The sequence below is a fragment of the Euwallacea similis genome, chromosome 1, assembly GCF_039881205.1.
Source record: "Euwallacea similis isolate ESF13 chromosome 1, ESF131.1, whole genome shotgun sequence".
Lineage (NCBI taxonomy): Eukaryota > Metazoa > Arthropoda > Insecta > Coleoptera > Curculionidae > Euwallacea > Euwallacea similis.
This window is the reverse complement of record NC_089609.1, coordinates 1-218,505: the sequence shown is the minus strand read 5'-3', so window position 1 is coordinate 218,505 and position 218,505 is coordinate 1. Positions and strand designations below refer to the sequence as shown.

Below are 218,505 nucleotides of genomic sequence, written 5' to 3'. Positions count from 1 at the left end.
CTCGGTACAATCAGCACAATCAATGGTATTTCACTTGTAGAACTCCGATATGCTGCTAATCCCCGCCGCCACCTCTGCCAACGAGGCTTTTAATAATAATAAGAAATTGCAAAAAAACTGCATATTTTTCCAACGCATCACCCTGTGCCTTTTTAAAGGTTCAATATTTATTTATCGTTTGAGGATCGCTTTGCACAATATTTTGAGGATTTTCTGATCTTTTTCTAATATTAAGCAATGTCGAATATTTTATTGGTGCTCAGTGGATAAGCCTAAGCTCCTAAGAGCATTCGGAGGTTCACCTTGTGAAACCTCATTAAAGGACGACTTGATAATGGGGCTGTAAAAAATAAAACTCCAAATCGTCAAATATCTTCGTGTATATCATAAAATAAATATCCTTATCATCGACGAGCATTCATTTATGCAATCAATATTCCTATGTTAATAGGACCCATCATAAAGACAAAATCAATTCACAAGTTAAAAGCTCAATCAACGTACTTACTGCATTATGGCGTCATATAGTGCAAAAGTTACAACTTGCTAGTGAAATGACTTGTTTTCATGACAATATCTGTATTATTAGTAGTTTGACTAGTCGGTTCACTAACATCAATCAATGCATTTTAATAGTTTACTTTATACCGATAATGTTTATGCTAAGGCACGTATCATGCTAGTCCTTCAACAACTAACGCGCAGTGTAATAGCCCTATTACCTATACTATTATGTATTATTATACATCCATAAACCAACCGTAATAATGTACAGATATTACTCAAATTGCTTAAGTATAAAAAAAACTCCAGATTGTTGCAACTTATTACCTAATTAGCAATTAAAGAACTTAGAGTTGCTACACCTATAAAGTAGGAGTATAAAGTGAGTTAAAATTCGGTTCCAATCGCTCTTTTGACTTCCACTAGAACATCCGAGTAATTTTGTTTAGTAACTCTATCCTAGAAGTCGTCGATAAAATTCAAACCTAAAACAGAATTTAATTATGGCAAAATTGGTGGTGTTTGTCGCCTCAAATTTACTATTGTAACTTAAAAAAAGATGACTTTAATGCTGCTACACGTACATAGAACACAAAATACATTATTATCGCACTGGCGTTAGTTACCTCCTATTGTACCTCATTAACTGGAATCACATTTTGCTCAACATGACGCAGTCTTTACTTACGTATCAGCCATATACACTATTTACAAAAATATCTAAAAATAATAACACAATAGGCCTGAGGGAGCCACACAGGGAGTCGATGTTCGAGATTCGTGAGTTACAACCAGTGACTTAAACTTTCCGATCTTTTACTCAACCCAAGAAAAAGGAGAATAAAGTGACAACTATGGCACGTTGATAAACCGACTTGAATGACAGTTTGGAACGCTCCTGCCTTGACATCACCAGCTACAACCGCAATTGACTTATCCTACCCTTTACACTAGAAACTAATTTGGACCATAGGACTCAACAGAATATAGCAATCTACTATAGGAACTTATGTAGTCTTCACTAGGTTATCACTGTCCTCTACCACCACTCTACTCGTCCTCCTTCTTCTTCCGGATTTTGCCCTCTTTTTGGATGGTCTTCGTTACTTGATCCACGCACTCGGCTGTAGAGGGCACTGCCTCGCTCTCATCATCGTTCCGGACCAAAGTGGACAATGTCATAATGTACGAACAGGCAATTCTTAAGACGGACAGTTTAGAGAGTTTCTGGTTGTGCGAGTAGGCCGGAATCGACTGCCTTAAAGTCTCAAAGGCAGCTGAAATTGTGTGAACTCGCGTGCGCTCGCGAGCATTCGCTTCTATTCGCCGTTCGCGAGTCATGTTTTTATAGTTTCTTTGCTCACGCTTTGGCTCGGGGCGTTTTGACGGCTGTAACGAAGGGAATTTCTCATTTGTTTGCACAATCATGCGCTCAGTCTCCAAGGGGGTGAGTTTGGCCACTTGGGGATGAATAGGCACTCGTGGTTCCCCCTTAAATTCCTCGTCTTTCTCGCGTTTTATCACTAGAGACACAGGTTCAGCCTGCACGGGAGAAGGCGGACGAAAATAGGAGGTAAAAGCACTCGGGGGTTTCGCCCCTGGTTCAACTTTGATGGGGGTCTTTCCGAAGTCTTTGGGCTCCGCTGGGGGACTCCAAGGACGGAATGGGGTCTTGCTCGAGTTGCAGGCTTCCGCCTTAACTTTCTGGCACATGCGCTTCTTGAGGGGGCCAGAAATCAGGGGTTCTTCATTACGACAGCCTTGTAGCAACTTTCGCTTCTTGTGGTTGAAGGTGATGGTGGATACCTTGACCTCCACGCTGTCCTCACTGCTATCAGTAGGAGAATGTACCTCCATGTAGTCATCTCCAGAGCAGAAACCGGGAGATGTTGCCATCGTTGAGTCTGGAACAACATTGATTTCTTTATCAACACGCGTATTCATACAAGTAGTTAAATTATTTGGTAATTGTGTGGTTGTGGGCAATTCTACGTGTTACATAAACCGTTTACCATGCAGACGACAGGTGGCTGCTTGTAGTCCGAAACTAGGAAGCGTAACATGCGTGAATCTGTTCTACTAGGCCGTCTCGGTTGCAATATGTTGTTTACCTCAGGTGAGTCGTGCATATCATGTAAATCGACCATAAATTCATGTCGATGTACCGATAACGAATGCCTAAATATAGGATGGCTTCTAATTACCTGAAAGCAGGTCTTCATTGCTCATTGGCCAGGTGTTTGCTTCTGACGAACGAGGGCGAACTAAGGTGAAGTGTTTATGGCATTCGAGCAATGATGGCTCCAAACTCGATTTAAATTAACGTCTTTTACTAAGAACTTCGAGATTTTGCGTAATTAGGGAGTGCTTTTGCAAATTTTGACGTTCCGTACTCAGAAGAAAATGCCAAATTTAAAAACGAAAAATCCAAGATGGCGCCCACGAAAAAAAAAAACAAAGGTGATGATGGCTGGCGAAAACTAAAACGTCAATGAGAACATCAGAAGGCAGAAAATCAAATTGTGAGGTCCAAAATGGAGATATTTAATTATGCCCGGAAGTATTCCTGTTTGAAGGAATCATAGATGAAATAATTGAGCTTATTTACGTCATATTTTTGGGTCTACGTCATTGATTTACATCATAATGACAAATAATTATTTGTTTTTCATCAGTTGTAAGCTGTTGCCTCGATTGTAATAGAGCTTGCAGTATTAAATTATGTGTAAAAGTCGAAGTACTGGTTAAATGTGTAAATTATCCTTTATTTATTAAGAGAGTATATTCTGAGATGCATTAAATTTAATGGAAAAGTGAAAAAAACTTATTACAAATAAAATTTGATGAGATTGAAGAGGCTCTAAAACCTATCAAACAATCTTCTTAGTTTTCAAAACCATATTGAAAAATATTCTTCCCAAAAAACAATTCATTAGACAATGACGAGGGTAAACTGGCACTTATCAGGGGAAGTTAAAAATACATTAAATAGCATGGAGACAAGCGTAAAACGAATTGATGAAAATGGCATTTTTTAATCAAATAGGATGTCACATTTTTATGACAGTCAACTTAAAACTCTATTAAGCGATCCTCAGCTACTGCGCATGCCGAACTATACCATGTTAACCCATTGTGTTTGTTCACAACACTGACTCTTGTCGAATACATACAAGGAGCGCTCAATAGATTGTTTGCTATTTTATTTCAAAGCATGCTGCAAAATATGATTGATGATGATGAAGTCACATTTCTAATGCCTTTCTTAACAGGGTTTGAAATTAGAGTATATAGACGGTTGTATATGTGACGTGCATGATACACACGTATGATACGTATAACGCGTATTTTACAGGAACAGTGTTTTCTTCGGAACAATACCATAAATTGAAGTTTTTGTTGAGTAAAAAACAACAAAAGCTTTTACTGGAATAAACTACTATAAGCAGATTTTAAACAAATTTGAGATTTGAATTTAAAAGATTTTACAGCATTGTCATGCAGTATTATCCGCCACATATTACACATTTTATACAAAACATTCCGGATGTTGCTTTCAGGTGACTTTGTATAATCTATACCTGCGCAGACCCCCATTTATGAAGAGAATCACCCTTTTTCTTGCTATTTTTTTCAAACCTGACCTAAAAGACAAAGCCTTTTTTGATTTTAAGCTTCCTTTATTGGCGTCTTTAACGATGATGAGGGTGTATTTAAAATTGTGCCTAAGTTATTCAGTACATTATTGGAAATTCTTCCGACGTTACAATGTCGCAGAAACAAACGTATTTGAACTACGTCTTATGTACATATAATACATTAATAACATAAATCTTTAAAGAATGCGATATTTTAAAAATGTTTTCATAATAATAAATAGAAAATCAGCACACCACCATTTCTCTACCAAAAAAAGATACAGAGGTTAGAGGTATCGCACCCTTTGTCTTCATTAATCTATTGCCATTTTTGCAAAACACTTTTCTCGTAATAACTCCTCCTCCATGGTGTGGTCCCCATAACGTACTGTTAAACTTGGGTGACATTTTAAACACACCTTGTAAGTGAACGTCCTTGTTGATTCGACTGCCCATGCTGCTTTATTTACTTTAACATGCTACAAATCAGCCAAAATAAGCGACGGTTTGATGAATACACCTAATTTTTGCGGACTTGCTTTAATATGTCCAAATCATGGTGCAGCGACTGGCTGAATTTTCTATGACAATACGAGTGAGTCCCATAGCCCTACATGAACTTTAGTGACCTTACAATGCGCAATGCCAGCTTTTTTTATGTACTGAATTGGTTTAACTTTTTTGCATTAACCTTAAACCACGTGATTCTGTAAACTTGGCTAAATAATATTTTGCAAAGTCGGAGTCTCATGCCTGCGAAATCCGAATGCGCCGACGTATCTCATTCCTGGTTCGCGCTTAGTTGATTAAAAAAAAACATTTAAATTAACGTAATTCATTTCAATTCGAGTCTGGATCTAAAAGATTCAACCTAACAAACAAGTTCTACCAGGAATGTGATTTTCCAGGCATCCGACGTCAGGTACCAGCCACATGAGCCATTGGCTGACGAAGCTGAGTCGTGAGTTTTCATTCTGTGTTAACTGCTTTTGCGGAAGTTTCCCAAAAATATGAAGACTTAACACAATTCTAAGGTGGATAAATTATCAGACGTTTGCCTGTGAAAAGTTTATATCTCAAAGAAATAAATCCAAATCTAAATCGGGGTTGAAACTCAAACTGAACAACAATTTTTTTTTTCTGTAATTTAGCTATTTTTTAGGGATTGTTCGATTTTGGAATAGATATTTTCAAACACATCATTTGGCAACACTGGTTTCACGCTGCACAAATGTAGAAAAACGCTCCCAGATTATCCCGATTGTTGAAATAGAAACATTTCTCCTATCAGGAAGTGGAGTCAATTAGCAATTTGATAATTAGAAGCCAACCAATATCCCGAGCCCTTTTAAAAATTTTTGATTTTTTAATGAAAATTTAGATTATTTAAAAATTCCCATTTCCACAGTCACCTGCGACATTCGTGATTCCTACTTCCTACATTGAGACAATCGAATATTCTCTTACCTTTGAACTTCAGCTTGGTATTCCCATTCGTCATCATACCATCCAACATAAAAACTGGTCACTAGATTTGAAAAAAAAATCACTGAAACGACCGCAATCAGGAGGGCACTGCGCCGCAAAATTCAAACTTCTTGACGCGCCGAAAACAAGAGACACTCGTTCCGTTCGTCGTTTGTACTGTCGACTACACAGAACGAACAAGCACAGCCGACTACGACCAAGTCCGGGTTGACATGATTGTTTTTGTTGTAAAAGCGGAGAGTTGGGCCCCACGAGGGAGCGGGGGAGGGGCGGCAGTTGGCGCCAGCTGTCTGGACAAGTGTGAGAGTTAACAGCAGTCCCGCTGGGAAGGAATTTGTTGGGTCGGCAGGTGTACCGATGCAACTAATCTGGGCAGGCAGTGGCGGATGGATGGGTGAGTCAGGTGGTCCAGGTGCTCCCCTGAGACCTTGACCGATTGTTCTAGGGTGCGGATCGCTGTTTGTTTATCGAAACTAGATCGACTTTGATTCTTGAAAGTCGATCGTAAATACCTACTTCCGATAACAATGTTTGAATCTATGTTTTCATTTTTTTGTTTTGGAGTACTCCGAACCAGATTTGCAGTTTAGACTTTTGGGGGCGAAAACCAAGAGCACCTATCTGAACGCTAAGTGACAACGTCACAAAATTCACATTGCGCTCGTCGTTTGACACTTTGATTGCAGTTTTTCGTTTATTTTTGACATTTGAAAAATACCATGTTACCATCTTTAGAGTTTACACATGCGCATTTAAATTACTCTTGGATTTATTTAGCCCCTATTTGCTGCTCTAACCCATTTGCTTTAAACTCTTCAAAATCTTATTACATTTGACAAAACTGTATCTCCAGCGCCTTCTGTCATTTTTCCAACAGAAAATGTCGATTTTGAAAAAATCTCTCTGAGCAAGAAAAAGGAATTGAACGCAAGGGTGGAAAGGATCGAAGATAAAAAAATTCGTGAATGGTGTCAAAATGGCCCCTGAAGATTCTTAAGCATTGCTAAGAATGGCACAAGAATTACTTACCTAGACACATGCCGTAAATGATTAGGAAATGCAAAAATGTACAAACGTTAAAAGCCCCTTGGAAATTCTTTGTCCTCAAAAGCTACCTAATTAAGCATATGACCCAAGATCCGCTCCATCTGGCAAATTTCCATCTAAAATCATTGTTACCAGCACGCCCACCAGCATTTCCAAGCAATTGCAAACAGATTACCCAAAGCTATTTCAAAACATTAAAGAAGAATACTTTCATGGCCTTATCGACTATCGGTTCCAAGCCCCAGGAAATACGAAGAACCGCCCTTGAAAGCCTAGTTGTTGTGGCCTCCGCTCTTACCAAACCCGAAACCATTCGAGATGTGTCTGCTCAGGTACTTTTACGGAGTTGTTAATGATAATAATATGCCGATCCGTGGCACTGTTATTAGTTTAAACGGATTAAGGTCGTCTGTTATTATTAATGTAATTGCCTGCCTTCGGAAGAACGTTACTTGAACATATCAGAGATCCGAACCGACCGAATGGTACCTTCGAGATTTAATGAGCCAATTAAACCGTATGGGCATGGTAATTATTATATTCTTGCGGCTTGATGCGAGATTACTGCCCGAAGCATCGATTTTTTGGTCTTCGAATGGGAAAAAATCCTGAAGAGACGCCTATGAATTTAATATGCAATACAGGTGTCTGTTGATAGGAAGTCAAGCTGGGCGATCCAAGTGGGGTTGCCCATGGCAGGTAACAGGTATATTTATTCGGTTGTAGTTTTTTTAGGGCGATAAAGCACCCTTGACGAGGGTTGCCACCCCGGAAAGCACCTGTGTTGGCACTTGTTGTTTTTGAGCAACAAGCAAACTAAAATGTACTTCACTGTATCCAGGTATCAATTGTGCTGAAAACTTCAAAACGACGATCATATCTTAGATTTCTCCCTAATATTCGTATATGGAGCGTCTCCAGTTATCGTAGAGTCTTGACGTTGGCCCTATTGATGAGCTCTGCGGAGGCTTTGTTTTTAATTCAGATCCGCAGTAATTAATTAGGTAGTCAGATAGCTGTAATGGGGCAGTTATAATGCGACCTGAAATTCAAATTTTCGAAATTTCCCAACACGCAAATTTACAGGTTTCACCACTTTGATTCACGCAGCGTAGAAAAAAACCAGCTGCGTTCTTTCTGGTGCCATCATGCAAAACGTTTTAAATAACGGAGTTTCTCCGACTAGAGGAGCGAGCCGTGTAAGAGCAAAAGTTCGTTCGCAAGTTTTGAGAGTTCCACACAATTTTCCTATTCGACCGATTTCAATGCACAGCTATACAATAATGAAGATTCAAGGTGTCTCGATCCTCCCTATTTAATCCCTATTTATCGATATTTGCGACCTGTAGAGCCTCAAGATCGAAACGAAACGGGACTTTACATGATTAGTTACGCTCCCCTCAAAATCGACTTGACATGGACATTGTGAGGAAGCTTAAATATTGCTTTTTCGTACGAATTCGTACGAAATGCATCGTGGATAATGCACCCAAAACGTGTAAATATGGAGTAAATAAACTGCCTATACTCTGCGCATTGTTTTGCTAAATTATCTCCCAATATGTCCCTAAACAACATTTTAAAATCAATTCAAACAACAGTGGGTAGTCTGGATCGATAAGCGCGTGAGGAGACATGGCCGTTTACAAAAAAAAATTATCAGCATTTACACATATAAAACAGATAATAGAATTGACCCTTGATGGAGGATGTCTCGAAAACGTCCGTCTATGCAACCAAATCCGATCAAAGTCTAAAAACGTTTCTACAAGGAAAAATGATGAAATGCCACAATCCACGTTGATTTCAGATTTTACGCGATCTTTGAGAAGCGTTGGCGAAATGACGACTCCTGCAAGTTATAGCCGCATTCTATTTCGATGATTTATCCAAGTTTCACGTCGCAAATGGAATTATAAGCCTGAGGTTTCCAGATGGACAAATCACTGCTATTATTTATATCCGCAATTATTGGCACGACGTTACATTTATGCTTGCACTATCCTGTTTCTGGATACTAGAATAGTGAAGCATATTTTAGTTTTATTGTTGCGTGCACAACACCACCACGATGTTTCACGCGACAACGCATCGCATCAGAGCAAAAATGCAAACTAAAGGTCCCTCCGTCAAGGATAGAAGAATAATGTAGATTTGAGAGAAGTCATACTCGAAGGAAATAAATTCTTCAATTGCTTTCGTATGAGGCAAATTTAGCCAAATGGAACATTTTTTCAAAAAGAATGTGTGGACGAAATTTTGTCCGTTAGGTGAATGCCAGCCTGCGTATTCAATCGCTTTATTCCTAAAGTTATCTCTGTTTTCAGGGGATCGAGAGGCGGTGAAATTGATGATCACCAATAAGATATTTAATATTCTCCCAAACCATTACATTTTGGAGGCCCCATCTGGGTTGTTGTGAATTCCAGTTTGAAGTCAAAAATCTCCAGCCCTCTCGGGCACCGATATAAGAAACCTAATGCTGTTTTGCATGTCGTCAACCACGCTTTCCATAAACATCATCAACAAAAATACAACCAAAACAAACACCGAAAATTCTTCCACTATCGAAACCAGTTTTACGCATTCTTAACTCACTTATCCTGTTCAACCTAATTAAGCGCCTTCTTCTTACGTCACCGTCGTGGTGATCGCAGTAGGTGATTATGATTACAGTCGTTCTTAATTAGCTCTGATTTAACTGTGGAACATCACCTTAGAGAATTAAATGGTAGATGATGATGGCAATAATAGCTTTCTGGATCAATTACGCAATATTTATCGCGTGCAAAATGGTCCAGTGGCGCCGTCATGTCCGCGGTCGGCATTGTTGGCTATTTTGGGGCGCGGTCGCCGTAATAACAAAACGCTCATAAGCGTCGCAACGTCATTTGTCTGTCGCTAAAAATACGACGCTGGCAGCGTCGTTTAGCGCCGCAATCAAATCGGACAACATAGGTACCCAGGGAAATGTACTCTCATTTATTTAACGGGAAATGTGTTGAGGACATGAGCACTAACGCTATAGTTAGCTACTCAGGGAAATGGTGAAAATGGCATGTGCCGCAAATTGATCAAAACAACATATATGTTTAGTAACACAGAAATTGTTAAATGTCAAGTACCGTGGTATCAATAATTGCAATAATCTGTTTTGTGGAACGATGAGGTTAGCCGTGAAATGAGACATATTTCCTTTGTCTATTATAGTGCTGCCAGAACATAAATAAATAAAAACTAGTTTTCTAGAATTTGCCTAGTACATGCTATGCTATTATGCTATATTGAGAAACACTGTTTAAATTTGCCAATTGGAAAATGAATATCTGAACTCTAAAAACGTTTCGAATTTTGTTGACTGTGATATGCGCAATTTCGCTGATTGAAACAGACACACATGTGCTCCATCCCCCTCCGGCAATAAGTCAGAGAGATTTTAATATAATTTGAAAGGAAGACACACACATCGCCCCTAACAATTGCGTCGAGGGCGGATTAAAACACAGATGTGCTAATTTTGTTTGATACTCGCTTTATTAATGCCTTGCCCCGAAGGGAAGGATGTCTAATTAGTGAAATTGAGAAGTTGTCCCTGCCACATGTTCTCGGGAAATTTGCTTAAAAAGTCGTAATTTTGAAAGTTGATCCGGTTGACCGTAGACCGGAAATTTCCGAGGTTGTCGCAAGATGACTAAGTGGCGACCGCATGTGTTGGCAACGACATGAGTCCGCATAAGAAATTCACAACAAATCCGGTAATATGTAGATGGGGCTGAAGGTGGTGGTCCAGGAGGGGAGAGGCACAGATGTGATGCTGTAAATCAGCTTAGTGGCACCAAAGCGCGGGGTGCGGGGGACGTTAAGGTTGAAACAGTGAGAAGTGTTTTGAGGGCGCGTCGGTTGCACCAAAACTCCTTAAAACTTCATCGCAAAATGTGGGACATCGGGTTGAGTTATTAGGGGTCTCGAGTTGTGTCTCGTGCTTGTCTGAATTCTTCCGAGGCAAGAAGTAAAACGTCATTTTCCGGAAATGCCATGAAAATCTTTCTAGTGCTTATTTATTTGCTGAAACACTTTGTAGTTTAAAACTTGCACTCGTCTTTTAACTGTAACGTCGCATGACGGATGCATAAGACGGATTGTTGGTGCAACTGAGACATTCCCGGCCCTTTGGCGACCATCTGGCCAGTGGCATTCCCCGCCGTTAGCGCGGTCGCTCGCGCGGCGTTATTTACGACAATCCGTGGCGCCAGCTGGCCACGGTCACTGATCCGCCGCCGACGACACCGCCGCCACCGGCGGCCACGCATCTCGGGTCCACGCAGCATCCGTCCAAGGCGATGTTGCCGTGGGCGTCAGGAAAGTAGGCAATCTAAAGGAGTAAAATGTGGCACATGCATTCGCGATTCACAACCCCAACTGATGGGAATACGAATTTTTGAAATTACCTAAATCTAACTTCACTTCTAGTTCGTGTAGTGTTTAAATTATGTTCAGAAGCATTATCAATAGTTTGGAAATGTTTTAAATTTCGTAATATGTTCCAACAAACAGGGGCGGAAAATTCCCTAGAGAAAGAAACCTAAAGGCCACTCGACCGATCTGGCAACGTTGCTCACACTTTGACAGCTAACGTATCTTCTTATTAATTGAAAATTAAAGAACAATGCCACGTTGACATTTTCTGCGGTCGATTTTCTGTTTTATAACTCAAATCTCGAAATTTCACATTTCACCATAACGGCAACCAAGCAAAGCTCTTTTACTTCGAAATATTTCACTATGGTTGATATTTGTTTTCTGATGTAAATTTCTGTAAAGCCACGCTGTAGGTAAGATGTTCTAAGAATGATTTAATGTTGCGGAAAAGCTCGAAGTGAGAAATAGAAAGTTGATGGTAAATAAAATTTTTAAAATTTCGAAGGGTGAAAAAACACGATAAATATTTAACCTTGAGTCATATGGCTTTTTTTAATCAGAGCTTTTAACCAATTTAGCGTGAGCCGATAATTTTAAGGGTCACTAAAATATTTAAGAAGATATTTATAATTTTCCACGATATTTATAGAACCATTCGTAATGCAAATTTTCAAGCAGGATTCAATGGAAATGTTTATTTTCCTTCTGAAACGTTTAATCTTTAAAATGTGTGAGCGTTCTGTTTACCTCACGTGGTGACCGTCAAAATTGGAAATATGTATAAACATTTTAAGGAAAATATTAAGTTTTATGCCGAGTGATGGAAAAAACTGTTAAATGATATAGTATTTGGCCATATAACTGAAATATCGAATATTTTCTTTTAAATAATTAATTTTTGTCAAAGCCTAAGAGCGCATCTCACATCTGTACTGTTGTCTTGAACAAAATGTAGATCGCAGCACGAAAAATAAGCTAAACGTGAATATACATTGTGACATCCAAATAGATATAAATGAGGTGTTGAATGAGACGAACACAAAGTCTAGGAAAATTAACATTTTGCTTTAATCATTTTCTTATCAATCAATTATCAATATCTTCATCTCCTTCTTTGTGTATTATTATGCTATTTAGTTGACATGTTTCCCACTTTTCCGTATACGAATAAGAATATATTTTGAAGCAATTTGGGTTCGACTGAAGTTAAGGATGTAGCTTAAGGATTTTGATTTCATAGAAAACCATCGTTTTTCATAAGAAATCTCGACAAGCAGCCACGACCCCGACATAATATGCCAAGCACGCAAAATATCAAATCGACGGTTGCAAAAACAGTTCTCTGTTTATAAACTGAAAGAATGCGATCGCAAACACATATCTCGGAAATGACGTCAATACCATTTGGCACGTTTGTTTCCACTCTTTGTGAATGGTCGGATTGGTGGTGACGTCAAGAGAAGAGCCAACTTGCCATAGTTCCCAAAAACATACCTCAATCATTTTTATTGTCAATCAATCAATCACAGTTACAATTATGGTTTTAGAGTTGTCGTCCATTGTGAGTGTTTTAAAAAGTTAATAGTTACTGCTTTATGCCCCTCCGGATGCCCAAATATTTACGTACTTCTTCCAGGCCACTTTTTATTACTCATTGGAATTCTAACACCCACGCGGTAGATCTATTTTCCTCCCAATTGGAGAATGTTCAATATCACGAGAGTAGTACCCTAAAAATATTTGGAGCATCTGGATCTAAGCCGCACTTTGGGCCGCTATTTTAAGTAACGTAACGTCTAAAGTTAGTTCAATATACATATAGGAAAAACACATGACCTGAGCGAGAAAAATGTATCCTGTGGGTGTGTTTCCGAGATGTTTTCATTCATTTTCGAAAATAAATCCGGTCTTGTCACGTGTGAGATTAGGAATCCGTAAATATTAGTTTAAGTTTTTAATCGGGAAATTGCTATTTTCATCCCGTGATGAAGTGCTATGGCAGGGCCAGATCTGTTGATCGCATTAATGTAATATCTTCATATACAACCCTGTGCGCTGCGACACAATTTTAAATTTATGTAAAACGAGCTATGAAGAAACTACTCTAAAGTGACCTGGAAATTAATCATAAGAAAGCACTCGAAAGGACCCCATTGTCACAACACAATTACTTATCACACCCTGAGGCAGAGGAGCCTTTGGAACGATTTTTAAAGTCCTGGGAAAAGCGCAGAGTCACGACTTACGACAAAAGGCGTAAGGTGTAGAGAAAGAATGCCGATTTCATCCCATCGAGCCATCGAGCAAAGAAATACGCCTAATGGGGTCCGAGATTGACTGGAGGAGTGCACAATAAACACTTGGGCCCCGAAGTGGTACCTGTCTCAGATGGAACCATGCGGGGCGTACAAATTCGTGAATAGATGGCCGATGTCTGGCTGGCGCCAACGTAATAATGGACGCCACTCAAAAAGCCGCGTCTGGCTCTTTGTGAGACTTATCTTTATTGGTTCATGTTAATAAGCCCGATGGTCGGTCCGGCTTTGTTGCCTTTTCGAATCGACCTCATTTGCATATGGGTTTGGGTCAGTTTCAGTAACTCTACCAAAAGTAAATGCCGAAATAGAAACACATTCCTTTACTTAACCCTCGGGTACTAAAACTATGATTTTTGACCACCAAAACTTGATCGTTGCATGTTATTATTTACAGAAAGTAATGTTGCCGTGATTAGTAGGGTGACAAGAATTTATTGAGATTGAACGTTAGAATGAAGCCAAAAGCAGTGACGGATCTACCAACACCCCCTATTAAAGCTAACATATACTCGTATGTCCATCATAAAGGAGTTCAGACATTATTTTATTGCAGAAAGCAGTTGTGACGAAAGAAGTTATTCTTTGGTCACATCTACGCACGCATATTTATTACACCATTACACGGAGTATTCGAAATAACGTAGATCTTACTATTAAATACTTCGGACAATTTGGACGAACCCAGGATACACAATTGTGTCCACATAACGGCAGGTGCAAAAGTGTTTTAAAGCGCATAAGTTGTGGTTGTGGAGGTTTCCTTGTTGTCCAAGTTCGTTTTAATATTCCTATTTCTTGAGATTTTCGCTGACTCTCTTAATCTTCTATATCTTTTCGTCTGATGCCACTGCATTGCCTCCTTGTCCACATCCCATATCTCAGCCCAGATGCGCCAATGCTTAACTTTTTTCAGAAAAAGCCGCAGGCCCCCTGATTAAAATATTTATGGGGGCCCCTTTCTTCGCGCCCGCAATTAAAATGCCGATTTCAAAGGGCCGAAAGTCCAGAAGTGTTCTTTTAATGAGGTTCCGAGAACCACGGTTCACTGCGTCACGTTTTTGGAGATCGCTCGCCAGATAAGCCACTTCGTGTGTGAGAACATCTTTTGCCTTTTTTTGATCGGATTTGCTTGTATAGCCCACTTTTGGATTATGTCCATATAAAACACAAAGGACTACGATGGATATCAATTCTATTTCTGTTCGCGAATTGAGTCCGAAAATATCCTCTAAACTTACACCTCTGATTAACATATCCTGAGCCACCAGAAGAGCCAGGAATTGGTCTGTTATCGCGTTGCCCAATAACGTTCAGACATAATGTCGAAATTTTGGCACAAGTTTCGACACAAAGACGAATACAAATTGCGATTAACTGAGAACAATACAAGAACATGCGGTACATTCACAGTACATTCCTTGGCATTGGATCAGGTTTAAACGAGGAACAATAAAATTGCTTTATTGCGGCTACTGCAGGACAGTAGTTGGGCGATAATGGGCGGTAATAAAGTTGCCGGAAGTCGCGATTGAGAGGAGAGCATCCTCATGATGCTTACCAGAACAAGAATACATGAATGTGAAATGTGAAAAGTGGTCTCTAATTTAAAGAAATGTTTTAGTTTTGAAACAAAACGATTTCTGAACATAACCAGACTAATGATCTAATGTCATTCTTCAGCGTCATAATCACGAGTGCTGAATTTCTATGCAATTTCAAGCATTTAGTAATGAACATTTTATTGATTCGAATGTGTCGAATGATGGTTAGTTATAAATGCTAGAAAACTTGAAAGAGTGAACAGCCCCATCTGTATTCAATATACATATGCTAATTATAACTTTCCAATTCTAAAGATGTCGCCATAGAGTAATCCTTACAAATTCATAAATGTCTGGATTTTGGAGACAAAAGTTTAGTAGTGAGGCACATGTATATTACTTCGAATGCTCAGACCAGTGGCAGCGGTGGGTAGCAAATGCTCTACGCTCCGGTGAATGACGCCATCTGTTCCCAACATATAGTAAGCTACTAGTTTCCAAATCGTCCACCCGGAGATGTTGCCACAGCGTAATTCTTGTTTTTAAAACAAATCTTTCTACGTCTATGCTTCCGTGAATTTTGGCACCTCTCCCTTTTCCTCTTAACAATCATCACGAGTCGCTAATTGCGGCATCGACTACCACACAACGTCGCATTGACGTCGGCGTCAGACTGGCGCTCTCCAGGGCCGGCCAGATGTCGGACTGCGATTCCGAGAAATCGCCGACGAGATGTCACCCAAGTGCAGAGGCGGCCGCGGCTGCACTCGCGATTGTTTATTTCGAGTCGTGTACGCTCGATTGTTATGCAAGACGGCGGCGCCGATGCGTCGATATCTATTGTTATTTCTGGACGTAGGAGGCTGCGGGCCAGATGCGTTACAGGACAGGACTGTTTTCCATTTGTTTCTGGAAACAAATGATGAGGGACGGAAATAGATTTTCCGACGGCACAGTTTGATGATTTTGAATGTTTTCGTCGCCGCTGGAAGGTTTTAAATTTGTCGTTTTGGTTGTTTTTAAATCTTCAACAAATTTGTCAACAACGTACATGTAACTTTTCGGTTTTTGTAGGATACCAAACGCTGGAGTCCGTTTTCATGAATCTCAAACATGATTAGAGGAATTGACGACATCTCGAATGTTTTAATTTAATTGACGGTATTGAGTTTCTATTAATTTACAGCTAATTTTTCCAAAATCGAGCGATGAAGTCAGGTTTCACGTCAAATTGATGAGGTTGCACGTAGAAAATACAAAGTACGTCTCTGATTTTATTAGATACCAAATTATTGTATTACTTATGTCTAAAGGACAAGAATGTCCATCTTGATTTGATCGATTTTTTTAAATCTCTATAAATACGTCAATATCTCGAAGAGTGATTCAGATTTTAGGTTTCTTTGGAACATTGGGTCATCGAAACCATAACTCTGTTAATATTTGCTTTTTCTGAGATTATTGAGCTAAGTACATGTATTGGATATCCTTTACGAAACGTTTCTCATTTAAAACCAGTGTGTGCAGTCACCTCTTAAAACATTGATCCACCCACATCAGTTCCAGTCCCATATTACTTTTGTTTGTATGTGGTCCCTTTGATTGTTTACACCCACACAAAAATAGATTACCGGCATCGGTTTTCTACGGTATTCCGCCATGTGTTTGCGTTCATCTCTCCATAAACCCGGAGTCACACAGGAAAAGAACGTTAAACGGCTTTTAGCTAAACTAAATAGTTTAGATGTATCGGGGGCCAGATGTCGAAGAGCCGCCTGAAACGGATTTGCCACCCACCCTGGGCCGCCCATAAACTGGATATTTATAAGCGGTCGCGTTTACGACGTTATAAATACCCTAATAAAATAAATATGTATAAGCCAATTTGAAGTAGAGGATCTCAAATATACAGTATGTATACGGCTGAAACGTAAATTATAGGTTTCTTCCGGCTTTTTGGGAAGAACTGCCACTAATAATGTTTCATGGTTGGTAGCAGAAAGTGCTGTTATTATACCATTAACTTTTCCCGTCACTCTTAAAAACACCTGTTACGATTACCCATTATTCTCATGGCGCTGAATGTTCCAATTAATATCAATGAAAAATGACTATGTAATCATTTTTTTAAGCAAATCCCATTTTGGCCATTTTCTCCGGTGCCCAACGACCATTAATTGACATTCGACTGAGACAAAAATACCTGAAGATAAGGATTATCTTTTACAAGAATCTATTAGGGATTTTCCGCTGAGGCATTAAAGTTATCGGCTACTCCGCATAACTTTCACATTACCCGACCATCAGGTAGCCAACCAACGAGTGACGTCCAGTAAGCCACCTGTTACCTGCTTAATTTTATGGTATACTGCACCATATGGAAATCACGTGGAATTTACGAAGAGAGGCTACAAATTCCAACTTTTAAAACCATATAAAATTGTAGTAAAATGTCACCACTTAAGTTTGATCTTCTAGTGATAAGTTCTGAAATATTTAATGCCAGTCCATGCTTTTTGCACGCTTTCTTTAATGCAATTGAAAAATGGCCAAACTACCGGGACTTGGCCATATTTGAGACATGGAATTTCTTTGACTAAGTTTGAGATATTTAAAGTGACCTCAACCTAGAAATGCATAAGGTGTTTTTCGATGTAGAACAGAACAGATTCATCGATGATCGTTTATACAATCACCTATTGCCCGAACGTAAATAGTTGACAAAGACAATAAAAAACATGGAATTGTTGTTATTGTGTCATCGCATTCACGTCGTTAACTACACATAACACTCATCCGTGTATCGGCGAATTTTACGATCGATTCCATTCGAGTTAATTTTGTTGGTGTCGAATTTCATCCAGCCCGCTCGTTTGTTGTGCTACAAAATTGTTTTCATAATTAGCATCAGGATCTCGAGCTTTGGAATCTCGTAATGTAACTGTTAGATTGGTCGGAATTCCCCAACTTTGAACCCTCGTAAAGGTCACCAAATTACCTTGAGATTGTTATGCGTCAGATTATCAACGGATTATTTTGAATTAAATTCACGTTGAACATGTTCTTATAGAATCTAGTCGCATGAAGCAACAACAGCTGTCACCGATTCATCACGCGTTTAATTAATTTACATTAAACCGAATAAGCTATAAACAATAATAATTACAATATTGACAATTAAGAAAACTAACAAGTGATACGGGGAACCGCAAACAGATGGCTGGCGGCAGTCAATAGGCGCCAGATCGGGTTATCTGGTGGTCACCTTTCTATAAACACACACACACATGTAACATATAAACATCAACAGTGTTAACCAATTAAAATTTTAATTAATCGCTAATGAAATTACGGTTTTGTTAAGCAAAAGAACCATTATTAAAGGATAATCGGAGAGTTGGGGAAGGTTATCAAACTCCTTACTGCCGAATGTACCTAGTTTTATCACACTTATGTAACATATCTATAGAGGGATATCTGGATGAAATTTTTCATATACAAGATCTTTGCACAACGTTTGAGACACCACGGTGGCAATCTTATACGTCGAATTTTGACAGAAATGCATGGATCCTTAGCTATATAATGTTGCCAAATTAAGAAAAAAATCTGTTATTTACGAATATGTAATGTTAAGAAAAATTATATAAAGCGATATAAATTTTGAGTACGCAATGAAACGATTATTTAGCGCGGAAAACAAGAGGGTTAAGATTCAATCGATTCCTTTTACCCTATAGCTTTTCGCCTTTTTAAGCATTTTAAACCATTTATACGTCCATATAAAAAGATGGCAATTATTTCGATAACGATTTGGGAATTTATAAGATAGAAACTAATAAACGAAAAAGAAAAATGCACACTCTGCTAGATAAAATACTCCAGAAATTTTAGTCCCATAATCTAAATCTTTCCGTAGTTTGTGTGTTGTGATATATAGACATTCCATTATACTAGACTCGAATGATCTAGTATACCACACATGCTTAATTAAGTGCTGTTGAAACAATACCAGTCATGCAAAACAGATGACTTGCGGTCATTCAAGGCGCCAGTCGTTGAGCAAATGACATGATAACAGTTATTGCTTGAGTAACAGTTTTTCTAGTAAACGGCTTATTAGGAGATGTGGGCAAAGTCGTGGGCAATGGGTAAACAATTCTGATGATAGAAGTGAAAGGTCTGTTTAAAGACAAGGAAAAATTAGCTAGATAGAATAAGGCGAAAGAAATTGAGTTTCAAACAAAATTGAACTAAAGAATTGACCTGAATTTATTACTCGTATAATTTGTATACTTCAGTAATGAGTGTTGGATAGCTAGACTGAGCTCATATCCACAGTAAGGAGAGGAAATATTGACCATACTTTCTTCATAAAGCATCTTTAATGTCAGACACCCAACTAGAAATTTCTTGCTCTATTACTGATTATAAACAGGCACCGAATTAATATGTATGAGAGTATGTATGTGCGGACAATTCCTTTTTGACATTTTTTTCTCATTTTATCATTATAATAGTGCGGAAAACTGTCATTTTCTTACTGATATTCGCATTTTATATTCATCAAGTTCAATGTCAATATCGTTGCTGATGAACCCCCGTGACTTGGATTGTTTATTATTAATGTTATATAAATTGGCCAAGTGTTTTAGGTTTTGGCGATGGTGAAAGTTTGTGTTTTGTGCAATAATTGCATATAGTATGGCGGCTCAATGGTCTAGGGGTATGATTCTCGCTTTGGGTGCGAGAGGTCCCGGGTTCAAATCCCGGTTGAGCCCGATTTTTTTGCTCCTTTTGGACTCGGCAAATTAGATGTTTCACGCTACCGAAACTAAGAGTGAATAATCCTCTAATAAACAAGAATATACGATCATGTTCCGTTTGGGTTAAGAGAAAAGACAGTGGCGTACAGCGACCCTATTTCATCGATCGAAAAAGGTCTAAGAATGCCAACTCGGGACTGGCGAAATTACTAGGAGCAAAAATAGGTAAGGGCGCGCCCGACGATGTAACTCAAAGCCATTTTTTGCACACATACATGTGTAAAAGAGATGACTACTCGAATCCTGGACGCTTTCAAAAATAACAGCAAAATTCAACCGGGATCTCTTCGGACACTTCAAGAATGATCAAAAAAAGAATCTGGGCTCAACCGGGATTTGAACCCGGGACCTCTCGCACCCAAAGCGAGAATCATACCCCTAGACCATTGAGCCGCCACACTGCACACGATTATACCACAAAACACAAACTTTCACTATACAGAAACATCTGACCTATGCATAAATCATTTATTATATGGTATTCTTAACCAATGTCACGTTCGTCGTTCACTTCATGGAGTCAAATTGCAGGTGGTTATTTATGGTGGGCTCGAACTTGTTTTGCGCCGTTCAGGTCATGTAGATTAACGAAAATTTTTAGCATTTTCTCATGCCTTTTAGTACGCCTCTGTGTAACAGCAGAAACTCCGATAATCCCAGATGTTGCATCGTAATCAAATAGTGAGCATCGGAGATGAGTCAAGTGCACATCTGGAATCCTTTCAGCAGCAGCGGTGGCACATCTGGGCCGATATTAAGCAAACCGTTTCAATTATCCCCGTTTTCTCTCCTCGCTGAGATGCCGTTTCCGTCTCCCTGTTTTTCTTGGCTTGTTTGTGTTCGTTTGTACCAAATCCTCCATATGGCGTTGAAGTGGTGATATTTTAAGCCTTCTCGGAATTTCCTCGTTGAAATATGGCTCACCAGTTCTAAACCCATTCAAAAAGCCGAATGTCAAAAAATGCGTCATCTGGTAGTATTAGGGACTGTAAATTTCCTTGGGTCTTTTGTTATGGGTGCCGGCTTTACGACTGGTTGTATTTTAGCGGGAGGTTGTCAGGGATTGCTCTAACAAACAGCAGTTGGATTTAATATAAGCACAGTTTTGTACCTACAAGTGGGATAAACATATGTATGTTTATTTTTATAGAAGATGTTTTGTTACTGGGATTTCGGTAGTTATGCATTAACATTTCGAGGGCAATCATTTTTTCATTATGAAATCTAAGAAATTTCCACTTAGAAATGCCCATTTTTGCTCCGAAATTACTTCTAATAAAAGTGGACTTTTAGAGGCATCTGCAGCTTCTGATCCCTCGATCATTCGTCGAAATTCTATCAGCCATAGAGATTTCTTTTTTAGTTCTTTTTGCCACAATAAAAGACATACATATGTTGACTAAACACAGGTCATTAACCATAGACATTCAATATCACACCTTCCATCAAGTTCAATGTTGTAATTTTATTGACCTACTGAGGTCGCAAGGATTGTTATTATTGCGGCATAAATTAACAAGGTAAACTTCTGTTAATTAGTTAAATATTTAATTAAGTATGGCGGCTCAATGGTCTAGGGGTATGATTCTCGCTTTGGGTGCGAGAGGTCCCGGGTTCAAATCCCGGTTGAGCCCTTGTTTTTTTTGGTCTTTCCTGTTGAAATCTCGATTGAGCAGTTCACTGTCTAAGACGTAAAGTATAGGGTCCGCCCCAGTTATAGGTACAAAAGTCGCCTTTCAACTACGATTAGTTCTTATACTTTAATTACTAATAGCAGGAATCAGTTCAGGTATCAATTCTGATTTTTTCTTATTCTGGATCTCCCCTAGTAGTAAAGAAATTTATTCATGAAAATTTTCAAAGCTCAACGGTGGTTATCACTTATGAACTGAAGTACCAATTACGGTGGAATGGCGATTGGTCGTTTGCACAATTTCCACAAAAACAAAGTTCGCCATTTTTAAATTCTCCTCATTTTATAGTTTAACATAAAGCCGAAATCCCTCCGATACGCTATACCCAAAAAGGGCTGCGATCAACACAATTTTTCTTATTCTGCACTGTTCTGCATTGAATTGTTGGCTGGCTACTGACGAAAAGCAGGATGGTGAGTTTAATTAAGTCTCTCCACATAAGCGTTGGTCGGTCCTTCGAGCTAAGAGAATCGTCAAAAATCCAATGCGACTACTAATCATTCATCACTTCTTAAGCTCTACACTGACATAATAAGCAAACATTCTTTGCTCCCTATTTACATTCCGTTGAAGAGCAACTTCTTAGATGGGACAAAAACCCAAAGGAAAAAACGTTTATTGTCGGCACTCCGAATGATCGGCCGTCTGCCCAAATAAGCAGTTGGCGCCAGATGTTAAATGCCAATGCGGCCTGCGGACAACAAAACCGCATCAACAAGCAGCAGCAGGAGCGGTTCTCTTTCTTGACGTGCTCGCACGGCCGTGAGAATTGCACTCGCTCGTTGCCGTTTATGGCAACAGGAATTCACAGGTGTTCCACGATTTCATTTGAATTTTAAGGGCACCGCTTTTTTGCGTTGCGCCTTTTTCCGCTACACTCGGTGGAATATTTGGGAATGAATTAATGTCCATGTTCAGTGACTATGAAACAATGCAATAAATTGAAGGATATTAATAAAAGCCCAATCATTACAGAGAATGAGAATCTGGAATGTATATTAATTTCAAAATTGTATATTCTCCAAATTAAAAAAGTCAAATTCTGGTTAGAATGGTGAAGGAAAAATATTTAATTACACTGATATTTACGCTCGACAAGAAGAAATAGTCGTCTGTTTTTCATGGTCTCGATACCGAATCAATCACCATGCATGATCAAAAATTAAAAAAAAAAAACAACTGTTTTATGACCATATAGAAAAGACGATTTTCATCATACTTTAATAGAAAACATGGTGCAGGAACTTTACCCTATAAATTTGACGCACTTTGTTTACTATTTGTAATCTGCGAAATGACTAACAAATAAAATTCTTATTATTAGGAACGTTTGTATTTTAATAAATAGGCATGAAGATGCATTTTTTGAGTTATGATTTTTTTCATTAATCTTGAAGTTTCCTTTCGTTTCGCATGTCCTTACTGTCATACTAATAAACTTATTATAAGGATAATAAATTAAGATTTATTCGCAATCAGTTCTCACGTTTCTGTGGGCAGAAATAACTAATAGGTATCTGTCTATGTATCGTCAACATTTTTTTAATTAATAAGTACGTAGTTCCAGATAGTCTAGTTCACAGGTGCAAATAAATCAAGGACGATGTGGACAGAGAAGGACAAGAGAGATTCTCTTGAATTTAAGCTTGCTTATGGTTATACATATACATATGTAAAATCAATGTTTTTATATATAACCATTATCTTCAAACTCCATGCAATTATAGTTAATAAACATGAACTAACTTTGGGAATTATTGAGTAGCTACCTATATATTTTTACCAATCTCCATATAATGAATGATCCAAAATTGGTTTTCAATCCTCTATATTCTGAGGTTCAAACAAAAACATAATAATCCAACCACCCTAGCATGAATGTTATTTTACCATATTCAAAGATTTTAAAAATCGTTTACAGTTAATTCCAAATTACAAAATAAAAAAAAAACCTTTTAGATAATATTATTATCTGAATTTATTTCGCAAAATTAATTTCTGCGGGAATAGCTCATTGATGACACTTAGGAATATCTTTATACACATCCGTAGTCACATTCAAAGTAAATTTGCTTACCAGTTTTCTTAGGATCGTCTTTCAGTGTATATATTCATGAAACGCAGGTTTCTATTAAATTATTATTATTAGTTTTTCAATTCTGTAGGTGTTTCTAAGTAAAGTGTGTCTTTAATTGTTTATTATGGGAACTTACAGGGTAAAGTTAATTATGTGCTATTAATTAATATTATTGGATTTTAATGCATTATGAAAATTCATTTCGCGTGCAAATTTCTATTATCTAATAATTTCACTTCCGTTATGTTTCTATTTGTTTTGAATTCGCGTTTTATTTTAATATAATTTCAACATAGCCGATATAACAAAATTACTATACAGAATACTCCAGGGAAAAGAGTCTACCCTCAATAGTTTTTATTTATATATTTTTTTAACGATGCGTAAAAACATGTCGACCCTACCATCGACGGAGACGTCCTAAAGGGCAAAAGAAAATTTGTTAATATCAGTTAGTACAGTTAATTTGGATAAATTCCTTTTTTTGAATTATGTAGAAATTTGATGCCGAAGCTATAAACTCCTGTAGAAGTACGTTGGCCCTTATACGCTATACGCACTTTTCTAATTCCGACAAATAATAAAAGGGATATTTATGGAAAACTATGGCAAAGTTTAAGCGACATTGCATGTGGAATACAAGCTGACACCAACCAAGATTTTATTTTTAGCTTCGCTAAATTAGAATCGGGAAACACCAGTTACAAATAGGCCACCGCACTCAAACGTGTGTGCCTGCTCATTTCCTATTTCAATTTATTTAAAAACTTTAGTCGAAAGTGAACAACAAAAGCAGTTTATTTTTAACCCAGATTAATAACTAATTATCAATGCATTGTGCGGTCTGCGATAGCCCAGCATCACAAAAATGTTCGGGATGCCACACTGTTTATTACTGTTCGCGTGAACATCAAAAAAGTGACTGGAAAAAACACAAAACAACGTGCAAATCCTATAAGGTATTAATCCGAAATCCATCTGGCTTTTTTAAAATATCTTTCCAGATTTGCAAAGATGATGTCATAGGTCGTTACCTTGTGGCGTCCAAAGACATAAAACCTGGAGAAATCGTGATTCAGGAACCATCCCTCATTCAAGGTCCCACTCAGGTCACTGTTCCAGTTTGTTTGGGATGTGGCAATGTTATCCAGGAAAAGAAATTCAAGCCCTGCCTTAAATGTGGATGGCCCGTGTGCAGTTCTATTTGCGAGAAGTCTCCACAACATATTCCAGAATGCCAGTACACTGTGGCTAAAGGGTCAAAGGTTGGTTGCTCCCAAATTTCTGAATAGGGAATTTTGAAATTGCATAATATTCAGGTCACAATTTCTACATTCGGATCGATCCATCCTTCATACCAATGCATCACAGTTCTAAGGTGTCTGTACCAAAAACAGTTCCTTTCGGATGTTTGGAAGAAAGTGGATTTATTGCAATCGCATTGCGAGGAGAGGAGAACTACCTCTAAATACAACAAAGATCGGATAACGATAGCGCAGTTTATTTTGAGTTTTTTCAAACTCAAGCACATTTTTACTGAAGAGGACATTTTGAGGGTTTGCGGGATTTTAACGGTAGGTAAAATTCCGTAAAAATTCGACAAGTAAAAGGACATTTAAAAAGTGTTGTTTAGGTAAATGGCCATGAGGTGCCTTTAACAAATCCTTCCCATGTGGCCCTATACGAAAATACATCGATGTTAGAACATAATTGCAGTGCCAATTGCAATAAAACGTTTACAAATCAGGGATCTGTTCTTATCAAGGCCGGAACCTATATTAAGAAAGGTACAAATATCCTTCCTTTCTAAACTGCTCGACAGATCAAACGAAACTCCTCAAAATTTCACTTTTAGGGGATCATTTGAGTATATGTTACACAGACCCGCTTTGGGGGACTATAAACAGGCGGCATCATCTGTATGAATCTAAATTCTTCTGGTGTTCATGTAAACGTTGTTCAGATCCTACAGAATTCGGGACTTATTTCAGTGCAGTCAGGTGTCAAAACAGGTATGACAAATCTCAGCTTTTGTAGCATATCTTTATTCCCGTGATTTTCAAAAGCTTCCATTAAAAGAGCTTCTAGTTACGTACATTTTTCAATTTCAAGAAATTTGGGCATCTCAGGATAAGTTGTTTGTGGATAATATGGTGAAGGTAAAAGTCAGGTATACGTGTAAGCAACGCGAAAGAGACTTTATGTGGTCCTTGTTTTTAAAACCACAAATAACATTTCATTTGAATGAAAATAAAAATTTATATAGATATTAAGAACAAGAAGGAAAATGAATAGGAAAATATTGTGTGGATCTTAGTAAAACTTGTCAACCTTTCGGTAGTGTCAAGGATAAAGCAACGGGTTATGTAATTAAATATACGCATTCCAGACTATTAGTTGTAATGTTCAAAATAAAGTAATTTTTTCCGAAATAATAAGAATTTGTTACTACAAGGTAGGGAAAACCTGTCATAATTGTAATAGGTCTTAAATACTGATGGTCTGTTTTTTTCACTTATTTTAATAGAACAATATCCGAAATTTTAATCAGCTGAGTTAGGAAGGATTATATCCCATCTACCGAAATTATGCCACAGGTGATTACCCCTTGCTACGACATTAAAAGTGTCTATACTCTTTCAGTAGCTGTACAGGATACGCCTTACCACCATCCTTTCTGAACCAATCCCCGAACGGCAAACTACCTAACTGGACGTGCACCAAATGCGAATCCCCTATCTCCTCGTACCACGTACAGGAAATCTTAGATCGTATAGGACAGGAGTTGCATGAAATGCCCAAAGGAAATAGCAAAGCTGCTAAAGAATTCGTTCAAGCATATGAAAAATATCTGCACAACAATCATTACTATCTAACGGATGTGAAGTTTGCCCTTAGCCAGCTGATTGGACACGAAAACGAACTGGGGCTTCCTGGGCTTGGAGATGAAGCTTTAGAATTTAAGGCTCGGTTGTGCAAAAGTGTTTCTGCATTGGTTAAAGTTTTAGCTCCAGGTTAGTGGGTAACATGAGTTGAGGCGGATATTTAGGATTGAAAATTTAAAATAGAAACGTATTATCATAAAACTAAGAATATTTCAGAACTTATGATTTTAGATCGTGAATATAGAACAACGTTTTATGATCAAAAATTCAAAAGAGGATGTGATTATTATTTCTGAGAGAAATGAAGTTATCCTTCATTTGAGGGCCATCTGATAATTATAGTTTTTGTAGGTGAAACACGTATTAGGGGGATCCTGATGTTTGAGCTTCACGCCACTGTTGCGGAATTGGGAAGAAGGAATCCCGATCCGCATCAGCTTTCTATAGTCCTTCAGGAATCAAGAAAAATCTTACAGGAGGCTCTAGATTTGTTGAAAAACGAGCCCGAATGTCTATCCGAAGGCAAAATCTACATTCAAGCCCAAAGGAACTTGAAGGAGCTCGAGACGGTCCTTACGAATCTTCATAGAACAATTGACGATTCTTCTCTTTAAAGACTGATAATTTTTATTAATCAAAAAATTGTTTAAGAGTGACAATAAAATAAATTGTGTAACATTTTATTGCCGTTTTCCTATTGAAAGTGACCACAGCAATACTCGCGAACGTAATGTAAATATTCAGCTTAATTAGCAATTTAAATCGGATAAGTGACCGTTTATGATCGAGGCTTTGTTCTTTTACGTAGAACGGTTTGCCTGACCCCATGGTACATGTTGGTTAAGTGACTTGAGAAGGTAGTATTGTAAAAAGGTGTGTCTAGAATAGTTCAGAACTATATGTATGAGGGGTATATAGATGCAAGATCATGTCACGTAAGTAAAGCTTGGAAGGAAATTCGAGATTTAAGTCAAATTTATTAGTTGGTTACTGTTATTGATAAAAAATTCAATTAGTCTAACCTCAACTAACCTTATCGGTACATGAGGAGGGTCAACAGTGATTTACATTAAGATTGTTCTGGTTTGACTTTTGTCTCAGTGGTAATTAAATCGATAAAATTTTATAATTTCAACCTTAAAACACATTCACGTAGAAAGAGATGTTAATTTGCAAATCTATTTAATCAACAATCAAAACATAAACAGTTTTGATAAGATAAAAACATTATTAACCTCTAATATTCTGTAGAAGCAACAAAAAATTATCCTTTTCAGATCCATTTCATTATTTCGTGTGCTTACACACTTTTCTCAGCATAACATTCGCAACTCCAGCCTCAACGGACATGAGCAAACGATTTAAAGTGTTCATCTCAAACCCTACAGTTCCCAAAGTTGCAATGGAGCTTCTAAAATCCAAGTAAGAACTAGATCAAATACCTACAAGTTCTTACTTTTTTTAAATTTCTCCCACTATTGTTTTTTAGATGCGAAGTAATCACAACGACTAGCTATGACCGAATAGCCGTACTAAAGGGCATAGTGGGGGTTGATGCTCTGCTATGGGCCACTCACGAGAAACTGGACAAGGAGCTGCTAGATGCTGCAGGTAAATCTGTTTAATTATTTTGTTATATTCAGATAATGGTATTTTTGTAGGTCCCCAGCTAAAAGTTGTAGGAGCAATGTCAGCTGGAATTAATAACATAGATTTGAATGAACTAAAACAGAGAGGAATTAAACTGGGCAACACCCCGGTGGTGTTAAATAATGCAGTGGCGGACATCGCCATAGGCCTAGCATTAGGAGCTTCACGAAGATTCACTGAAGGACGCAAACACATTGAAGAGTTTGTTTCTTTTTTTTTGAGATACAATACAACAAAATTTCATTTAAATGTTGCAGATCCACGTGGCCCAGTCACTTCAACACTCAATGGATGCTCGGCAGGGACATTACAGGCTCTACAGTAGGTATAGTAGGTTTCGGAGGTATTGGGCAAACCATCGCTAAAAGACTGAAGGGATTCGACGTGGCTAAAATGCTTTATACTGGGCATAAGGAGAAGCCCGAAGGTTGTAAAAATACAAATTCGTTTACAACTCGAATAACACCAATTTCTTAGGACAAAAACTAGGGGCCACTTTCGTGGACCTCAATACTCTAACACAAAACAGCGACTTCATATTTCTTTCAGCTCCCCTGAACAACGAAACTCTCCATATGTGCAATGCAGATTTTTTTAAAAAAATGAAGAAAACTGGGGTGTTAATTAACGTCGCCAGAGGACCGTTGGTAAAACAATTATTACGAATAGGTCGTAATAATTACTGTACGTAAATTTACGGGTTTAGGTGGACCAAGACGCCCTTATAACTGCCTTAAAAACCGGGGAAATCTTCGCTGCAGGTTTGGATGTGATGACCCCTGAACCTATGAATCCAGACAATGAATTGTTGAAGTTGCCCAATGTTTGTAAGGGTTTGAAGTGTTTTTAAAATTACGGATTTTAAATTTGAAATTTTAGTCGTGACGCCTCATATTGGGAGCGCCACAGAGAACACCAGGAATGCCATGGCAGAATTGACAGCCCAGAACATTTTACGAGGATTGGGAGGAGAAGAGATGTTCACTCCAGTTCATTTATAATTTGCTTAGGATTGTTATCTTGGATGCAATACATTTTTGTATAAAATAACATAGATATTATTTCTAAAATCTACTTTTTAATACTTCTATTCCAGTCGTCAACTTTGTTGTTCCTAACATATTTACGTTAAAACTTAAAGACTTATAAATAGTAAAGCTTTTAGCAAAGCTAGCAATGGTTTTACATATGCCGCGGCTGCGATACATTTCATGTATCAACGCTCTAAAAATAGACCTAAGAGAATCAATAAATTAGTCCTTAAAATTAATTAGTAAAAATAAATATGTACTTACGTTAGGTGTCATTAAAAAGTACGGTTAAAATTTTCAAAAATATAAGAGTAATTTCGACTTAGAATTTCTTATAATAATTATGCTAAAATTTAAGAGTCTGGTGAAAATTTTCTATGTAACTTAGGCAGAAAAAATATTGTCAGTCCCAATAAAATGTCCTCAAAGAACCACTACTTTGACCTCAGTTTTCCGTTTTGTTTAACTAACAAGAAAAACGAATTTCTTTTAAAACCTCAAATGTCATTTTGCTCTAGACTGATTTTTAACTTCCTCAAACTAATAATTTTCACCCTTACAATTTCAAATTGTGTGGAAATTGTAAACCATTAATATTTCCCTGTAAAAGTGAACAGAAAGTTCTTATTAACCTACCTTAGCACCAATCAGTTTTTTTCTCTTCGCAATACTTTAAATACTCTTAGAATTGGAACTAATTTGTACAGGTTATGCTCTAATACTATTAATTTAATTACAGATTCTAATACCAAGGGTAAAGTCAATGTGGTTTTATTATTTGAAGAGATCCTTATAAAAACGATATTTTGAAACAATTATTTATAATTTGTTTCAATTCATATAAAATGGCGAACCTAAAAGTATAATAACCAATTAGGGTCGTGTCGGTCAGTTAGCTACGTCACATCTTGCCCCCATACAACGATCTAAATAGGGCATGAAGCATTTTTATTTGCGATTTTTTCTGATTGTTTTAGCAAATCAGACACCAATTTATAACGATAAATTGGACGAAGTGACGTCATCATAACGTCTTACGTTTTATATATACGCGAATTGCACGCCATAATGCACCTTTGGTGTCAAAATTATGTTACAAAGAAACGAGCACGTGGTGTCCTTCCGCTCAAAAAGTAGGAGTAGTTTTAGTAGAATGTCAGCAATTGTTCGCTACATCCAATTCTAGATCGTTGCCAGCATACAAAAGGGCTAATCGCTTTGAACATCAAAATAAGGAGTATCTAGGAATATCAAAACATCCAGGAACATAACTGACTACCAATCCTTGAAATGCCTGCCTTTGAAATCCAAAAGACTAACATAAAAGAGGTGAAATGCAATTATTTACAATTGAAATAAGGATCCGTTCAAATGATGAAATTGCAACAAATACCCTGTTTTTAATGCGGACCGCATACTTCAGTCTCTAACCCAATGAAAGCAAAATTGAAAAGAAGATAGGAAAAACCTATTTCAAAACACTCCTTCATATCACAAAACAACAGTTGCTCTTCAATACAAAAATTGAAGCATTCATTTTCACATGCAATCCCCTTCATAATTATAACCTTCACTATAACCTAAACTTACTTTAAATCACATCTTTTGATCGTTCCTGTCCATCCTCCCACTCCTTGAAAAACCCTTTGCCAGTCTTGCATTCCCTGATGGTCACAGTTTTCAAATTAACAGTGACATCGGTGATGAATACTTGGTCAGCTACAGGATTCCTCGAGAGCCAGAAATCGGAACTGGGACTCATTAGTTCAGAAAAGTCTTGTGAGTCGTTATTGTTGTTGATGGATTTGAGAGAAAGACTGAGTTTTTCGTCCTTTTCCTCAAGTTTAATCTGATGGTTTAATAATGAAAATCAACGCGAGTGTTTGCAAAAGATAATAAGAAATAACAACATTTAAAACCTAGTTTTTGTGGTCTATATAACAAAAAATAAGAATTTTTAGCCTGTTTTGTACACACAAACATACTAAAAAGAAGAAAAGTCTCTATCTTACCTCAGGTTTCTCACCTCTCTTCTCAGTCTCTGAAGGCAAAGCAGCCCTGGGATAAGCAGCATCACTTCCAAAGTATTTCTTATCTGATGAATGTCTCTTATCTTCGTGTTTAATTTTTGCTGGTGGAGGACTAGCAGTTGTGGGACTTGTTGTTATAGTAACTCCAATCTTCCCACTTTCAGTAGACAAAACTTCAGCTTTTCTCTTAGTGCCTGCCTCTATTCTAGATAGCAGTGGCCTTCTGTCATCGCTGCTTGAGCTGTTTGAATTGTCATTTTCTGCAGCTGTAAGAATGGAGTTGGAAATGTGCTTGGAGGCTTCCAGTTCTGAGCCTGTATGTTTGTCAAATATGGTCTGATTTGAAGTGATTGATTGTGTGTGCATTGCAATACCTGTTCTTGTTTCTTCATCTTCAGTCCTCTCAGGTATTAAATCTCTTTCCTCAGAATTTATGGGACTGCTACAAATATCTGCATTTTTATTTTTCTCAGGTTTGTTTGTATTGTTTTGATGGGGACTTTCATCTTGACTTTCATCTTCGCTTCGACCTAAATTAGACATAGTTAAAGAGTCAAAACCTTTACTTTTGGCAATAATTTAAAAGCGTTGCATGTAATCTTAAATCATTTTAAACTGTATTTTGTAGCATCATACCTTCATCTTCTGTCTCTACTTCCTTCTGTGTTTCTTTCCGTTCTTTCTTTTTCAATCCCCTTTTCCCAATGCTGTCATTTCTCTGTGAATGCTCAAATTGCTCGATAAGCCTCCCATCCAAAATATTCTCCTCTGGCTCCCAAGTGTTATGTTTCTGACTCCAACCTTTCCATTTCACATAGTACTCAATAACACCCTAAAACATTTCTCGTTAGGGCTCTTTGTTCATATATGTTTTGTTTGTTATAAATTCTGTAATCTGGAATAAAATACCTTTCGATTTCGTTTCTTCATAATTCTCTCTGCTGCGTAAACTTGGTCTCCAAGATCGACTTGCTCCATTTTTTGACTTTTTAATGCTTTGTGTGTTCAAAAATTGCAATTGGTGGAACAATGGTCATGAAGAAAAGTCCTTAATCGAAGCTTCTTACATTTTTGCTGGTTTAGAAGTACAGCACTAGGTGAAAACGCAAATTTCCAACAATGTATAGTTATTTGCATCTGTTGTAAACAGCTTTTGTGTTTATTTTACTATCTGCTCGTTAAATAACAAATTTATAAGAAACTTTCCCACCTCTCTGCTTTGTTTATTATTACAACAAATCATTTGATAGAAAACAACGGGATATAATGCGAAATCCATGCATGTTTTTATTTAATGCACGTAAACTGAGAGAGGCCGTAATATACTCTGACAGTCTGGCGACGCTCTTGACGGTTAAAGTGACATGCAAATTGACAAATACTTGAAAATAATTTGAATTTGTCAAAATGATAAGTATGACGATATTGGGTATGCGTACCTAGAAAAAATGTTTTTATTTACTGCAAAATAAGACTCACTATTATATATATTTAATGTGTACAAGTGTATTTTGGGAACAGCAGCGTTTTATACTCAATTGGAGTGGTCACATTTAGGTAATAGCACCGACTTGCAGCAATAAAGTGTATTCCACTGAAAAGTTTGAATTTCGAATCTTCAATTTTTACAAGGTATCATTAATATCTGATTGTCAAATCAAATTCTCAGACAGAAAGTGGTCAGCAAATTTAAGCATCAAGTGCTGCAGCACTCGACCGCTACAAATTTCCTGAATGCGCTCAATAAATCACATTGAAAAAAGAGGAAGCAGTCATGAGTTGTGGAAACACATTGGAACAAATGGGAGTGATTTTGATGCCTCCCTTTGGTGTAAATAATTTTGAAAAGTTGACTCATCATCGAGTTGTCACTTTCAATGGATTCTACTTAATATAAAATAACCGGAAGTAAATTTACACGGTTTTTCTGGCTTTGTGACCCCCCCAAATGGGTTATAACTCGACTTGACAGGGAGAAATTAATGACGCTTCCGAAAAGAAACGACGTAAACGATTTGCCGAAGCAACTCGGGGATGTCCAGTTCTGTTTCTGTCAAATTTACAAAAAAAAGCCTCGTGTCCAACTTTTTCCCGATGTTGTGTTGGGAGAAAATTGATAGAGGATCTTTGCTTGCACAGAAAAAAATTATTAATGTTTCTTAATGGAGTTTTCGTAAGCAAATCGTATCAATACAAATAACTTTTTAATTCATTATGTAAAGTATGCAATAATGGAAACACGAAAACGTGCTTTATTAATTTAAAACGTTTGTTTGCTAGATCATTAAAGTTTAAAGCAGTCCGGTGAAGTTTCCATTGAACGGGGCTAAGTTTTATTAACTTGTTTAGTAGGCAACATCGTGACAGCTAACGAATAAATAATTCAATCGAAAAACAAGTCATTAAAACTTTAGCCCCTCACTGCTCTGTTTATATAAATAAAGATAAATAATACCCATGCTGACAAACACGAAGTGTAATGTATTTTGTATGTCCATTTTCGATGTTTAATGGATTTTGGAAAACGATACGGGAAAACGACTGGTTTTCTATTATTATTAACATATAAACCACGGCAATTTATCACGAAAACCCGATGGGAATAAATTGGAAATATTAATATAGGGGTTTTCATTAAATCAAGCAAAAACTTCCAGTATAGATTAACATACCTTATTTAACGCAGAGGCAGTTAAACACTAAATCTGTTCTCAAAAGAAACCGTTAAGGGCGTAAACGAGCCCCCTAATGCAATGCAATTCCCCAAAACGCAACATTTTCTTCCAACTTTGGTCCGAAATATGGCTGCCCCCATTTTATTAGACCGTAAAAAATTACGAACTCTCCGTACTGCGAGATATCTCCATTGCTTAATCCGGCCTCGCCTCAATTTGAGGTTTGCCCCGTTTTGTTACGGGCGTAAATCTCCTCAAATACCCTAAAAAACTTATTGTTAAAAAGGGGTTTCCGAAAAATTGGGATTACTTAATTAGGTTAGTTCTGAAGGGCTTTTGTTGTCGGTCGATCGTGTTTTGCTCTCGTGGTGTAATCCCTTTTCTGTCTGCTTGACATCCTGTTGTTGTAGCGATTTATTGGGTACTTGTGTTTTTCTTTTAAAGCAAAATCCTTCTCTCGGCCATTCTTGAACGGGCTAGAGGGTCCAGTCGTTGCGCCTTTCCTGCTTTTCGCAAAATTAATTAATTCTCATGTAATAAATCTGAAAAATAAAACTGACAACGCCGCGCCGCAGGTTCGTCACTCACCGTGTATCGTCGTTGTTTTAGAAGCGACTGTCATAGTTGGCGTCTGGTTCAATGTAGCCACGTTGTGTTAAACATCTTCGGAAAATATCGAAATTTGGTTCAGTTTCATTACAAATATATCATATAGGAAGTTATTTGGAATTCGTGGGCGTATGGGGATACAACACTGATAGAAACAGAAGTAGAGTGCTTGTCAGAGCAATATCGTTGCAGTTAGAAAAAAAGGTATGTGTGACGAAGTATTCCAACATATAACGCTATTGATGAAGTTACGGTCCAATTGGACCCCAAATCCGTCTTGCTGACTTATTCCTTTCTAATACCCAATCTATGGCATCAAACATCGGCTACTCTCCAACTCCATTCAACATCGCTGAGTTTCGCCCCAAATTCGACTATTTATCTAAAGCTTTTAGCTTATTATAAACCGATATGTCAAAGGGCTTTCAAACATTTGCTCAGAGTTTCTTATACGTTTCCTGTGTAATGAATGGATCTACCCTAACGACTCCCAATGGACATATTGGAGTGGAACTTCGGCAAGGGCTTGCTGACTTCGATCGTTTCGAATGTCTTTACGAACTCCTATATACCTACCAAAATGGGAATTATATCAGCTAAAGGCCTATTGTGCGAGGTTTTAGTTAACCTGCAAAGTTCCCTTTTGTATGATTGTCTAAGTGAAGTCACTTATTCGGGATAGTTTATGGTTATTGTTTGCAAAAATGGTCTGTCCTCCAAACAGAATGGGAGTGTTCTTTTAATTATATTATTAAACCCCCCACGAGACGACGTTCGGCTATCTAAGAATGTGGTAATGGGCCATTAAAAATAATCTCCCAACCGTGTTGTTTACCCAGACCCTCCTAAAAACGACCAGTTTTATTAAACCGGGAAAAAATTGGAAAGTGTCCCCGCTGTGAGTTATCATTATGGTTTTAATCTCTCCTCATGTTTTGGGGTCTTATTATTCCTTAAGGAGTTTTATGGATTTTTAAATGAAACAATCAGATTCCAACTAAAGATAAAGGCACTTACTGTAACAGAAATAGAGCATCAAGAAAACACCTATAATCAATCGAACATTAATTTGCTTTTTGTTGTGTACCAGACCAAGTTGTTCGTCGCTGAGGAGCAGCAGGAACACGAAAGACCACATAAATTTCATCAGGGCTCCGTTTTTTGCTCGATAAATCTTCCGCTTGTTTTGCAACAGATTTATTGGTAATATTTTACAGTTTAGAGAGCTCATTTTGCTTGCCCAAGTTAGTTGCGGAAGTCTTAAAGAACGTTGTTCTATACTAGGATCGTTGGCATCACCTTGCAACAAGTTTATTGTATCAATCTTCGTCTAATTTGGAAATATAAGTGAAATAAGGTTTTGAAATAGACCTAATATAAGTTTTTGAAGTGAAGAACACAAAAGTATGAGCACAAAATTATTCTCCAAACAAGCTGGACAGCCCAAAACCCCAGTTTTCAGAGACATCCGACAAAGACCCGCGAGCTTAGCGTGCATCTAATAAAGCGCACTACCAAAAACTCCATTAATTCTACTGAGACTCTTAGCACATTCTTGCAGAGAGTCTCTGTATGTCTCTCCTCAAAATCATAAACATCAATCCCATCAGGCGTTTTCCTTTAACGACCAGCTCGTTTAACGCATAACCCCCGAAACTCCACTAACGAGAGACATGCAACTCCCAAAAAGAAACTCGAGATCATTATAATCTCGAACAATATCCGAAACTGAATGAGTTCCCCTTTCTCCCAACTCTCCCTACCCCCTACTACGTCACAACATCCAGAGTGCAGCCCTTGCAAACCCGGAATCGCACTCCGGGGTTAAAACGTGTCGGGACGTCTCTCTCGACGCACGTTCACTCGTCGATTTTCGCTTTTCGTCGTGTTGCTCCTTCCGAAAAAAAATCTAATTGTTTCAGGGTTTTGTTTAAGGGTTGGGGATGAATATCGCGGGGATGTGTGATTGGGAACGGGAATGGTTTCAAATGGACGTTTATGGACTGAAATTTGTCTCTCTGTGAACCTTATGAGACAGAGTGGCGGGATTTTCTGATAAGCCGGTCAAGATGTAAGTGATTTCTTTTGTTGAGTCTTTTCCAATTTTCCTGGATTATATGTAATCGCACAATGACATAACAATCCACTTCACAGCACATCTCTTTATTCCTCGCAAAGACGTTTAAAATAATAACTGAACCGACATTCCACGTTGATTTTCCATTTGGACCAACAAAATAAAACCATTTTCCCATCGTCTGACGGTCCACATTATTTTAACGTATATAATTTCCAGTTTATTCTCTAGCGGTGTCAAATTTTCCATGCCGCCAGAGGGTGACTAATATTTTAACAGCCAAATACAAAAGACACACTTTATTCCATTTAATGTTTTTACATGTAGTCTGTCATCGCTGTTTATTACTCAATTTATTTTATTAGAGTGGATAAAGGGTTGAATAAATATTTTCCGTTATAATCCTTAAATTCTCGAACAAAGCAAAAATTGTGCACTGCGATTACAGGTGCAAAACGTCATTGTTCTAATATGGTTAATTCAAATTAGTTGGCATGCCATATGCATCATAATATTGGCAATGAAATTTATTCTCACGTAATGCCTAATTAATAGTTTAGTTCATAATTTAATATTTCATAAGAAAATGATTTTTTTTTAAGTGTTTTATCTTTTTATACCTCTGAATTATAGATAAGAACTGATATTCACACACAAATTTTTCTAAGTCTTGTTCGTTTGGCAACGCAGTGCTGCAATTCTGTCATACAGCGAGCTTCATTATTGGTTCAGCAGCATTTCACGTGGACTGAAGCGCTTCGCGCACTGTTGTCACTGGTGTAATGTCTCTATGTTTGAGGTGGATTATTCATTTTTCACATTCGCATTATTCAAACATCACATTCTGAAACCCTCAAAATGTGATCTTTAGCCTAATCAAAAACACCATTTTCATCTCTAGAGATTGAAGTTTGACAGTGACGTATGAAGTACGCGAATAGCCTATTTCACAAAACCAAACTCACTGACAGTGACTTAACTATGACACGAAGTAGAATGATAGATACATAGATGAAAAATTATATATGTCTCTTGGATAAGAGTCAAGTAGGATAACAATACAGTGATACTGTACTTAAATAATTGAGAAATGGAATTTTATAATTACACTGTTTTTTAACAGACTCGGCTGCCGCTCGTGCATTAAGAGTTACTTTCTTTGTTTGTTGCGTAAAATAACTATATCATGAAAATTCCTCCTTGACCGAACAGGTGACGTTTAATTACTCCCAAACTCCGTTTAGAACAGTGCGACACTTCGAATTCAATTCCCAACGGGAGGCGAGAAAAACGCATAATTAAAGAACGTTAAAAGCGAAATTGGGAAATTCGTAACAGCAGCCAGTGAATCGAGAAACCCGTGGCTAAAAAGTTATAAAACAGTTTTAGTGGGTGAGCATTCAAATTTTAATTAGAAACTGAGCAAGTTTCATAGGAACGTGCGCCTCGTTGCTGGGAAATTTCCTGAAAGTAACCACGTGAAATATGGGCCCTACACATGAATATAAATGCGAGACATATTGCCGAGGTTAGCGTGTCATTATGCCGGACCGCTTAGGCCGAAATTGCTGGTTTTCATTTTCTTTTATGATTTCAAGGGCTTTAATTATTCATGTAACCTACAAGATGTTAAAAGGGATTTTAAAACTCTAGTCCTAAATCTGCTTATAAACAAATTCAGTTACATTTTGTAACGGGACATAGAAACGAGCATTTCTTGATCCTTCAAGTTGATCAGTCAAATACAGACATCGATATTTCCTTAGTCCCTAAGGGCCTTAGTTTAGATTTAATGTAAATTTGGGGTTACCTCTATTTGCTTGCGATCAGTTAACTTTCACCCCATTTGCCTTATCCAATGATTACGCGTATGGCAAACTCTCTATGTATTATACTAGACCATAGCTGCAACGCTATTGCCGACTTATACACAATATATCATGTAGTATTTACCATTGACCCGAAACCGTTACAAAAGAACTCCCAGAAAAGCCATTATAGTTAAAAATAATCCTCAAAAGTAACTCAGAACTTTCTTTTCCATTAAAAGTAAAAGAACTGGTCATTCCTTGTTGGTTTATTGGACCGTATATTATTAGGGGCTCGCGTGTCTGGTTTTCCAATAGAGCCATTGTGCGTGAAAACTTAATGTTTCTTTAGGCGGTTAATGTATACTGAGCTAATCGCATTTTGAGTGGCATCCATTTACAAAAACACCTCGGTATGTTTTTTGAATTCGTTTTAAATGGCCCTCACAAGGCAATTACTAGATCCTTTCCTTTAGATACGGGCCATCGCTAATGGCGCGGCGAAAAGCTGCTTTGTTTTGCACATAGTTTTTTGATTGAACTGCTAATTGTTCTGCTCATGGATTAATAGCATAAAAAGTTAAATTGGTATTTACTGAATTATTACGTTGTTGTTCATTTGTAAAACATTGTGAAGCCGAATGAAACTGTGAGAGGAGAACGATAATTGGCAAGAATCAGAGTCCCATCAAATTTAGTGATAGACTAGTGGTCTCTTTAATAAGATTCCAAGCCGAAAATTCCTGACTTTAAAACCAGGGAGACACATATTCTGGGTTTATCTTGACCTATAAATGGCCGTAACTGGACTCTAATGAAAGGAGAAAGTGATCACTCACTTAGAGTTGAAGTCTTAAATGAGTGTTAGAGGGTTAAAAAGAACTTCCGTATAATATTATGTTAATGCCAATTACCACATTAATAAACAGACGATTTAGTAGTTAGCTCAAAAGTAATCAAATACGAAAAATGATATATGTTTTAATTTTTAATTAAAATGAACTTTAACAGTTCCTGCACACAATGATGAAAATTGAATTTTCAGTTCTGTATACTTGGGGCAATACTCTGAGCCTTGTATTTTTTCATTCGAATGCCCTCTTCATCAGCATTTGACTCTCTACTGTAGAGGTGTAGAAGGTAGTTTAGCATGCAAATATCGCCTGTCTCATTGGCTTAATAACCGGAAAAAAGTTGGAAGTCATTCATTTAAACCTTCAGACACGATAAAAATACGTTTTCCTTGGCAAGCAATTTACATCGAAAATAATGAATTTAAATCCTCATTCTTTAGATATACTTACGTTTTATTTTTTGAGTGAATTTTAAGTCCGTTTACCGCATTGGTTCATGATTAAAGGTGGTCAATTTGTCCTCTCGGAAACCTTATTGGAGGCAGCCAAACAGGTCAAACCCTATGACTGCCATTTAATTTCATATGACGTAAATTGGCTCGACTGCTGATAAAGATCTTTCATGTCGCGAAACCCATATTTTACGTCGACGCTGTTCGCGCGTAGCTATTTGCGTTTTAATAGACTTGGACTAATGGAATGGTGAGCTCGTTAATTTCCCCTAAAAGTAAAATTGCCTTTACGTGATTTCTGAGCTTATAAGACGTAGATGTTGGGGGCGAAGCCAGGAAAGCCACGAGTAGGAATATTTAAAATTAAATTCGAGCGTAGTGGGCAAAAATTATTTCAAATAAGAACATTCTAGAATAGAAATCCAGGAAAATGTATTTCAATGATATGTCTTTACTGGCAGACAATCCCAGGAAAGAACACCCATGTATGTTCCCTGTATAGAGACCTTTGAGGATTAAAGATGGTGCCCAAAAAATTTTTTTTTTTTAAATATTTCGGAGGCTAGTAAAATTATCAAATGCCAGGGAGTTATTTTTTTACTGTTTAAATTTAAAAATTTGTTTTTCTCTCAAAAGATGTGTTTCTACGCCTAATTTACGCCCACCAAATTTGATAAAAATATTTCATGCAGGTCCGGACTTATTAAAAAAAAAAAACAAAAAAATATAGCAAACTTTAACACCCTGTGTTTCAGACAAAAAGCGAAAATGGACCTAGGTTCATATAAACTTTTTTCTCGAAATCACCCATAGAATCACTCCTGAAATTTATGACGTACTATTCTGAAACACCCTGTGTGTATTTGCAAATATTAAAACTTTGAAAATGCATTTTCTTCATTTAATTTCAGAAAATTTATCGAAAGCACTCGAGTTCAGGATCTGAACATATTTCGATTATCCCGTGACTATCAAAATATAATTCATACTAATCCGATTTTCTGTTACGAATTCACAAATACCTAGAGCAGCCAAGCTTAAATTCTAATTGTGTGACATCCGTATTAGTGCGGTCCATTTATCTGCCCTTTAAGGGCTTAAAGATTTAATTAAACCACACAAAATGAAGCATACGCCAAATATTGATTTTCGCTAATGGCGAATAATTTACATGTATTCGCCCCGGGGAGCTTGAGGGATGATTGTTTTAACGAGGAAGTTAAGTGGTAGCTAGCAACAATAGGAACTCGGGCAATAAAAGAAGTTTCAGCACAATCGGCATGCTCTGAAAGGCTCTATTCAGCTCTAGCGGGAAAGTAGAAAAATTAATCAAGTTCGGCCAATAAAATTAATCGCTATAATTATTCACCCGGGTCTAGAGAGTAACAGTTTAACTCCGCTCAGTTTTCAACGTGATCCATTAGCGAGAATTCTTCCAATTAAATTTTATTCCTTTGTTCGCTGACGTGTTGCGTCGAAATGCATCCAGTGAATTTTTCAAGGGAAAAATTTGAGTTAAGACATTATTAAAATAAGTTTCGAAGGAAGTTGGCCTAAATCATCCATCTTCCACCCTGACGAACGTCCTACTTGTCGTTCTCTTACGAATCTAATTATGAAGTCCGTCGAGAAGTTCATTTCCCAGTATCTCAGCAACGTTCATCAAAGACATTTAATTAATCCAAACTATGTACTAATTAATTTAAACTAACGAGCCACCCGTCACATCTGTAAGAAAGCAAAGATATTCAAAACAATTTCCTAAAGGGTACTTCACCAGCAGGCAACATTTTCTTATTTGAACTTTGGTGAAATACTGAATCAGCGCGTTTTGTAGAGAAAACCTGCTGATAGTTGCCATGAGATTTCCGAAAATTCGATAGCCGTTCGAATTGCCTATTGAAGCTTGATAAAGGAGAAGGTGATTTCAGTACCTAGCGGGATGGTTCAGAGAGCAAGACCATGACCTATTTTTTAGTGTTTTCAAATCCTATATACCTAACAACATATATTGTATGTATGTATGTATTATATGTATATACCTCGAATTCGAGTACCAGTTCAAGGAAGGCATTTGTATAGAAATTCCTATCGCCGCGGGTAACAGAGTGGTAATTCTAGATAAAATTCCGAACATGGCTCTATTTCAGGCGATAAACGCGAACACAAATTGGGAGTAACAAACGAGCAATAGTTCCATATAGAGCACAGGAACGTTGCCAAATAAGTTCAATTATGAACACAAAACGTTAACTGCGAGTTGGTCTCCCGAATTTACGGCATTAACTGCAATTTGTATCGAAACACATACAACTCACGATGCACTTGGGCGAAAATTGCATTCCCTCGTAACTGACCGATATATCGGACATTGCCGCTCAGTTGTCCGTGTGTTATTGTTCTCCCCAGCAGGTGCTTAAAACTTTGCAGCGTTTAATGCGTTATTAAAACTGTCACAGGCCCGCAAAAACCCATATCCGGACAGGATCAAAATTGACAAGCAATTAATTCGAAAAGTTTTATTAAAAAAGGGCTTCCCGACCTCGGAAAAAATATCAAAAGTTCTACAATCAAACTTTACCTGTTTGGCGTGACATATTGCCATGAAAGATCCAAACTCGATATTAAACTTCGGAGGAGTTTGGCTGAAGTTAATGCCTTTTTGAGGATATTTAATTTGGCCTCGCCGCCGCCTAGACACTGCTATCCTTAATTCGCTTTTTATTGCATTTAGTGTCAGTCTTCGTGAAAAACTCGGTGGTGGAATGTGAATTTAGTTGCATGAACTTAGATGTAAATCCTTCGTTTAAGGAGAATTAAAAAATGAACCAGGACGTATGAAAAAAAAATGACTGGAATTACAACGTGGCGTCTTTTCGTTTCTTTCTGTAGAGAAAACTCGATATTTACCATGAGACCATTGTATATTATTGAATATTATGAATCCACGATTTGTGTTGATCAGGATTGAATATGAGTTTATCCTTGTTTCCAATCACAAAACTCTTAATTAAGTTCCAGTTTCGATGAGGCAGGTTTCTCTCTAACGCAGAGTTCCTAAAATTTGATAACTATCCAACCCGAACTTGCTTTGTTCCTGTATCGAAACAAGAAGCACTACTAACAATTTGCATAGTATCGATTCCGTTTAAACGTTCCTTTGGATAGTACAGTTACACCTTTAGAATTTATTTTAAAATTCGTTCCAGTTTAAGTGCCGAACATAAACTGGGTTCCGTTAATATATTTAACGAAAAGAGAAAAAATGGGCCGTAATCGACTTTAAATTCGGCGTAAAATCTACTGGAAAGTTAATTTAAGCTTTATTTATGACGTTGATGAATTGAATGATTTGAAGAATCGAATGCTATATATTTTCGATATTCGAAAAAACTGAATTCGAACAGGACAAGTCATTTGTCTACTATATTCCGTCTATAATTTTGTCTTTTAAACTTTCATTTGCCACCACTGTTCATATCGACCTGGAGTTTTATGACGGAAAGTCTAACGTTAACTGTTGCGTAGCATATAATCATCATTGTCTTGTACGCTGTCTTAAATGAAGACAGAAGATTTACCATAGGTTAACTTCATCTTACTTTGCTACTGAAGGTAGGAAGATCAATGCCATAGCTTTCATCTTCCTCTGAGCTTATATAATAAAAAAAAGTCGGTCATATGATAGAGGGTACTTGGCGCGTAAAATTAAAAAATTTTTTTTTTATGGTGTGGACACGGTGGTGGCAAATGATAGGTTTAACAGTCAAAGAAATCGTTTTTCTTATAGAGGGTGGCTTTTATAGATATTTTTTTCATTATCTCACTCTAAATCTTAATTTTTCCTTATTTAGCTATTTCACATGACTGTGCTGAACGACATTGATAGTTCTCGCTATTCTAGTTTTAAATAGACTTTCCAGTGACTGGATACCAGCCTTTTGATACATCAAGAATAAAGTCATCCACTTTGAAGCGCATTTCCCATTCCATGACATTTACCAACCAAAGAGTTTATTTCATTTCCCCGAAAAGTCGAGGGATAGAGAGCGAGAGAACCTTTTGGCCGTGCCATTTTCTCATTAAATCCGAAAACGAAAATTCCGGGCTCCGTTCCGTAGGGCTTCTTTGTTCGGAGCAACGTTGTGTGTATCAAAGCAGAAACTCAAACAATTTGTATAATATCGATACATTAAACGCGCATCCAACTGCCTGGGTGTTTCAGGTGGAGGAATACTTTGTATCAGGTCGACGTTTTAATCTCCATAAATACTCCGGTTCCGTCGTCTGATTGTTTTCGGTTTTGGGGCCGAAACAAGGGGGTTGTCTTAATTAGGGAACGGTGTCGGAGATTGCTTTTGCAGAATGAAAACTAGACCAGACACAATTGTCTCAAACCAGATAAGTACGTATTCGTACTTATAGTTCTAATTGGTCCAATAAGAACTGATGAGAATTTGCCAATTTTTGCACAATTAATCAAACTGAAATCTTATTAATTTGCGAACGAACCGGTATTGTTATATCTTTTCTAGTCCCTGAGATACAAGGTCGCTTCGATATTTATCTAGTCCTAATACGCCTCAAAAATGTGTGCCAGCTACATTCAGATATTTCTTTTAGTTTATGAGAAAAAGGGCCATTTAGTAACATGTGTGTTTTTGAAAATACCTCTTCCCCATTCTTACATAAAAATCATTCAAAGCGGAAATATGTACATAATACGGAGAAAACCACCGTAGGATTCAATTTCATCTTTTCATCCCATTTATAATCCACAGCTCGAATCGTCATAAATCATGGCGTATAAAACCTGGACCACTTTTTTTAATAAAAAAAATACAGCCCGTTGTTGGGTACGGTAGTAATAAAAACAAGTTGTATCTGTGTTTGCCTTTGCCGAATACACAATATTTTCAATAATAAATCAAAGCGAACACGTCTCTATCGAACGTATTGCCCCATTGGAAATATATTAAGGCTTTCTTGTCTTTTCCGCAACGACAGTGAGAAAATTGTTTTCTTATTAGGAAGTAATATTTGTCTCGGCAACGTTCACAATACGAAGGCCGCAATCTGCGAAATCCCTTTCAGGAAAAAATATAGACGATATTCCGAATGAAAAGTAATTTTCCCGGTATAACCGAAAATCCCGGCGAAATATTAAACGGAATATGGCAAGAAAGGTTTCCATAAGATCCCTTTTATCTTTTTACACATCCTCTTTGAATGATGATTGGGTCCTTTATATTTCCTCGAATTTATGTTTTTATATTTGCATAAATATTCTTAAGGAGATTTAAATGGCCTTTCTTTTGTCATCATTCCTTTCATTTTTCTCCATACCATTCCACGTTATTACTTAAATTTAGCCGGAAAATTTATGCGAGTCAAAGACCATGTTTTGATTCTTGTGTCCAAAACTCGATTTCGAAATAATAAATATTCCTTTCGGCTGTCCGATACATCATTGAATACTTGATTAATACGCCCAAAACCACCAAAAAAGCAGTTCGAAATTAATCGAAACTCTCAATGAAAGGGTGATTATTGCAGGCTTTATATCATTTTCATTATTCAGTTATTTCTCCCAATATCAGGCGCACAATGACGAAAATTCAATCTCGTCCAAACGGGATGAAATATTATTGGGCAAAGCAAAATAATTTCCTCTTCCCCAACCAACAGTTCGTGAACAATGAAGAATTCTTTCAACATTCTCGCACGCCCCTTGTCAAATAATTATTGCTTTCTTTATGTTCTCCGACATTTGTCTTAAATATTTGCATAAAGATTCCCCAGAGGTTTAAAGTACCATCTTGGTGTTTTTTATGAGGGTGATTTTTCGTTCCAACTTTCTTTAAATCGTTACGAGGTGTCTATAAAAATAATTTACTTTTCCAATAGGAAGAGGTCTCTGATTTTGCACGTTTTTCAAATAGTTGCTATTAAATAACGCATCAAAAGTGGGTTGCAGTAAAGCGCCAAACTTTTCCTTACCGAATCGCTCATTTTCCCATAGTCCAGGTTGCAGTTAGCAGGTAGGGGTTTGCTTTTCGATTGCGTTTCGAAACCAGGATTAGCACTACACCACAAACGTTCTTTCTTAATGACGTCCAATTGTTCTCCAGATTTCCCAAAAACTTAAGCTCCAAATTGCCATTTTATCAAGACCAATTCAATAAATCTCTCATTTGTGTTACTACTGCCGGGTTGTTTCGTGGAAGAAAATCGACGAACTCAAGGCGAGTCGACTCTAAATAGGTTGGCCAACTTTAAAACTTCTAAACTTGCTCCGATCGATTGTCAATTTTCCCAAAGCCTCTAACGTCTCAAGCCCTTTCATTAGGACCGCAATCGATATGGTTAGTAATTAATTCTCAAAGTATGCTTTCCATTAGTTTGGCGGGGTTTAAAAGGGTTGTTAGTTTAGAATTAGGTGAGATTGTTATTGATCTTCAATATGTAAATCGAATATTTTTACGTATTTTGGTAAACACAGCGTTGCAATAATTGTTTCAACGTAATATAATTGTTCATTTGAGTGCTCATTATTATGAATTATAATCTCTCTTCTGAGTGCCTGAAAAATATATTCGATATGATTTATGTAACCACAATCGCCCAAAACAAATTTCATTAGTCACAAGATTCTATTAAATCGACATAATAAGTATCATTTCTCTGGAGCAAATTTGGAATAACTCTGTTGAGACTTACTAGATCTAAATCAACGTGGCTGTTATACATAAACCCCCTTTTCCAGGCACATAGCTGGCACCACATTTTTGTTCGTATAATATTTATCGATAATTTTTTAGCACGTGAGTCATTCATCAGTTTTTACCAATAAACCTTAGTTATAGTCAGGAAGGTTGTTACCCAGTGATAACTATCTTGGTGGCCACTTTGCGGAATAACGTCACTTTGACCCTACAAGAAGGATCATATGTATGTATTTTTGGTCCCCCAATCCCGAACTAATCCTCCGCGCTGAAATGGAAGATATCTATGTAAATCAAGACATAGAACTTTACTGAGCATTGCACGCTCATCTTCAGAGTTCGAAATATCTAGAAGTTATTCAAGCATCGAAAATAGTTATAACTTCTACTGCAATTTATCATTGAGGCGATAAACTATCCAAACAGAAAATATGACCAATTTCAGTGCTCAAAGCCGTCATAAGTCCCCGGCTTCTATCGCTTCCCAACAAGTTCGTAAATACGTTTTGCCAGTTTCCATTCAGTTTACAGCGACCGCGACTTTTTGTCTTTCAACTCCCAACTTCCCTGTTAAAATTTCTATTATTTCCACCATCCACATCCCTGCATTTCGAAACAAAGACCTGTACATATTGCTTTTTCATTTTTAAACTTTGATACTTCCACTTGGACATAAATATTGCTTTTATCCCCGTCCGGGGGAAATTTTATGAAGACAATCTCGGAAATCAATCATACTGGTTGAATTAGGTCATAAACCACAAACCGACTTCAAGGCGTATACCCTTATGCAATTAGAGCGAAATATTTGTAGCCATTTGGCTGATACGCTAAATTTAGCTTAATTAAATGGGCCGAATTTACAATGTCGGCAGATGCAGATAGCGCCCATGTGGCACTTTCTTGCTACATTAGGCGAGGGCCGTGTGTAAGCTGATTAGGTAGAATTAGTTGGCTCCCTATTATATGTACTACGACGACTACAAGGTAAGCGTTTGAAGTGAATAAAAATCAGAGGTGTATCGGACCAGATTTGCAAAAGATTTCAATTTCCTGTACTTGATAAGATTTTTAGCTTTTCACTTGAAAACAATCTGTTGTGCCACTAATGTTGACTAACTTGAAATTTGTAAACTCTGTAGAAAATAGGATAATGGTGAACACCTCCGGAGTACGTCCCCGACTTTCCGATATTGTGCCTTCAATTAATGAAACTTGTAGACAATTTTGTGAGCTATTACAGATTTACTAAGAAAAATAGGGTAACTCGTTCCTCAAGACCACCGTTCTTTGCATTTTTTTGACTAATTTCCAAATTACACCTATTTTTTTGAATGACTTAAATTCTCAAAATCTCTCCAAAATTTCTTGGTTGTTTTAGAGATATCTTTTTTGCAGGATTTTAAGAATCATCACTACTATAGCCATTCTAGCAACTACCTACTCAGTAGTACCAATTTGCAAGAAAAATGAGTTCCAGTGTTTGAGTGGCAAATGTGTCGCAACTCACAAATTCTGCAATGGAATGCCTGATTGCGATGATGGCAGTGACGAAAAGCCTAACTGTTCCCGTAAGTACCCATCAATTTCATCATAATCTTGCTAGTGCAAAAGTGCTCGTGCTTCTTGAATATTTTTGCCTCAGAAACTCATAAAACGGATCTATGACAACATTCCCCTGACTATTACTCACCTATAGAAATGCATTTCAAAGGAGAAAGAAAATGACATTTTTCATCAGTCCCATTCTCTTTCATGTAACATTTGCGACTCTTCCAGCCATCAGGGATAAGTTGACGTATAAAAGATGAGAGCCATATCTTACACAAAGAAATTTTATTATTCAGAGTTATTTAACTGTGACTAATCAATTTCCTCGGGTACCTATAATAACATCATCCTGGGATTTTATTTCGGATAAATCAAGGAAATCCTTCGGATATGATGCCCCCCCGCGAAGTAAAAGAGAGTAAACTGAATATACACAAAGTGTCGGATTTCCAAAGAAGTTCGCAGGATATGCAAGTTTAGAGGGGCAAGTTTCTAAGTGCTGTGGCTGTAGAAAAGTTTTATCTATTTTTAAGGTATTGCACGTTTTATGGATATCAATATTTATCAAGATTTTTATTTACTTGCTGTGCTAGGATTGGAAATTTAATTCCTTCCGGTTTGGTATATTTTGTATCGCAGCGATGCGGAATCGGAATTTTACAATTTTAATTAAACAAACATTAACAAATGTTAGTTGGAAATTAACATGAAATGTTTTTTGCTTCTCTGAAGGTGATAATAGTGGTAATTTGATTGTTACGGCCCCGTATGTGTCCATGTATATTATCCCATCTAAACCTACGATGTAGCAGCACGAAAAAGCGTTTTCCCGTGCACTTACGAGTATCTTTTTATTGTAATTAACCGACTGGAAAATGACTAGTTCCATCACTCTATTAAAACTTAATTTGAAATTAACGGAAAATGGTCTTGTATTCCTCCATTGGAAGAAGTTTCGCCACTTCAAGACTATACCAGAAATTTGAATCTCCTCGTTATTGTCCGATGTGTTTGAGTCTATGATGTTAGGCAGTTTGGACACAAAATTCACGAGAACTAATTTACTTCGGTAAGACAATGTATCTGTGAGCGATTAAAGATAACTACTCCTTCCATTTTTAAATCGGTTCGATAAAAATTGCATTAAGCAGAGTCTCACCTTCCACACGTAGTTAAAAAAAGTCGAAAACTTGCCTAGAACATTTTGACGATAAATAATTGTTGAGCTCGTACTATCTGGGCAGCTGTCTTGCCAGCCGGGGCCTGATATAAAATATGGCGAAGCAAAGAACAAACAACTCGAAGTGGAAAACGGAAGATTAAGGGTGGTTTCGGTCCTAACGTGGCTGAAATATTTCCTCGAAAGAAAATGACGTATTACCTACCACGTAAACAACCCATTGCCGGGCAATAAAGAATTCTTCATTGGGGGTGAGAAAAATAATTTGAGGTTATTTAAAAAGTTGGTAATCCGTTACAGTGCTCTTAGATGCCATGGAAATGTCGAAACCAATGTCGTGCGTGAACAGCTCATTAAATAAACATTATTCAGTTATTATTTTCCCATTACAATGGTTTCATGTTAGACAAGAATATGAAGTAATAATAATAATGTTCTATAGCTACCTGACGTTTCCACCGGTAACCGATTAATCATCAATCTTTGATGCTTAGGCTAACATTAATGTGATAATATCTAAATGATGGAAAAAAAAACATAAAAAGTTAACAACTCGGTAAATACACATATTTATATAGGCCATAAATAGCAATGAGTTTCGTATCAGAAAATTACAACTCCCTGGTATTAAAAAGAGATTATTACATAGAATTGTGAGTTTACTATAGACCCCAAAAATATCAATTCTATGCCCCTATGATAACCGTTATTTACGGCTTAAGCTCGGATGTCATGCACGACGTTTCATATAAAGGAAACACAAACAGGAAGCTATAAAATATTCAAGCAGATCGCATTCAATTTCCTTCCTAAAACCTGAGATATCCGTATTGTCTGAGATGTAGGAAATTTGTATTATTTGCCCGTTTGCCCCTAAAGTTTCCGGTGGATGATCCATATCACTAACGCACCGTAGCCCCATCATCAAATGTTATTTTGTGTTTCCTGTGCCATTTCGGTTCGAAATAAATTATGATTGAGGAGCACGATATTTCTGTGACGAAGCAGGTATATGATTACGAAAGATATAAACGGAAGGAATTTAATAATGAGCTGTAAGCTGAGATTTTCCGTTATTACATTCTTTGGGAGTGGTGGGAAGGGCAAGTCAAAGCTGGCTGAGAGAGTCCTAAAGAGATGGAGATGATAGTTTTCGGAAGATTTTTATGAACTTGTAACGTTATAAGTTAATAAACACTATTTGAAGGGACAGTCTCCTGGGTGTGGAGTGATGGGGAGCGCGTGATGCATTTCTTTCGACCGCCAGTTACAAAACTATAAGACGGTATAGTGAAAACATACTTGATAATTTCTTACCGTAACATAACGAACCTACGAAAAGGAAAAAATGATGTTTCACAATATGTGAAAGACAAGCACCACACTTTTTGAGTTTTGAATAAACTTAGAAGTAATACTCTGTTTAAATAGTAATTTTAACACATCAATTAGAAAGATTTGATCGTACAACCCATTTCTATCGGCAAATTGATATCCAATCATTTACTAGAAGTCTTTAAGCTCTCCATGCAAAAACTCGAAATCACGCAAAAGCGAGTATTTTTCTTTGCCAGTCGAATTCAAAGACGCCATTGAGGGCTTTTTAATTCGAAATTGCCTTGCTTCAAATGGGCAGGTAGTGGCCTAATAAGCCTTTCAACGTAATCTAAAATTCCTGCTCACTTTGCAGATTTATTGGCACCGAAATAAGAGCAAAAATGCGTTTCAGCTTTAGCGCCCTCACGTAATATTCATATATTCGAAGAATTTTATTACCGCGGACCCGGTTAGCAGACAGACCTTCTTTATAAGGTTATTCTGGAGCTTCCTATTTTAGTTTGGCACGTTTTACGCCCTTAAGCCAAGGTAAACAGTCTTTAAGGTAAGTATGCATTTATACGTCTTTCCCCTGTGAATTTATGGGTCTCAGCTACATGATGATTTGGCAGTTCTTAGATAAAACGCGAAATCGCATATCGGGAATGTCAGTGAGCGAGAGAGTAGCGTATATCGATACCTCAAAGAGAGTCCTACGAGAACGTTTTTTATCAATTTTGTTTTGGCAATGCTTTTAGAAATTCTTAAACTCCGATTTTAATAGAATTTAGTGAAAACTTTTTCGTGTTTTAAACGAAATGTGACAATGAAGACTTGAGGAAGTAATCCAGAGAGTGTGGTCGAAACGCGAAATGGAATATTATTTAATAATTAGGAGGGAAAACGTGAAATTGTTCTAGTATTTTTTAGACGACTTTAACAAATTTGAAAATGAATTAAAATTCAATTCAGACGACCCTCACTGGAAATCGTAATTTTAATGACTTATCGTTTGCTTGGTTTGCTTTAGCTACGACCTCTTGGACGTCTAATTATCAAGTAAAAAACGTGATTGAGCTTCATTCACAAAATCAAAACGAATGAAAAGGTATTTCAAACGTATTGACGCAATGCAGAAAAATAAATCGCGGACTTTTTAGGGTCGGCTTTAAAGATATGAAGTCTGTAAAGTATTCATTATGCTGAGAGCACTTCGGTCGAAACGTGTTCGTGTTTAAACGTCTGCTGGAAAAGAGGAAATACTTGTCAAGCCTTTTATGGCGACATCACTGTTAAAAGTTTCATCACTCGATAAATCAAACAGGCAAAAATGTCGATTTCTCATCCCCCGAGGGGGCAAAAAGTGCCAGCTTTGGGTGTTAATTTCCATCAGTTGTTCGAATGTTAATGCAGCCAGTTCGAGTGTAGCGATCTCGTATTCGCAAAGGAGAATTTATGACCGGACCAGTTTCGAGTAAAGCGAAAGGGGCCATAGATTCGGGGGAGCTAAACCGTATATTTATTGGAGTGGCAAAGAGTAGAAATATTTTAAGTTTAACCGCCCCACGTAATATTCGTATATTCACGGCATTTTATGGGTAACCGCTCAGAAAGCACGTTTGTTTTTATTTTAGGCGCTTTAGCTTTCGCTGTAATTTAAAACTTTCTGTTTGGTTTGAAGTTTTAATGTGCCAGCGCAACGTGCATGGGCATTTGGAAGATTAGCGTCAGTTTTGTTCTCGGTTTAATCGATTTATGTCGGTCAAAGGAAAAAAGCGGAAGTGTTCCAAGTGGAAACTTATGGAAACAAGTAGAAACTAGGTGTATTCTCCAGTTCCAGGTTCTAGTAGTTTATAAAACCACTAGAACCCTACTCGATACCTTAAAAACTCTACTCCCTACTCAGCCCTGGACGGTATTTTTACTAGTCTGTTAACTAATTCCAACTGACGGATCTTCAGGTCCTTTCCACACCAACCAACCCCCTGATTTCCACCAATATCCAAATCTGTCATAATGTCCGTATTAAATTTCCAGCTGCTACATGCCACGCATTTCACTGTATCTGACAGAGGAGCGGGGAGGTCTCCGCTTTTCCAATCAAAAATCGGAAAACTTGGAATGCCAAATCACCCCCGGCGCCTCGTTTCCCATATTCCACTGAAAGTTTCCTTTACTTTTCCAGCCTGCAATATTTCATACTTCGGCGTCGTGGGGCGCACGTATGAACTGGAGGTGAAAAGACCGCCCCAAGTGCCGTTCCTTTGTTACCTGAATTTGACGGCTGGAGGCGGCGTCCTGGGGGATCTCGTTCAGGTGAGTTACAAATTGATTGTTCTCTTATGCGAAATATACAGGGTGCCCGTTTCTGAACCGCAACTACGACGTATTCCTGAACTCCGAAAACGGACACCCTTTATAAGGTGTTTTATTAAGTGGCTGCACGAAGGTTATTAATGCCGAAAATTTGATAATAGCTTTACCGCCAAAGCAACCCCTATTGTCCATAAAATATAATTCCATTATCTATCGATTAAATTGCTCTATAAATGAGATGGATTTAACTTCATCATTTGCCAACTTACATTGACCGATTTTTGCGGAATATGACCTCCGCAGGACATTGGCCGGATTCTAAAGCCCGCCGAAACATGAAACTTGTAAAGTTCGGACGTGGAGCTGAAAGATGTGCGGTCTCATCCCTTCCTGGGCTGTCGAACCTCCAAATTAAGTGCGCAGCGGGACCTCCGATCATGTTGGAACTGTCTAAGTGCCGAAACGTGTTCTACCTGGAGCTATTAACCCCCCATTTGCTCGCTTATATTAAGCCTATCTGCTGTTTTGTGTCTCAAGAGATTTATTAATGCGAAAACCGGTTAATGGGATTTCAACTTCTTGTCGGATTAGCTAATACGGGAGCGGGTGGGATCACAGAAAGTTTCGGTTTTGGGTTTTTGCCCGCATTTTGACTGAAGGCTCGGGTTGACGCTACTAAACTTCATGGGTTGTTAATGAACTCGGGTTTCAAAGGAAAAATATATGAATGAGAAACCGGTAGAAACATGTTAAACAAGTCTAGAACTAAGAGGTAAATTAAATCTAGATATTTAACCATGTTCTAAGTAAGACTTCAACTCACCTAAATTTGCTGAAGAGCAAAGTCACAATTTAGTCCACAAGAAAAAAATGTCTAAAGCTCCACTCAATTAAGTCATTACAATACTTCGGGCTCCTTCGTATTATAATTGATTATATTACACGACATAATTCAATTTTAATGGTTTCGAAGGTGCACTAACGAGCTGCTTTCCAATGTGATTTGAGCTGGCGCTGCCGAAAGCAAATAATTGTTTAATATTCATTATCTGCACGAAGGAACTTTTAATCTACATTATTATTTGCCCGTTGCATTATTATTTAAAGGTAAATTTAGTTTAATTACTGTTTCTGGTGCTAATTCAGGGTTTTCCGGAGAAACGCACTTATTTGCAGTACGGTTGTGTTTGTTCCCAATACTTTCGCAAACAAACAATCAAACTCCTCGTAAATTTTATCTCACCGTGCCGATATTTGAGGAGCAACATATTCTTCAAGTAAAACTAGCTATTGTACTCTCAGACAGGCAATCAAACCCCGTATACCGAGCTTGTAGGAAAATATTTTGGACAAATATTTACTGCTCCTGATGGAAACTCCCTCATTGTTAGTGAAGCGATGTCGAGACAAGTTCAAATATTTGTTTTCCTAAACATCACGGACAATCTTTGAATTAAGGCTTTTATACGCCCTCGAGTTTTCACAAGGGTCGAGCAAACAACAAAGTTTCTTCAACTTTTCGTGTTTGAGTCGGATTCCAGGTGCAGAAGGCGTCTCAGTCAAGACAATCGCATTAAATTATTAATCTATCTTGGAAGACACTAAAGCACCCCACTTTACCGCAGTCTTATTCGTTATGCAACTGAATCCTAGAGCAGAAATGTCCTTTCGGATAGTTGAGTATGCAAATCCGCTAAACCAAATATACCTACATCGGAGCGTTCGGTTTGGGCAATTTAGATAACTCGGGGTCCCCAGTACTGGCGAACGGATTTTCTTCAGAAAGATAATCCCATAAATACCGGCCCCACAACTGCTATAACAGAAAAATATCGCACTTGAGAAAAATTTCGCGTGATCAAAAGACTTGAAAACATTGAAGTGATTTCACATTTTCATTTCAGCTTAAAATCAATCCCGTTTGCATTTGATATACTTTCTGATTTTCGTCAATTTCACCACTTAGGCGCGAGTTTCTGAGTATGACAAACTTTTCGTTGTCGATTTTGTGTGTTTTACATGAAGGGATGAAAAAGGCAAGTTGGATTTAGTCTTTTAGAGGAAAATAGCTCCTCCGTAGGATATCGGAAATTTCACAAAGTTCCAAACAAAAAGCGTACTGCCTGTCCTACATCTTAGTGGAGGAATACGTTTTCGAGTTCCCCAGGCAAGCCGAGAGTATATTTCATTCAATATTTAACAGTTTAGCTGTTTTATGAGCTGAGAAGGGTCAGCTTGCGGCCATCAATTACATTAAAAGACCACTTTACGTTTCTTGCTAATATACATTTATTATACGTGACGGATAGGGGAGGATCCAGGAAACGTTTTTCTGTTATCTCACTCGGAGAGAACCGGGCCGTGTCCGGTCTCAAAACGTGCATTGAAAACCCTACAAAAAATGGAAAGAGATTAAGTTGTTCTCGAAATTCTATTATTATCAGAGGATAATGAACAAAGCGTAATATATACATATGTAATGGCAATTATAATTATACAAATCATACATTTTATCCAATCAAATCAAGTTGTACAAAGGGAGTATTTGTTCAGTCCTGAAAGCCGTTTAAAATATCAGCAAAAATCGAACCAACTGATTTTGTCCCGTGAACAAGCGCCGCTCTATTAGCATTGAAAGCTTAAATTTATGTGCACGACTTTTAATCCATTCTGGCAGAGTGGAAACGATATTTTCCGAATCCGTTTTAATGACAGCAAACTAGGCCCCATTAGGGTTGAGATAAATAAAAAACGGGGCCCATATTTAAATTTCCCCGAAATGTACTTAACGGGTGTTAAATTGAGGTTTTTAAAGCGTTGAATTGCTTGTGTAAGTTCATCAAAGTTGTTTGCAAGTAGATAAGTTGTGTTACTAAGTTATTCAAAATGAAATTAGTTCAATAATTCGTAAAATGACAGAATAATTAAATCCATCTTTTATTATTTGACCTCTCAGAACCACAATAAACAAAACAAGGAATTCGACAAGCCAAAAGTTTACCCAGCTTAGTTAATAAAGCTTCGATTAAGCCCATTAGCTGAAACGGCTAAGGGATTTTAAGAGTTTAATTTGTTTAGTGCCCGAACTTTACGCCTTTGGCCACATAATTTAGCGAATATTAAGTTTCCTAATTAATATTAATTTCATCTCGCGCCGCTGAACTTCATAAAGTTGGAAGTTTTAGCTAATTTGACTAAATTGTTTATTAGCTTTCCTGGCTTAGGTCTGGCGTTGGATAATAATCTCGATAATGAGGGAATCGCGCTCCGGATGTGCCAGTTTATTTTATACTATTCATAAAATTCAAACTCCATTATCATGGCTGTGAGCTCCATCGACTGAATAGACTTCCGGTTACCTCGACGAAAGAACTTTAAACTACCTGCCTCGAGATAAGGTGCATAACATTTAAGTTTGCTGGAAATTTAAAAGGAAGGCGTCTTGGATGAAGAGTGCATTCCGGTCACGTCTTGTAATGCCGTAACGTGCCTCCACTACGTGATTACCTTTTAATTTCGGTAATTTTACATTTATTTCGGCGATAACAAATTCAAGATTCCAACTTGGAATTATAGAGCGATTTCGGAGAGGAATTTTATATTTTCGGTGTTGCTTCAAGCGAACACTGACAAAATTTATTAAAACTCACTGGCTCACGTATAACCTTAAATCAGTCCAGCTTTGATTCTTAATTGCGAGGAAAATACTGATGCTTTTAGTGGCTTTGAGCGAGAAGCCAATTTGTATTCAACCGATTCTTTATTCAGCGTTCTCTATAAAATTAGGAAATTTTCTATAAGATGGGAGGTAACATAATTTCGTTCCTATTCCAATTAATGACCCTCGAAGCAATTCAATTTCCTCAGTTGATATGGATGCAACTTTCTCTGAAGGTTTTAGTGACATTAAATACGAATAAGTGCCTTCGATAACACTTGTGTTTCTCATTCTATAAAACCAATTTCGATACGGAACTAAAAATCATTTTTTAAATATTTTCTTGACTATATGAAAGATTGCTTTAAAATATTTTTAGATAAGATATTTCGAAGGAAAATTAGTTTAATCCGATTTGCCATTTCAGGTTTCATTCGAATCGTTCGCCATCGGCACTTTCGAGTCCTTCACACTGGTTGGATGTCCAGAGGGTTACATTTCCATAAAGGAGGCAAACCGGATTGGATCCGGGGGCAAATGGTGCGGAAGTGCGTGGGGTTATACTGTATATTACAGTGAAACCTCTAGTATTAATATTACTTTGGCTTTGGACAAAATTCCACAGCAGGTAATTTGCATATTATTATATGATTCACGGTCCCATGCAAGACAATTTTATTCTATGACAAAATAGGTGACATACTTTCATTTTAAACGCCCATTTCAACTGAGACAAACTTATTCGTTATGTATTATAATTGAAAAGTAATTAAAGCTTTGTAGTCGATTCCATTGTTCCTGAGGTAGGTCATTTCGAGGCCTCATTTATAACGAAAATATTCCACACAGCCGAATCCGTCGATACCAACAAAACAAATTATTACTTAGATAAGTGCCCGAGAAATAAATAATCATTCCTGCCGTTCCGTTCGGCAACTTTATTCCATAGAAAAGAAAACAAGTTAAATCTCATTAAAGTTCTAAGCTTCTAAGCTTTCGGTTTGGAAACTTTATAGAACAGGCAGCAAAACTTTGATTTAAAAGTTCCGTTCCCGACGTTAGTTTTTCGGGTGACAATGTCGGTTTCGAGTCGATTTTGCTGTGCAAATCGAACGATGCAGTTTTAAATTGCCTCATTTTGCGGCACATTAAGACAAAAATTCCGACTGTTGGCAACTATTGCCATCGGACACGGGAATCTGATGGTAAGGAAATAAAAGGGCAAAATCGAAATAGAAAAGAAATTTTTACGTTTACGATGCGGGCATTTCAATAAAAAGTTTACTGGCCCGGCGAGGCAAACCGTAATGGCGGTGCTAAGCACCGAAAGGAGGAAATATTTTTTAAAATTCAATTTTGTCCCAAATCCGTGGCATAGCTGGGCAATAAAATGGTAAAAATTTCTAGTTCTATTGGTTTGGCCAAGGTTTATGAGGTGAATATGGCTTTCTAGAGAGACACGAATATTTCTAACATCGGGTTTCGATTTTGTGTCTGTCTTCAGGAAAAATAAACTATTAAGCTGAATGTACAAAAATTGTCTCCAATAGCATTGACAAATATGTATGTGAAAGCTACTCTCAATTAATTTCAAATAGTAATTAAATATTTTTCAAAAAACCTTTTTGTTTAAGTTCCTCGTGAAACGCCACTGCAGAACCGGCATTAAAAAATTAATAATTGTCTAATTTGTTAATATTTAACTTTTGTTGTTTTTAAAATTTTAATTTTAAGATTTTTTAAATTTGGATCTCATCGAACGACACTAAAAATCTGGAAATTGGCATGAAGTGCCTTGGCATCGAATGGTCCGGAGAAAGGCTAAATATATGGCCGAAACGTTTTCCTAAAGGATCAATTGTTGACGTTTTAATTTTCCGATTAGAAATTGTATTTTCCAAAATACAAAGCCAAAATAGCGAAAAACCGATGTGGCATTAATTCAGTTTCTACCTGTAACTTCTCATGCCTTCTATCTGTTTATCAATTTCCCTGGATAGAGGGGTTAGACATACTTTTCTACAAGTGATGCTCGAGTAAATCCCTAGACACTACTTTTGACATGCTTTATTAGTTTTTTTCTAATTTCCCCCAGCAAAGTTCCGGCTACAGCTTCGAATTCAAAGTTTCCTACAAGTTTCTGAAATTGTCGGACGCCAGACTCCGTTACGGAAACCAAACCCAGAGGACCTACAGGGGCAAACTCAGCGTCGGAAGTTATTGCGACCGCTTGCTCGAAGGTAAAAATGCTGTTTATTATGTATGTAACGTCTAGTTTATAGTGCTAGCTCTAACAAAACTTCCTCTTGAAGTGGCGGATTAGATAAGTTTGCCTGTTTTATGGGCGTTAGTTGCTTATTAGTCCAAGGAGACCGATGGATCTTTAGGGAATTTTGGTTTTTCTTACACTAAACAAACAGACACTATACATATATATATGTCGGGGTAACATTAGGAACGTTTTCCATGTTTAACGTTATAATATTTTAGAAAATAAAAGTAAAAAGGCAAACTAACGAATTCACTACTACTCGACCGCCCTTCTGCCCTTCTATCTCTTAACTACTTGTTCCTTTCTTCTTCCTAACTTTCCCCGATCAGGTGGTCCTTCAGACCCAAAGGGAGTACCTGCTAGTCCCTGTTTCGCGTGGACAAATCCCACATGTGGGCACTTAATTATGTCGGTAGTAGTGACCTCGTTTGACAATGCTTTATCTTCAAGATGGCTTTGCCAGTCTGCCCCTCATCTATTATCGGTTCTAATGGTACAATTCTAACTTAAGGACTAATAAATCTCCTACATATATATATATATATATATGTATATGTATATGTATATGTATACGTACATAAATGTGCAAGTTTAGCAATGCAGTAACACCATAAAAATTCTAAAAGTAAATTGAACTTTTTTGTCCTTTTTAATGCCTTTGCTCTATCCAAAATTTAACGATGATACGCTGTCTCCTGACGGCCCTGAAACTGGAGCGTACCTTAAGTCTGCCTTATAAATAAGCAATGAATCATATTTGCCTCCAAGTATCATTTTACGACTTTCTGTGCTAAAGTCCATGTTTTCGTTATTCATAGAATACACGTGGTTTTTGAGTAAGGCTTAACAATGTATCACTTTGTATGATCCTCTCGACTTTACGTCTGGTCGTCATAGGGGAGTTAAAACACTGTATGTTGCATGAAGATGAATGTTTTACATGTGTGAAATATTATCTTAGTCCTGCAAGTGGTGGAGAATAAAGATTCCTCAGGGATCCCTTGGCTTGGTACGAATGGCTGGATTAACTGTGTAGACAACCGGATAAAATTTAATACCCTCGTAAAGCTGCGAGGGGCTTAAAGGAAAAATATCGACGAGACGGTATATATTTATTCGTTTCGGGCGTGTTAAGGGTCAAGCTTTATTCTTAGTTAAATAGCATCGGTAAAAGTCAACGAAAACCAGATAAAACCGAAAATTCATGTGTGTGGCTCTAAAATTCGGGTTTATGGCACTTGAATGGGAATACTTCCTGGGAAAATGAAGAAATGTGTTAAGGTCTCACGTCTCATTCAATGCACAGACAATCTAAAGATGGGGCCTGGAATGAAAAGAGCATCAAGGACTGTGATTCTAGATGGAGAGTCTGTCAATTTCACATAAATATATAATACATACAATACTTTATTAGGCGCCAAAATTCCACAACATATTATGTTCTTTAGTGCAATTTGCATTGAAGTTTTGTAATGAATTTACAATGATATAATGAATCAACTACGAAATGGTCCCTTTCTAATTGTAACTCAATTTCGAGGAATATTCGATAACCCAGCTGGTAACGAACATTCTAATTTGATTTACTTTACTCTTTTATTGGAGTAAATTTTTCAGTATAATTCATAATTTATCACAATCTACAAACCAAATGGTAACTTTTCCATGGAAACCTACCCCGGATAGACACGTTCCACTTGCACACAGCATGCATTTATTACTGAAAACGGTGTCGTGTTTGCCTCCTAAAATAACATTGCTAAAGAAAGATGGCGCATAATTTATTTACGATGCAAATACGTTTTGATGTTGTATGGCCCGATTAAGTTGGGAACAACGTGCAACGTAAGCTGTTTCTGGAACATGCATGTTCCTCGAGAAAATTACGTGGAGTTGATGGTACTTGAAACTTTGATGACGATAAAGAAGAAGCCTCGTTGTTTCCTCATTGGCAGTAAAATTGTTAATGAGGTATGATACTCAGCCAGGAAGTTCAGCAATAAGGATATCGAATGGGACACATTTATGAATAAGAAAAAGCGGGAAAAACTATCAGGAACTGATCTTGGAGTATCTCAATTGGGAAGAGAAGCACTGCAATAGAATTCCTACCTGAATTAAAGTTTTTGAAAGGCAAAATTTTGCCAAAGCGGAAAAATCAACTGATTCCATAATTTATTTGTGAATAAAAAACTTTTACATATTTTTACCGCATATTCGGGCTGAACATAAATCTAATTGAATTCAAATTTATTTTCTGCAAGAGCTACTTCACCGTACAAGTTTTGACTTAATCGTGACTGATTCTAAGCAATTTAACACCTCGATACGTCTTTTCAGGTTGCTCGAGGCGAAATTGCCGCATCCAATCGCCCAACTATCCTGGAATCTACCCGAGAAACATCACCTGCCACTACAGGATCAGGGAAAAGAATGTGCCCCCTGACAAACATGCCCTCATCACGATCAGACAGTCCAGCTACCATTATAATCGAGAAAATGCCCCGAAATTCGACAACGCTGATAAAATGCTGAGGTAGGCCTCCACCAGTGGCTTTATTGCTTACCTGGAAAGCACACCACTGCTCTCCCTGTATGCTATCAATAAAAGCAATTTCACACTAATTCTATGTGACATTTGGAAAATAAAACACGTCCGTTGTTCCACCGCATATACGAGTACTAAAGTTGATTAATGTTCTAGAAAGTTAAGCTGAAAAATGACATAAATGGCTGCAGTCAGGGCTCGGTAATTATGAAAAATATCGCCGTCTCTGCAGCAGGTGCGATCCGTCTTTTTCAGTGTAATCTGATTAGGATGGGAAGGTAAAAGCGGCGGGAAAAGAAGCAGAAGGGCAGAGGTGGAAATATGACGATGTCGGGAGATGGGTCCCATTTCAAGGGTGAAATTTTCGTTTATTGCTACATAAAAGGGCTGGTTTGAATTCTCGTGGTGATAAATTTGCAAAATACATTCCCCGTCAACCAGCTGTCAAGTTAAGTGAATCACAGAACCCCCTAATCTTCTCACCTATTAGAACATCGACGGGAATAATATTCCTGAAACGCGTTCGCGTATCAAACTCCCAATCTCCGACGCCCCGCAGACGTACACCTTATCAAGCCGAAAGAGAATTTGCATATTCAACTTAACTGACACATGGTTTATTAATAAAGGGCTCCAGACGTGCTCCGGGTACTCTCGAGCCCTAGACAGACAGTCTAATAAGCGTCAAACTTGTTTAAAGGGGATTTTAGGAGAAACTGTTTATTGGAGAGTTTGCAGAATAATGTAGGCACTCGCTAATCTACCTTGTATAGTTCATATTTTATTGTTTAAGACTTGGCTATTACAGAATTTGGGATCATTGTAACATGGTGCAAGATTACATCGAAGTCTTCGACGGTTGGAGTTCCTCGGCGACGTCGTTGGCCCATTTGTGCAGTGGGGAAAATATTCCAGAAATCATAAGCAGCGGTTCGGAGTTGCTTTTAAAGTTCCACACTTCGCCCTTTGGGAATCCCTTTCATCCTTTGCCGCTCTCCTACTTGCCCGGCTTCGAGCTCGAAGTACAAGTAAGCCTCGTGTATTATTAAATAGGGCCATTATGGGAAATTATTGTTAACTTCGCTTTTGTTTGACAAACAAAAAGCAATTATGCTAAATGGGAACGTAGGACTGGATTCCATTTGAATTAGAAGCATTTTGCTGTTTGGTTAGGGGGGTCTATTTTAGTAATAGAAAGACTTATTACATTTTAGATTCTTTATGTCGAAAAACAATCCCCCACCTATGTAGAACCGGGCAAGAAATGCGAATTTCTTCTGACGCCTTTCGATAATATCAAAGGGTTGCTGCAAAGCCCCATTCACTCCCTACCAGCCAACAGCAGTTGCCATTACCATCTGAGGTAAGAATATAATCTCCAATATCATCTGAACATTTACAAAATAATCAAAAACCAGGGGACAACCTAAAGATATCATATGGATATCATTCCTCAAATACCACATAAACAACGAAAAAATCAACGACTACAATACGGGAGGTTGCGATGTTCAGCTCCAAATTTGGGATGGTGATATTAAAACCCGCAATTCTGTCCAGCTGATCGGACAATTTTGCAAGGAAGATAAACCCAAATTATGCGACCACGCCCTTTTATCTAATTCTTCTAGGTTGACCAGGCCCTGCAGGTAAGCTCTAACGACCCGATCTGGATAGAACCTATAAACATGTTTTATCAGTTCTGGCCAAACGTCTCGTAAACGCTAATAAATGCAGACTTGGTTAGATCAAAGAAATGCAGCTAAACCGTAAAGTTTTAGACGACTCGTAAGCAGTCTTAAGGAATACGGAACATTTAAATCTATTAACGTTTACGCGATCCTCATGCTACGAATTCTTACCTTGGACAAATTGTATGAATTATCTTTGCCGTAGCTTGGCCGAAAGCTACGTGAGTACAGGTTCAGACTTGACCATCACTCACTCCATTAAATACGGCACTGTTCTGTATCCAGTACAATTCAGTTTGCACTACGAATTCGTGGACTTCTCGCAGGACGGTTTGCAGATGAACAAAAATGGATGCGATCGGTTGTTCACGGAGCCCAAAGGCAGGTTTTCCTCTCCTAAGATCACATTTTTATATGGGCGTGGGGGCCAACGAGACCTGACATGTCTGTACCAGTTCGAGAGCGTTGACCCCCAAAAGCTGAAACTCACCTTCAATAAGGCGGGATTTGGAAGGAAAGAGTGTCAATCCGAGTTTAACCCTGAGATTAACAGGTTTGAACTTGAAACTCTGAAATTTGTTGTTGAAAAATAAGTAACATTCAGATGGTTTTAGATGGGAGTGTACATCGAAATCAGAGCTTGATGGTACTGCTACTATATCAGTCTCTGAGTACCCTTGGTCGGATGTTGAGCTCAAAAGGCACTGTTTGTGCAGTAACATCTCTGATGAGATTTTCAGTTTAGTCACTAAACCTTCAGTGAAATTCACAGTCAGATTTTCTGGTAAGTGATTTGAAACTAGAAAAATAGAGTTTTAATGCATGCGACTTAGTGACAAAAATGAGGAGTACTGAAGACTACAATGACTACTTTTTTGATGCCTCCTATGAATTTGTGCCTGGCGAAAGCAATTGCTTTGATCCTTGGAAAAGTCGACGATTGGAGGGCTCTAGTGGAGAAATCAGCATTAAAGAAGAGCTACCAGAGACTGATAATGTTGCGAATTCTAATAATCAGACAACCAGGTATCAAATCAAATTATCAAAATAAATCTAGTTACGAAACTTATTTTTTTCGGTCTTTTATAGGTACTGCCTGGAGCAGCCTTGGATCATTGAACCAGAAGAAGACTGCAATTTCATTTATCTGAAGATCAAAGGGAATGAACGGAGGGATTCTCGTCTATGTCCCAAAAAGAATCGCATCGTTGTGTATCTTGCAGGTCATTCTGAAGATTTTCATGTGATTTGCCCCGATCAAAATGGGGTTGAAAGCATGGTAGAATTATTCTCAGAGGGATGGACAATGTTTAGTTACCAAAAGCTTCAAAACAGGTTAGTTCAAGTTAGAAGAATTTGCGATTTGTGTTAGCTTTTTTAGTTTACTACAGAGTTTAACAAAATCAAATTTATAAAAATATGAAAACTTTCAAACTTATTTCCCGAAAATCATTTTCAAACAATTCGTTTGTTTTATGATGATTTTCAGAAACGCCCGAAGTTTTATTGTGGAATTTTTAAAACGAGAACCCGGCGACTTCATTGTATCCTGGATGGAGATATCCAAGAATCCAGCACTAGCACTTCCCAGTTCGTTCTTAGCAATGCGTCCACCGGATTGTCCACACAGGTGAGTCCTATATTTGAAATTACCCTGCAAATCGTTTTTGATTTTTTTAACTCTCATCAGTTTGGTCTAACTGCAGACCAATGAGAGCTAATGCTAACGATCTAATTTGAAAAACTGGTGATACTTGACTTTTTCTTTGTAGTTGTCCAGAATTGGGTGCCTGCATCAGTTCTAAACTCTGGTGTGATGGTCAAGTGCATTGTCCGTCGGGCAACGATGAGCAAGAGTCAAATTGCGCAGTTGGCTCGAACTTTTTCAACGCGCATTTGAACACTATAGCGCTAGGCGCCATAGCGTTCGTAGTGATAGCCACGGTGGCCATAGTGATAATAGTGATAATTAAAAGCTGGCGCAGAGACCAGAGGAACGTGATCGTTTCGGTAACCGAACACACTTTTTTCGAGTTCAAGAGCGGGCTGTGTTGAGGAGTGAATGCGCCTTCAGATGGAGAACGAAGTCAATATGAGCACTAAGCTGCTTGTAGTGTAGGTTTTGTATTGAGAAGTTTTTCTGTTGTTGGGCAATGAAGTCTAATTAAATTGGCAAATTTTTTCTACGAAAAATATGTGTCGAAAGTAGCGTATTTGTACAAAATTTGTCATCTATTTATATAAACCAAGACAATCTATATTCACATATTTGCACACTAAAATTATACAAAATGTTCAAACAAGTTCCTGTCGGTATTTTAATTAAATCAAGGAATTCAGATGAAATGAAAATTATACGTTTTCAATGGAATAGAATTATTATGTATTATTAAGTCTGACTTGACTGGTCGTCTCTCGTTTGCCATAAAATTCAGACTTTAAAAGTCATAAGAAATGATCATTTTTGTTAAGTCTTAATTTTAGCAATCACTTAGGTTCCCTTCGTACAGCAATAAAATAGCAATCGGCGATTATCGGCCCCACATAATCGATATCCATTAAACAGCGATTTACCTATTGAGTTACTTAAATACGAAAATAATTGAACTGTTGTATATATCGTAGTATTGAATCCTCGGACTGACAATATTTGTTGTAAATGTACATATAATTTTAGCGTTTTATAATAAATATTAATTATTATGGTCTGTGGTTTCATTTCGAAACAACTGCACTGAATAAATTATGAGTTGGTTGGGTGTTTAATTTATGCGGTTTCAAAGTGAGTGGTGGTAGGAATTGGAGATAGCATTTTGTGGATCTTTCATTCTCTGCGGTGTTAAGAGAATTTAGGCTTATAATTCCCGAAAATGACATTCTCTATCTATCAAGACACTACATAATTAACAAGGACATTTTTATTTTTCGCGATTGACGCAAAATAGCAAAGTGGAAGGGTTCTTCATTCTGTCCAGTCGAATTACAAGTCCAAGAAAAAAATCCAGAGATTTTTTTCGTGATTCATTTCACGAAAACATTTTCATCACCATATTATGGTGAATGCACTTCTTAATGGTGTAGTAGTATTCAATACACAAAAATATTAATTAACAACATAATAAAAACCACTTAAATTACATATAATAAGACCGAAAATTCTCCGCGTACTTTCCCAGCGATAAACAAACAATCATATCACTCTTATGATATTTTAATTTTACGTATCAACCGTTGACCCTACCTTCTGTCTTACTTTTTCTTTGCAAGATATGGTAGGGAAACCCCAACATTTGTAACGAGAAAGCAAATATGGTATTAATCGCTTCGAATAAAACTGCCAGTAAACTGTAATATTGAATAAATAAGGCCGTCGTACGTAGAATTCCCCGTTAGTAACCACAACGCAAAAATGAATAAATTACACTGGCTCTCGTTTGACATTGAAGCCGAATAATATGGGAAAACGATGCGTTTCGCCTGGTTTTAGTATGTTCGGGTTTGTGCACTAACGAGGTTTAATTATTGCTTGTTAGATTGTTGCAAATTTTATGGTAATTTTGAACTAGTTATCGTTGAGATCGTTACCAGTATTCATCGAGAGAAAAAATGTAATAGTGGTTGTCGAATCAAAGCGGTGAACAAAATGTAGGTGAAATCAAAGGTGGTTTGTAATTGAATGGGAAGTAGGTACTGAACCTGCGTAGAGCGAGGTACGTTGTTTATTTTTATTATTACATAAATCATGTTAAAAATTGTAGAACAAGACAACATTACATAAATATACAAAATATGTTGAAAAATGTGTTCTTAGAATAACCGATCACAAGTTTGTAATTTATTTATAATACCAAAAAGCGCGAAATTTGCCGTTCACGTTAAAGTCTACAGCCTGGTTAAGGAATCATGATTTGGTATAATGCGTTGATACCAAAGATTTATTAAAGCGAAAATATTTTTACAAAATCTGGGAATCAGAAAAGGTCTTTCTGAGATGAGGAAGTATACGTAAACTTAACTGTCACCTTATACAATCATCAAATTTTACCCAACGTAGCCAGCATTTTATAGTAATTCTTAAGTCATCACAACATCCCAATTACCCACCGTGATTCTTCAGCTTTTAGGGAAAATCCACTATATTTAGCAATCTACAAATATAAATTAATCTTCGTTTTATTTTTAGCCCCACCATGTTCAAAAACTTGCCACATTTGAGCCAAATCTTCCCTATTTTGGTCATCATTGTCTGCAGCCCTCACAAAATTTTTGCTCAAAATAACGAAACCTGCACCACTTCAAGATGCGACTGCCTCAAACCAAATTCAACCTTTCCGTCCTGCGCTCCTCCCAAAGTGAACAACTTGACCATTATACTCACCGTTGGGAAAATTGCCATAAAGTGTAGAGACCCCAATTCACCCACCGACGAAGATATCTTGACATTCGATGCACGTTACCTAGATTCTATAGATAATAGAGCACCTCTAAGTCTAGCTTATATGATTGATAGATGCAGGCAGACCAACGCCAGAGAAGTTAGTTTTGCATTGGATTCGGAGAAGTTTAACCATTTGAGTGCTTCTGAAGAGATTCTTCATAATAATAAGCTGAAGTATTTGAGATTTGAGAATACCGAGAATAATGATGTTAATGTGGTATTGTTGGAGAAGGGATTTTTGAACTATGGGTTTCAGTTGAGCACTTTGATCGTGAATAATTTGAACGTGCCTAGTCTCAAAGGATACTTAAGCAATTTATCTCATGTTGAAACCTTAGATTTGTCTTCTAATGGCATTGAAGCTTTGGAAGACACAGCCTTGAGAAACCTAAGCAATCTTAAGCAATTAATTTTAAGGAATAACAAAATTTCGAAGTTGCATTTAATTCCCAATGTGACGCACTTGGACTTGAGTCTCAACCAAATCAGATTTTTAAATAAAAGCCTTTTTTTTACTGCTCCGAATATGGAATTTCTGAACTTGAGCAACAATTATTTACAAGCGTTTGAAGAAGGCACATTTCAGACAATTTCCAAATTGCAAAATCTGGATTTGTCTCTAAACATGAACCTCACATTTAAAGCTAGAACTTTTTCGAATTTAAGTACTCTGAAATCTTTGAACCTCAGTGGGTGCCAAATAAGCAAAGTTCCTACAAGCTTTTTAGAGAAGTGTGAGCAGCTCCTGGTTTTGAATATATCAAATAATGGAATTCTACATTTGGAGGACAATTCTTTGGCCAGTTTAAGTAACTTGCAGATTCTGGACTTGAGTCGCAATTCTATCAAATCATTATCAGAAAATTTGCTACTGCCTTTAAAAGAACTGAGGAACCTTTATGTAAGCTCTAACAAGATCACAATATTCAACTCCCAAGTCTTTAGAAATGTACAAAATTTGCAATTATTAGACTTAAACTACAATTTAATTCGGGAGTTTCGCAATACTTCAACCAGATTTCGAGCAATGGATATAATGTTAAAGAACAACTCAATTGACAAGTTTCCTAGTCACTTTCTGACCAATGTTACCAGCTTGAAACATTTGGATCTGAGCTATAACAACATAACGTATGTGCAACTGGTAAGTAACAAGTTTATTGAAATATTATGTCTCAAATGTAGGTGCATTGTAGGAAACGGGAAAGTTTCCCAATCAATCCATTCATATTGAAGTCGACCTTTCTCACAACAACATCATGAGCTTTAATACCACCAAAGACCTAGGTAATAAGTCCTGGAAAATCATGTTAGATTTGTCGTATAATAGACTTCAATGCAACTGTCTTCATTACCAGATTGAGCAAACATCCGTGTTGCAGCCTCTTACTACTATAATGGAAGTCAAAAGTGGGGTAAGTAGCACTTCATGCTGCTATTGCACAAGATCAACTTTAATTCTATAGGAGGACTTGTGTTATACCAGATATCCCCACAACAACTGCCCGTTAATCCATATCTCAAAATGTCCAAATGAGTGCAATTGCTATTATACGAGGAACGATAATGCCATAAACGTAAATTGCTCTCGTCGCGATTTGAGTGTTTTTCCTAAAATTACTGGATTGACTACTGATAGGTATGAGCACAATCAGACGATAATTATGTTAGATGGAAACATGCTTAATATGCAAGAGCAGATTAGGGTTAAGGATTACACTAATGTATCCAGGCTGGATTTGTCTGGAAACTATATAGAGGAGCTTACGTGGCTTCCGCAGAATTTCTCGGTAAGTTTCTTAAGAACTGGTTAACCTGAACCAACTTTCTGATAGTTTTTTTTATCATTTTAAAGGTCCTTAAGCTAGCCAACAACCATCTGAGAGCCTTATCTTCCGAAATCATCGAGGTTCTAACCAAAAACCCTGAATTAAAAATCGTATATTTAAAGAATAACCCTTGGAACTGCGACTGCAAAGCTGATCCTTTAAAAAAGTTCCTCATACAGTATAACAATATTAAAGTAAATTGTTATAATAAATACAAGTAATTGTATGTACGTGGTCTTTTCTCAGGTAAAACACTCGGATGTAACATGCCAAGGAACCAAAGAGTTCCTCATTAACACGAAAGGATGTGAGAAACAAAACCTTCTGAAAGTGGCCCTTCCTTTGGGCTTGGCCATACCTTTAGCTGTGATCTCGGCCATTGTGGCCCTTTATTATAAGTTCAGAACAAGCATCAAAGTCTACTTGTATTCTAAGAACTGGTGTCTGTGGTGCGTCGCTGAAGAAGAGCTAGATAAGGACAAAACGTATGATGTTTTCATAAGTTACTCTCATAAAGATGAGAGTTTTGTCCACCAAGATCTTATGCCAGGCACGTCACTGAAGTGAACCCCATGTCAAAATATTATTTATTATTTGTTTTTCAGAGTTGGAATCTGGAGAACATCCGTTCAAAGTTTGCATTCACTATAGAGATTGGATGCCAGGGGAATTTATCAGCCAACAAATCATTAATTCTGTCCTGGATTCAAGAAGGACCTTGGTGGTGCTCTCCAACAACTTTATTGAAAGCGTGTGGGGGAAAATGGAGTTTAGAACCGCTCATTTGCAGGCCATCAATGAAGGGAGAGCCAGGGTAAGAAAATACCATACCATCTGCGGATTTTCAGAAAAATTCTTACGATGTTGGTTTCAGGTAATCGTAGTCTTGTATGGGGATTTAGATCAGGAGACTTTAGATGATGAGATGAAGACTTATTTGAAAACCAACACGTATGTGGAGTGGGGGGACCCTTGGTTTTGGAGCAAACTGAAATACGCTCTTCCCCATTCCAAGACCACGAAACGATATATAACACAGCACAGTCAAGAATCGTTTCACTTGAAGTAACGTAAATATTTAAATGCTGCATCTGGACGGTGTTATGGATATAGCTGTTAGCAGAAATGTCAAGAAACATTGTTCTATTTTCGATGTTCATGGACATGACGTCTTCCCATATGCACAACCTCTCAATTCCATTGTAAATATAGTGTATTTTTTAATATAATGTGTTTTTGTACTATGTAATTACGATCGAGTGTTTTTGTTTGCAATAATTGAAAATACGGAGTATTAAATTTAAACTTTAGTGAAACAGTAATCAAATCTTTGGCAAATATAAGGCATGAGATTAGTGCAAGTAAGGTCGTTCCACCCAGGAGTTTCTGGAGTATTTTCAGGCCAACTCCTGGTACCCCAACCTAGGCAAAACTCTCCCTTATTATCATTGATGACCGATTTGACATTGTCCGGCTGGCCGACCAACCACTTGGTATAGATCATTTTATGTCCTGTGAGCCAGTAGAATTGCCCATTCCCTTCTTTGGTGGCGCCAAGCCAGTAAAGTTCTGGAAACAAAATTTGCTTGACGAAAAAAAAAATCACTTAACTGCATATACGTAATTCTTAAATTAGTACATCATGAACCAATAAAAATCATAAAACATGATTTTAGGCTTGTCCTATAGAGTCATCACAGGGATGCATCATCATGTGAATGCGTGTATCGGCCGATTTAAGATGTGTGAATGTACTCACAATTAAGTCGAATCGATTAAAGTGTGTAAATTATCAATGCACTTACGATCATTTTTATCATTCATAAATAGTTCCAATTCATTCTGTTCGGCTTCAGAGTGGATACTGACTAGTTCCATCCCAGAACTCTTGCAATTGATTAAAGCTTGGTACCAGTTTACCTAAAAGTAGTAAAAAAAAAAACGTATTATTGAAAGCCGTTGAGAAATTCCGCCTATAAATTACTGAATAAAATTTTATAGTTTTAATTATCTAGATTTTACGTAGCACTTACTAAAATAATTGGAACTGAAGGACACTATCAGTCTTACAAGACAAAAGTTAATGCGCAGAAAACTTTACTTGCTTTAATTAATTATTCGATTTCATACAATTGCTTAAATCGTTAAAATCAAATGTTGACTCTATTGGTCAATACGTACACATATGAATATGCACAGAAACTGGGATATCTAGATAAAAATCTGTTATTAAATTTGAACTTTTCTATTAAAAAAACTTACCTCTTCTTTAGACACAAAGTATTTCTGCAGTTGAGTATCGTTAGCGGTTTCTACCCACTTAACCATGTAGATAAATAACAACATCTTAAACTCATGATTAAAATATTTTTGCAATGGCACCATTCTACCTAAATCAGGCTGCTACAGATCACTTTCGATGAGTAGTACAAATAAAGACTCATAATATTCTCTTCGTTACTTCTACCTCCGGCAATCGAAATGTCACACAGTGACACAGTTTGGTGGAATCATAATTTCACTCTTACTACTATTTAACCGAACAATTCCCGGCACTGTGTTTGTTTAATTAACGTTTATTATAAACAGACGCTTTCTGAACTTTTGTTGATGTCGTGTCTTGTGGAGGTGGGAAAATCCGACTTAACCAGAACCAACAACACACGCAGATAATGCGAATTCCTGTGATACATTCTACTGCATTCTAAGTAGTTGTCCATTAAGTCGCTATTTATCTTTGACAACAAACCACTATATTTTGTTTGCTTTGTGCTGTGACAACTGAGTTACAAACTTTCTGTATACTGTTTCTAACTTGAATCGGTTAGTGTGTACTTATTTTGGTATGATGATCATGACTTCCGTTGGAATCTCGTTGATTACCTTGGCAGTAGGTGGGTATGTTTAATCGAAACAAATTCCGTTGTGGTTTGATTAAGGTTTCAAATAAATTTAGCATAACGGATTTCCAAAAAAAGTTTCTTGTTGTGGCCATTCAAAATTTAAGACTCTGGTTTGAGATTTCCTTAGCAATTAGTAGATGGATGTAGACCTCGCTTAATTTTTACTGGTTTTTCTTTTACAATTAGTCTTTGATTTCAGTGCGATTTCGTGCCAATTTCTCGATGGGTATTCACACCTAAGCGTAAACATACTAAACATTGTTGAAATAGAACGGTAATTTTCTTGACAATTGGTGAATACATATTATGTAAACTTGGCTATATTTTTATTTCTATTTTTAGTTTCTTCGTTTCAGAGGAGTTTTTGAAGTAATTTTACATCCAAATTTCGTAACTCCTGTCAGAATGATACTATCCCTAACATGTTAAAAGGCCTTTGAAGCTCCCACCTTCAGCACAAAACGTTGTTAGTTTCCATTCATCAACTTTAAATTGCATAGGATTTTAATTCATTAGTTTAAAGAATAATTTCACATTTTGGCAATGCCACATATCTTTTCATAGGATCAAATATGACGTCACTTCAATATAACCGGTAGAGAAAACCTTAAACGAATAAGTGCTGCGACATTGCCAGTGTTAACGTGAAATATTTCAGTTATCGTTACAGTTGGAGAAAAACGGTTTTCAAATGTAAATCAAACTTTTGACCTTTTTCAGTTTACCTATCTTGCAATGCAGACAATCCGAAACCTCTGAACATAAAATATCATGTTTCCACAGACTTTGTAAGTAAAGAAGTGCACTATTCTTCCTATTTCGATGTACATGTTTATTCATGATTTACTGTTCCAGCAAACATGGTTTCAAGCACTGATAAACTGCAGAAGTGTTGGAATGGAGCTGGCTAGTGTTATCAATGAAAAGGAAGAGAAAGACTTAGAGACATTCTTACAACAATACAAATACACTCGTAAGTACAACATGGGTAAAATGAAAATTTTTGTTACTTACCGTTTTTTATCTGAAACATCCATTTTTTGACATTATTAAAAATTTCAAAAATTGAAATAATTTTTTTACTTCTTAGAAGGATACTGGCTCTCTGGAACCAATTTAGGCAATGGCGTTTTCTATTGGGCCTCCACAGGTTCCCCTGTTAATTATGCAAAATGGCTGATAGACCAACCGGATAACCGACAAATCACCGATGGTTACAATGTGGGCGAGCACTGCATCCAATTTGGACTTTACAATGATTCCAGAAAGCTGAACAATGGTTGGAATGACTTGTCATGCGGTTCAAAACTCCTATATATTTGCGAAGAACCAGATAAATGTAACGAGATTAAATAGCATTCATTAATAACGATGAGTTTTAATTTTACTAATAAACTAATTAAACTTATGATTAACCTGAACCAACCACGTGGAACTCGACGAATGCAATCCTTGTATGATTTGTCATCCTGGATTCACAATAGTCCAATGACTATGAATCGAAGGCCTATTGGTGTACCTAATTTTGTAGCTCCATGTTTTTATTATACCAAGAATAATTCTCTAACTACACTGGAAGGCCTTATGGAATAAAAAGCAAAACGTATTCTTTTACATTTTTCAGTTTTCCTTTCTTGCAACGGATACAATACGAAAACGGCTTGGAACCTAAAATACCATGTTTCCACAGACTTTGTAAGTAGGTATAGAAAGTTCTTATTTCAATGCATTTCCTGATGATTATTGCAGCAAACGTGGTTTCAAGCACTGATAAACTGCAGAAGTGCTGGGATGGAATTAGTTACTATTAGCACAGAGAAAGAGGAAAATGATTTGGAAACGTTCTTGAAACATCACAAATACAACGGTAGGTACAAAACGGCCGGAAAAGGCTCGGTAGTGACGCTGGGCGGAACCTTGCAATAAGGTTATTTACCAAAGACAAATCGAAAATTAATAAAGTTATCACTTAGAGTAATCACCAACATATAAAATGACCGAATTTCTCTTCTTAGATGGATATTGGCTTTCTGGAACTAACATAGGCAATGGTATCTTCTACTGGGCCTCCACGGGCTCTCCTGTGCACTACACCAATTGGCTGTTAGATCAACCGGACAACAAGAAAGTTGCTGATAACAACTACATGGGCGAAAATTGCATACAATATGGAGTTTACAATGATTCCAGAAGGCATCACGGATGGAATGATTTGTCCTGCGGAATAAAATTGCTGTATATTTGCGAAGAGCCGTATACGTGTAATAGGATTAAAAAACGTTCATTGACCAACTCGAATATCGATGTCAATACAAAATAGAGTTGAATTTTGATCCCTTCTGGTTTCTTTTTTTGGATTCATAAATCTTCAATTACTGAGACCTAAATTACTGCTGATATGGCTAGTTTTGTACATAGACATGTAGATGTCTGTCTTTCTCTTTTAAAATATGTATGTAGTTAATTTCGGGATAATATCAACTATTGCAAGAGTTTCAGATAATGAACCGAAATGGAAATATTAATAAAACGGACCTCTGACGTATACCAAAAGTTAAGAATCCAGTCATTCCTGAAATACCACCGCAGGGTGCCACATGGCATATAAATGTGACATTTAAGCAAGAAAATCAATATTTTAGTAGAAAATCGAGACTGTAGGAGGGCCAAGGAATATGGCGAAAAGCGGCTGCCTCGACATATGGCTGAACTAGTTTTGTGATAAAATTTAGCCTTGTGTGCAGAATGCATAAACAATTATGTTAAGCGTTCTTGGGGCTTATTAGGCTTTGCAGGAAATTGCTGTTTAAATTCGGGTCTAGTGCGAAAACAGCACGATTCAGGGTAAGTCAGTTATTGTGCCATAAAATCTTATGACCAAATTTTGTTTAGACATGCCTTTAACGGACATATTCCGTCGCGCTTCCACTTTCATCTTAGGCTGCGAAGAAGAAATCAAAAAGTCGTTAAATTGTGAAAACAATGAAGTTCTCTTCTGCAAGAACAACGTCTGCGTACATCCTCCCGCAATGGTCAGACATGATAATGACATCCTCCACAATCCAGGTATCTACCTCACACACCACCAAATGAAAGCGAAAAAAAATTCTTTCTTGTGATAGGATACCTGACAGTGACCACTAAAGTTTTCATAGACCAATATAATGAGGTCAAACGACATACACTTTTCCTGACCTGGATTCCCAATAGCGACCTCTCCAAATGCTCCACAACCTTGTACAAAAAGCAAATCAGCATGGAAAGTCTGGCTTCAAATGACTCATTCACCAACACTACCTACTCGAGACCCATTAGCATTGAGCTCAAAAGCACCAACCCTTTCCTCAATTTCGAAGACAAAACTGAGACTTCTGAATCAATCAGTTCAGAAGAAAGCGATAAGATTAACTCAGTCATCAACATCAACGTGGACATCTCCAATCCGGAAATCGAGATAATTCAGACTCCTGACAGTATCAAAGACCCCTTGGAGCAATTTGAGTTTTCTAGAAGTGCCAGTGTAACCTCAACTGATAGTCAGTTTAACTGGATAACCACCCCCGAGTACTTGATGCAAAAGCACAATCTTACTTTTCCAGAGAGTGTCAACAGTTCTCCAATCTTGGCAGCAAAAAAACTGCATAAATGTAGGAGGTTTAGTGTTGATCTCAGTCAAATGAGGTCTTTGAGGCATGTGCAACAGTTGATTTAATTTGAATCTTTTTGATAATTATTTTTTAGGTTGTTCTTTAGTGACAATAGTTGCACTTGTGGGCAGCTAGTCGTGGCTTCTAGAGAGTCTCAGTATAAAATCTTGCATTTCCATCATGGCGGCTTGGATCATTTGGCTCAAGTTTTGCATCAGTGGCATTCGTTGCTCCACAATATTAAATCAGCTAAAGGTAGGTATATGTACACATAAAGTATTAATGAAATAATTTAAAATGCCTTTATTTTGCTGAAAGTATGGTAATGCCTCGGACCCGTCTTCGTTTCGGCTTTGAATACCGCTGCGACAGTAAATTTACATTTTCACCTTGTTAAACGAAAATAACTTATTGCCATCTCACTTCCTAATGCATACTTTGATCTATTTTAAGGAGGAGACGAAAACCTTCCCTTTAGACACTTTATGGTGTGCCGCCCCGAAGTATCTGAAATAGAACTGCACCCTGAGGAAGGGCAAGTCCCTAAACTAACAGAAGAAATCTTTAGGAGTTTATTCGGCGAGACCGGCCAACTTGACGATGATTTGGCGTTGAGAAAACACGTGTTCTTTTCAGGGATGGATAGGGATATTAGGAAGGAGGTGTGGCCTTTTTTGCTACATGTTTATCCGTATCAAAGCACTTTCGAGGAGAGGTTGCAAATTGCTGAAATTAGAAGACAGGTAATTTGGATTTCTAGAATAGGTTTCTTGATAATTGTTTGATTTAAAGGAATATGAGGAAATCACCAGAAGGAGGCTGGATTTAAACGAAAATAAACTGAATCAATTCCGGAGAAAAATCCAGAGTGTTGTGGAAAAAGACGTGGTCAGGACTGATAGGGGAAATCCCTTTTTTGCAGGAGACAATAACCCAAATTTAATAATAATGAAGAACATTCTGCTCAACTATGCAATATTCAATCCAGGATTAGGGTAGGTTTCTGCTTCACCATAGAGTTCGATTTAACTCTACTACATTTTCAGATATACACAAGGGATGAGCGATCTTCTATCACCAGTGCTTTGCGAGCTAAAAGACGAAGTAGCTGCTTTTTGGTGTTTTGTAGGTTTGATGCAACGAGCTGTATTTGTAGCTACGCCGACTGATAGAGATATGGATAGATCGCTTAGGTAATTATATCAACACTGCAAAGCGTGTTGAAAAAATGGCTTTACAGGTATTTAAGGGAATTAGTTAGACTAATGGTTCCCAAGTTTTATGCCCACCTGGAGAATCACAAAGACGCAATGGAGCTCCTGTTTTGTCACAGATGGATTTTGTTGTATGTAAAATGGCTAACAAATAATTTGGTAATGGAACCTGTGATTACAGATGTTTCAAAAGGGAATTCACCGAAGCAGTGGCCTTAAGGATGTGGGAAAGTTGCTGGGCCAATTATCTGACCGACTATTTTCACTTGTTCCTGTGCCTCTCAATAATTTCTGTGTATGCTGACGATGTGATAGCGCAGGATCTTAGGGCAGATGAAATGCTCTTGCATTTCAGTTCTTTAGGTGGGTGCCAAACCATAAAAAACCAAAAAAACGTCTTCTTTTTTTAGCAATGTATATGGATGGACTTCTAATAGCCAGAAAAGCAAGAGGCCTTCTACATCAATTTAGGCAAATGAGAGAAATTCCTTGCAGTTTAAATGGTTTGTGCACAAGATGTGGTCCAGGCATTTGGGACAGTTCTCACAGTCCCAGGATTTTTTGCAGCTGCAATGGACCATGTGGCAACACTTTCGTGAACAGCAGCTAAAATTCTAAATTTGCTACTCACCAAGTACCTATCAAAGATCTGTTTCAATTTACATATAGCTAAAATGTACACTGTACCCCGGTTTATGGGAAAATGTCCCAGTCTGTGGTTTCCTTAGATTTCTAAAAATATGTTAGAGCCCATTGGTTTGAATTACTGTAGGCAAAATATCAGAAAAGTTGTAAATAAATACAATAAATAGGTATGTATATGATAATTTCCAGATTGAAAACTTGTGTACGAATATCGCTTTCATCTTTGTGGTGTACTCTGCAGATATATTGAATAAACACAATCGTGTTGATTTGGTATACGAATACACGTACGTATTGAATTCATTAGGTGGACGATTTGAACAAAGTAAACGACAAGAAATAATATTATTTTTACACAAATTGGTTAACTTTGTCTTTAGTTGCATGTTTCTTGTACCTAAAATAACTTTATATTGCTGCACATATCATCATTATTGTTATTGCTCTGCCTGTTTTCTTACAACAGCTTAGTGAAAGAAAATAAAAAAACTGTATTTACTTACAAGTGTTTTTTTCTTAACATTCCGTTCTTCTTCAAGACTGAAAACCCTAAGTTTTTATACTTCGTACCGAACAAACGTAAACATAACTTTCCAATAAAACTGACACCTGTATTTCTTAAAAACATACATTCATTGTTTGCATTTACCATACCGACCTAAAATTAGTAGATACTTGTCACGTGTTAGTATTAAAGGAGTCAATAGTAAAGGGTCCGTCAAATGGGGATATTTCACAACCAGTCATAATCATGTCTCGAATACTTATCATCACATGTTATTTATCACAAAATAATGATTTTTTTATAATTGTATTAAAGTTTGACAACTTCGTACCCCATCTGACAGCCTGACAGGCGACATGAATTCCATATAACTGTTGCCTGATATATGAAACAAAAGACTGTTTGCACCTTTGTCAGTTAGGTGCTGCATAAGTGATTTCAGGAATTTTAGCTCTTTTTATATATTTTAGTTACCATAGTCATAAAGCTGAAAGTTACATGTAAGTTTCGCTGGTAATAAATTTCTTAATAATTATCATGATCTACATAGGAAATATTCATCCTCTGAAGCAACAATTCTGCAGTCTTTTTAATCTTATCTTCTTGTGCTCCGATTAACATCACGGCTCCCTGTTTCAAAATGGCAGCTAGAGGTGAGAGCTTGTCCGAAGACAAACTACACAGTAGCTCCAAACAGGCTTCCATGGTTTCGATTTTCGTTGTTTTATAAGCTTCGGCGTCCTAAAATGAACATTCTTCAAAATAATGAGGCAAAAGCAGGAACACAAAAACAACATTAAAACAACTAGCTAATTTATTACTAAAAGAAAAAGACAGAAATGGGACAAGATTTATTTAAAACTTACCTTACAGATACTCAAAGCTCTTTGCTGCTGAATCTCTGGAGGAATGGGCTGCGGAGGAGGGATGGTACTGGGCATGAAGGGGTTTAGTTTTGGGCTGGTGGCAACCATTATCCTTCTATTGCCATTGATTCTGCCATCTTCAGTCCACAATTGACAACTAGAGGAGGAAAATTTAGGTAAAATTTGGTCATGAAAAGTTTACGGAGAAGTGGATGAAAAATAAAAAAACGGGAGATAGAGATGGAAGGTAATTTGGAAATCAAACTATTCTGAACTCAAAAACTTCCTGCCTTGCTGATTTTGTTAGATCTCCAGGCCTTGTGCAACTCAAAATTATGTTATCACTGGATATGGTGGATTCTCTCATTTGCAACAAGGTATTCCTGTCATATTTGATAGAATTCAGCTCTACTTTGTATTTCTCATATGCCACCTCATATCTTTTAGCTGCCAGTTCATTGGTTTCGTCATCCGTCGAATAACCTGTAAATTTTGTTATTATGTATTATTCGATAACAAAATAGAAACTTTACCGACTCACCATTTTCTACTTTATTTTTGCCATTGTTCTTGCTCTTTTGCCTCATCTCTGGTGATAGTGAGGATTTAATTGAGCCTTCGTTTTTCAAAAACACTTCGTCGTTAACGTCCTCGATTTTGTCCTCCTCTTTCACATTAGGAAGAGCCTCTTTTTCCAAATAACTTTCTGAATCTGTGCTAATGGTGCTGACGTTGTCGTTCTCATATTGCTGCTTAAATTCTGCCAACTTGAAAACCTTCAAAACATATTGGAAGTGTAGGCAGAAGATCTAAAGGTTTTACTTCATTTACCTGAGTTTCTATTATATCATCTTTGATTGAATCCTCCTCAACTTCTTCATTAGTTTCTTCAGGAATAATTATAGTCAAATTAATGTAAGACTCGCACAACCTATTAAAAACAATTGTTTTTATTTACATTTTTCTACCAATATAAACCAACCTTTCCCATTTATGATGCAGTTTTCTCAAAAAACTCTCCAAAAACTCCAACTCCCCCTTATCACCTCCATGAACACAATCCTCTTCCTCACTTTCCTCCTTTGCTAAGATATCTTTCATGGTTTTGGGCTCAATGGCATATCTCTGAATGCCATCCAAACACAGTTCAATCAACACTATTATTTGTACCACCTCAGATGTATTGGCTTGTGTATACAAATTTGCAGATTTGCACAAATTCCCAACTTTCTGAGTCAAAAACTTCAAACCTGGCCTCATGTCAAACTCTTTAGCTTTGGAGTTAGACAACTCTAAACATTTTAGAAGCATGTACACGTGCTGGGCATTGATTTTTGGCAAAATACCTCTTAAACTACAAAATTGTTGCATTATTTACTATACCTCATTAATGATAAACAAACCTGCAAGACGTAATTTGCAGAATATTCAAAATTGGAGTGACATGTTTAAGGTTTTGCAGTAGGGCACTAGAAATGGTCTGAATTAGCATTTGATGGGCCAAAATCCCCACTACCAAATTCCTGAATGGAACTCTAATGGTGTACATTTCCGGATTGAGCAACATGCTGCTGTTGAATGGATATAACAAGAAGACGTAGCTTCTGTCATCAACTGCAACGCTCTTCTCGCATTCACAAGTCTTTCCAGAGCATTTGCCGCAATTTCTTTGGAAAGCCATTAGAAACACTTGTTGTGCGAGCTCGTAAAGTCGTTCACTATCAGCTGTAGTGCTATCTTTCCTAGCAGCTACCTTAACTGTAGCCACATCTCCATAAAAACTGTCAGAGTTCTCTTTGAAGGCTAGAGTAAGCTGATAGAGGGGGCAAAGGCTGATATAGCAGGCTCTATGCAGAGCTGTCACTAGTACCGTCCATTGGGTTTCACTCAGCAATCTGCCCACATTAAGCATTAAGTGACGCAGACAGGAAGTGCCCAATCTGGCAACATTTTCCTGAGGCTGAGCTATGCATTCAATCAAGATAATCAAAAGCTGCTTCAAGGCTAATGTTGCTGCAGGACTTTCTTTCCTGTTACTCTCACCCTGGAACAATATTAAGAAATTAGAAATAAAACTGAAATAATTAGTTATTATTCATTACAACCTGCACATGATGTAAATAATCAACAACTAACTCGCTGGCCAATCCGCAACAGTGCTTAAAGTTCTGCCACACCTCTGAAGGTTTCGGAGATTTTGAGTTTTGTCTTAGCCAATTTTGGACCATAGGGAGCAGAATGTGATTGATACAGCAAAATCCAAAATTTACTCCAGGACTTGTAATGACATCTCTTAGGAGTTTGAAAAGGCTCTCGATGACATAGGGCTGGTTCTTGGGCAGGGACAAAATTATGGCGGAGGACAATCCATCTGAGGAGGAAAACTTTCTCAGTGAATAACATCAAAACTACGTTTGTTTGTGGATATTTTGATAAGTCTTTTTGACATAATTCCCCGACTGTTAATGCCCTTAAATATATAAATTTCTTGACGTACCTATAAGTATATAATAAACTTTCAATGCTCCACTCTGTGTATCCAAGTCACTCAAAGTTATCTTGCTCTTTTGACACTCCTTGAAATCGACCTGGATATTTAATATCCCATAATCCACGTGATCGTTGTTAATTTGACTGAAACTGACTATCTCTAAATCGTTCATTGTGGGTTCGACCAATTGTGGCTCAGTATCAATGTTAACCCGATGAGACAAATTAAAATTTGGACATTTGGGCATGTTATACATCATTGCCAAGATTTCTGCACTATTCTGTAGCAGCTTCAAAGATTCCAGGCACAAATCTACCGTTCCTTAAGTAAATTGAATTAATTTAGAGCACTTTCAGAGGTGCTACGTACCTCCTAGAAGTTTCGTTGGAAACTCAATCTCTTTTTCGAAGAAGGTAATGGGTTTCTTACTGAGGCTGCTGGGTGTGGCTGGTAATGAAGTATTTCCCGAACTTTCCTCACTTTTTATATGTGATAGTAAGCACATGATATAATCCAGAGCTGCGTTGGAAAATACCAGAGTATTGTCAGTAGACAAGAAAATCCTGAAAACATCTAAAATGGCAGAGGAATTGTTCTTCGAATTGGCTACGCGTAAAGTTCCAAAAAGAGGCCTCCATCCAGAGCAAATCTCAGTTCTGTTGGCTTCTACAAACTCACATAAACATGCCACAATTTGGTCCTGAAAAAACATGATTTAACAAGTCACACTAGAACATTCAGGTCGATTCGGATAAACCGAACTGATCTGAAACAAATCTCACCTGAACATCTAAATCGCATAGCTCCAAGCATAATAAGTTCTCAAAGGGTTTTATAAGAGATTCATTGAAGTGGAAGTGAGGCAATTCAGCTTGCTCGTTTAAAAGGGCTGTGACTGCATCATGAATGCACGTAACTGCTTTCTTTGACACTATACGATCTTTATGGCACGCTGCTTGCATAAAGTGAGGTCCCACTGCAAGTAATCAAAGATTGCAAGTAATTCATATAGGCGATTGAGAAGATAACCTATAGCCCAGACTTTCATGATATGGATCAAAGGCCTTCCAGATTTAATGCATTTCAGGGTAACTTCCCCTATTCTGTGCAGCAACAGGGTGGGCGGAGGTCTCTGCTGGCTTTCCAATTCACGTTTCCACCATTTTTTTGTGATGTTAGAAGATTCTTCATATTTTGTGAAAAGCTACAGATAAAGTCATCATTGTTTTCCACAGATTTTTTACTACATTTTCTTATGCTAAACAATTATTACCTGAGCTTGTGAAGCCTTACACAATTCTCCCAAAAAACTGCACAATCCAGGCAAAGAAAGCCTCAAAGCTGCACAGTGGAATAATTCATCTGCTTTCTGAGATAATGCACAGCACACTTTAGCTGCATAAACGCCTCTCAAAATTCCTTGACCTTGCGTGTTATTAGCTCCACTCTTTTCCACTATGTCTGCTATTGTCGTCTCGTTACCTCCATTTTGGTCATGGGTGTATGCGCTGTGTAGGAAGCTATAGACATCCACACTAAGAAATAATAGTTCAGTGTTATAAGTTAACGTGGTCTTTTGGGTCTAACCAAGTTTCTTCATCGCTGTTTGTGATATTGATAGTCAAAGAATCCGCTTGAGAGCCTGATTTTGCAGTTGACGTTATGATGTTATTTTGTGTATTCTGAGCTACCATCAATAGTTGAGTGGAACCAGTTTTGCTGAAAAGCGAGTGCTCCAGGCTAGCTACAGCTACACAAGAGCTGAAGACATGTGGCCAGCAGGCGGAGCTGTAGCAGCCTAATTCCAGTCCTTGAAACGGCAAAAATATCAACCTCTTCTGGATGAATTGTGGGTATTGAGAGAAATTTCCGAAAGTAAAAGTATGATTTACCTTTTGACAAAAGAACATCCAATGATAAAGCATGTGACGCCAATAACTTCGAAGAATGAGTTTTGCATGCTGAAGTGGATAATAACGCCAAGATGCTACTGCTCCTTGCTTGCAATTTTAAAGTGTTACTTAGACTTGCCGCCTGAAACAAAGAAAGAATGCACATTTTCTGAACTATTATATGTATTAAAAGGCAACCATCTACCTTGTGCAACCCCTCCAAACTAGCAGTAATAATATCATCCCTCATCTTCTGCCTATGTTTCTGCCTCGCCCTTCTAGCTACGAGTCTACTCAACGCCGAAGTACCTGTGATATGAGGCGTTTCCCTTAAGGGCATTCCTAAGACAGACACCACTGAAGACCAACAACAAGTCAACACCCTTCGGGACAGTTTAATTCCTGCTTCCACTTCAGGACTCGTCTCTGGAGTCCCTTGGACTTTTTGGAGCTTTTGCCAATCGGTGAGGAGCTGGGAAGGGGACAGCCCTCCCACGTCTGCAAAGATTAATTATTGTTAATGAATATTTTTTTTCGAATATGATGAAAGAATACCAGTTAGTAAGTTGATAATGGCGGGCTGTTGACGACTTTTAGGGTCATATCCTGCGCTTAAAAGCAGAGATTTTGCCAGGACGTTTTGGTACAACTCGCATAACCAAGTGGCTGACACGTAAACTAATACTCCACTACCATGAATTTCTTCCACAAATTGAACTTCGGTAATAGGCACTGCCACCTATGACCAAGAAAATTATTAACTCTTCTGAATCCCTTCGAAACATACCCACTTCCTTCTTAACTTCCTCATAGTGTCCTGCTTGAATCAGCTTCAAATCGAGCAAAAGGGCAGAATAAGTCGCCAAATAGACGCCATCTGCATTCATTATAGTGGAAATTTCGTAACTTTGTGCTGAATTGTGCTGGCAGCATTTGGAGGCAAATTCTTGGAGGACTTCGTCCACTTGAATGGAAGACCGTAGCGAAAGCAAATTGGGTAAAAGAATGTTCTGCAAAGTTTTCACAAAGTGCCTGGAGTTATGTCTCTCAATGTCTGTATTGCACTCTTCTAAGCCAGAACGGCCCTAAAGACTCAGTCAATAAAAATATTCAGTCGAATAAAGGGTGGGAAGAATAAGGCAACTAACCAAATTAAGAGATTTTGGGAGCTTGTAGAGCTTCTGCAGCTGCTGATTTGTTAGGAAGCTCTCATCATCCATAATACTGTCGTCAGACCGGCTACCGTCTTCTTCAGGCCCCTCAGTTGCACCTGAACAATCCGACTCTTCGCCCTCAACGTCTCTATTGTTCCCTTCAATCCCGCTGCTGTCCGATGAATCGCTTTGGAATCTCAAATTTGCCACCACATCTCTAATATGACCCAACACGAAAGTCGAAAAAAGGATTTAGTACTTAAAGCGTACCTATAAGGTTTGGGTAATCTAGCCAAAGACTGATAAGTTAACGGGCCAGTATAGTCAGCATGTTCCAAAAGGGTGTAACGGCTATTTGTAAGATCTGCGGCGTCTTGGTTTAAACCTTCGCCCCTACAAAGGGCTTCCAAGGAACCCAATAAAGCTCCCACACACTCTACGCTGGCCAGTACAACGCCATGGTCATTGCATTGGGAGCATTCTTCAATAGAGTCCATAATCCTAAGAGAATTATTGAATGATGATCTTAAAGTTTTATCTCGATGTTAATAATTTTAAATCAAAATATTGGAAGTAGTGAAGAGACACACTCCTTACAGCCTTATAATGGCCATATCATCTCCAGCGTGTCGGTGTATAGGTCCGCTAAGCAGGAGAAGGTCTGCCAATCTTCCAGGAGACCTCAAAAGTTCTCTAGCCGCTCTCAATGGTTCCAGTCTTTTGCCAGGATTGGGCAGTAACAGCATGCGATGAAAAAGGGCTTCCAGTACTGGACGCAAAGCGCGCTCTCTACCTACAAGGCGCACCACTTGGATGCCAATGCTAAGCAATGCGGCAAGAGAAAGAGATCGGAAATGAAGATCTGAGAATTAACAGGAATTGAATAATCTTACCTATAGACTATTTTGGCCTGACTATTGGTGAGGCTCTGCCCGCTAGGATCCCCTGGTGAACCCAATAAAGCCAACAAAGCTGGGCAAAATCTTTGCCACAAAAATGTGGTGAAGTGGATGTTAGAGTGCACTGTATGGGGAAGAGTATTGACCAATGTCAAAAGACATTCTAAGAAAAATATTGTGGAATCTGTTGATTTGGGCAACCTAAAACACTTCAATTACATGAAAAAATAACAATTTATGAAGAAACCGTACAATTTATTTTCCTCTAACTTGCTGCAAATATACTGCATAACTGGAATGGCCTCATTAAAACATGCAACCGCTGATGTCTTCGTATAAACCATCTCAGCGCTACTGCCTGAGTTTTTGTGCTTCTGTTGCTGCTGTAAGATCTCTTGGCACTCCTCATCTTCAGTGCAGACAAACAGTCAATCATTGACTTTCTTCTTGGTCCAAATCTTACCCAAAAACGTGCAAAAAGCGGTCAAAGTCTGACTGGCAGCTGCCTGGGCTGCAGCCCTCACTGGTTGTGTTCCAAGTTCGTATGCTTCACCACAGCGACTCAGCAACAGCATCACTAGGCGGCCATTCAAGGCCCAACTGGCAGTGCAAGCTAAGTTTAGAACCACTCTGAGAATGTGCACCTAGAATTTGTTTATGATGTTACGAAGTTGGAAAAGTTACTAATTGAAAAAAACCTGTGTATCTTCACAATGAGAGAGCATAGAGCTGGTGGCCAAAAGTAGTTGAGCTGGAAGCCATAATGAGTCGTCTTCAGGCTCGGTGCCGGTTTGGAATCGTTCATCACGAATGATTTTCTGTGATTAATTTATTATGAACCGTTGGATAAACGGCGAAAACCAGTTTTAGTACAGTGTTTCCCGCATAGTACATTACCTGCTACTACGTGTCTGTGTATTAATAGATTTACCTGTTAAAATCAGTGATGATAAAGGAGATTTGTTCTGAAAGACAATTGCGACCTAGCCTGAGCAGCACTTTAAGGAAATTTGAGTTCTATAATGATAACAGTTTTCCAAAAATTCATTATAGGGTTCGCTCGGGCCGGGCTGGGCTTTTCCATGGAGAATATTTGTTCGGTGATTGGGACCGAATCAATTTTAAATTCGTAAAGTGCATTTGTCGCCATTGTAGAGTTTTTAAATTGCAAAGATGATACAAATACGCTTAAAGGATGTGTAGGAAAACTTACATTCAAGCCGGTCAAAGCCAATGCAACCAATTTGCTCCGTTTGCTCTCAAGAGCGAGTTTAAGGGGGACGAAACAGATTGATCTTAGCTCATACGAAGGGTTTCTTAGCAGATTATTCTGAGATGCCAATAAATCTACATATGGCAAGAAAACGTTCGTGTTCGATTAAATTAAATTTATTAACTCATGTAACCGTACATACCATGAGCTTCTTGCGCTTTCTGTTTCAAGTGACTCAGCTTAGAGCTGCTAGCCTCTTTCACTAGATTCAACAACAAATCCTCCATTTCCAATCAAGTTTTTACAGGAAATTTCAGCACTATCAATGGAAACTCATTCATGCACTTCCATACTTAGAGGCAAAATACCGATAACATCAGCTCTAGCAATTTTACCAAGGAGATATACATTGTTCCCCTTTGTAGTAATGTAACACGTCCCCACTATAACTGTCAGTATTGAATTTCCCTCGTATTTCAACAAAAGTCGTTGTTATTCCCGTACTGCGCAGTTAGAAAATGGAAGTGAAAATCGATACCTGAGACGGCACAGCAACAAGTGGGAAAAATCATAATGAAATGAATAGATAAAATTGAAAAACTGGAAAAACATGGGGCCCGGAAATGGTTTTTATGTAGGTTATTAATTTCGGTGAAGTACCGAATTACTAAGGCGATTCAAGTTCTTGATTACTTGAAGACATATTGTTAATCGGAGATACAATTTTTTATGCTTTCAAATGTGCATATTCAAAACACTGTAGATTTTACTTATAAATGAAAACGAACGTAATAATTTTGTTCCAAATAATGTTGTGAGATATCCAGATATTTCAAGTATTAGTTATTTGATGAAAGTCACGCTTCTCTCAGAGTAGTTATTTTTGCAATACAGGGAAATAAAAAACCTGCCCGAAATCTGATATAATATTTATCTGTTTGGGTTCATGTGATACCTAGTGAAAAAGTCTTTAAGTTGCATTTCGAAAACTCCTTTTTTGATTAGTACACATGACCCAACTGTGGTGGCGAATGCGCCAGAGTCGTATTTTAATCCCGCCATACTGCCTACATACAAAGGAACTACGCAACGTCGCATTTTTACATAAGTAATATTACTGAGCCGTTTGTTCGTTCGTTCGCCTTCAGATGGCACTGGCGCAACAACTTTACGCTTTCACGTGACGTATATCTCTCGTCTATTTGTGTCTAATGTTCCTTTCAGTCTGTATTTCAACAACACGGGCTACACAAAAGGTTGCCATGAAATAATTGAGGAACCACGACGCCGTCGAAACATCGAAAAATATCGTCGTCCGTGCCAAAGACGTTCGAGTGTGAAAACTGTGTTACGAACGTATTCTGTGATAAGTTGATTCGACATCATTCCATCCGAAAATCGTCCTTTTTGCATGCCGTTTATGTGACGTTCTCAGTTCAGTGAGTTCTAGTGCTGTGCGTTTTTTACTTTTATAATGGTTAGTACCCATTGTCTCCTTGTTGTACGTCGTTGCTTAAACAAATGAGATCGCCCACCGTCGCATATATGTGGTATGCCAAACGTCAAAAATGACGTCAATTTTCGACGCCCCCGCTTCGGCGTCGTCGAAAAGAATAAAGGCAACATTTTTTAGTTTTAATGTGTTTTTTATCTAGCTAATATTCGACACGTATTTGTCCGTTTGTTAGTGTGTTTATTTATTTTAGTCGCTCTGTCCAAACAATGTTTTGATGTACGACGAGTGAGCTTTATTAGTATTTTAGTCTCCGCTTTAATGTTGCTTTACATATCTCGAGTTCATTCAGGTTCTATGCATATTTTCTTTGGGAGATTTCAATTTACGATTGGGCATTTGACAGAGAAGGAGCTCGCCAACAACAACTCTATAACTAACTAATGCATAACAAACCAAAGTGCAAGGAAATGCCGTTTTATTATATAAATTTAATAAAAGGATTTATTAGTTAAAAACATATTATGTTTATAATGGGAGACGATTGGGAAAAATGCCCGCACAAAGGATGGCGCAAATCGGGGCAAAAATCCTTTGTGGACTTTAAACCTCATCATTAGCAGATCTTTTTTACCCTAATTGTTTTTCCTACTGAAATTAGAAAGTATCTTGCTTTTTGTTGTCAATAAATAGCACGAACAAAAGAAGACAACATTACAATCACATTTAGCAAACCAATTTTTTTATTGTTTATTTACAACTTATAAAGTGAGTTTACTTATTGATTCACATACTATCTAGTAATAAACACGAAATACCCCAAGCCTCTGCAAATGTCTCCTTCCGGAATAGGTGTAATAAAATTCCCATATGCATCACGGCCACCAGAATACTTAGTAGGTCTTAAATTTCAAGTTTCAGTAGGCCTTGAATTTGAAATTCCGACATGGCGACGCGATGACGCTGCAACAATCGTGAAACGTCAAGATATTACAAATTTGTGCCGTTGGTGAAACTATATTCAAAATAAATTATGCATATATCAGTACACTTTGGAAGTAAACGGCAATAGCACAGCAAACAGTAGAATTATTTAAAGAGGATTGTGCTCGCCTCGGTGCTCGCAAATAAGAAGCATCATCCCCTTAGAAAAAAATTCTCAGTCGAGGATTATAGCATTCATTATATGCTCGTCCATAAGTAGAATTCTCAAGTAAATCTCATTTGCTCAGAATATTTATAATTATCTATTGTTTTTATTAAAATTTAAATAGTTGACGAATAAACTTAAATTAAAATCAATGCAAATGTGATTTGTGTGAAATCTTCGTGATCGAACTTGACTGTGAGTGTGCTATGTAAGTTATCGAATGCTCTGCTAATCAAATTATATCGTATGACTCGAAAATTTCGAACATCAAAATACTAGTTCTACGTATGATTAATATTCTTTCAGCTCATGACCCAAACAGCAACAAATTTATCACAAACCCGTAAGTTGCACAATACAGATCCGACCTTGTCAAACCGCACAAAAGCGTTTATGTTACTGATACAACCAATTTTTATCGGGCCTCAAAACACACTTAAGATAAGAATAAAACCAATACGTCTCCAGTCAAATCAGCCGTCATTTGGTTACAATTGAGTAGTGGCCATGGGCGCAAACACACCACATAAAAATTGTTATCTGTTAAAATTGTTTAGATGGACGTAGCAATGGTAATATTATGCAATAAAATTTTACTCACAACTGTGTAGAGTGTCCAGTTGTGTGAACCAGAGTGTATAGTTTAGAGAACGATTGATAGAATAACATACATAGTAGTAAAAAAGCAGAATATGTTGAACTTGTGGCAGTAAAGTGGTTAAATTTAAACAGTAACCCGAGCTAACCTGCTTACGATAGCATTATTCAATTAGCATCCGATTCGAAGAAACAACTTTTTGAACCGCTATTTCTGGGAACTTAATTAACGTTTAGGACGTAATAGTTCATCTAAAATTTTCGTCGATGTTGACGTAGATATGTAGGTATTCAGCAACGTTATCATGAGATTTTTTCAAGTTACATATGTGTGTTCTCATTGACATGACTGTTTAATCGACTCACAAATTATCGTATTGGACTTATATTCATAGCGAGAACAAGAGGGATCGAAAAACATATAATTTGACGTATGTCACGACATTTGGTCCACCTGGTTGAAAGAGCATCATTTCAAGATTAAGTAGCATTTCGCTAATTTTAGTCGAAAAAGGCTCCGGCAAACGCTATTTGCTTACATCGGCGATTTATCACGGTCTGACAAGCCAGACATGTAACTATGCGACTTGGACATTTTTCAACGGTTTTCCGGCCAATCATCGGTTATTGGTCGGTAATTGCATACCTGGTAACAACCGAGCAATTGGGACCCAAGTGGTCGTGGTACAAAATCACTTATATAAGTGCCAAAATTAATATATACATATTTGCATTTTGGGAGCTTTTAGTTGGAGCATGATTGATTGTTATGTTGGGACAAAGTTCGTGTTTATTGCGAAAATTGGCAAAAACGCGTGATATTGCATAAAATGCTTATTAAATTGTTAAAATGACGAATATAGTGATTATTGATTGTTAATGTGGAAAACTTTACTACTACACAAAAAATCTTGACTTAATTGAATGTGTTCTTGAATGTTGTGTTTATACGTGTACAATTAACTTTACCGATTCGGATTAGGATGAGGAATAAGACGAACTAGACTAATAAAAAAATCAAAAACTTTCCGATGACATTCCCTTTGCTTCACCATTATTCTTCCTGAAAAAGTAAATTTATACCTATATGCAAGGTGAATTTACAGATAGATACGGTGCGTGGGACTAAAATAATTTTAGCCCTATCAAACTGTATCGGTCTATAAATACTGCAATTATGGTACGAAGGTGTTCGACTCGGTGTTCAATTCAATTGATTTACTGTTAATGACTTACACTCATGGATTCCTAATTTCCTTGGAATCGTGCAACGTACTGCACTTTGCCAAAAACACTTCTTCACAGCAATTCTATTTCAAGCTATAATAACGATAAATACATACGTACATATTGAATTAAAAGAGTTCAGCATTTCAAAACATTTCTGCAATTCGATTCAAAAGAAAGAACTGACGTAAAAAAGTGCCACACTTTTATTTTTGGTCCAATTATTTTTATTATTCCGCCTATCCAGGATCAAAAATTGTGTCATAAACAAGCGTGTTTTCGTATCCACGTCGTTGAGACGTTTCGCTTATAGTCCAGAAGTCGATCTAAATACATTTTGAGGTCTATTTCCAGGGAAAACAGAAAGTGCATATTCTTTGAGACATTTATGTGGGTAACTTAGAAACCGAAACTTCGAGAAACACCATCGGTTAGGAAACTCTTACATATTTACAGCTTGTCACGACATTTTTCATTTGTGTATGTGACATTGCTACAGTTTTATGGTAAATAAATTATTAATCTTTTCCTTATAAAATTCGTAAAACATATAGAAGATTCGCCTCCCCGCTTTGAACCTGATCTAAATATTGACAAATTTTTAAATGTTTGGCTGATAAATTGCAACTTTTTTGGTTCGATATTGAACAGTGCCACATCTGTTGCCGCTTTGTTTCATATCGGGATGTGGATGTTCGCATCTCTAAATTTAAGTACCTACTTGCCCGATTGTATGCCTAGAAATAACCGACATGCAATTTATAATACTTTTTTTATTTCGCGAATAGTGGGATTATTTTTAGGGATTAAGTCAATCCAGAGTGTTGGTCAAATTTTAAGAATTCTATGAAAAATTTGAAACAACATATGTATATGTCATAATGACCCAAAAAGCCATGAAACACCAATAATCTCAATAAAAATTCCGGTAGGCTTTCCCGCAATTTTCTAATATATTGCAGGATTTAGCCTTGTTTAAAGTAATCATCTCACAATAATAATGGGGATTTACAATTTGTAAAAGTATGTGGTATATATCTGGGAACTATTTAGAAATACGCAGATTTGGGTTTACTTAGTTAAAGACGTGCTTAAACTACGTAACAAATTTAAAAGTTCAAGAAGAAACGAAGTAAATAAAATATTAACCAAATTTAATTTAACCTGCGATATTCATTACCAAATTAAACTGGCAGGGTAGTAGCACTAAAGCAACGGTTCCTCGCATTGTCTCCGTCTTTGAACCGATGACAGAAAAATAAGAGAATTTAAATTCACTCACCTTCCACAACAGCAGATAATTAAGTATTTGAAAATATTGCGATACCGAAAATAAACCAGAGCCACAACAGTGATGTATTTTATTTTAGTTGCGTAAGTTATGGTAGGATTTCAAATGTCAAACGACCCGAAAGTTGGCAGTGGTCGTTCGATTTTCGGAAAAAAGACAACGTAAATAATTACTTAGGGTGTCGTTCTATAAAAAAAAATCACAATTTACGTTTTGTATTTAGATGATTTCCGGAAATCGTAAATCTTCGGACTCAAGAATATCATAATAAAGAGTAGTACGATTCAAACTTTCGAAATTTTGTAAGTAAAAAATTATTATTTTTATATGAAAGAAATCAAAATCAGAAATAAAAAGGGAAAAGCCCCAAAAACAAAGTCGCCATTTACCACTCAAAATTTGGAACACCTTGTATACATTCAATATTTGCAGGAAATAAAATGTCTTTTTTTTTTTTTGTTGCAGAAATGTCATAATGGCCGGCCATGTACGCCGGACCAAAACGGAGGTCGTCAAACGTCCGGGTCATGCAGATCTTCCATGAGTTGAAAGCGCAATTCCCCACAATTCCCGATCATATCATCACCTCCTGCATCGCATCCCATGTCGCTTCCGAACCCCTAAAAAACCTGCAGGAGCTGGTCCTAGCCGCAGCTGCCAAAGACCAAAATCAGATGGGACGCCCTTCTGTACAGGTATGGATTTCCCGCATCCCTATCATTATAATTAATTATTTTTCCTTGTGTTTTTTTTACAGCTTGAAACGCCTCCCTTTATCCCGACCCCGATACCTGCTGAGTCCCTCATTGAATCAAAGCAAACACCAAGCCCGGAGAGAAGCCGAGACGATATGAACCAGAGTGGTTCCAGTGAAGCTACAAGTAAAGAGAGCAAGTGTAGTAATAGTAGTGCAACCAAAAGTGATGTTCCTAGTAGTGTAGCCAAGAGACCCAACACCTTAGACATCGTCAAAACCAGTGATCAGAATGACAGACGACTACAGCCCTCTGGGAAGTGCAGAGACGTGCATAAACTCTTAAATTCGCCCATTCTCGCAGAAAAGCCTCCCAAATCCCCCTTGAGTGTTCAAAGATTTGCTGTCAAACAAGTGCCCAAGAAAGAGTCACCTACCACTAGAAAAGATACTGTTTCCACTCCCACTCAAACAACTGACACCCTAGTGAACAACTCTCCAATCACTAGTCCTAGCTTGAATCTTTCAGTAAATGTCAACTGCCAAATGGGGCTGGTACAAAGCCCAGTGAAGCCTCGTTGCACTGCAAAGGTGGATGTTACCCCCACACAGCCCTGGCTAACCTCTTCTCCTACCTTTAGTGATAATTCGTCTCCGAGGAGCTTCACCAGTGTAAATCTTACATTGCGGCCCCCTTCAGTGACCCCCCAAGACCCAATAGACATAACCTCGCAGAATTCGAGCTTAACCTACTCGACGAGCAGTTTTGATAGGGAGAAAGGACTGCAGAGCCGACTGCAGATCACGGTGGGGCCTGGAAATGCCGGAAATGTGTCGTCGGTTAGGGCCAGGCCTAGGAGCTTCCATTTAGGGGAGAACGCAACGGATACTCTTCCTGTACGAGCTGGATCGATGTGCAATTTGAATTCTGTAGGCACTGACGGTATGTTGATTTTTGGAAACTTTTAATTAATATCTTTCGTTCAGAACTATTTAATAAGTAGACGTCTCTTGCAGTTTTTTTTTTATTTTAAAGAAAAAGAAGAATGAATTATTTTTGCGACGTAATAGGATCTATTTTAACGGAATAAACTTTGACAAATATAGTGCAAGTCACTTCTAAATGCAAGCAACCTATAATATGTATATTTTAATTTCGTTCTTTGGTGTCAGATACAAAATGATTAAATGAGTACATACCTACGTTTTTCTCGCGAGTTTTCATCAATTATTTCCAAAAAACTGAATTACTGTTTGAACGTCCCTAAAACCTACCTATGTCAACGGACGATTGTCGGCATTACCGCAAATTTCCTCTAAATATAGGCAACCAACACACCAAAACAAATATAGGCAAAAAAACACATTTCAACCGTGTTCTCGTTACGACTACAAAATTTTATAAATGTTTTTCTCGTAGATTTTATCTTCTGTTAGATATTCAATTATAAACATGCAAAAAATTTGGTACATGTTAGTTTTTCTAATTGTTGATAGATGTTGGAGAATCCACATTCTATCCACATGATTGTATTCTTAATCCACAGTTGTTCTGCAAACATTCGTTTTTTGATGCCGTAAATCTGAGTCTACTGAGTGATGGACACATTTTGGATAACCTGATTAATTTTTCTTGAAACACACTTTAGGACACTTCTTGGGAAAGTGAATAATTTCGATCATTAATCCTTCAAAGGGCGATTGTTTTACGTGATTATATTCAACAATCAACACTGCACTTTCTTCAGAGTGGAATAGGTTAAATATACGCCATCATACATTTGATGATGATCATAAAACTAAACGGAAGAATGTTATGTTTAAGTAATAAATAAAAATTAATTTAATTTAAGATAATAACTTGATATATTTTACGAAAATAAGTTTTAAGAATTAAATCACTCGAAAATATAAGAAAATCTTATTAGTTGATCATAAAAGACGCCACGTTTTGCAGAGAGAGTTTATAGTTATCCGTGAAAACCAACAGCTTTGATTCCGTCCAATGCAACTGTTTTCCGGAAAAACACAAAGACGATGCTCTTAATCTATTTTCCGACCAACGAGATGTAGTAATAAGCGCGTTTTGAATCTGGGATGCACTCAAACTAAACAAACCGGTTTTTTCTCGATTTCATTTACTACCAAGATTTGAAAAAACACATCGGTAAAATACCGCTATAAAGAGTCACTAAATCCACAATTTTTTATTTCAATCTAAGTTTCTGATAACGCTGATCAAACAAGTAGGTAACAACATATTATCAAATAGCTAATTGCAATTGCATAGCATGATTGTTATTGTTATCTATCGCCTTATGAAATCAAATAATCCCAATCGTAGAACCCCGCTGCCATATACATACATCAATTAATAATAATAAGAGAATTTTTTCGAATTGCGAAGGTAGAAATCAAACTGAAGAAATGGGAGAAGTCTCATCGCAATTCCGGCCAAATACGACATGATTAAACCACTAAGTTGAATGTTAAGTAATCGTTATTGATGTGTACCAGGCTAACAGTACACTTCCTCACATTATGAACCGTGAATCATCGTGGTGCAGGTTATTTACATTGTTTTTTAATCGGTACCTGTAGTGGTCTGGAAACAACTACAATTTGCAAGTCATTTTCATTTAAGAAGCATTGTGATTGATTTATGTAAAAAATATCTAATCTTGTCTGTTGTAAACTTATTTTCCACCATTATTCACATCGACCTATCATTTAAATCCAAAGTTAGCTGGTACCTAGCACATAACCATTATTGTCTAGTTGATGCTGTTAAATGAAGATAGAAGATATAATCTGCGCGTTTTCTTTATTTGAACATGTACATATTGTAATAAACAAAGACAATTAAATGAAGCGAGACAGGTGGTGAATATAATTTTACGGTAACAAGGGTAATATTTCTTCTTTCTTGACTTTTGGTGACTTCCTTTTTGGAAGTATATTCAACCGAAGCCACACGTTCCCATATCAAAACTGGTTATCTTTGGAAGTTTCATGCATATTTGTTAGAACGTCCTTATCGCAATGTTTATTCTGATGATTTCACTGAAAATCCTCATCCAGATAAGATTATGATTTCACAGACTTCATTGCACGTTTCCGCACATCGACACATACCATTCGACAATAGTAGTTTCATAAAGTTATTAGTTGAAGTCACACATATGAAGACTATAAAGATGGACAGCACCATGACTGTGTACAATGGTAAGTCGATAATTTCGCAAAACAGGGTATTAATAAATGTAAAACATCGTTTAGTTGAGAGGTGTTGCAAGCTGCAACGAATCTAGATTTATTGCAAAGGGAGAGAGAGCCAAAACTCGTGGCGCAAAACTGAGTTTCTCAAAACATCATAAGTTAAATGACGTCTCGGTATTAGATTCGGTTACAAGTGTTTAAGATGTGATTTTAATCAGGGAGTCATTTACAATATTTCCAATTTTAATAGTAATGTAAGTGGACAGCAATAAATGTAGGTTTGATAGGTAAAGAAGCAGTGGAGTAATAGAGGTACATTGAAATACGCCACGGAAAATGCTTTACTAGGTCTCAAACGAACTGAGAGTTCTAAACATTTTTCATTTTCAAAATAGACCTTCTGCACCAATCAAGTGAACAGAACGGTAGCGTAACGTAGTATTTTAGGCGACAAAAAAGTATACATAAACTTTGGAACGAAGCAAAATTTTGAAAATATTCAGCTTGTTTGACAGAGAAACCGTCACGTAGTGACCTGCATTTTTTATATCAATATTTTTAAGCACTCCCCAAAGATCGGATGATCTGGGATGGAGTTTTACCTTTCAAGTTTCTACGGTTTTTGTCGATTCTTTTACGGTTCCTTGCATATTTGGCGAAATTTTCAAAGCATCTTGGAATATGGTCGAAAGCAACGTGGAATTATTAAAGCCCGTCCACGGTCGATTACGAATTACGACAGCAAAATGCACTTAAATCCGGCCAGCCTTGTCGAAACGAAAATAACGGGCACGCGTTTGGTGTGGGCGGCATGTCGTCTATTTTGGGCGACCGCGGGCGGATCCGCAAACACCTGATCCGCTATACCAAACGGATACCTGTGAACAGTCGGATAGTCCGGGAGTAAATAACAAACTTTAGTATCATTTTCAGTTACTCCGGTTCTCCTCAAACAACAAGCTCAGATAGATCGTCTGCAAATAGAACTTCAGACTGGTAATACTAAGCTGGTGATAATGAGGCGGGAAGTAGAGGACCTGGAGAATAAACAAAGCCAGGTACATAAGTCATGCTCTCATTGCAAAGTTTGAATTCGAAATAATAAAATTCTAGATTGCCGAGAGACGAACTGCCGAAGAAATGGAGAAGCAACTGCAAATGGAAATCAACCATCTCACGTACCAATGCGAGCAGCTGGCAGCTCTTTTGGAGAACAGTAAGCCTTTTTTCATCCGAGAAATCCCTAACAGTAACTGATGTTTAAATCCGTACAGATGAATTCTACAACAACATCTACACAGGTCCCACAGGCCCCCTTTTGGCGCCTCAACGTCCTTTGTCGTCTCCCTCGCGACCCGCCCAAACCCCTCGAAGGCCGGCCGAAAGGCGCCAGTTCGTGCCGCTTTTCAGTTCCCAAGATGTGGAAGGTCCCAAATGGAACTGTTCCGAGTGCACATTCCTTAACCATCCCGATCTGGATACGTGTGAACAATGCGACATGCTCCGCGTCTACCACGGTACGACCCAACGGTCAGATTTGACCACTGACGCCTTGCGCATCATGCCCAATTCTATAGACTTTAACCAGTCCTTCGATGCGTTTAAGAAGTCTTTCAATAAAGCGATACGCAGGAAGGTTAAAGGGGAATCTCGCTTAAGCTTGCCCCACAGTCGGTCTGCGCTGACCACTGAGGAAATGCTACGCAGAATGGATTTTAACGATAACCATAATGCTACCCCTGACGCGAGACATAAGACTAACAATAACAGAGTTCCTCTCAATTCGAGTATTTCGGCCCCTAATGGGTTGATCGGCTATCCCATGAACACTAACAGTAATAATGCTTAGTTTCGTGATCTTGTGCAGCACTAACAGGGCTTTAATACACTGGGTTTTCACAAAGGAAAATGTACATGCATGTGTACTTCACTATAGTATTCTAAATTTAATTTTAATCAAAAAAGTTCCTATAAGTGTTTTGGAACTTTTTTTCATTTCTTTCATCGTCTCTGAGAATTTCAGAGTGACACTCATTGGCGTAGGTAGTACTTTTTTTAAACTTATTATATCATTTACAAGTAATTCTATGTTCTTAATTTGGATCAAATCATTACTAAAACACAGCAAGAGTGCTTATAAGAAATAAACTGAAAATCTTTAATCGTTTAGCACCTTTTAAGTTTTCTAATAATATTTTGACTTATCTTCAGTGATAGAGTGAGTGTTGGTCCTAATTTCAGAATACCCTGTATAAAAAGTCTTTAAAGGTTTGCATGATACTTATAGTAATAATCATATCTATAGGTACCTACTATATATTTTTATTGTTTATGTTTAGTTACGTCTTTTTTAAGACTTATTTTTCTCGCTTATATTCTAGTTTTTTAGAAAATTATTGTTTTTGTTTTTATTTTAATAATGGTTTCTCGTTAAGTTTTGTCACTTCTCCCTTCTAATGAATTATGGGCCATGGTTGCCAATTTCCCCCTATTTAAACTATAATTCGTATTACTTATAATTATCTTATTTAATATATGTTTTATTCGCCCTGTAGTAATAATGAAGCTCGAAGACTTCTTAAAGGATTTATTTCTTCGTTATTTATTTTCGCACTTAAATTTCCGCCCAGAGTAGATTTTTGTACTAAATTCTTCGCTTTAGCGATAATGATTTTATCCATTAAATGGACGATATTGTATAGTATATTTTGTTATACCAAAAATAAATAATGTTTTTTGTTAAGTGTAATTTTCTTTGTTTTTTAGTATCTGCAGCCCCCGGGGATAATATTCATATTCACGTGACCCCCAGATTGTCCTCACGTAAGAATATTGTAATGTAATGTGTGCTTTGAGAGTTATTAATGCCGTGTTTCTAACAATTATTTAACAGTTATTCAACCTCATATTTGGTGTTTTCGTCTACTGATTTCCTTTTTTTATTGACTTATTATTTCAAATTTTAATGCGCACTAATAGTAAAGAATTGCATGATTATATAATCTGAATAAACTCTTAACACAGGCAATATCTCAAATATACTCGGAAATTTTGTGACCAAATTTGGAAAACCACTTTAGGTACTAATGAATAATAAGTAATTTGAATTTCACACTGAATTGCAAAGACCAAAAGTGGCCTTACACATTATTCATTACTCACCTCTCAAGTGACGCAGGTAGGCAACTAAACATACACATGACAATATTGCTGTAATGGTCTTTCGCCGTTTAAAAAGAAACTTAAAGCAAAAAAATCGTAAAACGATGGAAAATAAGAAAGATAAGAACGAATGGATAATGTAGTGAGATAAAAATGGTCCAAAACATCATCAAACATATCGTAATAAAATTTGTACTGGATACACGGCTATATATAAGTATTTATCTAACTACCTACTATTGAATAGCTTCTCGGTGGGTCACTTTTTGTCAGTGCCATCGTATTACGTATGTTGCATTAATACAAAATTTGCTTGAAAGTAACATAAATTTTTAATTTGAACGTACATTTCTAATATTCTTTTGATTTTTTCCAGGCATTGCTCACTCCTGGGTTAGCCTATGAAACGAGGAGAAGCACGACCTATTTAACGCATTCGAGAAAAACAAATGTTGCTGTTTGATATTTTTAATTTGTCTCAGTTACTTAAACACATTAATTGCTCATAAATCTGTACACAATTTGTAACATAGCTGACATACTATTAATTGATTGTAAATATGGTATTTATTATTTATTTTTAAATAAACGCTTATTTTGATAAAAACTTAAATCTAATTCTACATTGTAAGTATTATTACACAAAAAAACTTAAACTGCTGTTCCTCGTTCCAAATTCTGCTTAATCTCTGCAGTGTGTTCCCCATAAAACCTCTCAAGTTTCTTATTAAACTTCGCATTTCTTTCATTGATATAATCAATATCTGCATCGTCATTATGCATCCTTCTTCTGGAATATTTATTTCTTTTGGAAATTTGGTCTTCAACACTCTTCACTAAGTTATCAATAGCCTCGGGCCTATCTTCATGCAAGCCATGCACTATGGTGTTTGGTCCTGCATAGAAGCCATCACCATACTTTTCTTTTTGTTCTTCATATCTCTCCATGTCTTTAGGACCCATGCCTTTTACTAGTCTGGAAATGATATACAATAATTTTGTTATATTTTATAGTATTGATTGTTATAATCAAATATAATACAACATTTTTTGATACAAGCACAACACAATAAAAGGCATTAAATTATTACCTGTTATACTGTCTAAATGTTGCTGCTTCAAAGTCTGAAAAGCCTTGATCTGGATTTTTCTTTTTCTTCTTTTTCTCCAGTCGCTCAGCCTCTACTGCAGTTACATTAAGCAGCTTTTTTCTGTCATAATCTTCACCTATAGATTTAATGATAATAACTACAATCATTTTTATCATTAGAATGTATTATAAAATTGCTGTTTAGAACTAGCCATGTTTTTATTAAAGAACATTAAAAAATTATGTATACAGAGAGATATTATCAGTTTTAGGTAGCAACCTGAGTAAGTTTTCCAATAAGTCGATATTATAACAATAGATGAATATTAATTATCTAAAAGGGACCAAGTCACTTTACATACTGAATAACTTTCATCCACAATTGCTATCATGGTCAATTAAACTCATTCAATTTAATTAAGACACAAATTCTTACCATTCTGAGCAGCTTCTTCCCGTTCCTTCTGATCATTCAAAATCCACTCAGCTTTGCGCTTTCTGGCTTCCCAGTTTAAAGGCAGTTTGTTCCTGGAATCTTCAGCTACAACCTCTTGATGATTATGGGCTCTGGCTTCGTTTCTCATGCGGTGCAGCTCTCTTAAACGTTTCATTCTATCTGCTTGTTGCTCTGCAAAGGGTTTCTGAGGGCCATCTGAACTCATTTTCAACTTTTAACGACAACTAATTGAAGATTAATAATGTGAAGTGTTTGGGAAATGGTATTTCCCAATTATGGAATTAATTAAATGGAGTTTTGTTTGTTGTAGGGTTTATTTCCAATTTTGTCGAAAAAATGCAAATATTTAAAGTTACATCGATCAGTTAAGTGATTTTTCAGTAATTATCATTCTGAAACTTGTGATCTACTATGAATCTGCCTGAATGACACTAGACGGATTTATTCATGTTAAACTTTTTGGGTTCAGATTGATCCCCGATGACAGCTACCCAATCAGATTTGTTGAAAACCAAATGATACTTTAACTTCGATGCGAACAAATGTCAGCTAAAAATATGTAAGGTAAGAGTAAGAGACCGTTAGTCTCCCTTGATCGAAAAAGGGAGACAGATATCATGCTAAAACAGAATCATATTATGTTTATTCTTTTATATACTTAACGCAGACGGAGAGCTAGACGTCAAAACCAGCTGATTTGATCAATTGTGCTTTAGCCTTATTAATATATCCCATTTTCCTTTTCTTCAAATTCGTTCTCTCGTTGATAACAAACAATCATAAATCTAAATTCGTTGTAAAATTACTTATTTACTTATTTAATTTGTAGCTTATTGTGACTTAAATTGTTCTTCCAACACTTAAAAATTTATATCGCCTATCAAAAATCTTTTTCTATATATCATATTTAAAGGACCCTACCTTTCCTGTAATTTCACAATTCGCAGTTGCAGCAAATTACTGAAGTACTAAATATATTTTTCTAATAATAGTAATCCATCAAGTCCTGAAGTTAAATCGCAAACATGAGTGTAGATTTAAGCAAATTCAGCATTGTCCAGTGGTACGCTGAAAGAGAACGTCATAGGTGTGGTTATTGCAAAGATCCTAGTGGAAGCGTTTCATATGGTGTGTAAACAGTTATATTGGTGACCAATCTTATAATTGTAAAACTCAATTTTAAGTTTTTAACAACACAAAACTAATCCTTAGCCTTCATGACACATATATTTTAATTAAATTGTAAATTTATTTTGTAGGAATGTATACAGAAGAATTGACAGTGCAAGATTATAAAGATTTAATTGATCGTGGATGGAGGCGAAGTGGAAAGTATTGCTACAAACCTATTATGGACAAGACTTGCTGTCCTCAGTACACTATTAGGTAGGTATAAATTATTTATCTTTTAGATACAGATCTTTTGAGTCATAAAAAAATGTGTTCTTATTTAAGGTGCAATGCTACAAAGTTTAAATTGAACAACTCCCATAAGAGAATTATTAAGAAATTTAATAAGTTTTTAAATGATGGTATTTTCACTAAAAATAACCTCCAAAACATTGAAGAAGATAACACGGAATCCTTATCAGTTCCTGGTAAATTATTGTGCATAAATAATCATAAAGTATCCCTTGATTCCAAATGCTTTTAGGATATGATAAGCAAAACAGTATTAAGTTAAATAGGTCAGTAATTGCTGAAAATTGTAGTTTATCATCTGATGCAGATCCCAAATTGAGTATTAATGATTCCTGTCCAGTGCTAACATCAAAAAAATCTGATGTTGCCACAGAGACTAGGCAGCAAAATAGTAGTAAGCTTTAAAACTTTTTTTAATTAAAACAACATTTTAAGGGTAAATTTACAGGCAATATTTCAAGTGCTTCAAAATCAATTAAGAAACAATTCAAAGAAGGCAATGGTGCTGATCCAAATAAGCCTCCACCTAAAAAAGCAAAATTGATGCGCCTAGAAAAGAAAAGAGAAAAACTTCTACAAAAGGGACTAGAAATCCAATCAAGTACCACTAATAATGCCAATAATAGAGTAAAGACATTGAAAGAGTTTTTGGAAGAAATTCCTTGCAGTACAAAGCATAAGATAAAGGTATGAATATAATAAGGAAATTCAAAAAACTTGGCATAAAGAACCGATGTAAATAAATAGTTATTCTTTTCCTGCAGTCAGAACTGATTTGCCCAACAAATTGCAAGGATAAATGGGATAGTGTGAAAAATGCCGAATATGAATTATATGCAAAATACCAAAAAATAGTTCATAGTGATTTACCTGAAAATTTGAGTTTCAATAGGTTCACGAGGTTTTTAGTTTCATCTCCTTTAAAGGTACTAAATGTTTTTTAAAAGTAGTTAGATAATGTAGTAATTTAGAAGAAATTCACCAAAACTGGCCAGAACATCAAGCAAGCAGAGTGAAAGAATAACTATTTACGTACTGTAATCAGTGCATAATTTGAATAATATTTAAGCAACTGCATATTTTGTGTGTATTGCTCACAAGTCAATGGTGTCTCTTTACAGATAAAATTTGAGCAACTGAATAAATTCCATGATACTTTCTCTGAAAGTGCAGAACTCTATAAGAAATACCAAACGACTGTTCATAATGAGCCTGCCTCAGAATGTGGACCGAATGAATTTTATTATTTTCTAGTCAATACGCCACTGAAGGTATTTCTCTACTCTGACTAAGGTGTTGTTGCTTGCTTGCTTGGTGTTTTATTTTAACCATCTGGATGTATGCCATCCTAAATTTTGCCCATAGCACGGGAAAAGTCGTACACCATGTATTGTGACCTTTTTGCCGCATCTCGAATAGATCTTCGAGTATAAACAGCAAAACTTTGGGTACAGAGCCGACCTATAACTAAGAATAATTACAATAAAAACAATAATCGTAGGAAGAATCGGGTAAAAATAGGGCCTGCTTCGACTGCTAAGCAACGATCAAAGTTAATGCAAGCATGCTCGAAGATTTAGTTGAGATTTAGCGAAACGGACACGGTAATTACATTATTTAATGGACTTGAGATCGAACTGACGAAACTCAATAGAGTCTAATCCGATCTTCGGTGTGTTCGAGTTATTAATACACAGAGTTAGAAAGAGGTATAAATAGTACATAACAGTTTTCGAGTCTAAATTTTATCACTTTTTTTACTGCAAGCTTTAAACTGTACAGTTATTAAACTTGCCTAAGGCTGAACCGTTTCCAAATGGAGTTGATGGACCTGGGTATGGATCATTTCACCAACAATACTGGCTAGACGATAAACTTATAGCAGTGGGGGTTATTGATATTTTACCTGGATGTGTCAGTTCGGTATACTTTTTTTATGATCCAGATTATCGAGCTTTGACTTTGGGAACTTACGGATCGCTCAGGTACCTAAAAGATACCATCACTTTTATGCAATAATAATTAGAACTAAACTCCCTTACTTCTTTCAACAATACTTGACAATTTCTCTCCTTGTGTAGGGAAATTCAGCTGGTGCAAGATTTGCAACCACAGATCCCGGACTTAAAATACTACTATATGGGATTTTACATTCATTCCTGCCCCAAAATGCGATACAAAGGGAAGTTACACTCCTCCGTCCTATTATGCCCAGAAACCTATTGCTGGTTCCCTATAGAGAAGTGTTTAGATAAACTGGATGCGAGTAAATACAGTAGATTAAACGACGACATTGATGCTTTAGATGCTAATAAATGTAATTCCATGGACGTGGATTGTGTAAAAGTAGTGCAGGATTACAAGTTGATGTATGCCAAGGATTTTGTAAGATTGTTTGATGGAGACAGAGATGATTTTGTGAATATTTCGGATTTAGTTGGAAAGAAGTTAATTCATAATATAGTGTTTTGGCTCTAATGTTTTTGCTTTATGCAAGTCATAACATAATACTACATTATTGACCTTTAAAGTATGTATAGATACCTATTTCGTAAATAGTAATTGAGATTTGCGAAAACATTTGTTAATTTATAACATTGTACTAAAATGTTTTTGTTTTCTTTCATTTAATTCAAAGCATAATTCCTGCAATGTTATGTTAATTTGTTAATATACTTAATCTTACTGAGAGTAAATAATTTTCAACGAATTATATGTAGCTTTAATTATAGAATGTGAGCAAGTTTCATTTCTTGTACCTATTCCTGAATACACTAAAAATCAGAAACAGATATTTATGGCTGCTTGCGCGTGTCTTAGCAAGAACCTTGTACCTCTATGCAGAAAATTTAACCTGAAATGAATACAATGAAAATTTCCATTTACAGAGATTTATTTACAGACATTTATTATTAATTAAAATCAACCCTTAGTCTCAACCATTCCTCTTAGTCCTGTTCTTCCCCTTTATACTTCGTTCAATATCATCACTGCTCTCACTCGAACTAGAAGTTTGACGTTTTTTCTTCTTATTTTTGATACTCTTCTTGTTTTTATGCTTTCTCTTTGTTTTCTCATCATCACTAAAACTACTCGACGACCATTCTATAGATGAAGCTCTGTTCTTTTTCCAATTTTTAGCGTGCTTTGTCACTCTATTATCATCTTCCCTCAATGTAGTTTTGGAATTTCTGTTCGTGGATTTATTAGCTGCGTTATCGTGTTTCTTGTGATTCCTTGAATCTCGTTGGGGAGAGATTTGGTTATTGCGTTTTCTTTGTCTAGATTTTGATCGGGTTCGAGAGGATCTAGATCTATGGAAATCCCTATCTTTATTATAATTTGAGCTTCGATTCTTGGGAGATGCAGATCGCCTTTTTTCTTCCCGAGATCTATTGCTTTTTTTTTCTCTAGGTGATATACTTCGATTTCTGCAAGTGTATCTTTCATCTATTTTTCTTCTTGAATATTTACTATTATTTCTTCGATCTTCAAATGAACTACTTCTTTTCCTTGGTCTTTGCAGCGGTCTGTTTCTCCTTTCAGAATCTTCCCTATGGCTTCTGTTCCGTGACTTGCTTCTCCTAAACTCCATTTTTTTTGTGCTTTCACTGGCGACCTCATGATTTCTTTTGACCAGGTCTCTGCCTTCCTCCTTTTTTGTTCTATTCCCTTTCTCATCAAAATGGGCTACTCCTCTTCCTTTTCCCAGCCACCTCACTTTGGATACACTTTGGCTGAAATCTACATGAATTCTTCGGTCATCAATAAGCACATTTGCCATTTTGAAAAATGCGTCTTCACAGGATTTCTGCTCTTCAAACTCTATGAAAGCATACTGCAGAGAATCTCCAGTTTTCCGATCCCTGATGACTTCACAGGATTTTATTGTGCCAAAACGACTGAAAATGATTTCCAAGTCATCATCTGTGGTTACAGGATTCAGTTTGCAAACAAAAAGGACATTTTCTGGCGGAGCTATATCAGCATCAGGAATATCTCCCACCATTTCTAAGATGGTGGCTCTTGCTTTAGCTTCCCGTTCTGCTTGCATTTCAAGAACTTCATGATTTGTTCTTCCTGTTATGCAAACAATGAGTAAACACATATACATAAATCTCAAAATAATTTCAATAAATGTACCTCAATAAAGATAAACAAACATCAACACATTCACCCACAAGTCTGCTTTTGCAGAAAATCGTATACAGACAAGACTGCATATAAACCTTTTTATCAAACTGCTTTTCCTGTTACCTTTTTTAATTAATTCAACTGTTTAGTGTGGAAGCAAAAGAAGAGGAGAAAGCATCTGTAAATGGGTTGAAAGCAACTTGCTTACCTGAAATTTCATCAATTTCCTCATCAGGTGCAATCCTCCCTCCAGCTAATCTTTCGGTACTAGGTGAAGGTGACCGGCTTGGTGCTCTAAATCCCTTAGGATCCGGGTACTGATCATCCAAGATAACAGTATGTGTGATACGGACATCCTGATAAGGCCTGTCATCTTTGTCACAAATTACTTCATTAATCATCTCAAGGATCTCAAATCCCTCTACAACTTCCCCAAACACACAGTGTTTCTCATCTAAGTAACTAAGGTCTTCACCCAAAGTAAGGAAGAACTGGGAACCAATCATGTTGCTTTCACCGCCTACAAAAGAGATTAGCCCTGGACGCGTATGTTTAATTCGAGGCTCATTTTCGGCTTCAAAGAACCTTGAAAATATCGAAAATTTTATGGTGAAATGTTAAATTTAAGTTAAGAATAAATTACCTTTTTGTTGGTCCATCGATTATCCCAAAAATAGACTCTCCCCCAGTTCGACTACCAGTGGGATCTCCAGTTTGGGCAATAAAACCTCTGCTAATCGTGTGGAAGAGGTTGTAATTGAAATATTTTAGTTTGCAGAGCTTCAAAAAGTTTAGACAAGCCCTAGGGCGCTCAGAGAGATACAAATCTACAGTTATGCTACCCAAGGTAGACTCTATAACTACCGACATTGTTGATTTTTCTTTATATCTTCGGGCTGTGAAATTTATCAATTTTAATTTAATTAATAAATAGTAAAAACTGTACCAGGGCAATTACAAAAATAAACAAATCGCTAGCTGAACTAACCTCAAAACCCAACCACAAATGTTGCCTTGTTGCCTACTATCCTACATAGGGAACAGCAGATGAGCCCTCCTCGGAAATTACCTTTACGAGCTACGAAATGGCAACGTTAAGTACCCGTTAATATTATTAAAAAAATTTAAATTTCTTCGAACTTTAGTTTAAGAGGATGCAGTAATAGCCATTACATTTGCTAGTTTTATTCACATTAGCGCGTGATAAATAATAAATAATTGTTATTGAATCGCATATTAAGTTAGCGGTAGTTAGCTGTTTTCATACTTATAGTACTGATGTGCTATTGGCAGACAAAAGACAAGACTATATGACAGATGTGAATTCTATGCCTAACTTCATAGTGTTGAGCTTGTATTTTTATTTGAGAAAATGGCTGAAAATGTTGAAAATTCAGAGAGTCCCATGAAAAATAATTGTTCCATTAAAAATGGAAATAAACAATGGGTAAAACTGAACGTTGGTGGAACGTATTTTTTAACCACCAAAACCACTTTAGCCAGACACCCGAATTCATTTTTACACAGGTTAGTGCAAGAAGACAGTGATCTAGACACAGATAAGGTAAGTTTATTTTCCAAAAAAACTGCAAAATTTTTTCTATATTTTCCTAAAAAATTTGTCTATATGTTCATTGAGAAGGTATTTAATACAAGGGTCCATTGTTTGTGTTTATAGTCAGGTAATGGGGCTTGGAGTTCTCAACGAATATATTGCTCACTTAAACATAAAGAAGGGGCAAATACAGAAGTTCGTAGAAATCTGCTATATTAATTTTGAAAAACCTCATACACCTCAATTTGATTTTTGAGAGGGTAAATTTTATTACACATTTTTAATAGGTGAGGGATTGAAATCCCAAAAATCTCTCTGTTTTTGTGGTGTTTCATCACTCTGTATATGGTTTACAAAGTTTAAGGAATATATGCATTCACTTCAAATCTTCCTCTGTTTCGCTACATATTCTATGCAGTTTTTCTATCTTTAAGGATGAAACTGGTGCATACCTCATTGATAGAGACCCAATCTATTTCTCACCTATCCTAAACTACCTTAGACATGGTAAGTTAGTGATAAACAAAGATTTAGCTGAAGAAGGTATCTTAGAAGAAGCAGAATTCTACAACATAGCAGAATTAGTAACTTTAGTCAAGGATCGAATAGGGCTGAGAGATAATGTGTGTGGCAGAGGTGGGAAAAAGCATGTGTACAGGGTATTACAATGTCATGAAGATGAGTTAACGCAGGTAAAACTTTATTTATTTCTATTAAACAAATTTATTCATATTTCTAACAAACTTCAGATGGTTTCAACAATGTCTGATGGCTGGAAATTCGAGCAGCTAGTTAATATAGGTTCCCAGTACAATTATGGCCAAGATGAACATGCTGAATTTTTGTGTGTTGTTAGTAGAGAATATGGGGTGGCAGAAAATGCAGAGGTTCGAGGAGAGAGGGAGGATAGAGCAAAAGTTTTACAACAAAAAGGATCCCGAATGTAGAATGTGATACGCAATCAACTAATTTATCTTTGCAAATAGTATATTGAGGTGGACAAGCATGTGGTACCAATGGGGAAATCTCTGAAATAAGGGATGTTTTTGAATGCAGCAAGTGAATGTCAGAAGATTAAGCCCAAAGTGTTCTTTGCAGATTAGTTTAAAAAAACAAAGAGTATGACTATATTCATTAAATATTATATGAGAATACTCCAACTATTTAGTCAATTGGGCAAATATTTGTGAACAAATCTACTCCCATTTAGGCCCAAAGTTATAGATGTGACATTTTTTTTCAAATCTGGATTTTCTGATAGTAAATTGAAGGATTTGGATGATAAAAACTGTAATTATTTATACACCTTCGGTATATTATTATACCTAATGTTTAGATGATTTCTTATTAAATGTGACCATTTCTATACCATTGTCTTTCAATCCATTCCTCCTGAAAAGTGTAGAGGTGTAATAGTCTATCGACATTTAAACGTAGCTTGAGAAGAGTTACTCATAATAATTTATGTTTTGTGAGGGAATAGCCAGATTAATGTTGTCAGATTGATTAGAATAATTATAATTCTAGAATGGAAGTGGAAAAGGCATCTAAGAATTCATTTTGCATTATAAAACAAACATTTCCTATAGGTTTTAGCGAGATAAAATATAACAAACTTTCTAAAATTAATTATATTTATTCCACTTACAACAAAACTGGATTTTCAAAAATTATTTTTGAAAGGCATGCGAATCATCACTGGCGAGCAACTTCGAAAAATAGCTCTTTCTATCCTCCATTAACTCCAAAGGATCTGCATATTCGGCAACTTGTCCACGATCCATGACCAGAATTTTATTGCATTCCAATACCGACTGCAGTTTATGTGCAATAATCAGAACTGTGCAGTCACAAAAATTTTCGGAAATGACCTGTTGCACTAGGAACTCAGTATCGGGATCCATATTAGCGGTAGCTTCGTCTAACACCACTATTTTGTTCTTCCTTAGTATGGCTCGCCCTAGACATAGCAGCTGTCTTTGACCTGTTGAAAAGCTGGAACTTTCAGCCACATTCAAATCCAGACTGGCAATATGCTCTGTCATGTTTATCTTTTTTAGAGTGTTCCAGATTTCCTCGTCTGTGTAGGAATTAAATGGGTCCAAGTTGTGCCGAATTGTACCGTGGAACAAGAGAGGGTCCTGGGGGATTATTGAAATGTGCTCCCTCAAAAACTCTAAAGATAATGTCTTGATGTTAACGTTGTCGATTGAGATAGTGCCTTCGAAAGCATAAAGTCTGAATAGTGCTGATATTATCGAGGATTTTCCAGCTCCAGTGCGACCTACTATGCCAATCTTGTGCATGGGCTTCACCTCGAAACTTACGTCCTTCAAAACCTTCTCCGATTTGTAACTTAGAGATACATTGTTGAACGCAATAGCTCCTTGGGTTGGCCAATTTTTCAAAGTTTTACCTTCGTAATTGTCCTAAAGAACGATATGATTTGCTCTCTAATAATTTTTACGCAAAATTCAGCCTTACTTGAGATACTTCAGTATACTCTAAAACCCGCTCTACGTGAGTCATATCATTTTCCAAATCTGACCACTGAATTAAAGACCACTGCACCATCATAGCAACAGAGGAAGCCTTCGTTATGGCCAAACCTATGTCTCCAGAGAGCTCCCCTGCTCCCCAGAAGAGTAATTTCCCAACGATAAAAGTAACAAATAAGGTAGAGAGAATATCCATGAAAAAGGAGAAGGCTTTCTGCATGCAGAACGTCATGTAATGGGCCGAGGTGTAAAAGTCTTGGTGTCTGTCGAATTCCTCTGCTAAGATGTGTTCGATTTTGCATGCCCGGATTGTGGTCAAGCCTTGGATTGATGCATTTACGTGACCGATCAAGGGGCTACGGCCTAAAATTTAACGTACATTCAAGAGAAATACCGCGGAATTTAAATTTTGCGATCTAATTTGTTCCACAGTGCTCGAATTCGTCATTCGTTATATCTACATCTGTTACCGTTAGAACAAATGAAATAGAAAGTAACTCGTTTGAGATTCACACTTACTCGCTGCCACCAACCTCTTTAAGCTTCTAGCAGTGGGCATATAAATGATCCTCAAACAATACAAACAGGCTGCTAAAATACCAGCTGGAATCATGAACAGGTAACTCACAGTAGAAATTAAAGCGATAGCTCCAATGCAGGAGAACACAATCTACACAAAATTATCATTGCTTATGTTATATAATGTTAAGCCAAAATTCTAAGTTACCAAAAGGAAAAAGTTGACATGCATGGGCAAAACCTCATCGACCATGCTCAAATCTTGAGAGAATCTGTTGAGAATGTTCCCGATAAAGTGGTTGTCATAGAAAACCATTGTGGCAGATACCAACTTCTCGATCATGGCATTGTGTAACTTCACTGCGGCATTTCTCGTGAAGTTCAACATAAGGAATTGAATCAAAAGCTCCGAGGCGAAGGAGCCCATAACCATGAATGAGTAGAGTTTAATGGTCCAATCAGACTTGCCTTCCAGCAGTTTGTAATTGGTCGCATCAGTGGTTGAGTTTTCGTTTTTGAAATCCGTTAAGTTTTGCTGAAGATTTATCCTACGCAAATGCTGCCATTTTGTTTATTCTAGATGATAAATGTTATTAAACAAACATACCAATTGGTAAAGAGCCTCGATGAGTAGCTCTCGCTAGACTCGGTAATAAAGAATAAGAGGGCTATGCCTGAAAATAGGAAGAAACCTCCTCCAAACCGAAAGTATTGTTTGAAAACGTTAAAATCCACTTTTCCTTCTTTCTTGACCTCACTATACACTTTCCTCTTGTTAGACTTAATAAAACTGCTGTTCTCAGTTACCTCTTCTTCGCCCTTCTCTTTTTCCTCCATTTCAATCTTATCAATTACGATTTCTTCGATAGTTTCCTCTTTAATTTCTGAGGCTTTTCCATCAAATTTGATCTGTCCATCTTTCAAGACGATTAAATTATCGGCCCCGTTCTTGTGCTTCAAATTGTGAGTCACCAGCACACATGGGTGATCCTTGAGGAATCCTTTAATGCAGTTTTGATAAATGAATTCTTGGACGTGGGGATCTAAAGCGTGAAGAGGATCGTCCAGAAGATAAATGTCGCTCTTCTTGTATATTGCTCGGGCTAAGTTGATTCTGGCTTGTTGACCACCGCTCAGGTTTTTGCCCCCATCAGCTAAAGACAATAATTGTTTCTACTGGATTTGATTGTTAAGAGCAGAAAAACTTACCCACAATGGTTTCATCTCCGTGATCAAACATGTTAAAATCGAAATCTAAAGCGCACACTTTCACTACTCTATCGTAGCGGAAACTGTCATAAGGTTCTCCAAAGAGGATGTTCTGTTTAATGGAAGATGGAAACAGCCAGGAATCTTGGGAGCAGTAAGAAAATTTGGCATTGCAGAGCAACTTTCCTTCAGTGACAGGAAAATCGTTTAGAAAGAGCTTCAGTAAAGTGCTTTTGCCGCAACCTAAAGGCCCCGTGATCACCGTTAAACCTGGCTTCAATTCGGTGCTGATATCCTTGAGAATATTATGGTCTTTTACCTATTCAAAAAAAAATTGTAAAATGTACCAAACGTGAAATTTTTTTTAAGTAACCTTAACAGTAACTCCTGACACTTTCACTTTGGGTGCTGCACGATCGTCATGCTCTTCGCGGTTCACTTCTTCAGAGTTGAGGATCTTGCTGATCCTCTGAGTTGCAGCAATGATCTCTGCAAATTTCCCGAAACCGATAGGAATGACGATCCCAAGTGAGTGTCTCAGATCGTGGAAGGATCGTATTACGTAGAAAATCACCTCGGCATCTGCGTTCTTAGTGACGCCGATATAAGTCATCATTAAGACATAGAGACCGATCTTTGAGCTAACAGTTCCTGTTAGGAATGTTAAGGAGTTTAAATAGGCGGCCCTTAGGAGAAAGCGCATTTCCTTCCTGGAACGATGTCCATTTAGAATTTTTTAATAAAAGAACTACTGGATCAATGAGTTTTAGTGTTTGCTGTCGAAAAAAGAAAGCCCAAACAAGTTAAAATTTAATAGTAAAATTCACGCGATGCGTCCTTTGATCAGCAGTTTAGAAAAGTTTCAAAACTTACGTTCTCTTTTCTTCAACTTGTTTAACAAATATCTTTTCCCAAGTATACATTTTTATAATCTTGATCGCAGACAACGTTTCTTGAGTAGCTTGCAAACGTTCATCGGTTTTTTTGCCCAACTCAAGCCGCAAGTTCTTAATGCATTTTCCAAAGTATCCTGTAGCAATGTCCTGAGCTAATACGGTGTCTCGCATAATTATTTTCAAATTAAAATACCTTGTAACGGTAAAACCAGCAGCAGAGTCCCCACTCCTGCAAAACTGGCAGGCCCCATTTTTTGGTAAATCAAGTAACAAACCAGAAAGGTCCTCAACATCTCTATCCAAACCTCACTGAAGAGACCTACAGCCCTCTCGAATACTACTACGTCTTTGGTCATTACAGTGATGATGTTTCCAAGCCCAATCTCTGTGGCGGCAGCAGAAGACATTTTCAGAGCTTCAAACATTATTTAATTACGCGTTAATTCAAAGACCAACTATAGTTACATTTTCTGTAAACCAGAGAACACAAGGAGTTCCTTATGTTGATCGATAACTGTCCCAGATAAATGGAGAAATTTTGCATGTATAAAGAATGCAAAAATTTAAGACCTATCATTAAGCAGGCGTAAAAAACTGCATCTCGGAAGGTAAGTGTTGTTTTTGGGTTGAAATAGGAGACCAATTTGCCTACGGCTAGAGGCTCGAATATGCTTTAAGAACTGTGAGTTATCAGGAATAATTCAGAAGGTATAAAACTTACCTGCTCACTACTTTGAACACAAACTGTATCACGGTAAGGAAAGTGAAGGGAGTACCGAAATTCTGCCACAATAGGCCACAAAGTGAGCATTTTCCTTTAGAGGCCACTTGCTTTCGCCAGGATTTCTCGAAACGGTTAGACGAGAGTTCGGACTTACATGCTTTTACTACCTCGTAAATGTCGCGTTCTTCGAGATCTCGTTTAAAAGCCTTTTTAAACAGGCCTCCTGTATATCTAAAATTTTATTCAAACTGACTAATTTGTAAATATTAATTACTATTGATGGTGATATATCACAGTGCTCTTTAACGAGCCATCATTTCATTAAAATAATGGGAAACGGTTCAATTCCGTTGAAATGTCCTTCGAACTGTTTATTAAACTAAATAAGATGAGGATTTAATTCATACATTACGGTATCGACGATTAAAAAACCGTAACTTACGAAAAAGTATACAAACTAAGAATATTCGCCCTCTCTCTAGGATTAATCTTCCTATGGACCCTCCCATAATGATCCATCTTCTTCTAAACCTAGAACACCACTCAGACACTCTCCTCACAAAACGTCACCAAAAGCTATAGACCTCAATTATAAGAATGTCAATGGGTTATAAAATTTCTTGCGTCGAGAGATAAACAGGAAGCAGAAAAGGCACAAGTAAACAGTGCTACTGGGTGACTAGTGATTCGGTATTTGTTCTTCAGATTTAATTGTTCGACAAGACCATTGTCTAAAAGATTTAATGTGTTTAATGAGGATCATCTTTAGAGACCTTGTGATAACATTTGGAAATTCATCGTCAAATGCGATTCGAAAGTTTCTTGAGTCAGTTATCGGCTGTTTGATCATTGAGGAAATTTTGTAAAATCATCGTCGCAAAATAACCAGTGGAAGAGAGTGTAGGAACGTTACCTTTATGTGCTCATACCATTTTAACATTATTCTCCTTAAGCAAAAAATGAAATGCATTTTTTTTATGGAGGTTTAATTTTAAAAGATCATTCTCGTTGATGTTCCCGTAATAAAGTTTCAGCCGTTTTTTCTATTGCAAAATTGAATTCGAACTGAAAATCGTATTCGAGAGTGACTGAGTAATTTGAGCTTTTAAAAGGATCAAAAGCTTCAGTCTCAGGGAGGTTTTTGTTGAACAGATTTATTATTGTCTTTTCAGTTACATTTTTATCGTTATATCATCTTTAAATATAGTGAGTCACACATTCAATCAAATCGCGCACTCATTTAAATTATAGGCATTTGTATTAAAATTATAAACCTTTAAATAAACAATGCTTATTTTCATGACTATTGATAACCTTTTTATTGTGTTTTTAAAAATATCAACTAAATCCGTAAACATCAAGTTACCTTAGGCATAAAAAAACATGTTGCCGCTCACTGTTGTTAGCTCTCAGTCTAAATCGTGCTGTTGATCTGTTCGGTGATTAAGTTATGGATATTTTTGTTGTACTTACAGATTTAATTAAATTAGTTTATTAGGTGCCAATCGTTGACAATTTTGTTTAAAATTTGTTGAGAAATTCTAAATAATGAGTGGAAAAAAGCAAACGACCATCGAAGAAAGAAAGCTTGTAATTTTTCATTATAATCAAGAAAAAAATCAAAGAAAAATTGCGACATTCTCAACAAAAGCAACACTACTATTCGATCAATAATATAACGGTACAAAAAATTTAATCGCATATTCAATAAAGTCCGAGTCAGCGATAAAAAAAGTTAACAGCACAAGATGACCATTGGATATTGAAACAAGTCAATCCAAATAATCCAAAAATTAGTGCCCCTAAACTTATAACTGACATTGAAATTAATTTAAACAAAGTGGTAAGTGCGAAAACTATTCGCAAAGTTTTACGAAAAAATGGCTATAATAGCCGAATAACAAGGAAGAAGCCTTATGCTACTGAGAAAAATCGGAAGCTACGTTTACGGAACCACGGAATCTGCATTTAACGCTAAAATGTATCTCTTTAGACAACAAAATTGACCTATCGCCACAATTTCTAATATTTGGATCGTAATTCAAAATAAGCCGGATACGAAGTTTTCAATAGTACACCCTGTATGCAAGTTCTCTTACCCTGACAGTCACATGGGCTGAGCTTATTTGGGGAGCTATGTTGATTTCAGGAAAAAGAGGTTTTAATGAAATTCACTGAATCCGTTTTACTCTAATTTAATGTTACAAAATTCTTTTCAATGAGAACTATTGGACGACTTTAAAATTGGTAATGGAAGTATTTACGAGAATACAATACTTAACAATGCCAAGCAAGTGAAAAAAAGTTAGCACATTTTGATTTTGATTTTGATTTTTATCGATTTGATGGTCCTTTTACCTGTTTCAAAAATACGTTAAAATTATAAATTAACAAAAAATAATTTCGTTAAATTCAGAATTTAAATTATTTTACACTTTTCTTGAATGAGAAAAACTACTTATACTAAGGACGGAAACAGGTAAATTTTTCACTTAAAAATTGCAATATCACTAGCTGTAAGCCATAAAATTTCAATTCTTGCAATTAAACAATATAAAGATTATAAGAAGTTCTTAAAAAAAATTAATACTACTAAAGGACAGCAATTTAAATGCAATTTGATCGATAATCCCATATGAAAATATCATTCAAATTTGGTTATATAACAGGAAAAGGACTTTAAAAGTCGATTTTAATGCAAACTTATTATAATTGTTGAAAAGCAGTACAATCTTAAAATTCTATAATATGCTGCTTAATTAACGAAGGTGAGAATCTGCACACCAATTTCTTCTTAGTAACAATGAACAAATATTCTCTTTGGTATCATTAATATCGGTAAATTATAATTTATTGGCATACTTTAATCACTGTAACGGTTTAAATAGGTCTCTACTTTAGCGCTCTAACTGAAGCTAACAGCTGATCTAACTCCACTTTGTAACCAATCAACTGTTGCTGCCTTTCAGCACACTGTTCGCAGCTCCTATTGCTGATAGACTTTTGTGCTAAGCTTTGCACTATAGCTCCTAACCGGTACTCCCTCTCCTCGTAATGTTTTTCTAATGTGGTGATCTAATCATAAGCAAGATTCAGCAAGAGGTCATGGTTTCAATTTACATTCTTTATAGTATTGAAAACGACTACATGCTGCATAGTGCCATAAATTGAACTAAGTATCCTGTGACCCAAAATAAGACGAAAACTCCGTATAAATATGCAATGAATAATGCTTCTTTTCCGATATACATAAATATATACAAGGTGTAAAAAGTTAGTTCTTACAGAAGGTTTGGAAATAAATGAATGAAATGTTGTAACTTTGAATAATTAGGCCTCCTTGCACAACAATTTAAAGATAATAATATTAACAGGAACATCACATTAACACACCTACCTTTTTACGAAGAGTCTCCACCTCACTCACGTCTCCTCCATTTTGGGAAACCGCTGTAATTCCACAATGAAGACTGTTCAGCAAACGGCTATTCAAATGATCTCTTTCAACCGTCAAAACTGCAATTTCTTCTTTAGCCTTGATTAACTGGGATTGAAAAGTGTTGACTGACACTTGCTGCAACTCGAGTTGTTCTCTCAATGGCGTCACGCTTGCCATGTAATTGGAAATTTCGCGTTCGTGAGCTTCTTGAAGAGCTGTGAGCTGAAGCAGGGTTTTGTATATTTAAAAATAAACTGAAGAAAAACTTACGTCATCCAATCGCTTCTTCTTAAGCCCTTGGTAGTCCTCCTCTAACCTGGCTAATTGTTGTTTCAATCTGTTTCTCTCCAACTTCAACTGTTGCAACTCCTCTTCCTTCCTGATATCCTGTACGCTGCTTGACCGAGAGTATGTCACTAATTTTTCAGGATAGCTTCGAAAGTCCTTTTTCTCGCTCAGGTTTCTCAAACTACCTTCTCTAAAGAACTCATATTATGTACACTTAAATAAAAATAAAGCTGACTATTTACTACATACCTTTCTTTCTGAAGTCTTCTGTTAGTCTTGCGAGCCTCGTCCACTTCTTTTTGTAGCTTTGAAACGACCTTCTCTTTATTAGATAGATCCGCCTGCAGCCCTCGAATGGTAGCCAAGAGATGAGCATCTTCCTTATGGTTAATACCATCTGAAACCTTCTTTATTGGAGTAATTTTGATTTTAGTATTGTTCGTAACTGTCTCAGTCTGAACAGAAACAGTGAAACTCTCTTTCTGAGGAATTTTATTCTCGTCCCTAAATGTTTGTGTGTAAACGTCGTAGGTGTCCCTTCGATTCTTCAGCTGGCTCTTAAGGTCACTGACATGCAGCTCTAAATCTTCAATGTGGCTCTCATATTTGTTTTTCATTTGATTAAACTTATCCTGAATTTCCAAAAAAACTTTTGAAGACTGAGAATCTCTGCTCGCCACCTCTTGCTCTAATACCTTAATGCGATCTTCTAACAGCTTTCTAGCAGTCAAATTATTTTCTGAAACATCCTCCTTGGCAGCTACAATTAGAGCAGACACAGAGTCTGGATGTTTCCTTGCAATAATTCTCTCCATCTCCTTAATCTGTCGGTTCAAATCCTGAATACACTTAGAATCCTTCTCATTCTGCAACTTCAAGCTTTTGCTCTGCAGCTTTTCAATCTCCAACAATTTGTTCAAGTTAATTTCATTTTCTAAGAGTTTCGTTTTGGTTTGCTGCACATTAAGTAACTCAGCCTTGTATTTGGCTAAGGTGGAATCCAGTTCCATAACCTTGCGCTCCAGCCCTTTGCTCGAAGCTAGCAGATCATCATAAGAGCTTCTCAGCAATTGATGTGTCTTATTGGCTGAATCTAGTTGCAGCTGCAACGAAGTATTGATTTCTTTGGAGTCTTTAAGTTCTTCAAGGGCCTTGTCCAGTTCGAGATTGATTTCGGGGGAAGTTAGGGTTTTAACGTTCACCTCAGATTTCAGTCTTTCCATTAAGGCATGAGTGGTTCCTATGTCGAGCTGCAACGGAGAACAAAGTGGTTGGTTGTTAAATTATTTTTCTTGGAATATCTAATGCATGCATTTGCGTTACAACAGGTGACAAAAGGCATAGTTAATGTTGAATTCATATAGTATTGTCAAATTACTACTACTTCTTTCTGGGCAATAAACCAAAAATGACATGAATACATTTCCTCTTATTCAGAATCCTTAATCCCGTAACTCTCTTATTCACTTTTGCTTGAATATGCTTATTGAAACGTTGACAATGGCAATAATTATACCATGGCTGTGTGCAACAATAGTAACAATCGACAAACCATCACCATTAAAAGAACCATAGGACTTTCTTTTTCAGTACAATCTTCCTTGAGTGGCACCAATATCGAATATTAACATTATGTTACTGATTTTAAGTAAGGAAGATAGATCTTCACATACGCCTAAGGGTTCCAGAGCAGCTAAACGCGCCCACTATTATGTTATCAAACGATGAATCAGCAATCGCACGACCTGAAGACCATTAATTTCAACTTCGGTACCGTTCATTTCATTTGGGTCATTCAGATGCAATCGATGATAATTATGCATCTCTCCCTAAGACTTCAAACTAGTCCAAAAAACTTGCTTAAACATCTTTTCAAAAACATCAAATCTGCATACATCCGAAGAGGAAAAATACGCCCACGCAGTGGTACCGAATCAAAACAGAAAAGGCGCCTTATATCAAGATTTACGATTGTACTGGGCGACTTTTACTATGGGTACCGTTGACTTGAACCGGGTCAAATGGACGGCAAAATCATATAAAACGCGAGTCGCTGTTTGGGGGCATCCCATTTGGTCATGGCGAAGGTTGCATTCGTTCTCTTGGTGCTGAGCACCTCTACGGGATGGTTTCAGGGTATTCAGGCAAGATTTGCCAGGTTTGAATGGGATGGACTCAGGTGAGGTCAATTCGAAGATTAAAGTATAGTTTGAAAATTCCTCTTTTTCAACAGATATAGCATTGAAGAACCTTCGAATTTGGGATTACAAATTGAGGATGCCATCGATGAACTTTCGGTTATAAGCAATGCAACTGCAAACAGTGATGACGAGGGGGGAGGCATAGGAAATAAATATTTTGGGGAGGAGTTTCCGCAGCCTGAAGGGAGGATCCTGTACAGAGGGAGTCAGCTATGGAAAACTGTAGTGGATAGTGAGGACAAAGTTGAGGTTTTGATCAAGCTGAGAGATGATGAAGGTAAAAAATTTCGATTTTAAATGTGTATTTTGATCATTTTAAGAGGTTAATTGAATTCTTTAGATGAAATTTACGATTATCTAAACCTGCAATTCAATCTTAACGCATTCCTGTTCTTGTATTCCTTTGAGGAGCGAATTGAGAAAAAGCAACACATTATATAATCAATTTAAACAGTTTTTCTATTACCCTGCAATAAAACCACGTAACTTATTGTACGATAAAACAAACGTTCCCTTTCCTTTTGCTAAATTTTTTATTACAGAAAAATAAACAACCAAACAGGTACTTTTAACATATTATCGTGAAACTTGTCTGACACCTGGGAAGTGCTAAATGATAAATACAAGGAAATTAACTCAAAAGAGAAAGTAGTTAATTTTGTATTCACGATACTACTTAATTTGTTTTAGGGTATGATTGGCTAGCACTTAAATAAATGGTTAAATTATAGAGAGAAAACCTTATTTAACGCATAATATGATGCATAAAGGCTGGAAATAAAAAGCCGGAAACGATTTTTAAAATATCAATCGCACCAAACATGCTTCACTGTCCAAAAATATTAAAATCTCATTGACAAAGCTGAATTAATTCTAAATATATGGTGTTGGGAAATTAGTGTGCAATCGTCTGAAAATCAGTGTTGAAATTAAGGTTTTCTTGTTTCATTCTGGGGTGAAAATCTTTTCAGATATCACCATGTGGGGAGGTAACGCCTCAGCAATCGACATCCTGGTCAAACCAGAATCAATGGAAAAAGTTAAAAACGCACTCAACAGTCAACACATTAACTTTGACGTGGCCATTGAAGATTTACAAACTGCGATTGATGAGGAAAACCTTCCAATTGATGAAACTCAAATTAGAGATGGTGAGTTTATTGCCAGAAACTTTTATGCAAAGGTGATTCAAGAAAATGTAGGAATTTCAGCGAGAAAATTCACATTTTTGAAATACATTATGGCTCGAAGAGGGCTCTCCTCTCTACACGATCGCTTGGAATTAAGGCCGGTGGCCAATTGGGGTCCGTATGAATGCATGTGAATGTTTGTGTGGTTGTGCTAATACTCATTGTTGGAATTGGGGAACATTAAATCGCAATTTCTAAAACGTTATTTTCAGGACACTCACTGACTTGGTACGCTTACCATCGACTAGAAGACCTGCATGGATACCTGGACTACTTGGCTGAGACATACAAGGACATAGTAACCTTAGAAACTATCGGAATCTCCGTAAACGGGCGTCCAATAAAACTACTAAAAATTTCAAACAAGAAACCTGGCAATAAGGCTGCATGGGTTGATGGTGAGTCTTATTTACCATGCCGGATAATACAATAAATATTATAATAAAATGCTATATTAATCCAGGAGGAATTCATGCCCGAGAATGGATCACCCCAGCCACAGTGACCTACATCATTAATCAATTGGTTCTTAACTGGGAAAGTGAGCGAAAATACATTCAAAATATCGATTGGTACTTCGCTCCACTGCTGAATCCTGATGGATATGAGTACACCCACAGCACTGACAGATTGTGGAGAAAAAACCGAAGAGGTTCTGGCAGATGCGCCGGAGTAGATTTGAACAGAAACTTTGGGTAAACCTCTTTTAATATATACAAGATTTATTCGTGAATTTCTCAATTTAGATATAGATGGGGGGGCACCGGTTCATCAAAAAATCCCTGCGCTGAGACATTTGGAGGGTCAGGCCCATTCTCTGAACCAGAAACAGCGGCAGTTCAACGTTATATCAGCGGTTCTAGCGCGAAATGGAGAGCATATATTTCTTTCCATTCGTACGGACAATACATTCTTTATCCATGGGGTTACAACAGAGTGGTACCTCCTGACTATAAAGATTTGGAGTTAGTGGGGCAGAAAGTAGCTCAGGCCATTAAGATGAGCGGAGGTCCCATGTATACTGTGGGCCCTGCAGGGAATACTTTATATCCAGCCGCTGGTGGATCAGATGATTGGGCCAAAGGGACTATGAAGATCAAATATGCATACACCATAGAGTTGCGAGATAATGGGAGATACGGATTTATTTTACCAGCAAGTTATATTCAGCCTACAGCTAAGGAGGCCTTGGCTGCAGTGAGAACAATAGCAGAGGCAGCTGAAAGTGCTTAAGGGATATATTGCTATATATTAGATTGTAGGTTTTCAACTATTGTTAGCTGTGATATTAGCTAGTACATGGCTGAAATTATATTTTATATTGCAAGTTTAAAACCTCAAAAAGTTTCTGAAATCATCTCTAATATGTAAGTACGCATAAGCTAATATTCAATATTATTACTAGAGATATTATTATAGAGTAAGATAAATAAGATAAAATTTTTACCTTTGTCTTTCTTATTAGGCGCACAATATAGGTTCATCAGAAATATCTCTTACCTTTAGTTGTTGAATGTCACCTTTCAATAAGTCATTCTCATCTTCCAGTGTTTTAATCAATTTATTCCTAACTTCAATTTCCTGGTTCAATTCCACTACTTTATTCATATTCTCAACAGCCAAATATGGCTGATATAACATGGGAGCCTCCGACGCTATTACTAAACCTAACGGAGTTTCCCGAGACATTTCCTTCAATTTTACTTTTGGACTCTCAAGTGGACTGGCAGTTTTTATTGGTGTTTTCACAGGACTTGATTTTGAACTCACAAAGGGAGTAGCTCTAGGGCTCTGCTTTGGAATATTGACAGAGCTTAAAGGCAATTTGAAAGAACTTTTGGCCAAGCTAATAGATTTGGCAGTTTTTTGCTGTGAACTCGAAGAAGAAATGCTTTTTTTTTGCAGGTCTGTGGCTTGTAATTCTGAAGATTTTAATTTGATATTATCCACATCTTCAACTGCTTTGTATAAGTTGTCTAATTTGTTAGATTCTTGTGAAGATTGTGATGATTTTCCTAAAATTGATGGAAAATGAGGGATGTAACATTTTCCATAATGTTAATAAATAATCTTTTCTCTTACCTGGATCTGTTTTACTATCCTGTGAAAAATCCTCACTATAATCAGAGATGTAATCTTCTTTATCCAACCCTTTCTCAGCATCATCTAAAGGCAAAGGACTAACACTTTTTGGAGTAGGTGTAGACATTTTTGAATTACTGCTCACTAGGTCAGAAATATTTTGTGAAGTCTTAGACATTTGGCTTAACTGCTCAAAACTTTTGGAGCTCTCCATATAAACCCTCTCTGCCTCTTTCATGATATCATCCATGCTTCGTTCCCCAATACTTCTATCAAAGGGCCCCAGAGGGCTCTCCGCTGCCACCCGATTAATTTCTTCTAGAATACTCTCAACATCCACATTATCAGGGTCAGTTATGCCTGAAGTGTCTTTACGTAAAATATCAGTGAAACTAGAGGAGTGATGCAACTTTTGCAAGTCTAACTTGGGGATTACCGATTCTTTAGAGGATGTTTGTTTTTGGGGCGTTTTCATCCACCATAGGCCTGGTCTATTAGTTTCCATTGTTGTATCGATTAAATTGGGGTGTCAAAGGGTCTAAAGCTATAATTGGAGAGTATCAGCAACAAGCAAACTAATTAAAATTATCGAATAAACAAGAGGTGTAAAACAAGATTGAAGAGAGTTGTTTTGGATCCTCAAAAATTGTTTGGTTTACGCCTGTCAGCAATTAACACAAGACGTTGTCATGTTGACATGTGGCCTATCCGCTATTATGCAGTTCGAACTTCGTTCTTGTGCAGAGAGTTGAATATGATACTGAATACGTTAGAGGAAGAAAGATCAAGATGAATGACGTATTAATCAGTTCAGTACAGAATGTATTTTGTACATATGTCAAAATATACGAAGTAATGGGGCAAGGGCACATATTCAAATCTTCTCCCATACTATTATCTTTTCGATTGGTAATTTGTAGGAAAAATACCTCATAACGATTGCGTTTATTAATTTATTTACAAAAACATTAGAGGCCCCCCGCTTGTGTTTACAAATTTGACATTAAAAGGTCGTTTGAATCCCGATAAAAATCCAGATATTAGCAATGATCCTGCTTACACATTATAAACTTATAGCCAAAGCAGTTTTTAACGTTTAACTTCTCGTGGTTGCATCATTTTACATGCTTTTCATCTATCTAGTTTCAAAAATTCAAAACCGCCATGTTTTCCCGCGCTTTAACCGGTTGCCACCTGTTGATAGAAGGGGTAAGAAATTGCAAGAAGTTTTTTAAAATTATTTTAAGTTAAAAAACGCACCTACCAAAACGGGATTTGTAATATCTAATACGGTTACAACACTTGTTATTTTCTTTTGAGCAATACACTATTGGGTAATTGATTATTTCAATCTGACCCCTTATGCGTTAGTTAAGGAAGGTTATCAGTTTCGAAAAACACGTTTTGTTTTCTTATTATAAATTAAAAAGGAATATTCATTTTCTTTTTACTTGTATTGAGCCTAAACAAGAGTGTTTGGTTCAGTGAAACAAGCCAGTTTTCGATCATCAAAATTTGCAGCAAAGGTGTCTTCAATAGGTTGGTTCAGTTAAGCTTCAAATTAACCTCAATTTTTGTTGCCATATTTATTATATTTTAAAGCCTCTATTTCTACTGAAGTTTTGATTTTTCGTATATGAAATTCAGAAGATGAAAGCCTTTTGGGCTTTACCTTCAAGACTCAATTTATGTATTCATTCAAAAAACTTACAATATTGGTCATTTTGCACTGTTAGGACCTCACAATTTCCTCCACACTGCATTCAAGTCAGTGTCTAGTAATCAGTCAGAAAGCTGCTAACTATTTAATGCAATTTTTAGGCTCAGAAAACAGTATTTCATCACGCAACGAGAATGAACAGCCAACTCCTACAGCAGCCCATATGGGAGAATGACTCAGAACTTTTTGAGTTGATCAAATGTGAGAAACAAAGGCAAATGAAGGGTCTCGAAATGATTGCCTCTGAAAATTTTACCTCATTGGCAGTATTGAATTGTCTTGGTTCCTGTTTGACAAATAAGTATGCAGAAGGATATCCAGGAGCGAGGTAACTGAATCATCAATTTTTCATCCTTCCTTTAAGTTGTCTATATAAAGCTCCTCAATTACTAGCCTAGTTGGTCTCTTGCTATTGGGTTCCTGTCCTATTACCATATATATTTTTTGCTTTGTTTCTACTTTGATCTAAAATATTTTGAGTCGCTTCATAGCAATTCACATTTTGTTGTGTAATTTTTTGAACAGTTATTTTTGCGTCGATGGTTGTATTTCTGTCGTCCTACGCGTTAACAATACTGTTCTAAATGTTACACCCCTCATATTTCATTTAGTATGATATGAAAATCTGAGTGTCAAACCAATATTGATATGGACCATTTAAATAGAGTCCATAAAAATATTAATTTGATACTTGTAGAGTCTGATGATGCTGAACCAAGCAAAACACATATCACCATGTAAGTATTGTTTAATACACTTTTATTGAGACTGTGACTAAGACTTGTTCTTTATTGTTATAAACCCACTAACAAACACTTATCCTGTCCATAAAACTAACTTAACCATAAACTCATTGATTTAGGTATTATGGTGGAACTCAATTTGTTGATAAAGTAGAGCTTTTGGCGCAAAAACGAGCACTAGAAGCTTACAGATTAAACTCTGAAAACTGGGGAGTTAATGTACAGCCCTATTCAGGCTCCCCTGGGAACTTTGCTGTATACACAGGTACTCTTATCATTCCAAACCCCTTATATGTATATTTATTTTAAAATTTCATGTAGCTCTAGTTGAGCCTCATGGCAGAATCATGGGTCTGGATTTGCCAGACGGTGGGCATCTGACACATGGTTTTTTCACCCCTAATAAAAAAATTTCTGCAACTTCAATCTTCTTTGAGTCTATGCCTTATAAGGTAAGATATGAAGTAAATTCCACCATTTATACTTGAAAATTACCTAAATGCAGGTGCATCCAGAAACTGGTCTTATAGATTATGAAGCTTTACTGACAACTGCTCGTCTTTTTAAACCCAAACTGATCATAGCAGGAGTCAGTTGTTACTCCCGGTCTTTAGACTATAAGAAATTTAGAGAAATCTGCGATGACGTAGGAGCTCTGCTAATGTCAGATATGGCCCATATTTCAGGGCTTGTAGCAGCAGGTGTGTTCAATATTTCCATTAATGAGAATTTTTAAACATTTTTATGATTTAGGGGTTACTCCTAGTCCTTTTGAGTACAGTGATATAGTAACCACAACAACTCATAAGAGTTTAAGAGGGCCTAGGGCTGGTGTGATTTTTTACCGCAGAGGCAATCGCTTAAATGCCGAAGGAGACAAAGTGCCTTACGATTTTGAGAGCAAAATCAATCAGGCTGTATTTCCAGGTTTACAAGGTAATTTTCTATTGTGCTTAGCTTTGTGTGCTCTTTCGAGAGTTTCGGATTTCTTCAAATTTCAGAAGTTTATTAAGTCTATAAATATTTCCTAATTTGCAATAGTCAAGAATGGATGTCTTTTATTCTAGGTGGACCTCATGAAAATGCAATAGCAGCCATTGCTACAACCTTTAAACAAGCAGCTACACCAGAATTCGAAAAATACGCGAAACAAATCATTAAAAATGCGCAGAGGCTTAGCAATGGATTGCAGTCAAAAGTATTATCAGAAAAAAGAAAATTGCTTTTTTTTTAATTTCTGAAATTTAGGGTTACAAAATAGTGACTGGTGGAACCGACGTACATGTACTTTTAGTCGACCTAAGACCGTCTGGAATTTCCGGTGCAAAAGCTGAATATATCTTGGAAGAAATCTCCATAGCTTGTAACAAAAACACAGTTCCAGGTGATAAAAGCGCCTTAAATCCTTCAGGAATTCGTTTAGGTACTTATTTACAATTAACTTTGTAATAGTTGATTTTCACGGCAAAATGTAGGGACACCTGCCCTGACCACAAGAGGACTGATAGAGAAAGACATTGATCAAGTGGTAAATTTCATCGATGAGGCTTTGAAACTTGGTAAATCAATTGGAGAAAAAACCGGACCCAAATTGGTGGATTTCAAGAAAGGAGTTCACGAAGGGGATTTTGTGGAAAAAGTGCAGGCTTTGAAGAAGAAAGTAGAAGAGTTCGGTGAAAAATTTCCTATCCCTGGATTTGAAGGGTATTAGTATAGATTTTTTGCAAAGTATTTCATTTTCGTGATGTTGCGAACATGAAATAAATAAAATTTATCGAAAAGATAAATGTGATTGTTTGGGAATAAGAGTATTTTTTTAAATCTCATATTTATTTTAGATTCTTTTTATTATAGCTTGTTAAACAATAAATCATTTTTTGTAAATTAAATTTGAAGATACATTGTTACATCTCTTTAATCTCATGCTGTTTTAATCAAATAAATCCTCAAGATTTGACATCATAATTTTAAAATGTAATAGTGGGAAAAATGAAAGCCAATTCTGTTACATTTTTAATAAAACGAAATTTCATTCACATGGGAAAAGAATCTTATCTTAGCTATACCCTAATGTTGTTTCTACAACACCATCTACCCCAACGAGCTTTCTTTCTTATTTTTCTTATATACATATATATATATATATATAATAATTTCGGTGAATTTAATATGCTATATACATTGAAGTGTATTTAACGAACCTATAATAATCTATACAGCTTGTCTAATAGTTTAATCCATAGTTACTTCCATAGAAAACGATAAACTTTTGTCGGTTTTCTCATTGTTAATCTGCATTCAGATATTTTCTTTTAAGGAGTTTCACCGAAAAAGGTGTCCTCGCTAAAACACTGTCTTATATCGATTTAATAATATGACCTTATTAAATATTAGCAGACCCGTTCTAACATACACGGAGGTCACCCGTACAATAATATTTTCCTATTATCTAGCCCAAACGTTCCAATTTCATGGAAAAATGACTCTTCAATCGAGTTTAAACTATTTTTAAACGGTCTGGATTCGAAATACGGTAACTACCCATCAATACATCAGCAACAATGATGCGATACCGTACTTGAACTAGGGAATAAGAAAATGAGGATGAAAATGTGAATGTGTTTTTTCTGGTAATGTTTTTGCAGTATTTCTAGTAAAACTAGCTTCTAATTATTTTAATGTTACAAATGGCCCCTGTATAAAACCTACACAACATGACAACTCAATTCAATACGCGTTGCCAAGACCACCGCTTTACTGGTTAGCACAGACAATGAAAACAATCAGCCACTGTATGCGACTAGCTGTAATAGGCTCAGCTCCCGGCAATCATGTAAAATTTCAACATTTTCCTGGAAAAAATTATGCAAAATTAATCGAACATCTACTGAAAAATGGACGAAAGCAAGTGCAAAAGCGTTCCTAACATCGCGGACCATTTAGGAACAACGGAAATTTCTGTCCGAAACGTTCATCGTCCTGTTACTGAGGGAAAAGTACCAAAGTGGCTCGAGGAAATTTCCAGGTACTAATTAACTTGATTCTCCAAAAATGTCTTAATGTTAAAATGAAAATTTAGCACGATTTCTAAAGACTATTTCGAGAATCCGTCGCGGATGCCTAGCAGCGAATCCAGTAAAAAACAAATGCCCCTTGAGGTGAACTTCAGCAACTCGAATATCCCCAATATAATTCCGTATTTGGAGGGCAAAATTGGAGAATCAAGACGGTATAGACCTACTCTATAAATGTATTAATTATAAATTCACATCGCCATATCTGTGGCAGGTCAGCTAAGCACGGAAGAAAGGATATTGAACATTCAATTTCAATGGATTTATTCCAAGAAAGATCCCCGGAATATTTATCTGTGGAATCTGGATATGGCGTGCCAAAGTTGGACTTAATATACAAAATGGACGCGGACTTGGAGCAGTCTTGGAAGAGTCTCACTCAGTTTAATCAGTCACATAAAGGCAGATTACCTTCACATATGGAAAAAATGATGAAACATTCTGATTCCGGAATGTTCACTTCCAGTGACCTAATTTCCGGTAAGGGGGCAATGTAAAATTTGTGAGATTCCAATAAATTACTTTTTGGACTATTCCTTGTGGTTTATGCAAAAAAGCTCGTTTTAGGCGACTTTTGGAATATTTCCCCTTCATCTCCAAATCCTTCCCAGCGGAGCAAAAGTGAAATGTCAAACTCCCTTCCACTGTATCAGTATGGTAGTATTCGCAAAGCAGCGGAGAAACATACTGCAAAAGGAAGAAGAAAACAGAGCAGAGATGAATCGTTGGGTATCTTGAAATCAAAATCATCAGAAACAGTTTTTGGAGACAGTTTGAAGGGCTCTTCTGAAAGCTTAAGCTTAAAAGACAGCGGCAGGGAATCGAAAGATTCTAGAAGGTTATTGAGTTCTTTGAATATGGATTTACTGCTGATAGTGATTATTCGTAGGTCAAGCATTAGTACTTTCGAAAAACGAGTCAGCGATTATAAGCAACGTTTAGCCGAGGAGAACATGTTAAGGGACATGATGATCAATGAATTGTTGTTTGAGAATGAACGCATTACAGACTCGGGTAGACCTATTTATGTTTTCATTAACTTGTTGATTCTAATTTCCTTAATAGATATCAAAGCTGCTAAGTCAGTAATTAGGACCTCCAAAAAAGATATGATGAATGGAAATTTAAATGAGAGAAGGACAAGTTACCCTCAAGATCAGAACTTCTTTAGGGAGGGAAGTCGTGGTTTTTTAAAGGGGAAGACTATGAATAATTATGATGAATTTATAATTCCTGAACTACCTAAGGGGCAGGTAAAATTCTTGAAACCACTCTTTCGCTCCTTATATATTTATTTTAGGTACTGACTATTAATATTTTGACTACTTGGGGAGACAAATACTATGTAGGGCTTAATGGCATAGAAATATTCACTGATAAGGGCGAAATCGCGAAAGTAAAACAGGTAATTTTAATGCTAAAAAAATCATTCAGAGCTAACAAAAAAAAACAGATTTCCGCAGAACCTCCTGACGTCAATGTGCTGCCAGAGTGCCAAAACGACCCAAGGGTTGTGTCAAACCTCTTAGATGGAACCAACAGAACCAAAGACGATTTGCACATTTGGTTAGCCCCGTTCTATCGAGGCAGAAACCATGTTATTACTATTGAATTTGTTGACTCAATTACATTTGCTGTGATCAGAATTTGGGTATTCTTCTACACTTATTCAAGTGTATTTCTTTTAGCTGTTTTCAGACTAATAAATGAGTTTTAGAACTACAATAAATCTAGAATTCATTCGTACCGAGGGGCCAAAGACATTATCATGTCTGTGAACAATGAGGTAATTTTTAGAGGGGAGATCGCCAAGGCTAGTGGAGCTATTCGAGGAGGAATTCAACACTTTGGAGATGTGAGAAATTGATTATTTTTAATAATAAAAATATTATTTCTCATTTTTTAGACCATTCTTTTCACCACCAACGACATAATTCTGGAAAAGGTCTCTCTCAACGATTTATCGTTTGCCTCGCTAAAATCGCAGCCTTCAAGCCCTTTAGCTGACGAGGAAAGGCCTCCCACAGTAATTTTGGACTCAGATGTGAGTCCAGTATAACTTTAAAAAATAAATGTATATTTTTGTTTATTTTTTATTCAAAAACAGACCCGCCCAGTAACAGGAGTTCTCCGCACAACGAAAATTCCAAAGGTAGAATTAGAGAATCCCGAAGGGTCGCCCGAGCAAATCCTTTTAGGCGCCAAAACAGTGGATTTAGTGTTTGTGGAGAATTGGGGGAACCCATGGGCAATAGGGTTGACTGGATTCGAAATCATCGAAGGCACTGACAATGTGTTAAGGTAAACTTATCGCGGTTATTGCAATCCTGTGTTCAATCACTATGAAACAAAAGTTGATAAAGAGATAAGCTATCGCCATTTCGTGTTTTAAAAATCTTTGTATTTTGGGACTTCTCTATAATTCGTTTATCCAATAAAATATTGAAAAAGCTAAACGGACTCTGATAGTGTTTTTTCCTTAAAATCTAGTGGTGTAGTTTCACGGCTGTACCGTTAAAGGAACTAATATCTTCTCAAAAGAAGCCTGGAGGATAAAAAAGTGCAGGAAATTGTCGTATTGTTCTAATGTATTCTATATGGACGTAGTAGATTGCCCATATATTTCTAGGACGCCTTGTATACCTACTTGAAACTTAATTGGTTTTTAGCGTCGAGAAGCGCAATGTGAAGAGCAACACCAACGCAAAACATCTAGAAGTGTTAATCAATGGCGAAAACATAACTATGGAAGCGAAAGACATGTGGTGTATCCCTTTACAAAAGGACAATGTGGTGGTTTCAATTAATTTCGATGATTTTATGTTTATTTCTGGTAAAATATTTTCTCATTAACGTTCTTGTGACAACAAAGTGAATTTCATGTAGGACTGCGAATATGGAACTACAACGAGAATTTGGAGCTCAGCTATGCTGGGGTGAAAATTCTGAAAATATTTTTGGATAATGAAGTGGTGCTAAACCCGGTCCTGCAAACTGACTATTTTTTACTCAGACGAGCTCCCGGGAATACTTATTACGATTTCGTGCAGGATATTAGGTTTATGCATCTCTATATAGATTCGTAACACCGCTAATTTACGTATTGTTACAGATTTTTTGACAAATTATTACCAATTAAAAAGCTTTACACTCCTTCCGCATTCACAGGCTGCATCTTTGGTTTTGTAATGGAAATAGTGATCTACTCCACTTGGGGGGATCAGTATTATTGTGGCCTCAATGGTCTACAATTATACGACTCTGACGGAGAAAAAATCTTGCTTGAGGAGCAAAGTAAATCTTAATCACAAGGTATTCTAAAATTTTAAGTATTCTTTCAGACATCTGCGCATATCCAGAGAGTGTGAATGTACTCCCCAACTCGTCTGGAGACACCAGAACTCCGGACAAACTAATCGATGATGTTAACGAGTGCAACTCTGGTTGCCACTCTTGGCTGGCCCCTAGGATCCCCAAACACTTGAATAGAGTCTATGTGGTGATGGATGTTCCTGTGACAATTTCCTTCATCAAGTTGTGGAATTATTCAAAGACATCCTCAAGGGGAATCAAAGATTTTGGGGTAATGATTGAATTGATGAGTTAAACATTTTTTTGCCATACATATTTTTACTTAGATATTGATCGATGATTTATTGGTATATAACGGCACTCTAGCTGAATTTAATGGGAAAGAAAAAACGTGCCAAATCATATTTTTAAGTGACATGCAGGCGAATGATGATGAGGAAAATTCGGATCCAAACAGGTAAATTGAAATACTTTCCCTAGGGCTCCTAGAGAAGCTCATATGTTTTCTTTAAGCAAATTTTGCGATCAAAAAGAAAACCATGTAGAGTTGACTAACAGACCTATAGATGAGTATGTTGATCAAGCTTTAAGACCTATGACTTGTATTACACCCTGCTACAAATGAAAAATGTCCTTAAAACATGGTTTTGAATTTAGGAAAATTAGTTTTTATTTCATCAGTTTAGGTTAAAATGCCGTTAATACTTGAAGTAATTTTCCATTATTTGTAGAATTATATGCTTGGTATTTTTTTAACGTTATATACATATATTAAATTTAGAAATAAGTCTCAACGTTAGGAAATTGTATAAATGTTCTCATTTTGCATTTTAATAAAAATACTTCAGCCTTACAAGAAGGATGAGATCCAGTTAATATGTGGTCAGGTTATAGCAGAGTTACGAAGTCGGTTAAATATAAAAAAAATTGCGGCATTTAATTGCTAATCATTTAAAACAGTAAGTTTGTCATATCTCAAAAATGACTTCTACCAGAAAAGCGTTTCTTATTCTTGGTGTCGTGGTTTTTAACTTGTTTTTTAATTTGCACTGTATTGAAGAGAAATCGACAAAATTTCGTAGTTCTAAAATATTTAGTAAGAAATCAATTAAAAAGAAACTCATTTGTTTGAGGTCTTCAAAGTTAGATTGGCTAAGCAAGTAAACTCACAAAAATAAAACAAACTCAAATAATTTCTTGCTATATTAAACAAAATTGATAACATTGAAACAAATAGAGTACAGCAATCGTTTTTCTATGCCTCATAATTAATGATTAATGACAAGCATAATAATCAAAACAAAATTAACAATAAAACCAGAAGTTTAGCCAATGTCAATTATCTTTAGTGGTTACAGTGAACAATGAAAATGAACAAAAACAATTTTACAAACAAAACAATTTAATAATTATTATAGTAAATTGGAGAAACGCAATAACAATAATTGTGAAGAGATCTGGGATTTGACTCAAACAATATTAGATAATAGAATGAAAACAATTAAACGACTCCTTATGTACGTGCGTTGGAAACCTTTGAAGGTAACAAAATATATAAACAATCAATCCGAAGCGACCAATAATTATCAATTACATACAGAATTATACTCCCATTTCTTGCATTGGACCAATCCAGCTAAGGGCTCAAAAACAAAACTTTTACAGATTGCATTACATTTCAATATATGCACAAATAATTATGGAAAAATAAAAAATCTTATTTACGTGTACCTCAGCTGGGTTTTCCCTTAAACGAATAATAGACTCTCGATTGCCAATAATACGATGCCTATTTTATTTTTTGACTATTCTTAACGGCAATAAAAATCAGCCGAAACTCGCAAAGCCCCCTTTATTGGCGGAACAGTTGTGTGAGTCTTAGTTGATACTTTAGTTTTAAAACAAGTAAAAATTACTGCTGACGAAAACTATTATCGATCATTCCCACTCAGTCGTTCCCGGCGGTTTCGAAGTTAAATCATAGAGAACTCGAGAAATGCCCGGTACTTTTTCCACTTCTTGCACCATCTTTTGCACAACCTGAAACAACAGGACAAATTTTATTTATTATTCAGGAAAAAAAGACAACTGTTCACGTACTTCGACGGGTAATTCTTTGCCTGGAATGGCCGCCGTGCCGGTCATGAAATCTTGAGTGCAAAACGGCCTTATTACCACGGATCGCTGGCACGACGGTATCCGCAGTGCTTGATCGCGGTCGAAATGCAGAGGGATTAAGATCACAGCCATCTGACTCACTGAAGTCATATGTCCTGAACTTTGTAACACCTGAAAATCAATTTCCATTTAGATCTTCGATTTGAGGTTGAACGCATTTTCTTAAAAATCCTCAGCAAAAACATAAAAGTCGCAACTTACCGTCATAGCCACGTCATCGCATTGTCTCAATGTCGACAGCACATTAGTAGTCAAATAAGTGGGAGTGACGTCGGGCACCGTCTCCTTGACCACGCCCCCGAACACGTAGCAGACCCGATTAACGTTGCGACACACGCGTGGCATTAGACGCGCCAGGAATGTTACATCCGACCAATCGGGCTCCCGCTCGCTGGAAACGCCAACCGCATACGAGTAAGTACGTCTGTCTCCCTGCACGCCTACCGTGCGGATAGGCAACAGAGTGGCGGCCAGACGTTGTTTCGACGATATCCGTCTGAGAGCCAGCCTAAAAAAACAAGAGAAATTAAATTTCAAAATTCTGTAAAATACTGTAAACTGATGATACTGAAAAAAATTCTGCAAACTGAATGAATGTATACTCGTGGTGCTCTGCGTGCACGTATTTGCATTCGGGCATAATAGACTTCTTAAAACCCTCATTATATACACGCAATATACTATTAAAACTGAAAATTTCCGGAAATTTTTACCTTACCGTTCTTCATCAGTCGTGACGGCCTCGACCCTGTTGAGCAGTGCGTGTTTTTTCTGAAGCATTTGATCGAATTCGACTAGGATTTTGACCAAAACTTGAGTCTCGGAAAAATCTCGCTCCATATATGGTTCCTCAGCACATAACACTCGAATAGCCAATCCGGGACCCGGAAATGGATGCCTCATTACTAGGTCTTGCGGCAATCCAAGATCTCGCCCTATAGCTCTAACCTACAAATGCGAGTTACATACAATTGATATATTGTAATAATTAAAAATCAATCGTTACTTCATCCTTATGAAAGTCTTTCAAAGGTTCCACCACTCGGCCCTCTTCCCTTAATTTCCTAATTAAACCCGAATCATTGTGATGCGTCTTGATGGTGTCCGCTCTGCCGGAGGCGATTGACGACGCTGACTCTATTAAGTCTGGCCTGAAATTACCACCATTGGCCTAAAAGGGAGAATGTGGTTTTAGTTAACTCTACCTCAAAGTCCCTTGACCCAACAAGACTTCTTCGGGATTTAACTTCAAGTCCGCGATAATGTCGTCCGACATTTTAACGAAAATGTCGCCGATGATTTTCCTTTTTTCCTCAGGGTTTGACGTGTGGCACAGCATTTTTGTGTCCCGCGTTCTGGTATTGCCTAAAAAGTTTTATGTAAAACGTTTGCGTTTCCAAGAGATCGGAAAATGGTGATTTTAAACCACACTAATCACACAAAACCACGTTGTTTCACCAGAAATGTGAACTTGAAAGATGATGCATCTGTATCTCACCTGGCCTCCTACTCTTTTAACAAATGTAAAGGTACAAAAATATGCGACACCCTTTAAAAATGTTGATTACTGCATGTGCTACATCAACAACAAAACCAGAGATGTAATATTGTAAATGATCAGCAAAAAACTGCTTTAGGAAATCTAGATTCAATGGAGCATGTAGTTTCCCTGACCATCGTTCTACCCTTCCAAAATATTATTAACACAAACAAATCACTGTTCCATACCTTCTTTATCTATAGGAACCACGGTGCTACCCTCGGAAAATGTTGAAGCTGCTTTGATCACCCTCAAATCGAGACCAATTTTTTGCAATGAATCATGCACTTTAGAACTTTCATTTTTCCGCATAAACCCATTATCGATGTGAATGGCAATTACTTGATCGGCTCTCAGTGCTTTGTGAAAAAGAGCTGCGCATACAGTACTGTCTACACCGCCGCTAACCAATAAAAGAACCTGAAACACGATATTATATTTAAAATTATTATAATTGTAATATTTATAATTAATTTCCCAAAAAACTAACCTTATTACTGCCTACTGTATCTTTGATATACTTAAGACACTGTTCCTCCCTCCCTTGAATGGTAAAATTCCCTGTCAGGCCGCAAATATCGAACAAAAAATTTCTTAACATCACTTTACCATTGAGAGTTAAATCAACCTGAAAGTAACAAAGTGATTTCAGGGAATAGTCTTTTACAAATGCGGCACCTCTGGGTGAAACTGAACTCCAAACAAGTTCAACTTTTCATTGCAAATTCCCGCTATAAAAGCTTGGGATTGCGCTATAGGCTTGAAGCTTTCCGCTACTTTATCTATGGAATCGCCATGAGTCAGAAGAACCTCCTGGTTTTTATCTAATCCTCTAAAAAAGTCTACACTTATAAATTCATCATAAATAAATTGAAGACTCACTTAAATAACAAACATTTTGTGTTTATTTCTATAGTAAATTGACCGTCTTCTCTACTTTCTTTTCTCATTACCGTGCCGCCGAACTCTTTGTTCATCATCTGCATTCCATAACAAATACCTGAAAGATTGAGGTGAATTTGCAATTAAAACATTTGAGGAACTCTAGAAACCGACCCAAAACTGGAATTCCTATTCGAAAAATATCGGCATCGTAACGGGGTGCATCTTCAGCGTAAACAGAACTGGGGCCTCCAGATATGATAATCGCTTTATATGAGGCCTCTTTGATGTTAAATGCTGGAGTATCCAAAGGTAGAATGTCAGCTTCGACGTTTATTTCTCTAACTTTTCTATCGATGACCTAATGATAAATAACAAAATGTATGTTTTGCAAAATTTAGGTTTGTCATGCTTCTCTAACTACAAAAGGCCAAAACATATATACTTAGTATTTTGCTATACAAAGTGGTCCACTTTTTTGTAGCAGGACTTTAACAGTCGATAGAAAAACTTATTTTAAGAAGAAAATTTCATATCAACATAGGCCCATAAACGCTTTGTTTTAATGATACTGGGTATTGAAAACTTTTTAAAAAATCTATTATTTTTTTTAATACTTTAACCTCTGGAAATATTTAAACCAAATTTGGGGTACAGCATCACATTGTATGCTGTCATATTCGGGTAATAATATCACGGCCCATGAGCAGCCAGTGCCGGAGTCGTGGGGTTTTACTAACATAAAATTCAATAAATTAGTAATACGGTTCTGTCTAAAATCAAATTTTATTATTTATTATTGTTGATACGAATTGTATAATTAAAAGTGAAAAACAGCTACAAAAATTCACTTAATTTAAAGTAGGTATTCAAAATATGAACCATTTTGTTGTAGACGTAATTCACACCAACGTCTAATGGGTCGGAGAACACCAATTAAATTATGATTTCTCAATTGAATACACGCATCTCTAATGCGGCCAATATATTCTTGTCTCCACAGGAGTTACATACACTTGTTTTTCTTTAAATCCCCAAACAAAAAACGGGGTTAGGTCGGGGGAATTATTAATTTTTTTAAAATTGAATTTGTTACGCAACTAAGCCAGATACGAAAAAATGTCAAGACACATGTTTTGTAGAGAATGCATTACTGATTTAGGAAAATATTGAGATATAATTTTAGACAGGACCGTATTAGTAATTTATTGAATTTTATATAGAAAAAAACCCACAACTCCGGCACTGGTTGCTCATGGGCCGTGATATTATTACTAAATATGTCAGCATACAATGTGATGCTGTACACCAAATTTGGTTTAAATATCTCCACAAGTAATTGGAATATTATAAAAAAATAATAGATTTTTTTAAAGTTTTCAACTCAGCTCAGTGTCTTTAATATGAAGCGTCTATAATGGTAAAAAATGTTCTTAAAATAAGTTTTTCTATCGACAGTTAAAGTCCTGCTACAAAAAAGTGGACCACCCTATAGTATACAGGGTATCTCTGAATAGTCAATACAAAATTTTACCTGGTCTTAATCTAAAAGTTTATTATTTTCGAAATGCAGAACGTCAGAGCTAAATTTGTTTAATATATACATATATATTTTTTTAATTACAGTAATTGGCGAAAATCGCGGATTTGATGTTGATTTGCATTTGTACCGTACAGCGTAGAAAACGCCGTTGTCACTATGTATATTTAGATCCAAGGAATATTTCATTAAAGTTGCAGCAACATATGATTAGGAAACACCCCGTAGAAGTATAAATTGTAATGTAATTTCAGGTGTAGCTAGAAATGTATAATCTCAACAGACTCCAGTTGTTCCAGAAATATTTTCTTTTGGAGGATTGTATCGACAATGGAGTCACACAAAAACCACCGCTGCCTTCTTATTCCTCCGTTCAAAATCCCAATAAGTAAACCAACGTAACCTAGCACCTACCTTTCCATATTGGGCACCAGCATCCAAAATGCAGACTTTTTCTGGATTCCGACCCGTAGTTGGGTTCATATATTGGCCTTCTGGGTTTATATTGTGCATAGCTCTACTCCAGCAACACTGGAAAAATAATATTCAAAATGTAGGTAAAAATATGTTAAAACCCAACATAAAGAACTAAATAAGTGTAAAATTACCAATAAATTCAAGTTCATTCCTGGGTCATTATATCTCTAGATAATTTACGCGGAGGCATTGATAAAATAAGAAAAATCATACAATAAAAATGCCAAGATAATATTTCCATCCAAAAGCAAAGGCTAAATTTAAACTTGGCTTCAAAATGAGAAAGCAATCTTTTGGCACAACTTTACCGATCTTAAAGGAAATCTATTTTTGTTATGGTAATGCAGGTCACTGTAGCTTTTTCATCACAATGGAGTTAAATATCTTAACTTCAAAGAAACATTTTTTTTATAACCAAGTTTGATAGCAAATGGCCATTGAACAACCTGTTAAGGTCCAGGAAAAGGAAAAAATCCATTAAGTGCACTTTCAATATAAGATTCTTTAACAAAAAAATATATAATTTTCTATTGATATATGGTGTCACAAATGATTCCTTTTTTATTTCACAACTCCTGCAGTTTTACAATACTATTGAAATTTTATACAGTGCAATACATTCCAGAAAATACTTAAATCCCAAAACTTTTTTGTCACATATTCAGTAAGATCTTTAGCCGAGGTGGGAATATTTGCGCTATTTTAAGCTCATTTAGCGAAAAGCAAAGCAGGAGTCAGGAAAACAAAGAGAGTGTTAAGACTCCTGAAAAATAGTCCAACTGTAAGTTATCCTTTTCAACCTTTAAAGATGTTGATCATTAGATGTGCTATATCTCAACAAAACGAGAAATATAGAATATAATTGTCTATGAAAAATTTGCTTTAGGAAATGTAGGCTCATTGATGCATTTTGCTTTGCTGGCCATCTTTTTATTCTTCCAAAAATCTAAATGACACAAACATTTTTAAGACAATGCATATTGTAAGAGGCCAAAGCATCACCATAAACTCCTTGGGCATAAGTATTATACATTTATGTTTTTTATTATTGAAACATGGTGTCACAAATAGCTATTTACTGAGTTATACAAAAGAGTGAATCTGACTGTTTATTGAGATACAACAGAAATAGCCAACTATTCATCCGGATTTGATGAAGGAGCAATGCAATTAAAAAATAACAAAAATACAAAATAAATTTTCATTTTAATAAATGCCTCACAGATCAGCAATTCTTCGATTTTAATCCCTCCCATCAATAGGGAATAAGAGTTTAGATATCCATTTTATATATAAATATACAATTAAGCTAAGCAAGTTTGACCTAATTCTAGTCATTAAATTATGTGGAGTTCAAAGACAGGCCAAATCCATTACCATTCAGTTTTTGTTTGCACCTGGCCTTTGATGCCATTTAACCTCTGACAACTCAATTCCATGAGGAGATTCAAAAATCATGATGTTGCCCATATGTTCATGGGAATTACGGACAGTTATTGTAAAACGACACATAATTTTTTTCTTTGCATATTTTCATGAAAAGACGACTCGATTTTTAAGCAGTGGAGGGTAGCTGCAAATAGCCAAACTCCTTGAAAATGTACACATTTTTGTATCATCATCTCTGTACAAAGGTTAATAAATAGAATATACTGGACCGAAGATCAAATAACAATTTATTTTGCAACAAAACCCACGTGCAAAGAGATAAATAACTTAAATATTCTGACATAAAAGTGTTATGACCTATGCCGCACGGTCACCCTATCTAACTGGATTTTCTTCCATAAAAGTACCGTTATCGCCCCAAATGAAAGCTCTCAAATTGCAGAAAAGCCAAAGTTTAATTTAGTAATAAAAAATACTTACGTTTGGGTCAAAAACAATAATTAATCAACAGGAAAATTCTATTCTTTTTACAATACCCTGCAATCACATTAGGAACACAAAAAAACTGCCATTAATGCCAAATTGTCACAAACGTCAAAAAAAATTATCGACTAAGTCAGGAATGTCATGATGAATACGGCGGGGCGGCATAGATGTCAGTAAGTGTTTGGCAACAGGAAAATAAAATTACAATCTCATATTTGACTATTTAAGTTTTTTATTTTACATTCAATTATGGGTAGATCTTGTTTTAGTATATTTTCATAGAAAAAGAAAAATGTATTGTGAGTTTTTAATGTTTTTATCAACCTTACTAAATGCAGATGTCGCTTTTAGGAGCTCGTTTAAAAATACAAGGTATCTGAAGCCGTCGGTAGGTGGCAACACCAATAAAGTACGTTCAATCGAAAATTACAGATTTGAGTATATCAAATTTATGCATATTTCAAATTTAAAGGTTTTTTTATATATATTTTAACTGGGAATTTTTTTGTGTATTGAACATAAGAATTTTAATACTTACTACCTCAAAAATCAGAGTTACAAAATCTTCCAGAGTTCCACAAATGCCGCGTACTTGCATATCTACACAATTCAAAATTATATTTCATCCATAATAAGTTTCATTTTCCACGCATCTCGTAAAGCACATGTCTCTAGATCCTGTAGATTGTCCTTGTTATTGTATCTATACCTAATCAATCATTCATTGGCGTCCTCAAGGCTACATATGTATGTGTTTACGCCACTGTATGTAATTCCATCTCTTGCAATGTGCTTACCATTAGTTCACGCCCCCCGTAGATTGCAATATCCTGTTAAAACAGCCCGCAGCCGGTCGCAAATGGCATGGCAAAGTCGACCTAACATCCCTGACTATCAGGCTACAGAGTTTGAAGCTATAGAGTCAAGTTATTCCATATTTTCTTGTCTAGAATTTAATTGCTACATGATAATTTAAATATTTTTGAAATGTATCGTACATATTCTTTGAGGTGGGACTTACAAACAACACACGTTATGGTTTTTTTGGTAGTGTTGAGGGGTGGTACTGATACAGGTTCTAGAAATTTGAATTCGTTTTCTTGAGAAACGACCCGAGTTGGCTTTGACGGTGTTTGCTTGCCCGCTAGTTCGTCCTGTTCGTATCGATTGGACTCGTGAATTTTCCACTTTCCGCTCAGCTCGTTCAACTCAAGTCTTGAGGGACGTTCGCCTGATACTCCGTTCCCCTCTGTTTTAGTCGACATGTTGAACTAACAACCAATCTGTTATACAATATAAAACTTCTATTCTAAACATATATATATATTCTTTCATATTCCCTCTTCACCTCCTTAACAGTATTCCAAATTATCAATAAATTTTATATTTCGAATTAGCAGAAATTTCAAACTTGCGCATTTTGTTGATAGTGAATTTGTCTCTAAGCCTATTGCACTAATTCGTGACCCATAGCAGTGAAATAAGGAGAAATTATATATATACATTATCATTACCTCTTAAGTCTTACATGCGTTGTCGTCACATCACAGCAACGACGAAAATTTGCTGAGCATGAGATTTATTTCGTTGTTAATTCTTTCTAGATTTCATAATTTTTTATAAGATTTTATATTCTTCAAAATAGTAAATTAGAAAAAAAATTGGGGCCGCTGTTTCTGAAGGGCTATATCTCTTTTTTTTAATCTAATCTAATTTACATATATATCCAAAAGGACACAATAATCGAAATGTTTAAATAAGAACCAGCCAACAAAATACAAAATAGAAAATTGCTATATCTTTAAAGGGTGTGACACTCCTTGTGAATGGTTTTTCGAACTAGCTTTCTTAAGTAGTGTAAAAGTTCTCTATAATACGAAAATGTTGCATTTAAGTGCAGCAAATTAGGAGCGTGTTGAATGATTTTCAAATCTATGTATCTCTCGTGCTTTGTATGTGTGTGTGTGTGTCTAATTTATTTGTCTTCGGCACATCAAAATTGACTTTCGAATCTCACTTTTCCTTGGTATATTGGTAGTATCATTCTTGCTAAGTCCCACAACCCAAATGAGACAGAATTAAATTTATGACTTGTTTACGGGTTGCACGCGTGCCCCAATGCATTCCGTTCGTAGCTCACTTGTTGCTCCCGGCGCCGCCTGCTTGACAAAAAGACGATGAAGGTACGTGTGGTCAGGGGGGACCGGGGAGCCGAGAGGGTACACGCCGGCACGCGCCACGTGGGACCGGCTTTCCTGTTTATGTGGGACGTTTGTTTTTGCCCCACCGTCCCTCGGCCCACCCGGACTTTCCGATTGCTACAAATCGCAGAGAAGGCGATGCATTTGATGCTCTTTTGATTGAGTCGTTCGACCCTGATTTGTTCGCGGAACCGTTGTTAGGCGCCGCCTGTAATTGAACGGTTAAGTGGCGGCGCCAATGAGAGTTTTGCGGTTGGTCAATAAAAGACGCTTTGATTAGCAGTCAATTTGTTGTCAAAAATATATTGAATTATGAATATAATACTGGATTTCTGATTTGTGTGGTAAAGTATATACATACCAAAAATTGAAAAACTGTTTTATTAAAGCAAGTTTATCGGCCATATTTTTGAAAATTGCCTTTCGGTCATGTTGTGGTTGTGGTTTTTGATAAATCTAGGGAAAAACGTTATTTGAAAGATACACATTTTACGTTTTATAAAAATTCCTTTTATGCAGCAGAAACTCCTATAATCCGCGAAAAAAAACCTAATATAACCGTGATTAAAAATACGATATGGTGGAACGTTCTAACGTACCCTGAACGTAAAAACGAGCAGCTTCGAGGCGAACGTTTATTATTCATCGTATCGTGGCACAAAGAGAGCGGGGCTCGAAATTCGAAAATAACAACGGGGGAATGACGCAGTCGTCGGTCGAGTCGGCTGTGCTGTGGGGGAAAACAAAACAGTTGCCAGCACTAACGAGGTATGTCTCTATTCAAGGGCGACGGCCTGTCCGTTGATAGTAGGCCTGACGTGATTAAAATACATGACTTGGGGAAATTAGTTTTTAAGTTTTTCTCTCCACCGAATGTCATTCCATGTTGGAGGATGAAATGCATTACTTCGCATTCTTTAAATGTTATATATATACTATATATATTAATATATATTATATATATATTAAATGTATATATATATATATATATATATATATATGCGATAGTCGTCCAATCCGATCACTCATCAGTCAGCTTCAGCAAAAAAAAAAACATTAAAAGTAGCAGAATTTATTAGGTCAAATATAGAATGTACCTATACCAGAAATGATCCATTACGAACGATTATCAAAAAACTCAATGTAATCGTCATCATTAATAAGAAATATAAGTAAATATAATCAATGATGCAATCAGTTCAGGTTAATACTGCCCTACCGCAAATAAAAGCTTCGAAAGAAGGTCTCCTAGGCAGCTTATTCTTATGATCGGGTAATTGTACCGAATTTTAGAAATTAATAAAAATCTACATATGAGCAAAATAATTAATATATAGCCGTAACACAAAAGTGGGTTTCCAAAAAATCTATTTGGTGTACGTATAACATCAATCCCTCACAATACAACATATGTATATAGGTCGAAAGTGAAAGTTCTCTGGTGGCTATGAAAATCTCTTAAAAGGTCAAAATAGTTTCAAGGCGCACTTGTACTGCGCACCTGCTGCTATTTCAAAAATGCTAATTTGCTGACGTCGATTAATAAAATCAAAATCATGCGCAGTTATTCTGGTTAGAGCATGTGTGGAGAACGATCGTCAGCTGTTTTAGACTTCATTTCTACCAGACAAATTTTTTTTATTCCTCCCATTTATTGGATATCCCAATCCAATAAGGCATATATTGAAAATTGTCAAGAAAAATTACATTAACTTCCATTTAAATGTATTTGAAGGCCGGCACGACATTTAACAGAAATCACAATCGTTGACTCTGCAGAACGCGGCCAATATCATTTCCTTTTTTCTTCGTAAAGATTAAAACAAAGTTGTGCTACTTTTATGAACACAATTGTTTAAAAATAAGCATGTGGCCATTGTTATTTCTAAGCTTAAGGCGAGGTTCCTTCGAATTGAAAAATGAAGAAAATTTCCAGCTGAAATTCCAAACGATAGCCACAAAATAGCGCGACGTGCGCCCCAACATACAAATTTAAAACTTTATTATTCAGCAAATAACGACTCCATCAAGCAACCTTATCAAAATCCTAACGAATGACGCAGTTAACGAGCGATATAGTTAGTCCGTTTTTACCAGACCCAGTGCAAAGTTTCATAACTTGTTTCAGGAGGCATTGCGCGACCTCTGGCACGGTTTTACGCGAACATCAAAAATCGCTTTCGATCTCAAGGGTGTTTTTGGAACGTTTGCAACGAAAATTACAAGAGAAAATCACAATTTGCGTTCGCGTAATTCTCCGGGATTCAACGGACGGACTGTTCTCTATTAGAAATCGCCGTTCCACGAAGCGAGCTCGATATTTTACGGGTTGACGGCCTCGAAACTTAGTAGGCCTCCCGTTTCTAGGGAAGACCATCAAGTGCGCGGTGGCCGTACAACGTTGCCAAACGCTCCGCTTTCGAAATATTTCATGCGGGTTATTTGTCATGGCCTACTTTTTGTCCCCGCATGGAGGCGAACGAAAGCTCGTTGTACGCCGTTTTTCGACGGCTTCGTAGACGGTTTTGCCGCTTTATTAATTTATTTCCTTTATCCCATTGCGAAGGGAAACTGTTTCTGAATTAACCATATTTGCTCAAATGTTATTGTGAGAGGCAGCTGCTGATAAAAGCCATATCGGAACGGATTTTGAACGGATCTCGAAACACGTTTATCTCATGTATGCGGTAAAAGTGGTGGCTTATCAAAGACAGCTTGCAGGAAAACACGGCAACATTATTCGAACATTTAGCACTGATTTTGAATTTGAATGCTGGTGTTTTCCGTTTTAGTCATTGGGCGCATATATTGCAAGTTCATATTTAAATTAATCCTGTAATTAGTTATTTCTTTCTTATCTTGCCGCGTCCTTGGTGAGTTTACAGGTTACAGCGTGATTCATAGTCATAGTCCAGGTTCAGGTTCGAATGAGGTACCCTGGCCATCCAGATGTGTGAAGGAGGAAAACTATCATATAGGTCCAAAAGAGAGACACTGGCCCGCAAATGAGTGTCTAATATGCGTACCAAGCGCGATAAAATGGAGGCATAAAGCTATATCTGAGTTTATCTGACATATTACAAACTGTCATAATAAGACAAAGATAGTGCAAAAAGGTATCCACATTGTAGTATGTTGTTGCGTAACCGAAAGTGACATTCGATTGGCGTTATGTATTTTCACGTTGGTGTTTTTTAGATACCTAGGTATCACACACGTAGAAATGTTAAACTATCATCTTTTTGTACACAAACCATAAATTTTAAATAAATATATGTGAGTAATAGCTGACTATTTACTATTTACTTGAAATTCCCATTGCAAAACCAAAACAAATTAAAATCAGCTGATCCCGTAAGATCATTGTCATTAACCAACCGACACTTGATCTATTAATAAAATTATTGCCATACCCATGGTGACGTGATTGAGAGACACGCGATTACGTAACGAGGAGGAAATCGACAAGCTCGCGCTAGACGCAATAAATTAAATAAAAAGCGATTTAAATATAAAATCGTTCAACAACTGGCGGAACAAAATAGACGCGACCTGGGTCAAGGGAACAAACATGGCGACGATCTAAAAAAAGAGTGCGCATTGTTTACATACTTTAAGGAAGTGAGAGGGAAACTTGTGTATTTAAAGTGCATGAAGTCGGTGGTTTGATGATGACTAAATGTATGGACAAAACCGAATACTTTTGGCATGGTTCTGCATGAGTGTTTATCAAATGTAAAAAAAATACATTAAAGAGTATTAAAAACTTTTTTAATACAATTTAAAAATGTAACTGGATTTTTAAATGTCTGATAGAATTGAAATATAATTGTTGGAACAATGCAACAAAAATGAAATCAATCAATTCTCATTTAAATGAATTTGAAAAGTTAGATGTCACGCAGTAAAAATTTTAACAATTGCACAACGGTTGGCTCTGTTGAATGCTGCTATTGGCCGAGTTCAGTAGAATCGAAGAGTTTCGTGGCTGTTGGAAATTCTGCTGAATGCTCAGAATTTCAAGCACTTGCAAAACTATTGTGCTATTGATACTTCTGCTAAGTGTGGCGATTAGTTTTGAAACTATTGCTCCTATGAGTAGTTCGTAAAAAATATAAGTAAATCTAAAAATCTGGTTAATCTTTTTCAAGTTACTTTCCCTCCTAAAATTTAAGAATAACTAAATTTTGACCACTATTCCCACTCAAGTCGTCGCACTGTGCCGGCGTATTTCCGCATAGAACACTCAAAAAAAGACGAAACCTGGATCCGCAATATTTCTCATTGAAAAGGTCCACCGGATGACGGATTCACCCGCGAATGTACGCGCGAAAACTCCCGCGTGACCCATTTCTCCACTTGTCTATTGGGTCAAGGTCTTTCACATTAGGTAAAGTCGGTCTCTGGTTAAAGGTCGTCGACCTTTTATCTTTGTGCAAGTGCATTTCGATTTCGATGAACGTTTTTTCCGCCATATAAAGCCGGCCGTTTACGTCGGGGACTTGCTCGAGGCACATTCCGATCTCGTTTATGTAATACTCGCGTACATAATTAGATTGGTGTGCCGAGATGGTGGGTGGTTCGTACCGTAATTTTGTACTCCGACACTGGGTTCTGGCGTGGATGAGGCTAATGGGGTAATGGGTAAATGTGCACTGACACACGATGTAATTGGAATAGTTAATCATTAGTAATCAAAATTTTAATAACTGCAATGAAAATGCTACGAAATTTATATGTATATGTATCGTACTCGTATACCGGGTGATTCACGGTCGATGGTAGGTTAGACGTTTCTGGAAGACTGATATCACGATTTTTATGAAAATTTGCATAAGTAGATAAATGAACTTGCCCTATCGACGTAAAATATTTTCAGTCATGCAGCGTTGCCGGTTCTATCAGAAAATACTAGCATCTCCGATATTTTAAATGGAACACCCTGTATATTTTTTCATTTTTGGGTTCTACATTTCATACTAATAACTTCTGCATTTAACTTCCTATACTTATCTCTAGCAGTTTTCGGAATATTATTTAATTTTCTTATTTTTTGTTCAAAGTGAGGCCTTTAATAAAACCTCTGCTATAACGTGATTTGAATTCACAAAGGGACAAAATTTTGAATATAATTTGTGAAAGGTCCATCAATTTATCGCATGTAATTAAGAATGTTCTGTCTTATACAGGGTGGCTCAAAATTAATGGTCTTACGGGTAAACAGTAAAAGTGTCTAAAGTGTGTTTTTTCAAATGAAACCCTCTGTATATTACTAGCCATGCTGAAAGACAATTAAATTTCCTTTAAAATGATGTGGTACATCCCTATACCTAAACCATCACGTTTCGAAAATAAAAGCTGTTTTGTCTTTAAATTGAATTATTTAAAGATATTTGCCAAAGGTGGCTCTGCGACGCCATAATTGTTGAAAACTATGCAATTGTTTGAACAGTTTGACAGGCGGCGTTGTTGTAATTTTTTATTTACGCATTTTTAAGAATAGTGAGTCAAAAACAGTGAGAAAATGCCAGAAAACAGTTATTCAAATGAAGTGTTGATGAAATTATTTATTTTACATGGACAATGTGACCAAATTATAGCAAGGACCTGCAGAAAGTTTAATGAAATGTATCCTGATTTGCAAACAATAAACGAAAGGAAGTTTATAAGAATACAACAAAACTTCATTAACCATGGCTCGAAAAAAGTGAACAATATTAAATGCATATTTACATAAGATGTTCAAAATGGCCACCATTAGATTCCAAACACTTTAATATGCGCTCGTTTACAGATTCCGTCGTGGCCCTCTGGATCTCATTTGCATCAAGCTCACGAAAGCAGTTGGTTACACGTTGACGCAATTCTTCCTTATTGTTTACTGGCTCGATGTAAACTTGTTCTTTAATCTTACCCCATAAGTAAAAGTCCAGCGGGGTAAGATCAGGAGATCTAGGAGGCCAATCCCAGGGTCCCAAACGTCTGAACCAACGGTCGTCAAATAGTTCATTTAATTCCCTTGTTACTTCCTGGGTACAATGGGCCGGTGCTCCATCCAGTTGAAACCAACAGGTGCGATACTCTTCTAAACTCATATTATCTACACAGTGACTTACTATAGTTCTTAGTATTTCGCGGTACTTAGCAGAATTTAGTGGTTCGTCGTAAATAACGAAATTCAATTTATTATTCTTCAATAAACAAAATACATTAAAACTGAATTTTTCTTGAAATCCTATTTCTTTGGTTACATGTGGATTATGATGAGTCCAAAAGTGCTTATTGTGTCTATTGAAAAAGCCTTCTCGTGAAAATTTGGCTTCGTCTGACCATATTATGTTTTTAAAAAAGTTAGGGTCTTCTTGCTTTTTTACTATCATAGTTTCACAAAAATTGATTCTACGTTGGTAATCATCTGGTTTTAAAGGCTGGACTTTGGCGAACTTAAATGCGTGCATGTTATGATTGGTGAGGATTCGCTGAATGGAAGCATATGCTAAGCCCAAATCATCTTCGGCACTGCGAATAGACGATTGTGGATACGCGTAGATTTGCATAGTTTTCAACAATTATGGCGTCGCAGAGCCACCTTTGGCAAATATCTTTAAATAATTCAATTTAAAGACAAAACAGCTTTTATTTTCGAAACGTGATGGTTTAGGTATAGGGATGTACCACATCATTTTAAAGGAAATTTAATTGTCTTTCAGCATGGCTAGTAATATACAGAGGGTTTCATTTGAAAAAAACACACTTTAGACACTTTTACTGTTTACCCGTAAGACCATTAATTTTGAGCCACCCTGTATAAGACAGAACATTCTTAATTACATGCGATAAATTGATGGACCTTTCACAAATTATATTCAAAATTTTGTCCCTTTGTGAATTCAAATCACGTTATAGCAGAGGTTTTATTAAAGGCCTCACTTTGAACAAAAAATAAGAAAATTAAATAATATTCCGAAAACTGCTAGAGATAAGTATAGGAAGTTAAATGCAGAAGTTATTAGTATGAAATGTAGAACCCAAAAATGAAAAAATATACAGGGTGTTCCATTTAAAATATCGGAGATGCTAGTATTTTCTGATAGAACCGGCAACGCTGCATGACTGAAAATATTTTACGTCGATAGGGCAAGTTCATTTATCTACTTATGCAAATTTTCATAAAAATCGTGATATCAGTCTTCCAGAAACGTCTAACCTACCATCGACCGTGAATCACCCTGTATGTACATTGTATCTACATACATATATAGAAACATTTTGAAATTTTTTATGCGATATTTTTCAGTGTATTGGAGTGAGATGTGTCTTATATTGATCATGGATACTTCAATTGAAGTTTTGGAGTCGTGAAAAAACATTTGCCACAACCTCAATTTATGGCACCTTCAAAATTGCAAAAAATAAGTACTAAAGTGACTTCCGTATCTCAGAAACTAAAAGAGATTTTGCAAGCCAATTTAAGTAAAGTTATAGAGTGCACTGAGTAGATTAATTTAAGCTATTTTTTGAGACGATTGCTCTGTTTTCGCGAGATATCGCCGTTTAAAATTTGAAACCTAGCAAAAAGCAGGTATCGAACTTCTTTGGGAATTTATTCATGTGAGAATTTCAGACAATAACCAAACATATAACTATTCATATATCTGAATAAACTGAATCATATATTGATTCAGTTTTAAATCAAAATAATATTGTTGAATTGATGCTAAGTTACGTGTGAACAGATGTTATTTTGGAACTTGTTACACGTATTTTTGGCCTTCATTAATTCAAAAAACTTTATTCCCAATGAAACATCAAACTCTCATCTTGTATCTCCAATTTCACGTTGTAAGCCTGCTAAAAACTGAACCGAAAACAGATACGGAACGACGAACCCCAACAGACCCAGACCCCGGTTAATCTACCCTCGGGTGTGTCAGAAATAATGAGGACCTTTTCTGCCCTCTCCGGGCCGTAGACGATAAGAGTCGATGCACAAACACGAAGAGAAAGCCGGAACGGTTTACAATGGGGCCCCTTTCGCCCCTCGACAGAGATAAATTCGTCCTGAAGCGGTGGCAACCCGAACCCAAGCCCTCTCTACGTGCTTATTTTTCTTTTACGTTCCGTTTGTCTTCTCTCTGCCTGCTATAGGAGGGTGCATTTGGAAAAAGGGGCGCCCCTTCTTTCGAGTTTATTTCAATGGAAAAACACCACGGATGTCTAAAATAGTTTCTCAATTACAGGATCTTGTATTCCGATTGTTTTATAAGTACTAGTAGAAGAATGGGTGGAGGTCCGAATAAGGTATGGACAACATTGCGTATACGCGCGAGAAACGCTATTGAAAATGGTAGAAAAAAAGTTGAAAGCCAAGAAAAGGGGGGATTCCGGTGTACGGTATTTTACTATCGAGACGGTCGTTTTATCAATGGAGAATGGAGCGAAAGCGAGGGCAACAAAAACAATAAAACACGTGTTTGTAATCTCCGTTATGCGTCTCTTTCTCACTGTCTCTCTGTTTAATCGAACTGCAAATCCACATAATTTACGGTAAAGGCCTGAAAGAGATCGTAATATGTGGGCTTAAAAGTATTTAATTTGCCATAAGAATCGAATCTCAAGTATTGTTTGCTATATCAAATTTATATCAACATTAAAATCTCACAAAGACAATAAATTCTTAAATATGAAGATAATTTGAATATCTACTCGTAGAATTGAATTTGATGGACGAACTGAGCCATAAAAGTTGGTCGCCATTTTAGTTTACTGTGATTTTTCGATTAATATTTGAGAAATTTAGTTACCAGTGAGGGCACTGCGAAACGTAAACAACGCCCAAATTGTAACCTTAAATGACATTTTATGTCAGAATTACTCACTCACTTACTGAACAATCCCGTATTTTGAAGATATACTCAACAAACAAAAAAAGAAACTGGTATTCTTACAATTTCCCACATTAAGCTCTAAATCCGGCAGCTTCTTCGCTTTTGTCCCCGTTATGCGAATATAATTTACGTAACGCGTTCATTAATAAACCATTATCGCTCTCCTTGAACTCAAACAAGTGTGCGTAATGTAATAATTATTCTAATCAACATCTTCCATCTCTATTCATTTCGCTGGCCCGGATTTGTAGGACTGTCGGTGCCGCATTGTCTGACAAGGCGCAATTATGGGTGCAGGTAGTCTAATGGGTAGATGGATTAGTTTGTATAAATCACAGTAAACAATCATTTTGTGCTTGATGAATTCGACGATTTATTCTTGCTCTTTTGAACAACGAAAGTGTAGATTTTGGTTTGAATGGACAAGATAATTATCAAAATGGAGATCTAGAATAAGGAAACTATCACATTCCATCGTCTATTTTGAAAATTCGTGCTGCAATATAATGATTCATATACATCACGGAATGTCATAATGAAACAAACATACTGGAAAAAATCAAAATTTTATATGACATTCCGCTAATAATGAAATTGCTAGCATTTAAATTACATTTCGACCTCATTTTCAAAATTCAAACTTGTACGTTATGCACATCACGTCATAATAAAAAAAACCATCGAAAAAAGCGACCATTTCGTCTGGCTGTCCAAAATCGTCGTAATGCTTTTTTGAATTTGACAATTCAGTAATGACAAACGCAATTCAGCTTTAGACAGGTAACCATGGTTTAGTTCATCTAATGTATCAATATTATAATGAAATGGAGTCAAACGATTGATTTCCTTTCGTGATAAATAACCGATATTAAGATCATGTTACGTATTTCTTTCTTAATTCAGAAAAATCCAATATTTATGAGGTAGTTAGCCATTTTGACGTACTTATAACTACATGTCTAAATTTGCTTTTCAATTATTTTCAAATTATGCAGAAAAATACGACAGCTTCAATCAAATAACGAATTTTTCCCATTTCCAATGAGCTCGAGAATTATTTTTTCTAGTTTCTTATCAACAGCACATCAAAACTTTCCTCCCATAATATTATTTATCATTATTCTCATTTCGTAAAAGCCAAGGCACACTGGCATCTCATCTCTCCTCCGAATCGTCCGGTCCCTCGTGTTTACGTCACCCGACAAACGGTACCGGCCTACTATGCTCTGGTCGCCCGGAATCTCCTTAGAATTGTCACTCAAAATCGCATCTCCAAATGCAATCCTCTGACACTTCAATTAAATTCGGGGGCGCAAGTGGGCGTCCGCGCCCCCGGACTAGTCCGGCAGGCCCGGAGCCGGCTCCCCACAGGTGGTTTAGGGCCCCGATTACGAGGAGCCGGCAACGTCGTACCAAATGTGGTTTGCCGGAGCCCGGTGGCGCCATCCGTTCGAAAAGTGGCGGGGGTATGCATTAGGCAATGTTGCCGAATATAGAGTGTTATCGTCAGATCGGGGGGCTGTGGGTTGCGAATATTTGCAGAAAGGACTGTGGGCACTAATAAGTTTATTGCTTTTAATTTGTTGCTAAATTATAGCTTTAGCATATTGTTTATAGTCGCCTCAGGTATTTTTAAGATCATTTTACAGAAAAAATATACGTAAGGCATAGTGCTAGTTTCAAAACAAATGATAAAGATTAACGAGACCGTTCAAAGGTAGATTAATAATAAGGGGTTCTTTTCAAGTGTTTGATGCGTGTCAACTGAATTGACCGCGAGTTATGTAGATTCGGTCCTTGATTCTGGCAACAATGCGGGTTTTTGTAAACAAACTGCTTGTGGGAAACTACATGAGCGCATTTATCTGATTTTATTTTATTCCTTTTGAGCGTTTCGTAGAAGAAGCATAGCTTAATAATATATTTGTTTTGGTATGGGAGCAATGTGGAGATGGTTGAAGAAATAATCCCGCCATAACTACTTGTTCCTGAAAAGCAAAAATTTGACAATTTTTGACAACATCGTTTGAGATAAAATATACATAACGTTTATGATTTACTCTGTTTATACGGCGCATAACGTGTAACATAACACTGAATATTGCTATTATGGTTATATAATAAATGACATAGAAAGTTCATATATTTTTAAGGTCCTATGCAATTCGTATGCGTTATGCGCTTTATGTATTATACTATATTATACTCAACGTTAGTCTATCAATTTTTGTCTATGTGAACTACACGCACACTGACATACTGCAAAAACATTAAAGTGGTACAAATTTAATCAAAACGAGTGCAAAATATAGCAAGTTTTTGCTTTTAAGTTTCCCAAAATGTTCATATGCATACATACTATATAAAAGTCAACGGTCATTTCTGATCTGGTCGTTGAGGAAGTATAATTGTAAACTTATTCATTTCAATTTACCTATCTCATATTTTAAAATACCTTAAAATTCTTCTTTCTGTTGTTGCCTCAATCTACATATTAAAGTGTTCTAATATTGTTTTACCTCCAAACCACTTTAAGCATTATTGAAGAACTCCTATAGTGTATTCTAAACCTTATAATATGCAAAAAGGTAATGAAAAAGTCTATCACAATCTTGTCACCTCCGCCATTGCTGTTGTACTTATGATTGTCATTGAAACGAATGTTCAAAGAAACCAAACGATTAATGTTATGATTTACCACACGTTGTTTTTTATTTATCGGATTTAATTTCTGTTTGATTTAGGCGAGTTTATTGAAATTTCAAAAAATGTAATTAAATCTAGTAATGGATCAAATTCGTGTAGACACCGCGGTTGTGAAGTACTTACGACTCTCACGTTTTTATTGACACTGATATAGTTTCAGAAATGTTGAGAAAAAGACAAAAATCTTGACTACTCATGTTGACTGTATGCATTAATACATTCGAAATTGAAATAATGTGCCGTGCTAGTGCCGGAGTGCCTTTAATCTTTAATCTCATAATTTCTGTCCAGTAGATTGGCGCTTTCAGGAACATTTTGTTGTATGAAAACCAAGTTAGCGTGATAATTGAGTATTGGCTTCCATTTCTAATTATTTTCCATGAAATTAACTAGTATCCATTAAACAATTTTCAAAATTATATTGTCAAATATTAGCTTGCCCCTGGTAGGAAAATGTAGTAACCGGAGCAGGCAACGAAATACATCGTCGTCGAAACGGCAACGTCGCCCTCGTTAAACTTGTGTCGGGCCGACAGTTCGCCACGGCACTTCAGTCCGCGAACAACTAACATGGCGACTGCAAAAGCGACAGCCAAATTTTTCACGCACGGTACCTGCGAGCAGTACGAGCAAGTATTGAAACTGTATCCCCAGGCGCTCAGGTTGAAAGCTGATAACAAGGCGAAAAAGCCGGAAGAACTCATCAAATTAGACAACTGGTAAGTACCGTAAGTGCGACAACACTGTGTCAATGAACTCCGTTATTCGACTGTTTTAGCGAGTGCCTGCATTGGTCTTTAAGTGGGTTTTGTCGTCTATGCACCCCCGCGAACATCCTTGATACGCGCGTGCAGCCAGTTGACAAATTTACGATCCGTTTCGCGTGAAATTTCCAAACAAATCGCGTGACGACATCATGGCCGGACCGCACCGTTTCCTTTCCCCATTTTATCGATATTCCTTCCAAAGTTTCAGTCACTTTGGCTCCCTGTGGTCGTTCAAAAACACTTTTCACGCGATAAATTCAACGAAACCCTTTAAGAAAACGGGGCAAAAGCACTTGGTTAACAAAAGACGATCGTCGCTTTCAAAATGGTTCCCGTTCAGTCAGACAAAGCACACTACGTGTCCCCGATTCGAGCCGATATTTTCCCTTCGAAACTGAGAATTGCCCTAGAAATTTGAAGATTTCTTGCTGCACACGTGCATCCACGTTGTTTACTTTCAAATAAATCCCGCCTGCCGCCTTTTGCCATTTGAATTTTGATTGATCTTTACCGACGAATAGTCGCCCGTGGTGGGGAGGAGGTATAATCCGCGATGTGCACATGTTTTCGAAGGAAAGGATAACAAGACTGCTTTTGTTATTCTTTTGATTCTATTGTTTTTTTCTTTAGATATATGTGTCACACTGTGATATCATGTATAACCAACGTCTGTAGTATACTTACCCAAGTATGAATCTATACTGTTTACTATATTATTTATTCAATCAATAACAAGATGTTGATCTAATGAATGAATTTTAAATCTTGGACTTGTCTTGCCAGACAATAATTAGATACTTATATAGGGTGTCCCACAAGTGTTTCATTATATTTCAGTGAGTAATAGTACATTGAAAAATAATATGACTCCCCATATAAATCATATTCCAATAATGCTTCATTAAGAAGATACAGGGTGTTAAACTTTACTTAAAAAATCCAACTTTTATTGATATATTCAAAACCGTTTGAGATATGTAAGTGAAATTTGACACGTTTTGAGAGTTAATGTAGACGCATTTATTTATGCAAAAAGGCTATTTTTCATTTCACCAGTGGCGTGCGTACGGACACCACTCAGCACATTGTTAAAGAAAAAAATGGTGTGCCACTGCTTTTTATCAAAATAAAAATTATTTTTAGAAGTTTAATTTCATTTAGAAGAGAAATGCTCACTTGACTCTTTTTCGTCCGACGCATCGTTTGCCAGTAAAAAATTGAATACCGTCTACATGCACAAATAGTATGCATATCCGCAAGTTTAACTAATAATAACGATTAACTTAAATCCAGATAGCTGCTGTCAAGTACTTGACGTATTATGATATGCGTTGTTATGACTACCCTACAAATTAATGTATTGTCATTAAATAAGAACTTTTTATAAATATTTTATTGAATGTATTAGGTGTACAACTTTGCTTCCGCCGTTTTTGAATAGATGTATGTAGCGGTAAGTAATGATCGAAATAAATAACCCCATGTGGGCATGCAGGAGCCTTGGGCACCTGTTAACATAACCTCATAAAAATATTAGTCTATTTGTGTCTTCATCATAAAGTTATTCGCAATTGAAAATGTCAGTGTACGAGCCAAATTCTCGTCATTTGCGGGAGGTTTTACTTTTCTGCTTCAATATGAAGAAATCTGCTGCTGAGGCTCATCGAATGCTCTCAGATACTTATGGGGAAGCCACTATTAGTGAAAGGACATGTCGTGAGTGGTTTCAGCGCTTCAAGAACGGTGATTTTCACGTCGAAGACCAACATAGCGGTGGAAGAAAGAAGGTTTTCCAAGATGCGAACTTGGAAGCATTACTTGACGAAGACTCGTGTCAAAGTCAACAAGAATTGGCACAATCATTGGGAGTGACTCAACAAACAATCTCAAAACGCCTCAAAGACATGGGAATGATTCAGAAGCAAGGATATTGGGTGCCGTACGAGTTGAAACCAAGAGATATTGACAGGCGTCTGTTCGCTTGTGAACAGTTGCTTGCAAGGCAAAGACGGAAGGGATTTCTGCATCGTATTGTGACTGGGAACGAGAAATGGGTTCATTACGATAATCCCAAACGCAAAAAGACTTGGGGATATCCCGGCCATGCTTCCACGTCGACGGCCAAACCGTCTATTCATGGTTCCAAAATCATGCTCTGTATTTGGTGGGATCAACTCGGCGTAATATATTATGAGCTGTTACAACCAACTGAAACAATCACAGGTGCTCTTTATCGAACCCAATTAATGCGTTTGAGCCGAGCATTGAAAAAGAAACGGCTGCAATACAACGAGAGACATGATAAAGTGATTTTGCAGCACGATAATGCTCGACCCCATGTTGCGCAAGTGGTCAAGAAATACTTGGAAACATTGAAATGGGAAGTCCTACCCCACCCGCCATATTCTCCTGACCTAGCTCCTTCTGATTATCACTTGTTTCGATCCATGGCACATGGGCTAGCTGACCAACACTTCCGGTCTTATGAAGAAGTAAGAAATTGGATAGAATCGTGGATCGCTTCAAAAGATGTCCAATTTTTTCAACACGGGATTCGTATGCTGCCCGAAAGATGGGAGAAAGTAGTGGCCAGCGATGGACAATACTTTGGATCCTAAAGGTATAATTAGTTTTTTACAATAAAATCGCGAAATTCGGAAAAAAAACGGCGGAAGCAAAGTTGTACACCTAATATCATTTTTTTCAATTGTGTTAATTTGTTTAACTTAATAAATTAATTATAATGGCTCAATTTACATCAGCTGAACTTGCGGATATGCACCTTATTTACGGAATGGCAAATTGTAATGGCGAGCTAAATTATGTCTTGAACAAAATAGCCACCAATTTGAACAATTTCTGTAATATTACGGCAAATAAATAATATTTAAAACACACTTAATATTATTAAAACCATTTAGAGAATATCGTGCATATAGACGGTATTCAATTTTTTACTGGCAAACGATGCGTCGGACGAAAAAGAGTCAAGTGAGTATTTCTCTTCTAAATGAAATTGAACTTCTAAAAATAATTTTTATTTTGATAAAAAGCAGTAGCACACCATTTTTTTCTTTTAAAATGTGCTGAGAGATATCCGTACGCACGCCACTGGTGAAATGAAAAATAGCCTTTTTGCATAAATAAATGCGTCTACATTAACTCTCAAAACGTGTCAAATTTCACTTACATATCTCAAACGGTTTTGAATATATCATTAAAAGTTGGATTTTTAAAGTAAAGTTTAACACCCTGTATCTTCTTAATGAAGCATTATTGGAATATGGTTTATATGGGGAGTCATATTATTTTTCAATGTACTATTACCCACTGAAATATAATGAAACACTTGTGGGACACCCTGTATATTTTAAAAAGTTTTAACATTATTTTCAAATGTTTTTTCTCAAGCGACTATGTATAAGTTGTTTTCTTGCAAAATGAGTTTTTCTATTGTATGCATGTATAGAGCTGGTCTTGGTATCTGCATAAAAATTACTATGAACTGGTATTGTACAACGGCTCAGTCTAAGGCTGCTCTATCTATTTTCTTCCTCAAGACATGTCTCTAATTTTTTCCACTTTTATTGAATTGCAAAGCAGCCACTTTAGACATGAGCAAAATAGGGACATGTACCAGTTTAAAAAAAAATTACGCAGGGCTTACGAGTTCGTAACTAAAATTTTCAGTCATAGGAGTCTTTGTTAACTTAAAAAAAATGCTATTCTGGTCAAAACGGAAATAACTTCAAATAGAAAATTTAATGAAGAGAACTGTATCTGTTGACATCGCGAAGAGTAATTAAACGAAAATAAGAAAAAATTAACAATTTTCAACTGGTCTAAAATCACCGATCATCACTAACTCTTCAGGCTATCGTTCTATCAACTGTGCTATAGAGACACATTATTTCTTTCGGTTTATTGGAGGTTCCTCTTTTCCCAACTTTATGATTAATAGTAGGAAACGGGAGACGTTAGTCCCATGGTGAATACTTTGTTGTACAAGTTCTTTATAATTTTGAATATTATTCTCTAATTATTGTAAAAATAGCATTATGATACGTCAATTAATTGCTGCATATTATTAAGTACTCTAGCAAGCAAAGGGTACACAACATGAATTCCACTGTATGTTTAAAACTGTATTTATTTAAAACTTTTTATAAACAAATTTAAAGTAATGTCGCTATATGCATCCAATGGATTTAATTCATTTTGCAATCTGTGATTTGTGAATATTGCACAAAATACCCGGTTTAATTGCGCATACGCCGATCTGGAGTCTGACTCCATGTCAACACTTATCGCTGAAAGAATGTTTCACTGAAAGCTACAAATCGCTCTCGCAAGCGCGTTCCCATCTGCAAAGGTAATTAGAATTCCAGTGCAAAACGTGTTTATGAGCTTCTGGGTCAAGGTCGGTCGCAACAAAGACTCGAAATAAATCTATTAATAAAATCTAAACGTACCGTTTTATCTAAAAATGACGTCGCTACGCAATACTATACCACACTCGCCGTTTATTTACTCTCTCTTCCAATGGAATCAGCTGATTTAAAAATTATTGCACTTTCCGCCGTCTGTGACGTATTTAGGTGGTCTTTGGGAGATCCTCGTTCCTACGTTTGTTCTCGTTCACGTGTCAAGGTTTTATCTGCGATTATTTTATTTCACTCATTACGCATACATGCAGTGCTGATGTAAACATTCGGAGCTGCAACTTACATTGGTCTCAATTCTATACAAAAAGGTCAAGTTAAGTTCTTTAAAATCCTTAGCAGTTGAGCGATGACCTGTCATGCGTGAACATCCTGTATATTTCAACAGCTTTACCGGTTTCTGCCGATGATCATAGCAGGAAACATCGCGGCCGACCGCAGATGGTTCATGGCTTGGCAACTGTTGGCGACGAATAAACGACCTGTCTCATTTCCTCTGACCAAAGCTCATTATCCGTTTTAGCTTAAATACCTAAACCGTACTTGCTTCACATTTGTACGTCCAACCATGTATATCTTCATCAGTTTTATGGTGACCAGTCCATTAGCAGTTTAGAAAGGAATTGACTCACTCATATTACGCGAATAATTCGGTGGAAAATACTAAAGCCAGATCTGACGTCTGACTAATTTCATTTATGAGCAATAGAAGAATAAAATGCGTAATAGGGATTCGTTCCTTTGTATGGTAAATGCACGCTCATATCTAGCAACTTTCATGTTGCATTTGCAGTCAAAGTAGGTCTCGTGAACCACTATTCATTGTTATGATCGGCAAGGTGATCTATGTAAAGGTTACGGTATTTTAAATTTCCTCTTCCTGATGGATTTAATGAATGGAAGTGTTTTCGTACCGGTTTTCGATTGCTCATTACGTCAGGCAATTGTGGCTACAAATTACATGCATATATGTAACACTGCAAGCTAATAACCGTTTGATAAGATGTTACTAATAAATGTTGCTGAATAAAGTAATATGTGCACCTGGAAACTGGAACAACCTGATAAGTCTTATCAGCGTTTCGAGAGGATTTGGTAGATAGATGGAACACCTAACTATCTTATCAATTTATGGCTTTTAGTACAGCACGACTCATCACTTGATTAATGCAGAAATATTTTTGTTCTACGCTAAAAAGATGCATTTTTAAAACTGAAAGCGCTGATGGGGAGGTTGCATTTTTCAATAATCGGTTGTCGTCAATATCTTGAAAATGTGTGTAGTAAGCAGTAAAGATTTGAAATCTGTGGTTTTACACAAAATTTTGAATTTACAAATATGATGAAATTGTTGAAATTAGTTTGGGATATTCCAGTGTATTGCGATTATGATCTTTGAAAACAACGAAATAATGCACATCTCAGGATGTGAAGATTATTCGTATTTCGGAAAGTTATGTAGCAAATGCTTGACCGAAACTACAATTAAATTCTCCTATTCTTGTTTGCCATTAAAGCTCAGTTGTGTGCATTCATCTAAACTCCACCTGCTGTTAAACTGAAAATTTTGACACAAACAATGGAACGTATGTCAAATTTAAGACTTAAACCCCAGCTCAAGTTTAAAATTGAGGTGTACAACTGGACATAAGGTGTATTATTTCTCACTTGTTTAGGGGGGAAGTAGTACATTTTCTATTCTTCAGTCGGTATTTTTAAAACTCAATATGTAACCGTATGTTTGTTTTCGATTTATGCGTCGCAACAAAATATCGACGGGGCGATACATGCTCATATTATAAAGACTGCCTTAAGATAGATTCTCAATCCTTTAAAAAAAAACTTCATTTAACTAAAGATAACAAAATAATATTTGTTTTCCAATTAAATGTTAGATGAATTTTGAATATTTCTCCATTTTTTCAAAATTTGTAACAATTCCGAAGTTCACATTTGGAAAATATTCTCTCAGGTAATTGGTTGTAGGTAAATAATGTCATGTCTGTTATTATACCTTTTGAACCATTAATTTCCATAAAACCCTTTTTTGCACGTCACTGGTGTTAACCATTTTTATTAAACATTACCCATGTTGTTTGGCGTCTCTCAATGCTTAAATTAAACATGGCATATTTTAAAAGAAGAATGAAATTTCATGCAATGACGATAAATATGTCTCAACGTATCGGTCCAATAATTCAACAACATTGAAAAAAAATTGTATGATCCTTCCCGTAGGAAGTTTTGAGCTATTTGTTGTCAGATAAAACCTAAGAGGTTCTCTAAAGCCTGCTATCCTAATAATTCCATTATTTCAAACTTTCACAAGTTGCTTTGAAAAAAACCCTTAGCTTAAGAATTATTGTGTTGTAGGTACCAAAACGAACTGCCCAAGAAAATCAAATCGCGAGGTAAAGATGCCCACATGAACCACGAAGAACTAGTAATGACGATGAAATGGAAACAAATTCGAGGAAAATTCTACCCACAGCTCAGTTACTTGGTCAAAGTGAACACACCTAGGATGGTCATGCAGGAGACGAAAAAAGCTTTTAAGAAACTACCTAACTTGGAACAGGCCATCACTGCTTTAGGGAATTTGAAAGGAGTTGGCACCACAATGGCAAGCGGTAAGTTAGAAGAAGCTGTTCGTAAAAATTGGTAACGATAATAACGTAAATAGCTTGTTACATACTACATTTATCGTAGGTAGCAAAAAATTGCACGTTGTCAGCTGTGTTACATTTTCAAAAGGAAACTAGACCAAGTTCTCTCTTTACGTTTTAAATCGGCGATTGTCGATCAGAGAGCACGTAGATCGTGAATATTCCAAGTCGGAATAGATCGACCTTCGGTTTGCGGGCTACAAAAAGCACCGAGAATCGTTTCGTTTCGTTGGCAGGCACCGAGAGAGGCGAAGCAAAAGGTGGCCCAAGATGCCGGTTGCACACCCAGGCGAGCAAGGTGTTCGTTCGTAGTCGAGGGCCATTTGCGTAAGAACAGCCGCGTGTTGGCATGATGTTATAGAGAACAACGATGTCTGAATTCTAGAAGTGGGACTCTGAGGGTATTATTCTACAGATTTGACGAAAGATAGGTCTCACTTGAGCAGGTTTAGTTTCTGAGAGATATAGAGAGAGAGCGTGAGCGAGATAAAGAGTTGTGTTATCTAATCCTTGATAGTCACATATCTAGAGCCTGTCTTCTGGACGAAAATTTTGAGCAAAAGATTCTTGAAAAGAGAGAAAACAGTTCTAAAATGGTTCAAATTTGCAACAGTAAACGTGGATTCCTTAGAATTTTGCAAAATACCTCGAGAATCCTGAAAAAGACTTTCAATATCAGTATGCAGGAAAGCTCATTCCGTATTAAAGAATGATAGTTCCTGTACTATGGAAAAAATTGTCAGTATCCATTAACTAATAAAAGTAGAATTTGAAGTAAAATGTCCATGGAAAAAAATCTCCGTACAAAAGGAGGTTTTGGGTGTTGATTTGTGCCAAAGTTGCCTATTTATCCATGTGGACAGAGAATAGTAAGAGAGAATATATATATATTTCCCATCTTCGCACTTTTTGTTTTGTCCCCATATTAAAACCTCGTTGCTCTCACATTGAGGTTACCTTGCTTTAGACAAGATATACCTATAGAAAGGTAGCTATAACCAGCAGCATGACATGGTATACGGTGTAACACTGAGGCAGCAATTATTTGCTTTAATTTCATATGTGTTTGCAATTATTATTATGACTTCAGGCAGAACTATTAGCGCTTGATATTATATAGAGTTAACTTTGTCGTTGCAGCACTGCTGGCAGCAGCTTCGCCAGAATCAGCCCCCTTCATGGCCGACGAATGTTTGATGGCCATTCCGGATATTGAGGGCATCGACTACACCACCAAAGAGTACCTGAAATTCGCGCAGCACATCGATTCGGTGGCGGAACGACTCAACATGGACGCGGAGCGGAAAAACGGTGCCACGCGGTGGTCGCCCCACAAAGTGGAATTGGCCATTTGGACGCATTTCGTTGTTTCGGATTTGAAGCCCGAACTTTTAGACGATGTTAAAATTGAAAACGGAACCAGCATCCAGTCGTTATCGGCCCTACACCAAAACGGGGATTCCTTAGATGCCGATGCTACGATTACCTCAGATGAAAGTAATTCTACAGGTAAGCGCAAAGGAAACCATTCTTGATAGAGGTATACGAGACGTTGCAAAAAAGTAGATCAATCTATCCCCATCATAGATACATGTAGAAAAAAATCAATTTAAGAATACAACGTTTAAAAACTAAACATATTTGTAAACAATCTATTTTTGATTGTCATCTTTTTTTTATCGCTCAGGTGGTGTGCCCTTAAATGGTAAATCAACGCCCGCCTCAGCAGTACCAGCTTCAGCACTCGATGAAGACACTCGAGACACCACTGCCTCATTCGCAGATACTGATAACGGAAGTCCTGCTATTTCTGCAGACGATTTAGGAGAGAACAGCGCTTCTGCCTCTAGTGTTAGCGAATCCACGAAAGACTCTATGCAGGTTGTAATTTATTAACGCGCTAATAAGATTCTTCGCTTATTAAGGACGCGATTTCAGGACGAAGACTCGAACAGCATCGGATTTGCTGGATCAAAACGGCCGCTAGACAATGCGGTTGATGGTCCTCCGTCCGCAAAAAAGGTGCGTGAGGAGACCAAGTGACGACACCCCCCTCGAGTTAAGTCCCTTCTCTATGCGACTACGAAGTAAGGTTAGGTTTACAACCACTACACGACGATGTTATATACTTTATCCAGGATGTGTACAGGACAGCGCCAGTGACGGGAGTTTGCGACTTTTTGTGCGTGCACTCGCTCCCTCGGTACATGCGAGTTGTTTAGTTTCATTTGCTGTGGTTGAGTTAACCTTTCAAGTAAAGAAAAACCATATAGTTTTATGTAAGTATTGCTTGCATGTACCGTGAGAGTCGCAACGAAAGAGAACGTATTTCTTAGTAATATATGCCTTTAGACAGAGACAGACGAGAGTGTTACCTTTGAACATAATAATAGCAACAGTTTTGATAGTCTCGTATTATTTGTTGCTGATAATATTCTATCTCTAAGGTTAATAAGTTATTATTTTGCATATAATATATATTAAACTTAACTTGATTTTGTTTAAAGATTGATGGAAGAGTCATTCTTTCCAATTAGTTCGTATGTTCATTCCTACTTGATGGATTTTTGTATTTTATTTTTTAACTAATAAAGAGTATTAATTAATACTGAAGGCGGATTTAGTTTTTCAAATTATTCATAGTTCGGTATCAGTGGAAACAGAAGGTGGGATTATCCAAGTTTTATAAAATTTTGGATTTAACTCAATAATTTTTCCATTTCTTTTAATAATTTCTTTATGTACAAAAATGCTTACTCTACAACCATAGCGTTTTCACCTCTGTTGTCTCTGTCATCAGTCTTTAAATTTGGATACAATTTGGCTATTAAACTACCTCCCTGTCTACCAGCAAATTCCGGTCTGTTGTTTTGTCCCTTAAAAAAAAATCTTACATATCCCCTTTTTGGCCAACACTCACAATCTCTTCACAGCTCATACTTTTTCCTGCATGTGTCTGAATATTTCATAAAGAGTCCTTTGGGAGTTGTAAATGGAACCTTTAGTGGAACCTTGTCGCGAAAATGCAGGAGTAATATTTGCAAGAGGTGGCGGAGACATTGGACTGTCTGTCGTTGCTCTTATTACGGAAGCTCGTTGGGCATTTTCGTCTTTAGATGGACCTAAAGAATTAATTACAAGTATTACGTTAAGTATAGAGGAAATTAACATGCTCATTTGTGTAGCTCACCAATGTTATCAAGCTGATTTAGCGCCTCGTCCAAATCAACTTTTTCACTTCCTTTGTCGTCATCGAAATTAAATTTATGACAGTCCAACAGGCATTGGTAAACCAATTTGTGATTATCCGAGTGAAGATTGTTTTTCAGGAAATTTTCCAACTCGTTCCACATCGCTTTGTATTGTTCTTCTCGTTTTTGTCCCTTTACTCGTTGCCCGATATTTTGTGGGTGCAGGGGCTCCATCTTTGATTCTAAGGCTATAAGGTTGTAGATTACCTTGTTGCAAACGAATACTTCATCGTCAGTGAGCTTTTCTTTGACTATCAAGGCCGGCAAAGGATCAATATACTATAATACAAAATCTAATATCAGGTATCCACAGAAAGTCTAAATACCTGTTTGAGGTTAAATATTAACGTAGAACTGATGGTTAAAGGCCAGTATTTAGTGTGCCTGTTTAAACGCTCCCTAACTTTATCTAGAGGTTTGAGACCGTCTCCGGGTGTTTTTATTTTAATCGGTAGCAGAGTGTTCTGTTTTATCAACATTCCAAAATCAGGAATTCTGTAATCTGTAACCCTGCCTCCACAGCCTTCTGACACAGAAGGCGGATCTTCTAATACAGATCTTTAAACAAACATTAAACAACAAAATCTGCAGCAAACGACTGATAATATCTACCTAGCGGTGCAAAGAGTATGAATAAAAATTTCTCCCCCATGGGCCACCAACAAATGGCTGGTAATTTTCCCACCCGCTTTCCTGGGCATTTCCAACATTACAGATCTACCGCCAAGTAAGAAATTTATCAAACAAAGTGAAGGTCTAGAATTTACGTCTACAGGGGTAATGCGATGCACGGAGGTACAGTTTTGTAGTTCATTGCCCGTCATTCCTCGAGGGGTACACCATTTTAAGGTAACCTAAAATAACAGATTGGTATTGACCATCTTCAACCAGATTTAGTGTGAGAAGAAATAAGACTTATTACCAAAAGTAGATCAGAAATTTGGAATTGGAATTGTGTTATTCAGAACTTACAGTTTCATACTCTAAGCCCTCCTTAATAGTTCTAATAGCCGCTGAATCTGAAGCATTACTTTTGAAAATAGCTGTATGGGCTGTGCTGGCGTGGAAAATTTCAACGTCGTAATTAGCCGAGGAACTGGCATTTTGTTCTTCTTTCATTGGAATACCTATAGAAAGTACGTTCAATGATAAGGAAATTGCACAACCAAAAAGAGATGGAAATTTTTGGACGACACTTGGCAGACACCTTTAGTTAATACTGAAAATAATTATTTATTGATTCAAATTGAAAGACTGAAAAATAAATATTATATTTTTTACTGGCATGGATTCCAATAAATGGTTGATGTCATTCTGAAGAATTATGCTTCAAACAATTAGTATTCTATACCAAAAAGTTTCCAGTGGCTGAGGAGGATCTCTTATTTTGTTTGCCATAATGTCCCACAAACGTTTGATTGCAAATGTCATGGTAAAAAATTAGTATGAGCCTCTTCAAATCTGTTTAAAAAAATCCTTCCTATATGAGAACAGCCATTATGTTGCGACGATTTTCAATTTCCTGCAAGGGAAAACCACCTTCGTGCAAGCCAACAATTTCACCTCAGTATTCAGTTTACTTTTTGTTACACATATATTCAATGTTTCCTTTTTCCTACCTGTGACTGTTGTACTTGCTAAATCATAGTGATCCAAAATAAGAGTAGACAATTTGTTTGGAATTAGTGGAGCTTTAATTGAGTGCACCTCAGTAGTTAATATTGGAGACAGCTGTAACGCATCAAAACAAGTTTATATCAGTAATTTAAATAACTTTTTTGAACTCACATTCTTTGGAGGATGATTATTTACTGACGACTCCATATTCACTGGAAAAGTATTTATTATCACCAAATGACAGTGGTGGATGGGTAACAAGCTAAAAGACAATTTTAACTATATCAGCATTCGATCAAAATTAAATAACTTGCACATACTTTTCATTACCTGCTACAACTTTATTCTGTTGATTTAAAACCGTCAAAAAAATTTCCTCCAATCTGTTCATACTCTCATTATCTCTGGCTGAGGTTATGCAAATAACTCGACATCTATAAATCATCAACTTTGTTCTTTTATTAATTATAGTCATGAAGGAATAAGTACCTGTTGATAATTTGCCCACCATCACTTTTGAATTTATCCAATTGATACTCTGTAGGCTCACAAAGTCCTTCTACAGCAGCTCTCAAGCCATGCAACACAGTGTAATCTGGGGGAGGTGTTGATCGTAATGAGGGAGGTGCTGGAGGAACTCCAATTAAAGCATAACCATTCATGATCTAAGAAGTAATTAAAAATTAAAGCACTTTTTGCTAACACAATTTGTCTTAAAACTTACATGGCTAATTGATTGCTGTGTAGGTGTCCAGGAATTTAAAATATGGGCCACTGTATCACTAGCAAAGAACCTTACCTAAAAGTTCCATTCCTCTCATTATCTCAACTTCAGGTGCATGAAAGATATGCATATACTTTTGTAATAGATCAGGCTAAGATATAAGAATGGAAACATGTATAAAGCAAAATATACAGTGTAAATTTGTAATCCTGCACACAGTAATTTGTATGTATTGCTACGGTGTATCTGTTACTGTGCTGGATTGATACATCACCAAACAACACATTGAGTGGCGCTACCGAAAATCTCAGGTCACAATATTTTACTTTTCTTATATCTTTGCATTGCAACCAAGGTAATATGTATCTAAATTAAATATTTCTTACCAGTTTTCCCGTAGGAAATAAATCCCACACAATTCTACAATATTCTATGGCACTTTCCACACTAGAAGTCCATAGGGTTTTCGATATGGGGGTCATGGGAATAAAACTGGGAGATCGGCCTTTTAGGAATTCGAATTCTATGGGATTTTCACAGGATATGCCGAAGTAGGGAGTGTGGTCCAATACGAAGACAGTTTTATGGTTTGCGGGGAACATTTTCTTGCTTTGGAGAGAAAAAGACATTTTAGAATTGAATAATAACTCACTTAAAATAATAATATTAATACAATTAATAAAATAATAATATTCAAATTCCAATGTTTATGTCATAGTTTTTAAATGTTTTATTTTGCTGAAATTGTACTGTCACGACTTTTAACATGACATTGACATCTGTTTGTGTGCCGACTTTACATTATTGTTTAAATTCATTTTAATTTGACTAGATGTCGCAAAGGCAGCACATCATCTTAGAGCGTGTGTTGTCGCGAGAATCATTTACGAACAGCACCAGACGAAATTAACAACTATAATAAATACGTTTGTAATAATAATGGAATGTTTTTAGTTATTTAATCAATTTCCAAAGAGTTTAACGGGCGAGTGAAGCGAGTGCATTAATAAAGTTTTGAATGTCCATTAATCCACGATTGTTGATTTTAGAACATTTCGTAAATTTAAAAAAATCGCTTCAATTTTGAAACATTTTGAATACACATCCAGATTTAGACATTGTATTAGATTTAAACCAAGAACACTGATTCCTACTTAAAATGTTCCGAAGCGTCTTTCGAAATTATCGCCATCTTTCCGCAGCTTGCATATTCAACAGATTTCTTCTTGTGACATATGACAATATTCGAAAACTGTCACCTATCATATAAAAAAATTGAGCGGAGGGAAGGCCGTGAAGAGAATGAATAGAAAATGCCTCCATTTTGTTTATTTTCTAATGCGAAAAGTTTAGTATCGGCACGGAAAAACAGTGATAAATAAGTAACAGGCGGACGTATCGCAAGGGAAAAAGATCGGGACTGTTTCACAGAGGCGTATATATGTATCTCGTGCGTTTCCCTCGCGCCGAGGGTGTAAAAAAATAGCAGACATTGGGCGCATCGCGAGTAAGCACTTTGTCAAATTGACTACTTCAGTCTCCGGGACGAAGAATACCCCGTATAACGGCAATAACGCTGGTTACCGTGTGGTCTCGGCTGACAAACAGGCGACATTAAACTCGAAAAAGGGCAAAAGTGCGTTGAAGTCTGCGCCCCCGGCTTTATCTTCGCCGATAATGAACCACGTGACGGGGCACTTCAGAAAGAACGAGGACAACCCTCCGAATAACCAATACGAAGTCGAGGAAATGGACACCCAAGAAGGTGAGTCTTCCATAAGGAAATTCTTCATAAAATGTTAGATGATTGTCCACATATCCCATTCCATTCCCTTCTGGGCTCTGACAGCGCTTTCTGACGTTTGTCAACTTCAGTTTCATTTTGCAAGTGCAAAAGCTATCGTCATACCGTCGTCATTTAAATGGCCCCAGACAATGGTCATTATGTAGTTTTTTAGTAAAAATATTCATTTTCTATAATTAGAATTTCAGAAAGTTCATAATTTTTTTACAAAAACCATTTTAGAAATGTCTCCATTGATACAGCATTTGACAGAAACATTAGTTGAAGGGGTTGTGTTAAGTTAGAGAAAGATTGAATAATTCATAGCATTTTTAGCACTTCGTTAAATATCCTAACAAAAAAGTTGCTATTAGGGTCGTTAATTAGATTTAGATAAAAGGAATATCAATCAGGTAATTATTGTTTTTTGTGTATGCTAGGTTTGAAATTCGTAGCTTTGTTCTGGGTCATTATTTTATGGGAACATTCTGGTGCATTTTAAACCTTGATAAAGGTGTATTAACCCCAGCAAGTGAAACTAATTATATACATAATTCTTTTTGTGTGTTCCATGGTCCATATGTTTCTAATTTGCTTCCAATCTTACTCTGGGCTCCGCGGTCCTATTATGTTTACTATTCAAGGAACATATCCTGTCATTTTAAATGATGAGTTTAATGTAAATGTGACAGAGAATAATATGGTTGTGATATTGAACATAATAGGACAACTCATCTCTCAACGACATTAACTGCTAAATCACTCAAAAACTGCAGGAATATTAATAGTGACATAATTGACGGTAATAATTGTTGAAAATCCAGTACTTTGAATATCTTCAAGTTGAGTCAAGGAATTTGAGCTATGTGGTAAGAATTGAGTAATTGCTTTACTTTTAATAATGGCCTAGGAGGGATCAGTGTGAGATAGGTATTTTATGTAGTTTTTTTAATTTGATGATTCTGAATATATCCTGGAGCTTATAAAGTCAACTTCTCAAACCCGAATTTATGCTTTTGCAATAGCACCTGATAACCAATACTAATAATTATTAAATAATATAAAACTAGTAATCACTAAATAATTTTATAAAGTGCCTTAAAAAGGTCAAAGTACAAATACAGTTTTATTAAAATTGTTGCTCCAGTAAACATCTAACAGTTATTTATTTGATGGAAGAGTGCAATTTAAAAATCTTACTTCTCATTCATACATAAATTTCATGTTCCCAAATTATGTTTCATATTTGTTTTCATGAGGAAACTCCTCCAGACACTGGATAAGCAGAACTGCTGAAATATATATATATATATATATATATATATATTTGTTTAGGCAATGTAATTAATTTGCATAAATTCCTGAATTTGGTTTAATACATTAATAGTTATTAGTGGCGGCACCAACAAACATTCCCAGTGAGTTATTTGACCCTAGGTCCATCAATGCAAATTTTATATTTTGTTGGCAGGTTATAGGGTTTTAAAGAATAATTTATTGTAGTTTGAAATAAGTAATCAATTATTTGCAACTTTTAGTACAGAGGTTTAACTCCATTTACCAAGGAAGGAATTTTTTACACAATTCCTATGAGAAAGATTCCAAGAAGAGATATACCCTTCCACTGATTCCGAATAAACCATATGTGCTTGAGCATTCTTTCTCTTTCTCATGAAATTATGGAAGAAAATATTTCTATTGCTCTATTTCTGTATTGTAAAGTTATTTCAAATTATATTAATGATACACATTACCGTTGTCAATCATTGACCAAGCACACCTATTTTTACCTAAACTTAATTTCTTTCTTCCATAGTTAACAATATGGATTACTTCACGGATACCGGAGGAGGTGAAATGGATCAAACCCAAAATGGAGAAGTGATCATAGGACCCCAGTTAGACCCCAACATGGCGGTACAAGATGCTGATATGGAAGAGGACGAAGCTCGTAGTGAGGCTACGTTCCGATTCACTGTCTCCAATTTCAGTAAATTGAAGGTATATTTCCATTTTCATTTCCATACCAAATCTCCTTTAAAAGTAATTTAGGACTCCATTCTGTCATCACCCACCTTTGTACGCAACCTGCCTTGGAAAATTATGGTGATGCCCCGGAGCAGTCACAGCCAAGATAGGACTTCGCAGAGGTCTTTAGGGTTCTTCTTGCAGTGTAATGGAGAAAGTGAGTCCAGTTCGTGGTCTTGCTATGCAGTCGCGGAGCTTCGTCTGTTGTCTGTTAGGCCAGATGTTGAAACGTTTTCTAGGAAGATTCAGCACTTATTTTATTCTAAGGTAATAATATACTTTAGCATAATGTGAATAATTTTTTGTCAGATTTGTTTCCCAATTTTGAGTGCATCAATTGAGCCTTGTGCTCAGGTACTAGCTGATAATCATCCTTCATAATTTTTCCTTATCAGATTTTTAAAATGCTCATTGTTAATGAAATTGTAGTTGAGCTTTGATAGTTTGAGTGATGTGTTGGTGTTTTTTTCAATGCTCAAGGATTGTTTTTCAACAAAAGGATGTGAGGTTTTTAAACATTTTAGGGTTATACTGTATGTCACACAATTGAAATTTGTGTTAGACAATATCATTTATTTTACTTACATTTCTTTACACTTTAATTTTGATTTGGCCCTTAAAAATGCTCTGTGTGAATCTTAATTTAAGTTTATGTTGTACTAAACGATTTATACGGAAGGCTGCCTTTTTATTTTTAATTTATGTAGTGGCTTTGTGTTTCTTCACGTCCGTTGGTTGTATCCTATGAATTAAACCGATATTTCCTGTACAGGAAAACGATTGGGGATTCTCACATTTCATGACCTGGAATGACGTTCTAGACCCTGAGAAGGGTTACATCAAAGACGACTCCATTACTTTGGAAGTTCATGTGGCGGCAGATGCGCCTCATGGCGTTTCGTGGGATAGTAAGAAGCACACTGGTGAGTCGATGTTACGTATTACGTATTCAAATTATTGAAATTTTGAATTGAATTTTCTGTTTTCAAGGTTACGTGGGTTTGAAAAATCAAGGCGCCACGTGTTACATGAACTCATTACTTCAAACTTTGTACTTCACCAATCAACTCAGGAAAGCAGTTTATAAAATGCCCACGGAGTCTGACGATTCAACGAAATCGGTCGCGTTAGCCTTGCAAAGGGTGTTTCACGAATTGCAGTTCTGTGACAAACCTGTGGGAACCAAGAAACTCACCAAAAGTTTCGGCTGGGAAACGCTGGATTCTTTTATGCAACACGACGTCCAGGAATTTTTAAGGGTAAGTTTCTTTTTTAATCCTTAAATTCTAACGCCCATTATTTTTATAATAGGTTCTCCTGGATAAATTGGAAAGCAAAATGAAAGGCACGTGTGTGGAGGGAACAGTCCCAAAATTGTTCGAAGGCAAAATGCTTTCGTACATTCGGTGTAAAAATGTAGACTATTCCAGCACTCGTTCTGAAACTTTCTATGATATTCAGTTGAATATTAAAGGCAAAAAGAATAGTAAGTTTCGAATGCAAAAGTCAAAGATTCAGATTGATAGACTGTTCCATTTTTTTTTTATTGTAGTATACGAATCATTTAAAGACTACATCGCCAAAGAGACTTTGGAGGGAGACAACAAATACGATGCAGGCGAGCACGGGCTTCAGGAAGCCGAAAAAGGTGTGATATTCTCTTCTTTTCCTCCAGTGTTGCATTTGCACCTGATGCGTTTTCAGTATGACCCAATTACTGACTCTTCGGTTAAATTTAATGACAGGTAATTAATCAATATTTTTCCTTTCTTCTCAACCTGTAACGAATATTTTAGGTTTGAGTTCTACGAGAGAATCCAGTTGGATGAATACGTCCAGGAGCAAGACTCGAACGATCCGGCCAACTACACGTTGCACGCGGTGCTGGTTCATAGTGGGGACAATCACGGTGGACACTATGTGGTTTTCATTAACCCCAGAGGTGGAAACCAGTTTTAAATTTGTTTCGGGGTTTAAACTTTGATTACTTAGGTGATGGCAAGTGGTGCAAGTTTGACGATGACGTAGTGTCGCGGTGCTCCAAAGCCGAAGCCATAGAGCATAATTACGGAGGGCAAGATGAGGACATCAACATGATGAACGTGAAACACTGCACCAACGCCTACATGTTGGTTTACATCAGAGATTCAGAGTTACCGAATGTGTTGCAAGAGGTGCGTTGATTTTACGTTTGTCGAGCGATGTTTCAATGATATTTTTTTTTAGGTCACAGATGCCGACATACCTAGTGAACTGGCTGATCGATTGGCTGAAGAGAAGAGGATGGAACAAGTGAGGAGGAAGGAGAGAAATGAAGCTCATTTATACATGACAATCCAAGTAAGAGTTTACAGAAGCCAACAAAAAATTACATATTTTATCGATTAATCGAAGAATTCCATGTTTTAGCCGGAACGGCTCTTTATATGTATATTATAAGGTCTTTGTGACATTTTTTTTTTTAAACTACGCTCTTTAAAACTGTGTATAATTTTTAGGTCCTCCTAGAAGACCAATTTGACGGCCACCAAGGGAACGACCTGTACGATCCCGAGCACGCTCAATTTCGCGTTTTCAAAATTCGCAAACAGGCCACCGTTGCAGAAATGTTGGAAATGCTGGCCGATGCTTTCAAGTACCCCCCTGAGCAAATGCGCCCCTGGCCCTTCTCACAAAGGTACTTTTCTAGTATAGCCTTAAATTTTTTTTTTTATCACAAAATTATTCGTTTCATTAGGTCAAATCAAACTATAAGACCAGGCGCTCTGGACTTGGAAGCTGACCTCCATAAACCAGTTATCGATGCTGCCGAAATTGTGAATCCCTGGAATATATTCCTCGAATTACTGCCTCCCGAGTCTGGTTTAACCAGTCTTCCCCAGTTTGAAAAGGTAAATGAAAGGAAGATAAAGCCAACATCATACTAACTTTAGTTACACACATACACATTAATGTTTCCCGCGTCGAAATGGTGACGTGGATTTGGTTTTCGTTATAGAACGACGTGATGCTGTTCTTTAAACTGTACGACCCGAAGCAAAAGAAAATTCATTATTGTGGCCACGCGTACGTCCCCGTTCACGGAAAACTGAGTGAACTCGTTCCATTGCTCAACGAGAGGGCGGGATTTGCACCAGACACATTGCTTTTACTTTATGAGGAAGTCAGGCCTAACATGATCGAGAAAATTAATAATTATAACGATCCTATAGAAAAAGTAAGTGTACGTAATGTAAGTGCAGAAATATACGAAAACGAATACATTTTTTCGGTTTTCAGATTTTAGACGAATTAATGGATGGTGATATTTTAATATTCGAGAAAGTCGGGGAAGACGGAAATTCCGATCTGCCCACCTGTATAGATTACTATAAGGACCTTTTTTATCGGGTGGAAGTCACGTTCGTAGATAAAACGATACCTAATGATCAAGGTTTTACGATGGAATTATCGCAAAGGATGACCTACGATCAGTTTGCAAGGGCAGTGGCACAAAGAGTAGGAACAGATCCGTATTTATTACAATTTTTCAAATCTCAAAGGTAAGTTTAAAACTTCTCTTTTTGGAGTATTGCGAGACTCGTCATAGAAAGAAAAAGTGGAAAAATTTACGTAATATATTAATTGTGTAAATTGAAAAGGTAAAATCAATATTTTTTTCGAAAATTTTGTTACCTCGAACATTTCCTTACAATAACAAACCATAAAATTACATTACAGTTACAAAGACAGTCCAGGCCACCCGCTTCGTTGCACGTTCGAGGGAACTTTGAAAGATCTTCTAGTATTCAGTAAACCCAAAGTCCCGAAGAAAATCTTTTACCAGCAGCTTAGTATCCGAGTAAACGAGTTAGAGAATAAGAAACAATTTAAATGTATTTACGTCGGCCCCTACATGAAAGAAGAAAAGGAGTTGATACTTTACCCGAACAAAAACGGCACCGTCGCCGACCTGTTAGAGGAGGCTAAGAAACAAATAGAATTTAGTGATGATAGTTCGGGCAAATTGAGATTAACCGAAATTAACTGTAACAAATTGTCAATGGGCCCCAAGGAAGACACTCCGCTGGAATCGTTGGCGCAAACGAAGATTTACAGGGTGGAGGAGATTCCTAAGTATTTATCTGCGTCGAGACTAGGTAATTTTTCTACATAATGTATTTTCTTTTAGAGAGGAATTAGTTTTAACAGAGGAAGAAATGCTCGTTTCGTGCGCTCATTTCCATAAAGACGTCTTCTCGACGTTTGGAATCCCGTTTCTTATTAAAATTAAGCAAGGGGAACCATTTAGTAAAGTTAAAGGTAATTATCGTTACTTAAGATAGTATGAGATGTAGATTTATAGTTTAAATTTCTAGAACGAATTCAAAAGAAACTGGCTGTGCCCGAAAAAGAATGGGAAAAGTTTAAATTTTCTATAGTGTCCATGGGACGATCGCAAGGAATATCCGAAGACGAATACGTCGTTACCTTGAGTGATTTTAAGCCTCTTGCGTCACAAGGTAAATAAACACGTTTTTTGGTCATTACAAACTTCCTAAATCGTTCTTGCAAATCAGTTTTACTGTAGTACATACATCCGTAATAGTTTTTTAATCTGGTAATGTTAAAGAGCATAAACAGAAAAATTCTTAAAAAGTGAATTTGTGGTGGCGAATTTTCGTAAACATTTGAAGTATAGATATATTGTAATTATCATAATAAATATATGTTTTTTTATTTTAGTTGGTAGTCCGCGACCTTGGCTCGGTTTGGACCACGTAAACAAAGCCCCGAAACGAACCCGGTTCAATTACCTGGAGAAAGCCATCAAGATATACAACTGATAATAGACTGAGGGAGCGCGAACGAGGACACAGTGTGACAGGCCCCAAACGTTGTGGTGTTTTTAAGTATTGTTGCCAATTCCTCGCTCCAAAATTTAATTCGAAGACGTAAGAGAAGAAAAGTCAGGCAGACGTTGGCAAAATTAGTCTTGCCTAAGCGCTCTTTTAATCCCCAATTTTAGCGCCAAGGTACCTAAAGTAATTCGGTTGTTTGTTAATTTAGTGATGTGTTAATAAAAACAAAAATATTATGAACGTTTTGATTTGAATACGTTCGTGTTACGTAATACGAGCGTTTTGTGGCACTAATTGGGACGTTTTTTTTTTGTCGATTGGTAAAAGCAAAACAATAAAAAGCTAGTTGGATGGACATATTTTTCACTTCAATTCAGAATGTATGTGATTTTTTTTTAGTCTTTGAAATTATCTAAATTCGCATTTGATTTATTCCGTGAAAATTGTGCGAAAAGGACCGATAAAGAGAACAAAAATCTATTATTTGTATTTACAAAGTGGGAATTTTTGTAGATGCGCGTAGTGGGATGTTTTCAACGTCATTCATATAATAACATTTTCAATCTCCTGTACGTTTATTACCTTTTTTTGTTTATACATACAAAGACAGACGTTAATCGGATAGTTAATTACGAGTGTTTATCTATCGAACAATTGGACAACACTTTCATAACTTTATGTGGTTGTTATACAAACGTCAACTTCAAATTAAAATGAGATTCATGCACCGTGAACAAACGTATATATTATTATACGATACCCATAAGAAGCAAGGCCACATTAAAAATCTTTAGAGATGAATTCCTTGCATAACAGTTGCTCTTATAATGATTCTATAGATTTGAATTATGTTTAATAAAAAAAAATTGCAGCAGTTTGATGAAAACCTATTACTGGCGTTCGTTATAAAGCTTACCGAGATGTTTGTTAGGAAGCAAACCTTTACATGGATACAAATCCATATTTCGACTTGAAATTCTCGTAAATTCTAATAATAGAAATCATCTTCAGAAAGAATTCTAGCAAATGGCTTGTATATTTATTACCTGGGTCCGGAAATGTTTATTGAGTTTTTGACCATTAGGTCTTCGAGGTGTCTATTTATTCTTCTTCGTTTGAATTTGTCAAAAACCCTCAATATTCTTCCATTCCATGTGATTTATTTTTCTTTCTTACAGTTCTCCTGCGTTTCAACGTGGTTTGCATGTCGTATTTGACTAGCAGAACAACTCGATCATTCGTAATCAATAATATCGAATTTGTTTAGGAATTTTGTTTAAAAACTAAATGTCTCAGTTTCCATTATCACCAAGACAAGACACTAATTTTGCCAAACAACATTTAGGGCGCAATTTGTAAATGTCCTTTCAATTTATTATTATAGTTAAATGTTAATTTCTTGTAACAGCGGACTCAAGGCAGTCGTCTTAACATTACCTGTAATTGTAAATAATATTTATTGGACTGGAGAGCTCTTTGCGAGAATATATATTTGCCAACTATTGTGAGTTTATTTTACGTTTCGTGTCGTCTGGGTTTGTTACGAATTAAAGTATAAGAATGTTTCGAAAATGGTTGATTTTATATGCATAAGGGCTATTATTGTTGTTGTTGTTTGTTGTAATAGTTTTCCCCAAAGTGTCGGCTACTGCCCAAAGCAAAAGTTTCAACACATGCTCTCATTTTTTTACAAGTGTGTCCTATCATACCTTCACCTTATACCATTATATTATTTTTAAATACATACATTTTATTTGCATAATTTCTTTTTCTTCGTCCAGTCTTGGCGGTATTCTACCTAACAGGAAACGTTTTAGTTTCAACATTTTCACGTTACACTTGTGTAATCAAAACACCTATAAAATTGTTGATAGTAGCTACTTCGAAGACAATCGACTATCTCCAAGACTGCCTACGGAGTCACGGTCAAATCAAAATCTCTCTTTTTCGTTTAGTTGAAGTATAACGTCGATTTTTAATTTATACACAATTTGTAAGAAAGCCGTATTGTATTTATTGTCGATATTTCATGTATATTTTCGTCGAAGCAGATGATCCAGCTTAGGTAACAAAAAAAATATTGCAATAAATAACTTTTAAAATCATCTGAAGCTCCTTGAGTTTAGGCGCCTTTGTTTTCTATGTAAAAAGACTACACTAACAGAGATATTAAAAGTTTATGCCACAAGTTTTGGTTTTATTTCATATTAAATAAGAAATGGTAATAGGTAATTATCTGGTCAACCAAGTGAAAACCTCGATTATTTCAGTACAAACAAATTCACGCGTGGTCTCCTGCTTCAATTGTTAAAGTTAAAATTTTTAAAAATATGAAATAAACTATCACATTATGCAGATTTTTTTGTCAGGTTCAATGTAGCGTAGGTAGCGCCTGGTACCTGCACGAAACTTTTGATAATTCCTTGAGGAATCGTCTCTCATCTAAATTTTCAAATTTTCGCTTTTTTCAACTTATTTATCTGTTCGATCTATACCGTTTAATATCAGAAATTTATCATATACTAATGCCTTGAATTTGCAAATGTTTCCCATTTTACTAGATCTGAAATTTGCTATCGGATATCGTTTCTCAAATCGAGGAACTACACTTTTATAAAAGGTGTGTTGTAAAATTTTTGTGCGTTTTTGTATCGATATCATTTTCTAGATGATTTGATCGAATATTGTTAGCGTGGCAACAAACAAAATGTTAAAACGTTCGTAATGAGAGCTGCATTAATAGCCGGAATTTTTTAAAATTTTACAATGACGTGCGATACACTATTAGTTTTCGAGAATTATTTGGAAATACCAGATCATCATTTACAAAAGTATTATCAATACAAATAATGAATTCTGAACAATTTGGAGGAGAATAGATGGTCCTTACAGGATTGAAACATGATTCTTATGTTCGTTCGTATTCAATCGTATAGCTTGATTGATAATTCATTTGCCTGCATAACATTTTTGAGGCATAATAATTGCATTTTTTGCTTGGCACTCTAAGACCGGCCTAGCTTATTGAGAGAAAAATGCAAAATTACTTCTTTTAAACTAAGACATAAAAATTCTATCTTGTGATACATCATTGTAAAGGGGTTATTAAGAACTTTTAAAAATCGCCGAAATATGCACAGGTCCGTATTTGGAAAACTCAAGTTGTTGTCTCATTATCTCAAAAGCTAAGGAACATTTAAAACTTTGAAATTTACTGGTTTGTACATATAAGAAAACTACGAAGTTCTTGTGTCAAACGTTTTGATGAAAAATATTTAGTTATCGATTCATTTAAAAAATTAAATTCCACCTAATTTTATTTTTTTCACACTCACAACTCAGAAACTAAAAATCATTCGGGAACATTGTTTTCGGTTCTTAGAAGAGTATTAAATTTTGGCACATTTCTTCCAATTTAACCGACCCTGTAACTCTTCTCGTTTAAGAGATAGCAATAATAGTACATCGAATTGGGAATACCCTGTATAACACAGTCGACATCTCACAGACCTTTCGCTCAACTCAAGATGAAATTCTTACCAGAAGTAACAATATAAACAAAAAAACGTCCTCAAATTTAAGCCAGTGATAAAGTTACCATAATTGAAAAAAGACAATTTGATTACGTACCGCAATATTCAACCCGACTAATTTCGGAAATATTATGGCCTTGTTCATATAAAAGTACTATATATCTTTTAATGCCTTTGCTCAGATTCGGAGCCATTGCGCCTTAACGATAAACTGAGGAAGTACCAAAAAATAAAATTGTCTCAATGAATTGGGCCAGCAATACATGTTCGTGTGCAAAATATTGATGTATATACACAAAAAGGAGAATCCAACAAAAAGTAATCTAAGTCAAGTGTGACAAAAAAAGGTATCCGACCCATAGTACCGCAAGCGATTTTGATTTGAAACTGGTCGACCACTTTTGTGGCCGATAGTACATTTTAATTACGAACAAGACGTAAGAAAATCTACATTGTGAAAAAATCTTTGACTTCTTTTATGATGAAATTCTTTTTAAAATAAATATATTTTATCTTTAAAGAGTTAATGGACATTTTGTGTTGATTTTTTATTTGTTGCATTATCTGTGAATCAGCATTGCAGACGTCTGCAGACTTCTTCTTTGTGCCAATTTTCTGTACATCGCGCATGACAATAATGACATTTTCATTAATCGTACTGTGAGAGTTTTTCGTTTGTTTATTTATATTAATTGAAATGTGGAAATTAACTTATAAGCGTACGTTTGAAATGAAAATGTGGAATTTAAAATTGAAAAGTAAAAAAAAGTGGTGTCATCTTAGTCGATCGATAGAATATCTGTGGAATTAGGAACTAGGAGGTAAAAAGGAAAAGAAACCCATTGTAAAAAGGAGTTTTCAGTAATTGTCCACTTTCAATAACTATTGTAGTACTCACAGATTAAATAAATTTGTCTTCTTTCTAACGCAATGAAAAGTTATTTTTGGTACCGTCGTAAAGTTACTTTTTATAAAGATCATATTGTTTTAATTCAACTTGTACTTGTAATTTGAGGTTGTCTAGTGTTGAGTTGCAAGATTGGTGAGATATTCTAATACTATTGTGTCTAATTAATGATATTGAATATTATATTCTTTGTAGAAGCGTATGTATTGTAGCTGCCTGTTTCTTTTTTTCAGCAAAAGAATAGCAGCTAAAGGATGTGAAATTGTGGTTCCATCCTGAATGCAGCCAAAAAGATTCTGCCATCTTCGAAAGTGCAAGCTGCTTGATAGTAGAAGTATTTTTGAGGGCGACAGAAAAAGGTAGGAATTTAAAATTTTTATGGTGCTAGATTTGAATGAGAGTTACCATGCAATTGATGAAAATAATTGTTATCAAAGAAGCAATTTATATTGAAAATGAATTGAATGAGTATTACAACAGTGTATTAATTCGAAAACGAACAACTTTTGATATTTCTGGGATTATAGAAAAAGTGTAAATATACCAAAACACGTCGATTTTATTTTCAAGGGGAATATTCTTTTAGGGTTCTTTAATAAATTGCATGCATCCACTAATGGAGTTTGAATTATACCCCACTTGAAAGGTGTTTTATTTACCTTTCCAAAAATATCTTTTCTTTCATTGAGAGATTTTTAAAAAATCACGTCCAAAGTATAAACAAGCTTTATTATCAATTGTATTGGAAAAAAATTGTTTATTAAGATCTTAATTATTCTAAATAGCGTTTATTATTTGTTAAATAATGATAAAGTTAATCGCTTTTAAACTTTAATATTTATAGAAGCCTTTACTTAAATTTCCTTACACGCAGCTGTAATTCTTCCAAGTACGTTCAGTTAAGGTTTAACATGAATTATTAAACAGATTTCACGTTCATTTGTTCTTTTACTTTTTTGTAGTAGAACTTTAACAGTGGATAGAATAATTATAAAATAATATAGGCCCATAAACGCGTCGTTTTAAAGATACCGGTGATATATTATTTTTTAAGGGGAAAAATTAGATACATTTCTGTACGTATTGATATTTAAGTTTTTAGATGATTTTAATATGTATATAAGAATACATAATGTAAAAGTGCTAACGATTTTTGTGACGATACAGGAGTTATGTGTATAACATAGAATTGTAAATTTGGAATTGTTGATGCATATGTTATGTGAAATAATTGTGTTAAGACATTGGGTATTCATAGCACGATCAATTTGGATTAAATGGTGGATGCGAAAGAATTTTTTAGGCGTGGCGCCATCTGGGAGCGTGGGTTATAAATTTTTTCTTTGTGTATACTTGTAGATTTCTTTTTTGTGTGCTTTTACAGATTTCTGTTCCGTGTGCATTTGTAGATTTCTTGTTTATAGGAATTTTCTGTTCATCATGCATAACAATAATGACATTTTTCAGTAATTGTGCTGTGAGAGTTTTTCGTTTGTTCATATTAATTGAAATGTGAAAAGTAACTTAAAAGTGTGCGTTTGAACGGAAAATGTGGAATTTAAACTTGAAAAGCAAAAAACAAAAGTGGTGTCATCTTAGTCGATCGATAGAATATCTGTGGAATTAGGAACTAGGAGGTAAGAAAGAAAAGAAACCCATTGCCGAAGGAGTTTTCAATAATTCTCCATTTCCAATGCCTATTCTAATACTTACAGACCATACAAACTAGTAATAAATATCCCTTTTTTCTAATGCAATCAAAACTTAATTTTGGTACCGTCCTAAAGAAGTTTTTTCATAAAGATCATTGTTTTGCCTCAAGTTGTACTTGTCATTGGAGGTTATCTCGTGTGAGTTGCAAGATTAGTGGGATTCCAATACTTTTGTGTTTAATTAATGATATTTTGAATATTACATTCTTCGCAGAAAGATACGTACTATAGCTGCCTGTCTCTTCTTTTCAGGACAACTGCAGCCAAAGATATGAAATTGTGGTTCCACCATGAATGCAGCGAAAAAGATTGTACCATATCAAGGAAAGTGCAAGTTGCCTGCTAGTGGAAGTATTCGTGACAGCGACAGAAAAAGGTAGGAATTTAAAATTTTTATGGTGTTAGATGTGAATGAGAGTTACTATGCAATGGATGAAAATAATTGTTATCAAAGAAACAATTTATATTCAAAATTAATTCAATGAATATTACAACAGTGAGTTAATTTGAAAACTCCCCACTTTTGATATTTCTGGGATTATAGAAAATGTGTTAATATACAAAAATAAGTGGATTTTATTTTCAAGAGGGATGTTTTTCTTTGGGTTGTTTTTATTAAATTGGAAGTACTTTTTAGTAGGGGTGAAAAAAACCACTAAGATTTAAAATGGGTAGCAAAGTTGAGTAATACCTAATTTGAAAGGTTTTTTTAGGAAAAATAATGTTTAAAGCGTAAAGAAGCTTCATTATTAATGGTATTGAAGAAAAATTAGTTATTAAGATGTTAATTATTCTAAAGGGCATTTATTATTTGTCAAATAAGAATAAAGTGAATTGTTTTTACACTTTGATATTTATAAAAACTTACACTTGAATTTGCTTGCATGTAGTGGTAAGTTTACTTAAGCTTTGTTGTGAATTATCATATGGACGTCACTTTTAATTTGTTTTTTTACTTTTTTGTAGTAAGACTTTAAAAGTGAATAGAATAATTCCTTTTAAGAACGTTTCATACCAATATAGGTTCATAAACGTTTTGTTTTAAAGATATCGGGTGTGGAAAACTTTAGAAGAAATTTTAATTATTTTTCATACTTTCTTAAAATAAATTTACCTATGAAATATTAACGTTTTATCGTAATTATTATTTGAGTGTTATGGATCAGGAATATGTAGTAATTTAAGATAGAAAATAGACTAAATATTATTTTTAAGGAGATTCGGTAGGTATTCATATTTAATTTTTTAGATGATTTTAATATGTATATAAGATAAGAACACATAGTGCAAAGGTACTAATGATTTTTATCACGATACAGGAGTTATGTGTATAAAATAGAATTGTAAATTTGGAATTGCTTAATGCATATGTTATGTGAAATAATTGCGTTAAGACAATGGGTATTCATAGCAGAACCAATTAGGATTAAATGGTGGATGCGAGAGAAGAGATTTTTTATGTGTGGCGCCATCTGGGAGTCTGGGCTACAAGTTTCTTCTTTGTGTGGTTTTGCAGATTTCTTTTTGGTGTGTTTTTGCAGATTTCTTCTTCGTGTAAACTTGTAGATTTCTTGTTTGTGGTAATTTTCTGTACATCGTGCATGACAATAATGACATTTTTTTATAATTGTACTGTAAGAGTTTTTCGTTTGTTTATTTATATCGAAATGTGGAAATTAACAAATTAACTTAAAAGCGTGCGTTTGAAAAGAAACTGTGGAATTTAAAATTGAAAAGCACAACAATAAAAGTGGTGTCATCTTAGTCGATCCATAGAATATCCGTGGAATTAGAAATTAAGAGGTAAGAAAGAAAAGAAACTCATTGTCAAAGGAGTTTTTAGTAATTGTCGACTTTCAATAACTATTGTAGTATTCGCAGGTTAGATCAATTTGACTTTTTTCTAACACAAGGAAAACTTATTTTGGGTACCGCCGTAAAGCAGCTTATTGATAAAGATCTAATTGTTTTGATTCAACTTGTACTTGTAATTTGAGGTTGTCTAGTGTTGAGTTGCAAGATTGATGAGATTCCAATATTCTTGTGTTTAACTAAAGATATTGAATATTATATTCGTCGTGTAAAACGTATGTACTATAGTTGCCTCTCTTTTCTTTTCAGGACAAGAATTACAGCCAAAGGATGTGAAATTGTGTGTGTGTGTCCATCCCGAATGCAGTGAAATGATTGTGCCATCTCGGAAAGTGGAAACTGTGTGCTAGTGGAAGTATTGCAACGGCGACAGAAAAAGGTAGGAATTTAAAATTTTTATGGTGCTAGATTTGAATGAGAGTTACCATGCAATTTATGAAAATTATTGTTATCAAAGAAGCAATTTATATTGAAAACGAATTGAAAGAGTATTACAACAGTGTATTAATTTGGAAACGAACCACTTGATATTTCTGGGATTATAGAAAACGTGTTAATATACAAAAATAAGAGGATTTAATTTTCAAGGGGGACTTTCTTTTGGGGTTTTGTATTAATTAAATTGCAAGTCCTTTCTAGTAGGGATGGGAACAATCACTAAGATTTTAAATAGGTTGAGTGATATCTAATTTTTTTATTTTTTTTTTTTCGTTTTATTGAAAGGTTTTGGGAAAAATGATGTTTAAACCGTAAAGAAACTTCCTTACTAAATGTTTTGGGAAAAATGATGTTTCCTTATTAAAGGTATTCAAGATAAATTGTTTATTAAGATGTTAATTATTCCAAAGGGCCTTTATTATTTGTTGAATAAGAATAAAGTTAATTGTTTTTAAACTTTGATATTTATGGAAGCTTTTACTTGAATTTGTTTGCAAGTAGTTGTAATTTTTGGAGGTAAGTTTGCTTAAGGTTTTTGTGATTTATCATACAGCTTTTACCTCGATTTGTTCTTTTGCTTTTTTGTAGCAGGACTTTAAGAGTGCATAGAATAATTACTTGGAAGAACATTTCATACCAACATAGGCTCGTAAACCTTTTGTTTTAAAGATATCGAGTGTGGAAAATTTTAGAAGAAATTTTAATTATTTTTCATAACTTTCTTAAAATAAATTTACCTATGAACTATCGACGTTTTGTCGTAATTATTATTTGAGTGTTATGGATCAGGAATATGTAGTAATTTAAGATAGAAAATAAACTATATATTATTTTTAAGGATATTCTGTATGTATTAATATTTAATTTTTTAGATGATTTTAATATGTATATAAGATAAGAACACATAGTGCAAAGGTACTAATGATTTTTATCACGATACAGGAGTTATTTGTATAAAATAGAATTGTAAATTTGGAATTGCTTAATGCATATGTTATGTGAAATAATGGCGTTAAGACAATGGGTATTCATAGCAGAACCAATTAGGATTAAATGGTGGATGCGAGAGAAGAGATTTTTATGTGTGGCGCCATCTGGGAGTCTGCGTTGCAAGTTTCTTCTTTGTGTGGTTTTGCAGATTTCTTTTTGGTGTGTTTTTGCAGATTTCTTCTTCGTGTAAACTTGTAGATTTCTTGTTTGTGGTAATTTTCTGCACATCGTGCATGACAATAATGACATTTTTTTATAATTGTACTGTAAGAGTTTTTCGTTTGTTTATTTATATCGAAATGTGGAAATTAACAAATTAACTTAAAAGCGTGCGTTTGAAAAGAAACTGTGGAATTTAAAATTGAAAAGCACAACAATAAAAGTGGTGTCATCTTAGTCGATCCATAGAATATCCGTGGAATTAGAAATTAAGAGGTAAGAAAGAAAAGAAACTCATTGTCAAAGGAGTTTTTAGTAATTGTCGACTTTCAATAACTATTGTAGTATTCGCAGGTTAGATCAATTTGACTTTTTTCTAACACAAGGAAAACTTATTTTGGGTACCGCCGTAAAGCAGCTTATTGATAAAGATCTAATTGTTTTGATTCAACTTGTACTTGTAATTTGAGGTTGTCTAGTGTTGAGTTGCAAGATTGATGAGATTCCAATATTCTTGTGTTTAACTAAAGATATTGAATATTATATTCTTCGTGTAAAACGTATGTACTATAGTTGCCTCTCTTTTCTTTTCAGGACAAGAACCGCAGCAAAAGGATGTGAAATTGTGTGTGCGTGTGTGTGTCCACTCGGAATGCAGTGAAATGATTGTGTCATCTCAGACAGTGGAAACTGTTTGCTGGTGGAAGTATTGCTGATGGCGACAGAAAAAGGTAGGAATTTAAAATTTTTATGGTGTTAGATTTGAAGGAGAGTTACTATGCAACGAAAGAAAATAATTGTTATCAAAGAAGTAATTTATATCGAAAAGAATTGAACGAGTATTACAACAGTATATTAATTTGGAAACGAACCACTTGATATTTCTGGGATTATAGAAAAGGTGTTAATATACAAAAATAAGAGGATTTTATTTCCAAGGGGGACTTTCTTTTGGGGTTTGGTATTAAATTGCAAATACTTTCTAGTAGGGATGGGAACAATCACTAAGATTTTAAATAGGTTGAGTGATATCTAATTTTTTTATTTATTTTTTTTCGTTTTATTGAAAGGTTTTGGGAAAAAATTATGTTCAAGCCGTAAGGAAGTTTCATTATTAAATGTTTTGGGAAAAATGATGTTTAAACTGTAAAGAAACTTCATTACTAAATGTTTTGGGAAAATATGATGTTTTGTCATTAATGGTATGGAAGAAAAATTGTTTATTAAGATATCAATTATTCTAAAGGGCCTTTATTATTTGTTGAATAAGAATAAAGTGAATTGTTTTTAAACTTTGGTATTTATCGAAGCTTTTACTTGAATTTGCTTGCAAGTAGTTATAATTTTTGCAGGTAAGTTTGCTTAAGGTTTTTGTGATTTATCATACAGCTTTTACTTTGATTTGTTCTTTTGCTTTTTTGTAGCAGGACTTTAAGAGTACATAGAATAATTACTTGGAAGAACATTTCATACCAACATAGGCTCGTAAACGTTTGGTTTTGAAGATATCGGGTGTGGAAAATTTTAGAACAATGAGGTTATTTTCATAACGTTCTTAAATTAAAATTACCTATGTACTATTAAAGTTTTGTTACAAAAAGGTGGGCCAGTGTATTTAGTATTTCATGGTGTGTTTTATTATTGCAAGTTCTAAAATTGAAGGAATTCTAACCTAGATGAAGATTCGCGGTTTTTTTTGCGACGTTGCCAGTTCCTCCCTTTTCTCCCAAAACGAAAATGAATGATTTAATTTTCATTTGATCTTTGAATTTCACGGTGAAATAGCACATTTAACAAATTAATTGCTCAGGGAAATTATTTATCATCATATTTTAAATAGGAAAAACCATCCCCGAGGTGTTTCGGGCAATAAACGTGTTAAAAAACACCTAAGAAACAGATGATGTATCAATTATTACTATTAGGTCATGAGTATTTGCATTTATTCGATTTAAATGGTTGTTTTAATAATTATTATGAAAATTTGGAAACAAAAACACGTGTAGTAAAGGATACAGAGGAAGGAATAGTAATAATTGATACATGATTGATTTATTAGTGGTTTTTTTAACACATTTACGGCCCGAAACACCTCTGGGGGAATTTGTCGAATGTGCTATTTCACCGTGAATTTGGGGAAGGTGTGAAAGTGATTTTGAGAGAAAAAGGGGGAATTGGGAAATTTTTGCAGGGGAAACTGGGGATTTTGATCCGGGTTAGAATTTCTTAAAATTTTAGGATTTCTTGCACAAGCCGGCAACACTGTACGGCACCGGGCCCAAAGAGGGCCCGGACAAAGTGACGGACGCAACGCAAAGTTACGTGGAGGCGATTGGCCTCCAGGTAACTTGGCGAGGAGTCGGCCAGTTTGGCCGACCCCTCTTTGGGGGTCTTCAACCTCGTTTTTCGGATTCGGCAGAACGACAACGTCGACATATCGGAGTCATCCCCTTAGAGAACGGGGGAACGCGGGAATTATTCATGGGGCCAGCATGAATAAGGCCTTTGTTCCCGGCGCTCTCCGAAAAGATGGCGGCGACATGCGCCGCTGCCGTTAACTGGTCTCGAATCCCGAGTAGATGAAGACGATAGGAATCGGCAAAAGCGCGAATGTCTATACGCTTGTTTCTTTGGAAGCGGTGGGTTTTTCGCGTGGCTCCATCTTTTAAGGGTTCGGAAAGGTAGTTAAAATGGTAAAAGACGAGAATGGGATAACCTCGTGGATCGTCAAGAGTGTCTGGAAAAAGTAAATGAAGATGGAAAATTTTGGAAGTTAATTATTAAAAAATAAAAGAATTGATTATCTACTGGATTCAAGATTAGAAGATTGCGATCTACAAATTTACAAAGTAAGAAGAAAGTAAAGAAATACTGGATTTTTCCATAAAATTTACTCTAACAGTGGAATTTGAAATGGTACCGTGGATGGGGAAATATTACAACAAAGAGGTAAATTAAAGATCTAAAAGCATACATTTCCAGGAAGCAAACGGAGGGACGTATTAAAAAAGGGAACACAGAAAGAATGGGTCTGGAACAAGTACCTTTTTGGTTAGGTTTACGAGTACGAGATTAGTAGTGAGGATTTTCAAGAGAAAACCTAAAAGGATGGACCGAACGTCTAACCTACACATTAGGAAGAAAGAAGGTCGGTTGCTCCTCAGATTTGATATAAATAAGATTAAACCATTAAGATTATAGAGGATTTCCTCGACAGATCAACAATGACCAAGGAGCCAGAGGTAGACACACTTAACTTTATCCAAAATTTGTAAGGAAAGTTGGATTATTGCTCATATTCATCGATAGGAAAGACACATTTTTGAGTGGAGGACCGAAAAGAATCTAGGTTAAGAGCAAAAAGATACCAAGGTAGTACATTGTAGCTTTATCGAAGAATAGTGCTTTATTTATTTCTTCTTAGCGAAAAGGATATGATTTATAAGGGAAGGAAAGAGGGTGGTTACTTGGATACATGGAATTTTGAAAGACAAAAATAGGAAATTACAAGAACAGCAAAAGTGAAAATGATCGAATAAGCTGACTGGGGCCGAGCAAAGGGAAAAAGAAAGGCAGCCAAAGTATTTTTTCATCAGGAAGGAGATATCGAGATTTGGAGGATTGCAAGTAAGTGGATTATTAGGAGAATGCTTTTTGTCTTAAGAGGAATAGGAATTTCTTAGTTATTTTGATGCATCAGAAGGACATTTGATTAATTTAAAAGGAATTGTGTGAAAAATTGTACCATAACTTATGGATTATTTTGGAATTGAATATTTGAGAAAATAGAGTATTTAATTGGAGCACCGTACTACCGGAAAGGGTAATTTTATTTTGAATTTGTATGTGAGTATAGTAGGTAGGGTGTTTTATGGATATTTGGAAAATTCACCATTATAAGTATTATTTGTCTTATTGGAAATAATTTATTTAAAAGGTAAGAGACAACAGAAGGTATTACACATTGAAGATTAAAATTGATTTATGTAGAAATGGTGAAAATATATTGTTACATTAGTAGATATTGTAGGAAATTAAATTGTGATTATTATTTAAGTGTTATAGGTAAGGAGGATGTAGTAATTTAAGATAGAAAATAGACTATGTGTTTAGTTTTTTAAGGAGACAAAATAGATACATTTCTGTAGCTATTGATATTTAATTTTTTAGACGATTTTAATATTTATATAAGATAAGAAAATATGGTGCAAAGGTATTAGCAATTTTTGTCAAGATACAGGAATTACGTGTATAAAATAGAATTATAAATTTGAAATTGTAGATGTATATGCTATGTGAAGTAATTTTGTTAAGATGTTAGGTATTCATAGTAAGTAAAAGTAGGGATATAGTACAGGATTTCTCAGGGTATTTTTCTTTTGAGGGAGGTAAAAGATACGGAGGGGAGGTAGGTGGAAAAATGTACGAGAAACATGCATATAGAATGTAAAACTTTAAAGAAACACTGGGTAGGATAGCAATTAGGAGTAAACGGTGGATGCGAAAGAAGATGAGAGATTTAAACACAAAAATAGGACTTTATTTGTTATATGGAGGGATAATATAAAGACATGTAAGAAGAACGGGAGGGAATGCAAATAGCTGCATAAAAGAAGAGAGAAATTTGTTAGTAGATTATTTGTTAACAGCAAAGATTATTTCTCCTGGATTTCAAGGATAAGACTAAGAAAGAACAATTATTTCAGAGGGAAGTAAGAAGAGCTTTCAGAAGGAACAAATGAGCAAGCATATTAAAATTAACGATATTAATAAAGGTATTAGGTAACTTATGGAAAACTTGTTTAGAACGATAGAATAAGGGAAGTTATATTATTTTTTTAATTATATTTTATTAGTGTTAGTATGTAGTCATTGTCAACTAGGAGCTTCCTAAAATTGTAGAGGAACTTTAGGGCTTAGAAAAGCCATTGGGGAGATTTTTCTCGGAAGATCTTTGAAAAAACACTGGTTTTTAAGGATAACTTGGGGATTCTGGGACAAAATGGTGAACGAGATATATTCACTGGAATCGTGAAGTTAGGAAAAGTAATTACAGGAAAAAACCGAAATTGTGAGGTCTAAGTGGAATTAGGGACGACGAATTTGGAAGATTTAGTGTTTTGATGTTTTTGAAAATTCCTAAAAAGCTCGGGAAGGGGGTCGGAGCTGGTCAGGGAAGATAAGATTTTTTTCTGAAAGATGAGGAAAATTGGAAAAAGATTTGGAGGAAAAAAGCACTCAAGTGGACCATTCAAGTGAGAAGTACAGATTGCACGGGGGTGCAGTATTCATTGGAGAAGATATAAGAGAGAAGGTGGAAAACAAGATTGGTTTATTTTGAGAAGGGTTTGAACAAGTGGAATCGTGTGTAAAATAAAGGGATGAATTTGGACGATATGGCAAATGAGGTTTTCTTAAGAAAATATTAAAAGGAAGATGGATTATAGAACGTCATAGATTTGAAAGATTTTTAAAGAAATTATTTTAATTGTTTCTAAATTAACATTATGTATGATAATTTTTTATAGTGTTGTTTACGTATAAGTAGGATATTTATTAGTTTTTAACTTTTGTAATTGTAAACTAACGCAAAAGAGATAATAAGAGGGACAGAGGAGGGTAGGTTGACGTAGCCTTTTTAAGATAATAGGATGCTCCACATAATTTACACAGAAGTGGGCCAAGTGTGCAAATTATTGGGATAACATTAAACTGGCACCAACAGGTACTATCACGGTTCTAAAGGATTTATTAGAACTGGGAATTTGCTAGTCTGCTTTTTCGTGTTTTTACTACATTTTATGATTGATTAATATTTTATACTTTGTTTCCTACAGTAGTAGATTCTTTATGTAGTCTACACACTGTGCTGGTGAGATATAATTTGTATTATTTCGGAATTTTATTAGTGTTTTAGCCTTTTGTGAGATAGAAAAGTAGGACGTATGTTCTATTTTAATTATACAGGGTATAGGGAAATAACTTTGTCAAATTTAATCGACGATCGAGAACATTATTTGGAACGAAGAGTTCTTTTGAACAGGAAAGAGAAACGTTTGTAAATTGACGAATTATTATTTAGAATTAGAAAATTAGAATGGCTAACCCGAACTAACCAGGATTAGAATGGGAAGTACGAAGGTAGCAAAGTTATTTCCCTAACACTGTATATTATATTTACGGCGGGTGCGTGTAATCCTCGGCGAGTTGTGGGATTGACGAAGCTAGAAACGTAACGTTGCTTTTGTATTTAATGAGAAAGTAAAGCAAATAGGGAAATTACCGTGATATTTGAGGAGATTTAATTTTTGGACGTCGTCGTAAAGAAGGGAACTATTAAACTGAGTCATTTAAAATGGCCATTCGAAGTTGAATCATTGGTAGAGTCAGCTGTGGAATTTTACACGAGAGAAATAGAAGATGAAAAGTAGGTCGCAGCGGGATCGTACGAATTTGAACGACAGGGCAGAGTGAGGTTATATTGCTTTATTTATTACTACTTTTAACTTTGAAGATTTCGATTAAACATTTAAGCTATTTTTTAAGAAAAGAGGTCGAATTGTTTAAAAAATGAACAATAATTGTCGAAAATGTCGTCCATTCACTTGAACGTACTAGTTTACCAGAACTTTGATACTTTGGAAGACACGGTCGAGAATTCGTGGGGTGATAACTGCACACTCCCAAATTCGTCGTTTGAGACTTTGATGAAGTGTGCTTATCGTGTAAAAGTGTTATTTTATAAAACTGGGAACAAGAAGCAACCCAGAGGTGTGATGTGCGGGGGCCAAGGTGGGTAGATATGCTTAGTGCACGAACTTATTAAACGATCGATTGACTTCTCGAAGGTAAACTAAGGTTATAAGAGCTGTGGTTATATTATGTTGAACATAACTGTGTGGTAATTTGTCTAAAATGTAAAGCAACTTTTTGATAAAGATGTGATTGTTTTGAGTTAATCGGTACTTGTACTCTGGGGTTATTTAATGTGAGTTGCAAAGATTCCAACGTTCTGGTGTTTAAGTAATGGTATTGAATATTATATTCTTCGTGGAAACCTATGTACTATAGCTGCCTCTCTTTTCTTTCCAGGACAAGAACTGCAGCCAAAGGATGTGAAATAGTGTGTGTGTGTCTGTGTTCGTCCCAAATGCAGTGAAATGATCGTGCCATCTCCGAAAGTGGAAGCTGTTTGCTGGTGGAAGTATAGCTGACGGCGACAGAAAAAGGTAGGAATTTAAAATTTTTATGCTGCTAGATTTGAGGGAGTGTTACTATGCAAAGGAAGAATATAATTGTTATCAAAGAAACAATTTATATTCAAAACGAATCGAAAGAGTATTAAAACAGTGAGTTAATTTGAGAACGAATCACATTTGATATTTCTGGGATTATAGAAAAAGTGTAAATATACAAAAATAAGGGGATTTTATTTTGAAGGGGGACATTCTTTTGGTGTTTTTTTATTAAATTGCAAGTACTTTCTAGTACGAAGGGAAAGAACCAGTAAGAATAAAATTGGAAATTGTAAATAGGTAGCAAGATTGAGTGATACCTTATTTGAAAGGTTTTTTAAAAATTTTTTTGGTTTTCTGGAAAGGTTTTGGGAAAATTGAAGTTTAAGCCGTAAAGAAGTTTCGTTACTAAATGTTTTGGGAAAAAGGATGTTTCCTTATTAAAGGTATCAAAGAAAAATTGTTTATTAAGAAGTTAATTATTCCAAAGGGTCTTTATTATTTGTCGAATAAGAATAAAGTGAATTGTTTTTAAACTTTGATATTTATCGAAGCTTTTACTTGAATTTGCTTGCATGCAGTTATAATTTTTGCAGGTAAGTTTGCTTAAGGTTTTTGTGATTTATGAAACAGCTTTTACCTCAATTTGTTCTTTTGCTTTTTTGTAGTAAGACTTTAAGAGTACATAGAATAATTACTTGGAAGAACATTTCAAACCAACATAGGCTCCTAAACGTTTTGTTTTGAAGATATCGGGTGTGGAAAATTTTAGAACAATGAGGTTATTTTCATAACGTTCTTAAATTAAAATGACCTATGTACTATTAACGTTTTGTTACAAAAAGGTGGGCCAGTGTATTTAGTATTTCATGGTGTGTTTTATTATTGCAAGTTCTAAAATTGAAGGAATTCTAACCTAGATGAGGATTCGCGGTTTTTTTTGCAACGTTGCCAGTTCCTCCCTTTTCTCCGAAAACGAAAATGGATTATTTAATTTTCATTTTATCTTTGAATTTGACGGTTAAATAACACATTTAACAAATTCATTGCTCAGGGAAATTAATTATCATCCTATTTTAAATAGGAAAAACCATCCCCGAGGTGTTTCGGGCAGTAAATGTGTTAAAAAACACCTAAGAAACCGAAGATGTATCAATTATTACTATTAGGTCATGAGTATTTGCATTTATTCGATTTAAATGGTTGTTTTAATAATTATTATGAAAATTTGGAAACAAAAACACGTGTAGTAAAGGATACCGAGGAAGGAATGGTAATAATTGATACATGATTGATTTATTAGTGGTTTTTTAACACATTGACATGACTGCCCGAAACAACTCGGGGGTGATTTTGTCTAATTGAGATATGATGATGAGTGAATTCCCGGTTTGGGGAAGGTGTGAAAATGATTTTGAGAGAAAAGGGGGAATTGGGAAATTTTTGCAGGGGAAACTGGGGATTTTGATCCGGGTTAGAATTTCTTAAATTTTTAGGATTTCTTGCACAAGCCGGCAACACTGTACGGCACCGGGCCCAAAGAGGGCCCGGACAAAGTGACGGACGCGACGCAAAGTTACGTGGAGGCGATTGGCCTCCAGGTAACTTGGCGAGGAGTCGGCCAGTTTGGCCGACCCCTCTTTGGGGGTCTTCAACCTCGTTTTTCGGATTCGGCAGAACGACAACGTCGACATATCGGAGTCATCCCCTTAGAGAACGGGGGAACGCGGGAATTATTCATGGGGCCAGCATGAATAAGGCCTTTGTTCCCGGCGCTCTCCGAAAAGATGGCGGCGACATGCGCCGCTGCCGTTAACTGGTCTCGAATCCCGAGTAGAAGAAGACGAAGGGGGTCGTGAAAATCGCGAATGTCTATACGCTTGTTTCTTTGGAAGCGGTGGGTTTTTCGCGTGGCGCCATCTTTTAAGGGTTCGGAAAGGTAGTTAAAACGGTAAAAGACGAGAATGGGATAACCTCTCAGATCGTCACGAGTATTCCGAAAAAGTAAATAAAGATGTAAAATTTTGGACGTTAATTATTAAATAATAAGAAAATTGATTATCTGCGGGATTCAAGATCAGAAGATTGGGATCCAGAAATTTCCAGAGTGAGAAAAAGTAAAGAAATACTGGATTTTTGGATAATATTTACTCTAACAACGGAATTGGAAATGGTACCGTGGATGGGAAAATATTACAACAAAAAGGTAAATTAAGGACTTAAAAGCATACATTTCCAGAAAGCAAACAGAGGGAGTTATTAAAAAACAGAACACAGAAAGAAATGGTCTGGAACAAGTACCTTTTTGGTTAGGTTTACGAGCAGGAGATTAGTAGTGAGGGTCCTCAAAGGAAAACCTAAGAGGTTAGATCGAAAGTTTATCCTAGATCTTAGGAAGAAAGAAGGTGGGTTGCTCCACTGATTTGATATAAATAAGATACACCATTAAGATTATAGTGGATTTCCTCGACAGATCAACAATGACGAAGGAGCCAGAGGTAGACACACTTAACTTTATCCAAAATTTGTAAGGAAAGTTGGATTATTGCTCATATTCATCGATAGGAAAGACACATTTTTGAGTGGAGGACCGAAAAGAATCTAGGTTAAGAGCAAAAAGATACCAAGGTAGTACATTGTAGCTTTATCGAAGAATAGTGCTTTATTTATTTCTTCTTAGCGAAAAGGATATGATTTATAAGGGAAGGAAAGAGAGTCGTTACTTGGATACATGGAAATTTGAAAGACAAAAATTGGAAATTACAAGAACAGCAAAAGTGAAAATGATCGAAAAAGCTGACTGTGGCCGAGTAAAGGGAAAAAGAAAGGCAGCCAAAGTATTTTTTCACAAGGAAGGAGATATCGAGATTTGGAGAATTGCAAGTAAGTGGATTATTAGGAGATCGCTTTTTGTCTTAAGAGGAATAGGAATTTCCTAGTTATTTTGATGCATCAGAAGGAAATTTGATTAATTTAAAAGGAATTGTGTGAAAAATTGTCCCACAACTTATGGATTATTTTGGAATTGAATATTTGGAAAAATAGAGTGTTTAATTAGAGCACCGTACTACCGTAAAGGGTAATTTTATTTTGAATTTGTATGTCAGTACAGGAGGTAGGGTGCTTCATGGATATTTGGAAAATTCACCATTATAAGTATTATTTGACATAATTTGTTTAAAAGGTGAGATAACAGGTGTTATTATAAATTGAAAATTAGAATTTATTTGTATACACATAGTGAAAGTATATTATTTTTGAATTAGTAAATATTGTAGGAATTGTGAATTACATTATGATTATTATTTAAGTGTTAAGGATAGAAAGTAAACTGGATATATTATTTTTTATAGGAAAAAACTAGGTACATTTTTGTAAGTGTTGATATTTAATTTTTTAGATGATTTGAATATTTATACAAGATAGGAAATGATAGTGGTAAGGTACTAATAATTTTTGTGAGCATATAGAAATTATGTGTATAAACTCGAATTGTAAATTTGAAATTGTAGATGTATATGCTAAGTGAAGTAATTGTATTAAAATATTAGGTATTCATAGTAAGTAAAGGTAGGGAAATAGTACTGGATTTCTTAGGGTATTTTTCTTTTGAGGGAGTGGAAAAATGTACGAGAAACATGCAAACAGAAAGTAAAACTTCAAAGAAACTGGATAGGATAGCAATTAGGTGTGAAGGGTGGATGCGAAAGAAGAGTAGGAATTTAAACATAAGAATAGGACTTTATTTATTATATGGAAGGATAATACGAGCATTTGTAAGAAAAATGGGAATGAATGAGAAAGAATGTATATTAGAAAAGTAGAATTTGCCAGTAGGTCATTTATGTATTTATAGTTCATAAGAAAGTAAAGATTGTTACTTTTGAATTTTAACAGTAGAGGTGAGGAAGAACTTATGTATATTTGAGAGGTAAATAAGAGGAGCTTTAGAAGGAACAAATGAAAACGTACATTAAAATTAGTGATATTAATAAGGGTATTAGATAATTTACGGAAAACCTATTTGGAATGATAGAATAAGGGAAGTTATTACTTTATTATATTTTATTAGTATTAGTAAGTAGTGATTGTGAACTGGGAGCTTCTTAAAATTCCAGAAGAGCTTTTGCAGGAGCTAGAAAAGCTATTTGGGCAATTTTTCCTGGAAGATCTTTGGAAAAACACTGTTTTTTCAGGATAACTTGGGGAGTCTTGGACAAAATGGTGAACAGGATGTTTTGACTGAAATTGTGGAGTCAGGAAAATTGACTATGGGAAAAAACCGAGATTGTGGAGTCCTAAAAGGGGTCTAATTGGAACTAGGGATGATTAATTTAGAGGATTTAGGGATTCGGTGCTTTTAAAAATTTGTAAGAAGTTCAGGAAGGAAGGGAAATGGTCGGTGGAGATAAGATTTTTTCCTGAAAGAGGAGAACTGGAAAAAGACTTGGAGGAAAAAAGCATTAGGCAAGTGAAGCGAGAAGTAGAGATTGGAGTACGAAGGTGCAGTAGTCATTGTATAAGACAGGAGAGAAAAGACAACTAAGAAGATTGGTTTATTTCGAGGAGAGTGGGGAAAGTGATAGGATGAATTTGAACGATAAGGGGAAAGAGGTCTTCTTAAGAAGACATTAAAAGGAAGATGGATTATAGAACATTAGAGATTTTAAGGATTTTTAAAGAAATGGTCTTAATTATATCTAAATTAGAAAACTATTTAGGGATAAGTAGGATATTTATTAGTTTTTAACTTTTGTAATTGTAAACTAAGGTAAAAGAGATAATAGGATGCTCCACATAATTTGCACACAAGTGGGCCAAGTGTGCAAATTATTGGGGTAACATTAAAATTGCTAGTTTGTTTTTCTATGCTGCGTTTTGAAGAAACACGGAAAAGTATTTTATATTTGTGCGTTTTACACATTATTTTTAAATTGAAGAATTTTTTCACGAGTGCTTTGGTCTTTCGTTAGAGAGATCATTATTTTATTATTAGATATATTTGTTATTTTATTTTAATTATACATCGTGCCGGGGAAATAACTTCGGTATGGGAAAGAGGAAGAAGATTCGTAAACGTAACTATTTTGATTTCTTTGGAAAAAGAGAGACACATTTGAAGAATTGGCAATGTGTCTTTTAGTTTGTTTCATTTGGATACTTGTTTAGAAAAGGAGAAATCAAAGTAGGAAAGTTATTTCCCTAACACTCCGTACAATTAGGATAAGTGGGTGTCATCGTTAGTTACTTGTGAAGGACGACGAAATTAATATTAAATTGCAACATTGCTTTTATAAGCAAGGAGACGAGGAAGTAACGAAAAGAAAGAGGACGGGATGATTCCCGCGCATTTTCGGAAGTTATCGTACCGAGGGAACCATCAGAACCGACATCTGCACCGAAAATTGACGTTCGAAGTTTGCACGAGAGAAACGGAAGACGAAAAGTAGGTCGCGAGGAACGCATCGCGTAGCTCGACCATTTTCTGTCAAAAAGAACTTTTTGACAGAGCGGAGAGAGGTTACGTCGCCATATTTACTTTGTATTTCGAAGAAGTTAAGGCGTATGACTAATTTTTAACAAAATTAGTCTAATCGTTCGACAAATGAACAATAATTGTAGAAAATGTCGTCCATTCACTTGAACGTACAAATTTACCAGAACTCCGATACTTTCGAAGACATCGCGGAGAACCGGTGGGGTGATAACTGCACACTGCTCAAATTCGTCCTTTGAGACTTTGATTAGGTGTGCTTACGGTGTAAAAGTGTTATTTTATAAAACTGGGAACAAGAAGGAACCCACCCAGGGGCGTCAGGCGTGGGGGCCGAGGTGGGTAAATATGCTCGGTACTGGAACTTACGAAAGGAATGACTACATTCTCGAAGACAAACTAAGGTTATTCGAGCTGTGGATGAAGGAATTTGTCTAACAAGTAAAGCAGCTTTTTGATAAAGATGTGATAGTTTTGAGTCAACCGGTACTCATATTCTGAGGTCATGTAGTGAGATTTGCCACGATGAAATGTAAAGATTTCAAAGTTCTCATGTTTAAGGATATTGAATATTAAATTCTTCGTGGAAAGTATGTGCTAAAGTAGCCTCTCTTTTCCTTTCAGGACAAGAACTGCAGCCAAAGGATGTGAAATTGTGTGTGTGTGTGTCTACCTCGAATGCAGCGATAAAGATGGTGTGATCTGGGAAAGTGCAAGGTGTCCAGTAAAGAAAGTTTTCCGAAGGCAACAGAAAAGGTAGGAATTTAAAATTTTTATTGTGTCAGATTTGAGGGTTAAGCAGTTGAAGAAAATAATATTGAAAAGAATTGGAAAGAGTATTCTAACAGGGTGTTAATTTGAAAACGAACCATCTCTGATATTTCTAGGGTTATAGGAAAAGTGTAAATATACAAAAATAAGTGGATTTTATTTTCAAGGGGGATTTTGTTTTGGGGTTTTGTATTAAATTGCAAGTACTTTTTGGTAGGGGTGGGAAGAATCACTAAGATTTTAAATAGGTGAAGTGATACCTAATTTTTTAAAGAATTTTTTGTCTTTTTATTAAAAGTTTTGGGGAAAAATGATATTTAAACAGTAAAGAAGCTTCGTTACTAAATGTTTTAGGAAAATTGATGTTTAAACAGTAAAGAAGTTTCGTTAAGAAAGGTTTTTGGGAAAAATGATATCTAAAGAGTAAAGAAGCTTCGTTACTAAATGTTTTGGGAAAAAGATGTTTTCTTATTAAGGGTATCCAAGAAAAATTGTTTATTAAGATGTTAATTATTCCAAAGGGCCTTTATTATTTGTGGAATAAGAATAAAGTGAATTGTTTTTAAAGTTTGATATTTATCGAAGCTTTCACTCGAATTTGCTTGCATGCAGTTATAATTTTTGCAGGTAAGTTTGCTTAAGGTTTTTGTGATTTATGATACAGCTTTTACCTCGATTTGTTTTTTTGCTTTTTTGTAGCAGGACTTTAAGAGTACATAGAATAATTACTTGGAAGAACATTTCAAACCAACATAGGCTCGTAAACGTTTTGTTTTGAAGATATCGGGTGTGGAAAATTTTAGAACAATGAGGTTATTTTTATTTATAACGTTCTTAAATTAAAATGACCTATGTACTATTAAAGTTTTGTTACAAAAAAGTGGGCCACAGTATTTAGCTTAGTATTGCATGGATGTGTTTTTATTATTGCAAGTTCTAAAATTGAAGGAATTCTAACCTAGATGAGGATTCGCGGTTTTTTTTGCGACGTTGCCAGTTCCTCCCTTTTCTCCCAAAACGAAAATGAACGATTTAATTTTCATTTGATCTTTGAATTTCACGGTTAAATAGCACATTTAACAAATTCATTGCTCAGGGAAATTATTTATCATTCTATTTTAAATAGGAAAAACCATCCCCGATGTGTTTCGGGCAGTAAACGTGTTAAAAAACACCTAATAAACCGAAGATGTATCAATTGTTACTATTGGGTCATGAATATTTGTATTTACTCGATTTAAATAGATCTTTTGACAATTATTATGAAAATTTCGAAACAGAAACAAGTGTAGTAAAGGATACCGATGAAGGAACGGTAATAATTGATACACGATCGATTTATTAGTTTATATAGGTTTTTTAACACATTTACTGCCCGAAACACCTCTGGGGTGGTTTTGTCTAATTGAGATATGATCGAATGTGCTATTTCACCGTGAATTTGGGGATGGTTTAAAAAACATGATTGAGAGAAAAGGGGGGAATTGGGAACTGTTGGCAGAGGAAACTGGAGATTTCGATCCGGGTTAGAATTTCTTAAAATTTTAGGATTTCTTGCACAAGCCGGCAACACTGTACGACACCGGGCCCAAAGAGGGCCCGGCAAAGTGACAGACGCGACGCAAAGTTACGTGGAGGCGATTGGCCTCCAGGTAACCTGGCGAGGAGTCGGCCACTTTGGACCGACCCCTCTTTGGGGGTCTTCACCCTCGTTTTTCGGATTCGGCAGAACGACACCGTCGAGAACACATCGGAGCCATCCCCTAGAAAGCGGGGGAACGCGGGAATCTTTCATGGGGCCAGCATGAAAGATGCCTTAGTTCCCGGCACTTTCCGATAAGATGGCGGCGACATGCGTCGTTGCCGTTAACTGGTCTCGAATCCCGAGTAGATGAAGACGAAGGGAATCGTGAAAATCGCGAATGTCTATACGCTCGTTTCTTTGGAAGCGGTGGGTTTTTCGGGTGGCTCCATCTTTTAAGGGTTCGGAAAGGAAGTTAAAACGGTAAAAGACGAGAACGGGATAACCTCTCGGATCGTCACGAGTATTCCGAAAAAGTAAATAAAGACGTAAAATTTTGGACGTTAATTTATTAAAAAATAAAAGAATCGATGATCTACGGGATTCAAGATGAGAAGATTGGGATCCAGAAATTTACTCTGTAACAGAGTAAGAAAAAGTAAAGAAATACCGGAATTTTGGATAATATTTACTGGAACAGTGGAATTCGAAATGGAAACGTGGATGGGGAAATATTACAAAGAAAGAGGTAAATTAAAGACCTAAAAGCAAACATTTACAGGAAGCAAACGGAGGGGCTCACGGAAAAACAGAACACAGAAAGAAAGGGTCTGGAGCAAATACCTTTTAGGTTAGGTTTACGAGCACCAGATTAGTAGTGAGGTTCTTCAACAGAAAACCCAGCAGGAAGGATCGAACATTTAACCTACAAATTAGGAAGAAAGAAGGTGGGTTGCCCCACAGATTTGACATAAAAAGATTGAAACATTAAGATCATAGTGGATTTCCTCGACTGATCACCAATGACGGAGGGGCCAGAGATATAGACAAGGAACTTTACCAAAAACTTGTATCGAAAGTTGGATTATTGCTCACATTCAAGGATAGGAAAGATAGATTTTTCACCGGAGTAGTCGGATTCAAAAGAACTTAAGTTAAGGGCAAAAAGATAGCAAGGTAGTACTTTGTAGTTTTATCGAAGGACAGTGGTTTATTTATTTCCTCTTAGCAAAAAGAATAAGATTTATAAGGGAAGGAAAGAGGAAGCTCACTAGATGGATACATGGAACTTTGGCAAGAGAGAAGTAGGAAATTACGAGAACAGCAAAAGTGAAAATGATCGAAGAAGCTGACTGGGGCCCAGGAAAGGGAAAAAGAAAAGGGCCAAAGTATTTTTTCAGAAGGGAGGAGATTGTGAGATTTGGAGGATTGCAAGTAAGTGTACTATTACGAGATTGCTTTTTTGTCTTAAGAAGAATAGGACTTTGCTAGTAGTTAATAAGTAATTTGTGGGTTTAGTTTTGAAAGTGAATTAAGAATTTCTTAGTTTCTAGTTATTTTGATGTATCAGAAAGATATTTGATTAATTTAAAAAGGACATGTGTGAAAAATTGTACCATAACTAATGGATTGACTTGTGGAATTGTAATTTGAGAAAGTAGAGTATTTAATTGGGGCACCATATTACTGTAAAGGGTGATTTTATTTGGAATTTGTAACTTAGCACAGTAGATAGGGTGTTTTATTGATATTTGGAAATGTAAGGTGAAAGATTCACCATTATAAGTATTATTTGAAATAATTGAGGATTAGATTTTATTTAGATACACATAGGGAAAGCATATTATTTTTAAATTAGTAGATATTGTAGGAATTGTGAATTACATTGTGATTATTATTTAAGTGTTAGGGATAAAGATGTAGTACTTTAGAATAGAAAGTAAATGGATGTATTATTTTTTATAGGAAAAACTAGGTACATGATTTGTAATTGTTTAGATGATTTGAATATTTATATCAGATAGGAAAGCTTAGTGTAAAGGTACTGATGATTTTTGTGAAGGTACAGGAATTATGTATTTGAAATTGTCGATGCATATGTTAGGTGAAGTAATTCGGTTAAGACATTAGGGGTATTCATAGTAAGTTTAAGTAGGTAGGGACATAGGAAAGGACTTTTTAGGCAATTTTTCTTTTGAGGGAGGGAATGTAGGTGGAAAAATGTAACAGAAACATGCACATAGAATGTAAAACTGCAAAACTTGAGAGAAATTGGAAAAGATAGGAATTAGAAGTAAATGGTGGGTGCGAAAGAAGAGGAGGGATTTAAACATAAGAATAGGACATTATTTATTATATGGAAGGATAACTTGAGCATATGTAAGAAAAGTGGGAAGGAATGTATATTGGAAAAGTAGAATTTGCCACTAGGTTATTTATGTATTTATAGTTAATAAGAAAGTAAAGATTATTTCTTGTGAATTTCAAGGATAAGAGTAAGAAAGTACATGTATTTCAGAGGGAAGTAATTAGAGCTTTTAGAAGGAACATGTAAATTAAAATTAGTGATATTTATAAGGGTATTAGGTAACTTGTGAGAAACACGTTTGGAGGGATAGAATAAGGGAAGTTGCATTATTATATTTCATTAGTGTTAGTATGTAGTCATTAGATATGTGTCAGCTAGGAGCTTCCTAAAATTGTAGAGGAACTTTAGGGCGTAGAAAAGCCATTTGAGGAATTTTTCCCGGAGGATATTTGGAAAAAAGTCTGATTTTAAGCAATACTTGGGGATCCTTGGACAAAATGGTGAACGAAATTTATTCACCGAAATTGTGAGGTCTTAGAAAGGATGTAACCGGAACTAAGGAAGACGAACTTGGGAGATTTAGCGAAGGGGAGAATTTGAAAGAGGCTTAGGAAAGGTCGGAACTGGTGAATTGAGATAAGATTTATTCTGAAAGATGAGGAAAACTGGAAAAAGACTTGGAAGAAAAAAGCATTTCCAGCAGTGGACAAGTCAAGTGAGAAGTAGAGATTGGAGCACGGGGGTGCAGTATTCATTGGAGAAGAGAAGAGATAAGAAAAAAGGTGGATAACAGGGTCGGTTTATTTTGAGGAGAGTTTGAATATAGTGGGCAAAGTGATAGGATGAATTTGAACGATTTTTAAAGGAATGGTCTTAATTGTTTTTAAATTAAGATATTATGTATATAGGATAATTTTTGTGAATGTAACATTAATAGAGAATAAGAGGGAAGAGGAGGGTAGGCTGAAGGGGCCTTTTTAGGATGCCTCACATAATTTGCACACAAGTGGGCCACATGTGCAAATTATTGAGGTAACACTTAACTGGCACTACTAGTAGGTACTTTTACGGTTCTAAAGGATTTATTAGAACTGGGAGAGTTAAGAAAAAGAGAGGTAGGGAATTGCTCGTTTGCTCGTTTACTTTTCCAAATTTGTACTACATTTTATGATTGATTAGTATTTTATACTGCGTTTCCTATAGTAGTAGATTCTTTGTGTAGTTCACGTACTGTGTGGGTGAGATATAACTTGTATTATTTTAGAAATTTATTAGTGCTTTAGTCTTGTGTGAAATAGACTATTAGGACGTAGGTTCTACTTGAATTGTACAGGGTATAGGGAAATAACTTTGTCAAATTTAACCGACGATCGAGAACATTATTTGGAACGAAGAGTTCTTTTGAACAGGAAAGAGAAACGTTTGTAAATTGAGGAATTATTATTTAGAATTAGAAAATTAGAACGGCTAACCGGAACTAACCACGATTAAAATAGGAAGTAGAAAAGTAGCAAAGTTATTTCCCCAACACTGTACATTTACTGTACGTGTATAATTCTTGGCGGGTTTCGATTGACGAATTTTAGGTTAGCATTAGCAGTCAGCCGTGGTAATTTACACGAGAGAAATAGAAGATGAGAAGTAAGTCGCAATTCGATCATCCGATTTGGAATGACAGAGTAGAGTGAGGTTATATTAATTTATTTATTACTATTTTTAAGTTTGAAGATTTCGATTGAAAATTTAGGCAATTTTTTAAGAAAAGAAGTGTAATTGTTTAAAACATTGATAATAATTGTGGAAAATGCGGTCCACTAATTTGAAAGTTGAAGTTTACCAGAACTTTGATACTTTTGAAGACATTGTCGAGAACTTGTGTGGGGTGATAATTGCACACTGTCCCAATTCGTTCCTTGGGGCTTTGATTACGTGTGTCGATTGTCTCGGAAGTAATTTTTGAAAACTGGGGACAAGAAGTAACCCACTGGTGTAAATTGGAATTGGTCGAAGGATTCCACATAACATTCTCGAAGATGAACTGAGGTTATACGAGTCATGGCTCCATCACCTGGGACATAACCCCATCGTACTTTGTCAGGGTGTGGGGATGAAGGTATTTGTGGAACAAGTAATGGTTCTTTTGGAAATATTTGAGGATTATTTGTATTTTAGATTTGCATAGTTTGAGAATTTGCACATTCCGAGCTATGAAAGTAGGTATTATGACTGAGGAGTGTTGGGAATGATGGATTCAGAAGATTATTATGTGTATTATGTGGTGTCTCATGGGACTAGGTGCAATGAATTGTCATTGTTTCAGATTCCGAAGGATGAAGTACTCGGAACACTTGCATTTGATGATAGGTGCCAGGAGATAAGTCGAGGGGACAATGTCTTCAAGAAAGCATTGGAGGTTTCAAGCTGCTTAATTAATTTTGTGAGAAAACAGATGAAATGCATACAGTAACTGAGAAAGGAAAAGGGAGAAATGGAAGGATCCAATGGTAGGTAAGTGATGAAAGTAAGAAGTAGTGATAGGTCGAGGGATTTGAGAAGAAGAGTATTTTGTGAGGAACGAAAAGTGAATTGTACTTTTTCCTCTAAATTTGAGAGTCGAGTAGATGTGTAATTGGTACTCGAGCAGTACAGTTTGTGATATTGTGTGGTTCTTTAGCATTGCTCATGACTCGTGTAACAAGAAATGATGGATTCTTTTGAATTGTAAAAGGGGTTAAGGGATAAATAAATGGAAAGATTTGAAAGTACATTGCAGGGTACTAGTTTCTTAATGAATTTTTGAGAGAAACATATGAATTTAGTAAAAGTGCAAAGAAACTTTTCGTTCCTAGATAGGAAATGAGTGTATTTTCGATAAAAGATGAAATTTAAAATTGAAACAACTAATTTTCTATAGTTTATGTATTATTTAACTGATTTTTGATAACATTTTTGTTTGTAATTTACTAACTGGATATTATATTTATTAAATTTGTGACTCTTTTTGTATTACTTTTGATGAGTCGAAAGAGTACTTGTCGAGGTGATACATTAGAGTGGTGGTATATTTGGTAACTGTATATTATTTATTATTATTATTATTTTTTAAGAAGCTTTTAGAACTAAAAGAAGGGTGTTTCTTCTGACTGCAACTAATAAAAGCAGAATTGAAGGATTTTGTGTGAGATTATTTCTAAACCTGTTACCCGACGAATAGGAAAGTGGCTTTTTGGGATTGGGGAGAGGATTGGGTTTACACTGTTTTTCTTATTTTAGGGAAAAGTAGTAATTTTTTATAGGTATTGTCTATATTTTTGGAAACATTCCCCGCAGTATTATGACTGATTTGGAGCTTGTACTTTGATATTTTGTATTTATTTATTGGATATTATTGGTTTTTCTATGAATGAAGAAGAGATACATGGTCTGCATTATATGTATTATATTGAGAGATGAGTAAAGTGTGAATAAAGACATGTACTCTTATTTATTTATAATTAGAGGATAGTTTAGATATTTAAAAAAAAGTGACACATTAGAGGGTGGTATATATTGATTATTAAATTGGATTTTGAGGGTCAGGGTGCACTGTGGAAATTTGGGAATGTAGGGAAGATAGAGAAACTAAAGTAATTTGTATTTTGATGATTTGACTGTCTATTGGGAAATTGAATAACTTTGAATTTTGAATTAAAGGGGAGATTATTTTTTGGGAAAGGCCAACAAGTGATTTAGATTTTTTGATTTAAAGTGTGTAGTAGATTTAGGGGGACATTTCCAGTGTGATTTTGAATTTTTTAGATTTTCACGGGTGCTACTATTGATTTGTAATTATTTAGATAGAACTATTGAGATAATTTTTGTATTTCTTTATTGCTGAGATGTTGTATTACTTTATTTATTTGTCTGATACTGCGGGGAAAGAGATTAGATGATTTGGAAAGTATTTAAAAAAAAGGGACATTCTTAGAGGAGATGAGATTTGGGAGGGGGAACTGAGGATATTAGAAAAAAGGGAATAGAAGAAGATGGGGGATTAAGGGACATTATGGAGGGGAATTGGGGGTTTTACTTATAAAGGGGGCTGAGGGATAAAGGACAGGAGTATTTGGATACTATAAAAAAAGGATGAGGGACAGGAGTACGGGAACATTAAAAAAAAGGGATGAGGGAGAGGAGTATGGAAACATTATAAAAAGGAGATGAGGGATGGGAGTATTTGGATATTATAGAAGAGGGATAAGGGGCAGGAGTATGGGAACATTTTAGAAAAGGGATGAGGGATGGGAGTACACGGAATAAGGATGAAGGATAAGAGTGTATTAAAAGGGGATGGAAGAGATTAAGAGGAAGGATAAAGGGGGGACTAGAAAGGGATGAGAGATAAGGTGAGTATTATGAAGGAGCAGAGAGGATTGGCAGGATAGGAGAAGAAGACGATGCTGAAGCAGAAAAGGGAGACTAGAGAGGATATAGATTTTAAGAAGGAGGGGGAATGGGGGCTTTTATGAGGGATGAAGGAAGGGGGGCTTTAAAGGAAAGGGAAGGAAGGCTAGAAGGTGAGTATTTTAGAAGGGATGAAGGATAAGAAGGGCTTAGGAAAAGGGAGGATAAGAGAGAGAGAGGGAGGGGGATTGAAGGCTTTTGGAAGGAAGGTGGGATTATGAAGGGGATGGAAATAGGGATGAGAAGAGAGGGGACTAGGAAGGGAGCTAAGAAGGTGCGAGAGGGGAAAGGCGATTATAGGGATGAGGGAAAGGAGTATTTGAATTGGGAAGGGAAAGGGATGAAGGACGGGAATTTGTGAACATTAGGGAAAGAAGTATTGATATTACAGTGAGGGTAGAAAGTATTGATACAATCGGGGACGAACGATGAGGGACAGGAGTACTAGAACATTGGGGGAAAGAAGTATTGCTATAATTTGTGTGGGAAGAGAGTATTGATACAATGGGGGACGAACGATGAGGGAGCGGAGTATTCTAACGGGAGATGCTGAGGAAGAGGGATAGGAGTAAGCTAACTAGAGATTGAGAAAGGAAGGGATTAAGAAGTGAGCTGGGGGGAGTAGGGATGAGGGACAGGAGTGTGTAGATATTATTAGAAGGGATGAAAGAAGGGACAGCAGAGGGATGATGAATAGGGGACTAGTGAGAAGGGGATTATAGTGCTATAGCGGGGATAAGAGATGAGCTGGAAAGGGTGAAGGGGAGAGATTGGAAAGAAGGGATGTGTCATTTAGGGAAGGAAGTATTGATATTACTAGAGAACTGGGATGTAGTAGGAGGATATAGGGAAGGATTCGGAGATATATTTCCAAGGGAACTCGCAAGCAAGATTGTAGGGATTAGAGAGAAGGGGAGAACTGATATTTGGGGAGATGAGAGAGTAAAGAGAACTAGGAAAGGGATGGATTAAGAGATATTAGAAGATGTGAGCGGGAGAGATAGTGAAGGAACTATTATTATAGGGATGGGAGACGGAGATGATTGAAGGAAGTAACTGAACTTTGATAGTAAGAGAGCTATTTGTGAAGGATTTATAGGAGAGCTACTATGATTAACTTTGTGAGAAGACTATTTAGATGGGACTAGATGATTTACTGAGCATTGAGAGGATAGCTATGAGAGATATTTTAGGAAGAAGGGAACTAGATAAGGAATTTATAAGAACTGTAGAGAAGGAACTATTAGAAGAGACAATGACGGGATATTATTATGAGATTATATTCCTGACGGATAGGGAACCACTGAGAGACGGATGATTTAGGCATTCGGGGAGATAGGAAGCGGATGGATTATTAAAAGAACTGTGAGATTTATAGAGGATGGTGAAGTATTAGATAAATGAGAGAGAGATAAGAGTGTGTATTGATAGCTAGATGATGGATTATTAAGAGAACTATGAGAACATTGATATTTTACTAGATTAGAAGGATATATTGATGATTATCGAGAAGGATTATAGGTCCGATGACTATATTATAAGAAGACTGTAGATATTACAGCGTGGGGAATGAGGAGAATAGAGATACTAGTATTGAATTTGAGAGAGATATTAGGCGATGGGGATAACTAATCTAACTTATGAGAACATAGGAAAAGATGAACGAACTATGGATATTATATGAAATGTAGGAACTATTTGGAAGTAGCTAGAGAGAAGTATTGATTCGAAAGGAAGGATGGATATCAGTGTATTTCTTTGGATTTGATGGAAAGGGGGGAAGTATCGAAACGTGCAGAAGATATTATGAAGGGATTAGATTGATATAGGATAGTGTGAAATTACTGGAATATGAGATGGTGGAAATAAGTACTAGTATTGATGATTGAATCGGACATTTCGGACTTATTGAAAAAGAAAGAAAACAAGGAGATCTGAACTAACTATCTAAAACTGTAACTTCTAGTGCTTTTAGGAATTAACAAGAAACTTGAGCATTTGTGTGACTTCTAGGATTATTGGAGAGATAGGAACTAAATGATTAAATCACTACTTCGAAGGAATATAGGGATATTAGAACATTTGTGTGATTTCTAGGACTTCTGAAGAAACTGCATTTAATTGGAACTACATAATTGAAATACCATTTCGAAGGAATTTACAAAAACTTGAGCTTTCTAGGATTCTGAAAAAGAAATACAATAAACCCTAACTAACCGATTATACAACTTTAGAAGATAACAGCTATTTTTGAAGAGTGTGAATCAACTGATTAAAACAAAGTAATTATAGGAACTTGCATAATTTAATGAAAACATAGAAAACTGAACCAACCCGAGCTAACAAACTAAAACAACAAATTGTAAAAGAAGATAGATTTAGCCTATTTCTAGGAATTTATAGTGATTCAACATTATTTTGGGATATTTGAAGAAAACTGGATTAACGGACTAAAACAGCACTCTTCGAAACTTTTTAGGAATTTACGGAAACTACCTTTTAGACACTTTTCACGACTTTTCTATGATTCTCAAAGGAGATTGAATTAACTGACTAAAACAAGAAACTTTTAAAAGAAGATAAATTTCGACTATTTCTTGCAATTTTAGGATTTATAGTAACTTTGCTATTTCTCATACTTTTTAGTATCTCTTCGTGATGACTTGACTTGATTTGAAACGAGACATGATTAATCGACTAAAACAACACTTTTAGGGAATTTCATAGTAACTTGTAACTTTGAATATTTTCTGTGTTTTCTAGGAATTTACAGAAACGTACAGGATTTGATTATTTAATTTATTTCTTTGTAATTTTAAGGGATTTATGATATTTCTTAGAAGAGACAAAATTGACTCGAAGTGAACAATTTACAGAAAATACTTTTTGTACGATGTAAAGGATAATTTCTCGGGTTAGCTAGGATTAGATTATTTCTTCGTAACTCGATGATTTTCTAGGATTCTCAAAGGAAATTGAATTAACTGACTGAAACAGTACGACTAGGAATTTACAGGAACACACTTTTTGTACAATTTGAAGGAATTCTCAGGTTAGCTAGGATTTGCTTATTTTATTTCCGCGTGATTTTATAAGAACATAGGAATCGACTATTCTTGAGAAGAAGGGAGAAGAGACGAATTTGGAACTTTTAGAGGAAAAGAAGGGAAACATAACTAACAACACTTTTCGAGTAACTTGATGATTTTCTAGGATTCTTCACACTTCTGATAAATTTGGAAGTATGGGGATTTTAGAATATTTATGGATATTTCTATGATTTCCACTTTTTCGACATTTTTAGTAACTTTAACACTTTTCTAGGATTTGTAAAGAAAACAGTACTTTTGGACATTTCTTAGGAATGCACGGTAACTTTGTCATTTCTTGTACTTTTCATAGATTGTAACATTTTTCACACTTTGTCGATTTAGCTAGGATAAGACACTATTTGCGTATTTTTAAAAGAAACGAAACTAACCGGACTTGTAACAAAAGAATACTTTTCTGTGATTTTAGGAATTTACTATGATTTGGACATTTTACAGAGATTTGAACTTTCTACAATTTATATGGATTTTGTAGGATTCATGGGAACTTTGTACTTTTTAAGGATTTCTAGAATTAGACTCTTTTTGCATTTTGTATGATTTTGATAGGAACTTGAACTTTTTAGACTTTTGTGATTATAAACGACTTTTCGGATAACTGTGCTTTTCATGGTACTTTTTAGCAATATTCTGATTTCCACTTTTTGTAATTTTGAAGAGACAAAGGAAACCCGAACTAACTAACTAGAACAACACTTTTCTAGGATTCTTCACACTTCTTATAGATTTAGGAATTTTATAGCACTAGACATTTCCTATGATTCTTCATATTTTTAATAACTTTGTAATTTTTGAGACTTTTAGGGATTTTACGGTACTTGTAGAATTTCTATGATTCTTCGTAAATTTAGATCCTTTTCGACTATTTGTACATTTTCGTGATTCTTAGTAATCGAGATGATTTTCGGATTTGCTAGGATATTTAGACGCTTTCTTATATTTCTAGGAATTTACAGGAACTTGTACTTTTGTAACTTTTGATATTTTCTAAGGATTTCTAGAATTAGACACTTTTCGACATTTCGTGTGATTTCTTATAGAACAAAAGAAATCCTAACTAATCGGAACTAAAATAAAAAAGAGAACTTTTTGAATTCCTTGGGGATTTCACAGCTTCCGACTACTTCTATACTTTTCTGTGTTTCGTGAATTTGGATACTTTTTGTCTTTTCTAGAACATTTTACTGAAACTTGTACTTTTGTAATTTTCGATGCATTTCTGTGTTTCTTAGTGAATTGGGATTCTTATTATCTTTTCTTGTATTTCAGTAAATTATGACACTTTACGAGATTTCTTCTGATTCTTCAAAGAACAAAAGAAACCCGAACTAACCGAGAATAAACAACTTTTGGAGTAATTGTACTTTTGATATTTTCTGTGATTAGTAATTTTAAACATTTTCAGTGCTTCTTCGTGATTTAGGATACTTTTTCGAGTAACTACATTTGTGCTCTTATGGGACTTGATGGATTTGCTGTGATTCTTCGAATATTTTGAATTTCTAGAGTAACTTTACAAGACTTTCTTCGGATTTTAGAAGGATTAAGATACTTTTGTATATTTGTACTTTTATGGGATAATTAGATATTTCTTGGATATTATAGGATATTTGCATACTCTTTGACATTTCTTGTGTTTCTTAAAGACTAGAAGAGATTTAAACTAACCAACTGTAAACAAAAGAACACTTTTCTGTGCTTCTTCGTGACTTTGTACTTTTACGTGATTTCTCGGATTCTTAGTAATTTAGATGCTTTGTGCTTTTATTGCATTTTACGTGTCAGCTAGGATATTTGGATTTCTTATAGAACACGCGAGATCTATACTAACCGACGATAAACACTATTTTTGATTCTTTGTGCATTTATAAGACTAGCAAACCTAACCGACTAAAACATACTTTTTCGTCTTTATTTAAAATTAGACACTTTGTGAAGTTTCTTGTATTATGGGATATTTGCATACTTTTTCACATTTCTTGTGTTTCCTAGGATTCTTAGATATTTCTAGATTTCATGTGCTTTTCATAGAACAAGGGAAATCTGAACTAACCGAGTATAAACGACTTTTTACGGTATCTTCGTAAATTTGGATACTTAATTATATTTCTAGGAATTTCCAGAAACTTGCACTTTTGTAATTTTAGACGCTTTTCTTCGTACTTTTAGGAATTTCTAGGATTAGATACTTTTTGTCTTTTCTTGTATTTTAGTAAATTATGACTCTTTCGAGCGTTTCTTATAACTTCAGAGTCGGATTATACAGGATTAGGATATTTAGATACTTGGACATTTTTTGTGTTTCTTAAATATGACAAAGGAGACCTAAACTAACCGATTATAAACAAAAGAAAGAACTCTTTTGTGTGATTTGAGATACTTTCGTGTTTTCTATTATTTTACAGAAACTTATACTTATTATTATCTTGTGGATTTTACACGATCACACATTATTTTCGACATTTCTCGTATTTTCTTAAAGGACGACACTAACTGACTTGGATACTTTATTCACTTTTTCCAGTAACTTGTCAGGATTGTACTGATACTTTTCGTGTTTCCTCATATAATTAGAGTAGTTTTCTAGGATTTCTAGTTTACTTTACGGAACTTTCGATCGGATTTGCTAGGATATTGAGATACTTTTCACTTTCCTAGTGTTTTTTAAAAAATGACAAAGGAGATCCGAACTAACCGAGTACAAACACTTTTTTGTAATTTGAGATATTTCTTTGAGTAACTGTACTTTTAGACATTTTTGTGCTTTTCTTGGATTTGTAACGATTCGTGGAGACTTTTACATTTCTTGTGTTTTCTTAAAGACTAAAGAGAGATCTGAACTAATCGAGTAAAAACAACTTTTCTGTAACTTCGTAGATTTAGACACTTTTGTATGTTTCTTGTATTCTGATAGGATTTTTTTTTATGTTTCTTAAAGACTAAAGAGAAATCTGAACTAACCGAGTATAAACTAGAAAAAGGATTTAGGATACTTCGTACATTCTTTGTGCTTTTATATGACTTCGCGTTAGCTAGGATATTTAGAGATCATTTCGGATTAAGACAACAAAGGAGACCTAAACTAACCGAGTATAGACACTTGATTTTTTGTAGATTTCTTGTACTTTTCTATGCTTCTCTCTCTCTCTCTCTCGGGTTTGTACTGATTTTGAGAGACTTGTCGAGTTTTCTAGTGATTTTTAACAACATAATTTAGTATTTCTTGAAGGATTAGGATACTTTTGTGTTTCCTCGTACTTTTCTAGGACTTGCTAGGATAATTAGATACTTGACTGTTTTTGACATTTTTTCTTAAAGAACAAAACTAACCGGTACTAACCGATTATAAACACTTTCTTTCTTCGTATGATTTTCCTGTGTTAGCTAGGATTCGTAGACTTTTTTTTTACTTTTTCTGGCGTCTCTCGGATTTGCTATGATTCTTATGATACTTTTCGGATTTTATATATTTCGAGTAGGATTTGGGTATTTCTAGTGTTTCTTAGAACTTCGGTGTCGGATTATTACGAATTAGGATATTTTTATGCGTCTTCTAGTATATTTCTCAAGTTAGCTAGGATTCTTATAACACTTTCTTGACGAATCGAGATACTTTACTGTGTTTCTTAGATTCTTACGATCCGTGGAGACTTTTTTCCCTTTTCTAGTAAGTCTTTCGGGTTTGCTTAGATTACGAGAGACTATTTCTTATTTTTTTTCTAGTGTTTTCACAACATATTTAGGTGTTTCATAAAGGATTAGGATATTTTGTAGGATTTGCTTATATTTTCACGGTTTCCTATGAACTAAACTTCGTGAATTTAGATACTTTTCACTCTTTCTTAGTGTTTCTTATAGAACAAGAGAGATCTGAACTAACCGAGTATATACTTTGTAAATTTAGGTACTTTTCGGTGTTTCTTATATTCTTCTATGACTGATTTTGAGAGATAATTTCGAGTGGCTTAGGATATTTAAGTATGATTCGTAGGGCTTATTTCTTATTTTCTACTAACTTCTCGGGTTTGTTACTGTTTGAGATTATTATTTCTTATAAGACAAAGGAGATCCGAACTAACCGAGTACAAACTTCGTAAATTTAGATGCTTTTGTACGTTTCTCGTATTCTTCTAGAATTTTGACATTTTGAATTATTTTAGAAGGATTAGGATATTTTCGTACTTTTCTATGCTTCTCTCGGGTTTGCTAGGATATTAAGACACACTTTTCACTTTTCCCTTTTCTAGCGTTTCTTATAGAACAAGGGAGATCTGAACTAACCGAGTACAAACACTTTTTCTGTTTCTTCGTAGATTTAGGTACTTTTGTATATTTCTTGTAGTTTGCTATGATTCGTAGACTATTTCGGATTTTGACATTTTTCTTAAAGAACAAGACTAACCGACTGTAACATACTTTTTCGAGCTTCTAGGAAATTTGAGATACTTTTCGGTGTGTGATTCGTAGAGACTTGAACATTTTCTAGTTTCTGAGATTTTTGAGGGATTATTTTACATTTTTCTAGTAAGTCTCTCGGAATTGTAACGATTTTGGGATACTTTTCTTACTTTTTCTAGTAACTTCTCGGGTTTGCTAGTATTTTCAAAGTAGTTTTAACTGTGTTTTCATACAACTTGAGAATGTTTCATAAAGGATGAGGATATTTAGATACTTCTACATTTCTTGTGTTTCTTAAAAAATAACAAAGGAGATCCGAACTAACCGAGTGTAAACTAGAAAAAAAAAGGACTCTTTTCTGTGTTTCTTGGTAATTTTAGAAACTTGGTACATTAGAGATTATTTCGGATTAAGACACTTTTGTGTGTTTCTTGTACTTTTCTATGCTTCTCTCGGGTGTGTTAGGATATTGAGATTATTTCGGATTTAGACACTTTTGTGTTTCTTTGTACTTTTCTAGGATTTTGTAGATTTTCTCGAGTTTGCTTATATTTTCATAATTTCCTACTTTTCTTGTTTCTGAAAATGACAAAGGAGATCTGAACTAACCGGGTACAAACAACTTTTCTGTTTCTTCGTATATTTCTTGTACTATTCTATGCTTCTCTCGGGTGTGTTAGGATATTGAGATACTTTTCACTTTTTCTTGTTTTCTGAAAAGGACAAAGGAGATCTGAACTAACCGAGTATAAACTTCGTAAATTTAGATACTTTTCGGTGTTTCTTTACTTTATACGATTCTCTCGGGTTTGTTATGATACTTAAGACACTTTTCGAATTTTCTAGTAATTTCAGAGTAGTTTTCTAGTGTTTTAGATACAACTTGAGAGTATTTCATAAAGAATTAGGATATTTTGTAGAATTCTCTCGGGTTTGTTACTGATTTCAGAGATACTTCTCGGGTTTTCTAGTAATTTCAGAGTGGTTTTCTAGTGTTTTTTTTAACAACATCATAGAGTATTTTTATAAAGAATTAGGATATTTTGTAGTATTCTCTCGGGTTTGTTACTGATTTCAGAGATACTTCTCGGGTTTTCTCATACTTTCAAAGTAGTTTTCTAGTGTTTCTGATACAACTTGAGAGTATTTCATAAAGAATTAGGATATTTTGTAGAATTCTCTCGGGTTTGTTACTGATTTCAGAGATACTTCTCGGGTTTTCTAGTAATTTCAGAGTGGTTTTCTAGTGTTTTTTTTAACAACATCATAGAGTATTTTTATAAAGAATTAGGATATTTTGTAGTATTCTCTCGGGTTTGTTCCTATTTTCAGAGATACTTCTCGGGTTTTCTAGTAATTTCATAGTGGTTTTCTAGTGTTTTTAACAACATATTTCGGTATCATATAAAGGATTAGTTCAGGTTAGTTCAGGTTAGTTCAGGTTAGTTCAGGTTAGTTCAGGTTAGTTCAGGTTAGTTCAGGTTAGTTCAGGTTAGTTCAGGTTAGTTCAGGTTAGTTCAGGTTAGTTCAGGTTAGTTCAGGTTAGTTCAGGTTAGTTCAGGTTAGTTCAGGTTAGTTCAGGTTAGTTCAGGTTAGTTCAGGTTAGTTCAGGTTAGTTCAGGTTAGTTCAGGTTAGTTCAGGTTAGTTCAGGTTAGTTCAGGTTAGTTCAGGTTAGTTCAGGTTAGTTCAGGTTAGTTCAGGTTAGTTCAGGTTAGTTCAGGTTAGTTCAGGTTAGTTCAGGTTAGTTCAGGTTAGTTCAGGTTAGTTCAGGTTAGTTCAGGTTAGTTCAGGTTAGTTCAGGTTAGTTCAGGTTAGTTCAGGTTAGTTCAGGTTAGTTCAGGTTAGTTCAGGTTAGTTCAGGTTAGTTCAGGTTAGTTCAGGTTAGTTCAGGTTAGTTCAGGTTAGTTCAGGTTAGTTCAGGTTAGTTCAGGTTAGTTCAGGTTAGTTCAGGTTAGTTCAGGTTAGTTCAGGTTAGTTCAGGTTAGTTCAGGTTAGTTCAGGTTAGTTCAGGTTAGTTCAGGTTAGTTCAGGTTAGTTCAGGTTAGTTCAGGTTAGTTCAGGTTAGTTCAGGTTAGTTCAGGTTAGTTCAGGTTAGTTCAGGTTAGTTCAGGTTAGTTCAGGTTAGTTCAGGTTAGTTCAGGTTAGTTCAGGTTAGTTCAGGTTAGTTCAGGTTAGTTCAGGTTAGTTCAGGTTAGTTCAGGTTAGTTCAGGTTAGTTCAGGTTAGTTCAGGTTAGTTCAGGTTAGTTCAGGTTAGTTCAGGTTAGTTCAGGTTAGTTCAGGTTAGTTCAGGTTAGTTCAGGTTAGTTCAGGTTAGTTCAGGTTAGTTCAGGTTAGTTCAGGTTAGTTCAGGTTAGTTCAGGTTAGTTCAGGTTAGTTCAGGTTAGTTCAGGTTAGTTCAGGTTAGTTCAGGTTAGTTCAGGTTAGTTCAGGTTAGTTCAGGTTAGTTCAGGTTAGTTCAGGTTAGTTCAGGTTAGTTCAGGTTAGTTCAGGTTAGTTCAGGTTAGTTCAGGTTAGTTCAGGTTAGTTCAGGTTAGTTCAGGTTAGTTCAGGTTAGTTCAGGTTAGTTCAGGTTAGTTCAGGTTAGTTCAGGTTAGTTCAGGTTAGTTCAGGTTAGTTCAGGTTAGTTCAGGTTAGTTCAGGTTAGTTCAGGTTAGTTCAGGTTAGTTCAGGTTAGTTCAGGTTAGTTCAGGTTAGTTCAGGTTAGTTCAGGTTAGTTCAGGTTAGTTCAGGTTAGTTCAGGTTAGTTCAGGTTAGTTCAGGTTAGTTCAGGTTAGTTCAGGTTAGTTCAGGTTAGTTCAGGTTAGTTCAGGTTAGTTCAGGTTAGTTCAGGTTAGTTCAGGTTAGTTCAGGTTAGTTCAGGTTAGTTCAGGTTAGTTCAGGTTAGTTCAGGTTAGTTCAGGTTAGTTCAGGTTAGTTCAGGTTAGTTCAGGTTAGTTCAGGTTAGTTCAGGTTAGTTCAGGTTAGTTCAGGTTAGTTCAGGTTAGTTCAGGTTAGTTCAGGTTAGTTCAGGTTAGTTCAGGTTAGTTCAGGTTAGTTCAGGTTAGTTCAGGTTAGTTCAGGTTAGTTCAGGTTAGTTCAGGTTAGTTCAGGTTAGTTCAGGTTAGTTCAGGTTAGTTCAGGTTAGTTCAGGTTAGTTCAGGTTAGTTCAGGTTAGTTCAGGTTAGTTCAGGTTAGTTCAGGTTAGTTCAGGTTAGTTCAGGTTAGTTCAGGTTAGTTCGGCAGTTCAAGGTTAGTTCAGGTTAGTTCAGGTTAGTTCAGGACCCATTCGGACCTCATATAAAA

At 36.1% G+C, this 218,505-nt stretch overlaps 23 protein-coding genes, 2 long non-coding RNA genes and 3 other non-coding genes across 50 annotated transcripts; 18 read left to right on the top strand and 10 right to left on the bottom strand.

Moving 5' to 3' along the window:
- Positions 1 to 362: 362 nt before the first annotated feature.
- LOC136409353 (polycomb group protein Pc-like) lies at positions 363 to 32,363 on the bottom strand. Of its 3 annotated transcripts, none has more exons than XM_066390782.1 (5): positions 32,058 to 32,363; positions 31,785 to 31,980; positions 31,131 to 31,678; positions 30,709 to 30,967; positions 2,275 to 2,408 (listed from the first exon to the last, which is right to left on the bottom strand). In XM_066390782.1, exons 1-4 carry the CDS (start codon positions 32,124 to 32,126, stop codon positions 30,710 to 30,712), a joined length of 1,071 nt encoding a protein of 356 aa, XP_066246879.1. In that variant the 5' UTR covers positions 32,127 to 32,363; the 3' UTR covers positions 2,275 to 2,408; position 30,709. The 3 variants fall into 3 exon arrangements, with proteins under 3 accessions (XP_066246897.1, XP_066246879.1, XP_066246889.1); XM_066390792.1 differs by lacking the exon at positions 2,275 to 2,408 and having other exon boundaries at positions 29,539 to 30,967; positions 31,131 to 31,462; positions 31,523 to 31,678; XM_066390800.1 differs by lacking the exons at positions 30,709 to 30,967; positions 31,131 to 31,678; positions 31,785 to 31,980; positions 32,058 to 32,363 and adding an exon at positions 5,610 to 6,090 and having other exon boundaries at positions 363 to 2,408.
- On the top strand, positions 19,665 to 19,736 carry TRNAP-UGG (transfer RNA proline (anticodon UGG)). The gene has a single exon. It is a non-coding gene; the product is annotated as a tRNA-Pro (tRNA).
- Positions 20,103 to 20,174, bottom strand: TRNAP-UGG (transfer RNA proline (anticodon UGG)). Its single transcript has one exon. It is a non-coding gene; the product is annotated as a tRNA-Pro (tRNA).
- On the top strand, positions 21,344 to 21,415 carry TRNAP-UGG (transfer RNA proline (anticodon UGG)). The gene has a single exon. It is a non-coding gene; the product is annotated as a tRNA-Pro (tRNA).
- Positions 23,525 to 27,125, top strand: LOC136409306 (SET domain-containing protein SmydA-8-like). Of its 2 annotated transcripts, none has more exons than XM_066390738.1 (7): positions 23,525 to 23,691; positions 24,557 to 24,817; positions 24,872 to 25,126; positions 25,186 to 25,339; positions 25,408 to 25,564; positions 26,196 to 26,566; positions 26,789 to 27,125. In XM_066390738.1, the coding sequence occupies exons 1-7, from the start codon at positions 23,677 to 23,679 to the stop codon at positions 27,049 to 27,051; spliced, it is 1,476 nt and encodes a 491-aa protein (XP_066246835.1). In that variant the 5' UTR covers positions 23,525 to 23,676; the 3' UTR covers positions 27,052 to 27,125. The 2 variants fall into 2 exon arrangements, with proteins under 2 accessions (XP_066246835.1, XP_066246826.1); XM_066390729.1 differs by lacking the exon at positions 23,525 to 23,691 and adding an exon at positions 24,125 to 24,511 and having other exon boundaries at positions 26,789 to 27,124.
- Positions 27,253 to 29,439, top strand: LOC136409367 (glyoxylate reductase/hydroxypyruvate reductase-like). The gene is made up of 8 exons (XM_066390814.1): positions 27,253 to 27,372; positions 27,715 to 27,859; positions 27,927 to 28,048; positions 28,099 to 28,288; positions 28,345 to 28,514; positions 28,565 to 28,734; positions 28,794 to 28,914; positions 28,967 to 29,439. The coding sequence occupies exons 1-8, from the start codon at positions 27,366 to 27,368 to the stop codon at positions 29,086 to 29,088; spliced, it is 1,047 nt and encodes a 348-aa protein (XP_066246911.1). The 5' UTR covers positions 27,253 to 27,365; the 3' UTR covers positions 29,089 to 29,439.
- A 2,151-nt stretch (positions 32,364 to 34,514) lies between the features above and the next one.
- Positions 34,515 to 65,668, top strand: LOC136410518 (uncharacterized). 2 transcript variants are annotated; one of them, XM_066392716.1, is made up of 15 exons: positions 34,515 to 34,636; positions 47,747 to 47,919; positions 52,582 to 52,712; positions 56,798 to 56,998; positions 58,466 to 58,610; positions 60,983 to 61,178; positions 61,999 to 62,218; positions 62,405 to 62,553; positions 62,609 to 62,839; positions 63,087 to 63,434; positions 63,496 to 63,665; positions 63,715 to 63,907; positions 63,971 to 64,216; positions 64,371 to 64,511; positions 64,654 to 65,668. In XM_066392716.1, exons 2-15 carry the CDS (start codon positions 47,874 to 47,876, stop codon positions 64,934 to 64,936), a joined length of 2,700 nt encoding a protein of 899 aa, XP_066248813.1. In that variant the 5' UTR covers positions 34,515 to 34,636; positions 47,747 to 47,873; the 3' UTR covers positions 64,937 to 65,668. The 2 variants fall into 2 exon arrangements, with proteins under 2 accessions (XP_066248813.1, XP_066248809.1); XM_066392712.1 differs by lacking the exon at positions 34,515 to 34,636 and adding an exon at positions 36,170 to 36,503.
- A 482-nt stretch (positions 65,669 to 66,150) lies between these two features.
- LOC136409293 (protein toll-like) lies at positions 66,151 to 70,312 on the top strand. The gene is made up of 8 exons (XM_066390704.1): positions 66,151 to 66,591; positions 67,065 to 68,463; positions 68,516 to 68,734; positions 68,786 to 69,109; positions 69,175 to 69,342; positions 69,395 to 69,698; positions 69,754 to 69,962; positions 70,023 to 70,312. The coding sequence occupies exons 2-8, from the start codon at positions 67,072 to 67,074 to the stop codon at positions 70,215 to 70,217; spliced, it is 2,811 nt and encodes a 936-aa protein (XP_066246801.1). The 5' UTR covers positions 66,151 to 66,591; positions 67,065 to 67,071; the 3' UTR covers positions 70,218 to 70,312.
- A 130-nt stretch (positions 70,313 to 70,442) lies between these two features.
- Positions 70,443 to 71,652, bottom strand: LOC136409392 (CD209 antigen-like protein E). Its single transcript, XM_066390856.1, has 3 exons — positions 71,411 to 71,652; positions 70,954 to 71,068; positions 70,443 to 70,717 (listed from the first exon to the last, which is right to left on the bottom strand). The coding sequence occupies exons 1-3, from the start codon at positions 71,531 to 71,533 to the stop codon at positions 70,449 to 70,451; spliced, it is 507 nt and encodes a 168-aa protein (XP_066246953.1). The 5' UTR covers positions 71,534 to 71,652; the 3' UTR covers positions 70,443 to 70,448.
- A 249-nt stretch (positions 71,653 to 71,901) lies between these two features.
- On the top strand, positions 71,902 to 74,386 carry LOC136409370 (C-type lectin 37Db-like). 3 transcript variants are annotated; one of them, XM_066390835.1, is made up of 4 exons: positions 71,902 to 72,042; positions 72,772 to 72,839; positions 73,801 to 73,918; positions 74,067 to 74,386. In XM_066390835.1, the coding sequence occupies exons 1-4, from the start codon at positions 71,994 to 71,996 to the stop codon at positions 74,369 to 74,371; spliced, it is 540 nt and encodes a 179-aa protein (XP_066246932.1). In that variant the 5' UTR covers positions 71,902 to 71,993; the 3' UTR covers positions 74,372 to 74,386. The 3 variants fall into 3 exon arrangements, with proteins under 3 accessions (XP_066246932.1, XP_066246941.1, XP_066246924.1); XM_066390844.1 differs by lacking the exons at positions 73,801 to 73,918; positions 74,067 to 74,386 and adding exons at positions 72,907 to 73,024; positions 73,142 to 73,419; XM_066390827.1 differs by lacking the exon at positions 72,772 to 72,839 and adding an exon at positions 73,676 to 73,746 and having other exon boundaries at positions 71,927 to 72,042.
- Positions 74,387 to 74,602: 216 nt separating this feature from the next.
- TBC1D16 (TBC1 domain family member 16) lies at positions 74,603 to 78,037 on the top strand. The gene is made up of 9 exons (XM_066390870.1): positions 74,603 to 75,117; positions 75,174 to 75,741; positions 75,793 to 75,953; positions 76,152 to 76,441; positions 76,491 to 76,693; positions 76,745 to 76,891; positions 76,939 to 77,043; positions 77,094 to 77,275; positions 77,323 to 78,037. Exons 1-9 carry the CDS (start codon positions 74,925 to 74,927, stop codon positions 77,520 to 77,522), a joined length of 2,049 nt encoding a protein of 682 aa, XP_066246967.1. The 5' UTR covers positions 74,603 to 74,924; the 3' UTR covers positions 77,523 to 78,037.
- A 93-nt stretch (positions 78,038 to 78,130) lies between these two features.
- LOC136409275 (brefeldin A-inhibited guanine nucleotide-exchange protein 3) lies at positions 78,131 to 87,035 on the bottom strand. Its single transcript, XM_066390689.1, has 27 exons — positions 86,780 to 87,035; positions 86,578 to 86,711; positions 86,063 to 86,182; positions 85,828 to 86,008; positions 85,617 to 85,773; positions 85,359 to 85,565; positions 85,063 to 85,287; positions 84,736 to 84,966; positions 84,460 to 84,682; positions 84,103 to 84,396; positions 83,867 to 84,050; positions 83,517 to 83,809; positions 83,312 to 83,453; positions 83,007 to 83,229; positions 82,693 to 82,954; positions 82,449 to 82,623; positions 82,202 to 82,395; positions 81,789 to 82,119; positions 81,426 to 81,740; positions 81,034 to 81,299; positions 80,332 to 80,972; positions 79,911 to 80,282; positions 79,760 to 79,859; positions 79,470 to 79,704; positions 79,219 to 79,411; positions 78,929 to 79,085; positions 78,131 to 78,803 (listed from the first exon to the last, which is right to left on the bottom strand). Exons 1-27 carry the CDS (start codon positions 86,862 to 86,864, stop codon positions 78,588 to 78,590), a joined length of 6,156 nt encoding a protein of 2,051 aa, XP_066246786.1. The 5' UTR covers positions 86,865 to 87,035; the 3' UTR covers positions 78,131 to 78,587.
- A 678-nt stretch (positions 87,036 to 87,713) lies between these two features.
- On the top strand, positions 87,714 to 99,924 carry Tab2 (TAK1-associated binding protein 2). 3 transcript variants are annotated; one of them, XM_066399444.1, is made up of 8 exons: positions 87,715 to 88,054; positions 92,761 to 92,990; positions 93,053 to 93,932; positions 97,142 to 97,266; positions 97,322 to 97,424; positions 97,483 to 97,725; positions 98,975 to 99,031; positions 99,747 to 99,924. In XM_066399444.1, exons 2-8 carry the CDS (start codon positions 92,781 to 92,783, stop codon positions 99,773 to 99,775), a joined length of 1,647 nt encoding a protein of 548 aa, XP_066255541.1. In that variant the 5' UTR covers positions 87,715 to 88,054; positions 92,761 to 92,780; the 3' UTR covers positions 99,776 to 99,924. The 3 variants fall into 3 exon arrangements, with proteins under 3 accessions (XP_066255524.1, XP_066255541.1, XP_066255532.1); XM_066399427.1 differs by lacking the exons at positions 98,975 to 99,031; positions 99,747 to 99,924 and having other exon boundaries at positions 87,714 to 88,054; positions 97,483 to 98,929; XM_066399435.1 differs by lacking the exons at positions 87,715 to 88,054; positions 98,975 to 99,031; positions 99,747 to 99,924 and adding an exon at positions 89,732 to 89,752 and having other exon boundaries at positions 97,483 to 98,929.
- Positions 99,823 to 101,311, bottom strand: LOC136415070 (pre-mRNA-splicing factor Syf2). Its single transcript, XM_066399458.1, has 3 exons — positions 100,897 to 101,311; positions 100,462 to 100,597; positions 99,823 to 100,346 (listed from the first exon to the last, which is right to left on the bottom strand). The coding sequence occupies exons 1-3, from the start codon at positions 101,120 to 101,122 to the stop codon at positions 100,022 to 100,024; spliced, it is 687 nt and encodes a 228-aa protein (XP_066255555.1). The 5' UTR covers positions 101,123 to 101,311; the 3' UTR covers positions 99,823 to 100,021.
- Positions 101,312 to 101,802: 491 nt separating this feature from the next.
- Ate1 (arginyltransferase 1) lies at positions 101,803 to 104,991 on the top strand. Of its 3 annotated transcripts, none has more exons than XM_066390759.1 (8): positions 101,803 to 102,045; positions 102,177 to 102,303; positions 102,373 to 102,515; positions 102,572 to 102,730; positions 102,788 to 103,026; positions 103,104 to 103,265; positions 104,140 to 104,324; positions 104,421 to 104,991. In XM_066390759.1, exons 1-8 carry the CDS (start codon positions 101,943 to 101,945, stop codon positions 104,815 to 104,817), a joined length of 1,515 nt encoding a protein of 504 aa, XP_066246856.1. In that variant the 5' UTR covers positions 101,803 to 101,942; the 3' UTR covers positions 104,818 to 104,991. The 3 variants fall into 3 exon arrangements, with proteins under 3 accessions (XP_066246856.1, XP_066246848.1, XP_066246857.1); XM_066390751.1 differs by having other exon boundaries at positions 101,804 to 102,045; positions 102,572 to 102,733; XM_066390760.1 differs by lacking the exon at positions 103,104 to 103,265 and adding an exon at positions 103,461 to 103,610 and having other exon boundaries at positions 101,806 to 102,045; positions 102,572 to 102,733.
- Positions 104,992 to 105,269: 278 nt separating this feature from the next.
- LOC136409303 (peptidyl-prolyl cis-trans isomerase sig-7) lies at positions 105,270 to 215,226 on the bottom strand. The gene is made up of 4 exons (XM_066390716.1): positions 215,217 to 215,226; positions 107,117 to 107,451; positions 106,682 to 107,058; positions 105,270 to 106,419 (listed from the first exon to the last, which is right to left on the bottom strand). The coding sequence occupies exons 2-4, from the start codon at positions 107,341 to 107,343 to the stop codon at positions 105,275 to 105,277; spliced, it is 1,749 nt and encodes a 582-aa protein (XP_066246813.1). The 5' UTR covers positions 107,344 to 107,451; positions 215,217 to 215,226; the 3' UTR covers positions 105,270 to 105,274.
- inc (BTB/POZ domain-containing protein inc) lies at positions 107,790 to 109,396 on the top strand. Its single transcript, XM_066397652.1, has 3 exons — positions 107,790 to 108,037; positions 108,463 to 108,720; positions 108,778 to 109,396. The coding sequence occupies exons 1-3, from the start codon at positions 107,846 to 107,848 to the stop codon at positions 108,973 to 108,975; spliced, it is 648 nt and encodes a 215-aa protein (XP_066253749.1). The 5' UTR covers positions 107,790 to 107,845; the 3' UTR covers positions 108,976 to 109,396.
- Positions 109,583 to 114,543, bottom strand: LOC136413795 (probable multidrug resistance-associated protein lethal(2)03659). Its single transcript, XM_066397545.1, has 12 exons — positions 114,317 to 114,543; positions 113,872 to 114,105; positions 113,616 to 113,821; positions 113,344 to 113,565; positions 113,128 to 113,284; positions 112,628 to 112,964; positions 112,255 to 112,573; positions 111,653 to 112,199; positions 111,254 to 111,593; positions 111,046 to 111,196; positions 110,513 to 110,889; positions 109,583 to 110,457 (listed from the first exon to the last, which is right to left on the bottom strand). The coding sequence occupies exons 1-12, from the start codon at positions 114,391 to 114,393 to the stop codon at positions 109,699 to 109,701; spliced, it is 3,726 nt and encodes a 1,241-aa protein (XP_066253642.1). The 5' UTR covers positions 114,394 to 114,543; the 3' UTR covers positions 109,583 to 109,698.
- Positions 116,068 to 123,736, bottom strand: LOC136409284 (centrosomal protein of 162 kDa-like). The gene is made up of 6 exons (XM_066390698.1): positions 123,075 to 123,736; positions 122,493 to 123,007; positions 117,851 to 118,851; positions 117,584 to 117,791; positions 117,272 to 117,535; positions 116,068 to 116,949 (listed from the first exon to the last, which is right to left on the bottom strand). The coding sequence occupies exons 1-6, from the start codon at positions 123,577 to 123,579 to the stop codon at positions 116,767 to 116,769; spliced, it is 2,676 nt and encodes an 891-aa protein (XP_066246795.1). The 5' UTR covers positions 123,580 to 123,736; the 3' UTR covers positions 116,068 to 116,766.
- Positions 119,605 to 122,411, top strand: LOC136409344 (carboxypeptidase B-like). Its single transcript, XM_066390770.1, has 6 exons — positions 119,605 to 119,780; positions 119,835 to 120,079; positions 120,774 to 120,953; positions 121,205 to 121,390; positions 121,456 to 121,687; positions 121,739 to 122,411. Exons 1-6 carry the CDS (start codon positions 119,680 to 119,682, stop codon positions 122,223 to 122,225), a joined length of 1,431 nt encoding a protein of 476 aa, XP_066246867.1. The 5' UTR covers positions 119,605 to 119,679; the 3' UTR covers positions 122,226 to 122,411.
- Shmt (serine hydroxymethyl transferase) lies at positions 124,133 to 127,455 on the top strand. 4 transcript variants are annotated; one of them, XM_066391472.1, is made up of 9 exons: positions 124,133 to 124,283; positions 124,896 to 125,122; positions 125,657 to 125,802; positions 125,859 to 125,989; positions 126,043 to 126,238; positions 126,291 to 126,473; positions 126,605 to 126,735; positions 126,786 to 126,960; positions 127,013 to 127,455. In XM_066391472.1, exons 1-9 carry the CDS (start codon positions 124,239 to 124,241, stop codon positions 127,246 to 127,248), a joined length of 1,470 nt encoding a protein of 489 aa, XP_066247569.1. In that variant the 5' UTR covers positions 124,133 to 124,238; the 3' UTR covers positions 127,249 to 127,455. The 4 variants fall into 4 exon arrangements, with proteins under 4 accessions (XP_066247569.1, XP_066247589.1, XP_066247580.1 ...); XM_066391492.1 differs by having other exon boundaries at positions 124,283 to 124,408; XM_066391483.1 differs by lacking the exon at positions 124,133 to 124,283 and adding an exon at positions 124,462 to 124,613.
- LOC136416854 (protein KATNIP homolog) lies at positions 128,476 to 132,388 on the top strand. The gene is given in 15 exon segments (XM_066402279.1): positions 128,476 to 128,562; positions 128,617 to 128,766; positions 128,826 to 129,091; positions 129,179 to 129,449; positions 129,501 to 129,625; positions 129,677 to 129,864; positions 129,912 to 130,016; positions 130,065 to 130,262; positions 130,329 to 130,655; positions 130,719 to 130,912; positions 131,281 to 131,444; positions 131,498 to 131,669; positions 131,724 to 131,905; positions 131,953 to 132,194; positions 132,250 to 132,388. Coding segments are annotated over 14 exon segments (2,682 nt in total). The 5' UTR covers positions 128,476 to 128,562; positions 128,617 to 128,653; the 3' UTR covers positions 132,385 to 132,388.
- On the bottom strand, positions 133,112 to 140,533 carry bur (GMP synthase burgundy). 2 transcript variants are annotated; one of them, XM_066402464.1, is made up of 13 exons: positions 140,410 to 140,533; positions 138,478 to 138,594; positions 136,698 to 136,884; positions 136,524 to 136,641; positions 136,320 to 136,473; positions 136,132 to 136,269; positions 135,830 to 136,061; positions 135,307 to 135,466; positions 135,108 to 135,252; positions 134,820 to 135,049; positions 134,303 to 134,609; positions 134,024 to 134,212; positions 133,112 to 133,963 (listed from the first exon to the last, which is right to left on the bottom strand). In XM_066402464.1, exons 2-13 carry the CDS (start codon positions 138,574 to 138,576, stop codon positions 133,862 to 133,864), a joined length of 2,061 nt encoding a protein of 686 aa, XP_066258561.1. In that variant the 5' UTR covers positions 138,577 to 138,594; positions 140,410 to 140,533; the 3' UTR covers positions 133,112 to 133,861. The 2 variants fall into 2 exon arrangements, with proteins under 2 accessions (XP_066258561.1, XP_066258487.1); XM_066402390.1 differs by lacking the exon at positions 140,410 to 140,533 and adding an exon at positions 138,672 to 138,818.
- Amun (protein amun) lies at positions 154,632 to 164,698 on the top strand. Its single transcript, XM_066398918.1, has 5 exons — positions 154,632 to 154,929; positions 161,793 to 162,049; positions 163,226 to 163,594; positions 163,773 to 163,966; positions 164,024 to 164,698. Exons 1-5 carry the CDS (start codon positions 154,781 to 154,783, stop codon positions 164,126 to 164,128), a joined length of 1,074 nt encoding a protein of 357 aa, XP_066255015.1. The 5' UTR covers positions 154,632 to 154,780; the 3' UTR covers positions 164,129 to 164,698.
- On the bottom strand, positions 164,039 to 168,448 carry asun (integrator complex subunit 13 asun). The gene is made up of 12 exons (XM_066398906.1): positions 168,064 to 168,448; positions 167,678 to 167,752; positions 167,443 to 167,618; positions 167,274 to 167,387; positions 167,125 to 167,215; positions 166,956 to 167,067; positions 166,309 to 166,463; positions 165,949 to 166,190; positions 165,663 to 165,894; positions 165,276 to 165,615; positions 165,026 to 165,207; positions 164,039 to 164,961 (listed from the first exon to the last, which is right to left on the bottom strand). Exons 1-12 carry the CDS (start codon positions 168,304 to 168,306, stop codon positions 164,839 to 164,841), a joined length of 2,085 nt encoding a protein of 694 aa, XP_066255003.1. The 5' UTR covers positions 168,307 to 168,448; the 3' UTR covers positions 164,039 to 164,838.
- Usp7 (Ubiquitin-specific protease 7) lies at positions 168,948 to 178,517 on the top strand. 3 transcript variants are annotated; one of them, XM_066398528.1, is made up of 18 exons: positions 168,948 to 169,442; positions 171,277 to 171,461; positions 171,513 to 171,755; positions 172,261 to 172,411; positions 172,479 to 172,747; positions 172,800 to 172,974; positions 173,041 to 173,233; positions 173,285 to 173,430; positions 173,481 to 173,662; positions 173,715 to 173,828; positions 173,987 to 174,165; positions 174,226 to 174,379; positions 174,487 to 174,705; positions 174,768 to 175,030; positions 175,209 to 175,604; positions 175,660 to 175,790; positions 175,847 to 175,990; positions 176,214 to 178,517. In XM_066398528.1, the coding sequence occupies exons 1-18, from the start codon at positions 169,355 to 169,357 to the stop codon at positions 176,312 to 176,314; spliced, it is 3,333 nt and encodes a 1,110-aa protein (XP_066254625.1). In that variant the 5' UTR covers positions 168,948 to 169,354; the 3' UTR covers positions 176,315 to 178,517. The 3 variants fall into 3 exon arrangements, with proteins under 3 accessions (XP_066254625.1, XP_066254616.1, XP_066254634.1); XM_066398519.1 differs by having other exon boundaries at positions 174,487 to 174,711; XM_066398537.1 differs by lacking the exon at positions 168,948 to 169,442 and adding an exon at positions 169,634 to 169,873 and having other exon boundaries at positions 174,487 to 174,711.
- Positions 182,269 to 206,411, top strand: LOC136412385 (uncharacterized). Of its 6 annotated transcripts, XR_010752401.1 has the most exons (13): positions 182,269 to 182,406; positions 182,734 to 182,857; positions 184,603 to 184,732; positions 186,535 to 186,671; positions 188,923 to 189,088; positions 189,142 to 189,312; positions 189,365 to 189,567; positions 193,033 to 193,169; positions 199,294 to 199,425; positions 201,744 to 201,909; positions 201,962 to 202,138; positions 202,191 to 202,396; positions 205,591 to 206,411. It is a non-coding gene; the product is annotated as an uncharacterized lncRNA (long non-coding RNA). The 6 variants fall into 6 exon arrangements; XR_010752400.1 differs by lacking the exons at positions 182,269 to 182,406; positions 182,734 to 182,857 and adding an exon at positions 184,135 to 184,284; XR_010752402.1 differs by lacking the exons at positions 182,269 to 182,406; positions 182,734 to 182,857; positions 186,535 to 186,671 and adding an exon at positions 184,135 to 184,284.
- LOC136412403 (uncharacterized) lies at positions 194,101 to 196,029 on the top strand. Of its 2 annotated transcripts, none has more exons than XR_010752407.1 (3): positions 194,101 to 195,580; positions 195,649 to 195,803; positions 195,856 to 196,029. It is a non-coding gene; the product is annotated as an uncharacterized lncRNA (long non-coding RNA). The 2 variants fall into 2 exon arrangements; XR_010752406.1 differs by having other exon boundaries at positions 195,633 to 195,803.
- Positions 215,227 to 218,505: the final 3,279 nt, after the last annotated feature.

What these genes read in the sequence shown, in the direction of transcription:
- LOC136409306 (XM_066390729.1), top strand. Translation starts at nt 24,383, where the DNA reads ATGCATTGTGCGGTCTGCGATAGCCCAGCATCACAAAAATGTTCGGGA. An exon ending in GGGTTTGCGGGATTTTAACG is followed by an intron (nt 25,127 to 25,185) that starts GTAGGTAAAATT and finishes AGTGTTGTTTAG; the next exon opens with GTAAATGGCCATGAGGTGCC. An exon ending in GCAGTCAGGTGTCAAAACAG is followed by an intron (nt 25,565 to 26,195) that starts GTATGACAAATC and finishes ATACTCTTTCAG; the next exon opens with TAGCTGTACAGGATACGCCT.
- LOC136409367 (XM_066390814.1), top strand. An exon ending in ATGGAGCTTCTAAAATCCAA is followed by an intron (nt 27,860 to 27,926) that starts GTAAGAACTAGA and finishes ATTGTTTTTTAG; the next exon opens with ATGCGAAGTAATCACAACGA. An exon ending in ACGTCGCCAGAGGACCGTTG is followed by an intron (nt 28,735 to 28,793) that starts GTAAAACAATTA and finishes TTACGGGTTTAG; the next exon opens with GTGGACCAAGACGCCCTTAT.
- LOC136409353 (XM_066390782.1), bottom strand. Translation starts at nt 32,126, where the DNA reads ATGGAGCAAGTCGATCTTGGAGACCAAGTTTACGCAGCAGAGAGAATT. An exon ending in TGAAGAAACGAAATCGAAAG is followed by an intron (nt 31,981 to 32,057) that starts GTATTTTATTCC and finishes GAAATGTTTTAG; the next exon opens with GGTGTTATTGAGTACTATGT. An exon ending in AGTAGAGACAGAAGATGAAG is followed by an intron (nt 31,679 to 31,784) that starts GTATGATGCTAC and finishes TGTCTAATTTAG; the next exon opens with GTCGAAGCGAAGATGAAAGT.
- LOC136410518 (XM_066392712.1), top strand. An exon ending in AGTTGCCATTACCATCTGAG is followed by an intron (nt 62,554 to 62,608) that starts GTAAGAATATAA and finishes ATCAAAAACCAG; the next exon opens with GGGACAACCTAAAGATATCA. An exon ending in TACCAAAAGCTTCAAAACAG is followed by an intron (nt 64,217 to 64,370) that starts GTTAGTTCAAGT and finishes GATGATTTTCAG; the next exon opens with AAACGCCCGAAGTTTTATTG.
- LOC136409293 (XM_066390704.1), top strand. Translation starts at nt 67,072, where the DNA reads ATGTTCAAAAACTTGCCACATTTGAGCCAAATCTTCCCTATTTTGGTC. An exon ending in TAATGGAAGTCAAAAGTGGG is followed by an intron (nt 68,735 to 68,785) that starts GTAAGTAGCACT and finishes TTAATTCTATAG; the next exon opens with GAGGACTTGTGTTATACCAG. An exon ending in TCAATGAAGGGAGAGCCAGG is followed by an intron (nt 69,963 to 70,022) that starts GTAAGAAAATAC and finishes TGTTGGTTTCAG; the next exon opens with GTAATCGTAGTCTTGTATGG.
- LOC136409392 (XM_066390856.1), bottom strand. Translation starts at nt 71,533, where the DNA reads ATGGTGCCATTGCAAAAATATTTTAATCATGAGTTTAAGATGTTGTTA. An exon ending in ACTTTGTGTCTAAAGAAGAG is followed by an intron (nt 71,069 to 71,410) that starts GTAAGTTTTTTT and finishes TACTACTTTTAG; the next exon opens with GTAAACTGGTACCAAGCTTT. An exon ending in TATGAATGATAAAAATGATC is followed by an intron (nt 70,718 to 70,953) that starts GTAAGTGCATTG and finishes TTTTGTTTCCAG; the next exon opens with AACTTTACTGGCTTGGCGCC.
- LOC136409370 (XM_066390827.1), top strand. Translation starts at nt 71,994, where the DNA reads ATGATGATCATGACTTCCGTTGGAATCTCGTTGATTACCTTGGCAGTA. An exon ending in GTTGATTACCTTGGCAGTAG is followed by an intron (nt 72,043 to 73,675) that starts GTGGGTATGTTT and finishes TACATTTTTCAG; the next exon opens with TTTTCCTTTCTTGCAACGGA. An exon ending in ACCATGTTTCCACAGACTTT is followed by an intron (nt 73,747 to 73,800) that starts GTAAGTAGGTAT and finishes TGATTATTGCAG; the next exon opens with CAAACGTGGTTTCAAGCACT.
- TBC1D16 (XM_066390870.1), top strand. Translation starts at nt 74,925, where the DNA reads ATGACCAAATTTTGTTTAGACATGCCTTTAACGGACATATTCCGTCGC. An exon ending in TGACATCCTCCACAATCCAG is followed by an intron (nt 75,118 to 75,173) that starts GTATCTACCTCA and finishes TTCTTGTGATAG; the next exon opens with GATACCTGACAGTGACCACT. An exon ending in GATATGGATAGATCGCTTAG is followed by an intron (nt 76,892 to 76,938) that starts GTAATTATATCA and finishes ATGGCTTTACAG; the next exon opens with GTATTTAAGGGAATTAGTTA.
- LOC136409275 (XM_066390689.1), bottom strand. Translation starts at nt 86,864, where the DNA reads ATGGAGGATTTGTTGTTGAATCTAGTGAAAGAGGCTAGCAGCTCTAAG. An exon ending in GGATGTTCTTTTGTCAAAAG is followed by an intron (nt 83,230 to 83,311) that starts GTAAATCATACT and finishes TGCCGTTTCAAG; the next exon opens with GACTGGAATTAGGCTGCTAC. An exon ending in AGTTTATTATATACTTATAG is followed by an intron (nt 81,300 to 81,425) that starts GTACGTCAAGAA and finishes TTTCCTCCTCAG; the next exon opens with ATGGATTGTCCTCCGCCATA.
- Tab2 (XM_066399427.1), top strand. Translation starts at nt 92,781, where the DNA reads ATGTACGCCGGACCAAAACGGAGGTCGTCAAACGTCCGGGTCATGCAG. An exon ending in TGGGACGCCCTTCTGTACAG is followed by an intron (nt 92,991 to 93,052) that starts GTATGGATTTCC and finishes TTTTTTTTACAG; the next exon opens with CTTGAAACGCCTCCCTTTAT. An exon ending in GGCAGCTCTTTTGGAGAACA is followed by an intron (nt 97,425 to 97,482) that starts GTAAGCCTTTTT and finishes AAATCCGTACAG; the next exon opens with ATGAATTCTACAACAACATC.
- LOC136415070 (XM_066399458.1), bottom strand. Translation starts at nt 101,122, where the DNA reads ATGAGTTCAGATGGCCCTCAGAAACCCTTTGCAGAGCAACAAGCAGAT. An exon ending in GGAAGAAGCTGCTCAGAATG is followed by an intron (nt 100,598 to 100,896) that starts GTAAGAATTTGT and finishes TTAAATCTATAG; the next exon opens with GTGAAGATTATGACAGAAAA. An exon ending in ACATTTAGACAGTATAACAG is followed by an intron (nt 100,347 to 100,461) that starts GTAATAATTTAA and finishes TATCATTTCCAG; the next exon opens with ACTAGTAAAAGGCATGGGTC.
- Ate1 (XM_066390751.1), top strand. Translation starts at nt 101,943, where the DNA reads ATGAGTGTAGATTTAAGCAAATTCAGCATTGTCCAGTGGTACGCTGAA. An exon ending in GGAATCCTTATCAGTTCCTG is followed by an intron (nt 102,516 to 102,571) that starts GTAAATTATTGT and finishes AAATGCTTTTAG; the next exon opens with GATATGATAAGCAAAACAGT. An exon ending in TAGTTTCATCTCCTTTAAAG is followed by an intron (nt 103,266 to 104,139) that starts GTACTAAATGTT and finishes AACTTGCCTAAG; the next exon opens with GCTGAACCGTTTCCAAATGG.
- LOC136409303 (XM_066390716.1), bottom strand. Translation starts at nt 107,343, where the DNA reads ATGTCGGTAGTTATAGAGTCTACCTTGGGTAGCATAACTGTAGATTTG. An exon ending in ATCGATGGACCAACAAAAAG is followed by an intron (nt 107,059 to 107,116) that starts GTAATTTATTCT and finishes GATATTTTCAAG; the next exon opens with GTTCTTTGAAGCCGAAAATG. An exon ending in GGAAATTGATGAAATTTCAG is followed by an intron (nt 106,420 to 106,681) that starts GTAAGCAAGTTG and finishes TTTGCATAACAG; the next exon opens with GAAGAACAAATCATGAAGTT.
- inc (XM_066397652.1), top strand. Translation starts at nt 107,846, where the DNA reads ATGGCTGAAAATGTTGAAAATTCAGAGAGTCCCATGAAAAATAATTGT. An exon ending in GTGATCTAGACACAGATAAG is followed by an intron (nt 108,038 to 108,462) that starts GTAAGTTTATTT and finishes TCTATCTTTAAG; the next exon opens with GATGAAACTGGTGCATACCT. An exon ending in ATGAAGATGAGTTAACGCAG is followed by an intron (nt 108,721 to 108,777) that starts GTAAAACTTTAT and finishes AACAAACTTCAG; the next exon opens with ATGGTTTCAACAATGTCTGA.
- LOC136413795 (XM_066397545.1), bottom strand. Translation starts at nt 114,393, where the DNA reads ATGGATCATTATGGGAGGGTCCATAGGAAGATTAATCCTAGAGAGAGG. An exon ending in CAAGTTGAAGAAAAGAGAAC is followed by an intron (nt 112,965 to 113,127) that starts GTAAGTTTTGAA and finishes ACATCGTTCCAG; the next exon opens with GAAGGAAATGCGCTTTCTCC. An exon ending in TGTCAGGAGTTACTGTTAAG is followed by an intron (nt 112,574 to 112,627) that starts GTTACTTAAAAA and finishes TTTTTTGAATAG; the next exon opens with GTAAAAGACCATAATATTCT.
- LOC136409344 (XM_066390770.1), top strand. Translation starts at nt 119,680, where the DNA reads ATGGCGAAGGTTGCATTCGTTCTCTTGGTGCTGAGCACCTCTACGGGA. An exon ending in CAAGCTGAGAGATGATGAAG is followed by an intron (nt 120,080 to 120,773) that starts GTAAAAAATTTC and finishes AAATCTTTTCAG; the next exon opens with ATATCACCATGTGGGGAGGT. An exon ending in TGAAACTCAAATTAGAGATG is followed by an intron (nt 120,954 to 121,204) that starts GTGAGTTTATTG and finishes CGTTATTTTCAG; the next exon opens with GACACTCACTGACTTGGTAC.
- LOC136409284 (XM_066390698.1), bottom strand. Translation starts at nt 123,579, where the DNA reads ATGGAAACTAATAGACCAGGCCTATGGTGGATGAAAACGCCCCAAAAA. An exon ending in GGATAGTAAAACAGATCCAG is followed by an intron (nt 123,008 to 123,074) that starts GTAAGAGAAAAG and finishes CATCAATTTTAG; the next exon opens with GAAAATCATCACAATCTTCA. An exon ending in TGGAGACTCTTCGTAAAAAG is followed by an intron (nt 116,950 to 117,271) that starts GTAGGTGTGTTA and finishes GCTTATGATTAG; the next exon opens with ATCACCACATTAGAAAAACA.
- Shmt (XM_066391463.1), top strand. Translation starts at nt 124,725, where the DNA reads ATGAAAGCCTTTTGGGCTTTACCTTCAAGACTCAATTTATGTATTCAT. An exon ending in TTGAGTCTATGCCTTATAAG is followed by an intron (nt 125,990 to 126,042) that starts GTAAGATATGAA and finishes ACCTAAATGCAG; the next exon opens with GTGCATCCAGAAACTGGTCT. An exon ending in TTCAGGGCTTGTAGCAGCAG is followed by an intron (nt 126,239 to 126,290) that starts GTGTGTTCAATA and finishes TTTATGATTTAG; the next exon opens with GGGTTACTCCTAGTCCTTTT.
- bur (XM_066402390.1), bottom strand. An exon ending in GAGTTCAGTTTCACCCAGAG is followed by an intron (nt 136,270 to 136,319) that starts GTGCCGCATTTG and finishes TGTTACTTTCAG; the next exon opens with GTTGATTTAACTCTCAATGG. An exon ending in GCGATGACGTGGCTATGACG is followed by an intron (nt 134,213 to 134,302) that starts GTAAGTTGCGAC and finishes ATTGATTTTCAG; the next exon opens with GTGTTACAAAGTTCAGGACA.
- Amun (XM_066398918.1), top strand. Translation starts at nt 154,781, where the DNA reads ATGGCGACTGCAAAAGCGACAGCCAAATTTTTCACGCACGGTACCTGC. An exon ending in AGATGAAAGTAATTCTACAG is followed by an intron (nt 163,595 to 163,772) that starts GTAAGCGCAAAG and finishes TTTATCGCTCAG; the next exon opens with GTGGTGTGCCCTTAAATGGT. An exon ending in CCACGAAAGACTCTATGCAG is followed by an intron (nt 163,967 to 164,023) that starts GTTGTAATTTAT and finishes ACGCGATTTCAG; the next exon opens with GACGAAGACTCGAACAGCAT.
- asun (XM_066398906.1), bottom strand. Translation starts at nt 168,306, where the DNA reads ATGTCTTTTTCTCTCCAAAGCAAGAAAATGTTCCCCGCAAACCATAAA. An exon ending in AGGGCTTAGAGTATGAAACT is followed by an intron (nt 166,191 to 166,308) that starts GTAAGTTCTGAA and finishes CTGTTATTTTAG; the next exon opens with GTTACCTTAAAATGGTGTAC. An exon ending in AAATCAGCTTGATAACATTG is followed by an intron (nt 165,208 to 165,275) that starts GTGAGCTACACA and finishes TTAATTCTTTAG; the next exon opens with GTCCATCTAAAGACGAAAAT.
- Usp7 (XM_066398519.1), top strand. Translation starts at nt 169,355, where the DNA reads ATGAACCACGTGACGGGGCACTTCAGAAAGAACGAGGACAACCCTCCG. An exon ending in TCGGTTAAATTTAATGACAG is followed by an intron (nt 173,234 to 173,284) that starts GTAATTAATCAA and finishes CGAATATTTTAG; the next exon opens with GTTTGAGTTCTACGAGAGAA. An exon ending in ATTTATACATGACAATCCAA is followed by an intron (nt 173,829 to 173,986) that starts GTAAGAGTTTAC and finishes TATAATTTTTAG; the next exon opens with GTCCTCCTAGAAGACCAATT.